This window comes from Rattus norvegicus, chromosome 9 (genome assembly GCF_036323735.1).
Source record: "Rattus norvegicus strain BN/NHsdMcwi chromosome 9, GRCr8, whole genome shotgun sequence".
In the NCBI taxonomy this organism is placed as follows: Eukaryota; Metazoa; Chordata; class Mammalia; order Rodentia; family Muridae; genus Rattus; species Rattus norvegicus.
Window position 1 is genome coordinate 120,871,716 of NC_086027.1, and position 231,973 is coordinate 121,103,688.

General features: G+C 41.6%; 5 protein-coding genes and 2 pseudogenes across 26 annotated transcripts; 6 read left to right on the top strand and 1 right to left on the bottom strand.

Moving 5' to 3' along the window:
• Positions 1 to 14,296: 14,296 nt before the first annotated feature.
• Znf431l1 (Zinc finger protein 431 like 1) lies at positions 14,297 to 36,589 on the top strand. 6 transcript variants are annotated; one of them, XM_039084914.2, is made up of 6 exons: positions 14,975 to 15,114; positions 27,400 to 27,467; positions 31,656 to 31,725; positions 32,631 to 32,757; positions 32,949 to 33,009; positions 34,188 to 36,589. In XM_039084914.2, the coding sequence occupies exons 4-6, from the start codon at positions 32,724 to 32,726 to the stop codon at positions 36,226 to 36,228; spliced, it is 2,136 nt and encodes a 711-aa protein (XP_038940842.1). In that variant the 5' UTR covers positions 14,975 to 15,114; positions 27,400 to 27,467; positions 31,656 to 31,725; positions 32,631 to 32,723; the 3' UTR covers positions 36,229 to 36,589. The 6 variants fall into 6 exon arrangements, with proteins under 6 accessions (XP_063124266.1, XP_063124264.1, XP_063124267.1 ...); XM_039084915.2 differs by lacking the exon at positions 27,400 to 27,467 and having other exon boundaries at positions 15,000 to 15,114; XM_063268195.1 differs by lacking the exons at positions 27,400 to 27,467; positions 31,656 to 31,725 and having other exon boundaries at positions 14,960 to 15,114.
• Positions 36,590 to 76,204: 39,615 nt separating this feature from the next.
• Zfp950l2 (zinc finger protein 950 like 2) lies at positions 76,205 to 94,136 on the top strand. Of its 3 annotated transcripts, NM_001409031.1 has the most exon segments (5): positions 76,526 to 76,659; positions 90,437 to 90,563; positions 90,755 to 90,815; positions 91,368 to 91,438; positions 91,441 to 91,683. In NM_001409031.1, coding segments are annotated over 5 exon segments (273 nt in total). In that variant the 5' UTR covers positions 76,526 to 76,656; the 3' UTR covers positions 91,452 to 91,683.
• A 21,949-nt stretch (positions 94,137 to 116,085) lies between these two features.
• Positions 116,086 to 136,298, top strand: LOC120094816 (zinc finger protein 431-like). 2 transcript variants are annotated; one of them, XM_039084927.2, is made up of 5 exons: positions 116,086 to 116,408; positions 132,723 to 132,849; positions 133,041 to 133,101; positions 134,236 to 134,357; positions 136,141 to 136,298. In XM_039084927.2, the coding sequence occupies exons 1-5, from the start codon at positions 116,406 to 116,408 to the stop codon at positions 136,167 to 136,169; spliced, it is 342 nt and encodes a 113-aa protein (XP_038940855.1). In that variant the 5' UTR covers positions 116,086 to 116,405; the 3' UTR covers positions 136,170 to 136,298. The 2 variants fall into 2 exon arrangements, with proteins under 2 accessions (XP_038940855.1, XP_038940856.1); XM_039084928.2 differs by lacking the exons at positions 134,236 to 134,357; positions 136,141 to 136,298 and having other exon boundaries at positions 116,133 to 116,408; positions 133,041 to 133,244.
• Positions 117,700 to 122,561, bottom strand: Tipinl1 (TIMELESS interacting protein like 1). Its single transcript, XM_063268203.1, has one exon. The coding sequence runs from the start codon at positions 118,871 to 118,873 to the stop codon at positions 118,043 to 118,045; it is 831 nt and encodes a 276-aa protein (XP_063124273.1). The 5' UTR covers positions 118,874 to 122,561; the 3' UTR covers positions 117,700 to 118,042.
• On the top strand, positions 134,418 to 135,822 carry LOC134480439 (putative zinc finger protein 826; annotated as a pseudogene).
• Positions 136,299 to 147,715: 11,417 nt separating the features above from the next.
• Positions 147,716 to 199,396, top strand: LOC120094815 (zinc finger protein 431-like). 14 transcript variants are annotated; one of them, XM_039084902.2, is made up of 5 exons: positions 147,716 to 148,077; positions 190,025 to 190,092; positions 195,272 to 195,398; positions 195,590 to 195,650; positions 196,827 to 199,396. In XM_039084902.2, exons 2-5 carry the CDS (start codon positions 190,069 to 190,071, stop codon positions 199,033 to 199,035), a joined length of 2,421 nt encoding a protein of 806 aa, XP_038940830.1. In that variant the 5' UTR covers positions 147,716 to 148,077; positions 190,025 to 190,068; the 3' UTR covers positions 199,036 to 199,396. The 14 variants fall into 14 exon arrangements, with proteins under 14 accessions (XP_038940830.1, XP_038940833.1, XP_063122662.1 ...); XM_063266592.1 differs by having other exon boundaries at positions 147,717 to 148,077; positions 194,285 to 195,398; NM_001409278.1 differs by lacking the exon at positions 147,716 to 148,077 and adding an exon at positions 162,300 to 162,423.
• A 25,308-nt stretch (positions 199,397 to 224,704) lies between these two features.
• Positions 224,705 to 225,979, top strand: Znf431l-ps6 (zinc finger protein 431 like, pseudogene 6; annotated as a pseudogene).
• Positions 225,980 to 231,973: the final 5,994 nt, after the last annotated feature.

Genomic DNA, 231,973 nt, shown 5'->3' on the forward strand with positions numbered 1-231,973 from the left:
AGATACCACACTAGGGAGAAAGTATGAATGTCCTGAATATGGTGAAGCCTTTGCACATTTCTATAGTTCTCACTATAATAAAAGTATTCATACTTGCATTCACTGAAACCTGTGAATGCAGAAAATAACATTCTTGAGAAAAGCCTTATAAATGGGCTCAGTGCGGTAAAGTCTTTGTGAAATCTGCATAAATACCTAACAATTCAAAAACATGGTCAAAGTAAATGCCAGGAGTCTATTGAAAACAAGCTGAGTTAGAAGGGTAGGGATTATGTTTAGGGTGGTTGGTTATGCAGTTAGTGCTAGAAAGTTAGGGATTAGGGTTAAAGTGTTGAGGGGGCGGTGTGGGTTAGGGTTAGGGAGTGGACAGGTAGGGTTAGGTTGGGGGCATTTAGGGTTAGAGAGTTAGGAAAAAGTGTAAATTTGGGGAAGGAAATAGGAGGAGGTTGATTGTGGGACAGGGAGGGATGAAAATGATATATAGTATTTATAAAATCCTCAAATACAAAAACAATCAAGTTGAAAAGCTTCAACGTAAATAGATTGAGGGGTAAGGAGAGTTGTTACTACAGACATTAATGAAATTCAGAAAAATCATTAGGTCTTAGAAATCATTTATTCCAATAAAGTGGAAAACTCTAAAATAAAGCACATAGATTTCTGGATGTATATAACCTACCAAAACTAAATCGTGAAGATCTAAAAAAAAAAAAAAAAAAATTGAGCAGCTTTGTAGAAAGCAGTACAAGTGAAGTAGTGATCAAATATTTACCAAATAAAAAAATTACCAGACCTTAAATGAAATACACAAATGCTTCTCAAACTATGCTATTAAATAGCAAAGAAGGTTACATTACCAAACTCTTTATGAAGTTAGTATTACCCTAGTACTAAAACCAGATAAACACAGTCCAATCTCCAACATAAATATATGCAAAGTTTCCTTAAAAATACCTGCAAACTCTTCAATAATAAATCACAAAAGTACCATGATCAAACTGGTTTATTCCAGAGATGTAGTGCTGGCTCAATATGTCAATAATCTTTATAAATTTCACCAATCTCTTGTTTTTTGATAGAACAGAAATCATAACATTTCAATCATGTCAAATATGCCATAGAAACTCAGAATATAAGAAACACATCTCACCATAATAATATATATGTCAAGCAGGAGCCTTATCAACCAGTAAAAGTATATTGAGAAAGAGATCTGGGAAATAATCCCATTCAAAACAACTTAAAAATCCAAGGCGCCCCCCCCCGAAAAAAATCTCTTGAATTAAACCTGACTAGGGAAGTGAAAGATCTCTAGTGAAAATATTATAGATATTGAATAAAATTAAAGAGGACACTAGAAGATGGAAAGACCTTGCATGCTCATGGGATGGCCATACTTCCAAAATCAATCTACAGATTCAATGCAATCCCAAAAGAAATTAAGGGGAAATATTGTCAAAATACATCATAAAATGCATGAAAACCCTATAATCCCATTATTCTGTATAATAAGTATTAAGACATTTTTGAAAGCTTTAGATCCAAGCTGGTTTTAGGAACACACACAGTCACACAAACGCACATGATAAAACTGCAAAACACCAGTCAGGCATATGATGTTCTGCCAGTAAACCCAGCTCTGGTGAGGTGGTGCCCTGGGATTCATTGTCAAGACAGCTTAGCCTAAATTATTGATCTCAAGTGAGAGACCCATCTTCAAAAACAAGGTAGATATTACCTGAGGTCAACAATTGTTCAAGAGATGCATGCAAACATATATGAACACACTATATACAAATGGAACATAATTCAGACTAAAAGCTGTGGCACATGCCAGAACATAGATGCCCCAAGGAATTTACACAAAAAGAAATAACCCAGTTGCCAAGAGACAAATACTATATGATGTTATTTGTTCAAGGAGCCTAGAGACAAATTGGAAGCAATGGAAAGCAGCCTGGTGGTTGCCAAGGGCTGTGAGAGGGAGAAGTTAAGAGCTGGTATTTATTGTATATAGATTTTTCACTTAGAAATGGTAAAAGAATTGTGATGCATGGGAATCATAATCCCACAATACAGTGAATGTACTTCATGCCAATCAACTTAATCAACTTAGATAAAAATGATAGCTTTCATATTATGTATATTTTACAAGAATAATAAAAGCCCTCCATCACCATAAAGTAATAAGGAGGTTGGGCCCTATATAGCTGCAACTCGGTAACAGCAATGTTAATCTACTTTGGTGAGTTTCCTAACGGTCTCACTGCATTTAGATACCTGTACCTTGAAAATAAAGTAACATTAAAATGTCTACCAAGGTCTTTTCTGAGGTATCTTGAAATCTCAAAGGAAACTCCTTTGAGTGACTTGGTGTAATGGAGGCAGCTGTTGGCTGTGGGGTGCTGAGAAGAAGGCAGAATCAGAGAAGCCTGAGTGCTCTGCACAGCACTAACTCCCAGGCAGTACTTAGTTTACTTTCCTTTATAAAACTTTACAGAATGAAATTGTATGCCTATCTGGTTGATTAACCACATGTACTTTCACAAGAAGTCAGCATTAGATGCCTCCTTTGTCCTCAAATGTCTTTTTTTTAAAGGTATGTCACTGAGGCTAGGGTACATATTACATGAACACCCCACCCCACCTCACCCCGGGGCTGCAGTGGTGGCAGCCTGCCACATGCAAGGATTTTTTTTTTTTTTTCAGTAAATGTTTGTGTCATCTTTGGCTGTCGAGAGATGTTTAAATTCATGCTGGCATAAGAATATATGCTCAATGCTTCTTTAGATATTTAGACTAATGTTTTGTGTAACAAATATCAGTTTATTACTCCTAGGATGGCGAGCCACCTCGAGACAAAATAAGTAGTAAACAACACAACACTTAGCATTCAAGATTGAGCGACACAGATTCCAGCTCTGAGTCCCACACCAATGGAGTGCTAGACAGCATCTTAGAACCTTCAACTGTAAAACTGACTAAATAGCACATACCATTGGGGATTACTGTAAAACTAGGGGTGAAATGTGTAAGACTGTGCAGGCCCTGTCACCTAATGGACACCAAATAAACATTAGTTACTATTTGTGTCACTGGTGTTAGTGTTATTAGAGAGCCTGTGCAGGATAGGGGACAACAGTAAGTGTGCACTGGTAAACACGATCCCCCGCCTCCACACACACACATCATTAGGAATGATGAGAGATTGAGACTAAGACAACTCTAGCAGTTAACATTTTGGGTTGTTTCAATGACATCCTTTTCACTTGGTCTTGCTAACTCTGAACATTGCTAATATCCAACCCACCTTTTTATCTGTTTTTAAAAACAAAAATACATAAAATGGACTATTAAGGCAAGCTGACAACAGCTTTTTCTTTTTTTTAATATTTATTTTTAGTATGTGTGGGAGTGTGAGGGCACCCTCAGAGACTAGAAGCGTCTGGTCCCCTGGAGCTGGAGTTAGAAGCAGCTGTGAACCTTCCAATCTGGATGCTGGGAACCAGGCCTTGGTCCTCTTCAATGGTAGTCTGTGCTCTTAACCACTGAGCCTTCTCCTCAGCCCCAAAAATGCTTCTCTTGAAGAAAGGAACACATGTTTTAAAATTGTATCACATTACCTGGTAAGGACTATCACAAAAAACAGATGCCGTTTAAAAAAAATACAGGTTGTGATTTAGCAATTAAAACGTAGAAGACAGGCACAGTGTCCCTCTCACTGACCTCAGCCTCTGTCAGATTTGCATCAGATGTAGTAATGGAGCCTCAGGTGGGAGGTTCTCAAAGATTGGACACGATATTTATTACCCACCAAGTTTGGAGAGCAAAATACATGTTATCCCAAACTATTGTATACTTTTCAAGCCTGCAACTTTCCCTAAATGATTTTTACTATTTGTTCTAAAAAACAAAAAAGCTCAACAACAACAAGAGAAAACCCCAGCATGCTGTTTCCTGACATTTTCTGTATTTCATTCCCCCTAGAAAGAGCAGGGCCAAAAGCTTCTGAACCATGTTGGGCTGTACTTAAGGACAATAGTGCATTAACACACTTTTCTCCCATTTAATTTATTTTAATCATTTTATTCCAGCAAACCTTCAGAGGGCAGAGGGGAAATTCCATTCCCCCCTATCATATTCAGCCCTGCCCTGCTGCACATCAGCTCAGTGGCTTACCAAGGGCAAAGTTTTAATGCAGGTTTGTTTTTGTTTTTGTTTTTGTTTTTGTTTTTGTTTTTGTTTTTCTTTAAGATCAGGGGTACAGTGTTTCTAAACAGAAAGAACTGTTCTAAGTCCATTAGTAGACACGAAATAGCTTTGAGAATAGGTCTTTCTGGAAACACCTTCAATAATGTCAGCTTTGGATGCTAACAGAGGCCACTTGAGAAATCATTTTAAACCAAAACAAGGAAATCCACTTAAGAAAGGGTTAATAAATCAGGTTAAGGACCAGACGTTAGAACTGTTGATAGTCACTGTACACCGACTTTAAACATCAATTAAGAAAGTGGTAATTGTTCAAATTCTGAAAGTTATGATAGGATCAATGAAAAAACATCTTTCTTAGTCAATCATAAGGGAGAAGCTTATGATTTGACTCATTTCCCAGTCAATGGAAGCCTGTGGTTTGAACTTGTTTTCTAGTTGGTATGGTCACAGCCTTCAATGGGTCAGAACCAAAAGCCATGTACTTTGGAATGCTTGTAAGAGGCTGAACATTGACAGTAGAAATTATGAAAATATGTATAGTGAATAGTCACATGAAAAGTTAATACGAAACTGGAAACGGAAGTAGAAAAATTAATATTACTGAATGAATACAGTATTACGTGTCCTTTTGATACCGTGTAGCTAAATCAATAAATATATTTATTAATATTTTTGAGTTAAATATTGCAAAATAAAAAAACTTTAAAATATTTATTGACTCGTGTGGGTGCATGTACCTACTTGCACACATGTGAGTGCCACAGTGCACATGTAGAGACAAGAGGACAACGTTCAGAAGTTAGTTCTCTCCTTCCTCCATATCTATTCTGGGGCTAAAACTCAGATCATCAACCCACTGAGACATCTCACTGGCCCTAAATAAATTCTTTAAATCTCTATTTACATCCCTTAAAGTTCCTATACTCAAGTTGACAAGAAAACAAAACAAAAGATACTACTATCCTTGTTCATTTTCTGGCCAAAGCCTGGTCAATTTTTTTTTAAGAAAATAGATTTGTTGGGCTCTTGACTGTGGAGACTGGGGGTTTAAAGAACACAGCAACAGTGTCTGATTAGGGCCTTCTTGCTACATCATAACATGATGAGGGCATCACTAGTGAGACAGGGCAGATGTGATAATGAGGTTTCTCTACTTGTCCTTATACAGCAACTGTGCCATCATGGGGATTCTATTCGTGGTCGTATCTAAACTCAAGTTAATGAAGACACTGAGCAAAAGTTCTGCTTCTTAGCACACAGCAAAAAATGTTTTATTGCTTTGAAAAGAAGAAATCTTGCTTCATCAAACCACAAATAGGCTGGCCCATGACAAACAGAAGAAGTGGATCCCACCTTGCCCCTGTGTCTTCCTTTGAAAAGTACTATTTTGCCTGTGAGTAATGGGCACTTGGTGTGCATAGAAGGGGGGGAGATCAGTCAGGTTTATGGTAGATGGTCGTTAATGTACTTCCTGTAGGTGGCCTCCCAACAGATATCTTCAGAGAGAAGTTAAAAAGCAGAGAGCAATGAAGGTTATTATTCTGGATTCTGCTTTCTTTTTCTCTCTGGACAACTCTTGTCATAGAGCAGGCTACGGAAGAGACAAGACGGGAAGGCTCTTGGTGATCACTGTTTGACTCTGTGCCATCTCCCTCACACTGACCCTGTCTAACCATACATGGGCCAGACTCCTCTGTATTAATGACTCTCCCCTTAGATTCTGATTGTCACCTCGACAATTTCCATAAGGTGTCGTTACAGTCAGCATGCAGTCAGTTCTCTGTATACTTGGGATTTGTATTCCAGGTCACCTCATCAATATTACATCTAGGAAGGGCCAGGTCTCCTATGTAAAATTGTGTAGTAATAGCATAAGACCCAGACACCCCCTCCTTACACCATAAATCAATTTAGATATTTTACAATATTCAATACAATGTTGCTTCTAAGAAAACATCTTGAATTACTAGGAAATTGTGACAGGCAGATAGACTCTGCGTGTTTGGTACAGAAATAACATCTTTTAAATAGTCTCTTCTTCCTTCTCTACTCTCCTTTCATTTTGTCTCATTTATATCCTTCTATATCTACTTTTCCTTTCCATTTCTTTATTCCCCATGAGGACAGTGATGTATTAAGATAGAATCTCATATGTAGCTCAGGGTAGTCTTGAACTGAAAATCCTCTTACATCTACCTCTTGAAGGCTGAGTTATAGGTGTGTATGTCGTGCCTAAGTTTTTCAAGCAGAAATCCATGTATGTGGAACCCTGAGCAACAAATTAACTGTCTAATCTTTGGGAAATTGCTAAGGTGATGACAATATTGAGGAATATACTAAGAGAATACAGCCGTGCCTCCACTTCTGTTAGCTCCTGGAAGCACATTACTGTAGGGATATAGAATAATCCTAGGCATTAGTTCTAAAGCAGTCTATTTCACTTGAGACAATAAGAAGCACCAAAATGACCAAGAGGGACTAGAGCTTAAAGCCCATAAAGGCCCTCTCAAGCCAGACAAGGACACCAGGAGATGCTCTAAAAGATTCAATGATTCTTGGCCAGAGAGGAAAAGCTGTAAGAGAGGGTTCCAAGGTGCTTCCTTCTGCCTTCTCACAGTGTTTATTTATTTATTTATTCACAGTGTTTAGTATTTATTTAAACGCAGACACGTATTGGACAGGGTAGAGATGAGTATCTTTATGATTCACATGGCAGTCTTTCCAGACCAACCTCCATGTCCACCTCCTTGCCATTAAACAGAACATCAGAACATGGGATCTGCTGCTGACACTTTGAAGCAGTTCCAGAGAGATCCCTGTTATGTGACTATTAGTTTTCAAAATGTTTAATTCCAAGATACTCAGAAGTTGAAAGGTTCATAGGAAGAATACACAAGTGCCTTTGGCTGTGTTAGTGATGGGTAGGGAAAGAAAAGTCCTACAGGTTTCCCTTAAAGCTTTCCCTCCTGTGTTCTTTTACATCATGCGAAGCATGAACTGTGCTTGGTCTCTGAAGTCTTGCACCGCTTCTCTTTGGTAATGTTGTCTGATGAACAGGTAATGAATTCTGGTTCTTGATGTGCATGCAGAGATCATTTCCTAGTAATTCAATGTGTTTTTTTAGAATCAACATTTTATCGAGTATTGTAAAACATCTAAGCTGATTTACAGTGTAAGGAAGATGTGTCTGGGTTCTGTGCTATTTCTACAAAATTTTACATGCGTTGAGCATACAGTAACTCAACTATGTTGTTGTGGCTGCTCAGTATTGCTTCTTGACCATCTAACTCACAGGAAGCACATTATACTGTCATTTCATGAAATTTGCACTAGCAAACATTACATTAAAAAGTGTCATTTCTGAGGGCTGGAGAGATGGCTCGGTGGTTAAGAGCACTTACTGGTCTTCCAGAGGTTCTGAGTTCAAATCCCAGCAACCACATGGTGGCTCACAACCATGTGTAGTGAGATCTGATGCCCTCTTCTGGTGTGTCTGAAGATAGCTATTGTGTACTTAGATACATGACATGAATCTTTTTTTTTTTTAAAGTGTCATTTCTCTGGAGTATGCTCAGCAATTAATTTTGTATCAGCAAATTAGGAGAGCAGCTTTCAGATGCACACATTCACAGTTAACAGAGTCTGCTTTTGAAAACTGTTGTGAAGTGTGATGCATATTCTCCCATCTAGTCATCTTGATCTACTATAAATTTGTTCATTATTGGAAAATTAAATTTGAAGACATTAACTAAATTATGGATATAGTGATACTGGGAAATTGTATTAGGAATAAAAATACAAAACCCTTGCTAAAATAGGGAGAAGAATTTTTGTCTCCCCTCCTTAAGAAGGTTGGTGAAATTTATTTGAGATGAGAAAGGGCTCTATGGCCTATTTGAAGAAGAGGGTGTGTTAACTAGATGCTTTAATTAGCACCTAAACTACAGATCAGAATATTCCCGTTTGTGTAGGAGGACAGTCATGTAAAATGCATGTAGTTGAGCAATTTTGCACATCCTGTCCTCCAGCTAGAGTCCTGATCACCCTGGGAGCAGGCTACTGAAGTGTGCTTCAAGATTCACTCACCCAGAAACAATTTTTCTTTTAAAACTAAAAATCATGAAAACATTTTTAAATTTAATTTTTACTTTAAATCTTTTATTTTTAATGTATTTATTTAGAATATACAACTAATTATTTATGAAAACTATTATAAATTTTTCTAATAAAATAAGCATCACACATGAACATTTATTTAAAGGAAATTCACTGTACACAGTAAAGCACCTTTCTTGGACTTTTATCAACTCATTATATGAGATTGGTTCAGTAAAAGCCACCAGGGGGCACCCTCAGCACTGTCTTCCAGTTGTGTCCTACTTATGGTGTCCTGGACACTAGGTGACACTAGAAAATTGAAGTCTCTAGAAATGCTGCATCCTACTAGACTAGTTCAACAGGGAAAAACATAAACTTCAACAAAGGAAGTGACAGTGCGGATGAGTCGTTCAGTGGTGTGGAAGAAAAATAGAAATAGAGATCCTGGTAGAGACAAGAGACTGTGATTCTCATGACCACTACCTACCAACAGTCCCTTCTCCACATCCACAATCTGTAACTCCCCTATACCTATGTGCAGAGTGACGCCATGACATGTCACTGATACACCGGCTGCTGGTCTATGTCTTATGTGTGAAAATCTCCTTCAGTCATGAGGAAGAGTTTTCTTTAAAATATCTTCCTCAGAAGCAACAGAAATAACCAAGCCCCACAACTCCTATCGTCAATAACATGCCTGTTCTCCACTGGCAGCCACCATGGCCCTTCCTCCTTCCTGCCTGAGCCTGTGTGATATCAGAAGAATCAAACGCATAAGTCTTTTCTCAGAAGATGCGATTAAAGGTTGTGGTTGAAAGAATAAGAGACAAAGAATACGCTAGAGAAGCATCTATCACAAGTCCAGCACAGCAGTATGGGGGCTTTATTTTCTCTAGAATCTTGACTAAATGTCAACTCTGCATTCTAAAGGATAGGGACAAAGGAATAGACTTTTGGGCATTTGAGCAAACTATTTACTTAAGAAAGTATTTCTAGTCTTGAAGTCATGCTTCCCAGAAACATTCATTCTGCACATTCTCCACACCGTGCCTCCCTCCACCTCCCCTACCTAGACAGTGGCTAATGATCACATACACATTTTAAAGCTGTGCAGTTTCTTTCTACCTGTGACAGTCTGAATGAAAATGGCCCTCATAGGCTCTTAAGGAATGGCACTATTAGGAGGTGTGGCCTTTTTGGAGGAAGTTTGTCACTGTTGGGTGGGCTTTGAGATTTCAGATGCTCAAGCCAGGCCTAGTTGCTCCCTTTCTTTTCTCTTCTTGATGTCTGCAAATCCAGATGTAGAAGTCTCAGGTACCTCTCCAGCACCATGCCTGCCTGCATGCCACCGTGCTTCCCACCATGATGATAATGGACTAAACCTGTGAACTGTAAGCCAGCCCTAACTAAATGTATTCTTTTATAAGAGTTGCTATGGCCATGGTATCTCTTCACAACAGGAGAAACCCCAACTAAGACACTACCCATTTGAATTGGGGGACCTTCTTAGTTAGTTTTTCCTGGGATCCCAACTGAGGGCTTAGGAAAATTCTCAGGGCAGGTGGCCTCTTACCTTTTCCTGTATTTTATTTTTTGAGACAGAGTATCACTACGTACCTCAGCCTAGCCTCAAGCTTGCAGTCCTCCTGCCTCAGCCTCTTGATTGCTGTTATTGTAGGTATGCAGCATCGAACCAGAATAGACTCACAGACTCCACTCTGGAAACTTCAGTGTTTCTGAACAATCAGGAAATGGGTTGAGGTAGGGTAGATAGACCAGTCCTTGTTTGTATGGGTTTCCAATATTTAATGTCTCAGCTCAAAGATGTTAGTGGTAGGAAACTGAGACATAGCCAGTGCGGACACTCTGACAGACATGAGAACTGACAGCTTGATAGAGTTAGTGGTAGCTGGCTGACTGCCAGTCCCACCATTAGCCAGACCTCACATTGGAGCTGTGCAGGAGCCAACAACCTCAGAATTCCTGGTAACTTCCAAGCTGTCCTTGTGATAACACCCAGCTCATGATGGGCAGTTCAGGTCACATGGTAACTTGGTGTCCTATTGCCAAATGTTCAGTTTCTACTAAGACCTAATAGCAGGCCCAGAGCTGTTTTTCAAAGGGAAAACTGTTGTCTGCGGATGATGGTATAGCTTTGCTCCAAAATACCAAAGGTATCTTCTGTGATCCATCTACAGAGGCCACCCAGAGGTTCCAAACGGCAACTCTATCTACCACAAAAACCTCGAGTACCATAGAGTTTGCTGGATCATATGGTCCAAGTAGTAGGGCAGCCTGCACAGCAGCCTGGACCTGTTGAAGAGTCTTCTGTTCCAGGCCCCACAAAAGGCCAGTGGCTTTCCTAGTCACTTGGTAAATGTGCCTGAGTAACACACCCAAGTGAGGAATGTGCTGTGTCCAGAATCAAAATAGACCCACTAAATGTGCTTCTCCTCCTATTGATGCCAGACAATGCAATCCTCTGCTACATATGTGTGGCTGGAGCCGTGGGTCCCTCCTTGTGTACTCTTTGGTTGGTGGTTTAGTGCCTGAGAACTCTGAGGTCTGGTTTGTCACTATTGTTGTTCTTCCTATGGGGTTACAAACCCCTTCAGCTCCTTCACTCTTTTCTCTCACTCCTCCGTTGGGGTCCCCATGCTCAGTCCAATGGTTAGCTGCAGGCATCCTCATATGTATCAGTAGGGCTTTAGCAGAGCCTCTCAGAGACATCCATATCAGGCTCTTGTCAGCAAGTACTTCTTGGCAACAACAATAGTGACTGGATTTGACATCTTCATATGGGATGGATCCCCAGGTGGGGCAGTCTCTGGATGACCTTTCCTTCAGTCCCTGCTCCACTCTTTGTCCCTGTATTTCCTCCTGTGAGTATTTTGTTCCCCTTTTTAAGAAGGACTGAAGCATCCACATTTTGGTCTTCCTTCTTCTTGAACTTCATATGGTCTGTGACTGTGAATGCCAATTTCCAAGTATATCTATCCCAATTATACATTCTGGAACTGGGGATATGACCACAGGATGTGTTCAGGCACCTACTGGACCTACTTTGAGTCAGGCATCAGTCAAAACTCCATTCAACCCCTGTCCTCCATAAGCCCCTACTTTAACTGGAGGGCCACAGCATTTCTTGGGATCTGTTGGGATCAGAACCAGTATCTGATAGACCCTGGAAAGCCTGATTATTTCCTTTCCCCAGTGTACAGTTACCCTTGTAAAAGCCTACAGGTCTCTCTGGGGAAGAACTGGAAAGAGGCTAATAGCAAAATTTTTAGGTGTCTTATCAAGATCCTTCCTCTGGGGAACCTGGCCACCCCTTCATTCAAGGGGTTCTGGGTCTGCAAACTGACTCAAGTCTGGAAATTGATTCACTGGCCAAGATTGCCTTTTGCCAGGATCCAATGTAGCCTCTCTTTCATTTGTTTGAGAATTTGTCTGCTTATAGAGATAAAACTGATATGTAGTAGGCTTTTTATCTATTTTGGGCCTGACAACACCATGACTGATTAGCCAGTACCAAAGGTCCGAACGAGTCATGCCATTATAAATTTCACCTCTCCTGTGCTGATCACTACAGGCTATGTCATTATAAACGTTGTTTGTCTACTCTGTCTATTATAACTACGATCTCCTTGTCTCTGTTGATTCAATGCTGCCACCTCTCTCTTGGTACCTTAGGGCCAGGTGGCAGCATTGAATTTTTTTTTTTTTTTTCGGAGCTGGGGACCGAACCCAGGACCTTGCTCTTGCTAGGCAAGCGCTCTACCAGTAAGCCAAATCCCCAACCCCAGCAGCATTGAATTTAATTCATCTAATTGAGCAACATCTCCAACCCTAAGGTCTGGCACACAGAAAAGGGCAAGAACAACACTTTTCAAATGTGTGGTGCCCCTCTCACCAGTTTGCGACTCTTAGGATTCGTGAAGGCCATATCTTCTGGGCCTTCCCATTGTGGAGGATTAGGTTTTACCCAACCTATCTACTCTAGCATTGCAATTTCCCTGAGCCTTGTGACTTCATCTGGGTTCAGGTAAACTGCAGCTACTTCTCACCTGGTAGGTCTGAGACAAGCCTGGGAGAAAAGCAGGAAACAGAGGACAAACACTGTGGAGCACAGTTGTTAGCTGGGACATCTTCCTCAGTGGAACCGTGGAAAAACAAAACAAAAACCTTGTATGCACACATGGCTATATTACTAAATGTTACGGTTTGCCCTGAAGTTACTGTATTTTGATGCTAATTCCACTGCCCCAAGGACAGCTGCCTAGTCAAGGACTCAGAACTCAGGTGACTTCACCAGAAACACCTCTCCATTGAATCTGTAAAGTACAGGTGAGGGGCAGGTACAGGATAGAAGGAGGCCTGTCATTGGAGGAGAAGGAAGGATGGGCTGGAGAGAAGTTTGAAGGAAAAGGAGGAGAGGAGGAGAGAAAGAAGGAGAGAGAAGGCGAGAGGGAAGAAAAGCCATGGCAGGTGATGTTAAGATTCTGCTCTGTGTATTTACAGGTTGTTATCAATGTTCTTAAGGGATGGATGGTACCGGGCTTTGTATGTTTAAGAGGGCAATTATATCTTACCAATTGGGTCAAAGATTATTGTGTTGTGTCTTCTTTTATGTGAGGGTTTGAGTGTAGGAAAGCGTGCGGCTGGTATGTGTTTCCACCAAGATATCTAGCAGATATCTTGGGGCACTGAGGTGCCGGACCCAGCAGGGTAAGAGACACCAATACCTTTTTTATTTTTATATTTTTACAACAACAACTAAACATTCTATTAATAAACAAAACTGATAGAATGAATCTCTGTATGTATGTTGAAAGCGGATCTATTAGAATGTCTCACTAACAGTGGCTGTCTACCAATGGAAAGTTGAAGAATCCAGTGTGGTTCAGTCCATGTGGCTGGATATCTGTCTGTCTTCAGTATATACCAGAGTTTCAAAGAAGTAGGCTTTTTAATGCCAGAAAAGCAAAGAAAGAAAGGAGAAAAGGCAAGAAAGAACTCGCTAGCCAGAGGTAAGGTAAGTAGACAAAGAGAATGAGCTACCATCTTCAGTGTTCTTTATATATGTAGGCTGCCACCAAAAGCTGTGGCCTAGAGTAAAGGTGGATCTTAACAACTGAAAAAAATCTAGATTTAAGAAGGGTTTTCACGTTTCAAAAGCTATAATTAAGAGTAACCCCCACAGTACCCAAACTCTTTCAGGTTTAGTTAAGTCCACATGTAGTCAGTTTGAATACAAGGAATAGCCATCATGTAAGACAAGACAGAAGAAATGAGAAAGATTTACCGCCTGTGGCAGGCAAGGAGAGGATAGGAGTCATTTCCAAAGCAATGATTTCCTTCAAGAAAGGAAGCACTGGGATTTCACTGAAGGAGTCTGGCTATGTTCACATAAAGGTTTCCCTACCCCTATACATGTCACGTTAGCCATCATTGGACTAAACGATGTGAAAATTCAATCTGCAGAGATTCATCCTATCAGGTCTGTTCATCTAGAGAACCTTTACTAAAACAGTTCTGTGTGTGAACGTGTGTTCACCTTTCCACTGAAGAGGATGTGCTGGCTAACAGTAGTGTTCCACAAGGTTTGTCTCCCAGGGTTCCAGTACCTACCAGTGAAAACTAGCTGTAGTTTACCTAAGCCCAGCACGAAGGATTCCACCCAAGCCAAATGAGAGTGTTTATTGGGGGCAATTCTCTAGTGGGCTCACTGATCCCAAGGATAGAGTTCACTAGTCCCAGAGAGGTCAGAAAAGTCGATATGGGGGAGTGAGGATAATGAGCATGGGTGGGGACAAAGAGAGAAAAAGCAAGCAAGGCAAGCAGGGAGAGAACAGGGAGGGGGGGTGAGAGGGAAAGTGGAGGGAAGAGAGAGAAGGATGGAAAGGGGTGGGGGAGGGAGAGAGGCAGAGAAACAGAAACACAAAGAGTACAAAATTTCTGGATTATATAGGAAGAGCTTCTGGGGAAAGGAAAACTCGGTCCCTGCACTGGAAAGTTCAAGGTACAAGGTGGGGTATCCCAGACAGGCCCTGATATGGGTGGGGACTGAGGAGTGCTGGGAGAACCTGGAGGCCCAGACAGCTTTGGTGTGTTAAATATATGAAGGTCAGCTGATTGTAGGGTCTGAATCCCAACAGCCACAAAACAAAACTCTTGTTTCCTCAAATTTCTCTTTAATTGTTAATATCTTGGGCACCCTTCCACTTGTGGGACAGATTAAAAACTCCACTGCAAGTTGAGCATGGGGGTTATGCAAGCTGCATACCTTGATTCCAGGAGGAGGAAGGGTAAGAGCCTACTGAGTGTTGTGAGCTGAGTTCAGGTTGAAGTGAGGACCGGGTGAGCTCAGGGTCACTGCCCACGAAAGGGAGGAGCAAGCGGCTGGGCAGTGGTAGGTGGTGTGGTGGGTCCTTCCGGGGGCTGGGCGGGGAGACAGATGAGAACGCTATTGGAGGACAGGCACAAGTGCTACTGAAATGCAAATCCCTGTAGATCTGGAAAAGGTCTGGCTTCAGGCTTGATGCTTGGGCCGGCAACTGTGTACCTACACTGTACGTTCAGCCCCTCCTACCCTTACGGAGGTGCTCAAGTCACTCAAACTACTGGCCAATCGGAGTCTTCAATGGACCTGCCAATCAAAAGGGAAGGCGGGCTTTTCCGGGTGCCTAGGTGTAGGATTCGGTTAGTAGTTAAGCAGTCTTAACTGGTCCTGGCTGCTGTGCTCTCTGTCCTGCCGTTGGATTCTCTGAGGCATGTTCAGGCAAGCTCCAAAGTTGCGACATGGTGAGCACAGGGTCGGGGGGCCGGGCGGACGGGCATGGGACTGAGCAGTGGGAGGTGGTGTGGTGGGTCTTTCCCGGGGCTGAGTTGGAATCCGCGGCTACCTGTGAGGTCTTAGCCACTCACTAGACCCAGCGGCAGTTTCTGAATAACTTCCTTGTAGGGGCTGCAACTGTGCAGAGCATTTGGCTTGTGTATGGAAAGATCCTTGGCGTTATCCCAAACTCAGAAGCCTAGTTTCTACAGTTCTGTTTTCAACATTTAACATTAAGGTGTAAGATCCATTTGGAGTTATTTTGTGGAGGTTGTGGAAGGCATCTCATGTGCTGGGTAGCAATCCAATATCAAGCTGTAATTGAAGGATTAAAAATTAATAATAAGCCGCCTAGCTACCCAAAAAGAAGAAGTAGGGTCTGTGAGAACATGAACTTTTCACCCCTCCCTTGCTGTACAATGGTTCCGGGAACATTCTTGCATGAAAAGTTTCCTGGAACAGCCACAATGACCCATAGCCTCCGGCCACAATGGTCCAATGGCCCTGTAAAATGTCACTACCCCTAATCACAATGTCACAAAGTCCTGGGTGTGTTGCCTAGTGTTACACATGACTAGTATATGACCTAACTGTATGGGCAGTTTATGGTTTTGGAATTCCCCTCCTCCCTCCCTCTTGATCCCCCTGGTTTGTGGTTTTTTTCCTTTATAAGCTCTGTGAAAATTCAGGTCGGGGTCGAACTCCTCTACTCCCTGTGTGGTGTATGAGTCTTGACCCCAGCATGCTGGCCTGAGCTCTCGTTTCATCTCGCTTACAATAAATCTTCCTCGTGTGATTACAGCAGGTCGGTGTCTGTGTCCTACTGGGTGCGCGTCTTTCCCGAGACTTGAGTGGGGGGCTCCCTTCAGGGGTCTTTCATAATGTAAGAGTAGAATTGATGATGTAAAGGATTTGCTAAAGGTTAGGAGATAGCAAGGCACACTAAGTAGAATTTAGCTGAGAGAGGACTGCCTGCAAAACACCACACGTGTAAGTAGTAAGCTAACTAGGCCTGTTAGAGATTAGGATGCTAGGATACACAAGTTTGTTCACCAGGATTGTCCAGAAATATGGCACCAGACCCTGATTTGCAACCAGCCACTAGGCCCATCTCCATATCAAAGAGCAGGCCTCTAACAAGCTGATCAGTGGGGCATTACAGGATCACAATCAACAGTAAGGCCTGGTGTGCCATAAAGGTTTAGTTTTCTTCTTGAGAAAAGCATTGTTCGCCACATGGGCAAGATGACCCCTGGTGACTGTAAGACCCTCGCTCTAGTCTCAGAATGGGTCACCCCAGGTGACAGGAGAGACTGGTCTTGATGTAAAAGCAAGAGGTCGTTTAATAATAACGAAGCTCCGGGCCAACACGTGTCTCACCCAAGAGACAGAGGAGTTGAACACGAAACTCAAAAGTCAGACGGTTATAGAGACAAAGCTAGGGGGTTTTGGCGTGGTTACATACAATTGGCTCATTCAAACATAGCTGTGAGAACAAAGCAGAGAGAGTACGTGCTAGAAGTCAGGGGCTGGAGGACACCTAGTTGAGATATGGCCCGGAGTGTGCTAGGGGGAGATGTCTTCCTGCCAGACGTCCCATGAATCAGTCCCATTAACTCAGGCTGGTTCCTGCATTCCTTTTCCTTATCTTTATGGCTTGCCAGTCCTGCCTGGACAGTGTTTCCTGTGCTCCTTTTTCTTTATGGCCTGCTAGTCCTGGCTACAGGGCTTAGCCCTGGGTCTGTGGCCTTTTGGGGTTTATTCTTTTAATTTTGTATCTCCAAACCTAGAATAATTCTCCTTTCAGTGACAACCATTAGAAAAGGTAAAACAACAACAAACACTGTTGTATTGAGTGCTGGCCTGATCAAGCTACACTTTCCGTCTTTTTCCTGAGGACCCCGTGTTTGAGCTCCTTCTGAAACTCAGGGACATGCTTGGCAGAGCCAGTAACCATCTAGGGCCTAGTCCTTGGGAGCTTTCCCTGGAGCCCTGCGTATAGAGATAAAACAGCTCCCCTAAAACCAGGAATATGCTTGGGGCCAGGGCATTTGGGAGGGGTTGCTTAAGATTCTGAGAATACAAGTCTTGCCACAATATGGGCTCTGGGTCCCTAGGCCACTATGGGCTTGGTAAGGAATATTTTTGAAATACACTGAGTTCCTTGTGCATCACTGTTTGATTAGACTTTTCCTGAGTGTGTCCCATTATATGATGTTTCTGCTAACTTTGTAGTTTAACCTTTCTGCTGACTTCATAGATGTCTCCCGTTTTTTTCCATTTCCCTCATGTAAACTGTATACAAGGTGACATTCTTCTTAAGCTTACTTAGTTTAAGACTCTCGCCCCCCACCCCCCAGCTTTTATACTTTCTACCTTCTCCTTTTCCTATGTTTTTCTTCCTCTGAGACCTTCCACTTAGGACACTGTCACTAACCTACTGTTTTAGGGCACTGGTGTACTTAAGAAACATCCTGGAAATGTTTGCTGTGTAAATGGCTTATCTAAGTGGCCAGACTTGTAGCCTCCAGTTTATATTTGAATTGTTCAAAACTTAACCTGGAACCTGAACCTAAGACAAACCTAAGGGTGACAGCATACATGGAATGTAAAATCTACCTAGGCTAGATTCTCTTTTAGCATTTTAGACCCAGCTAACTGGATCTTTGCAGGTCTTTGCTACTTTGTGGTTTCTTTTTCCCCACTTTTAATCCCCCTCCTCAGCCCCCCTCCCCCCACCCTCGTTTCACCCCCTAACACCAGATAGGAGAGAAACAAGGATGGAGGAGAAAAAGATCCTTGAATCTGAAAGATCCCATGCAGAGAGACCCTTACTCAAGTCTTGGGAAATCTCGGACCCCAGACACAGAGAGACCATTTTGGATGTAATAAGCAAAGGCGAGGTTTATTACTGAGACCTATTACAGAGATCTCCGCGCCGACACGTATCCCGCGCAGGAGACAGAGGTGTCGACCACGAAACTCAAAAGTCAGAGGGTTATATAGAGAAAGCTAGGGGGTTTTGGCGTGGTTACATATAATTGGCTCATTCAAACATAGCAGTGAGAACAAAGCAGAAAGAGTATGTGTTAGAAGTCAGGGGCTTATCAGGGTCTGGAGGATGGCCCTGAGTGAGCTGGGGGGAGATGTCTTCCTGCCAGACATCCCATGAATCAGTCCCATTAACTCAGGCTGGTTCCTGCATTCCTTTTCCTTATCTTTATGGCTTGCCAGTCCTGCCTGGACAGTGTTTCCTGTGCTCCTTTATCTTTATGGCCTGCTAGTCCTGGCTGCAGGGCTTAGCCTTGGGTCTGTGGCCTTTTGGGGTTTATTCTTTTAATTTTGTATGTCTAAACCTAGAATTCGCATAATTCTCCTTTCAAATCTAGTTCCTTGTACTCGATCCAGCAGCGTCAGTTCAACAGTCTCTGCTGGGGGGAGTGAAGATGCAAAGCCAAGAGTTAGATTTGGGGGTACTGCTGGTTAATACAGCTGTCTCGAGTTTGTTTTTCATAATTTTTATGCCCCATAGTGCCATAGAAAGCAAAGCCACAAATTAACAAAGAATTCTCCAAAATATGTTCAGAATATCAGTTCTTATCCAGAGGCACCTCCCTGTTCCTTCCACCAAGGTTGATAGAACTTTCAGCCCCTCCAATCATTCCATGCCTCAGCAGGCTGATAAATTTGCCTACAGCCCCTGACCCACTTTGAGTGCCTGGGTACATACAAAGAATAGGGTCAGTTGTAAGGCACAAACAAAGTAGCCAAGTGTGGGGAGCCGACTTGCCTGAGACCCCAACATTGAGCTAATTAGGACAGACAAAGAACATAGGAAAGCTCACCTAAAGGACAAGCTCAGTGGAGAAAACCTAAGGTTCTAGCTAAAGTGCGGATACCAATCTGGGGGTCAGCATTGCTCAGTAACAAGGCTTGCCAGGAGCGCTGACAAAAATCTGGTGTTCCAACAGGTTTGCCAAGTGGAGGCTCCTAACCTTTTTTTTGGGAGCTAGCTCCATACAGACCTTTGCAAAAGAACCAGCTTCCTATAGACTCCTACAGACCCAGGGCTGTGACATTTTGCTGAGAGCCAGTTTCCTCCAGACCCACAGATAGTGACCTTCTACTAGGGCCCAACTTTCTACAGACCTAGGCCAACATCCCACAGGAGTGAGCCAACTATCCTGTTGCAGGATGGGACAACCAAGGAAGAAAAAACGTGTAAACAAAGTTCCCGAGGTCACTGTATTGTGTTTATCAAGATGACCAAGATACGAGGAACACATTACTCTGTCCCATCCAACAGGACAGTCAGTCAGGGTCCAGGGGGGTACCAAGAGGAGAATGGGGGACAAGAGACTTGAAGAACTCTAATACAAGCGTCTGATCAAGGTGACAATTTTATTCTTGCTCTGGTCATATACTATAGCAAGACTGGGGGAGGAGGAAATCTTCAGGGGGCTGGGAGACCTCGATGTATTAGCCTATGATGAAGTTGGCTCACACCTGCGGGATGTTGGCCTAGGTCTGTAGGAAGCTGACTCCCCCACAAAGGTCAGGAGCCTCCACTTGGCAAGGCGGTTTCTAAGCAAAGCTGACCACCAGATTTGTATCAGCCTTTCTGTAAGCTTTCCTAGAACACTGTTTTTTTGTTTTTTTGTTTTTTTTCCCACTGAGCTTGTCCATTTGATGAACTTTCATCTGTCCTTTGTCTGTCCTAATTAGCTCAATGTTGGGGTCTTAGGCAGGTTGGCTCCCTCAGCTGTATTTTTTTTTTTTAAACTTACTTTCTTGTCGTAGCCCACTGGCAAATATACTTGTCATTTTCCTAGAAGTGGTACCAAGAGCTCTCCACACCTGGGAGAGTAGAAGATTCTAATAAAATACAAATTTACCACACTAGGGCTCTGTCTGCCCCTAGGGTGTGGTGGAAGGGCAGAGCTGGGAAGGCCTGTGCTGAGTCATGCAATCTCTAATCCTCCAATAGAGGGGCTGCTACCATTCTCTGGGGAGCCTAGCAATCAGGAGGAGCACCAGTGGGAGGTAGCTTGCAGGTTCTTTCCATATTCTCTGATGTAGTTCATCAGAGAGCTGTGAGGGAGATTTTGCAGCCACCAGGAACAACAGGTTGGCTCAGCTATCAGAGTCCAATCTGACTGGACTGATGTGGACTGTGAACCAGACTGTGGTGCTGTTGGTACATGTGGTGTCCTGGGCAGAGGACCTTGGCCTCTGAGCCTCTCTGAGTGTGGATTCCCTGGGGAGGAGGCTCTGCATCTGGTTATAAGGTGTGTTGATTATAATATCACTGCCCAGTGTGCACACAAGCATTGCTCTTGGTGTGCAGAAGACAGATTTCAAAACTGAAAATCCGGTTTCTAGAAGTTCTGAAGATTGTATTGCAAATTTATTTTGTGTGATAAATTTTACAAATAGTTTTGAAACTGGGAGGGATGAGGTTATGAGAATCATCCTTTGGCAATACTTGGTTAAAATCCTTTTACCTTTCCACTATCAGCAGTCACAGTGAATGGAGTGATTCAGGGAAATTCAGTTCCAGAGTCCAAAAGGAGTTTCTGAGATGCAGAGGTTTCTCAGGTGTGCAGGGTGGGGTGTAGGTGGGTAGGGCAGATTCTACATCATTACTAAAATCCACATGGCATCATGTGCAAGCAGACATTAAATTATTCTTCAACCTTCGTTTGTGTGTGGGTTCAGGGGGGCTGGGTTTGTGTGAGATCACACAGGGGCATTGGGAGCCGCAGAGCCATAACCCTCCTTTCTTACCACCTTCACACAGAGAGTGTGGGGTCAGTAGTGGCCGGAGGGTCAGAAATATAGCAGTTTAGGGGTCAGTTTGAGTTATTTTTTGTTGGAGTTGGGAAGTCTGTGTTTTTTTTCCATTTGAATACACATGCAATCGTAGGTAATATTGGTCAAGTTCACATTTTTCCTGGCTGAGTTTCCTTAGGTCTTTTGATTAAAACTTGACTATAATTTGGGGCTTATGTTCTTGCCTTTTTTTCTCTACATCTCATTTTTTCGCAAATGTGCTAAACTTTTGATCGCTGTAGCACTTTGTTAAGTACAGATGGAATCTACACTGTGCCAAAATGTGTACTATTTCTTTATAATCCTGTTGATGATTCTGAGGTTTTTTTCACATGGCAAATAGCTTTGAAATCAGCTGTCCTGTTATGTATTATTAGACGTTTTCTTTAGATTGTATTGAATTTTTGCTGCAAATTTAACATACCGAACATTGCTTTTTTAACATCACTGTAATGGTGTTGTTTACAGTTATATAAGTTGGTAAAAGATATTCTCCATAATAATTCATTTAGCAAGCTATATAGTACATGTGTGAAACTGAAACTGATGTGAAATAATGTCCAAAGCCATAGAAAGAGGACTTTAGTGTAGACTTTAGTGACACAGAATTCATCCTTAGGCTCACGTAGGTCTTTATAAGTATGACTTAATTGAGAAAGCAAAAAGAGTGAAAATAAAGCATGGTCCAGAATTGGACAATAAATCTGGATGTGACACAGGATTGTGTCTTAGCACTAAAGTCTGATAGCAGTAGGTTGGGATTTTCCATAGATACCTACTAAAACTAGTTAAGACTATGTTTCTATAGTTGTTGTAAAATTGTGCATATTTAATATATGTATTCTGATACATGTGTACGTAATACCTACACCCAAGCAACCCCATTCAACAGAGTGTTGTATAGGAATCGAGGCTCGTGCCCAGACAGACCACACCTGGCCAGTACGGTTCCACGTGAGAGACTTTCATTGGTGCTGGGGATGGGGGATGCACAAAGGAGGGGAGGAGACAAAGGAGGAAAAGAGAAAGAAGGGGCGACGGTCAGGAGGGGTTGGCTTTTTATTTGGGTAGGGACATAACTTCTTGCAGGTGAGGGTAGGAGATGGGCTAGGAGGACACTGGAAATATATGACAACAGATGCTCAGGTCCCTTTCACCTCTGGGTGACGTCACTGCTATCGCTGGGTTTGGAGACAACCTGCAACCATAAAGCCGATTCCTCATACCAACACTAAGTTCTCATAAAAATGACAGAATTGCCATGGATCCCAGCAGTCTTCTCAGTATAGTTTCCATGCACTTGAAATTAGTTTTAAATCGTTCCAGAATGCTCATGTTTCTTGCAGTTGTATTCATACTTGCCTAAATATGAAAATAACATCAATGCTCATTTGTTGAGGACCAGCTAGGTGCCTCTAGGCGACCAAGGGTGCCTTGGGTTAAAGAAGTGGATAAAGGATTATGCACTTGTAAAGACTCTCACAGTCAGTGCTTTATTGTCATAAAACAGCATGTAATTATAGCTTAAGCATTATCAACCCATTTCTTTCTCCCATATAATTTTAACCTTTAATGCACTCTTATTATCAGATGGATATGGGAGCTTGAACCATGTTGTCAACATTGTAGGTAGCACTCGAAAATGAAGGGTGACCAAGTCAACTCAGTCAGTCAACAGGGTCTCAAGGGAGGGAGTGAGGATTGAAAGGAAAAAGAAAATAAGACAATATATAGCATGATTCTAGTGAGTGCTGAGGCTGAAGTGGGTTTATTTTTTCCAGTCTGCTTTTCTACCGTTTTTAGTACAAGCAAATAATAAGGTCAATTCTAGGTCAAGGAACAAACAAGGCACAAAGACCTGTGATCATTGTTTCTAAGGGCTCATCAGTTTGACAAGAGAAAAGGACTGGTTCTAGCCCAAATGTAAATATTCTTACCTGAACCTACTGCCTAAGTCCTAGTCCATGGTCAAATTCCTCCCAAATTCCTATAGAAGGGCAGAAAGCAGAGAATCTAGCTGAAACAATCTCCTTCAAAGAGTTTTTTTTCCTAATGTTTATTTAGAACATTATGTGGAGAAGAGAAGTGAAATATCAAGCTTTCTGTAGCAAGAGTTGTTGTAGATGAGAAGCAAATGTGTTATTATAGTATGCTGTAAAAATGCAGAAAGTGGCTTTATTTGGATGGCATGAGAGCCCTCTGCCAATGAGTCATACTGCATGAAGAAGTACAATGGAGGTTAAGAAACAGATTGACGGGGACTGGAGAGATGGCTCAGTGGTTAAGAGCACCGACTGCTCTTCCTGAGGTCCTGAGTTCAAATCCCAGCAACCACATGGTGGCTCACAACCATCTGTAATGAGATCTGATGCCCTCTTCTGGTGTGTCTGAAGGCACAGTGTACTCATACAATAAAATAAAATCTTAAAAAATAAATTAAAAAAAATTTAAAAAAAAAAAAAAGAAACAGATTGACAGGGTTGGGGATTTAGCTCAATGGTAGAGCGCTTGCCTAGGAAGCGCAAGGCCCTGGGTTCGGTCGCCAGCTCCGAAAAAATGAAAAGAAAAAAAAAAAAAGAATAGAAAAAAAGAACCAGATTGACTGTTTTGTTTGAGTTTAAAAACTAACAATAAATTAGAGTTGAACAAACATGTAAAAGTCTTAGATAACTGACTCGGCTCTTTGTTTTCTCTGCCTTTAGTAACTTATCTTAGATGGTAATACTTTCATTTTTGCTTTGGAGAAAGCGTTTAAACATTTAATATTTTTATACATTGGTTTATTTAGGCTTAATGCATAATATAGTTAATGTAGCGATTTTGTACAACACCTCATTTATTTCTATTTGAATAGTTATTCAAACATTAGTTTTTCTTAAAAACAATTATGAGTATTCCTTTGGAATGAAATGAAAAGCATTGTAATTCCACATTCCTAACTAGTGAAATCTAACACAAGAAAGTAACTCCTTTTGTTTCCTGCGTAATATATATTTCACATTGCTGAGAACAAAACTTCTGATTTCACATATAGAATGGGCCCAAGATGAGCTTGTCATGAATTCCTGTGTTGCTGAGTATTTGATCGAATTGTGAACCCAGAGACTGTCCAATTTACTGGCGGGGGCGGGGGGTGGGGTGGGGAGCTGTTTCTAACTGGTATGGCTCAGCCCTTAGTACACACCTTTGCTCTCAAATGATGAAGGTAAACATAGTTTTAGAAGGAAGCACTCATGTTCGTAAATAATGTATAATTGAGTGACTGAAAAAATGATGAATCAGGGAAAGATCTGACAGAATAGGATATACCCAACTCTCAAGAGAAGAGGGAAAAGAGGCAATATAAGAGGAAGCAGTGAAAGAATAAAAAATTCAGCTAATATGTCAGAAGTTTAAAAATGCTATCTCACCCCTAAGAAGCCTTAAATACCTCAAATTCCAGACCCTGCCTTCTATCTGTAAGTAGGTAAAAGGTCACATTTCTTGAGCCTGCTCTCCCAAGAACTAGTAAAAGGACTTAAGATAAGGCCCTTAGGGCTGGAGAGATGGCTCAGTGGTTAAGAGCACCGACTGCTCTTCCAGAGGTCCTGAGTTCAAATCCCAGCAACCACATGGTAGCTCACAACCATCTGTAATGGGATCCGTGATGCCCTCTTCTGGTATGTCTGAAGACAGCTACAGTGTACTCATATACAAAATAAATAAATAAATACATTTTTAAAAAAAGGAGAAAAAAAGATAAGGCCCTTAGATATGCGGTTCCCGAACTAGTAAAGATAATAGAAAGCTTCTCCCAGCAGCTAACTGTCTGCAAAGTTAAATTAGAATCTTAACAGAACAACCTTGAGAAGCAGGAAGCTTCTCCTAGGAACTAAAGGGAACACAAAGTTAAGCAATCTTGAGAGGCAGGAAGCTTCCTGTGATTTTCCAGTGACACCACCCCTGCTGCCTTGGGCTGTGGTTTCTCCCTTTAAATACCCTTTCTTCCAGCCTATCTGGGTCGAACTCCTATGCCCCTGTGTAGGATATGAGTCTAGAGCCCAGTGCACTGGTTCCTATCAATAAACCTCATGTTTATTACAGCAAGGACCGTCTCTCGTGAGTTCTTGGGGGTGAGTCATCCCGAAACTTGAGTGAAACTCTCCCCGCTCTGGGGGTCTTTCAGCAGCACAGAGGGTAAGAGGAGGAGGCAGTTTTACCTGGAGAATTTTACAGAGACAGGCAGGCTAAAGACAGAAAAAGAGAAAATGAGCAAGAGAATGAGAAGAGAGCAGTTGACTAGAGTTCATTTGAGACCAAGCACAGCAATTCAGTCAGAAGTGAAAGACACAATTTGAAGTGGTTAGCATGAAGAGTTTGAGCTAGAAGAGCAGAGTTGACCAGCCAGAGTTCAGAAAGAACAAGAAAGGGTGATTTTGGTTGGGGATTTAGCTCAGTGGTAGAGCGCTTGCCTAGCAAGCACAAGGTCCTGGGTTCGGTCCCCAGCTCCGAAAAAAAGAAAAGAAAAAAAAAAAAAAAAAGAAAAAAGAAAGGGTGATTTTATTCAACAGTTAAGTCTCAGATGCCCAAAACACTCAAGTGCCCGACCCTCCTGAGCCCACTCAGTGTTTGCCCCCTGCTGAGCCTTGCTGATGCAGGTTGAAGCTTTAGTTCCTAACAAAGGAACATCTTGATCTTTCAGTTTGGCACCTGGGCTGAATTCAGTTCCTGAATTTTGTTCCTGTTTTTCACCTGAGGGCACAACCTATTTTTCCACTTTGCTCCCTGGATTTCTCCACCCAGTGAACTTGGGGTGTATATTCTGTGAACCTCAGTAAAGCTTTGGCATTTTCTTTGCACAAATGACCCCAGTCTGTGTCTTTTGTTAAATCCCCCAGGCCTATGCCCTGTCATTCTAGACCTAGATAAGATTGTACAGAATCTATAAGCTTCCTTGACTAGGCCTAGATTATCAGAAGCAGGAAGTAACCCTTCAAGGTATTTTTACACTTCTATGTCATAGTAACTGTCTACAAAAATAGAAAGAGAACTGTATGTATCACAATCATGCTGCCCCTAACTTTACGATTTTGCTCTTCTTTGTTCGCTATAGCTTCCCTCCTTTGCATTTTCATTAAAGCAATATTGAATTAAGTTTTTAAATGAGGGTAGATTCTCATATAATATATCCTGACCACTGTTTCCCCACCCTACACTCCCAACTACCCCCCACTTCTATCCTTTCCCCAAGATCCACCCCCCCCCCACCCATTTCCTCTTCAAAACGGAGCAGACCTAACAGACAAAACAAGATAGAAAAAGACAAGGTGAAAGTCTTCATAGTGGACAAGGCAACCTGATAGGAAAAATCTCAAGATCAAGCCAAAGAATCAGAGTTACACCTGCTTCCACTGTTACAGTCCCTCAAAGACACCAAGCTAACAGCCATAACGTATCAGCAGAGGACCTGGCATAGACCCATGCTGTCTCTATGCTTGCCATTTAAGTTTCTGTAAGATTCCTAGAAATCCAGTCAGTGTTAGTCATGGGTTTCCTCTCATGTCAAGGGCCTCAAGTTAAACCAAACATTGGTTGGCCACTCAAACCAATTTGTTACCATCATGCCCCAGCACATCTTAGGAAGGATCAATTGTAGGTGTGTGTGGGTGTTGGGCGCAGAGGGGGTGTTTCCAGGTTTCTCTTTCTTCTTTTTAGCCTGTAGAGTACCTTCTCTCCTCAAAGAGAATAGAACACCGGGGTGAAGGCTCCGAGCCTGTACTAGCTTGACCTCTGCATTCAGTGAACTGTGTGGAATTTGTCCTTAATGATCAGTCCCTGCTGTCAGTTATCTGAGAGAAAAGTTTGTCCTTGCATCAGCAAGGATTGTTGAAGGAGCTCAAGGGACCGCCTTGGCCAAGAGCTCAACCAAATGTAACTTATTAGCAACATCGAAGCCCTGTCTGGTTTCAAAGGATGGTCAGTTCAGACTCCATATCCTCCATTACTAGGAGTTTTCATTAGGGTCACCCTGGTCATCCAGGAAGTTGTCATTGTACTGGATTTCTATACTAATTCCAAATAACCCCTAATTCCAGCTGTTTCTACCTGCATTGTACTTTCCCCTGCATCCCCCTCAACTGATCCTCCCTACTCCTGTTCCCATCAAACTCTGGTCTACTCACAGAAATTATTCTATTTCCCCTGTAGAAAGAGATCTGTGCTTCCTCCCTAGAGTCCACCTCTTTAACTAGCCTCCCTGGGTTTATTACTATTTACCTAATAGGTAATATCCACTTGTAAGTAAATGCATGCCATGTTTGTCATTCTGGGTGTGATTTCTTTAGTTGCATTTACTTGCCTGTAAATTCATGATGTCATCTTTTTAAACAGCTGAGTGATACTCCATTTTATAAATGTACCACATTGTTTGTTTACCCTGTAAGGTTCAAAGTGAGTCTTAACTACCAGGAGATCCCCCAAGTGAGGCATGAGAATGGAGTTTAATGCAAAGGTAAGAGTTTATTTTCGGGTGTGTCAGGGTCAAGATTCTATCAGCCCCTCGTAGCGAGGGACTGGAAGGTGACCCCAATGGCTGTGACAAGCAGTTTTTATACTTTCAGAGGTACAGGTTACATTAGCAGGTTTACAGTTCAAACTTATATGGCATGCCTTTGAGCTCTTCATCTGGGACCAGAGGGTCAGGCTAAATGTACTACAGGTACATTTTGCAGGATTTTCAAGAATGTCCCTGCTCCTCCCAAGAACTGTGGGTGGAGAATGGAACTTGTCCTAGCCTTGACCGGAGGCAGTTGATGTAAAGCTGGCAAAAGCCCTTAGGGTCCCCATAACCTACCTACTTTCCACCAGGCCAAGCCTCCTGACAGCTCTTAGGCTTCAGTAAGAACTAGGGTCCTTCAACCCATTCTTCAGTTGAGGTACTTTTCGGTTGTTTCTAGGTTCTGGCAAGTGTGAATAAATATGCTATGAACATAGGTGAGCAAATGGCCTTGTGGTAGGGTGGAGCACCTTTTAGATAGATGCCCAAGAGCTTTATAGCTGTGATTTGAGATAGATGGATTCTCAGGCACCAGGACTCTGAGGAAATGCTCATTTCCATAGTGGCAGTATTAGTTTGCACCCTACAAGCATGGAGAGTTATTACCCATTCTCCATATCCTTACCAACATGACTTGTCACTTGTATTGATCTTAGCCCTTCTGACATGTGCAAGATAGATTCTCAAAGTAGTTTTCATTTCCTTGATGGCTGAGATGATAATGATTTCTTTAAGTATTTCTCAGCTTTTTGAGATTCCTCTGTTGAGAATTCTCTGTATAGATTTATACCACCCCCCATTTATTAAGATGTATTTATTTAATGTAATCGAGTACACTGGAGCTGTCTTCAGACATGCCAAAAGAGGGCATCAGATCCCATTACAGATGGTTGTGAGCCACCATGTGGTTGCTAGGAATTGAACTCAGGACCTCTGGAAGAGCACTCACTGCTCTTAACCACTGAGCCATCTCTCCAGCTCCTATACCCCATTTTTTAATTGAATTTTTTGCTTTAGAAAGTCTAATTTCTTGAGGTTTTTATGTATTTTATATATTAGGCCTCTATAAGATATGGATTTGTTTAAAAAACTATTTTCCCATTGCTTAGGCTGCCACTATGTCCAATTGACTGGGATTTTGCCACTTCTAATCCTATTTATTTATTTATTTATTTATTTATTTATTTATTTATTTATTTATTTATTGGCAAAGAGGAGAAATGAGGATTGGCCTGTAGTTTCTTAAAATTGTTATTACAATCTTGTACTTCATGTTCAAAACACTTTCTGTCTGTCTTTCTGACTCCTTTTATTTTTGATATCATTTATGTTGTGTGATTCTATTCATTATAATCTAATTATATTGTTTCTCTGGAAAATGAAAGACCTTCACCTAGAATTTTCTCTTCTGAAAATTTACTATGTCATGAGTTTCTTGAGGTTTTGATAGTTTGGGAAACTGTTACTGTTTTAGTGTCCTCTTCTGAAGGCTTGCCTCTCCTCATTTCTTGGCAAATCTGTGTTTTCCAGTTGTTGCAATCATCAATTTTGGGGTTTGTGTGCATATGTGTGTGTGTGTGTGTGTGTGTGTGTGTGTGCGCGCGCGCGCGCGCGCGCGCGCGAATGTGTGTGTGGTTTGTGTTTGTTTCTTTTTTGCTACTTAAATGACTGATATTGTTAACACATTTGATATTTGATTTGGGTTTTTTAAACTTTCTGATATATTATTGCCTTTTTGTCCTAGTTAGCTTCAGTTGTGAACATTTTAGAGCCTACAATCATCTGAGGGGCTCTCATCTGAGGGCATGCCCTCATCAAAATGCCTGGATGCTGTATCAGTGAGAGATTGTGTTGTGATGACTGATGTGGGAATGCTCTACACTGAGGGTGGCAGGATCCCTGAGCAAGTGGGCCTGGGCTGGGTAAGAGAGCTGGCTAAGTATGAGACAGTGACCAAGAAGGAAACTAAGATTTGTTCATGGTTTTTGCCTTTTCTTGAAGCTTGAGTTTCTATGCTAAGCTCCAGAACTTATGGCTGTCGTGTGACTGGACCAAACAAGTGAATCTGTTTATTTCCTGAGATGCTTTTGGTTAGAGAATTGAATCAAAGTAGGAGAGTAGCAAATTAGAACGAAAAAAAAAAGGTTATTTTGTTGCTGGACAGAAACTAGAGAAACTAGAAATGTTCTCCTTTGGAGGAAAGTGGTAAATATCAGGGCTTGAGATGGCAATACAGCATAGTAAGCTGTATTCAGAGCTTAGTCGGCTGTTGTTGTAGCACCTGGAAGACTGGAGTCATGCAAGTAATGCAGTCAGAAGTTGAGGTCATAGGATTTCAGTGGAAAATAGACTCCATGAAAAATCTAGCTAGAAGTCATTTATATGGTATTTTGACCCCAAATCTTTCTTATTCTGCCCATGCACTGAGAAATTGAGTAAGGCAGAATTAAAAAATGATTAGCTATATTTCTTAGGTGAAATATTGAATCTGTTAGATGATTATTACTAGTAACTCATTTTGGACTACAAGAAAAAAACAACAAGTTGAGCAGAAATAAAGGCAAAGTCTGTGGTTTGTAGAGAAAAGCAGCCCTGGGAAGTTACCCATGGCAGCCAAATGCTGAGACAGAGGCATGAATTTTCAAAGAGATTATTACCATTAAAGAGAATGTCTTTGCTCAGGATTGGAAGCCTAAGAAGGTGAATTAAGGGAAACAGTCCCTCCTGCTAAGCCTTCAGTTAATGGAAGGGGGAGTTGGCAAAGTCATTCCTAGACCCAGGAAGGAACTTCATATAAAACCTGCTACTACTGGTCCAAGCTTGGTACCCAAGTTCTGGAAATAAGAAATATGGAAAAATAAGGTTATCACTTCTTCCCCCGTGGTTTCAGTTGAGCACTGTTCCAGCCATCTATGTTTGGCAGAGTGAGATCCCCAGTGAGGGAGGACACTATGAGAGTGCATGGGATGAATCTGAGGATGAAGTCTGAGTTGCATTTGAGACTACAAGATTTAGAGATACCTAAGTTGTGAGACACCTGTCATGGAGAGCTGCATATAGCAAGTGGAGGTAACAAAGCCAAGAGATGTATGAGAAGTTGCAGGGATATGGCCATCTAAGCCTTTTGAAACTGAAGCTCCTTGTATCTGAGACAGAGATGCAGGATTTGGTGTTTGTCCTGCTGGGTTTCTTGCTTTGGTCCAATCTTCCCTCACTATGTACACATTCCTCTCTACTGGAATGGGAAGGGGTATTCTGTGCCTTTGTATGTTGGAAAGATATAACTTGCTTTCTGATTTTACAAGATGTGGCAATCAAGAGTGTCAGAAGTGATTCGAGGCATTTGAAGAGTGTATAGGCTGCAGGCTATTAGGGTCATGGGAAGCTCCTGATTAGCTGCCTGTGAGGGATGGTTTTCCTAGAATTGATTTGTTTGGACTTTTCCAGTTTGGGAAACAGAAACTTAGGCCTAGTTTCCCAACCTGTCAGTTTACAACCTGTCATGGAGGAGTCAGCCTTGCTCTGGCCAACTCAGTTCTCTCAATAAAAGCTTTCGTAGGAGGAAACTTTCTAGATGATTAGTTATTGGGGATGACATTTGGATGTCTATAGACTCAACCCATTTCCTGTGTGGGGTGTGTGTGTGTGTGTGTGTGTGTGTGTGTGTGTGTGTGTGTGTGTGTGTGTGTATTGTGTAGTGGTTGTACCTGATTAGTCAGCTTCCTTCTTATGTTGTCTTGCCTTCAGCATTATAGACTCTAACCCTAAATCACATAAGATGCAGTTGAAGCAATTGCTATTCAGTGCTAAGGTATTTTGCAAGCCTGGTGTTTTTTTATCATTTTAGTTTTGTTTTTATTTTGAGGACAAAGTTTCTCTATGTAGCCCTGGCTGTCCTGAAAGTAGCTGTTTAGAACATGCGGCCTCAGATGTAAATGGTCCACCTGCCTCTGGCTCCAGAGTGCCAGGATTAAATGTCAGCCAACATGCCCAGCTTTCTCTTTGTTTGTTTGTTTGTTTTTATATTATTGGCTGATGGGTTGGACTGTGGGTTTTGGCACATGTCAAGCATATGCTGCTGTGTTGATCTTCATCCACGTTATGAATTTTGAAATTTGACAGAGAGCATATTCTGTTTCTCAGGTGGCATGTATTCATGACATTAATACTGCCTGGCTATATTGCCTGAGCTTTCTGAGTCATTGGACTGCAGGTATATGACATTTTTCCTACCTGTTGCGTTTGTGTTGATTTATTTTAATGAATATGTATATTTTGCCTGTATGAATGAATATGCACATCATGTATGCCTAAACCCCATAGTAGTCAGAAAATGGCTTCAGAATTCCTGAACTTGGAGTAATCAATAGTTGTGAAGCTCCATTCTAACTACTGGCAATTGAGGCCAATTATTTTTAAGACCAGCAAGAGCTCTTCACTGCTGAGCCTGCTCCTGTCCTATGTTGCTTATTTAGGATCAACATTTACATTGCCAATATTTTCAGCTATCTGTTTAAACATTCATTCCCTTTTAGTAAGATTTCATTACTGTTACAGTTTAAACTGGGCCATCTCAAGATTCTGGAAGATGAATACAGAACTGCAGTGAATGTAATTCTTTGTAGGGACGCTAGTAAAAACCTCTGAGTCCTTTCTATCTTTCTTGTTAGTTTGATTGATTTTTCATAGGGGAGACAGGGTCTTAATATGTATCTCTGGCTGTCCTGGATAGACCTCAGATATACCTGCCTCTGCCTCCTGATTGCTTGGATTAAAGACATGAGCCTATATACTCACTTGATATTTTTTGTACTTAGTAAATGTTCATACAATTTTTCTGATGTATGCTCAGTGTTGCTTGCCGTTCTCTCTCTCTCTCTCTCTCTCTCTCTCTCTCTCTCTGCATTAATTAACATTTTTCTTGCAAGGCTATATCCTACTCAAAAAGCAAAGAAATGACAGAGGTAAACCTTATTACTCACTTTTCTTCTAAGATGATTTGGTAATTAACATTAGAACATCTGGGTCAAGAAATAAGTGGGGGAAGCACCAGAAGCATACATTTACAGTGATATTGGTATCATGGATTCTGTTTTACTAATGTATGGGATATTTCAGGATGCATTGACCTATGATGATGTACATGTGAACTTCACTCGAGAAGAATGGGCTTTGCTGGATCCTTCACAGAAGAGTCTCTACAAAGATGTGATGCTGGAGACCTACAGGAACCTCACTGCTATAGGTAAGACAGTGAATTTTCTTTCAGTTTTTAAAATAAGGAAACAAATGTTCCTTTGTTACTGTTGCTTTTCTGTAACTTCAGTTGAGAATAAAGAAGAATGAGGTGAAAAAATCAGGTTCACTGAAGATAGTAACTTAAATGTTGCCTAATTTCCAATAATATATCATACATTTTCTGGTATTGTATTTTAGGTTACAATTGGGAAGACCATACTATTGATGAGCATTGTCAAAGTTTCAGAAGACATGGAAGGTAATTTTCATGTGCAAGTTCGTATGAATATGCCCCTGAAGAAATGTTAGTATGTCCTGGAACTTTTAAAGGAAAGCAACAGTGTTAACAAAAAAAAAAAAAAGCACTTCTTTAACTGTATTGATTATTAAATTCTCAGAAATCCATGTACCTCAATGTCAGGTGTCTGACTTGTTTTTTGCAAGGCATTCCTCTAAGAAAGAAGACAAAGAAACAATGCCTTAACAGATATTACCATTTGAATCATAGCCACATTACAGCTACTCTGTAAACCTGCCAATCTGCAATCTCTTTAGTCTGATAAAACAAACACACACACACATACACACACACACGCACACGTACACAGAGAGAGAGGGAGAGAGAGAGATAGAGTAGGTGATAAGTTTATGTTTCTAATAGGCAAATATATCATAGTAAAGCTGATTACTCATATAGGAACATTGTTAAGTTTAAGTGAGAGGGACAGTTTATGAGAGTCAAGAATGTTGTTGAAGAGAAACCTTGATTCTTATACCATATGACTATGATGAACAAAAAGTCAAACTGTGTGAATACAAAGTGGAAATATTTCACTTGTTATTTTAACAGCTATATCCTGTGTCACAATGGATACAAGCCATGTGAGCACAAGGATATTGAAAGAAGCAATGCCCCCCCCCACAGAACAATTAAGATATATGTAGTAGTCCACATTTGAGCAGACTTTCTCAGTGTGATACAAGTTTATAATTAGTTGGTTTCCCAACTTCATTGGGAATATATCCATAAACTCACATAGCAGAAAATCCCTATGAATACTAGGATTGTGGAAATCCCTTTCTGTTTGTCCTGGTTCACTTTGCTGATGTGGTATGCAAATGTAGTGTATTTCACAATAAAGGAAAACATATGAATGTACTCAGTGTGGTAAAGCTCTGAGCTCTTCCATTTCTCTTCAGATATATGAGAAATCTCATAGAGATAAAGGATGCTACAAATGTGAGCCATGTAATAACACTTTTACCAACCCATAATGAATGGGAAACCATGAGTGTAAACAAAGTGATACAACCTTAAGATGTGATTCTTCTTTACAAATAGACCAAATTATAAAATTAATTTCCACAGGTAAAAAGATTCATTAGTTTATTGAATGTGGTAAAGCTTTCCCATGTGCTAACTATCTATCTTTGCAGGCATGAAAGATGTCATCCTGGAGAGAAACCCTCTGAAAATACTCAGTGTGGTAAAGCCTTTGCACAACAGAGTCATCTCCAAAGACATAAAAGCACACATACTGGAGAGAAACTCTATGAATGTAAGCCACGTGATAAAGCCTTTACATACGATTCTCAGCTTCAAACTCTTGAAAGAATTCATACTGGAGAAAAACCCTACAAATGTAATCAATGTGGTAAAGCCTTTGAACGTCGTTGTAATCTTGGAAGGCATAAACTAATACATACTGGAAGAAAATCCTACAAATACAATCAATGTGGTAAAGACTTTGCAGGACTCAGTCATCTCAAAACACATGGAATAACACATACTGGAGGGAAACCTTACAAATGTGATCAATGTGGTAAAGCCTTTGCATATCATAGTTCTCTCCAAGTACATAAAAGAATACATACTGGAGAGAAGCCCTATGTATGTGACCAATGTGGTAAAGCCTTTGCACAACTCGGTCATCTCCAAGTTCATGGAATAACACATACTGGAGAGAAACCTTACAAGTGTGATCAATGTGGTAAAGCCTTTGCACATCATAGTTATCTCCAAGTACATAAAAGAATACATACTGGAGAGAAGCTCTGTGAATGTGATCAATGTGGTAAAGCCTTTTTATCTCATAGTTATCTCCAAGTACATAAAAGAATACATACTGGAGAGAATCTCTATGAATGTGATCAATGTGGTAAAGCCTTTACATCTCATAGTTATCTCCAAGTACATAAAAGAATACATACTGGAGAGAAGCTCTATGAATGTGATCAATGTGGTAAAGCCTTTACATCTCATAGTTATCTCCAAGTACATAAAAGAATACATACTGGAGAGAAGCCCTATGTATGTGATCAATGTGGTAAAGCCTTTGCTCGACTCAGTTATCTCAAAACGCATGGAATAACACATACTGGAGAGAAACCTTACAAGTGTGATCAATGTGGTAAAGCCTTTGAACATCGTTGTAATCTTGGAAGTCATAAATTAATACATACTGGAGAGAAACCTTACAAATGTGATCAATGTGGTAAAGCCTTTACATCTCATAGTTATCTCCAAGTACATAAAAGAATACATACTGGAGAGAAGCTCTGTGAATGTGATCAATGTGGTAAAGCCTTTTCATCTCATAGTTATCTCCAAGTACATAAAAGAATACATACTGGAGAGAATCTCTATGAATGTGATCAATGTGGTAAAGCCTTTGCATCTCATAGTTATCTCCAAGTACATAAAAGAATACATACTGGAGAGAATCTCTATGAATGTGATCAGTGTAGTAAAGCCTTTGCATCTCATAGTTATCTCCAAGTACATAAAAGAATACACACTGGAGAGAAGCCCTATGTATGTGATTGGTGTAATAAAGCCTTTGCATATCATAGTTATCTCCAAGTACATAAAAGAATACATACTGGAGAGAAGCCCTATGTATGTGATCAATGTGGTAAAGACTTTGTAGTTCCGAGCGAGCTTAAAAGACATAAAAGAATACATACTGGAGAGAAACCTTACAAATGTAATGAATGTGGTAAGGCCTTTGTAGGTCAGAATGATCTTAAAAAACATAGAAGAACACATACTGGAGAGAAACCTTACAAATGTAATGAATGTGGTAAGGCCTTTGTATTCAATTTTAATCTCCGAGCACATAAAGTAATACATACTGGAGAGAAACCTTACAAATGTAGTGAATGTGGTAAAGCCTTTGCATGTAACACTAGTCTCCGAACACATAAAGCAATACATACTGGAGTGAAACCTTTCGAATGTAAGCAATGTGGTAAAGCCTTTGCATGTAACACTAGTCTCCAAACACATAGAGCAATACATACTGGAGTGAAACCTTTCGAATGTAAGCAATGTGGTAAAGCCTTTGTAGGTCAGAATGACCTTAAAAGGCATGAAAGAATTCATACTGGAGAGAAACCTTACGAATGTAATGAATGTGGTAAAGCCTTTTCACAATCAAGCCAACTCCAACTACATAAAAGAACACATACATACTAAAGAGTAACCCTATGAATGTAACCAATGCAGTAAAGCCTTTACTGTGATATTCAAAGGTATGGTGGTTAAAATATACTTGGCCCATGGCAAGTGGCATTGTTATGAGGTATGGCCCTTTTGGAGTAGATGTGGCCTTTGAGGATGTGTGTCACTGTGGGGGAGGGGGTGGTGGTGGTTGGCTTTGAGACCCCATGCTTAAACTCTACCCAGGGCAGAAGAGTCTTCTGGCTGCCTTCTGATCAAGATGTAGAACTCTCTCCAGCACCATGTCTGCTTGGACACTGAGATTCCTTCCACCTTGATAATAGACTGAACCTCTGAATCTGTATACCCTCCCCCCAATTAAATGTCCTTTCTAAGAGTTGCCTTGGTCATGGTATTTTTTCACAGCATTAAAACCCAAATTAAGACAAACAGCATAAAATATACCACACTAGAGAAAAACTGTGAATGTACTAAATATGGTCAAGCCTTTGCACATTTGTATAACTCTCACTATAACAAAAGTATTCATACTTCCATTCACTGAAACCCTGGGCTCTGTGGCAAAGTCTGTGTCTTGAAATCTGCATAAATACCTAACAATTCAAAAACATGGTCAAAGTAAATGCCAGGAGTCTATTGGAAACAAGCTGAGTTAGAAGGGTAGGGATTATGTTTAGGGTGGTTGGGTGTGCCTTTAGTGCTAGTGAAAAAGCCGCGCCAAAATTTGGGGAGCCTCTCTAGTCGCGGGATGGAGTTCCCCAGGAAACGCGAGTAGCCCGTCTTGATGTAACAGCAAGAGGTAGCATTTATTAATGAGATCTCGGGCTGAAACGTGTGTCACGCAGGAGACAGAGGAATCGACCCCAAGACTCGAAATTTAAGGCTTTTTATAGGGGAAGGCAAGGGGATTCAGCGTGGTTATCTGCAAGGGAAATGGGTACAAGGTCTCATCTGTAAGCAGTCCGTGCGGGCTGGAGTGTTCTCAATGTAGGAGAGCGTCTTATCTTTATCTGTAGAGCAGGGAGTTGTCCGTCAGGATGGCCCCCGACTCAGCTGAGATGGTGGCTGCTAGTTCCTGGAACAATCCCTTGACCTTGTTTTTAGGCTTGTCGGGGCACATCTCAGGCCTGCTCTGTCCTGTCCCCTTATCTGCTGTTCTTTTGCAGTTTTTATGAAGTTTTTATTTTAACTTCATTCCCCTCTACTTTTTGTGAGTAGTTCTAATCTTAGAACTACATGATGAGTTCAGCATCTAGAGGCTCTTTACCCCGTACAGCCTGATACTGTTGTCTTAACATGAGGACATGTACAGCACTAATCCGTTCCCTGACAAAAGTTAAAAGGCGATTAATGGGGCTGGGGATTTAGCTCAGTGGTAGAGCGCTTACCTAGGAAGCGCAAGGCCCTGGGTTTGGTCCCCAGCTCCGATAAAAAGAACAACAACAAAAAAAGCGATAAATTATGCAGGGCCCAAAAGTGAGCAAAAGGAGGAGGATAATCAAGGGACCAGCTAAGGCCGGCAGCAGGGTGGTAAGCCATGGGGACCTGTTTAACCAGCTTTGAAACCAACTATCAGTGGCTTCTCGTTCTCGTCTTCTCTTGTCTAGCCTCTCTCTAAGTTTAGCCATAGAATCTTTAATGGTCCCTGAGTGATCGAGGTAAAAATAACATTTTTTTTTCAAAGCAGCACATAGCCCTCCTTCTTTAAGGAATATCAGGTCTAATCTTCTCCTATTTTGAAGGACTACCTCTGAGAGGGAGGTTAGGTATTCTTGGAGGTCAGCTAAAAAGTCTTTTTTTACTCTTTTTATATCTGAGTCAATGGCAGTTCTGAATTCTCTATAAGCCTTGTAGGGCAACAGCAGATGTCCTTGTGCTGCCCTTGTAGCACCTAGATAGCCTTAAATAATTTTTTAACTCTCTTTTGTGTCTTATTAAGTTTTTAGCATCAGGATTTTAATCTGGACACTATAAACCTATACACCAAGGTCATGACTAGCTTTCAGAACTTTTAAACTTATACAGATTGTGATTCCTGAGGCACAGTCTCAAGAAGTGTTAGGAGTACTAACATATGTAATGATAAATCAAGCCTGTCTCCTCACCTATCCCGATAGAACCCAGGGCAAACATGCAATTCTTGTTTCTAAAGCACACTCCTCAAGTGAGCATTATAGGAACCTCCCAGTCACTTAAATCTAGGGAGCTTTTTGAAGATCTGAGTGTCCCTCTAGGTCCCAGCTCTCAGCCCCAACAGCTAGTACACTGCTGGTGAGGGCTGAGACTTAATGACTGTCAAGGTGGTCAGTAGCACCAGGTATGGTCCTTTCTAGTGAGGCTCGAGTGTCTGGGCTCAGTGTAGCTGCAGTCTCCGACCTGGAACTGATGAAATGTCTCAGGGGTCCCCGGGGCATAGGTTGCTGTCAGCTGTGAGCAGATTTCTTTCTGTATCACCTGTAGGTCTTTTAGCCTGGCATACAAATCATTATTACTATGACATGTTGGTTCAGTAACATCATCTAATACAGTCAGAGGAGCTGAGGCCCCATATAAGATCTCAAAGGGGGTAAAGCTGAGTCTGGAAGGGGTAGAAGTTTAGCCATCCTAGATGACATTGTGTTGTCCACCATGGCAGCACCCACTTATCTCTGACCTTCATTCATGAAGAGGACTGTCTGTGGACAAGGTCCTCGGCTTTCAGCAGGGGTCAGTCAGCCAGTCGCAGAGGTCTTTCCTCCACCCATGGGCTTCTGCCAGTGTTTGACACTCATGTTGCAGTGGCTCCAGGTCCGGATTGGGCAGCAAGGTGACCAGATTGCCCCCAACAGGTGGAGAATCTAGTCCATGGCAGCTGACCAGTGATCCCATCTTTTGGGACATTCTATTCAAAGGCAAAACATCAGCCACTCTATCACAGCTTAAGTCCTGGATTGGGTGATAATTGTTAGTGCCCGGCTGGCAGGAAGGATGTGTTCCAGGCAGAACAGGACTAAGCCACACATCTCCCAGCATCAGGTACTGGTGCACTGAGACAGGTCTTAAGCTCCACATACACAGTCTGTAGATATGCATACACATGGCCTCACCCAGCCATTTTAGCCCACGCAAGCCATTTTGGAGAGCAATTTTCTCATGAAAAAGGGATAGGGGCAGTCAGGGATGACCATGAGCTAGTGGATGGGTTACCCGGCCCACGCCAAGGTCCACTGTTCTTCGGGCAGTCCATAAGTATTGTTCATTGCCAGTAGCCCCTTGCACTCAAGGTCTTTGGATATTGGCCCACTGCGGGGGGCATAGGAGCACAGAGCATTGGGTCCCTGTATCCACACTTCCCTTCTATCTCTGTACATAGCCAACACTCTAGGACTAAGAAGCTCTTCAGTGGCCCCTCTTGTTCTTTCTTGGGCAGTCCCTGACCCAGTGTCCTTTTTCTTTGTATTAGGCACACTGATCTTTAGCCAGGAATTCTCTTCTGTTGCCAGGTACTACCTTCCTAGGTCCCCTAACTACTGTGGCCAGTATATGTTTCTCTCTTGTCTCTTTTTTTTCCCTAGCTTCCTGTTCTTTTTACCTTCTTTCCTCTTCCTCTTCCTCAGTCTCTCTCATATCTTCTGTATCTTCCTCTACAGCTAGTAGATGATGCCCACTTAACCACACTTTAACTTTACTTTCTCTGTAACTTACACTAACTCTCAGCAACTTAGCTTAACCCTTTAAATTTCTGTAACTTTTTCTTTATATTTTTTTCTTTATCTTAGCCAGATTGGTGGGGCATTTTCCAGCCCCTCAGAGACCCACCCTTGGAGCCTGGTGGCAGACCTGGCACTCCCTACCTTTAGGCATATTGAAGTCAACAGGCAGGAGTGAGGCCTTCCACCCTTGTCTGGAACATTCTTTCTAGCCTCTAGTAGGATTTTGTCTTTCCTCGGTGGTAAAGAAGATCTGTAACAGTTACTAACAAGCATCTCAAATGAGATGGTGAGAAAACAAGAGAATCTTGAGAATAGAGGTCCACTGAAGAGGGCAAATAGCATTTAGTCACACAGCTAAACCAGGAGGCTTTCTTGGACAAAAAGGCCATTGTACAAATAAGCACAAGCTTTGTCTATGAAACAGAAAGGCGAGCAGAGAGGCAGCCGATCTGTTATCGACTATCTCTCTAGACTTAGATTCTCCCTCAAGGAGTATCTCTCTTCAGTGTCAGCTCTGTGGCTTTGTCTCTCAAGAGAACCAGCCTCCAAATGACACTAGGCTTCTAGTAACAACTAATAACAAAAGGATGGAGAGATGGTTAGAACCTGGGTGCTAGATGCCAGGTGGCTGACAAAAGAATTGTAACCAGTTCACCTGGGGCTATCAGGACCTCAGTAACAGCCCTTTACCAAACTGTCTCTCTGGGTTAAAGGCCCATGGAAAAGAAAACATTAATCCTGACGTTGGCCACCGCCAAAGCCTGAATTCTAAATCTTGACTGGCAAAACAAAGTTTTTCAGTTTGTTGTAGATTCTTTGAAACTATTTTAGGGGCTCTTTTTGTCCCCCAACCTGGGGCATTTTGACCACAGGGGCAGGAACTGGCTGCTGTGGGAATAGGATCAAAGGCACTCTCCATGTTAATGATGACGAATGAGAAAAGTAATTTAATGCTGGAGATTGACTCCTCCCTTGGAATAAGGTCAGCAGATAAGGCAGGCTTCCTTAAAGAACTTCTCTTAATGAGCGCTCTCCTTCTGTGAGCAAATGTCAGAAATTCCTTTCTTGTTCTTGTTTTCCTTAGAGTCCTCTCCCACCTCGCTCTCAGCCTTTTCAGATAGTTCCTCCTGTAGCATTTCTAATGTAGCCTGTCCCTTTAAGGTTCTTTGCTCCCAAGCAAAATTTAAATCTTTCCCAGCTTATCAGAGCTGTCTACCGTGAGATTCCCAGAGATAGCGAACCAAGGTGTAGAAATTCACTAAGAAATCTCTCTATAGTGTTTCTTTTTACCTTAAGCCTTTTTCTTTTAAACAGCTCTTGAAGAGCCAGAAAAATTGTGTGAGACTTGAGAAGTCCCCATGCTCGCTGCAGCAGCTCCGCAGCTAGTTTCCCTTTCCCCTATTGTGTGGGCTGTGAGCACAAGCACAGATAAAACACTATGTTTTAAAAATTAACGTTGGCTATCAATGATGAGTCGTTTACGGCTGTGGAAGAAAAATAGAAATAGAGATCCTGGTAGAGACAAGAGACTGTGATTCTCATGACCACTACCTACCAACAGTCCGTTCTCCACATCCACAATCTGTAACTCCCCTATACCTATGTGCAGAGTGACGCCATGACATGTCACTGATACACCGGCTGCTGGTCTATGTCTTATGTGTCAAAATCTCCTTCAGTCATGAGGAAGAGTTTTCTTTAAAATATCGTCCTCAGAAGCAACAGAAATAACCAAGTCCCACAACTCCTGTCGTCAATAACATGCCTGTTCTTCACTGGCAGCCACCATGGCCCTTCCACCTTCCTGCCTGCGCCTGTGTGATATAAGAAGAATCAAACGCATAAGTCTTTTCTCAGAAGATGCGATTAAAGGTTGAGGTTGAAAGAATAAGAGAAAAAGAATAGGCTAGAGACGCATCTACCACAAGTCCAGCACAGTAGTATGGGGGCTTTAATTTCTCTAGAATCTTGATTAAATGTCAACTCTGCATTCTAAAGGGTAGGGACAAAGGAATAGACTTGTGGGCATTTGAGCAAACTGTTTACTTAAGAAAGTATTTCTAGTCTTGAAGTCATGAGTCCCAGAAACATTCATTCTGCATATACTCTACACCGTGCCTCCCTCCACCTCCCCTACCTAGACAGTGGCTAGTGATCACATACACATTTTAAAGCTGTGCAGTTTCTTTCTACCTGTGACAGTCTGAATGAAAATGGCCCTCCTAGGCTCTTAAGGAATGGCACTATTAGGAGGTGTGGCCTTTTTGGAGGAAGTTTGTCACTGTGGTGTGGGCTGTGAGGTTTCAGATGCTCAAGCCAGGCCTAGTTGCTCCCTTTCTTTTCTCTTCTTGATGTCTGCAAATCCAGATGTAGAAGTCTCAGGTACCTCTCAGGCACCATGCCTGCCTACATGCCACTGTGCTTCCCACCATGATGATAATGGACTAAACCTGTGAACTGTAAGCCAGCCCTAACTAAATGTTTTCTTTTATAAGAGTTGCTATGGCCATGGTATCTCTTCACAACAGGAGAAACCCCTACTAAGACACTACCCATTTGAATTGGGGGACCTTCTTAGTTAGGTTTTCCTGGGATCCCAACTGAAGGCTTAGGAAAATTCTCAGGGCGGGTGGGCCTCTTACCTTTTCCTGTATTTTATTTTTTGAGACAAAGTATCACTACGTACCTCAGCCTAGCCTCAGGCTTGCAGTCCTCCTGCCTCAGCCTCTTGATTGCTGTTATTGTAGGTATGCAGCATCAAACCAGAATAGACTCACAGACTCCACTCTGGAAACTTCAGTGTTTCTGAACAATGAGGAAATGGGTTGAGGTAGGGTAGATAGACCAGTCCTTGTTTGTATGGGTTTCCAATATTTAATGTCTCAGCTCAATGTCTCAGTTCAAAGATGTTTAGTGGTAGGACAGTTTGAGAAATAGCCAGTGCGGGCACTCTGACAGCCATGAGAACTGACAGCTTGATAGAGTTAGTGGTAGCTGGCTGACTCCAGTCCCACCATCAGCCAGACCTCACATTGGAGCTGTGCAGGAGCCAACAACCCCAGAATTCTTGGTAACTTCCAAGATGTCCTTGTGCTCGTAGCCTCATTAAGTATTTAATATTTATTAGGATGCCCTTGGGCCATCAAGAGGAGTAATTATACTCTGTTCATTTTGAATCCTAAGGCAAGCACTTACATAATACACTTAATTAACATTAAAAATTACTAACACTGGGGCTGGGGATTTAGCTCAGTGGTAGAGCGCTTACCTAGGAAGCACAAGGCCCTGGGTTCGGTCCCCAGCTCCGAAAAAAAAGAACCAAAAAAAAAAAATTACTAACACTGAACTCTGTGTGCCAGGACTCATGTTCCATGCTTTATAGGGATTATCTTGTTGTAGAAATATTCCCATATAAAACAACTTTAACCAAAAATATTTTGGTACTTAAGCTTTAGTTGGCTGAAAATTGTACGTATTTGGAAAACACATGTATTAAGAAGGCTTTGGTTAAATGATGGCTTCCATAGTCTCCTTTTGGACTGTGCGTTCGCATTAATCCTGGCAAGTACTTTCAGTATGTATTTTTGTACTGTTCTCTGTCCTTCAGTAGTACTAGTAGTTCCTTAACCATGGCAAATGCATGGCAAGACTCCAGTGGAATAGCATCAAGCCTCACGCATGAATGTTGTTGATAAACTTTAGCCTATAAATTAAACACAATAACAGGTTAACAGCCATGTGTAACTGTATGCTGCAGTAAAAGTTACACAAACCGGCTGTTTACACTTAAAATATTATGTGCACTGTTCTTCCTGTGATGATGTGCGATGGCAATGCCACGCTATAGTAAGATAAAGGTAGCAAGAAAACACAAGCACTGCGGAAGCAACGGATTCTATGTGCACTTCTATGTGCACTGCTCTTCCTGTGATGATGAGAGATGGCAATGCCACTCCATAGTAAGATAAAGGTGGTGAGAAAACACAGGCACTGTGGTAGCAATGGGCTTCTATGGAAGGGTTATCTGAACACAGTAGATTTGAGACAGAGATGGTGATGGAGCAACACACGAGTGCGAGATATATACAGACTGTATACAGACAAAGAAATGGTTTACATCTTAGGTGTGAAACCGAGAAAGACAGCAGAAAACTGTGCTGAGGGCTTTTCTGTTCCTAAGCTAGTCATGGCACAGAACTCATACAGCTTTTCAGGGGACACCTGCATTGCTCATGTTGCCTTCCACCTCCACCTTGGTCCCTCCTCTCTGAGCTTCTGCAGCCCTCACTTCCTGTGCATTGGGTGCCAACTAACTCTTCTACTCATCTCTCATGTTGATAACCCCCTCTTCTCTGGACCACAAGCAGGTGGAACTCAGGCTCTTCTGTAGGCTCCTCTGAGGCTGGCATGTCACTCCTCCATTGTCTTCTGAGAGCATCACTTTTCTCATATGAACAACAGGGATTACATTGCTCACATCATTTTGGCCAATATGTACATTACTCTAAATAACATGCAAAGAGATTGCCACACTAATATTTCTTATCTGTAGTGCAATATGTATAAGATCCAATGTACTAAAATATGGTATTCATATCACATTTATTTTTAACATTTTTGACAAAATTATTAACTTGTATGTATAGTGTATGATGAATGTGTGTGCACATACATATTACGGCACATGTGTGAGATCGGGACAACATTGTGGAATTGGATCTTTTTACCTTTGCATGAGCTCTGGGACGTCGACTCAGGTCTTTGAGTTTATGTGTTAAGTCCTTTTTTTTTTTCTTCTCTCTGAGCCATGTTGCCAGCCCTCACATAGCTTTCTAGAAGTATATTTTTAGGAATAAACATGGAACAATCTGCCCAGCCTAAGGCTTGACCAGGGACCCATCTGCTGCTTCTACATTGTCATCAGTAGCCCCTAAGCCAACCTTCTCCAAAGACCTAGACACTCAGATTTCTTTCTCAATGATTGAGCCACTGAAATACTAGATAATCTGTGCTGTAGAGTGAATGTTTACGTCCTCCTGAAATATGTGTGTGGTAACGGGGACCACATGGTGATGTGATTATGAGCCTTTGGCAGATTACCAAGTCACAGGTATGTTTCCCTCATGGAGTACTCATGATTGCGGTTCTGTCCTCAGAAAAGAGACTGGAGAGCTCCGCTGTTCCTTCTGCCATGGGAACACAGCAAGAAGATTTTAGTCTGGGAATGAACATCTGTAGACCTCAGCAAACACCTAACCTGGCACCCTGACTTAGTATTTCCAGTGTTTCTGTGCTGGAAATTTATGTGACTTTTTTTTTTATGACAGACAATCTCTGTTGGGTTCCCTAGGTGGAAACATGCATGTGCCATGCACCATCTGCACACCAGTCTGCAATGATGTGTAGACGGCAGCTTTATGAGAGCAAAGACGAATGCCCACATGGTTTTGTAGAAGTGGGGCAATACCCTTTGTCTCCAATTTCTTATTCCTAGCTCTATTCCTTCTAGTAGCTTTCCTGATAAAGTGGAAGATGCTTTTCTCTGTAATTATATTTTTCTTACTACTATCTTCTGTCAGCTATTTTTCATTTAAATTAAAAGAGCATTCTATCTTCAACCATATATTCTGAACTCAAAAAGAAAAATAAATTTTTTTTTTTGGTTCTTTTTTTCGGAGCTGGGGACCGAACCCAGGGCCTTGAGCTTCCTAGGTAAGCGCTCTACCACTGAGCTAAATCCCCAGCCCCCGAAAAATAAATTTAAGATACTAGCATGAGACAAATACCTTTTCATTACAAAGAACATCTTCCCCAATAAGGAACTAATAGAACACTCAAATTATGTGTTCCCTAGAATTATGTTATGAGTCGGAAGCATTAAAGAGCAGCATTTTGTTTTCCAAAGCATATTCTGTATTTTACAAGCACTAGTTAGTGGTACTTATAAAATACAACAGAGCCAGCCTGTTACATGATGAAGTTCATGATGTCAAAGAGAAGCCAAATCACTTTTTTTTAATGTTCAAATCCACCATCTTTATTTAGCATTCATGTTCTTTCCCTTTCTGTACACTTTGGCACTGTTTACAATTAATTTCAATCATTAATTTATAAGTGCTACTGAGAGATAGAGTTTTAAACTAGCTCAAAACTCAGCAACAGGATCTGACTCAGGAAGACAGATGGTTAAAAGTGCAGGAGGGCTGGTGCAGACTCACTGACTCTCCGGATGTCACTGGAAGTGAGTAAATGAGTAATGGGTTCTGTTCTGCCCCTGTGATGTTTGTTGAAGCCCCCATTGTGTCCTGCAGATAGTATTCCAAAAAACCGGGGGCGAAGCCTAGCCAGATGTGTATCAGATGCAGATGCTTCGTCAACTCTGACAAACATTTACCCTAAAGGACAGGAATCAAGATCTGTTCTCAGGAGAATGAGGGCTTGACCTTTCCCCTGATTTAAACCCTAGAGTCTTAAGAACAATTCTGTGACTTTGAGAGTTTCCCTTTGTGACATGTTTGGTATTGCCTTTACACGTCCCCTCATCTCCTGGGGCTTGTGACTTCTTCCTTTAAATAGCCCTTCTCCCAACCACTCAGGGTCGATGCCTCTGTCTCCTGCATGGGATACATGGAGCTCCTGCTCCATACGTAATAAACTTCGCCTCTGCTTATTGCATTAAGATTGGTCTCTCGTGTGTCTGGGATCCACGACTTCCCGAGACTTGAGTGAGGGTCTCCCTTCGGGGATCTTTCAACATACATGAATGACAGATAAAGCCACACTTATAAAGGCTTTAGGTAATAACCTGTGGCGGTTTGTGACCACCCCATAGGTGCTGAAAGACCATAAAGGCACAGAATAAAGATTTGGGGGAAAAAAGCTCTTTTTCTCCTCTCCTCTCTCAGTGCCCCTTCCTCTCTCCTTCTCACCCCCTTTTCCCATGGCAATTTCCCTGGCCTTGGTCCTTGGGGCCAGTAAACTTGTCCACCAGAAAGCATCTTCCCAATAAACTCTTTGATATAAAAAAAGAAATATTTGAAGAAGCAATTGCTGATAAATTTTAGAAATTGATTGGTACCAGCAACATAACTGAAAAATTCATAAAATATTAAAAAGATAAATAGGTCTGGAAATTAAAAATATAAAGCCTTAGTATATTTAAGTGATCCCAAAAGTTCCACCAGAGAACTACTAAAGCTGATAAACACCTTCAGCAAAGTGGCTGGGTATAAAATTAACTCAAATAAATTAGTAGCCTTCCTCTACACAAAAGAGAAACAAGCCGAGAAAGAAATTAGGGAAACGACACCCTTCATAATAGACCCAAATAATATAAAGTACCTCGCTGTGACTTTAACCAAGCAAGTAAAAGATTTGTACAATAAGAACTTCAAGACTCTGAAGAAAGAAATTGAAGAAGACCTCAGAAGATGGAAAGATCTCCCATGCTAATGGATTGGCAGGATTAATATAGTAAAAATGGCCATTTTACCAAAAGCGATCTACAGATTCAATGCAATCCCCATCAAAATACCAATCCAATTCTTCAAAGAGTTAGACAGAACAATTTGCAAATTCATCTGGAATAACAAAAAACCCAGGATAGCTAAAACTATCCTCAACAATAAAAGGACTTCAAGGGGAATCACAATCCCTGAACTCAAGCAGTATTACAGAGCAATATTGATAAAAACTGCATGGTATTGGTACAGAGACAGACAGATAGACCAATGAAACAGAATTGAAGACCCAGAAATGAAGCCACACACCTATGGGCACTTGATTTTTGACAAAGGAGCCAAAACCATCCAATGGAAAAAAGATAGCATTTTCAGCAAATGGTGCTGGTTCAACTGGAGGGCAACATGTAGAAGAATGCAGATCGATCCATGCTTATCACCCTGTACAAAGCTTAAGTCCAAGTGGATCAAGGACCTCCACATCAAACCAGACACACTCAAACTAATAGAAGAAAAACTAGGGAAGCATCTGGAACACATGGGCACTGGAAAAAATTTCCTGAACAAAACACCAATGGCTTATGCTCTAAGATCAAGAATCGACAAATGGGATCTCATAAAACTGCAAAGCTTCTGTAAGGCAAAGGACACTGTGGTTAGGACCAAACGGCAACCAACAGATTGGGAAAAGATCTTTACCAATCCTACAACAGATAGAGGCCTTATATCCAAAATATACAAAGAACTCAAGAAGTTAGACCGCAGGGAGACATATAACCCTATTAAAAAATGGGGTTCAGAGCTAAACAAAGAATTCACAGCTGAGGAATGCCGAATGGCTGAGAAACATCTAAAGAAATGTTCAACATCTTTAGTCATAAGGGAAATGCAAATCAAAACAACCCTGGGATTTCACCTCACACCAGTGAGAATGGCTAAGATCAAAGACTCAGGTGACAGCAGATGCTGGCGAGGATGTGGAGAAAGAGGAACACTCCTCCATTGTTGGTGGGATTGCAGACTGGTACAACCATTCTGGAAATCAGTCTGGAGGTTCCTTAGAAAATTGGACATGACCCGCGGATCCCAGCCTGCAGCAGCTCTCTGCACCCAGACCCCGTGAGAGAGAGAGACCTCACCGCCTGGTCAGGTGGGCACTCCTGAGGCTGCAGAGCGGAAGAGACCACCAACACTGCCCACCCCTGCCCACATCCCTGGCCCAAGAGGAAAGTGAATAAGGCCTCTGGGCTCCCGTGGGGGAGGGCCCAGGAGCGGCAGGACCCCTGCCTGAGACACCGCCGGAACCCGAAGGAAACAGACCGGATAAACAGTTCTCTGCACCCAAATCCCGTGGGAGGGAGAACTAAACCTTCAGAGAGGCAGACAAGCCTGGGAAACCAGAAGAGACTGCTCTCTGCACATACATCTCGGACGCCAGAGGAAAACACCAAAGGCCATCTGGAACCCTGATGCACTGAAGCTCCCGGAAAGGGCGGTGCAGATCTTCCTGGTTGCTGCCGCCACAGAGAGCCCGAGGGCAGCACCCTGCGAGCGAACTTGAGCCTCAGGACCACAGGTAAGACCAACTTTTCTGCTGCAAGTGACCTGCCTGGTGAACTTAAGACACAGGCCCACAGGAACAGCTGAAGACCTGTAGAGAGGAAAAACTACACGCCCGAAAGCAGAACACTCTGTCCCCATAACTGACTGAAAGAGAGGAAAACAGGTCTACAGCACTCCTGACACACAGGCTTATAGGACAGTCTAGCCACTGTCAGAAATAGAAGAACAAAGTAACACTAGAGTTAATCTGATGGCGAGAGGCAAGCGCAGGAACCCAAGCAACAGAAACCAAGACTACATGGCATCGTCGGAGCCCAATTCTCCCACCAAAACAAACATGGAATATCCAAACACACCAGAAAAGCAAGATCTAGTTTCAAAATCATATTTGATCATGATGCTGGAGGACTTCAAGAAAGACGTGAAGAACTCCCTTAGAGAAACACAGGAAAACATTAATAAACAAGTAGAAGCCTACAGAAAGGAATCGCAAAAATCCCTGAAAGAATTCCAGGAAAACATAAATAAACAAGTAGAAGCCCATAGAGAGGAGACACAAAAATCCCTGAAAGAATTCCAGGAAAACACAATCAAACAGTTGAAGGAATTAAAAATGGAAATAGAAGCAATCAAAAAAGAACACATGGAAACAACCCTGGATATAGAAAACCAAAAGAAGAGACAAGGTGCTGTAGATACAAGCTTCACCAACAGAATACAAGAGATGGAAGAGAGAATCTCAGGAGCAGAAGATTCCATAGAAATCATTGACTCAACTGTCAAAGATAATGTAAAGCGGAAAAAGCTACTGGTCCAAAACATACAGGAAATCCAGGACTCAATGAGAAGATCAAACCTAAGGATATTAGGTATAGAAGAGAGTGAAGACTCCCAGCTCAAAGGACCAGTAAATATCTTCAACAAAATCATAGAAGAAAACTTCCCTAACCTAAAAAAAGAGATACCCATAGGCATACAAGAAGCCTACAGAACTCCAAATAGATTGGACCAGAAAAGAAACACCTCCCGTCACATAATTGTCAAAACACAAAACGCACAAAATAAAGAAAAATATTAAAAGCAGTAAGGGAAAAAGGTCAAGTAACATATAAAGGCAGACCTATCAGAATCACACCAGACTTCTCGCCAGAAACTATGAAGGCCAGAAGATCCTGGACTGATGTCATATAGACCCTAAGAGAACACAAATGCCAGCCCAGGTTACTGTATCCTGCAAAACTCTCAATTAACATAGATGGAGAAACCAAGATATTCCATGACAAAACCAAATTTACACAATATCTTTCTACAAATCCAGCACTACAAAGGATAATAAATGGTAAAGCCCAACATAAGGAGGCAAGCTATACCCTAGAAGAAGCAAGAAACTAATCGTCTTGGCAACAAAACAAAGAGAATGAAAGCACACAAACATAACCTCACATCCAAATATGAATATAACGGGAAGCAATAATCACTATTCCTTAATATCTCTCAACATCAATGGCCTCAACTCCCCAACAAAAAGAAATAGATTAACAAACTGGATACGCAACGAGGACCCTGCATTCTGCTGCCTACAGGAAACACACCTCAGAGACAAAGACAGACACTACCTCAGAGGGAATGGCTGGAAAACAACTTTCCAAGCAAATGGTCAGAAGAAGCAAGCTGGAGTAGCCATTCTAATATCAAATAAAATCAATTTTCAATTAAAAGTCATCAAAAAAGATAAGGAAGGACACTTCATATTCATCAAAGGAAAAATCCACCAAGATGAACTCTCAATCCTAAATATCTATGCCCCAAATACAAGGGCACCTACATATGTAAAAGAAACCTTACTAAAGCTCAAAACACACATTGCACCTCACACAATAATAGTGGGAGATTTCAACACCCCACTCTCATCAATGGACAGATCATGGAAACAGAAATTAAACAGAGATGTAGACAGACTAAGAGAAGTCATGAGCCAAATGGACTTAACGGATATTTATAGAACATTCTATCCTAAAGCAAAAGGATATACCTTCTTCTCAGATCCTCATGGTACTTTCTCCAAAATTGACCATATAATTGGTCAAAAAACGGGCCTCAACAGGTACAGAAAGATAGAAATAATCCCATGCATGCTATCGGACCTCCACGGCCTAAAACTGGTCTTCAATAACAATAAGGGAAGAATGCCCACATATACGTGGAAATTGAACAGTGCTCTACTCAATGATAACCTGGTCAAGGAAGAAATAAAGAAAGAAATTAAAAACTTTTTAGAATTTAATGAAAATGAAGGTACAACATACCCAAACTTATGGGACACAATGAAAGCTGTGCTAAGAGGAAAACTCATAGCGCTGAGTGCCTGCAGAAAGAAACAGGAAAGAACATATGTCAGCAGCTTGACAGCACACCTAAAAGCTCTAGAACAAAAAGAAGCAAATACACCCAGAAGGAGTAGAAGGCAGGAAATAATCAAACTCAGAGCTGAAATCAACCAAGTAGAAACAAAAAGGACCATAGAAAGAATCAACAGAACCAAAAGTTGGTTCTTTGAGAAAATCAACAAGATAGATAAACCCTTAGCCAGACTAACGAGAGGACACAGAGAGTGCATCCAAATTAACAAAATCAGAAATGAAAAGGGCGACATAACTACAGATTCAGAGGAAATTAAAAAAATCATCAGATCTTACTATAAAAACCTATATTCAACAAAACTTGAAAATCTTCAGGAAATGGACAATTTCCTAGACAGATACCAGGTACCGAAGTTAAATCAGGAACAGATAAACCAGTTAAACAACCCCATAACTGCTAAGGAAATAGAAGCAGTCATTAAAGGTCTCCCAACCAAAAAGAGCCCAGGTCCAGACGGGTTTAGTGCAGAATTCTATCAAACCTTCATAGAAGACCTCATACCAATATTATCCAAACTATTCCACAAAATTGAAACAGATGGATCACTACCGAATACCTTCTACGAAGCCACAATTACTCTTATACCTAAACCACACAAAGACACAACAAAGAAAGAGAACTTCAGACCAATTTCCCTTATGAATATCGACGCAAAAATACTCAATAAAATTCTGGCAAACCGAATTCAAGAGCACATCAAAACAATCATCCACCATGATCAAGTAGGCTTCATCCCAGGCATGCAGGGATGGTTTAATATACAGAAAACCATCAACGTGATCCATTATATAAACAAACTGAAAGAACAGAACCACATGATCATTTCATTAGATGCTGAGAAAGCATTTGACAAAATTCAACACCCCTTCATGATAAAAGTCCTGGAAAGAATAGGAATTCAAGGCCCATACCTAAACATAGTAAAAGCCATATACAGCAAACCAGTTGCTAACATTAAACTAAATGGAGAGAAACTTGAAGCAATCCCACTAAAATCAGGGACTAGACAAGGCTGCCCACTCTCTCCCTACTTATTCAATATAGTTCTTGAAGTTCTAGCCAGAGCAATCAGACAACAAAAGGAGATCAAGGGGATACAGATCGGAAAAGAAGAGGTCAAAATATCACTATTTGCAGATGATATGATAGTATATTTAAGTGATCCCAAAAGTTCCACCAGAGAACTACTAAAGCTGATAAACAACTTCAGCAAAGTGGCTGGGTATAAAATTAACTCAAATAAATCCGTTGCCTTCCTCTATACAAAAGAGAAACAAGCCGAGAAAGAAATTAGGGAAACGACACCCTTCATAATAGACCCAAATAATATAAAGTACCTCGGTGTAACTTTAACCAAGCAACTAAAAGATCTGTACAAAAAGAACTTCAAGACACTGAGGAAAGAAATTGAAGAAGACCTCAGAAGATGGAAAGATCTCCCATGCTAATGGATTGGCAGGATTAATATAGTAAAAATGGCCATTTTACCAAAAGCGATCTACGTATTCAATGCAATCCCCATCAAAATACCAATCCAATTCTTCAAAGAGTTAGACAGAACAATTTGCAAATTCATCTGGAATAACAAAAAACTCAGGATAGCTAAAGCTATCCTCAACAATAAAAGGACTTCAGGGGGACTCATTATCCCTGAACTCAATCAGTATTACAGAGCAATATTGATAAAAACTGCATGGTATTGGTACAGAGACAGACAGATAGACCAATGGAATAGAATTGAAGACCCAGAAATGAACCCACACACCTATGGTCACTTGATTTTTGACAAAGGAGCCAAAACCATCCAATGGAAAAAAGATAGCATTTTCAGCAAATGGTGCTTGTTCAACTGGAGGTCAACATGTAGAAGAATGCAGATCGATCCATGCTTATCACCCTGTACAAAGCTTAAGTCCAAGTGGATCAAGGACCTCCACATCAAACCAGACACACTCAAACTAATAGAAGAAAAACTAGGGAAGCATCTGGAACACATGGGCACTGGAAAAAATTTCCTGAACAAAACACCAATGGCTTATGCTCTAAGATCAAGAATCGACAAATGGGATCTCATAAAACTGCAAAGCTTCTGTAAGGCAAAGGACACTGTGGTTAGGACCAAACGGCAACCAACAGATTGGGAAAAGATCTTTACCAATCCTACTACAGATAGAGGCCTTATATCCAAAATATACAAAGAACTCAAGAAGTTAGACCGCAGGGAGACAAATAACCCTATTAAAAAATGGGGTTCAGAGCTAAACAAAGAATTCACAGCTGAGGAATGCCGAATGGCTGAGAAAAACCGAAAGAAATGTTCAACATCTTTAGTCATAAGGGAAATGCAAATCAAAACAACCCTGAGGTTTCACCTCACACCAGTGAGAATGGCTAAGATCAAAAACTCAGGTGACAGCAGATGCTGGCGAGGATGTGGAGAAAGAGGAACACTCCTCCATTGTTGGTGGGATTGCAGACTGGTAAAACCATTCTGGAAATCAGTCTGGAGGTTCCTCAGAAAATTGGACATTGAACTGCCTGAGGATCCAGCTATACCTCTCTTGGGCATATACCCAAAAGATGCCCCAACATATAAAAGAGACACGTGCTCCACTATGTTCATCGCAGCCTTATTTATAATAGCCAGAAGCTGGAAAGAACCTAGATGCCCTTCAACAGAGGAATGGATACAGAAAATGTGGTACATCTACACAATGGAATATTACTCAGCTATCAAAAACAACGAGTTTATGAAATTCGTAGGCAAAGGGTTGGAACCGGAAAATATCATCCTGAGTGAGCTAACCCAATCACAGAAAGACATACATGGTATGCACTCATTGATAAGTGGCTATTAGCCCAAATGCTTGAATTACCCTAGATCCCTAGAACAAACGAAACTGAAGACGGATGATCAAAATTTGTATGCTTCACTCCTTCTTTAAATGAGGAAAAAGAATACCCTTGGCAGGGAAGGGAGAGGCAAAGATTAAAACAGAGACTGGGGTTGTGGATTTGGCTCAGGGTTGGGGATTTGGCTCAGTGGTAGAGCGCTTGCCTAGGAAGCGCAAGGCCCTGGGTTCGGTCCCCAGCTCCGGAAAAAAAAAAAAAAAAAAAAAAAAAAAAGAACCAAAAAAAAAAAAAACAAAACAAAACAAAAAAAAAAAACAGAGACTGAAGGAACACCCATTCAGAGCCTGCCCCACATGTGGCCCATACATATACAGCCACCCAATTAGACAAGATGGATGAAGCAAAGAAGTGCAGACTGACAGGAGCCGGATGTAGATCGCTCCTAAGAGACACAGCCAGAATACAGCAAATACAGAGTCGAATGCCAGCAGCAAACCACTGAACTGAGAATAGGACCCCCGTTGAAGGAATCAGAGAAAGAACTGGAAGAGCTTGAAGGGGCTCGAGACCCCATATGTACAACAGTGCCAAGCAACCAGAGCTTCCAGGGACTAAGCCACTACCTAAAGTCTATACATGGACTGACCCTGGACTCTGACCTCATAGGTAGCAATGAATATCCTAGTAAGAGCACCAGTGGAAGGGGAAGCCCTGGGTCCTGCTAAGACTGAACCCCCAGTGAACTAGACTGTGGGGGGGAGGGCGGCAATGGGGGGAGGGTTGGGAGGGGAACAGCCATAAGGAAGGGGAGGGGGGAAGGGGATGTTTGCCCGGAAACCGGGAAAGGGAATAACACTCGAAATGTATATAAGAAATACTCAAGTTAATAAAAAAAAAAAAAAAAGAAAAAAAAAAAAAGAAAATTGGACATTGAACTGCCTGAGGATCCAGCTATACCTCTCTTGGGCATATACCCAAAAGATGCCCCAACATATAAAAAAGACACGTGCTCCACTATGTTCATCGCAGCCTTATTTATAATAGCCAGAAGCTGGAAAGAACCTAGATGCCCTTCAACAGAGGAATGGATACAGAAAATGTGGTACATCTACACAATGGGATATTACTCAGCTATCAAAAACAACGAGTTTATGAAATTCGTAGGCAAAGGGTTGGAACCGGAAAATATCATCCTGAGTGAGCTAACCCAATCACAGAAAAACACACATGGTATGCACTCATTGATAAGTGGCTGTTAGCCCAAATGCTTGAATTACCCTAGATGCCTAGAACAAATGAAACTCAAGACGGATGATCAAAATGTGAATGCTTCACTCCTTCTTTAAAAGGGGAACAAAAACACCCTTGGCAGGGAAGGGAGAGGCAAAGATTAAAACAGAGACTGAAGGAACACCCATTCAGAGCCTGCCCCACATGTGGCCCATACATATACAGCCACCCAATTAGACAAGATGGATGAAGCAAAGAAGTGCAGACCGACAGGAGCCGGATGTAGATCGCTCCTGAGAGACACAGACAGAATACAGCAAATACAGAGTCGAATGCCAGCAGCAAACCACTGAACTGAGAATAGGACCCCCGTTGAAGGAATCAGAGAAAGAACTGGAAGAGCTTGAAGGGGCTCGAGACCCCATATGTACAACAATGCCAAGCAACCAGAGCTTCCAGGGACTAAGCCACTACCTAAAGACTATACATGGACTGACCCTGGACTCTGACCTCATAGGTAGCAATGAATATCCTAGTAAGAGCACCAGTGGAAGGGGAAGCCCTGGGTCCTGCTAAGACTGAACCCCCAGTGAACTAGATTGTTGGGGGGAGAGCAGCAATGGGGGGAGGATGGGGAGGGGAACACCCATAAAGAAGGGGAGGGGGAGGGATTAGGATGTTTGCCCAGAAACCGGGAAAGGGAATAACACTCGAAATGTATATAAGAAATACTCATTTGTTTTCTCTTGTTAGAACTTAGTTTTTGTCTTCCAAAAATGATGGTTATGCTCTGTCTGCACTCTTTAAAAGATATTTATTTTAACATACAGGGAAGTTTAGAGCAGGTAACTAAAAACAGACAAAGTTTGTTTAGCTCAGACATGCTTGGTAGGTAGCAGCCCTCAAAGCTGTTGGAGAACCTGCTGAGAATGGCATTTGAGATGCTTTAACTCACCATGACAGAGGCTCCCAATCCTAGCAGTGACCCCTTCAAGGCCTCCAAGAGGATGTGGGCATCGTGACCAAGGACTCCACCTGGACTGGGGTGCACTGATGACTGGGCATTACTGCCCCAATGCCTCATCCACTGCCAGGACTGCCCAAACCGTGGACAAAATGGGGCAGAGGACAGGCCTTCTGCTGCTTAAGATAGAGTCAGGTCGGTCTCCTGAGTTTCTCTCAGGAAGAGCAGGGTTGCCAGACCTGGCAGTCAAGGCTGACCTTGTGGTGGGACCTTGGTCCCCAGTGAAGCCATCGACACCACAGCATCACAGTCGGGCAGGCGTCCGGGTAACCGGTCAATCTCTTCCATTAATTGATATGTAGGCCTGTGAATTATCCTCCCGTTCAATCAGGTAAAATCCACTCTTCTCAGGTTTGAAGGGTTTGATGACAGACGAGTAAAAGAAGCAACTTTCTTCTATTCCTTTACCTAAAGAAACTCACTTTTCCGTAACGGATCCCTGTTATCGACCACCCACGTCTCACAGTGAACAGCCAGATAGGAGGAAAGGGTAAAGTTGAAAGTTCATGCAAGGTCTGAGGATATGAAAGCTGTGAGGAAGTTTTTTGGCTCTAAGGTGTTTTAAGGTTGGTAAACACAGGTTACGAGTGTTAGAGGATGGAATAAAAAGTGTGGAAAGGACTGAAAAACCCCTACCCGTTCCTTCCCCCACTGTGGTCCTGGTGCAGTGAGGATCTCTTTGTTCGCTCCAGTGCAGCCCCTCAGACTCCAGTGCGGCCCCTCAGGCTCCAGTGTGGCCCCTCAGACTCCAGTGCAGGCCCTCAGATCCAATGCAGTCCCTAAGATCCAGTGCAGCCCCTCAGATCCAGTGCAGCCCCTCAGACTCCAGTGCAGCCCCTCAGGCTCCAGTGCAGCCCCTCAGATCCAGTGCAGCCCCTCAGATCCAGTGCAGCGGCTCAGGCTCCACTACAGCTCCTGTTCACATCACGGCCGGAACTTTCCTTATTGAGGTTAAGTAGGAGGATTGCAGATGGAGGAAGGCACTGTCCCTGGCGGATCTGGTCCTGCTTTTCTCTGTTTCTAAGAACATTTCACAGACTTTCATATACTGCCCTCGAGGGCACTGCATGCAGTTTGTCAAAAACCTAAAACCCTGACAGCCCGACCTCTCCTACTAACAAAGGGTTGACTGCAAATCACCGAATGTAAATTATTGTTCTTCATGGACATCAGCATGGGACGCACACAAATGACCATGTAACTGTACCGTGGCTACACCACCCCTGAGTCTATTATAGACCCAAAGGCTAAGTAGGGGCACCAGAGACGTTTGCACATCTGTGTTTATTTCCACAATAGTCAGGAAGTGGAATCAGCCCAGATGCTCGACAGGTGCACAGAAAAGAAATTATTCTTCATATGTAATGGAAGTTTATTCAGCCATAAAAAGAGCGAAATTGTGAAAGATCTATGCAGGAAATTGGTGCCAAATTGAGATCATGTTAAATGAAATAAGTCAGACTCAGAAATACAAATATTGCATTTTTCTTTTCTATGCATAATCTACATTTCACCCGAAAGACATGGAAGAGGAAGGGCCGATGTGGGGAGGAAGGCTGGACAGGTGGTAGGTGGGCAATTACTGTTAGTGTATGTAATGGCTGTTCCTGGATGTCAACTTGACTATATCTGAATTAACGACAATCTAGACTTGCAGGGCTCACCTGTGATCCAGACCTTACGGCTTGAAAACACACCTTTAATAATAAGTAATACCCCTGGTATTACTTTTTAAACTTCATTTTCTTTTTTTTTTTTTTTTTGGTTCTTTTTTTCGGGGCTGGGGACCGAACCCAGGGCCTTGCGCTTCCTAGGTAAGCGCTCTACCACTGAGCTAAATCCCCAGCCCCTAAACTTCATTTTCTTTATGTACCACTGTTCTAATCTCTTGTTTCTACTCTCCAGTGTTTCCCGGTCATTAAGAATTCCATTCCTTTTGCTCAAGTGCTTTCATATTTGTTTCTGATCAGAGCAACATCTCCTGTAGCTCAGCCGTTCTGGGAAGGGCAAGGTGGGGGAAGGAAGGGCCTGTAAAAAGCTCCTCCTTGGCAGTGGAAAGCTGTGATGCTTATCACTCTCCAGTGTGCACACACAGGTATTGGCTTTGGAGTACAGTAGGAAGACAGATTTGAAAACTAAAAGTTTGGTTTCTAGAAATTCTGAACCTTACATTCCATTTTCAGGGGTTTTTTTATGACAAATTTTATAAATAGTTTCGGAAGTGGAAGAAAGGATGTGATGGGATCATCCTTCAGCTGTGCTTGATTAGAATCTTTTTACCTTTCTACTACAACCATCTACCCTGGCATGATTCAGGGAAATTCACTTTCAGTACAAAAGGAGTTTGTGAGATGCAGACTTTTCCTAGGTGGGGATGGGATGCATAGGACAGCGTCCCCTTCTTGTGCTATAATCCATGTGGCTGGAAGCAGGCATTAAATTATTCTTCAACACTGTTTTGTATGTTTGCTTTAGTGGGGATGGGTTTGCCTGAAACCACAAGGGGGCAGTGGGAGCTGCAGAGCCATAGCCTACCTTTCTAATCATGCTGTAGAGCATGGGGTCTCTGTTTGGAAGAGAGATCAGTAGTAGCTGGGGTTGGGGGGGGGGTCAGAAATATAACAGTTTAGGGGTCCCTTTGAGTTGTTTCTGGAGGGATTGTGAAATCTGTGTTTATTAAATTTGTATACTTTACAAGAAAGTTGTATCTGCTAGTACTAGCCAGGCTGCCATTGTTCTTGCTCCCTGACTTCAAAAAAAATCCCCGGCTCAACTATCAAGAGTGTACTTTTCTGACAAATTGTTCCTCAATATTTTCTACATCAAAGTGGCTTGAAAAACATCTTAACCTAACTTGACTTACAGTCTACATTTGCAAACTCACTATAAAGTCGGTGATTATTAGTAACAATTTATGCCCCTAAGTTCTTTCTGAGGGTGTTAGTTGAATCATTAATTCATTCTCATAGCAATACTTGAAAAAGATCAATGACTATTAATGCAAATGCCAAGGACACTGCCCAGTGAGGGGTTGGAAACCCCCTTAGAGTTGTCATATAACTCATAGATTAGGAGGGATGTGATGACCACAAAGACAACAAGCAGAACGAAACTTCATAAGTGCATGAAATCCTTAAGATGCAATCCTATGCATCATGTGTCTCTCAAAGGCACACCCATCATGGTTGTGCTAACCAATGGGCCATACTCTGTGAGTTCTAAAGCTGTTTGCTATTCCTCTCACATGGGCCTTGACAGAAGATAGCCTCAGAACTCCTGAACTTGGAATGATGGGTAGTTGTGAGCCCCATGTAAGTAACTGCAAGACCAGCAAGTGCTCTTCACTGCTGAGCCATCTCTCCCGCCCTGTGTTGCCTATTCACGGTCAACATTCACATTGCTAATATCTTCATCTGTCCATTTGTAACTCTTTAGACATGCATTCCCTTTTAGTAAGATCTTATTAATATTATAGTTTAACCTGGGGTACTTCAGGTTTCTGCAAGAAGATACAGAACTAAAGTGAATGTATAATTCTTTATATAAGCAAGGTCTTTTCCCTTCCTTCCCTTCTCTGAGAGGGTAGGGACCTACCTGAGTATCTCCCTACCCTGGCTCATCAAGGCTCCACCAGAATAGGCACATCCTCTCCCACAAAGCAGCCTGTTGTAGAACTGAGAGCCTCTGCTTCAGTTGTTGTGGTGCCACATGGAGACTGAGCTTCACCTGTGCTATACATGTGCCGGGGGCCTTTTTCCAGCCTGTGTGGGTTCTGTGGTTGGTGGCTCAGTCTCTGTGAGTTCCCAGAGGTTCAAGTTAGGTGACTCTGTTGGTCCTCCTGTGGGGTTCCCATCTGCATCCTGAGCCTTCAATCCTAGCCCCCAGCTCTTTCCTAAGACTCCTCAACCTCCACCCAATGTTTAGCTGTGGCTATCCGCATCTGTTTCAGTCAGCTGCTGAGTAGAGCAGTTATCTTAAGGTTCTGCCCCAAGCATAGCAGAATATCATTAATAAGGTCAGGGATCGGTGTTTGCCCATGGGATGGGTTTCAACTTAGGCTGGTTATTGGTGGGTCATTTTTTCAGTCTCTGCTCCTCTTTTGTCCCTGCATTTGTTGTAGACAGGGCATGTTTTGGGGTTAAAAGTTTTGTAGGTGGGTTGGTGTCCTTATCCCTCAGCTGTCCTGCCTGGCTATAGGAGGTGGCCTTTTAGATTCCTTTTCCTCACTTTTAAGGCATTTCAGCCATCTGCATTGGCTCCTGGGATTCTCCCCAATCTCAGGTGTCTGGGACTTCCTAAAGATTCCCCCAACTCTCCCACTCCCTGCAGCTGCAGATTTCTATTCATTCTCCTGGCCCTCTGTGCCTCTTTCCGTCTATAAACCCACCTGATCCTGCCCCCCATCCCCCTCCCCCTCCTTTCTTCCACCCACTTCCCTCTCTTCCTCTGCCTCCTATGATGACTTCATTCTCCCTTCTAAGTGAGATTCAAGCATCCTCATTTTGACCCTCCTTCTTGTTTAACTTCTTTGGGTCAGAGGGTATATCCTGGGTATCCTGTACTTTATGGTTAATATCTACTTATCAGTGAGTACATCTTTTGGATCTAGGTTAACTCATTCAGGATGACATTTTCTAGTTTCAGCCATTCTTTAAGTGGTTCTTGGCCATTTGAGATTCCTTTGTTGAGAATTCTTTTTAGCTCTGTACACAATTTTTTACTTGTATTATTTGGTTTGTTGATGTTTTTAGTTCTATCTTTTGGATATATTTTTTATATTTTTGACCCTCTGTCAAATGTACAGTTAGTGAAGATGGTTTGGTTTTTTGTCAAAAATCAAGTGTCTATAGGTGTATGGGTTAATTTCTTGGTCCTCAATTTTATTCCATTGGTTAATCTGTTTGTTTCTGTACCAATGTCATGCAGTTTTATCACTATTGCTCTGTAGTACAGCTTGAAGTCAAGGATGCTGATTCCCTCTTTTTTATTTAGGATTGTCTTGGTTATCTTGGGTTTTTTATTTTTCCGTATGAAGTTGAGAATTGCTCTTTCAAGGTCTGTAAAATATTCTGTTGGGATGTTGATGGGGATTGCATTGAATCTGTACATTGCTTTTGGTGAGATGGCCATTTTCACAATGTTAATTCTACCAATCCAAGAGCATGGGTGATCTTTCCATTTTCTGCTATCTTTTTTCATTTTTTTTTGTCTTTAGGGACTTCAAGTTCTTATCATACAGATCTTTTACTTGCTTGGTTAGAGTTACATCAAGATATTTTATATTATTTGTGGCTATAGTGAAGGATGTTGTTTCCCTAATTTCTTTCTCTGCTCCTTTATCATTTGTATAAAAAAGGCTGCTGATTTCTTTGAGTTAATTTTGTAGCCAGCAACTTTAGTAAAGGTATTTATCTGCTCTAGAGGTTCCCTGGTAGACTTTTGGGAGTTATTTATGTATACCATCATATTAACCATGACTTATTCTTTTACAATTTGTATCCACTTGATCTCCTTTGTTGTCTTATTCCTCTGGCTGGACCTTCAAGTATTATAATGAATGGATAGGGAGAGAATGGGCAGCCTTGTTTTGTCCTTGATTTTAGTCGGATTGCTTCAAGTTTCTTTCCACTTAATTTCATACTGACTATTGGCTTTCTGTATATTGTTGCTTTTATTATGTTTAGGTATGTGCCTTGCAACCCTGATCTCTCTAAGACTTTTAACACGAATTGATATTATTAGATTTGATCAAAGTCATTTTCAGCATTTAATGAAATGATCATGTGATTTTTTTTCTCCTTTCAGTTTGTTTATGTGGTGAATTATGTTGATGGTTTTTCATATACTGAACCATCCCTGCATCCCTGGGATGAAGCCTACTTGAGCATGGAGAACGATGTTTTTCGAACTGTTTCTGGGTTTGGCTTGCCACAATTTTATTGAGTTTTATTGTGTCAGTGTTTATAAGCAAAATTGATCTGAAATTCTCTTTCTCTGTTGAGTCTTTGTGCAGTTTAGGCATTAGAATCACTGTGGCTTCACAGAATGAATTTTGCAATATTTCTGTTTCTATTTATGGAATAGCTGGAGGAGTATTGGTATTATCTCATCTTTCAAAGTCTGTTAGATTTCTACACTAAAATCATCTGGCTCTGGGCTGGTTTTGGTTGGGAGGCTTTTAATGACTGCTTCCATTTCCTTAAGGGTTATGGGTCTGTTTATATAGTTTACCTGATCTTGATTTAACTTTGGTATATGGTATCTCTCTAGAAAATTATCCACTTTATTTACATTTTCCAATTTTGTACAATACAGACTTTTGAAGTATGACCTAATGAATTTTTTAATTTTTTCAGTTTCTGCTGTGATGCCTCCTTTTTTTAGTTCTGATTTCATTAATTTGGATACTGTCTCTGTGTCTTTTAGTTAGTTTAGGTCAGGGTTTGTCTACCTTATTGATTTTTCTCAAAGAATCAACTCTTCATTTTGCTGATTCTTTGTATTTTCTTTGTTTCTAGTTGATGGTTTTCAGCCTGAGTTTGATTATTTCCTGCTGTGTACTCCTCTTGGGTTTGTTTGCTTCTTTTCGTTCAGGTGTGCTGTTACGTTTCTAGTATGAGATCTCTTCAATTTCTTTATAAAGAGACATAGTGGTATGAAGTTTCCCTCTTAGTGTTGCTTTCATCATGTCCAATAAGTTTTAGTATGTTCTGCCTTCATTTTCATTGTATTCTAGAAAGTCTTTAATTTCTTTATTTTTTCCCTGACTAATTAATCGTTGAGTAAAGAGTTATTCATTTTCTATGACTATGTGGGCTTTCTGTTGTTTCTGTTGTTGAAGTCCAGCCTTAAACCTTGGTGATCTGATAGAATGCATGGGGTTATTTCAGTGTTCTTGAATCTGTTGAGGCTTGATTGTATGGTCATTAGAGAGTATTCTGTGATATGCTGAGAAGAAGGCACATTCTTTTGTTTTGGGAGGAAGGATTCTGTCTGTATTTGTTAAATCGATGTGGTTCATAACAAGATTCTTTCTGTTTAGTTTCTGTTTTGATGACCTGTTCATTGGTGAAAATGGGGTGTTGACATCCTCCACTATTATTGTGTGTGGTTCACTATGTGTTCCAAGCTTTAATAATAATTCTTTACGAATATGGGTGTTCTTGCATTTGTGTCATGGATGTTCAGAATTAAGATATCATCTTGGTGGATTTTTCCTTTCATGAGTATGAAGTGTCCTTCCCCATTTCTTTTGAAAACTTTTGGTTGAAGGTCTATTAGATATTAGAATAGCTATTCCAGCTTGATTCCTGGGTCTGTTTGCTTGGAAGAACCTTTCTCCAGCTCTTTACACTGAAGTAGTGTCTAACTTGTTGCTCAAGTGTGTTTCTTGCATGCAACAGAATGATGGATCCTGTTTATGAATCCAGTCTGTTAGCCTGTGTCTTTTTATTGAGGAATTGAGTACATTGATATTGACACATTAATAACCAATGTTTCTTAGTTCCTATTATTTTGATATTGGAGGTGGTATGTAAGTTTGTGTGTGATTCTCTTCTTTTGGTTTTGCTGTTAGATGATTAATTTCTTGTGTTTTGTTGGATATAGTTACCCTCCTTGTGTTGGTGTTCTCCTTCTTGTATCCTCTGTAGGGCTGGATTAGTAGAAAGATATTGTTTAAATTGGTTTTGTCAGAGAATATCTTTGTTTCTCCATCTATTGAGATTGAAAGTTTTGATAGTTATAGTAGGCTTGCATCTGTGGTATCTTAGGGTCTGCAAGACATCTCTCCAGGATTTCCTGGCTTTTAGAGTCTTTGTTTAGAAGTCATGTATAATTATGATTGGTCTCCCTTTGTGTGTTACTTGGTCTTTGTCCCTTGCAGCTTTTAATATTCATTCTTTGCTCTGTACATTAAGTGTTTTATTATTATGTGGTGGAAGGATTTTCTTTTCTAGTCTAATCTATTTGGTGTTCTGTAAGCTTCTCTTTAAGTCAGGCATCTCTTTAGGTTAGGGAAGTTTTCTTCTATGATCTTGTTGAAGATGTTTTCTGGCCCATTGTACTGGGAATCCTCGCCCCCTTCTATTCCTATTATTCTTAGGCTTGGTCTTTTCATAGTGTCCCAAATTTCCTAGATGTTTTGAGTTAGGAATTTTTTACACTTGGCATTTATTGTAACTGATGCATCAGTTTCTTCTATGGTATCTTCTATGCATGAGATTCTCTCTTCCATGTCTTGTATTCTTTTGATGATGGTTGCATCTGTAGTTCCTGTATTCTTTCCTAGGTTTCCCATCTCCAGGATTGCCTCTATTTGCATTTTGTTTATTGCTTACATTTTCACTTTTAGGTCCTAGACCATTTTATTCATATCCTTTGCCTGTTTGGTTGTATTTTTTTGTATATAACAGTATTTATCTGTTTCCTCTTTAAGTGCTTCTACCTGTTTGATTATGTTTTCCTGCATTACTTTAAAGGAATTATTTATTTTCTTTAAAGGCCTCTATCATCTTCATGAGATGGGGATTAAAGTCATAGTCTTGCTCTTCATGTGTGTTAGGGTGCTCAGGGCTTGCTGTAATAGAGAGCTGGGTTCTGATGGTGCCATATTACATTGGTTTCTCTTAATTATGTACTTGTGCTTGCTTTTAGTAATCTGGTTTTCACTGGTGTTGACTGGCCTGGTTATCTGGGTTGGAGCAGGCCTCCTGGGAGGCAGGCAGAGCCATACAGTGGGGTGCAGTGCAGTGCACCTATCCTCACTTCAGGTCTAGGTACAGACCAGAAGGAGGATGGAGCTCCCATAGGGCAGGGCAGAGCCCATGACTAGTGGGCTTGCTAGGGTTCCAGCAGGTGGAGGTTGGGGGTTGTCCTATGTGTGTGTCTCAGGTTAGAGAAGACCTCTTAGGAGGCAGGTGGTATTGTGGGATGGGTCACAGTGCACCAATCCACGACTGCTGAGTCATTGCACAGACCATGCTGGCATCCAAATCAATGAGATACACCTGCTTCTGCCTCCTGAGTGTTGGAATTAAAGTCATGAGTCATGAGTCAGTACACCCAGATTACCCATCATTTATGTAATTAGTATTTGTTCATACAATTTCCCTAATGTGTACCTAGTACTGTTGATCTGGTTGCTTCTCTCTCTCTCTCTCTCTCTCTCTCTCTCTCTCTCTCTCTCCGTGTGTGTGTGTGTGTGTGTGTGCGCGTGTGTGTATTAACTGGCATTTCTTTTGCAAGGCTATATCCTACTCAAAGAACAAGGAAATGACAGAGATGGACATCACATTTAGTTTTCTTCTAAAATGACCTGGCAATTACATAAGACTTCTACTTAGGAAATAAGTGGTGGCTACATCAGAAGTAAATTGACTATATTGTTATTGAAGTATACATTTATTGTGTTGGCAGTATTATGCTTTCTCTTGTACACTTGGATGGGATATTTTAGAATGCAATGACCTATGAGGATGTGCGTGTGAACTTCACTCAGGAAGAGTGGGCTTTGCTGGATCCTTTTCAGAAGAGTCTCTACAAAGATGTGATGTTGGAGACCTACAGGAAACTCACTGCTATAGGTATGAGAGTGAATTTTCTTTCACTCTTTAAAATAAGGGCACTACTGTTTCTTTGTTATTGATGTTTTTCTGTAATATCAATTGAGAATGAAGAATAACGTAAGTTAGACATTGTTCTAAGGTTCACTGAAGATACTAACTTAAATTTTGCCTAATTTCCAATAATATATCATACATTTTTCTGGTACTGTATTTTAGGTTACAATTGGGAAGACCATACTATTGAAGAACATTGTCAATGTTCCGGAAGACATGGAAGGTAATTTTCATGTGCAAGTTGATATGAATATGCCTCTGAAGAAATTTTAATGCGTTCTGGAAGTTTAAAAGAAAAGCAACAGTGTAAAAAAGTACTGCTTTAAGTATATCAGTGATTATTAAATTCACACAAAACCATGTACCTCAATGTCAGGTATCTGATTTTCATTTGCAAGGCATTCTTTTAAGAAAGAAACAGTTTCTTAACAGATGTCACCTTGTGTATCATAGTCCCTTTAGAGCTATGCTGAAGAACTGTCAATCTGTTTAGTCTCATACCACTCATATGGCAAAAGGTTAGTGACACTGAGTAGGTGATAAATATACGTCTAAATCTTATACTATCTGAACGGTCCATGGTAAACCTAGGGTTCCTCATATACTTGTAGTAACATTGCTAAGTTTAGTGATAGGGGCAGTTTATGAGTATCAAGAATGTTGATGCCGAGAAAACTTAATCCCTATACCACATGTGTATGAGGAACATAGTCTGAATGCAATGTGTTTTCCCAATTTGTATTTTATTTGTTATTCCACTTTTTAAAACAGATATATCTTACGTCACAATGGATTCAAGCCGTATGAGTATAGGCATATTGAAAGAAACAAAGTACCTCTCTTTCTCTCCTAGAAAAATTAGAAGATATATAGTAGCCCCTACATTTAGTAGACTTTCTGAGTATGATACAAGTTTACATTTGGTTAGTTTTCCAACTTAATTGGGAATTCACCCATAAATTCACACTGCAAAAAATCCCTGTGGGTACTAGGAATCTGGAAATTATTCTATTTGCACTGGTCCACTTTCCAAATGTAGTATGGTTCATACTAAAGAAAAATTTATGAATTCAATTAGTGTGGCAAAGCTTTGAGTTATTCCTTTTGCAAATATGTGATAAACTTAATAGAAAAAGGATGCTATAAATGTAAGCTATGTAATAAATGCTTTTACCATCACAGGTATCTTCAAAGACACAAAACAACCCAAAAGGGGGGAACCATGAATGCAAAAACGTGATAAAACATTAACATCTGATTCCTCTTTACCATTAAACCAAATTGTAAATTAATTCATACAGATAAAAAGATTCATCAGTGTAATGAATGTGGTAAAGCTTTCACATGTTCCAATTATCTTTGCAGGCATAAAAGAAGTCATACTGGAGAGAAAACCTTTGAATATACTCCATGTTGTAAAGCCTTTGCATATCAGAGTCAAAAAAATTCATACTGGAGAGAAACCCTATAAATGTAATCAATGTGGTCAAACCTTTGCACATTACAGTCATCTCTGAATACATAACAGAACACAAACTGGAGAGAAACCCTATGAATGCAACCAATGTGGTAAAGCCTATGCACGATACAGTCATCTTCAAATACATAAAAGAACACATACCGAGGAGAAACCCTTTGAATGTAGCCAGTGTGGTAAAGCCTTTCAGTCACAATCATCTCCCAATACATAAAAGAACGCATACTGGAGAGAAACCTTATGAATGTGGTCAATGTGATAAAGCCTTTTCATATTACAATAGTCTCCAAGTACATAAGAGAACACATACTGGAGAGAAACATTATGAATATAATCAATGTGTTAAAGCCTTTTTATGTTACAGTCATCTCCAAATACATAAATGATCATATACTGGAGAGAAACCTTACAAATGTAATCAATGTGATAAAGCCTTCTCATATCACAATAGTCTCCAAATGCATAAAAGGACACATAAAGGAGAGAAACCATAGGGTTGCAATCAATGTGGTAAAGCCTTTGCATGTCATAGTCATCTCCAAATACATAAAAGAACACATACTGGAGAGAAACTCTATGAATGTAACCAATGTGACAAGCCTTCGTACGACATATTAGTTTCCAAGTAAATAAAAGGGCACACCCTGGAGAGAATCGCTATGAATGTCACCAATGTGCTACAGCCTTTGCACATCAAAGTCATCTTCAAAGGCATGAAAAAATTCATACTGAAGAGAAACCTCATGAATGTATTTAATATGGTGAAGCCATTGCACATTTATATAGTCTTCATGATCATAAAAGTGTCCATACTGGAGAGATTCTATGCATATAAGCAATGTGGTAGAACCTCTGTGTTATGAGTCTACTTAGGACCAATACAACTCCAATACCTAGTTAATGCAGATGACAAGAACTTATGTAATCAATCTGATCAATCAGGATTGTGGAATATACTCAGGAGCTCACCTGCAACCCATGTTATGAATCTTTTAATTTCGAAAACCACCAACATATGTGACAAGTTACAGATACTTTTTTCCACCACTCAGCATTTAGGGATAGGGGCTTTCTTTTTTTTTTTTTTTTTTGGTTCTTTTTTTTTTCTGGAGCTGGGGACCAAAGCCAGGACCTTATGCTTCCTAGGCAAGCGCTCTACCACTGAGCTAAATCCCCAACCCCAGGGGCTTTCTTTAAGTAATTGCACAATATCAATGGATATAGAATATAGGTTTTACCATCTAACCAATCATATCCATTTGTTCTTTTGCCATTAGGAATAGTCATCTTTTGTGAAAGAAAAGATGAATGACAGAAGCTGTTCAGCTATTGGTAATTTTCCAGCTCCCCTAGAACCTAGGAACTTTAACATAGTTTCATTCCATGATTAAATAGAGTCCAACAACAAAAACGCAGTACTTAAAACACATTTCTTTTGCTTGTTCCTAAAATTTGTATATCATAGTTCTCTACAAATACATGAAAGAACACACCCTGGAGAGAAACCCTATGAATATAAGCAGTGTGATAAAGCCTTTTCTGGCAGTGGCCACGCAGGGACCAGAGTATGCGTGTGTTTCACTGATAGGATTCTCCTGTGGCAAGGCCCATAGAAATCTCTTTCCACTTAACAAAGACCTGGGGTGAATTGAGTAGCCTCTTTGCTTATAATCTAGATCATGTGTGCTACAAGCTCTCCTTGCTTTTACTATGCTATTAATACTCAAAAATGTTTGTTTTCACCTTTCAATCAGGGTGAGGCTGGGTTCATGTAGGCTGAAAGCTCTATGAATGATTCTGTGTTTTTCTCAATACTCTTTCAAGGAGTAAAGGCCTCCTCTCTTCTCTTTGTCTCTGTTGATCCTCCAGATACGACCATTAATCCTGAGTATTTGGGGACACATAATCATGTCCCTAGAAAAATAGCTACAGTCACACTGAGTAAGTCTGTGGCAGTTGTAGAGAGCAGTGGGTCCTGCTTGCATAAGTGTTCTGAGGAAGCTATGGCCAATAAACAGAGACTTAAAATGGGGAAGCTATGCCTGATCAATAGAAACTTAAAAATGGTTCTTACAAAGATGGTATCCAATTGATAGGTGCTTATTAGGAGACATTGCTTGGTACAATGAGCAGATCTCTATGTGCAATTAAGAAAGTATTATGACAAAGGGATGTTATTTGATGAATGGACTTATACTCACAACTGTTTAATCTGTCTCACCTTGCTTAACTCAATAACCAGCTGCCAGCTGGGTATGTGCTCATGTCCACAGGATATTTCTGGCTGGATATTTATTTTTGGCTTGCTTTAATTGTGCTTTGTAGTGCAAAATGAAGTTAGGGAGTAATTGACCTAGCAGGAGATGGGAAGAGGGAAGAAAAACTACTGGGGGCTTTTACAGTGATGGGGCTTTTATGATGCTGATGTTATGATTTCATTTAAGCAGAACAACCAATGATATCACTGCTCATGGGAACAGGCTTGTGAGTGTATAAAGAAAAGTGGGTCGAGCTATTCAGTGACACTTGGTTGAAAGTCAACATGCAGTCAAGAGTCTTCACTTTTGCCAAGACTATACATCTATCCTCAGGTTCCAGAACCCCACCAGAGATGGACTCCAGCACTTCTCACAGCACAATTATCTACAAATACATAAACTAATACATCCAGAGAGACAATAAATAAATGTCAACAATGTAGTAAAGCCTTTGCATGTAACAGTAGTCTTACAAAATAGGAGAAAAATCAAACTGCAGAGAAATTCCATAAACACAGTCAATGTGGTAACGTTTCCTAGGATCTTCATACAGGCGTAAAACCTTTAGTGTATGATCAGTCTGTTAAAGCCTTTGTATATCAAAGTAGTCTTTGAAGTCCTGAAAGAACTCATACAGAGGGGAATCTATGACTATAAAATATTTGGTAAGATCTTTTAAATCACTGCACATACTATTAAAAGATTAAGAGAAATCTCTTTAATGACAGCATACATTCAGCTCTGGCTAATACTCAAATAAGAGCTGGCTGAGAGTAGATTTTATTTTCCACCTATGCTGTCACCCTTAAGTCTCTTTTAAGTTCAGGCTCCAGGTTAAGTTTTGAACAATTTAAATATGGACTAGGGACCACAAATGTAGCCACTTAGACAAACATTTACACAGGAAATACTTTATTTCTTAAGTACACCAGTGCCTTGAAAAGATTTCCTTGGTCAAAAGCAATACCGTGTGGAATACCATGCCACTAAATAAGCCATTCTATAAGTCCATGGATGCTGGTTTTGGCAGAAGCATTATGTGCAGGAAAGGCAAATTCATAACCAGAGTAAGTATCTACTCCATTAAGAAGAAAACATTGTCCTTTCCATGGGGGAAGTGGTCCAATGTATTTACCAGCCACCAGGTTCATGGCTGGTCACCTCGAGGAATGGTGTCATATCTGGGGCTCAGTGTTGGTCTCTGCTGTTGGCAGATCTGGCATTCAGCAGCAGCTGCAGCCAGGTCAGTCTTGGTGAGTGGAAGTCCGTGTTGTTGAGTCCAAGCATAACCTCCATCTTGGCCACCATGTCCACTTGGTTCCTGTCCCCATTGACCAATGATAGGATTGGCGGGTAAAAGAGTCTGACTGTCCACAGAACATGTCATCTTATCTACTTGATTATTGAATTCCTCCTCAGCTGAAATCACCCTTTGGCGAGCATTTACATGGCACACAAATATCTTTGCCCATTTGGAGAGATCCATCCACATACTTCCCCAGATGTCTTTCTCACCAATTTTCCAAATGTGATCTTTCCAAGTCCCTGACCATCCAGCCAAACCATTGGCTACAGCCCATGTGTCAGTGAACAATCATGTACATTTGGCCATTTCTTCTTTCGCACAAACTGTAATACCAGGTGTACTGCCCGAAGTTCTGCCCACTGTGAAGATCTTCCTTCACCTGTATCTTTCAGGGTTGTCCCGGAAAGGGGTTGTAATGCTGCAGTTGTCTACTTCTGGGTGGTGCTGAAATATCCCCGAAGGTACACCCTTACTCAAGTCTCGGGAAATCTCGGACTCAACACAGAGACCATTTTGGATGTAATATGCAAAGGAGAGGTTTATTACAGAGATCTATTAAGGAGATCTCCGGGCCGACACGTATCCCACGAAGGAGACAGAGGTGTCCACCCTGAGATGCTGGGAGAAAGGGTATTTAAAGGGAGAAACCACAACCCAAGGGGGCAGGAGTGGTATCATTCGAAAATCACAAGAAGCTTCCCCTTTCTCAAGATTGCTTAACTTTATGGTCCGCTAGTTCCTAGGAGAAGCTTCCTGCTTCTCAAGGTTGTTCTCTAAGATTTTAATCTAACTTTATGGTCAGCTAGTTGCTGGGAGAAGCTTCCTCTTATGTTTACTAGGTCGAGATCACCCATTTAAGGACCTTATTTTAAATTCTTTTATCTGGATCCTGGGAGAGCAGGCTCAAGAAATGTGACCATTTACTGACAGGTAGAGTGCAAAGTCTGGAATTTGAGGTATTTAGGGCTTCTTAGGGGTGGGACAGCATTCCTAAACTTTTGACTTTTTGGCTGTATTTTTTATTCTTTCAGTGCATAACATGCAGAGGCGGCAGTAAACCAGGTCCTAGTCTTCTTCAGTCAGCCGATCCCATGGAACACCCCCATAAGGCTATAGGCACATGCTTAGCAGCAGATGGTATTGTAACAAGAGTAGAAACCATAGGCATTTGGGCAACTTCTTCATGTAATTTGCTTGTGCTTTAAAGACCTGCTCAGGCCCAATCACATATATACCACTTCAATTGATAACAGACCGCTGCCGTCCATGTCCTACTTTCTCACTTGTAGAGTCTGATAACACCCAGGTCATGATGGGCAGTTCAGGTCACATGGTAACTTGGTGTCCCATTTCCAAATGTTCAGTTCCTACTAGTGCCTAATAGCAGGCCGACTGCTGTTTTTCAAAGGGAAAACAGTTTTCCCCAGATGATGGTATAGCTTTGCTCCAAAATACCAAAGGTATCTTCTGTGATCCATCTACAGAGGCCACCCAGAGGTTCCAAACGGCAACTCTATCTACCACAAAAACCTTGAGTACCATAGAGTTTGCTGGATCATATGGTCCAAGTAGTAGGGCAGCCTGCACAGCAGCCTGGACCTGTTGAAAAGCATTCTGTTCCAGGCTCCACAAAAAGCCAGTGGCTTTCCTAGTCACTTGGTAAATGTGCCTGAGTAACACACCCAAGTGAGGAATGTGCTGTGTCCACAATCGAAATAGACCCACTAAATGTGTTTCTCCTCCTATTGATGCCAGACAATGCAATCCTCTGCTACATATGTGTGGCTGGAGTCAAAGGTCCCTCCATTTGCATTCTTTGGTTGGTGGTTTAGTGCCTGAGAACTCTGAGGTCTGGTTTGTCAATATTGTTGTCCTTCCTATGGGGTTACAAACCCCTTCACCTCCTTCAGTCTTTTCTCTCACTCCTCCATTGGGGTCCCCATGCTCAGTCCAATGGTTAGCTGCAGGCATCCTCATATGTATCAGTAGGGCTTTAGCAGAGCCTTTCAGAGACACCCATATCAGGCTCTTGTCAGCAAGCACTTCTTGGCAACAACAATAGTGACTGGGTTTGACGTCTTCTTATGGGATGGATCCCCAGGTGGGGCAGTCTATGTCAGTCCCTGCTCCACTCTTTATATCTGTGTTTCCTCCTGTGAGTATTTTGTTCCCCCTTCTAAGAAGGACTGAAGCATCCACATTTCGGTCTTCCTTCTTGACCTTCATATGGTCTGTGACTGTGAATGCCAATTTCTAAGTATATCTATCGCAATTATACATTCTGGAACTGGGGATATGACCACAGGATGTGTTCAGGCACCTACTGGACCTACTGTGAGTCAGGCATCAGTCAAAACTCCATTAAACCCCTGTCCTCCATAAGCCCCTACTTTAACTGGAGGGCCATAGCATTTCTTGGGATCTCCTGGGATCAGAACCAGTATCTGATATACCCTGGAAAGCCTGATTATTTCCTTTCCCCAGTGTACAGTTACCCTTGTAAAGGGCTGTGGGTCTCTCTGGGGAAGAACTGGAAAGAGGCTAATAGCAAAATTTTCAGTTGTCCTATCAAGATCCTTCCTCTGGGGAACCTGGCCACCCCTTCATTCAAGGGGTCCTGGGTCTGCAAACCTACTCAAGTCTGGAAATTGATTTACTGGCCAAGATTGCCTTTTGCCAGGATCCAATGTATCCTCTCTTTCATTTGTTTGAGAATTTGTCTACTTATAGAGATAAAACAGATATGCAGTAAGCTTCTTATCTATTTCCTGCCTGGAAACACCATGTCTGATTCGGCACTACCAAAGGTCCGAACGAGTCATGCCATTGTAAATTTCACCTCTCCTGTGCTGATCATTACAGGCTATGTCATTATAAACGTTGTTTTGTCTACTCTGACTAGTATAATAACTACGTTCGCCTTGTGTCTTGCCATTCAATGCTGCCACCTGGCCCGTGGCAGCATTGAATACAATTCATCTAATTGAGCAACATCTCCAACCCCAAGGTCTGGCACACAGAAAAGGGCAAGAACAACACTTTTCAAATGTGTGGTGCCCCTCTCACCAGTTTGTGACTTATAGGATTCGTGAAGGCCATATCTTCTGGGCCTTCCCATTGTGGAGGATTAGGTTTTACCCAACCTATCTACTCTAGCATTGCAATTTCCCTGAGCCTTGTGACTTCATCTGGGTTCAGGTAAACTGCAGCTACTTCTCACCTGGTAGGTCTGAGACAAGCCTGGGAGAAAAGCAGGAAACAGAGGACAAACACTGTGGAGCACAGTTGTTAGCTGGGACATCTTCCTCAGTGGAAAGGTGGAAAAAAAAAAACAAAAACCACGCATGCACACACGGCTATATTACTAAAGATTCTATTAATGAACAGAACTGATAGAATGAATCTCTGTATGCATGTTGAAAGCAGATTTACTAGAATGTCTCACTAGCAGTGGCTGTCTACCAATGGAAAGTTGAAGAATCCAGTGTGGTTCAGTCCATGTGGCTGGATGTCTGTCTGTCTTCAGTATATATCAGAGTTTCAAAGAGGTAGGCTTTTTAATGCCAGAAAAAGAAAAGGAAAGAAGAGGGGTTGGGGATTTAGCTCAGTGGTAAAGCGCTTGCCTAGGAAGCACAAGGCCCTGGGTTCGGTCCCCAGCTCCGAAAAAAAGAAAAAAGAAAAAAAAAGTAAAGGAAAGAAGAAAGAAAGAAGAAAAGGCAAGAAAGAACTTGCTAGCCAGAGGTAAGGTAAGTAGACAAAGAGAATGAGCTAACATCTTTCTTTATATATGTAGGCTGTCACTAGAAGCTGTGGGCTAGAGTAAAGGTGGATCTTAACAACTCAAAAAAATCTAGATTAAAGAAGGGTTTTCACATTTCAAAAGCTATAATTAAGAGAAATCCCCAGACTGTACCCAATCTCTTTCAGTTTTAGTAAATCCTACATGTAGTCAGTTTGAATACAAGGAATAGCCAATATGTAAGACAAGACAGAAGAACTGAGAAAGACATCCCCCGCCCCCTCCATTGCAAGCAAGGAGAGAAGAGGATTCATTTCCAAAGGAATGATTTCCTTCAAGAAAATAAGCAGTGGGATTTTACTGAAGGAGTCTGGCTATGTTCACGTATAGGTTTCCCTATCCCTGTACATGCCACGTTAGCCATCGTTGGACTAACGATGTGAAAATTCTAATAAATCTGCTTTCAACCTGCAGAGATTCATCCTATCAGGACTGTTCATCTAGAGAACCTTTACTAAAACAGTTCTGTGTGTGAATGTGTGCTTATCTTCCCACTGAAGAGGATGTGCTGGCTAACACTAGTGTTCCTCAAGGTTTGTCTCCCAGGGTTCCAGGACCTACCAGTGAAAACTAGCTGCAGTTTACCTAAGCCCAGCACGAAGGATTCCACCCAAGCCAAATGACAGTGTTTATTGGGGGCAATTCTCTAGTGGGCTCACTGATCCCAAGGATACAGAGTTCACTAGTTCCAAAGAGGTCAGAAAAGTCGATATGGGGAGTGAGGATAATGAGCAGGGGTGGAGAGAAAGAGAGAAAGAGCAAGCAAGGAAAGCAGGGAGAGAAAAATGCAGTAGGCAGGGAGGGGGTGTGAGAGGGAAAGTGGAGGGAAGAGAGGGAAGGGTGGAAAGGGGAGGGGGAGGGAGAGAGAAACAGAAAGACAAAGAGTACAAAATTTCTGGATTATTTAGGAAGAGCTTCTGGGGAAGGGAAAACTCGGCCCCTGCGCTGGAAGGTTCAAGGTACAAGGTGGGGTATGCCAGACAGGCCCTGTTACAGGTGGGGACTGAGGAGTGCTGGGAGAACCTGGAGGCCCAGACAGCTTTGGTGTGTTAAATATATGAAGGTCAGCTGATTGTCAGGTCTGAATCCCAACAGCCACAAAGAAAACTCTTGTTTTCTCAAATCTCCCTTTAAGTGTTAATATCTTGGGCACCCTTCCACTTGTGGGACAGATTAATAACACCACTGCAAGTTGAGTACCAGGGATTATGCAAGCTGTATACCTTGATTCCAGGAAGAGGAAGGGAAAGAGACTACCGAATGTTGTGAGCTGAGTGCAGGTTGAAGTGAGGACCGGGTGAGCACAGGGTCACCGCCCACGAAAGGGAGGAGCAAGCAGCTGGGCAGTGGTAGTTGGCGAGGTGGGTCCTTCCTAGGGCTGGGCGGGGAGACAGATGAGTAGGCTATTGGAGGACAGGCACAAGTGCTACTGAAATGCAAATCCCTGTAGATCTGGAAAAGGTCTGGCCCTGGGCTTGATGCTTGGGTCTGGAACTGTGAATCCTCACTGTACCTTCAGCTCACTCTAACCCTTAAGGAAGTGCTCAAGTCACTCAAGACGACTGGCCAATCAGAGTCTTAACTGGACCTGCCAGTCAGAAGAGAAGGCGGGCTTTTCCGGGTGCCGTGGTGTAGTATTCGCGTAGTAGCTAAGCCTTCTTAAATGGTCCTGGCTGCTGTGTTCTGTGTCCTGTGTTTGGATTCTGTGAGGCATGTTCAGGCAAGCTCCGAAGTTGCGACATGGTGAGCACAGGGTCACTGCACACAAAGGGGCAGCGGGGTGGGGGGCGGGCGGGCGGGCGGGCAGAAGGCAGGGGATGAGCAGTGGGAGCTGGTGTGGTGGGTCCTTCCTGGGGCTGAGTGGGAATCGCCGGCTACCCGTGAGATCTTAGCCACTCACTGGAGCCAGCGGCAGTTTCTGAATAACTTCCCTGTAGGGGCTGCAACTGTGCAGAGCATTTCGCTTGTGTATGGAAAGATCCTTGGCGTGATCCCAAACTCAGAAGCCTGGTTTGTACAGTTCTGTTCTTAGCTTTTAACATTAAGGTGTAAGATCCATTTGGAGTTATTTTGTGGAGGTTGTGGAAGGCATCTCATGTGCTGGGTAGCAGTCCAATATCAAGCTGTAATGTAAGAGTAGAATTGATGATGTAAAGGATTTGCTAAAGTTTAGGAGATAGCCAGGCACACCATGTAGAATTTAGCTGAGAGAGGACTGCCTGCAAAACACCCCACGTGTAAGTAGTAAGCTAACCAGGCCTGTTAGAGATTAGGATGCTAGGATACACAAGTTTGTTCACCAGGATTGTCCAGAAATATGGCCCCAGACCCTGATTTGCAACCAGCCACTAAGCCCATCTCCATATCAAAGAGCAGGCCTCTAACAAGCTGATCAGTGGGGCATTACAGGATCACAGTCAACAGTGAGGCCTGGTGTGCCATAAAGTTTAGTTTTCTTCTTGAGAAAAGCATAGTTCTGCCACATGGGCAAGATGACACCCGGTGACAATCATTAGAAAAGGTAAAACAACAACAAAACACTGTTTTATTGAGTGCTGCCCTGAACAAGCTAAGCTTTCCCTCCTTTTCCTGAGGTCCCCGTGTTTGATCTCCTTCTGAGACACAGGGACATGCTTGCCAGAACCAGTAACCATCTAGGACCTAGTCCTTGGGAGCTTTCCCTGGGTCCCTGGGTATGGAGATCAAACAGCTCCCCTAAAACCAGGAATATGCTTGGGCCAGGGCATTTGGGAGGGGCTGCTTAATATTCTGAGAAAACAACTCTTGCCTGTTGTGGTTTGCCCTGAAGTTTTCTGTATTTTGATGCTAATTCCATTGCCCCAAGAACAGCTACCTAGTCACCTACTCAGAACTCAGGTGACTTCACCAAAACCACCTCCCCATTGAAACTGTAAAGTACAGGTGAGGGGCAGGTACAGGATAGAAGGAGGCCTGTCACTGGAGGAGAAGGAAGGATGGGCGGGAGAGAAGTTTGAAAGAAGAGAAGGAGACTAGGACAGAAAGGAAGAGAGAGGAGACCAGGACAGAGAGGAGGAGAGAGGAAAGCTGGAGAAGCCATGGCAGGTGATGTTAAGATTCTGCTCTGTGTATTTACAGGTTGTTATCAATGTTCCTAAGGGATGGATGGTACCGGGCTGTGTATGGTTAAGTCGGCAATTTTACCTTACCAATTGGATCTAAGATTATTGTGTTGTGTGTTCTTTATGTGGGGGTTTGAGTGTAGGAAAGTGTACGGCAGGGATGTGTTTCTCCCAAGATACCTAGTGGGATAAAAGACCAACAATACCCTCTTTATTTTTACATTTTTACAACAACACTTCCCACCATGTGGGGCTATGGGTCCCATGGCCACTATAGGCTTGGTAAGGAATATTTTTGAAATACCCTGAGTTCCTTGTGCAGCACTGTTTGATTAGACTTTTCCTGAGTGTGTCCTATTATACAATGTTTCTGCTAACTTCATAGTTTAATCTTTCTGCTGACTTCATAGATGTCTCCCGTTTCTTTCCATTTCCCTCATATAAACCATATACAAGGTGACATTCTTCTTAATGTCTCAGCTTAAGACACCCCCACCCCCACCCCAGCTTTTATACTTTCTAGCTTCTCCTTTTCCTATGTTTTTCTTCATCTGAGACCTTCCACTTAGGACACTGTCACTAACCTACTGTTTTAGGGCACTGGTGTGCTTAAGAAACATCCCGGAAATGTTTGCTGTGTAATGGCCTATCTAAGTGGCCAGACTTGTAGCCTCCAGTTTATATTTAAATTGTTCAAAACTTAACCTGGAAAAAAAATGGGCTGGAGAGATGGCTCAGCTGTTGAGAGCACTGACTGCTCTTCCAGAGATCCTATTCCCAGCAACCACATGGTGGCTCACAACCATCTGTAATGGGATGCTCTCTTCTGAAGTGTCTGAAGGGAACCACGGTGTACTAACATATAAATAAAATAAATAAATCTTAAGAAAAAAAAAACTTGGGGGTTGGGGATTTAACTCAGTGGTAGAGGGCTTGCCTAGCAAGCACAAGGCTCTGGGTTCGGTCCCCAGCTCCGAGAAAATAAAAAAAACAACCTGAAACCTGAACCTAAAACAAACTTAAGGGTGACAGCATACATGGAATGTAAAATCTACCTAGACTAGATCCTCTTTTAGCATTTTAGACCCAGCTAACTGGATCTTTGCTGGTCTTTGCTACTTTGTGGTTTCTTTTTCCCCACTTTTAATCCCCTCCTCAGCCTCCCTCCCCCCCACCCTCGTCTCACCCCCTAACACCAGATAGGAGAGAAACAAGGATGGAGGAGAAAAAGATCCTTGAATCTAGTTCCTTGTACTCGACCCAGCAGCCTGAGTCGAACAGTCTCTGCTGGGGGTAGTGAAGATGCAAAGCCAAGAGTTAGATTTGGGGGGACTGCTGGTTAATACAGCTGCCTCGAGTTCGTTTTTCATAATGTTTATGCCCCACAGCGCCATAGAAAGCAAAGCCACAAGTTAATAAACAATTCTCCAAAATATGCACAGAATATAGGGATGAGGTTATGAGAATCATCCTTTGGCAATACTTGGTTAAAACCCTTTTACCTTTCCACTATCAGCAGTCACAGTGAATGGAGTGATTCAGGGAAATTCAGCTCCAGAGTCCAAAAGGAGTTTCTGAGATGCAGAGGTTTCTCAGGTGTGCAGGGTGGGGTGTAGGTGGGTGGGACAGATTGTACATCATTACTAAAATCCACATGGCATCATGTGGAAGCAGACATTAAGTTATTCTTCAACCTTCGTTTGTGTGTGGGTTCGGGGGCTGGGTTTGTGTGAGATCACACGGGGGCATTGGGAGCCGCAGAGCCATAACCCTCCTTTCTTACCACCTCCACACAGAGAGTGTGGGGTCAGTAGTGGCCGGAGGGTCAGAAATATAGCAGTTTAGGGGTCAGTTTGAGTCATTTTTGTTGGAGTTGGGAAGTCTGTGTTTTTTCCATTTGAATACACATGCAATCATAGGTAATATTGATCAAGTTCATTTTTCCTGGCTGAGTTTCCTTAGGTCTTTTGATTAAAACTTGACTATAATTTGGGGCTTATGTTCTTGCCTTTTTTTCTCTACATCTCATTTTTTCACTAATGTGCAAAAACTTTTGATTGTTATAGCTCTTTGTTAAGTACAGATGGGATCTATACTGTGCCAAAATGTGTACTTTTTCTTCATAATCCTGTTGATGATTCTGACGTTTTTTCACATGGCAAATAGCTTTGAAATCAGCTGTCCTGTTATATATTATTAGACGTTTTCTTTAGATTGTATTGAATTTTTGCTGCAAATTGAACATACCCAACATTCCTTTTTTAACAATAACGGTGTTGTTTACAGTTATATAACTTGGTAAAAGATATTCTCCATAATAATTCATTTAGCAAGCTATATAGTATGTGTGCGAAACTGAAACTGATATGAAATAATGTCCAAAGCCATAGAAAGAGGACTTTAGTGTAGACTTTAGTGACACAGAATTCATCCTTAGGCTCACGTAGGTCTTTATAAGTATGACTTAATTGAGAAAGCAAAAAGAGTGAAAATAAAGCATGGTCCAGAATTGGACAATAAATCTGGATGTGACACAGGATTGTGTCTTAGCACTAAAGTCTGATAGCAGTACGTTGGGATTTTCCATAGATACCTACTAAAACTAGTTAAGACTGTGTTTCTATAGTTGATATAAAATTGTGCATGCTTAACATATGTATTCTGATACATGTGTACATAATACCTACACCCAAGCAATCCCCATCCTATGGAGTGTTGTATAGGAATCGAGGCTCGTGCCCAGACAGACCACACCTGGCCAGTACGGTTCCACGTGAGAGACTTTCATTGGTGCTGGGGATGGGGGATGCACAAAGGAGGGGAGGAGACAAAGGAGGAAAAGAGAAAGAAGGGGCGACGGTCAGGAGGGGTTGGCTTTTTATTTGGGTAGGGACATAACCTCTTGCAGGTGAGGGTAGGAGATGGACTAGGAGGACACTGGAAATATATGACAACAGATGCACAGGTCCCTTTTCACCTCTGGGTGACGTCACTGCTATCGCTGGGTTTGGAGACAACCTGCAACCATAAAGCCGATTCCTCATACCAACACTAACTTCTCATGAGAATGACAGAATTGCCATGGATCCCAGCAGTCTTCTCAGTATAGTTTCCATGCACTTGAAATTAGTTTTAAAAAGTACCAGAATGCTCATGTTTCTTGCAGTTGTATTCATACTTGCCTAAATATGAAAATAACATCAATGCTCATTTGTTGAGGACAAGCTAGGTACCTCTAGGCGACCTAGGGTGCCTTGGGTTAAAGGAGTGGATAAAGGATTATGCACTTGTAAAGACTCTCACAGTCAGTGCTTTATTGTCATAAAACAGCATGTAATTATAGCTTAAGCATTATCAACCCACTTCTTTCTCCCATATAATTTTAACCTTTAATGCACTCTTATTATCAGATGGATATGGGAGCTTGAACCATGTTGTCAACATTGTAGGTAGCACTCGAAAATGAAGGGTGACCAAGTCAACTCAGTCAGTCAACAGGGTCTCAAGGGAGGGAGTGAGGATTGAAAGGAAAAAGACAATTAGACAATATATAGCATGATTCTAGTGAATGCTGAGGCTGAAGCGGGTTTATTTTTCCCAGTCTGCTTTTCTACCATTTTTAGTACAAGCAAATAATAAGGTCAATTCTAGGTCAAGGAACAAACAAGGCACAAAGACCTGTGATCATTGTTTCTAGGGGCTCATTAGTTTAACAAGAGAAAAGGAATGTTACTAGCGCAAATGAAAATATTCTTACCTGAACCTATTTCCTAAGTCCTAGTCCATGGTCAAATTCCCGCCAAATTCCTATAGAAGGGCAGAAAGCAGAGAATCCAGCTGAAACAATCTCCTTCAAAGGTTTTTTTTTTCCTAATGTTTATTTAGAACATTATGTGGAGAAGAGAAATGAAATATCAAGCTTTCTGTAGCAAGAGTTGTTGTAGATGAGAAGCAAATGTGCTATTGTAGTATGCTATAAAAATGCAGAAAGTGGCTTTATTTGGATGGCATGAGAGCCCTCTGCCAATGAGTCATACTGCATGAAGAAGTAAAAACGAGGTTCAGAAACAGATTGAAGGGGTTGGGGATTTAGCTCAGTGGTAGAGTGCTTGCCTAGCAAGCACAAGGCCCTGGGTTTGGTCCCCAGCTCCGAAAAAATGAAAAGAAAAAAGAAAAAAAGAACCACATTGACTATTTCGTTTGAGTTTAAATACTAATGATAAATTAGAGTTGAACAAACATGTAAAAGTCTTAGATAACTGACTTGGCTCTTTGCTTTCTCTGCCTTCAGTAACTTAGATGGTAACACTTACATTTTTGCTTTGGAGAAAGTGTTTAAACATTTAATATTTTTATACATTAGTTTATTTAGGCTTAATGCATAATATAGTTCATGTAGCGATTTTGTGCAACATCTCATTTATTTCTGTTTGAATAGTTATTGAAACATTAGTTTTTCTTAAGAACAATTATGAGTATTCCTTTGGAATGAAATGAAAAGCATTGTAATCCCGCACTCCAAACTAGTGAAAGCCAACACAAGAAAGTCATTGCTTTTGTTTCCTGCGTGATATATATTTCACATTGCTGAGAACAAAACTTCTGATTTCACAGATGTAGACTGGCCCCAAGATGAGCTTGTCATGAACTCCTGTGTTACAGAGTATTTGATCATATTGTGAACCCAGAGACTGTCCAATTTGCTGGAGGCAGGGTTAGGAGGGGAGCTGTTTCTAACTGGTATGGCTCAGCCCTTAGTACACACCTTTGCTCTCAAATGATGAAGGTAAACATCGTTTTTGAAGGAAGTGCTCATGTTCGTAAGTAATGTATAATTGAGTGGGTGAAAAAATGATGAATCAGGGAAAGATCTGACAGAATAGGATATGCCCAACTCTCAAGAGAAGAGGGAAAAGAGGCAACATAAGAGGAAGCAGCACAGAGGGTAAGAGGAGGAGGCAGTTTTACCTGGAGAATTTTACAGAGAGAGGCAGGCTAAAGACAGAAAAAGAGAAAATGAGCGAGAGAATGAGAAGAGAGCAGTTTACTAGAGTTCATTTGAGGCCAAGCACAGCAATCAGTCAGAAGTGAAAGAAGCAATTTGAATTGGTTAGAGTGAAGAGTAAGAGCTAGAAGAGCACAGTTGACCAGCCAGAGTTCAAAAAGAAGAAGAAAGGGTGATTATTTAACAGTTAAGTCTCTGATGCCCAAAACATTCAAGTGCCCAACTCTACTAAGCCCCCTCAGTGTTTGCCCAGTGCTGAGCCTTGCTGATGCATGTGGAAGCTTTAGTTCCTAACAAAGGAACATCTTGATCTTTCTGTTTGGCACCTGGGCAGTAACACCCAGTTCCTGAATTTTGTTCCTGTTTTTCACCTGAGGGCATAACCTATTTTTCCACTGTGCTTCCTGGAATTCTCCACCCAGTGAACTTGGGGTGTATATTCTGTGAACCTCAGTAAAGCTTTGGCATTTTCTTAGCCCAAATGACCCTAGTCTGTGTCTTTTGTTAAATCGCCCATGCCTACGCCCCATCATTCTAGACCTAGATAAGATTGTACAGAAGCTATAAGCTTCCATGACTAGGCCTAGATTATCAGAAGGAGGAAGTAAGCCTTCCAGGTATTTTTACATTCCTATGTGATAGTCACTGTGGACAAAGATAGAGCAAGTACTGTATGTATCACAATCTTGCTGTCCCTATCTTTACGAATTTGCTTTTCTTTGTTCACTATAGCTTCCCTTCTTTGCCTTTCATTTAAACAATATTGAATTAAGTTTTTTTTTCTTTTCTTTTTTTTTTTTTTTTAGATTTATTTATTTATTATATATAAGTACACTGTAGCTGTCTTCAGATACACCAGAAGAGGGCATTGGAACTCTTTACAGATGGTTGTGAGCCACCATGTGGTTGCTGGGAATTGAACTCATAACCTCTGGAAGAGCAGTCGGGTGCTCTTAACCGCTGAGCCATCTCTCCAGCCCGAATTAAGTTTTTATATGAGGGTAGATTCTCATATAATATATCCTGACCACTGTTTCCCCAACCTGCACTCCCAACTACCCCTCATTTCTATCCTTTCCCCAAGGTCCACCCCCTCCCCCACCAATGTCCTCTTCAAAAAGGAGCAGACCTAACAGACAAAACAAGATAGAAAAAGACAAGGTGAAAGCCTTCATGTTGGACAAGGCAACCTGACAGGAAAAATCTCAAGATCAAGCCAACGAATCAGAGTTACACCTGCTTCCATAGTTCGGAGTCCCGCAAAGACACCAAGCTAACAGCCATAACATATCAGCAGAGGACCTGGCATAGACACATGCTGTCTCTATGCTTGCCATTTAAGTTTCTGTAAGATTCCTAGAAATCCAGTCAGTGTTAGTCATGGGTTCCCTCTCATATCAAGGGCCTCAAGTTAAACCAAACATTGGTTGGCCACTCAAACACGTTTGTTACCATCATGCCCCAGCACATCTTAGGAAGGACCAATTGTAGGTGTGTGTGGGTGTTGGGGGCAGAGTGGGGTTTCCCGGTTTCTCTTTCTTCTTTTTAGCCTGTAGAGTACCTTCTCTCCTCAAAGAGACTAGAACACAGGGGTGAAGGCTCCGAGCCTGTACTAGCTTGACCTCTGAATTCAGTGAACTGTGTGGAATTTGTCCTTAATGATCAGTCCCTGCTGTCAGTTATCTGAGAGAAAAGTTTGTCCTTGCATCAGCAAGGATTGTTGAAGGATCTCAAGGGACCTCCTTGGCCAACAGCTCAACCAAATGTAACTTATTAGCAACATCGAAGCCCTGTCTGGTTTCAAAGGATGGTAAGTTCATACTCCATATCCTCCATTACTAGGAGTTTCATTAGGGTCACCCTGGTCATCCAGGAAGTTGTCATTGTACTGGATTTCTATACTAACTCCCAAATAACCCCTAATTCCAGCTGTTTCTTCCTGCATTGTACTTTCCCCTGCATCCCCCTCAACTGATCCTCCCTACTCCTGTTCCCATCAAACTCTGGTCTACTCACAGAAATTATTCTATTTCCCCTGTAGAAAGAGATCTGTGCTTCCTCCCTAGAGTCCACCTCTTTAACTAACCCCTCTGGGTTGGATTATTATTTATCTAATAGGTAATATCCACTTGTAAGTAAATGCATGCCATGTTTGTCATTCTGGGTGTAATTTCTTTAGTTGCATTTACTTGCCTGTAAATTCATGATGGCATCTTTTTAAACAGCTGAGTGATAAATGTACCACATTTTTGGTTTACCCCATAGGGCTCAAAGTGAGTCTTAACTACCAGGAGATCCCCCAAGTGAGGCATGAGAATGGAGTTTAATGCAAAGGCAAGAGTTTATTTTCGGGAGTGTCGGGGTCAACCTTCAATCAGCCCCTCGTAGCGAGGGACTGGAAGGTGACCCCAATGGCTGTGACAAGCAGTTTTTATACTTTCAGAGGTACAGGTTACATTAGCAGGTTTACAGTTCAAACTTATATGGCATGCCTTTGAGCTCTTATCTGAGACCAGAGGATAAGGCTACTCTCAGTACATTCTGCAGGATTTTCAAGAATGTCCCTGCTTCTCCCAGGAACTCTGGGTGGAGAATGGAACTTGTCCTAGCCTTGGCCCGAGGCCTGAAGCTGGGTCGTGCCCTAATCTTCACCAGAGGCAGTTGATGTAAAGCTGGCAAAAGCCCTTAGGGTCCCCATAACCTACCTACTTTCCACCAGGCCAAGCCTCCTGACAGCGCTTAGGCTTCAATAAGAACTAGGGTCCTTCAACCCATTCTTCAGTTGAGGTACTTTTCGGTTGTTTCTAGGTTCTGGCAAGTATGAATAAATATGCTATGAACATAGGTGAGCAAATGGCCTTGTGGTAGGGTGGAGCACCTTTTAGAGAGATGCCAAGAGCTTTATAGCTGTGATTTGAGATAGATGGATTTTCAGGGTTCTGAGGCACCAGGACTCTGAGGAAATGCTCATTTCCATAGTGGCAGTATTAGTTTGCACCCTACAAGCATGGAGAGTTGTTACCGATTCTCCACATTCTTACCAGCATGACTTGTCACTTGTATTGATCTTAGCCCTTCTGACATGTGCAAGATAGATTCTCAAAGTAGTTTTGATTTGCATTTCCTTGATGGCTGAGATGATAATGATTTCTTTAAGTATTTCTCAGCTTTTTGAGATTCCTCTTTTGAGAATTCTCTGTATAGATTTATACCCCCCCTTTTTTTAAAGATTTATTTATTTAATGTGTGTGAGTACACTGGAGCTGTCTTCAGACAAGCCAAAAGAGGGCATCAAATCCCATTACAGATGGTTGTGAGCCACCATGTGGCTGAACTCAGGACCTCTGGAAGAGCAGTCAGTCCTATTAACCGCTGAGTCATCTCTCCAGCCCCTTTACCCCATTTTTTAATTGAATTTTTTACTTTGAAAGTTTAATTTCTTGAGGTCTTTATGTATTTTATATATTAGGCCTCTATAAGATATGGATTTCTTTAAAAAAATATTTTCCCATTCCTTAGGCTGCCACTATGCCCAATTCACTAGGATTTTGCCACAGCTAAGCTAATCCCATTTATTTATTTATTTATTTATTTATTTATTTATTTATTTATTTATTTATTTATTTGCAAAGATGAGAAACAGAATACACAGGATGAGTATTGGCCTGTAATTTCATAAATTTGTTATTACACTCCTGTAGTTCATGTTTAAAACACTTTCTGTCTGTCTTTCTGTCTCCTTTATCTTCTGAAAATTTACTGTGTTATGAGTTTCTTGAAGTTTTGATAGTTTGGGAAACAGTTTTAGTGTCCTCTTCTAAAGGCTTGCCTCTCCTCATTTCTTGGCAAATCTGTGTTTTCCAGTTTTCGTAATCATTAATTTTGATTGTGTGTGTGTGTGTGTGTGTGTGTGTGTGTGTGTGTGTGTGTGTGTGTGTGTGTGTGTGGTTTGTTTGTTGGTTTTTGCTACTTAAATGATATTGTTAACATATTTGATTTGGGTTTTTTTTACACTTTCTGATATATTATTGCCTTTTTGTCCTAGTCAGCTTCAGTTGTGAACATTTTAGAGCCTACAATCATCTGAGGGGCTCTCACTTGAGGGCATGCCCTCATCAAAATGTCTGCATGCTGTATCAGTGAGAGATTGTGTTGTGATGATTGATGTGGTAAGGCTCTACACTGAGGGTGGCAGGATCCCTGAGCAAGTGGGCCTGGGCTGGGTAAGAGAGCTGGGTAAGTATGAGACAGTGACCAAGCAGGAAACAATAATTGTTCATGGTTTTTTCCTTTTCTTGAAGCTTGAGTTTCTATCCTAAGCTCCAGAACTTATGGCTGTCATGTGACTGGACCAAACAAGTGAACCTGTTTATTTCCTGAGATGCTCTTGGTTAGAGAATTGAATCAAAGTAGGAAAGTAGCAAGTTAGAACAAAAAAAAAAAAAAAAAGGTTATTTTGTTGCTGGACAGAAACTAGAGAAACTAGAAATGTTCTCCTTTGGAGGAAAGTGGTAAATATCAGGGCTTGAGATGGCAAACAGCATAGAAAGCTGTATTCAGAGCTTAATCGGCTGTTGTTGTAGCACCTGGAAGACTGGAGTCATGCAAGTAATGCAGTCAGAAGTTGAGGTCATAGGATTTCAGTGGAAAATAGACTCCATGAAAAATTTAGCTAGAGGTCATTTATGTGGTATTTTGACCCCAAGTCTTTCTTATTCCGCCCATGCTCTGATAAATTGAGGAAGGCAGAATTAAAAAACAATTAGCTATATTTCTCAGGTGAAATATTGAATCTGTTAGATGATTATTACTAGTAACTCATTCTGGACTACAAGAAAAAAACAACAAGTTGAGCAGAAATAAATGCAAAGTCTGTGGTTTGTAGAGAAAAGCAGCCCTGGGAAGTTACCCATGGCAGCCAAATGCTGAGACAGAGGCATGAATTTTCAAAGAGATTATCACCATTAAAGAGAAGGACTTTGCTCAGGATTGGAAGCCTAAGAAGGTGAATTAAGGGAAACAGTCCCTCCTGCTAAGCCTTCAGTTAATGGAAGGGGGAGTTGGCAAAGTCATTCCTAGACCCAGGAAGGAACTTCATATAAAACCTGCTACTACTGGTCCAAGCGTGGCACCCAAGTTCTGGAAATAAGAAAGATGGAAAATGTAAGGTTATGGCTTCTTCCCCCGTGGTTTCAGTTCAGCAGTGTTCCAGCCATCTGTGTTTGGCAGAGTGAGATCCCCAGTGAGGGAGGACACTGTGAGAGTGCATGGGATGAATCTGAGGATGAAGCCAGAGTTGCATTTGAGACCACAAGATATAGAGATGCCTAAGTTATGAGACACCTGTCATGGAGAGCTGCATATAGCAAGTGGAGGTAACAAAGCCGAGAGATGTATGAGAAGTTGCAGGGATATAGCCATCTAAGCCTTTTGAATCTGAAGCTCCTTGTGTCTGAGACAGAGCTGCAGGATTTGGTGTTCGTCCTGCTGGGTTTCTGGCTTTGGTCCAATCTTCTCTCACTATGTACACATTCCTCTCTTCTGGAATGGGAAGGGCCATTCTGTGCCTTTGTATGTTGGAAAGATATAACTTGCTTTCTGATTTTACAAGATGTGGCAATCAAGAGTGTCAGAAGTGATTCGAGGCATTTGAAGAGTGTATGGGGTGCAGGCTATTAGGGTCATGGGAAGCTCCTGATTAGCTGCCTGTGAGGGATGGTTTTCCTAGAATTGATTTGTTTGGACTTTTCCAGTTTGGGAAACAGAAACTTAGGCCTAGTTTCCCAACCTGTCAGTTTACAACCTGTCATGGAGGAGTCAGCCTTGCTCTGGCCAACTCAGTTCTCTCAATAAAAGCTTTCGTAGGAGGAAACTTTCTAGATGATTAGTTATTGGGGATGACATTTGGATGTCTATAGACTCAACCCATTTCCTGTGTGGGGTGTGTGTGTGTGTGTGTGTGTGTGTGTGTGTGTGTGTGTGTGTGTATTGTGTAGTGGTTGTACCTGATTAGTCAGCTTCCTTCTTATGTTGTCTTGCCTTCAGCATTATAGACTCTAACCCTAAATCACATAAGATGCAGTTGAAGCAATTGCTATTCAGTGCTAAGGTATTTTGGAAGCCAGGTTTTTTTTTTTATAATTTTAATTTTGTTTTTGTTTTTGAGGACAAAGTTTCTTCATGTAGCCCTGGCTGTCCTGAAAGTAGGTATGTAGAACATGTGGCCTCAAACGGAAATGGTCCACCTGACTTTGGCTCCAGAGTGCCAGGATTAAATATCAGCCAACATGCCCCACTTTTTCTTTGTTTCTTTGTTCGTTTTTATATTATTGGCTGATGGTTTGGACTGTGGGTTTTGGCACATGTCAAGCATATGCTGCTGTGTTGATTTCATCCACGTTATGAATTTTGAAATTTGACAGAGAGCATATTCTGTTTCTCAGGTGGCATGTATTCATGACATTCATACTGCCTGGCTATGTTGCCTGAGCTTTCTGAGTCATTGGATTGCAGGTATATAACATTTTTCCTACCTGTTGCGTTTGTGTTGATTTTTTTTTAATGAATATGTGTATTTTGCCTGTATGAATGAATATGCACATCATGTATTCCTAATCCCCATAGTAGTCAGAAAATGGCTTCAGAATTCCTGAACTTGGAGTAATCAATAGTTATGAAGCTCCCTTCTAACTACTGGCAATTATTTTTAAGACCAGCAAGAGCTCTTCACTGATGAGCCAGCTCCTGTCCTATGTTGCTTATTTAGGATCAACATTTACATTGCCAATATTTTGAGCTATCTGTTTGTATCTGTTTAAACATTCATTCCCTTTTAGTAAGATCTCATTATTGTTACAGTTTAAACTGGGCCATCTCAAGATTCTGGAAGAAGAATACAGAAGTGCAGTGAATTTAATTCTTTGTAGGAACTCTAGTAAAAACCTCTGAGTCCTTTCTATCTTTCTTGTTTGTTTGATTAATTTTTCATAGGGGAGACAGGGTCTTAATATGTACCTCTGGCTGTCCTGGATAGACCTCAGATATACCTGCGTCTTCCTCCTCAGTGCTTGGATTAAAGACATGAGCCTATATGCTCACTTGATATTTTTTGCAGTTAGTAATTGTTCATACAATTTCTCTGTGTGCTTAGTACTGCTCCTCTCTCTCTCTCTCTCTCTCTCTCTCTCTCTCTCTCTCTCTCCATTAATTAGCATTTCTTTTGCAAGGCTATGTCCTACTCAGTGAGCAAAGAAATGACAGAGGTGAACCTTATTACTCAGTTTTCTTCTAAGATGATTTGGTAATTAACATTAGAACATCTGGGTCAAGAAATAAGTGGGGGAAGCACCAGAAGCATACATTTACAGTGATATCTGTATCATGGTTTCTGTTGTTAATGTACGGGATATTTCAGGATGCATTGACCTATGATGATGTACATGTGAACTTCACTCGAGAAGAATGGGCTTTGCTGGATCCTTCACAGAAGAGTCTCTACAAAGATGTGATGCAGGAGACCTACAGGAACCTCACTGCTATAGGTAAGACAGTGAATTTTCTTTCAGTTTTTAAAATAAGGAAACAAATGTTCCTTTGTTACTGTTGCTTTTCTGTAAAGTCAATTGAGAATAAAGAAGAATGAGGTGAAAAGATCAGGTTCACTGAAGATAGTAACTTAAATGTTGCCTAATTTCCAATAATATATCATTCATTTTCTGTTACTGTATTTTAGGTTACAATTGTGAAGACCATAGTATTGAAGAACATTGTCAAAGTTTCAGAAGACATGGAAGGTAATTTTCATGTGCAAGTTGGTATGAATATGCCTCTGAAGAAATGTTAGTATGTCCTGGAACTTTTAAAGAAAAGCAACAGTGTAAAAAGAAAAGCACTTCTCCAAGTGTATTGATTATTAAATTCTCACAAATACCTGTACCTCAATGTCAGGTGTCTGACTTGAAAGAAGACAAGGAAACAATGCCTTAACAAATATTACCATTTGAATCATAGTCACATTACAGCTACTCTGTATACCTGCCAATCTGTTTAGTCTCATAACACACAGACACACACACACCACACACACAGAGAGAGAGAGAGAGAGAGAGAGAGAGAGAGAGAGAGAGTAGGTGATAAGTTTATGTTTCTAATAGGCAAATATAGTATAGTAAAGCTGATTACTCATATAGTAACATTGTTAAGTTTAAGTGAGAGGGACAGTTTATGAGAGTCAAGAATGTTTTTGAAGAGAAAACTTAATTCTTATACCATATGTCTATGATGAACAAAAAAATCAAACTGTATGAATGATGCAATGTGGAAATATTTATTTGTTATTTTAACAGCTATATCCTGTGTCACAATGGATACAAGCCATGTGAGGACAAGGATACTGAAAGAAGCAATGCCCCCCCCCCCAGAACAATTAAGATATATGTAGTAGTCCACATTTGAGCAGACTTTCTCAGTGTGATACAAGTTTATAATTAGTTGGTTTCCCAACTTCATTGGGAATATATCCATAAAGTCACCTAGCAGAAAATCCCTATGAATACTAGGATTGTGGAAATCCCTTTCTGTTTGTGTGTTGATTCACTTGGCCGATGTGGTATGCAAATGTAGTGTATTTGACAATAAAGGAAAGCATATGAATGTACTCAATGTGGTAAAGCTCGGAGCTCTTCCATTTCTCTTCAAATATATGAGAAATCTCATAGAGATAAAGGATGCTACAAATGTGAGCCATGTAATAACACTTTTACCAACCCATAATGAATGGGAAACCATGAGTGTAAACAAAGTGATACAACCTTAAGATGTGATTCTTCTTTACAATTAGACCAAATTATAAAATTAATTTCCACAGGTAAAAAGATTCATTAGGGGCTGGAGAGATGGCTCAGCGGTTAAGAGCGCCCTACCGCTCTTCCAGAAGTCATGAGTTCAATTCCCAGCAACCACATGGTGGCTCACAACCATCTGTAAAGAGATCTGATGCCCTCTTCTGGTGTATCTGAAGACAGCTACAGTGTACTTATATATAATAAATAAATAAATCTTTAAAAAAAAAAAAAGATTCATTAGTTTATTGAATGTGGTAAAGCTTTCCCATGTGCTAACTATCTATCTTTGCAGGCATGAAAGATGTCATACTGGAGAGAAACCCTCTGAAAATACTCAGTGTGGTAAAGCCTTTGCACAACATAGTCATCTCCAAAGACATAAAAGCACACATACTGGAGAGAAACTCTATGAATGTAAGCCACGTGATAAAGCCTTTACATACGATTCTCAGCTTCAAACTCTTGAAAGAATTCATACTGGAGAAAAAACCTACAAATGTAATCAATGTGGTAAAGCCTTTGAACGTCGTTGTAATTTTAGAAGGCATAAACTAATACATACTGGAAGAAAATCCTACAAATACAATCAGTGTGGTAAAGCCTTTGCACGACTCAGTCATCTGAAAGCGCATGGAATAACACATACTGGAGAGAAACCTTACAAATGTGATCAATGTGGTAAAGCCTTTGCATCTCATAGTTATCTCCAAGTACATAAAAGAGAACATACTGGAGAGAAGCCCTATGAATGTAATCAATGTGGAAAAGCCTTTGTACTTCACAGTGCTCTTAAAACACATGAAAGAATTCATACTGGAGAGAAACCCTACAAATGCAATCAATGTGGTAAAGCCTTTGCAAGACCCAGTCATCTCAAAAGGCATGGAATAACACATACTGGAGAGAAACCTTATGAATGTGAACAATGTGGCAAAGCCTTCATAAGTTGTAGTTATCTCCAAGTACATAAAAGAATACATACTGGAGAGAAGCCCTATGAATGTGATCAATGTGGTAAAGCCTTTATACGTTGTAGTCATCTCCAAGTACATAAAAGAGAACATACTGGAGAGAAGCCCTATGAATGTAATCAATGTGGTAAAGCCTTTGTACTTCACAGTGCTCTTAAGAGACATAAAAGAATTCATACTGGAGAGAAACCCTACAAATGCAATCAATGTGGTAAAGCCTTTGCACGACCCAGTCATCTCAAAAGGCATGGAATAACACATACTGGAGAGAAACCTTATGAATGTGAACAATGTGGTAAAGCCTTTACATCTCATAGTTATCTCCAAGTACATCAAAGAATACATACTGGAGAGAAGCCCTATGTATGTGATCGGTGTGGTAAAGCCTTTGCATATCATGGTTATCTCCAAGTACATAAAAGAATACATAGTGGAGAGAAGCCCTATGTATGTGATCGGTGTGATAAAGCCTTTGCATATCATAGTTATCTCCAAGTACATAAAAGAATACATACTGGAGAGAATCTCTATGAATGTGATCAATGTGGTAAAGCCTTTGCATCTCATAGTTCTCTCCAAGTACATAAAAGAATACATACTGGAGAGAAGCCCTATGAATGTAATCAATGTGGTAAAGCCTTTGTAGGTCAGAATAAACTTAAAAGGCATGAAAGAATTCATACTGGAGAGAAACCTTACAAATGTAATGAATGTGGTAAAGCCTTTGTATGTAACGCTTATCTCCGAAAACATAAAGCAACACATACTACAGTGAAACCTTATGAATGTAAGTAATTTAGTAAATTCTTTGCCTCTCATGATCAACTTTGACAACATGAAAGAATTCATACTGGAAAGAAACCTTATGAATGTAGTCAATATGGTAAAGCATTTTCACAATCAAGCCACCTCCAACTACATAAAAGAAAACATACATACTAAAGAGTAACCCTATGAATGTAACCAGTGTAGTAAAGCCTTTACTGTGATCTTCAAGGGTATGGTGGTTTAAATATACTTGGCCCATGGCAAGTGTCAGTGTTAGGAGGTATGGCCGTTTTGGAGTAGATGTGGCCTTTGAGGAAGTATGTCACTGTGGAGAGGGGATGGGCTTTCAGACCCCATGCTTAAACTCTGCCCAGGGCAGAAGAGTCTTCTGGCTGCCTTCTGATCAAGATGTAGAACTCTCTCCTCCAGCACCATGTCTGCTCGGACACTGACATTTCTTCCACCTTGATAATAGACTGAACCTCTGAATCTGTATACCTCCCCTCCCCCCAATTAAATGTCCTTTCTAAGAGTTGCGTTGGTCATGGTATCTTTTCACAGCATTAAAACCCAAATTAACACAAACAGCATAAAAGATAGCACACTAGAGAGAAACTATGAATGTACTGAATATGGTGAAGCCTTTGCACATTTCTATAGTTCTCAGTATAATAAAAGTATTCATACTTGCATTCACTGAAACCCTGTGAATCCAGAAAATAACATTCTTGAGAAAAGCCTTATGAATGGGCTCAATGTGGTAAAGTGTTTGTGTTTTGAAATCTGCATACATACTTAACAAGTCAAAAACATGGTCAAAGTAAATGCCAGGAGTCTATTGGAAACAAGCTGAGTTAGAAGGGTAGGGATTATGAATAGGGTGGTTGGGTGTGCAGTTAGTTCCAGAAAGTTAGGGTTTAGGGTTAAAGTGTTGGTGGGGGGGCGGTGTGGGTTAGGGAGTGGAGGGGTAGGGTTAGGTTGGGGGTGTTTAGGGTTAGGGGGTTAGGAAAAAGTGTGAATTTGGGGAAGGAAATGGGAGGAGGTTGGTTGTGGGACAGGGAGGGATTAAAATGATATGTAGTATTCATAAAATCCTCAAATACAAAAATAATCCGGTTGAACAGCTTCAACGTAAATAGATTGGGGGGTAAGGAGAGTTGTTACTACATACATTAATGGAATTCAGGAAAATCATTAGGTCTCATTTTAGAAATCACTTATTTCAATAAAGTGGAAAACTCTAAAATAAAGTATGTAGATTTCTGGATGTATATAACCTACCAAAAGTAAATCATGAAGATCTAAAAAAAAAAAAAAAAAGAAATGGAGCAGCTTTGTAGAAAGCAGTACAAGTGAAGTAGTGATCAAATATTTATCAAATAAAAAAATTACCAGACCTTCAATGAAATACACAAATGCTTCTCAAAGTATGCTATTAAATAGCAAAGGAAGGTTACATTACCAAACTCTTTATGAAGTTAGTATTAGCCTAGTACTAAAACCAGATAAACACAGACCACTCTCCAACATAAATACATGCAAAATTTCTTTAAAAATGCCTGCAAACTCTTCAATAATAAATCACAAAATTACTATGATCAAACTGGTTTATTCCAGAGATGTAGTGCTGGCTCAATATGTCAATTAATTTTATAAATTTCACAAATCTCTTGTTTTTGAAAGAATAGAAATCATATCAATTGATAGACATGTAAGGCTTTTGACAAAGCCAACATCAATTATGTCAAATATCCTCCCCCCAAAAAATGTCTTGAATTAAACCCGACCAAGGAAGTGAAAGACCTTTGTAATGAAAATTCTGTAGATACTAAATAAAATTAAAGAGGACACTAGAAGATGGAAAGACCTTGCATGCTCATGGGATGGCCCTACTTCCAAAATCAATCTACAGATTCAATGCAATCCCAAGAGAAATTAAGGGGGAATAGTATCAAAGTCCATTACTTAATGCATGAAAACCCTATAATCCCATTATTCTGTATAATAAGTGTTAAGTGTTAAGACATTTTTGAAAGCTTTAGATCCATACTGGTTTTAGGAACACACACAGTCACACACATGCACATGACAAAACTGCTAAACACCAGTCAGGCATATGATGTTCTACCAGTAAACCCAGCTCTAGTGAGCTGGTGCCCTGGGATTCATTGTCAAGACAGCTTAGCCTAAATTATTGATCTCATGTGAGAGACCCAGCTTCAAAAACAAGGTAGATATTACCTGAGGTCAACAATTGTTCAAGAGATGCATGAACATATATGAACACACTGTATACAAATGGAACATAATTCAGACGAAAAGCTGTGGCACATGCCAGAACATAGATGCCCCAAGGAATTTACACAAAAAGAAATAACCCAGTTGCCAAGAGACAAATACTATATGATGTTATTTGTACAAGGAGCCTAGAGACAACAAATGGAAGCAATGGAAAGCAGCATGGTGGTTGCCAAGGGCTATGAGAGGGAGAAGTGAAGAGCTGGTATTTATTGAACATAGAATTTCAGTTTGAAATGGTAAAAGAATTGTGATGCATGGGAATCATAATCCCACAATCCAGTGAATGTACTTCATGCCAATCAACTATCAACTTAGATAAAAATAATACATTCATATTATGTATATTTTACAAGAATAATAAAAGTCCTCCATCGCCATAAAGTGATAAGGAGGTTGGGCCCTGTATAGCTGCAACTCAGTATCAGCAATGTTAATCTACTTTGGTGAGTTTCCTAACGGTCTCAGTGCATTTAGATAGCTGTATCTTGAAAATAAAGTAACATTAAAATGTCTACCAAGGTCTTTTCTGAGGTATCTTGAAATCTCAAAGGAAACTCCTTTGAGTGACTTGGTGTAATGGAGGCGGCTGTTGGCTGTGAGGTGCTGAGAAGAAGGCAGAATCAGAGAATCCTGAGTGCTCTGCACAGCACTAACCCCCAGGCAGTACTTAGTTTACTTTCCTTTATAAAACTTTACAGAATGAAATTTTAAGCCTATCTGGTTGATTAACCACATGTACTTTCACAAGAAGTCAGCATTAGATGCTTCCTTTGTCCTCAAATGTCTTTTTTTTTTTAAGGTATGTCCCTGAGGCTAGGGTACATGTTACATGAACACACACACACACACACACACACACACACACACACAGTGGCAGCCTGCAACATGCAAGGATTTTTTTTCTTCACTAAATGTTTGTGTTATCTTTGGCTGTTGAGAGATGTTTAAATTCATGCTGGCATAAGAATATATGCTGAATGCTTCTTTAGATATTTAGACTAAAGTTTTTTTTTTTTTTTTTGGTTCTTTTTTTCGGAGCTGGGGACCGAACCCAGGGCCTTGCGCTTCCTAGGTAAGCGCTATACCACTGAGCTAAATCCCGAGCCCCTAGACTAAAGTTTTGTGTAACAAATATCAGTTTATTACCCCTAGGATGGCGAGCCTCCTCGAGACAGAATAAGCAGTAAACAACACAACACTTATCATTCAATATTGAGCGACACAGATTCCAGCTCTGAGTCCCAGACCAATAGAGTGCTACACAGCATCTTAGAACCTTCAACTGTAAAACTGACTAAATAGCACATACCATTCGGGATTACTGTAAAACTAGGGGTGAAATGTGTAAGACTGTGCAGGCCCTGTCACCTAATGGACACCAAATAAACATTAGTTACTATTTGTGTCACTAGTGTTAGTGTTATTAGAGAGCCTATGCAGGATAGGGGACAACAGTAAGTGTGCACTGGTAAACACAATCCCCCCCTAACCCACACACACACATCATTAGGAATGATGAGAGATTGAGACTAAGACAACTCTAGCAGTTAACATTTTGGGTTGTTTCAATGACACCCTTTTTACTTGGTCTTGCTAACTCTGAGCATTGCTAATATCCAACCCACCTTTTTATCTGTTTTTAAAAACAAAAATACATAAAATGGACTATTAAGGCAAGGTGACAACTGCTTTTCCTGTTCTTTATTTAAATTTTTTTAAAAAGATTTATTCATTTTATTATATATAAGTACACTGTAGCTGTCTTCAATAAACCAGAAGAGGGCATCGGATCTCTTTACAGATGGTTGTGAGCCACCATGTGGTTGCTGGGAATTGAACTCAGGATCTCTGGAAGAGTAGTCAGGTGCTCTTAACCACTGAGCCATCTCTCCAGCCCCAAAAATGCTTCTCTTGAAAAAAGGAACACATATTTTAAAATTGTATCACATTACCTAGTAAGGACTATCACAAACAACAGATTCTGTTTAAAAAAAAATACAGGTTGTGATTTAGCAGTTAAAAGGTAGAAGACAGGCACAGTGTCCCTCTGTCAGATTTGTATCAGATGTAATAATGGAGACTCAGTTGGGAGGTTCTCAAATATTGGACACTATTACCCACCAAGTTTGCAGAGCAAATACATGTTATCCCAAACTATTGTACAGTTTTCAAGCCTGCAACTTTCCCTAAATGATTTTTACTATTTGTTCTAAAAAACAAAAAAGCTCAACAACAAGAGAAACTCCCAGCATGCTGTTTCCTGACATTTTCTGTCTTTCATTCCCCCTAGAAAGAGCTGGACCCAAAGCTTCTGAACCATGTTGGGCTGTGCTTAAGGACAATAATGCATTAACACACTTTTCTCACATTTAATTTATTTTAATCATTTTATTCCAGCAAACTTTCAGAGGGCAGAGGGGAAATTCCATTCACCCCTATCATATTCTGCCCTGCCCTGCTGCACATCAGCCCAATGGCTTACCAAGGGCAAAATTTTCTATTTTTTTTTTTTTTCGGAGCTGGGGATCGAACCCAGGGCCTTGCGCTTGCTAGGCAAGCGCTCTACCACTGAGCTAAATCCCCAACCCCCCCTTTTTTTTTGGTTCTTTTTTTAGGAGCTGGGGACCGAACCCAGGGCCTTGCGCTTCCTAGGCAAGCGCTCTACCACTGAGCTAAATCCCCAAACCCACCAAGGGCAAAATTTTAATGCAGGTTTGGTTTTTGTTTTTGTTTTTTTTTTTTTCTTTAAGATCAGGGGTACAGTGTTTCTAAACAGAAAGAACTGCACTAAGTCCATTAGTAGACACCAGATAGCTCTGAGAATAGATCTTTTTGGAAACACCTTCAATAATGTCAGTTTAGGGTGCTAACAGAGGCCACTTGACAAATCATTTTAAACTGAAACAAGGAAATCCACTTAAGAAAGGGTTAATAAGTCAGTGTAAGGACCAGACGTTAGAACTGTTGAAAGTCACTGTACACCAACTTTAAACATCAATTAAGAAAGTGGTAATTGTTCAAATTCTGAAGGTTATAATAGGATCAATGAAGAAATGTATTTCTTAGTCAATCATAAGGGAGAAGCTTATGATTTGACTCATTTCCCAGTCAATGGAAGCTTGTGGTTTGAACTTGTTTTCTAGTTAGTATGGTCACTGCCTTCAATGGGTCAGAACCAAAAGCCATGTACTTTAGAATGCTTGTAAGAAGCTCAACATTGACAGTAGAAATTATAAAAATATGTATAGCCAATAGTCACATGAAAAGTTAATACAAAACTGGAAACCGAAGTAGAATAATTAAATATTACTGAATGAATACAGTATTACATGTGCTTTTGATACAGTGTAGCTAAATCAATAAATATATTTATTAATATTTTTGAGTTAAATATTGCAAAATAAAGTAACTTTAAAATATTTATTGACTTGTGTGGGTGTATGTACCTACTTGCACACATGTGAGTGCCACAGTGCACATGTAGAGACAAGAGGACAACGTTCAGAAGTTAGTTCTCTCCTTCCTCCATATCTATTCTGGGGCTAAAGCTCAGATCATCAACCCACTGAGACATCTCACTGGCCCTAAATAAATTCTTTAAATCTCTATTTACATCCCTTAAATTTTCTATACTCAAGTTGACAAGAAAATAAAACAAAAGATACTACCATCCTAGTTCATTTTCTGGCCAAAGCCTGGTCAATTTTTTTTAAGAAAATAGGTTTGTTGGGCTCTTGACTGTGGAGACTGGGGGTTTAAAGAACACAGCAACAGTGTCTGATTAGGGCCTTCTTGCTACATCATAACATGATGAGGGCATCACTAGTGAGACAGGGCAGATGTGATGATGAGCTTTCTCTACTTGTCCTTATAAAGTCACTGTGCCATCATGGGGATTCTATTCATGGTCGTATCTAAACTTAAGTTAATGAAGACACTGAGCAAAAGTTCTGCTTCTTAGCACACAGCAAAAAAATGTTTTATTGCTTTGAAAAGAAATCTTGCTTCATCAAACCACAAATAGGCTGGCCCATGACAAACAGAATAGGTGGATCCCACCTTTCCCCCTGTGTCTTCCTTTGAAAAGTACTATTTTGCCTGTGAGTAATGGGCACTTGCTGTGCACAGAAGGGGGGATCAGACAGATTTATGGTAGATGGTGTTTAATGTACTTCCTGTAGGTGGCCTCCCAACAGATATCTTCAGAGAGAAGTTAAAAAACAGAGAGCAATTATTCTGGATTCTGGATTCTGCCTCCTTTTTCTCTCTGGACAACTCTTGTCATAGAGCAGGCTACTGAAGAGACAAGATGGGAAGGCTCTTGGTGATCACTCTTTGACTATGTGCCATCTCCCTCACACTGACCCTCTCTAACCATACATGGGTCAGACTCGTCTGTATTAATGACTCTCCCCTTAGATTCTGATTATCACCTTGACAATTTCCATAAGGTGTTGTTACAGTCAGCATGCAGTCAGTTCTCTGTATACTTGGGACTTTTATTCCAGGTCACCTCATCAATATTACATGTAGGAATGGCCAGGTCTCCTATGTAAAATTGTGTAGTAATAGCATAAGACCCAGACAACCCCTCCTTATACCATAAATTATTTTAGACATTTTACAATATTCAATACAATGTTGCTTCTAAGAAAATATCTTGAATTATTAGGAAATTGTGACAAGCAGATAGTTCTCTGCGTGTTTGGTAGAGAAATCACATCTTATAAATAGTCTCTTCTTCCTTCTCTACTCTCCTTTCATTTTGTCTCATTTATATCCTTCTATATCTACTTTTCCTTCCCATTTCTTTATTCCCCATGAGGACAGTGATGTATTAAGATAGAATCTCATATGTAGCTCAGGGTAGTCTTGAATTGAAAATCCTCTTACATCTACTTCTTGAAGGCTGAGTTATAGGTGTGTGTGTTGTGCCTAAGTTTTTCAAGCAGAAATCCATGGATGTGGAACCCTGAGCAACAAATTAACTGTCTAATCTTTGGGAAATTGCTAAGGTGATGACAATATTGAGGAGTATACTCAGAGGGTACAGCCGTGCCTCCACTTCTGTTAGCTCCTGGAAGCACATTACTGTAGGGATATAGAATAAGCCTAGGCATTAATTCTAAAGCAGTCTATTTCACTTGAGACAATAAGAAGCACCAAAATGACCAAGAGGGACTAGAGCTTAAAGCACCATAAATGCCCTCTCAAGCCAGACAAGGACTCCAGGAGATGCTCTAACAGATTCAATGATTCTTGGTCAGAGAGGAAAAGCTGTAAGAGGGGGTTCCAAGGTGCTTCCTTCTGGCTTCTCACAGTGTTTATTTTATTTAAACACTAGTATTTATTTAAACGCAGACACATATTGGACAGGGTAGAGATGAGTATCTTAAGATTCACATGGCAGTCTTTCTAGACCATCCTCCATGTCCACCTCCTTGCCATTCAACAGAGCATCAGAACATGGGATCTGCTGCTGACACTTTGAAGCAGTTCCAGAGAGATCCCTGTTATGTGACTATTAGATTTCAAAATGTTTAATTCCAAGCTATTCAGAGTTTGAAAGGTTCATAGAAAGAATACACAAGTGCCTTTGGCTATGTTAGTGATGGGCAGGGAAAGAAAAGTCCTACAGTTTTCCCTTAAAGCTTTTCCTCCTGTGTTCTTTTACATCATGCGAATCATGAACTGTGATTGGTCTCTCAAGTCTTACACCGCTTCTCTTTGGTAATGTTGTCTGATGAACAGGTAATGAATTCTGGTTCTTGATGTGCATGCTGAGATCATTTCCTAGTAATTCAATGTGTTTTCTCAGAATCAACATTTTATCGAGTATTGTAAAACATCTAAGCTGATTTACAGTGTAAGGAAGATGTGTCTGGGTTCTGTGCTATTTCTACAAAATTTTACATGCATTGAGCATAGATTAAGTCAACTATGTTGTTGTGGCTGCTCAGTATTGCTTCTTGACCATCTAACTCATAGGAAGCACATTACACTGTCATTTCATAAAATTTGCACTAGCAAACATTACATTAAAAATGTCATTTCTTGAAAAAAAGAAAAAAATGTCATTTCTCAGGGCTGGAGAGATGGCTCAGTGGTTAAGAGCACTTACTGGTCTTCCAGAGGTTCTGAGTTTAAATCCCAGCAACCACATGGTGGCTCACAACCATGTGTAGTGAGATCTGATGCCCTCCTCTGGTGTGTCTGAAGATAGCTATTGTGTACTTAGATACATGACATGAATCTTTTTTTTTTTAAAGTGTCATTTCTCTGGAGTATGCTCAGCAATTAATTTTGTATCAGCAAATTAGGAGAGCAGCTTTCAGATGCACACATTCACAGTTAACAGAGTCTGCTTTTGAAAACTGTTATGAAGTGTGATGCATATTCTCCCATCTACTCATCTTGATCTACTATAAATTTGTTCATTATCGGAAAATTAAATTTAAGGACATTAATTAAATTATGGATATAGTGATACTGGGAAATTGTATTAAGAATAAAAATACAAAACCCTTGCTAAAAAAGGGAGAAGAATTTTTGTCTCCCCTCCTTAAGAAGGTAGGTGAAATGTATTTGAGATGAGATAGGGCTCCATGGCCTATTTGAAGAAGAGGGTGTGTTAACTATATGCTTTAATTAGCACCTAAACTACAGATCAGAATATTCCCTTTTGTGTAGGAGGACAGTCATGTAAAATGCATGTAGTTGAGCAATTTTGCACATCCTGTCCTCCAGCTAGAGTCCTGATCACACTGGGAATAGGCTACTGAAGTGTGCTTCAAAGATTCACTCACCCAGAAACAATTTTTCTTTTAAAACTAAAAATCATGAAAACATTTTTAAATTTAATTTTTACTTTCAATCTTTTATTTTTAATGTATTTATATAGAATATATAACTAATTATGAAAACTGTCATAAATTTTTCTAATAAAATAAGCACCACACATGAACATTTATGTAAAGGAAATTCACTGTACACAGTATAGCACCTTTCTCAGACTTTTATCAACTCATTATATGAGATTGGTTCAGTAGAAACCACCAGGGGGCACCCTCAGCACTGTCTTCCAGTTGTGTCCTACTTATGGTGTCCTGGACACTAGGTGACGCTAGAAAATTGATGTCTCTAGGTATGCTGCACCCTATTAGACTAGTTCAACAGGAAAAACATAAACTTCAACGAAGGTAATGACAGTGCGGATGAGTCGTTCAGTGGTGTGGAAGAAAAATAGAAATAGAGATCCTGGTGGAGATAAGAGACTGTGATTCTCATGACCACTACCTACCAACAGACCCTACTCCACATCCACAATCTGTAACTCCCCTATACCTATGTGCAGAGTGACACCATGACATGTCACTGATACACCGGCTGCTGGTCTATGTCTTATGTGTCAAAATCTCCTTCAGTCATGAGGAAGAGTTTTCTTTAAAATATCATCCTCAGAAGCAACAGAAATAACCAAGTCCCACAACTCCTGTCATCAATAACATGCCTGTTCTCCACTGGCAGCCACCATGGCCCTTCCTCCTTCCTGCCTGCGCCGGTGTGATATCAGAAGAATCAAACGCATAAGTCTTTCCTCAGAAGATGCGATTAAAGGTTGTGGTTGAAAGAATAAGAGAAAAAGAATAGGCTAGAGAAGCATCTACCACAAGTCCAGCACAGCAGTATGGGGGCTTTATTTTCTCTAGAATCTTGATTAAATGTCAACTCTGCATTGTAAAGGATAGGGACAAAGGAATAGACGTGTGGGCATTTGAGCAAAAATTTACTTAAGAAAGTATTTCTAGTCTTGAAGTCATGCTTCCCAGAAACATTCATTCTGCACATTCTCCACACCGTGCCTCCCTCCACCTCCCCTACCTAGACAGTGGCTAATGATCACATACACATTTTAAAGCTGTGCAGTTTCTTTCTACCTGTGACAGTCTGAATGAAAATGGCCCTCATAGGCTCTTAAGGAATGGCACTATTAAGAGGTGTGGCCTTTTTGGAGGAAGTTTGTCACTGTTGGGTGGGCTTTGAGATTTCAGATGCTCAAGCCAGGCCTAGTTGCTCCCTTTCTTTTCTCTTCTTGATGTCTGCAAATCCAGATGTAGAAGTCTCAGGTACCTCTCCAGTACCATGCCTGCCTGCATGCCACCGTGCTTCCCACCATGATGATAATGGACTAAACCTGTGAACTGTAAGCCAGCCCTAACTAAATGTTTTCTTTTATAAGAGTTGCTATGGCCATGGTGTCTCTTCACAACAGGAGAAACCCCAACTAAGACACTACCCATTTGATTTGGGGGACCTTCTTAGTTAGGTTTTCCTGGGATCCCAACTGAGGGCTTAGGAAATTTCTGAGGGCAGGTGGGCCTCTTACCTTTTCCTGTATTTTAATTTTTGAGACAGAGTATCACTATGTACCTCAGCCTAGCCTCAAGTTTGCAGTCCTCCTGCCTTGTAGAACTAGAGTTTCATAAAGGTTGCTCATTGTCAGAGTCCAGATGTGCAGGGCGGGACGTGCCTGAGGGAGAGCCAGAGATAGGACTTGCCAAACCAGCTATCAGCCCCAAGGACACTGACCATCCGTAGCTACCCCCTCCCCTTCCTTCACCCCCCTGAGTGAGATGAGTCACCCTACCTGCCTGCCGAGCTGCTGGAGAGCACGTACTCCTTGCTGATGTAATTTCGCGCCGAAAGTAACTGTGCACCATTTGAATTGACCAATCATGTGTAACCTCGCGAATGCCCCTAACCTCCCCTATATAAACCCCCGAGTCTGGAGGCTCGGGGTCGATTCCTCTGTCTCCTGTGTGAGATACGTGTCGACCCGGGATCCCGCTAAGACCTGGGATCTCGTTAATAAAGCTACCTCTTGCTGTTTCATCAAGAATGGCTCCTCGTGATTCCTGGGGGCACCCCACCCTGCGATCGGAGCGAGAGATGCGGCTCCCCGTTTTGGGGTACGCTCTTTCATTTGGGGGCTCGTCCGGGATCGGAGCGTGACCCCCTGGAACCCCGAATGCCACTTGGAGGTACGTTGGTGTGAGTGTTGAAAGCGGCCGCTGTGTAGGTGTATGTATGTGTGTGTGTGTACGTTGTGCTTCTCGTACTGTGTATTGTGCCATGGTCTAAGGTTTAAGTTGGGTGTGCTCGGGTGGAAGGGCTTCCCACCCCGAATTTGAGTGCACCCCGTTTTCGAGTACATCTGGGCAGATGGGTTTCCTGCCCCGTATTTGAGTGCACTCGGGCGGAAGGGTTTCCCGCCCCGGACAGACAGTACACTTGGGCAGATGGGTTTCCTGCCCCGTATTTGAGTGTACTTGAGCGGAAGGGTTTCCCGCTCTGGACAGGCGCCTGTGAGTAGAAGGGTTTCCTACTCCGAATAGTCTTTTTCTTTCTTTTTTTCCTTTTTAGAAAGCGCACCGGGGGACGCCCCAATCGCGCAGGCTCTGGGACGCGTGAGAGACGTTCCGAGAGCCAGCCTTTGTCGGGTCCTGGCTCTGGGACGCGTGAGAGACGTTCCACGAGCCGAATTTTGTCGGGAGGACCCGGCAACGGACAGTCAAAAAGATCTGACTGTGACTTGACTTCGGAGGTCGAGTTCGGCAGCCTATTTGAGTATAGGCACGGACAAGTGTGCTTAGATGTGTTAGTGTCTGTTGTCTGTATTCTATTCCTGTGTTTGGTATCCCAGAAGCAGCTAAGGTTAAGCTGCAGTTTGGGCCAGGTACTGAAGGTACCAGGCATCTGTGGAAATTGGTTATAGGATGCTTTGTCTTGGTCTTGTTTGTCTGGATTGTTTTCTATGGTATTGTCCAGTGTTTTTTTGACTTTTTATTCGTGTTTGAATTTGGACTGACGACCGTGTTTAAAATCTTGAACCGACGACTGTGTTTGAAATCATGAAACTGTTTGCTTTGTTCGTTGAAGAGTTTTACTTGGTCCCCTTAATGCTTAGTGAGTAAGGAACTTAATTTTGTGGACCCCGCTCTAGTGGCGGTGTGTTGGTTGATAGCCAAAGTTAATTTTTAAAACAGTGTTTTATCTGTGCTTGTGCTCGCAGCCAGCTGAGATAAGCTAGAGAAGTGAGTAAATATTGCTTGGGAGCAAAGAATCTTAAAGGCGGAGTTTCAGCCGGTATGACACTTAGTGCGTAGCTGCCTAAAAGATCAGAAATGCTGTTAATAGGCTATAAAAAAGGGACAGGCTGTGTTAGAAATGCTACAGGAAGAATAATCTAAAAAGGCTGAGAGCTAGGTGGGGCTATAAGGAAAACAAGAATAGGAAAGGAATTTCTGACATTTGCTCACAGTAGGAGAGCACTCATTTAGAGAAGTTCTTTAAGGAAGCCTGCCTTATCTGCTGTCTTTATTCCAAGGGAGGAGTCAGTCTCCAGCACTAAATTACTTGGCGGTGGCCAAGGTCAGGATTAATGTTTTCTTTTCCTTGGCCCCTTTAAACCCAGTGAGACAGTTTGGTAAAGGGCTACTACTGAGGTCCTGATAGCCCCAGGTGAACTGGTTACAATTCTTTTATCAGCCCCCTGGCATCTAGCACCCAGGTTCTAACCATCTCTCCATCCTTTTGTTATTAGTTGTTACTAGAAGCCTAGTGTCATTTGGAGGCTGGTTCTCTTGAGAGGCAAAGCCATGGAGCTGACACTGACCATGGCCTTTTTGTTCCAAGAAAGGCCTCCTGGTTTAGCTGTGTGACTAAATGCTGTTTGCCCTCTTCGGTAGACTCTATTCTCAAGATTCTCTTGTTTTCTCACCATCCCATTTGATATGCTTGTTAGTAACTGTTACAGGTCTTCTTTACCACCGAGGAAAGACGGAATCCTACTAGAGGCCAGAAAAAAAAGGGTTCCAACACGCATAGAAGGCCCTCACTTCTGCCTGCTCTCTTCATACCCCTGAAGGTAGGGAGTGCTCCAGGTCTGCCCCCAGGCTCCAAGGGTGGGTCTCCTAGGGGCTGGAAAATGCCCCACCAATCTGGCTAAGATAAAGAAAAGATATGAAGAGAAAGTTACAGAAACTTGAAGGGTTAAGCTAAGTCACTGAGAGAGTTATTGTAAGTTGCAGAGAAAATAAGTTGATGCATGGTTCAGGGTCTGTGCAGAAAAGTGGACAGCACCTAATAGCTGTAGAAGAAGATGCAGAGAGACTGAAAAAAGAAAGAAAGAAAGAAAGAAAGAAAGAAAGAAAGAAAGAAAGAAAGAAAGAGGTAAAGAGTGCAGGAAGCTAGGGAAGAAAAGAGACAAAAAGAAGAGGAAATTAGAGAGCTAAAGAGATAAAAGGCGAGAGAGGAACATATACTGGCCACAGTAGTTAGGGAACCTAGGAAGATAGTACCTGGCAACAGAAGAGAATTCCTGGCTAAAGATCAGTGTGCCTAATGCAAAGAAAAAAGGACACTGGGTCAGGGACTGCCCAAGAAAGAACAAGAGGGGCCTCTGGAGAGCTTCTTGGTCCTAGAGTGCTGGCTATGTACAGAGATAGAAGGGAAGTGTGGATGCAGGGACCCAATGCTCTGTGCTCCTATGCCCCCCTCCAGTGGGCCAATATCCAAAGACCTTGAGTGCAAGGGGCTACTGGCAACGAACAATACTTATGGACTGCCCGAAGAACAGTGGACCTTGGCGTGGGCCGGGTAACCCACCCACTAATTCATGGTCATCCCTGACTGCCCCTATCCCTTGCTCATGAGAAAATTGCTCTCCAAAATGGCTTGCGTGGGCTGAAATAGCTGGGTGAGGCCATGTGTATGCATATCTACAGACTGTGTATGTGGAGCTTAAGACCTGTCTCAGTGCACCAGTACCTGATGCTGGGGGATGTGTGACTTAGTCCTAATCTGCCTGGAACACATCACTCCTGCCAGCCGGGCATTAACAATTATCACCCAATCCAGGACTTAAACTGTGATAGAGTGGCTGATGTTTTGCCTTTGAATAGAGTGTCCCAAAAGATGGGACCACTGGTCAGCTGCCATGGACTAAATTCTCTACCGGTTGGGGATAATCTGGTCACCTTGCTGCCCAATCCGGACCTGGAGCCACTGCAACATGAGTGTCAAGCACTGGCAGAAGCCCATGGATGGAGGAAAGACCTCTGCGACTGGTTGATTGACCCCTGCTGAAAGCCGAGGACCTTGTCCACAGACGGGAACAGTTCTCTTCATGAATGAAGGTCAGAGACAAGTGGGTGCTGCCATGGTGGACAACACAATGTTATCTGGGATGGCTGAACCTCTACCCCCCCCAGTACATCAGCACTGCAGATGCCTTTACCATCTCTTGGATGCCCTAGTGAAGCCAACAACTGTGAGTACTATTCATTGCTCAGGATATCAGGAGGGAAGAGATTCAGTGACATGGGGCAATAACGAAGCAGATAAAGTGGCTCGAAAAATGGTTATGCAGGAGCCCATCCTGGTTGCAGGCCTGCAAGAGACAGCCACTGGGAACTGGGATCGGACTAAGGGATGGCCTCACTTAGAAAAGGCCCAAATTGCTTAAAAGATAAAGGACAATGGCACGCTTGAGGGGAAAGCTATACTCCCCCAGAGAACAAAGAAAAGACTCACTTTGCCAAATACAGAAATGGACTCATTTAGGAGATAAAAAGTTTGTCCAAGTAGTTAAGGTATATGTAACAGACTTTAAGATTTTAGCCAGAGAGACAGTAGAAAGTATAAGGTATGTCAATAAGTGAATGCTTAGCAAGCAAACAGGGCAAAGAGACCTAGAGAGTTTAGTGAAAAGTCGAAGTGAACTTCACTGAGATAAAACCAGAAAAATATAATCACAAGTATCTCCTAGTGCTTGTAGATACTTTTTCAGGAATAGATAGAAGCTTTCCTCACCAAATGAGAGACGGCCTCTGCAATCATCAAGAAGATACTGGAAGAAATCTCCCCCGGATTTGGAATGCCCAAGGTAATCTGGCCAGACAAAGGCCCTACTTTCGTTGCCAAGGTAAGCCAGGGTGTGGCCAAGTATTTAGAGGTCAATTGGAAATTACATTGTATTTACAGACCTCAAAGTTCAGGACAGGTAGAGTAAATAAATAAAATTTTAAAAGAGACCCTGACCAAATTAAATTAACCATGGAGACTGGCACAGACTGGGTGACACTCCTTCCCTCTTGCTCTCTTCAGAGCAAGAAATACCCCTTCCAGATTCAGCCTTACCCCCTTTGAGATCTTATATGGGGCCTCAGCCCCCCTGACTGTATTAGATGATGTTACTGAACCAACATGTCATAGTGCCATAGTAATAATGATTTGTGTGCCAGGCTAAAAGACCTACAGGTGATACAGAAAGAAATCTGCTCACAGCTGACAGCAGCCTATGCCCCGGAGACCCCTGAGACATCCCATCAGTTCCAGGTTGCAGCTACACTGAGTCCAGACACTCGAGCCTCGCTGGAAAGGACCGTACCTGGTGCTGCTGACCACCCTGACAGCTGTCAATTCTCAGCCCTCACCAGCCGTGTACTAGCTGTTGGGGCTGAGAGCTGGGACCTAGAGGGAAACTCAGTCATGTTTGTCCTGGGTTCTATCAAGATAGGTGTGGGATAGGCTTGATTTCCATTACAAATGATGTAACATTGCATATGTTAGTACTCTTAACACTTCTTGGGACTGTGCCTCAGGGATCACAGTCCGTATAAGCTTAGAAGTTCTAAAAGCTAGTCATGACCTTGGTGGATAGGCTTGGATAGTGTCCAGGTTAGAATCCTCATGTTAAGACTACAATACCAAGCTGTTATGCTAGATGAAGCTGAGTTCTCCATGAAGTTCTAGGATTAGAACTATTAACAAAAAAAAAAAAAAAAGAATTGGGGAATGTAGAACTAGAGTTTCATAAAGGTTGCTCATTGTCAGAGTCCAGATGTGCAGGGCGGGACGTGCCTGAGGGAGAGCCAGAGATAGGACTTGCCAAACCAGCTATCAGCCCCAAGGACACTGACCATCCGTAGCTACCCCCTCCCCTTCCTTCACCCCCCTGAGTGAGATGAGTCACCCTACCTGCCTGCCGAGCTGCTGGAGAGCACGTACTCCTTGCTGATGTAATTTCGCGCCGAAAGTAACTGTGCACCATTTGAATTGACCAATCATGTGTAACCTCGCGAATGCCCCTAACCTCCCCTATATAAACCCCCGAGTCTGGAGGCTCGGGGTCGATTCCTCTGTCTCCTGTGTGAGATACGTGTCGACCCGGGATCCCGCTAAGACCTGGGATCTCGTTAATAAAGCTACCTCTTGCTGTTTCATCAAGAATGGCTCCTCGTGATTCCTGGGGGCACCCCACCCTGCGATCGGAGCGAGAGATGCGGCTCCCCGTTTTGGTCTATGTCTTATGTGTCAAAATCTCCTTCAGTCATGAGGAAGAGTTTTCTTTAAAATATCATCCTCAGAAGCAACAGAAATAACCAAGTCCCACAACTCCTGTCATCAATAACATGCCTGTTCTCCACTGGCAGCCACCATGGCCCTTCCTCCTTCCTGCCTGCGCCGGTGTGATATCAGAAGAATCAAACGCATAAGTCTTTCCTCAGAAGATGCGATTAAAGGTTGTGGTTGAAAGAATAAGAGAAAAAGAATAGGCTAGAGAAGCATCTACCACAAGTCCAGCACAGCAGTATGGGGGCTTTATTTTCTCTAGAATCTTGATTAAATGTCAACTCTGCATTGTAAAGGATAGGGACAAAGGAATAGACGTGTGGGCATTTGAGCAAAAATTTACTTAAGAAAGTATTTCTAGTCTTGAAGTCATGCTTCCCAGAAACATTCATTCTGCACATTCTCCACACCGTGCCTCCCTCCACCTCCCCTACCTAGACAGTGGCTAATGATCACATACACATTTTAAAGCTGTGCAGTTTCTTTCTACCTGTGACAGTCTGAATGAAAATGGCCCTCATAGGCTCTTAAGGAATGGCACTATTAAGAGGTGTGGCCTTTTTGGAGGAAGTTTGTCACTGTTGGGTGGGCTTTGAGATTTCAGATGCTCAAGCCAGGCCTAGTTGCTCCCTTTCTTTTCTCTTCTTGATGTCTGCAAATCCAGATGTAGAAGTCTCAGGTACCTCTCCAGTACCATGCCTGCCTGCATGCCACCGTGCTTCCCACCATGATGATAATGGACTAAACCTGTGAACTGTAAGCCAGCCCTAACTAAATGTTTTCTTTTATAAGAGTTGCTATGGCCATGGTGTCTCTTCACAACAGGAGAAACCCCAACTAAGACACTACCCATTTGATTTGGGGGACCTTCTTAGTTAGGTTTTCCTGGGATCCCAACTGAGGGCTTAGGAAATTTCTGAGGGCAGGTGGGCCTCTTACCTTTTCCTGTATTTTAATTTTTGAGACAGAGTATCACTATGTACCTCAGCCTAGCCTCAAGTTTGCAGTCCTCCTGCCTCAGCCTCTTGATTGCTGTTATTGTAGGCATGTAGCATCGAACCAGAATAGACTCACAGACTCCACTCTGGAAACTTCAGTGTTTCTGAACAATCAGGAAATGGGTTGAGGTAGGGTAGATAGACCAGTCCTTGTTTGTATGGGTTTCCAATATTTAATGTCTCAGCTCAATGTCTCAGCTCAAAGATGTTAGTGGTAGGAAACTGAGACATAGCCAGTGCGGACACTCTGACAGACATGAGAACTGACAGCTTGATAGAGTTAGTGGTACCTGTCTGACTGCCAGTCCCACCATTAGCCAGACCTCACATTGGAGCTGTGCAGGAGCCAACAACCCCAGAATTCCTGGTAACTTCCAAGCTGTCCTTGTGATAACACCCAGCTCATGATGGGCAATTCAGGTCACATGGTAACTTGGTGTCCCATTGCCAAATGTTCAGTTTCTACTAAGACCTAATAGCAGGCCCAGAGCTGTTTTTGAAAGGGAAAACAGTTGTCTGGGGATGATGGTATAGCTTTGCTCCAAAGATACCAAAGGTATCTTCTGTGATCCATCTACAGAGGCCAGCCAGAGGTTCCAAACGGCAACTCTATCTACCACAAAAACCTCGAGTACCATAGAGTTTGCTGGATCATATGGTCCAAGTAGTAGGGCAGCCTGCACAGCAGCCTGGACCTGTTGAAGAGTCTTCTGTTCCAGGCCCCACAAAAGGCCAGTGGCTTTCCTAGTCACTTGGTAAATGTGCCTGAGTAACACACCCAAGTAAGGAATGTGCTATGTCCAGAATCTAAATAGACCCACTAAATGTGCTTCTCCTCCTATTGATGCCAGACAATGCAATCCTCTGGTACATGTGTGTGGCTGGAACCATGGGTCCCTCTTTGTGTACTCTGGTTGGTTGTTTAGTGCCTGAGAACTCTGAGGTCTGGTTTGTCAATATTGTTGTTCTTCCTATGGGGTTACAAACCCCTTCAGCTCCTGCAGTCTTTTCTCTCACTCCTGCGTTGGGGTCCCCATGCTCAGTCCAATGGTTAGCTGCAGGCATCCTCATATGTATCAGTAGGGCTTTAGCAGAGCCTCTCAGAGACATCATATCAGGCTCTTGTCAGCAAGCACTTCTTGGCAACAACAATAGTGACTGGGTTTGACGTCTTCATATGGAATGGATCCCCAGGTGGGGCAGTCTATGTCAGTCCCTGCTCCACTCTTTATATCTGTATTTCCTCCTGTGAGTATTTTGTTCCCCCTTCTAAGAAGGACCGAAGCATCCACATTTCGGTCTTCCTTCTTGACCTTCATATGGTCTGTGACTGTGAATGCCAATTTCTAAGTATATCTATCCCAATTATACATTCTGGAACTTGGGATATGACCACAGGATGTGTTCAGGCACCTACTGGACCTACTGTGAGTCAGGCATCAGTCAAAACTCCATTAAACGCCTGTCCTCCATAAGCCCCTACTTTAACTGGAGGGCCATAGCATTTCTTGGGATCTCCTGGGATCAGAACCAGTATCTGATAGACCCTGGAAAGTCTGATTATTTGCTTTCCCCAGTGTACAGTTATCCTTGTAAAAGGCTACAGGTCTCTCTGGGGAAGAACTGGAAAGAGGCTAATAGCAAAATTTTTAGGTGTCTTATCAAGATCCTTCCTCTGGGGAACCTAGCCACCCCTTCATTCAAGGGGTTCTGGGCCTGCAAACTGACTCAAGTCTGGAAATTGATTTACTGGCCAAGATTGCCTTTTGCCAGGATCCAATGTATCCTCTCTTTCATTTGTTTGAGAATTTGTCTGCTTATAGAGATCAAACAGATATGCAGTAGGCTTCTTATCTATTTCCTGCCTGGACACCATGACTGATTAGGCACTACCAAAGGTCTGAACCAGTCATGCCATTATAAATTTCACCTCTCCTGTGCTGATCATTACAGGCTATGTCATTATAAACGTTGTTTTGTCTACTCTGACTAGTATAATAACTATGTTCGCCTTATGTCTTGCCATTCAATGCTGCCACCTGGCCCGTGGCAGCATTGAATTTAATTCATCTAATTGAGCAACATCTCCAACCCTACAGTCTGGCACACAGAAAAGGGCAAGAACAACACTTTTCAAATGTGTGGTGCCCCTCTCACCAGTTTTCGTCTTATAGGATTCGTGAAGGCCATATCTTCTGGGCCTTCCCATTGTGGAGGATTAGTTTTACCCAACCTATCTACTCTAGCATTGCAATTTCCCTGAGCCTTGTGACTTCATCTGGGTTCAGGTAAACTGCAGCTACTTCTCACCTGGTAGGTCTGAGACAAGTCTGAGAGAAAAGCAGGAAACAGGACAAACACCGTGGATAACAGTTGTTAGCTGGGACATCTTCCTCAGTGGAAAGGTGGAAAAACAAAACAAAAGCCTTGTATGCACACATGGCTATATTACTAAATGTTATGGTTTGCCCTGAAGTTACTGTATTTTGATGCTAATTCCAATGCCCCAAGGACAGCTGCCTAGTCAAGGACTCAGAACTCAGGTGACTTCACCAGAACCACCTCTCCATTGAATCTGTAAAGTACAGGTGAGGGGCAGGTACAGGATAGAAGGAGGCCTGTCATTGGAGGAGAAGGAAGGCTGGGCTGGAGAGAAGTTTGAAGGAAAAGGAGGAGAGGAGGAGAGAAAGGAGGAGAGAGAAGGCGAGGGGGGAGAAGCCATGGCAGGTGATGTTAAGATTCTGCTCTGTGTATTTACAGGTTGTTATCAATGTTCTTAAGGGATGGATGGTACCGGGCTTTGTATGTTTAAGAGGGCAATTATATCTTACCAATTGGGCCAAAGATTATTGTGTTGTGTCTTCTTTTATTGTGAGGGTTTGAGTGTAGGAAAACGTGTGGCTGGGATGTGTTTCCACCAAGATATCTAGCGAATATCTTGGGGCACTGAGGTGCCGAACCCAGCAGGGTAAGAGACACCAATACCTTTTTTATTTTTGTATTTATAAAACAACAACTAAACATTCTATTAATGAACAGAACTGATAGAATGAATCTCTGTATGTGTGTTGAAAGCGGATTTATTAGAATGTCTCACTAACAGTGGCTGTCTACCAATGGAAAGTTGAAGAATCCAGTGTGGTTCAGTCCATGTGGCTGGATGTCTGTCTGTCTTCAGTATATACCAGAGTTTCAAAGAAGTAGGCTTTTTAATGCCAGAAAAAGAAAAGAAAGAAAGAAAACAAAAGATAGAAGAAAAGGCAAGAAAGAACTTGCTAGGGAGAGGTAAGGTAAGTAGACAAAGAGAATGAGCTACCATCTTCAGTGTTCTTTATATATGTAGGCTGTCACCAGAAGCTGTGACCTAGAGTAAAGGTGGATCTTAACAACTCAAAAAATCTAGATTAAAGAAGGGTTTTCAAATTCCAAAATCTATAATTAAGAGAAATCCCCCTACAGTACCCAAAGCCTTTCAGTTTTAGTTAATTCCACATGTAGTCACTTTGAATACAAGGAATAGCCATCATGTAAGACAAGACAGAAGAAATGAGAAAGATTTCCCCCCTGTGGCAGGCAAGGAGAGGATAGGAGTCATTTCCAAAGCAATGATTTCCTTCAAGAAAGGAAGCAGTGGGATTTTACTGAATGAGTCTGGCTATGTTCACATATAGGTTTCCCTACCCCTATACATGCCATGTTAGCCATCGTTGGACTAACGATGTGAAAATTCTAATAAATCTGCTTTCAACATGCAGAGATTCGTCCTATCAGGTCTGTTCATCTAGAGAACCTTTACTAAAACAGTTCTGTGTGTGAATGTGTGTTCACCTTCCCACTGAAGAGGATGTGCTGGCTAACAGTAGTGTTCCACAAGGTTTGTCTCCCAGGGTTCCAGGACCTACCAGTGAAAACTAGCTGCAGTTTACCTAAGCCCAGCACGAAGGATTCCACCCAAGCCAAATGACAGTGTTTCTTGGGGGCAATTCTCTAGTGGGCTCACTGATCCCAAGGATACAGAGTTCACTAGTCCCAAAGAGGTCAGAAAAGTCGATATGGTGAGTGAGGATAAGGAGCAGGGCTGGGGAGAAAGAGAGAAAGAGCAAGCAAGGCAAGCAGGGAGAAAAATGCAGTAGGCAGGGAGGGGGGGTGAGAGGGAAGGTGGAGGGAAGAGAGGGAAGGATGGAAAGGTGAGAGGGAGGGTGAGAGAGGCAGAGAAACAGAAAGACAAAGAGTACAAAATTTCTGGATGATATAGGAAGAGCTTCTGGGGAAGGGAAAACTCGGCCCCTGCGCTGGAAAGTTCAAGGTACAAGGTGGGGTATGCCAGACAGGCCCTGTTACACGTGGGGACTGAGGAGTGCTGGGAGAACCTGGAGGCCCAGACAGCTTTGGTGTGTTAAATATATGAAGGTCAGCTGATTGTAGGGTCTAAATCCCAACAGCCACAAAACAAAACTCTTGTTTCCTCAAATCTCTCTTTAATTGTTAATATCTTGGGCACCCTCCCACTTGTGGGACAGATCAATAACTCCACTGCAAGTTGAGTATGGGGGTTATGCACGCTGTATACCTCGATTCCTGGAGGCAGAAGGGAAAGAGACTACTGAATGTTGTAAGCTGAGAGCAGGTTGAAGTGAGGACCTGGTAAGCACAGGGTCACCACTCACGAAAGGGAGGAGCAAGCGGCTGGGCAGTGGTAGGTGGTGTGGTGGGTCCTTCCTGGGGCTGGGCGGGGAGACAGATGAGAACGCTATTGGAGGACAAGCACAAGTGCTACTGAAATGCAAATTCCTGTAGATCTGGAAAAGGTCTGGTCCCAGGCTTGATGCTAGGGCCGAGAACTGTGTACCTACCCTGTACCTTCAGCTCACTGTAACCCTTAAGGAGGTGCTCAAGTCACTCAAGACTACTGGCCAATTGGAGTCTTCAATGCACCTGCCAATCAGAAGAGAAGGCGGGCTTTTCCGGGTTCCTAGGTGTAGGATTTGTTTAGTAGTTAAGTAGTCTTAACTGGTCCTGGCTGCTGTGCTCTCTGTTCTGCCTTTGGATTCTCTGAGGCATGTTCAGGCAAGCTCCAAAGTTGCGACATGGTGAGCACAGGGTCACTGCACACAAAGGGGCAGAGAGGGCGGGCGGACGGGCGGGCGGATGGACGGACGGACCGGCATGGGACTGAGCAGTGGAAGGTGGTGTGGTGGGTCTTTCCCCGGGCTGAGTGGGAATCGGCGGCTACCCATGAGGTCTTAGCCACTCACTGGATCCAGCGGCAGTTTCTGAAAAACTTCCCTGTAGGGGCTGCAACTGTGCAGAGCATTTGGCTTGTGTATGGAAAGATCCTTGGCGGGATCCCAAACTCAGAAGCCTAGTTTCTACAAGTTCTGTTCTTAGCATTTAACATTAAGGTGTAAGAACCATTTGGAGTTATTTTGTGGAGGTTGTGGAAGGCATCTCATGTGCTGGGTAGCAATCCAGTTTCCAGCTGTAATGTAAGAGTAGAATTGATGATGTAAAGGATGTGCTAAAGGTCAGGAGATAGCAAGGCACACCAAGTAGAATTTAGCTGAGAGAGGACTGCCTGCAAAACACCCCACGTGTAAGTAGTAAGCTAACCAGGCCTGTTAGAGATTAGGATGCTAGGATACACAAGTTTGTTCACCAGGATTGTCCAGAAATATGGCCCCAGACCCTGATTTGCAACCAGCCACTAAGCCCATCTCCATATCAAAGAGCAGGCCTCTAACAAACTGATCAATGGGGCATTACAGGATCACAATCAACAGTCAGGCCTGGTGTGCCATAAAGGTTTAGTTTTCTTCTTGAGAAAAGCATAGTTCTGCCACATGGGCAAGATGACACCCGGTGACAACCATTAGAAAATGTAAAACAACAAAACACTTTTATTGAGCGCTGGCCTGATCAAGCTACGCTTTCCCTCCTTTTCCTGAGGTCCCCATGTTTGAGCTCCTTTTGAAACTCGGGGACATGCTTGGCAGAGCCAGTAACCATCTAGGGCCTAGTCCTTGGGAGCTTTCCCTGGAGCCCTGTATATAGAGGTAAAACAGCTCCCCTAAAACCAGGAATATGCTTGGGGCCAGGGAATTTGGGAGGGGTTGCTTAAGATTCTGAGAATACAAGTCTTGCCACAATATGGGGCTATGGGTGTCTAGCCCACTATGGGCTTGGTAAGGAATATTTTTGAAATACACTGAGTTCCTTGTGCAGCACTGTTTGATTAGACTTTTCCTGAGTCTGTCCCATTATATGATGTTTCTGCTAACTTCGTAGTTTAACGTTTCTGCTGACTTCATTGATGTCTCCCGTTTCTTTCCATTTCCCTCATGTAAACTGTATACAAGGTGACATTCTTGTTAAGCTTACTTAGTTTTTTTTTTTTTTTTGTTGCTTACAAAATAATTTATTTCTTTATAAAAACTGACCTAACAGTCAGGGCATATTTACATTTTAATCATTACCCAATTTAGTAAGAAACAATTCAATGCAAACTACAAAACAGCTTATAAAGTCAGACTTATACAGAACACCAAAAATAATAAATAGACTTACTAAAATAAGTAGGAAACAATTTAAATAGTCATCGTATTTTAAACAGGAATCCACAGAAGCCTTAAGACTTAAGGATTTATACAAAGTAGAAAAAACTACAAATAACTCCAAGCCTGTAGGATTCTGCTGTAGAGGGTTGGCTACTTAGAACATTTCTGGATTAGTCTAAGTTAGGATGGTCCAGCTGTGTTTCCTCTGCTTCCAACTGTCCTTCTTCCTGTGTGCTGGCAGAAGGAACGTCATGTGGACCATCAGCAGAGATCAATCCATTTGACTCTTCTTGATTCTCACCAGTACTGCTCTCTTCAACTGTCACGTCATTTTCTAGGGACTGGCTATTACTCAATAGCTTTGCCTGCCTTCTTTCCAAGGCCAGTTGTTTATTTCTCTCAATTCTCTGCTGCTGCTCTTCTGTTAGGTTTCTACTCGCTTCAGAAGCAAACCTCTTGCTGTCAGATGAACTTGTCACAAAGGCATCAAATCCAGTGGCAGCTGCATCAAGGCTGTTAGTTTCCTCAACTTCATCGTTATTGTTAACAAAATCTTCATGTACAATAGGCAGATCAAGTCGAATTCGTTTTAAACAGGTCTGAACCTCCTTTTTATTTCCTAGGTTTTCAACTCTGTCAATAAAATCTTCAAATTGCAGTTTGGGGAATAGCCTATGCGCCCAGTGCTCCATGTGTCTGATTAGCGTTTTCAAGTCTTCAGCCTCATGACCTTTCCCCTTGAATTTTGTCTTATCAAATACATGCCTTAAGGCTGGAAGCCCTCTCTCTGAAGTCAATCTTGTAGCATCTAGCTTGGGTATATTCCTTTTAACTATTCTCTTTGGCGGAACAGGAACAGGTGCTCCACTCCCTTCATCAGCTTCAGCTTCTGCAGGATCTCTCTCTGGAGAGCCCGGAGGTGGGAAGGGAGGAAAAGTTTCATCCTCTACATGTTCATAATCTGGTATTTCAAACAAGCCATTTTCTTCTTGCTCCAACATTTTTTCCTCACCCAAACGGCGGCCACCGCCAAGCGTGCCAACAGCACTTCTCCAAGCTTACTTAGTTTAAGACCCCACCCCCACCCCACCCCCCAGCTTTTATACTTTCTCCCTTCTCCTTTTCCTATGTTTTTCTTCCTCTGAGACCTTCCACTTAGGACACTGTCACTAACCTACTGTTTTAGGGCACTGGTGTACTTAAACATCCTGGAAATGTTTGCTGTGTAAATGTCCTATCTAAGTGGTCAGACTTGTATCCTCCAGTTTATATTTAAATTGTTCAAAACTTAAACTGGAACCTGAACGTAAAACAAACTTAAGGGTGACAGCATACATGGACTGTAAAATCTACCTAGGCTAGATTCTCTTTTAGCATTTTAGACCCAGCTAACTGGATCTTTGCTGGTCTTTGCTACTTTGTGGTTTCTTTTTCCAGGCTTAAACCTCCTCCTCTTCAGCCCCCTCCCCCACCCCCATTTCACCCCCTAACACCAGATAGGAGAGAAACAAGGATGGAGGAGAAAAAGATCCTTGAATCTAATTCCTTGTACTCAGCCCACAAGCTTGAGTCGAACAGTCTCCGCTGCGGGGAGTGAAGATGCAAAGCCAATAGTTACATTTGGGGGGACTGCTGGTTAATACAGCTGCCTCACTCGAGTTTGTTTTTCCTAATTTTTATGCCCCACAGTGCCATAGAAAGCAAAGCCACAAGTTAACAAACAATTCTCCAAAATATGCACAGAATATCGGTTCTTATCCAGAGGCACCTCCCTGTTCCTTCCACCAAGGTTGATAGAACTTTCAGCCCCTCCAATCGTTCCATGCCTCAGCAGGCTGATAAATTTGCCTACAGACCCTGACCCACTTTGACTGCCTGGGTACATACAAAGAATAGGGTCAGTTCTAAGGCACAAACAAAATAGCCAAGTGTGGGGAGCCGACTTGCCTGAGACCCCCAACATTGAGCTAATTAGGACAGACAAAGAACATATGAAAGGACACCTAAGGACAAGGTCACCTAAAGGACAAGCTGAGTGGAAAAACCTAAGGTTCCAGCTAAAGTGCGGATACCAATCTGGGGGTCAGAGTTGCTTAGTAACAAGGCTTGCCAGGAGCACTGACACAAATCTGGTGTTCCAACAGGTTTGCCAAGTGGAGGCTCCTGACCTTTTGTTGGGAGCTAGCTCCATACAGCTAGCTTTGCAAAAGAACCAGCTTCCTATAGACTCCTACAGACCCAGGGCTGTGACATTTTGCTGAGAGCCAATTTCCTCCAGACTCACAGATTGTGACTTTCTACTAGGGCCCAACTTCCTACAGACCTAGGCCAACATCCCGCAGGAGTGAGCCAACTACCCTGTTGCAGGATGGGACAGCCAAGGAAGAAAAAAGGTGTAAACAAAATTCCCGAGGTCATTCTATTGGGCTTATTAAGATGACCAAGATACCAGGAACACATTACTCTGTCCCATCCAACAGGACAGTTAACGAAGTTCCAGGGGGTACCCAGAAGAGAATGGGGGACAAGAGACTTGAAGAAGGACACTAATACAAGTGTCTGATGAAGGTGACAATTTTATTTTTACAAGCTCTGGTTATATACTATAGCAAGACTAGGAGAGGAAGAAATCTTCAGGGGGCTGGGAGACCTCTATTTATTAGCCTATGATGAAGTTGGCTCACACCTGCGGGATGCCTAGGTCTGTAGGAACCTGACTCCCCCTCAAAGGTCATGAGCCTCCGTTTGGCAAGCCTGTTCCTAAGCAATGCTGACCACCAGATTTGTATCAGCCCTTCTGTAAGCTTAGCTAGAACAATGGTTTTTTTTTTTTTTCTCCACTGAGCTTGTCCACTAGATGAACTTTCATCTGTCCTTTGTCTGTCCTAATTAGCACAATGTTGGGTTCTCAGGCAAGTTGGCTCCCACATTCCTCAGCTGTATTTTTTTTTTTTTTCTTTTGAACTTACTTTCTTGTCGTAGCCCAGTGGCAAATATACTTGTCATTTTCCTAGAAGTGGTACCAAGATCTCTCCACACCTGGGAGAGTTGAAGATTCTAATAAAATACAAATTTACCATACTAGGGCTCTGTCTGCCCCTAGGGTGGGGCGGAAGGGCAGAGCTGGGAAGGCTTGTGATGAGTCATGCAATCTCTAATCCTCCAATAGAGGAGCTGCTACCATTCTCTGGGGAGCCTAGCAATCAGGAGGAGCACCAGTGGGAGGTAGCTTGCAGGTTCTTTCCATATTCTCTGATGTAGTTCATCAGAGAGCTGTGAGGGAGATTTTGCAGCCACCAGGAACAACAGGTTGGCTAAGCTATCGGTGTCCAATCTGACTGGACTGACGTGGACTGTGAACCAGACTGTGGTGCTGTTGGTACATGTGGTGTCCTGGGCAGAGGGCCTTGTCCTCTGAGCTTCTCTGAGTGTGGATTCCCTGGGGAGGAGGCTTTGCATCTGGGTATAAGGTGTGTTGATTATAATATCACTGCCAGTGTGCACACAAGCATTGCTCTTGGTGTGCAAAAGACAGATTTCAAAACTGAAAATCCAGTTTCTAGAAGTTCAGAAGATTGTATTGCAAATTCATTTTGTGTGATAAATTTTACAAATAGTTTAGAAACTGGTAGGGATGAGGTTATGAGAATCATCCTTTGGCAATACTTGGTTAAAATCCTTTTACCTTTCCACTATCAGCAGTCACAGTGAATGGAGTGATTCAGGGAAATTCAGTTCCAGAGTCCAAAAGGAGTTTCTGAGATGCAGAGGTTTCTCAGGTGTGCAGGGTGGGGTGTAGGTAGGTAGGGCAGATTGTACATCATTACTAAAATCCACATGGCATCATGTGCAAGCAGACATTAAATTATTCTTCAACCTTCGTTTGTGTGTGGGTTCAGGGGGGCTGGGTTTGTGTGATCACACAGGGGCATGGGAACTATAGAGCCATAACCCTCCTTTCTTACCACCTCCACACAGAGAGCTCTAGAGCGTGGGGTCAGTAGTGGCTGGAGGGTCAGAAATATAGCAGTTTAGGGGTCAGTTCGAGTCATTTTTGTTGGAGTTGGGAAGTCTGTGTTTTTTCCATTTGAATACACATGCAATCGTAGGTAATATTGGTCAAGTTCACATTTTTCCTGGCTGAGTTTCCTTAGGTCTTTTGATTAAAACTTGACTATAATTTGGGGCTTATGTTCTTGCCTTTTTTTCTCTACATCTCATTTTTTCACAAATGTGCTAAAACTTTTGATCATTGTAGCTCTTTGATAAGTACAGATGGAATCTCCATTGTGCCAAAATGTGTACTATTTCTTCATAATCCTGTTGATGATTCTGACGTTTTTTCACATGGCAAATAGCTTTGAAATCAGCTGTCCTGTTATGTATTATTAGATGTTTTCTTTAGATTTTCTTGAATTTTTGCTGCAAATTTAACATACCGAACATTGCTTTTTTAACATCACTGTAATGGTGTTGTTTACAGTTATATAAATTGGTAAAAGATATTCTACATAATAATTCATTTAGCAAGCTATATAGTATGTGTGCGAAACTGAAACTGATATGAAATAATGTCCAAAGCCATAGAAAGAGGACTTTAGTATACACTTTAGTGACACAGAATACATCCTTAGGGTCACGTAGACAAGATCTTTGTAAGTATGACTTAATTGAGAAAACAAAAAAAAAAAAAGAGGAAATAAAGCATGGTCCAGAATTGGACAATGAATCTGGATGTGACACAGGGTTGTGTCTTAGCAGTAAACTCTGATAGCAATAGGTTGGGATTTTCCATAGATATCTACTAAAACTAGTTAAGACTGTGTTTTTATAGTTGATATAAAGTTGTGCATATTTAATATATGTATTCTGATACATGTGGACATAATACCTACACTCAAGCAATCCCATTCTATGGAGTGTTGTATTGGAATCATGGCTCCACAGCTGGCCAGTACGGTTCCACGTGAGACAGTTTCATTGGTGCTGGGAGGTGGGGGGGTGCACAAAGGAGGAAAAGAGAAAGAAGGGGCGAAGGTCAGGAAGGGTTGGCTTTTTATTTGGGTAGGGACATAACTTCTTGCAGGTGAGGGTAGGAGATGGGCTAGGAGGACACTGGAAATATATGACAACAGATGCACAGGTCCCTTTTCACCTCTGGGTGACGTCACTTCTTTTTTTTTTTTTAATTATTTATTTATTTATTATAGATGAGTACACTGTAACTGTCCTCAGACACACCAGAAGAGGGCATCAGATCCCATTACAGATGGTTGTGAGCCTCCATGTGGTTGCTGGGAATTGAACTCAGGACCTCTGGAAGAGCAGCCGGTGCTCTTAACCACTGAGCCATCTCTCCAGCCCCGGTGACGTCACTTCTATCGCTGGGTTTGGAGACAACCTGCAACCATAAAGCCGGTTCCTCATACCAACACTTACTTCTCATAAAAATGACAGAATTGCCATGGATCCCAGCAGTCTTCTCAGTATAGTTTCCGTGCACTTGAAATTAGTTTTAAGAAGTACCAGAATTCTCATGTTCATTGCAGTTGTATTCATACTTGCCTAACTATGAAAATAACATCAATGCTCATTTGTTGAGGACCAGCTAGGTGCCTCTAGGGGACCTAGGGTGCCTTGGGTTAAAGGAGTGGATAAAGGATTATGCACTTGTAAAGACTCTCACAGTCAGTGCTTTATTGGTCATAAAACAGCATGTAATTATAGCTTAAGCATTATCAACCCATTTCTTTCTCCCATATAATTTTAACCTTTAATGCACTGTTATTGTCTGATGGATCTGAGAGCTTGAACCATTTTGTCAACTTTGCAGGTAGCACTCGAAAATGAAGGGTGACCAAGCCAGCTCAGTCAGTCAATAGGGTCTCAAGGGAGAGAGTGAGGATTGAGAGGAAAAAGAAAATTAGACAATATATAGCATGATTCTAGCCAGTGCTGAGGCTGAAGCGGGTCTATTTTTCCCAGCCTGCTTTTCTACCATTTTTATTACAAGCAAGTTATAAGGTCAATTCTAGGTCAAGGAACAAACAAGGCACAAATACCTGTGATCATTGTTTCTAGGGGCTCATTAGTTTAACAGGAGAGAAGGAATGTTAATAGCCCAAATGTAAATATTCTTACCTGAACCTACTTCCTAAGTCCTAGTCCTAGTCCAAGTCCAAGGTCAAATTCCTGCCAAATTCCTATAGAAGGGCAGAAAGCAGAGAATCTAGCTGAAACAATCTTCTTCAAAACGTTTTTTTCCTAATATTTATTTAGAACATTATGTGGAGAAGAGAAATGAAATATCAAGCTTTCTGTAGCAAGAGTTGTTGTAGATGAGAAGCAAATGTGCTATTAGAGTATGCTGTAAAAATGCAGAAAGGGGCTTTATTTGAATGGAATGAGAGCCCTCTGCCAATGAGTCATACTGCATGAAGAAGTAAAAACGAGGTTAAGAAACAGATTGAAGGGGTTGGAGATTTAGCTCAGTGGTAGAGCACAAGGCCCTGGGTTCGCTCCCCAGTTCTGAAAAAAAGAAAAGAAAAAAAAAAAAAGAAACATATTTACTGTTTTGTTTGAGTTTAAATAGTAACGATAAATTACAGTTGAACAAATATGTAAAAGTCTTAGATAACTGACTCGGCTCTTTGTTTTCTCTGTTCTAAGTAACTTATCTTAGATGGTAATACTTTCATTTTTGCCTTGGAGAAAGCATTTAAACATTTAATATTTTTATACATTGGTTTATTTTGGCTTAATGCATAATATAGTTAATGTAGCAATTTTGTACAACATCTCATTTCTATTTGAATAGATATTCAAACTTTAGTTTTTCTTAAAAACAATTATGAGTATTGCTTTGGAATGAAATGAAAAGCATTGTAATTCCACATTCCTAACTAGTGAAAGCTAACACAAGAAAGTGACTGCTTTTCTTTCCTGCGTGATATATATTTCACATTGCTGAGAACAAAACTTCTGATTTCACATATAGAATGGGCCCAAGATGAGCTTGTCATGAATTCCTGTGTTGCAGAGTATTTGATCGCATTATGAACCCAGAGACTGTCCAATTTACTGGCAGGGGCGGGGGGCAGGGGAGCTGTTTCTAATTGGTAGGGCTCAGCCATTACTACACAACTTTGCTACCAAACATAGTTTTGAAGGTAAACATAGTTTTAGAAGGAAGCACTCATATTTGTAAGTAATGTATAATTGAGTGGGTGAAAAAATGATGAGTCAGGTTAAGATCTGACAGAATAGGATATGCCCAACTCTCAAGAGAAGAGGGAAAAGAGGCAATATAAGAGGAAGCAGCGGGGTTGGGGATTTAGCTCAGTGGTAGATCACTTGCCTAGCAATCAAAAGGCCCTCGGTTTGGTCCCCAGCTCCTGGGGGGGGTGGGGGGCAGAGAAAAGAAAGAAGGAAAAGTAAAGAGGAAGCAGCACAGAGGGTAAGAGGAGGGGGCAGTTTTACCTGGAGAATTTTACAGATACAGGCAGGCTAAAGACAGAAAAGGAGAAAATGAGCAAGAGAATGAGAAGAGAGCAGTTTACTAGAGTCCCTTTGAGGCCAAGCACAGCAATTCAGTCAGAAGTGAAAGACTCAATTTGAATTGGTTAGCATGAAGAGTTTGAGCTAGAAGAGCAGAGTTGACCAGCCAGAGTTCAAAAAGAAGAAGAAAGGGTGATTTTATTTAACAGTTAAGTCTCAGATGCCCAAAACACTCAAGTGCCCAACTCTCCTGAGCCCCCTCTGTGTTTGCCTGGTGCTGAGCCTTGCTGATGCATGTGGAAGCTTTAGTTCCTAACAAAGGAACATCTTGATCTTTCTGTTTGGCACCTGGGCAGTAACACCCAGTTCCTGATTTTTGTTCCTGTTTTTGTCCTGAGGGCATAACCTATTTTTCCACTGTGCTTCCAGGAATTCTCCACCCAGTGAACTTGGGGTGTATATTCTGTGAACCTCAGTAAAGCTTTGGCATTTTCTTAGCACAAATGACCCTAGTCTGTGTCTTTTGTTAAATACTCCAGGCCTATGCCCCCTCATTCTAGACCTAGATCAGATTGTACAGAAGCTATAAGCTTCCATGACTAGGCCTAGATTATCAGAAGCAGGAAGTAACCCTTCCAGGTATTTTTACATTCCTATGTGATAGTCACTGTCTACAAAAATAGAACGAGTACTGTAGGTATCACAATCTTGCTGCTCCTATCTTTATGATTTTTCTTTTCTTTTTTTTTTTTTTATTCTTTTTTTTCCGAAGCTGGGGACCGAACCCAGAGCCTGGCGCTTGCTAGGCAAGTGCTCTACCCCTGAGCTAAATCCCCAACCCACGATTTTGCTTTTCTTTGTTCACTACAGCTTCCCTTCTTTGCATTTTCATTTAAGCAATATTGAATTAAGTTTTTAAATGAGAGTAGATTCTCATGTAATATATCCTGACCACTGTTTCCCCAACCTGCACTCCCGACTACCCCCCACTTCTATCCTTTCCCCAAGATCCACCCCCGCACCCATTTCCTCTTCAAAAAGGAGCAGACCTAACGGACAAAACAAGATAGAAAAAGACAAGGTGAAAGCCTTCATATTGGACAAGGCAACCTGATAGGAAAAATCTCAAGATCAATCCAAAGAATCAGAGTTACACCTGCTTCCACTGTTAGGAGTCCCGCAAAGACACCAAGCTAACAGCCATAATATATAAGCAGAGGACCTGGCATAGACCCATGCTGTCTCTATGCTTGCCATTTAAGTTTCTGTAAGATTCCTAGAAATCCAGTCAGTGTTAGTCATGGGTTCCCTCTCATATCAAGGGCCTCAAGTTAAACCAAACATTGGTTGGCCACTCAAACACGTTTGTTACCATAATGCCCCAGCACATCTTAGGAAGGACCCATTGTAGGTGTGTGTGGGTGTTGGGGGCCGAGGGGTGTTTCCAGGTTTCTCTTTCTTCTTTTTAGCCTGTAGAGTACCTTCTCTCCTCAAAGAGACTAGAACACAGGGGCGAAGGCTCCGAGCCTGCACTCGCTTGACCTCTGCATTCTGTGTGGAATTTGTCCTTAATGATCAGGCCATGCTGTCAGTTATCTGAGAGAAAAGTTTGTCCTTGCATCAGCATGGATTGTTTAAGGATCTCAAGGGACCTCCTTGGCCAACAGCTCAACCAAATGTAACTTATTAGCAACATCGAAGCCCTGTCTGGTTTCAAAGGATGGTAAGTTCATACTCCATATCCTCCATTACCAGTAGTTTTCATTAGGGTCACCCTGGTCATCCAGGAAGTTGTCATTGTACTGGATTTCTATACTAACTCCCAAATAACCCCTAATTCCAGCTGTTTCTTCCTGCATTGTACTTTCCCCTGCATCCCCCTCAACTGATCCTCCCTACTCCTGTTCCCATCAAACTCTGGTCTACTCACAGAAATTATTCTATTTCCCCTGTAGAAAGAGATCTGTGCTTCCTCCCTAGAGTCTACCTCTTTAACTAACCCCTCTGGGTTTATTACTATTTACCTAATAGGTAATATCCACTTGTAAGTAAATGCATGCCATGTTTGTCATTCTGGGTGTGATTTCTTTAGTTGTATTTTCTTGCCTGTAAATTCATGATGGCATCTTTTTGAACAGCTGAGTGATAAATGTACCACACTTTTAGTGTACCCCATAGGGCTCAAAGTGAGTCTTAACTGCAAGGAGATCCCCCAAGTGAGGCATGAGAATGGAGTTTAATGCAAAGGCAAGAGTTTATTTTCTCGAGTGTCGGGGTCAACCTTCAGTCAGCCCCTCTTAGCGAGGGACTGGAAGGTGACCCCAATGGCTGTGACAAGCAGTTTTTATACTTTCAGAGGTACAGGTTACATTAGCAGGTTTACAGTTCAAACTTATATGGCATGCCTTTGAGCTCTTATGTGGGACCAGAGGATCAGGCTACTCTCAGTACATTCTGCAGGATTTTCAAGAATGTCCCTGGTCCTCCCAAGAACTCTGGGTGGAGAATGGAACTTGTCCTAGCCTTGGCCAGAGGCCTGAAGCTGGGTTGTTACCTAATCTTAACCAGAGGCAGTTGATGTAAAGCTGGCAAAAGCCCTTAGGGTCCCCATAACCTACCTGCTTTCCACCAGGCCAAGCCTCCTGACAGCGCTTAGGCTTCAGTAAGAACTAGGGTCCTTCAACCCATTCTTCAGTTGAGGTATTTTTCGGTTGTTTCTAGGTTCTGGCAAGTGTGAATAAATATGCTATGAACATAGGTGAGCAAATGGCCTTGTGGTAGGGTGGAGCACCTTTTAGATAGATGCCCAAGAGCTTTATAGCTGTGATTTGAGATACATGGATTCTCAGGGTTCTGAGGCACCAGGACTCTGAGGAAATGCTCATTTCCATAGTGGCAGTATTAGTTTGCACCCTACAAGCATGGAGAGTTATTACCCATTCTCCACATCCTTACCAGCATGACTTGTCACTTGTATTGATCTTAGCCATTCAGACATGTGGAAGATAGATTCTCAAAGTAGTTTTGATTTGCATTTCCTTGATGGCTGAGATGATAATGATTTCTTTAAGTATTTCTCAGCTCTCTGAGATTCCTCTTTTGAGAATTCTCTGTTTAGATTTATACCCCCCCTTTTTAAAAAAGATTTATTTATTTAATGTGAGTGAGTTCACTGTACCTGTCTTCAGACAGGCCAAAAGAGGGCATCAGATCCCATTACAGATGGTTGTGAGTGACCATGTGGTTGCTGGAAATTGAACTCGGGACCTCTGGAAGAGCAGTCAGTGCTCTTAACCGCTGAGCCATCTCTCCAGCTCCTATACCCCATTTCTTAATTGAATTTTTTGCTTTAGAAAGTCTGTTTTCTTCGGGTCTTTATGTATTTTATATATTAGGCCTCTATAAGATATGGATTTGTTTAAAAAAATATTTTCCCGTTCTTTAGGCTGCCACTATGTCCAATTGACTGGGATTTTGCCACAGCTAATCCCCTTTATATATTTATTTTTTCATTTGTTGGCAAAGATGAGAAACAGAATACACAGGATGAGTATTGGCATGTAATATCTTAAAATTGTTATTACAATCTTGTAGTTCATGTTTAAAACACTTTCTGTCTGTCTTTCTGTCTCCTTTTATTTTGGTACCATTTACGTTGTGTGATTCTATTCATTATAATCTAATTATATTGTTTCTCTGGAAAATGAGAGACCTGCACCTACAATTTTATAATCTGAAAATTTACTATGTTATGAGTTTCTTGAGGTTTTGATAGTTTGGGAAACAGTTTTAGTGTCCTCTTCTGAAGGCTTGTCTCTCCTCATTTCTTGGCAAATCTGTGTATTCCAATTGTTGCAATCATCAATTTTTTGGTTTTCTGTGTGTGTGTGTGTGTGTGTGTGTGGTTTGTTTGTTTGTTTTTGCTACTTAAATGATTGATATTGTTAACACATTTGATTTGGGTTTTTTAAACTTTCTGATATATTATTGCCTTTTTGTCCTAGTTAGCTTCAGTTGTGAACATTTTAGAGCCTACAATCATCTGAGGGTCTCCCTTGAGGGCATGCCCTCATCAAAATGTCTGCATGCTGTATCAGTGAGAGATTGTGTTGTGATGATTGATGTGGGAAGGCTCTACACTGAGGGTGGCAGGATCCCTAAGCAAGTGGGCCTGGGCTGGGTAAGAGAGCTGGCTAACTATGAGACAGTGACCAAGCAGGAAACACTACTTGTTCATGGTTTTTGCCTTTTCTTGAAGCTTGAGTTTCTATCCTAAGCTCCCAAACTGATGGCTGTCATGTGATTGGACCAAGCAAGCGAACCTGTTTATTTCCTGAGATGCTTTTGGTTAGAGAATTGAATCAAAGTAGGAGAGTAGCAAGTTAGAACAAAAAAAAAAAAAAAAGGTTATTTTGTTGCTGGACAGAAACTAGAGAAACTAGAAATGTTCTCCTTTGGAGGAACCTGGTAAACATTAGGGCTTGAGATGGTAATACAGCATAGAAAGCTGTATTCAGAGCTTAGTCGGCTGTTGTTGTAGCACCTGGAAGACTGGAGTCATGGAAGTTCGCAGTCAGAAGTTGAGGTCATAGGATTTCAGTGGAAAATAGACTCCATGAAAGATCTAGCTAGAAGTCATTTATGTGGTATTTTGACCCCAAATCATTCTTATTCGGCCCATGCTCTGAGAAATTGAGTAAGGCAGAATTAAAAAATAAATAGCTATATTTCTTAGGTGAAATATTGAATCTGTTAGATGATTATTACTAGTAACTCATTCTGGACTACAAGAAAAAAAACAACAAGTTGAGCAGCAATAAATCCAAAGTCTGTGGTTTGTAGAGAAAAGCAGCCCTGGGAAGTTACACATGACAGCCAAATGCTGAGACAGAGGCATGAATTTTCAAAGAGATTATCACCATTAAAGAGAAGGTCTTTGCTCAGGATTGGAAGCCTAAGAAAGTGAATTAAGGGAAACAGTCCCTCCTGCTAAGCCTTCAGTTAATGGAAGGGGGAATTGGCAAAGTCATTCCTAGACCCAGGAAGGAACTTCATATAAAACCTGCTACTACTGGTCCAAGCTTGGTACCCAAGTTCTGGAAATCAGAAATATGGAAAAATAAGGTTATGGCTTCTTCCCCAATGGTTTCAGTTCAGCACTGTTCCAGCCATCTGTGTTTGGCAGAGTGAGATCCCCAGTGAGGGAGGACACTGTGAGAGTGCATGGGATGAATCTGAGGATGAAGCCTGAGTTGCATTTGAGACTACAAGATATAGAGATACCCAAGTTATGAGACACCTGTCATGGAGAGCTGCATATAGGGAGTTCAAGGGCCATCTAAGCCTTTTGAAACTGAGGCTCCTTGTGTCTGAGACAGAGCTGCAGGGCTTGGTGTTTGTCCTGCTGGGTTTCTTGCTTTGGTCCAATCTTCCCTCACTATGTACACATTCCTCTCTACTGGAATGGGAAGGGGTATTCTGTGCCTTTGTATGTTGGAACGATATAACTTGCTTTCTGATTTTAAAAGATGTGGCAATCAAGAGTGTCAGAAGTGATTTGGTGCATTTGAAGACTGTATGGGCTGCTGCAGGCTATTAGGGTCATTCGAAGCTCCTGATTAGCTGCCTGTGAGGGATGGTTTGCTTAGAATTGACTTGTTTGGACTTTTCCAGTTCTGGGAAACAGAAACTTAGGCCTAGTTTCCCAGTCTGTCAGTTTACAACCTGTCTTGGAGGAGTCAGCCTTGCTCTGGCCAACTCAGTTCTCTCAATAGAAGCTGTTGTAGGAGGAACCTTTCTAGATGATTAGTTATTGGGGATGACATTTGAGTGTCTATAGACTCAACCCATTTCCTGTGTGGGGTTTGTGTGTGGGGTGTGTGTGTGTGTGTGTGTGTGTGTGTGTGTGTGTGTGTGTGTGTATTGTGTAGTGGTTTTACCTGATTAGTCAGCCTCCTTCCTATGTTGTCTTGCCTTCAGCATTATAGACTCTAACCCTAAATCACATAAGATGCAGTTGAAGCAATTACTATTCACTGCTAAGGTATTTTGCAAGCCTGTTTCTTTTTATAATTTAAGTTTTGTTTTTGTTTTTGAGGACAAAGCTTCTCTATGTAGTCCTGGCTGTCCTGAAAGTAGCTGTTTAGAACATGCAGCCTCAAACATAAATGGTCCACCTGCCTCTGGCTCCAGAGTGCCAGGATTAAATGTGGGCCATCATGCCCAGGTTTTTCTTTGTTTGTTTGTTTGTTTGTTTGTTTGTTTGTTCGTTTTTATATTATTGGCTGATGGGTTGGACTGTGGGTTTTGGCACATGTCAAGCATATGCTGCTGTGTTGATCTTCATCCACGTTATGAATTTTGAAATTTGACAGAGAGCATATTCTGTTTCTCAGGATGGCATGTATGTATTCATGACATTCATACTGCCTGGCTATATTGCCTGAGCTCTGAGTCATTGGATTGCAGGTATATGACATTTTTCCTACCTGTTGCATTTGTGTTGATTTTTTTAATGAATATGTATATTTTGCCTGTATGAATGAATATGCACATCATGTATGCCTAATCCTCATAGTAGTTAGAAAATGGCTTCAGAATTCCTGAACTTGGAGTAATCAATAGTTGTGAAGCTCCATTCTAACTACTAGCAATTGAGGCCAATTATTTTTAAGACCAGCAAGAGCTCTTCACTGATGAGCCAGCTCCTGTCCTATGTTGCTTATTTAGGATCAACATTTACATTGCCAATATTTTGAGCTATCTGTTTGTATCTGTTTAAACATTCATTCCCTTGTAGTAAGATCTCATTACTGTTACAGTTTAAACTGGGCCACCTCAAGATTCTGGAAGAAGAATACTGAACTGCAGTGAATGTAATTCTTTGTAGGATCTCTAGTAAAAACCTCTGAGTCCTTTTCTATCTTTCCTGTTTGTTTGATTAATTTTTCATAGGGGAAACAGGGTCTTAATATGTACCTCTGGCTGTCCTGGATAGACCTCAGATATACCTGCCTTTGCCTCCTCAGTTCTTGGATTAAAGACATGAGCCTATATGCTCACTTGATATTTTTTGCAGTTAGTAATTGTTCATACAATTTCTCTGTGTGCTTAGTACTGCTCCTCTCTCTCTCTCTCTCCATTAGTTAACATTTCTCTTGCAAGGCTATATCCTACTCAATGAGCAAAGAAATGACAGAGGTAAACCTTATTACTCAGTTTTCTTCTAAGATGATTTGGTAATTACATTAGAACATCTGGGTCAAGAAATAAGTGGGGGAAGCACCAGAAGCATACATTTACAGTGATATCTGTATCATGGTTTCTGTTTTACTAATGTATGGGATATTTCAGGATGTATTGACCTATGATGATGTACATGTGAACTTCACTCGAGAAGAATGGGCTTTGCTGGATCCTTCACAGAAGAGTCTCTACAAAGATGTGATGCAGGAGACCTACAGGAACCTCACTGCTATAGGTAAGACAGTGAATTTTCTTTCAGTTTTTAAAATAAGGAAACGAATGTTCCTTTGTTACTGTTGCTTTTCTGTAACTTCAATTGAGAATAAAGGAAAATGAGGTGAAAAGGTCAGGTTCACTGAAGATAGTAACTTAAATGTTGCCTAATTTCCAATAATATATCATACATTTTCTGGTATTGTATTTTAGGTTACAATTGGGAAGACCATACTATTGAAGAACATTGTCAAAGTTTCAGAAGACATGGAAGGTAATTTTCATGTGCAAGTTGGTATGAATATGCCTCTGAAGAAATGTTAGTATGTCCTGGAACTTTTAAAGAAAAGCAACAGTGGTAAAGAAAAAAGCACTTCTCTAAGTTTATTGATTATTAAATTCTCACAAATCCATGTACCTCAATGTCAGGTGTCTGATTTGAAAGAAAACAAGGAAACAATGCCTTAACAAATATTACCATTTGAATCATAGCCACATTACAGCTACTCTGTATACCTGCCAATCTGTTTAGTCTCATAACACACACACACACACACACACACACACACACACACACACACACACACACGCACAGAGAGAGAAACAGAGTAGGTGATAAGTTTATGTTTCTAATAGGCAAATATATCATAGTAAAGCTGATTACTCATATAGTAACATTGTTAAGTTTAAGTGAGAGGGACAGTTTATGAGAGTCAAGAATGTTTTTGAAGAGAAAACTTAATTCTTATACCATATGTCTATGATGAACAAAAAATCAAACTGTATGAATGATGCAATGTGGAAATATTTCATTTGTTATTTTAACAGCTATATCCTGTGTCACAATGGATACAAGCCATGTGAGCACAAGGATATTGAAAGAAGCAATGTCTCCCCACCCCCAGAACAATTAAGATATATGTAGTAGTCCACATTTGAGCAGACTTTCTCAGTGTGATACAAGTTTATAATTAGTTGGTTTCCCAACTTCATTGGGAATATATCCATAAAGTCACATAGCAGAAAATCCCTATGAATACTAGGATTGTGGAAATTCCTTTCTGTTTGTCCTGGTTCACTTTGCTGATGTGGTATGCAAACGTAGTGTATTTCACAATAATGGAAAGCATATGAATGTACTCAATGTGGTAAAGCTCTGAGCTCTTCCATTTCTCTTCAAATATATGAGAAATCTCATAGAGATAAAAGATGGTACAAATGTGAGCCATGTAATAACACTTTTACCAACCCATAATGAATGGGAAACCATGAGTGTAAACAAAGTGATACAACCTTAAGATGTGATTCTTCTTTACAATTAGACCAAATTATAAAATTAATTTCCAATTATTAGATTCATTAGTTTAGTGGTAAAGCTTTCACATGTGCCAACTATCTATCTTTGCAGGCATGAAAGATGTCATACTGGAGAGAAACCCTCTGAAAATACTCAGTGTTGTAAAGCCTTTGCACAACATAGTCCTCTCCAAAGACATAAAAGCACACATACTGGAGAGAAACTCTATGAATGTAAGTCACGTGATAAAGCCTTTACATACTATTCTCAGCTTCAAACTCTTGAAAGAATTCATGCTGGAGAAAAACCCTACAAATGCAATCAATGTGGTAAAGCCTTTACATCTCATAGTTCTCTCCAAGTACATGAAAGAATACATACTGGAGAGAAACCCTACAAATGCAATCAATGTGGTAAAGCCTTTGCACAACTCAGTCATCTCAAAACGCATGGAATAACACATTCTGGAGAGAAACCTTACGAATGTGAACAGTGTGGTAAAGCCTTTACATCTCATAGTTATCTCCAAGTATATAAAAGAATACATACTGGAGAGAAGCTCTATGAATGTGATCAATGTGGTAAAGCCTTTGTACTTCACAATGCTCTTAAAAGACATAAAAGAATACATACTGGAGAGAAGCTCTATGAATGTGATCAATGTGGTAAAGCCTTTGCATATCATAGTTATCTCCAAGTACATAAAAGAATACATACTGGAGAGAAACCCTACAAATGCAATCAATGTGGTAAAGCCTTTGCACAACTCAGTCATCTCAAAACGCATGGAATAACACATACTGGAGAGAAATCCTACGAATGCAATCAGTGTGGTAAAGCCTTTACATCTCATAGTTATCTCCAAGTACATAAAAGAATACATACTGGAGAGAAGCTCTATGAATGTGATCAATGTGGTAAAGCCTTTGTACTTCACAGTACTCTTAAAAGACATAAAAGAATACATACTGGAGAGAAGCTCTATGAATGTGATCAATGTGGTAAAGCCTTTACATCTCATAGTTATCTCCAAGTACATAAAAGAATACATACTGGAGAGAAGCTCTATGAATGTGATCAATGTGGTAAAGCCTTTGTACTTCACAGTGCTCTTAAAAGACATAAAAGAATACATACTGGAGAGAAGCTCTATGAATGTGATCAATGTGGTAAAGCCTTTGCATATCATAGTTATCTCCAAGTACATAAAAGAATACATACTGGAGAGAAGCCCTATGTATGTGATCGGTGTGATAAAGCCTTTGCATATCAGAGTTATCTCCAAGTACATAAAAGAATACATACTGGAGAGAAGCCCTATGTATGTGATCGGTGTGATAAAGCCTTTGCATATCATAGTTATCTCCAAGTACATAAAAGAATACATACTCGAGAGAATCTCTATGAATGTGATCAATGTGGTAAAGCCTTTACATCTCATAGTTCTCTCCAAGTACATAAAAGAATACATACTGGAGAGAAGCCCTATGTATGTGATCAATGTGGTAAAGACTTCGTAGTTCCGAGTGATCTTAAAAGACATAAAAGAACACATACTGAAGAGAAACTTTACAAATGTAATGAATGTGGTAAGGCCTTTGTCTGTAATGCTAGTCTCCGAAAACATAAAGCAACACATACTGGAGTGAAACCTTTCGATTGTAAGCAATGTGGTAAAGCCTTTGTAGGTCAGAATGACCTTAGAAGGCATGAAAGAATTCATACTGGAGAGAAACCTTACGAATGTAATGAATGTGGTAAAGCCTTTTCACAATCAAGCCAACTCCAACTACATAAAAGAACACATACATACTAAAGAGTAACCCTATGAATGTAACCAATGTAGTAAAGCCTTTACTGTGATCTTCAAAGGTATGGTGGTTTAAATATACTTGGCCCATGGCAAGTGGCAGTGTTAGGAGGTATGGCCTTTTTGGAGTAGATGTGACCTTTGAGGAAGTATGTCAATGTGGAGGGGGGATGGGCTTTCAGACCTCATGCTTAAACTCTACCCAGGGCAGAAGAGTCTTCTGGCTGCCTTCTGATCAAGATGTAGAACTCTATCCTCCAGCACCATATCTGCTTGGACACTGACATTTCTTCCACCTTGATCATAGACTGAACCTCTGAATCTGTATACCTCCCCTCCCCACAATTAAATGTCCTTTCTAAGAGTTGCCTTGGTCATGGTATCTTTTCACAGCATTAAAACCCAAATCAACACAAACAGCATAAAAGATACCACACTAGAGAGAAACTATGAATGTAGTGAATATGGTGAAGCCTTTGCACATTTCTATAGTTCTCACTATAATAAAAGTATTCATACTTGCATTCACTGAAACCCTGTGAATGCAGAAAATAGCATTCTTGAGAAAAGGCTTATGAATGGGCTCAATGTGGTAAAGTCTTTGTGTTTTGAAATCTGCCAAAATACTTAACAGTTCAAACACATGGTCAAAGTAAATGCCAGGAGTCTATTGGAAACCAGCTGAGTTAGAAGGGTAGGGATTATGAATAAGGTGGTTGGGTGTGCAGTTAGTGCTAGAATGTTAGGGTTTAGGGTTAAAGTTTTGGGGGGGCAGTGTGGGTTAAGGAGTGGACGGGTAAGGTTAGGTTGGGGGTGTTTAGTGTTAGGGGGTTAGGCAAAAGTGTGAATTTGGGGAAGGAAATGGGACGAGCTCGATTGTGGGACAGGGAGGGATTAAAATGATATGTAGTATTCATAGAGTCCTCGAATACAAAAATAATCAAGTTGAACAGCTTGAACGTAAATAGATTGGGGGGTAAGGAGAGTTGTTAGTACATACATTAATGAAATTCAGAAAAATCATTAGGTCTCATTTTAGAAATCACTTATTTTAATAAAGTGGAAAACTCTAAAATAAAGTATGTAGATTTCTGGACATATATAACCTACCAAAAGTAAATCATGAAGATCTAAAAAAAAAATTGAGCAGATTTGTAGAAAGCAGTACAAGTGAAGTAGTGATCAAATATTTACCAAATAAAAAAATTACCAGTCCTTCAATAAAATACACAAATGCTTCTCAAAGTATGCTATTAAATAGCAAAGGAAGGTTACATTACCAAACTCTATGAAGTTAATATTGGCCTAGTACTAAAATTAGATAAACATGGACCAATCTCCAACATAAATACATGCAAAATTTCTTTAAAAATGCCTGCAAACTCTTCAATAATAAATCACAAAATTACTATGATCAAACAGGTTTATTCCAGAGATGTAGTGCTGGCTCAATATGTCAATAAATTTTATAAATTTCACAAATCTCTTGTTTTTGATAGAATAGAAATCATATCAATCAATAGATATGTAAGGCTTTTGACAAAGCCAACATCAATCATGTCAAATATCCTCCCCCCAAAAAATTTCTTGAATTAAACCTGACCGAGGAAGTGAAAGACCTCTGTAATGAAAATTTTGTAGATACTAAATAAAATTAAAGAGGACACTAGAAGATGGAAAGACCTTGCATGCTCATGGGATGGCCCTACTTCCAAAATCAATCTACAGATTCAATGCAATCCCAAGAGAAATTAAGGGGGAAATAGTATCAAAGTCCATTACTTAATGCATGAAAACCCTATAATCCCATTATTCTGTATAATAAGTGTTAAATGTTAAGATTATTTTTGAAAGCTTTAGATCCAAGCTGGTATTAGGAACACACACAGTCACACAAACGCACATGACAAAACTGCAAAATACCAGTCAGGCATATGATGTTTTGCCAGTAAACCCAGCTCTGGTGAGCTGGTGCCCTGGGATTCATTGTCAAGACAGCTTAGCCTAAATTATTGATCTCATGTGAGAGACCCAGCTTCAAAAACAAGGTAGATATTACCTGAGGTCAACAATTGTTCGAGATGCATGCAAACATATATGAACACACTATATACAAATGGAACATAATTCAGACGAAAAGCTGTGGCACATGCCAGAACATAGATGCCCCAAGGAATTTACACAGAAAGAAATAACCCAGTTGCCAAGAGACAAATACTATATGATGTTATTTGTACAAGGAGCCTAGAGACAACAAATTGGAAGCAATGGAAAGCAGCATGGTGGTTGCCGAGGGCTATGAGAGGAAGAAGTGAAGAGCTGGTATTTATTGAATATAGAATTTCAGTTTGAAATGGTAAAAGAATTGTGATGCATGGGAATCATAATGCCACAGTCCAGTGAACGTACTTCATGCCACTCAACTATCAACTTAGATAAAAATGATACATTCATATTATGTATATTTTACAAGAATAATAAAAGTCCTCCATCGCCATAAAGTGATAAGGAGGTTGGGCCCTGTATAGCTGCAACTCGGTAACAGCAATGTTAATCTACTTTGGAGAGTTTCCTAACGGTCTCACGGCATTTAGATAGCTGTATCTTGAAAATAAAGTAACATTAAAATGTCTACCAAGGTCTATTCTGAGGTATCTTGAAATCTCAAAGGAAACTCCTTTGAGTGACTTGGTGTAATGGAGGCGGCTGTTGGCTGTGAGGTGCTGAGAAGAAGGCAGAATCAGAGAATCCTGAGTGCTCTAACTCTCAGGCAGTACTTAGTTTACTTTCCTTTATAAAACTTTACAGAATGAAATTGTATGCCTATCTGGTTGATTAACCACATGTACTTTCACAAGAAGTCAGCATTAGATGCTTCCTTTGTCCTCAAATGTCTTTTTTTTTAAGGTATGTCACTGAGGCTAGGGTACATGTTACATGAACACACACACACACACACATATGCCTTCAGTAGTGGCAGCCTGCAACATGCAAGGATTTTTTTTTCTTCACTAAATGTTGTGTCACCTTTGGCTGTAGAGAGATGTTTAAATTCATGCTGGCATAAGAATATATGCTCAATGCCTCTTTAGATATTTAGAGTAAAGGTTTGTGTAACAAATATCAGTTTATTACCCTGAGGATGGCGAGCCTCCTCGAGACAGAATAAGCAGTAAACAAGACACCACTTAGCATTCAAGATTGAGCGACACAGATTCCAGCTCTGAGTCCCACACCAATGGAGTGCTAGACAGCATCTTAGAACCTTCAACTGTAAAACTGACTAAATAGCACATACCATTTGGGATTACTGTAAAACTAGGGGTGAAATGTGTAAGACTGTGCAGGCCCTGTCACCTAATGGACACCAAATAAACATTAGTTACTATTTGTGTCACTGGTGTTAGTGTTATTAGAGAGCCTATGCAGGATAGGGGACAACAGTAAGTGTGCACTGGTAAACACGATCCCCCGCCTCCACACACACACATCATTAGGAATGATGAGAGATTGAGACTAAGACAACTCTAGCAGTTAACATTTTGGGTTGTTTCAATGACACCCTTTTCACTTGGTCTTGCTAACTCTGAGCATTGCTTATATCCAACCCACTTTTTTATCTTTTTTAAAAACAAAAATACATAAAATGGACTATTAAGGCAAGGTGACCACTGCTTTTCCTGTTCTTTTTTTAAAATTATTTTTAAAGATTTATTCATTTTATTATACCTAAGTACACTGTAGCTGTCTTCAGATAAACCAGAAGAGGGCATCAGAACTCTTACAGATGGTTGTGAGCCACCATGTGGTTGCTGGGAATTGAACTCAGGATCTCTGGAAGAGTAGTCAGGTGCTCTTAACCGCTGAGCCATCTCTCCAGCCCGATGTTTCTTTTTTTTTAATATTTATTTTTAGTATGTGTGGGAGTGTGAGGGCACCCTCAGAGACTAGAAGCGTCTGGTCCCCTGGAGCTGGAGGTAGAAGCAGCTGTGAACCTTCCAATGTGAATGCCTGGAACCAGGCCTTGGTTCTCTTCAATGGTAGTCTGTGCTCTTAACCACTGAGCCATCTCTCCAGCCCCAAAAATGCTTCTCTTGAAGAAAGGAACACATGTTTTAAAATTGTATCACATTACCTAGTAAGGACTATCACAAAGAACACATGCTGTAAAAAAAAAAATACAGGTTGTGATTTAGCAATTAAAAGGTAGAAGACAGGCACAGTGTCCCTCTATCTGACCTCAGCCTCTGTCAGATTTGTATCAGATGTAGTAATGGAGCCTCAGGTTGGAGGTTCTCAAAGATTGGACACAATATTTATTACCCACTAAGTGTGCAGAGCAAAATACATGTTATCCCAAACTATTGTATACTTTTCAAGCCTGCAACTTTCCCTAAATGATTTTTACTATTTGTTCTAAAAAACAAAAAAGCTCAACAACAACAAGAGAAACCGCCAGCATGCTGTTTACTCACATTTTCTGTATTTCATTACCCCTAGATCGAGTGGGGCCAAAAGCTTCTGAACCATGTTGGGCTGTGCTTAAGGACAATAATGCATTAACACACTTTTCTCCCATTTAATTTATTTTAATCATTTTATTCTAGCAAAACTTCAGAGGCTAGAGGAGAAATTCCATTCACCCCTATCATATTCTGCCCTGCCCTGCTGCACATCAGCTCAGTGTCTTACCAAGGGCAAAGTTTTTTTTTTTTTTTAAAAGATTTATTTATTTTATTTTGTATATGAGCACACTGTCGCCGTCTTCAGACACACCAGAAGAGGGCATTGGATCTCATTACAGATGGTTGTGAGCCACCATGTGGTTGCTGGGATCTGAACTCAGGACCTCTGGAAGAGCAGTCGGTGCTCTTAACCACTGAGCCATCTCTCCAGCCCAAGGGCAAAGTTTTAATACAGGTTTGTGTTTGTTTTTTTTTTTTTTTTTCTTTCTTAAAGATCAGGGGTACAGTGTTTCTAAACAGAAAGAACTGCACTAAGTCCATTAGTAGACACCAAATAGCTTTGAGAATGGGTCTTTCTGGAAACACCTTCAATAATGTCAGTTTAGGGTGCTAACAGAGGCCACTTGAGAAATCATTTTAAACCAAAACAAGGAAATCCACTTAAGAAAGGGCTAATAAATCAGTATAAGGACCATACGTTGGAACTGTTGATAGTCACTGTACACCAACTTTAAACATCAATTAAGAAAGTGGTAATTGTTCAAATTCTGAAGGTTATGATAGGATCAATGAAAAAACATCTTTCTTAGTGAATCATAAGGAAGAAGCTTATGATTTGACTCATTTCCCAGTCAATGGAAGCCTGTGGTTTGAGCTTGTTTTCTAGTTGGTATGGTCACAGCCTTCAATGGGTCAGAACCAAAAGCCATGTACTTTAGAATGCTTGTAAGAGGCTCATCATTGACAGTAGGAATTATAAAAATATGTATAGTCAATAGTCACATGAATAGTTAATACAAAACTGGAAACTGAAGTAGAAAAGTTAATATTACTGAATGAATACAGTATTACATGTGCTTTTGGTACCATGTAGCTAAATCAATAAATATATTTATTAATATTTTTGAGTTAAATATTGCAAAATAAAATAACTTTAAAATATTTATTGACTTGTGTGGGTGTATGTACCTACTTGCACACATGTGAGTGCCACAGTGCACATGTAGAGACAAGAGGACATAATCACAAGGACAAGGACAAGGCGACACGTAATCATGTCCCTAGAAAAATAACTACAGTCACACTGAGTAAGCCTGTGGCAGTTGTAGAGAGCAGTGGGTCCTGCTTGCATAAGTGTTCTGAGGAAGCTATGGCCAATAAACAGAGACTTAAAATGGGGAAGCTATGGCTGATCAATAGAAACTTAAAAATGGTTCCTACAAGATGGTATCCAATTGATAGGTGCTTATCAGGAAACACTGCTTGGTACAATGAGCACATCTCTATGTGCAATTAAGAAAATATTATGACAAAAGGATGCTATTTGATGAATGGACTTATACTCACAACTGTTTAATCTGTCTCACCTTGCATAGCTCAATAACCAGCTGCCAGCTGGGTATGTGCTCATGTCCACAGGATATTTCTGGCTGGATATTCATTTTTTGCTTGTTGAAATTGTGCTTTGTAGTGCAAAATGAAGTTAGGGAGTAATTGACCTATCAGGAGATGGGAAGGGGGAAGAAAAACTACTGGGGGCTTTTACAATGATGGCGCTTTTAGGATGCTGATGTTATGATTTCATTTAAGCAGAACAACCAATGATATCACTGCTCATGGGAGCAGTGTATAAAGACTGTATAAAGACAGGTGGGTCAAGCTATTCAGTGCCACTTGGTTGAAAGTCAAGAGCTACTGAAAAGTCTTTACTTTTGCCAGACCATACATCTATCCTCAGGTTCCAGAACTCCACCAGAGATGGACTCCAGCAGTACTCACAGCACAATTATCTACAAATACATGAACTAATACATACCAGAGAGAAAATATATAAATGTAAAAGACATAGTAAGGCCTTTGCCTGTAGCAGTAGTCAACAAAATATGAGAAAAATCAAACTGCAGAGAAATTCCATAAACACAGTACATGTGGTAAAGTTTCCTAGGATCTTCACACAGGAGTAAAACCTTTAGTGTATGATCAGTCTGTTAAAGCCTTTGCATATCTCAGTAGTCTTTGAATTCCTGAAAGAACTCATACAGAGGGGAATCTATGACTATAAAACATTTGGTAAGATCTTTTAAATCACTGCACACACTATTGAAAGATTAAGAGAAATCTCTTTAATGACAGCATACATTCAGCTCTGGCTAATACTCAAATAAGAGCTGGCTGAGAGTAGATTTTATTTTCCTCCTATGCTGTCAAACTTAAGTCCCTTTTAGGTTCAGGCCCCAGGTTACGTTTTGAACAATTTAAATATGGACTAGGGACCACAAGTGTAGCCACTTAGACAGACATTTACACAGCAAATACTTTCCGAGAATTATTTTATAAGTACACCAGTGCCTTGAAATGAGTTCCTTGGTCAAAAGCAATACCGTGTGGAATACCATGCCACTAAATAAGCCATTCTAGAAGTCCATGGATGGTGGTTTTGGCAGAAGCATTATGTGCAGGAAAGGCAAATTCATAGCCAGAATAAGTATCTACTCCAGTAAGAAGAAAACATTGTCCTTTCCATGGAGGAAGTGGTTCAATGTACTCAACCAGCCACCAGGTTCATGGCTGGTCACCTCGAGGAATGGTGTCATATCTGGGGCTCAGTGTTGGTCTCTGCTGTTGGCAGATCTGGCATTCAGCAGCAGCTGTAGCCAGGTCAGCCTTGGTGAGTGGAAGTCCGTGTTGTTGAGTCCAAGCATAACCTCCATCTTGGCCACCATGTCCACTTGGTTCCTATCCCCATTTACCAATGATAGGATTGGCAGGTAAAAGAGTCTGACTGTCCACAGAACATGTCATCTTATCTACTTGATTATTGAATTCCTCCTCAGCTGAAATCACCCTCTGGTGAGCATTTATATGGGACACAAATATCTTTGCCCATTTGGAGAGATCCATCCACATACTTCCCCAGATGTCTTTCTCACCAATTTTCCAAATGTAATCATCCCTGACCATCCAGCCATACCATTGGCTACAGCCCACTAGTCAAGAACAATCATGTACATCTGTCCATTTCTTCTTTCGCACAAACTGTAATACCAGGTGTACTGCCCGAAGTTCGCTCCACTGTGAAGATCTTCCTTCACCTGTATCTTTCAGGGTTGTCCCGGAAAGGGGTTGTAATGCTGCAGTTGTCCACTTCCAGATGGTGCCTGCATAACATGCAGAGGCGGCAGTAAACCAGGTCCTAGTCTTCTTCAGTCAGCCAATCATAGAGAACACCCCCATAAGGCTATAGGTGCATGCTTAGCAGCAGATGGTATTGTAACAAGAGTAGAAACCATAGGCATTTTGGCAACTTCTTCATGTAATTTGCTTGTGCCTTAAAGACCTGCTCAGGCCCAATCACATATACACCACTTCTATTTGACGGACAGACCGCTGCTGTCCATGTCCTACTTTCTCACTTGGAGAGTCTGATAACACCCAGCTCATGATGGGCAGTTCAGGTCACATGGTAACTTGGTGTCCCCTTGCCAAATATTCAGTTTCTACTAAGGCCTAATAGCAGGCCCAGAGCTGTTTTTCAAAGGGAAATCAGTTGTCTGCGGATGATGGTATAGCTTTGCTCCAAAATATCTAAGGTATCTTCTGTGATCCATCTACAGAGGCCAGCCAGAGGTTCCAAACGGCAACTCTATCTACCACAAAAACCTCGAGTACCATAGAGTTTGCTGGATCATATGGTCCAAGTAGTAGGGCAGCCTGCACAGCAGCCTGGACCTGTTGAAGAGTCTTCTGTTCCAGGCCCCACAAAAGGCCAGTGGCTTTCCTAGTCACTTGGTAAATGTGCCTGAGTAACACACCCAAGTAAGGAATGTGCTGTGTCCAGAATCAAAATAGACCCACTAAATGTGCTTTTCCTCCTATTGATGCCAGACAATGCAATCCTCTGGTACATGTGTGTGGCTGGAACCATGGGTCCCTCTTTGTGTATACTTTGGTTGGTGGTTTAGTGCCTGAGAACTCTGAGGTCTGGTTTGTCAATATTGTTGTCCTTCCTATGGGGTTACAAACCCCTTCAGCTCCTGCAGTCTTTTCTCTCACTCCTGCGTTGGGGTCCCCAGGCTCAGTCCAATGGTTAGCTGCAGGCATCCTCATATGTATCAGTAGGGCTTTAGCAGAGCCTCTCAGAGACACCCATATCAGGCTCTTGTCAGCAAGCACTTCTTGGCAACAACAATAGTGACTGGGTTTGACGTCTTCATATGGAATGGATCCCCAGGTGGTGCAGTCTCTGTCAGTCCCTGCTCCACTCTTTATATCTGTGTTTCCTCCTGTGAGTATTTTGTTCCCCTTTTTAAGAAGGACTGAAGCATCCACATTTTGGTCTTCCTTCTTGAACTTCATATGGTCTGTGACTGTGAATGCCAATTTCTAAGTATATCTATCCCAATTATACATTCTGGAACTGGGGATATGACCACAGGATGTGTTCAGGCACCTACTGGACCTACTGTGAGTCAGGCATCAGCCAAAACTCCATTCAACCCCTGTCCTCCATAAGCCCCTACTTTAACTGGAGGGCCACAGCATTTCTTGGGATCTCCTGGGATCAGAACCAGTATCCGATAGACCCCGGAAAGCCTGATTATTTCCTTTCCCCAGTGTACAGTTACCCTTGTAAAAGGCTGTAGGTCTCCCTGGGGAGAGGGCAATAGCAAAATTTTAAGGTATCTTATCAAGATCCTTCCTCTGGGAACCCGGCCACCCCTTCATTCAAGGGGTTCTGGGTCTGCAAACTGACTCAAGTCTGGAAATTGATTCACTGGCCAAGATTGCCTTTTGCCAGGATCCAATCAATGTAGCCTCTCCTTCATTTGTTTCAGAAGTTGTCTGCTTATAGAGATCAAACAGATATGCAGTAGGCTTCTTATCTATTTCGTGCCTGGAAACACCATGACTGATTAGGCACTACCAAAGGTCTGAACAAGTCTTGCCATTGTAAATTTCATCTCTCCTGTGCTGATCATTACAGGCAGGTGGCAGCATTGAATTTAATTCATCTAATTGAGCAACGTCTCCAACCCTAAGGTCTGGCACACAGAAAAGGGCAAGAACAACACTTTTGAAATGTGTGGTTCCCCGCTCACCAGTTTGCGTCTTATAGGATTCGTGAAGGCCATATCTTCTGGGCCTTCCCATTGTGGAGGATTAGGTTTTACACAACCTATCTACTCTGGCATTGCAATTTCCCTGAGCCTTGTGACTTCATCTGTGTTCAGGTAAATTGCAGCTACTTCTAACCTTGTAGGTCCGAGACAAGCCTGGGAGAAAAGCAGGAAACAGAGGACAAACACTGTGGAGCACAGTTGTTAGCTGGCTCATCTTCCTCTGTGGAAAGGTGGAAAAACAAAACAAAAACCACACATGCACACAAGACTATATTACTAAAGATTCTATCAATGAACAGAACTGATAGAATGAATCTCTGTATGCATGTTGCAAGGGGATTTACTAGAATGTCTCACTAAGAGTGGCTGTCTACCAATGGAAAGTTGAAGAATCCAATGTGCTGCAGTCTATGTGGCTGGATGTCTGTCTGTCTTCTCTATATACCAGAGTTTCAAAGTAAGTAGGCTTTTTAAAGCCAGAAAAGAAAAGAAAAGAAGAAAAGGCAAGAAAGAACTTGCTAGCCAGAGGTAAGGTAAGTAGATGAAGAGAATGAGCTCCCATCTTCAGTGTTCTTTATACATGTAGGCTGACACCAGAAGCTGTGACCTAGAGTAAAGGTGGATCTTAACAACTGAAAAAATCTTGATTAAAGAAGGGTTTTCACATTTCAAAAGCTATAATTAAGAGAAATCCCCACACTGTACCCAATCTCTTTCAGTTTTAGTCTATTCCACATGTAGTCAGTTTGAATACAAGGAATAGCCAATATGTAAGACAAGACAGAAGAAATGAGAAAGACATCCCCCCGCCCCCTCCATTGCAGTCAAGGAGAGAACAGGAGTCATTTCCAAAGGAATGATTTCCTTCAAGAAAATAAGCCCTGGGATTTTACTGAAGGAATCTGGCTATGTTCACATATAGGTTTCCCTACCCCTATACATGTCACGTTAGCCATCGTTGGACTAACGATGTGAAAATTCTAATAAATCTGCTTTCAACATGCAGAGATTCATCCTATCAGGTCTGTTCATCTAGAGAACCTTTACTAAAACAGTTCTGTGTGTGAATGTGTGTTCACCTTCCCACTGAAGAGGATGTGCTGGCTAACAGTAGTGTTCCTCAAGGTTTGTCTCCCAGGGTTCCAGGACCTACCAGTGAAAACTAGCTGCAGTTTACCTAAGCCCAGCACGAAGGATTCAACCCATCCCAAATGAGAGTGTTTGCAGATTTATTGGGGGAATTCTCTAGTGGGCTCACTGATCCCAAGGATAGAGTTCACTAGTCCCAAAGAGGTCAGAAAAGTCGATATGGGGAGTAAGCATAACAAAGAGTGGGGAGAAAGAGAGAAAGAGCGAGCAAGGCAAGCAGGGAGAGAAAAATGAAGTAATGGGGGGGGGTGAGAGGGAAGGTGGAGGGAAGAGAGGGAAGGATGGAAAGGGGAGGGGGAGGGAGAGAGAGGCAGAGAAACAGAAAGACAAAGAATACAAAATATCTGGATTATATAGGAAGAGCTTTTGGGGAAGGGAAAACTTGGCCCCTGCGCTGCAAAGTTCAAGGTACAAGGTGCGGTATGCCAGACATGCCCTGTTACAGGTGGGGACTGAGGAGTGCTGGGAGAACCTGGAGGCCCAGACAGCTTTGGTGTGTTAAATATATGAAGGTCAGCTGATTGTCGGGTCTGAATCCCAAAGGCCACAAAACAAAACTCTTGTTTCCTCAAATCTCTCTTTAGTTGTTATTAACTTGGGCACCCTTCCACTTGTGGGACAGATTAATAACCCCACTGCAAGCTGAGTATGGGGGTTATGCAAGCTGTATACCTTTATTCCATGAGGCGGAAGGGAAAGAGCTTACTGAGTGTTGTGAGCTGAGTGCAGGTTGAAGTGAGGACCGGGTGAGCACAGGGTCGCCGCCCACAAAAGGGAGGAGCAAGCGGCTGAGCAGCGCTAGGTGGCGTGGTGGGTCCTTCCTGGGGCTGGGCAGAGACAGATGAGAAGGCTATTGGAGGACAGGCAGAAGTGCTACTGAAATGCAAATCCCTGTAGATCTTGAAATGGTCTGGCCCTGGCTTGAAGCTTAGGCCGAGAAAAGTGTATCCTCACTGTATCTTCAGCTCATTTTAAACCTTATGGAGGTGCTCAAGTCACTCAAACTACTGGCCAATCAGAATCTTCACTGGACCTGCCAATCAGAAGAGAAGGCGGCCTTTTCCAGGGTACCTTGTTGCAGGATTCGCTTAGTAGCTAAGCCTACTTAAATGGTCCTGGCTGCTGTGCTCTGTGTCCTGCGGTTGGATTCTGTCAGGCATGCTCAGGCAAGCTTCAAAGTTGCGACATGGTGAGCACAGGGTCACTGCACACAAAGGGGCAGGAGGCCCGGGGCCAGGGCGGGCGGGCGGGCGGGCGGGTGGAGGCAGAGTAGGGGGTTGGGGGAACTGAGCAGTGGGAGCTGGTGTGGTGGGTCTTTCCCAGGGCTGAGTTGGAATCCGAGGCTGCCCCTGAGGTCTTAGCCACTCACTGGACCTAGCGGCAGTTTCTGAATAACTTCCCTGTAGGGGCTGCATCTGTGCAGAGCATTTGGCTTGTGTATGGAAAGATCCTTGGCGTGATCCCAAACTCAGAAGCCTAGTTTCTACAGTTCTGTTCTTAGCATTTAACATGAAGGTGTAAGATCCATTTGGAGTTATTTTGTGGAGGTTGTGGAAGACATCTCAGGTGCTGGGTAGCAATCCAGTATCAAGCTGTAATGTAAGAGTAGAATTGATGAGGTAAAGGATTTGCTAAAGGTTAGGAGATAGCAAGGCACACCAAGTAGACTTTAGCTGAGAGAGGACTGCCTGCAAAACACCCCACGTGTAAGTAGTAAGCTAACCAGGCCTGTTAGAGATTAGGATGCTAGGATACACAAGTTTGTTCACCAGGATTGTCCAGAGATATGGCACCAGACCCTGATTTGCAACCAGCCACTAGGCCCATCTCCATATCAAAGAGCAGGCCTCTAACAAGCTGATCAGTGGGGCATTACAGGATCACAGTCAACATTAAGGCCTGGTGTGCCCTAAAGGTTTAGTTTTCTTCTTGAGAAAAGCATAGTTCTGCCACATGGGGAAGATGACACCCGGTGATAACCATTAGAAAATGTAAAATAATGACAAACACGGTTTTATTGAGTGCTGGCCTGATCAAGCTACGCTTTCCCTCCTTTTCCTGAGGTCCCAGTGTTTGAGCTCCTTCTGAGACTCAGGGACATGCTTGGCAGAGCCAGTAACCATCTAGGGCCTAGGCCTTGGGAACTTTCCCTCGGGCCGTGGGTATAGAGATAAAACAGCTCCCCTAAAACCAGGAATATGCTTGGGGCCAGGGCATTTGGGAGGGGTTGCTTAAGATTCTGAGAATACAAGTCTTGCCACCTTATGGGTTATGGGTCCCAAGGCCACTATAGGCTTGGTAAGGAATATTTTTGAAATACACTGAGTTCCTTGTGCAGCACTGTTTGATTAGACTTTTCCTGAGTGTTTCCCATTATATGATGTTTCTGCTAACTTCGTAGTTTAATCTTTCTGCTGACTTCATAGATGTCTCCTGTTTTTTTTCCATTTCCCTCACGGAAACTGTATACAAGGTGACATTCTTCTTAAGCTTACTTAGTTTAAGACCCTCGTCCCCCACCCCCCAGCTTTTATACTTTCTAGCTTCTCCTTTTCCTATGTTTTTCTTCCTCTGAGACCTTCCACTTAGGACACTGTCACTAACCTACTGTTTTAGGGCACTGGTGTACTTAAGAAACATCCCGGGAATGTTTGCTGTGTAAATGTCCTATCTAAGTGGTCAGACTTGTATCCTCCAGTTTATATTTAAATTGTTCAAAACTTAACCTGGAACCTGAACCGAAAACAAACTTAAGGGTGACAGCATACATGGAATGTAAAATCTACCTAGGCTAGATCCTCTTATAGCATTTTAGACCCAGCTAACTGGATCTTTGCTGGTCTTTGCTACTTTGTGGTTTCTTTTTCCAGGCTTAAACCTCCTCCTCTTCAGCCCCCTCTCCCACCCCCATTTCACCCCCTAACACCAGATAGGAGAGAAACAAGGATGGAGGAGAAAAAGATCCTTGAATCTAATTCCTTGTACTCAGCCCACAAGCTTGAGTCGAACAGTCTCCGCTGCGGGGAGTGAAGATGCAAAGCCAATAGTTACATTTGGGGGGACTGCTGGTTAATACAGCTGCCTCACTCGAGTTTGTTTTTCCTAATTTTTATGCCCCACAGTGCCATAGAAAGCAAAGCCACAAGTTAACAAACAATTCTCCAAAATATGCACAGAATATCGGTTCTTATCCAGAGGCACCTCCCTGTTCCTTCCACCAAGGTTGATAGAACTGTCAGCCCCTCCAATCATTCCATGCCTCAGCAGGCTGATAAATTTGCCTACAACCCCTGACCCACTTTGACTGCCTGGGTACATACAAAGAATAGGGTTAGTTGTAAGGCACAAACAAAGTAGCCAAGTGTGGGGAGCCGACTTGCATGAGACCCCAACATTGAGCTAATTAGGACAGACAAAGAACATAGGAAAGCTCACCTAAAGGACAAGCTCAGTGGAGAAAACCTAAGGTTCTAGCTAAGGTGCGGATACCAATCTGGGGGTCAGCATTGCTCAGTAACAAGGCTTTCCAGGAGTGCTGACACAAATCTGGTGTTCCAACAGGTTTGCCAAGTGGAGGCTTCTGACCTTTTGCTGGGAGCTAGCTCCATACAGACCTTTGCAAAAGAACCAGCTTCCTATAGACTCCTACAGACCCAGGGCTGTGACATTTTGCTGAGAGCCAATTTCCTCCAGACTCACAGATTGTGACTTTCTCCTAGGGCCCAACTTTCTACAAGACCTAGGCCAACATCCCGCAGGAGTGAGCCAACTATCCTGTTGCAGGATGGGACAGCCAAGGAAGAAAAAAGGTGTACGTGTGCGAAACTGAAACTGATATGAAATAATGTCCAAAGCCATAGAAAGAGGACTTTAGGATACACTTTAGTGACACAGAATACATCCTTAGGGTCACGTAGACAAGATCTTTATAAGTATGAGAAAACAAAAAAAAGTGAAAATAAAGCATGGTCCAGAATTGGACAATGAATCTGGATGTGACACAGGGTTGTGTCTTAGCAGTAAACTCTGATAGCAATAGGTTGGGATTTTCCATAGATATCTACTAAAACTAGTTAAGACTGTGTTTTTATAGTTGATATAAAGTTGTGCATATTTATTATATGTATTCTGATACATGTGGACATAATACCTACACTCAAGCAATCCCATTCTATGGAGTGTTGTATTGGAATCATGGCTCCACAGCTGGCCAGTACGGTTCCACGTGCGACAGTTTCATTGGTGCTGGGAGGTGGGGGGGTGCACAAAGGAGGAAAAGAGAAAGAAGGGGTGAAGGTCAGGAAGGGTTGGCTTTTTATTTGGGCAGCACATAACCTCTTGCAGGTGAGGGTAGGAGATGGACTAGGAGGACACTGGGAATATATGACAACAGATGCACAGGTCCCTGTCACCTCTAGGTGACGTCACTGCCTTCTCTGTGTTTGGAGACAACCTGCAACCATAAAGCCGTTTCCTTATAACAACACTTAAGTTATCAGAAAAATGACAGAATTGCTATGGATACCAGCAGTCTTCTCAGTATAGTTTCCATGCACTTGAAATTAGTTTTAAAAAGTACCAGAATGCTCATGTTCATTGCAGTTGTATTCATACTTGCCTAAATATGAAAATAACATCAATGCTCATTTGTTGAGGACCAGCTAGGTGCCTCTAGGCGACCTAGGGTGCCTTGGGTTAAAGGAGTGGATAAAGGATTATGCACTTGTAAAGACTCTCACAGTCAGTGCTTTATTGTCATAAAACAGCATGTAATTATAGCTTAAGCATTATCAACCCGTTTCTTTCTCCCATATAATTTTAACCTTTAATGCACTGTTATTGTCTGATGGATCTGAGAGCTTGAACCATTTTGTCAACTTTGCAGGTAGCACTCGAAAATGAAGGGTGACCAAGTCAACTCAGTCAGTCAATAGGATCTCAAGGGAGGGAGTGAGGATTGAAAGGAAAAAGAAAATTAGACAATATATAGCATGATTCTAGCCAGTGCTGAGGCTGAAGCGGGTTTATTTTTCCCTGTCTGCTTTTCTACCATTTTTAGTACAAGCAAATAATAAGGTCAATTCTAGGTCAAGGAACAAACAAGGCACAAATACCTGTGATCACTGTTTCTAAGGGCTCATCAGTTTAACAAGAGAAAAGGAATGTTACTAGCCCAAATGTAAATATTCTTACCTGAACCTACTTCCTAAGTCCTAGTCCAAGTCCAAGGTCAAATTCCTGCCAAATTCCTATAGAAGGGCAGAAAGCAGAGAATCTAGCTGAAAGAATCTTCTTCAAAGCGTTTTTTCCCTTATGTTTATTTAGAACATTATGTGGAGAAGAGAAATGAAATATCAAGCTTTCTGTAGCAAGAGTTGTTGTAGATGAGAAGCAAATGTGCTATTAGAGTATGCTGTAAAAATGCAGAAAGGGGCTTTATTTGAATGGCATGAGAGCCCTCTGCCAAAGAGTCATACTGCATGAAGAAGTAAAGAGGAAAATAAAGTATCTTGAAAATAAAGTAACATTAAAATGTCTACCAAGGTCTTTTCTGAGGTATCTTGAAATCTCAAAGGAAACTCCTTTGAATGACTTGGTGTAATGGAGGCAGCTGTTGGCTGTGAGGTGCTGAGAAGAAGGCAGAATCATAGAGAAGCCTGAGTGTTCTGCCCAGCACTAACTCCCAGGCAGTACTTAGTTTACTTTCCTTTATAAAACTTTACAGAATGAAATTGTATGCCTATCTGGTTGATTAACCACATGTACTTTCACAAGAAGTCAGCATTAGATGCTTCCTTTGTCCTCAAATGTCTTTTTTTTTTTTTAAGGTATGTCACTGAGGCTAGGGTACATGTTACATGAACACCCCACCCCACCCCATCCCCCAGCTGCAGTGGTGGCAGCCTGCAACATGCAAGGATTTTTTTTTTCTTCACTAAATGTTTGTGTCAATTTTGGCTGTCGAGAGATGTTTAAATTCATGCCTGTATAAGAATGCTCAATGCTTCTTTAGATATTTAGACTAAAGTTTTGTGTAACAAATATCAGTTTATTACACCTAGGATGGCGAGCCTCCTCGAGACAGAATAAGTAGTAAACAACACAACACTTAGCATTCAAGATTGAGCGACACAGATTCCAGCTCTGAGTCCCACACCAATGGAGTGCTAGACAGCATCTTAGAACCTTCAACTGTAAAACTGACTAAATAGCACATACCATTGGGGATTACTGTAAAACTAGGGGTGAAAAGTGTAAGATTGTGCAGGCCCTGTCACCTAATGGACACCAAATAAACATTAGTTACTATTTGTGTCACTGGTGTTTGTGTTATTACAGAGCCTATGCAGGATAGGGGACAACAGTAAGTGTGCACTGGTAAACATGATCCCCCCTCCCCCCCCACACACACACACATCATTAGGAATGATGAGAGATTGAGACTAAGACAACTCTAGCAGTTAACATTTTGGGTTGTTTCAATGACACCCTTTTCACTTGATCTTGCTAACCCTGAGCATTGCTAATATCCAACCCACCTTTTTATCTGTTTTTAAAAACAAAATTACATAAAATGGACTATCAAGGCAAGCTGACACCTGCTTTTCCTGTTCTTTTTTTAAAGATTTATTCATTTTATTATATATAAGTACACTGTAGCTGTCTTCAGATAAACCAGAAGAGGGCATCAGAACTCTTTACAGATGGTTGTGAGCCACCATGTGGTTGCTGGGAATTGAACTCAGGATCTCTGGAAGAGTAGTCAGGTGCTCTTAACCGCTGAGCCATCTCTCCATCCCGCTTTTTCTTTTTTTTTAATATTTATTTTTAGTATGTGTGGGAGTGTGAGGCACCCTCAGAGACTAGAAGCGTCTGGTCCCCTGGAGCTGGAGGTAGAAGCAGCTGTGAACCTTCCAATCTGGATGCTGGGAACCAGGCCTTGGTCCTCTTCAATGGTAGTCTGTGCTCTTAACCACTGAGCCATCTCCTCAGCCCCAAAAATGCTTCTCTTGAAGAAAGGAACACATGTTTTAAAATTGTATCACATTTCCTAGTAAGACTATCACAAACAATAGATGCTGTTTAAAAAAAATACAGGTTGTGATTTAGCAATTAAGAGCTAGAAGACAGGCACAGTGCAACCAGTGTCCCTCTAACTGACCTCAGCCTCTGTCAGATTTGCATCAGATATAGTAATGGAGACTCAGGTGGCAGGTTCTCAAAGATTGGACACGATATTTATTACCCACCAAGTTTGGAGAGCAAATACATGTTATCCCAAACTATTGTATAGTTTTCAAGCCTGCAACTTTCCCTAAATGATTTTTACTATTTGTTCTAAAAAACAAAAAAGCTCAACAACAACAAGAGAAAACCCCAGCGTGCTGTTTCCTGACATTTTCTGTATTTCATTTCCCCTAGAAAGAGCAGGGCCCAAAGCTTCTGAATCATGTTGGGCTGTGCTTAAGGACAATAATGCATTAACAAACTTTTCTCCCATTTAATTTATTTTAATCATTTTATTCCAGCAAACCTTCAGAGGGCAGAGGGGAAATTCCATTCCCCCCTATCATATTCTGCCCTGCCCTGCTGCACATCAGCTCAGTGGCTTACCAAGGGCGAAGTTTTAATGCAGGTTTGTTTTTTTTTTTTTTTTTTTTTTTCTTTAAGATCAGGGGTACAGTGTTTCTAAACAGAAAGAACTGTTCTAAGTCCATTAGTAGACACCAAATAGCTTTGAGAATAGGTCTTTCTGGAAACACCTTCAATAATGTCAGCTTAGGGTGCTAACAGAGGCCACTTGAGAAATCATTTTAAACCAAAACAAGGAAATCCACTTAAGAAAGGGTTAATAAATCAGGATAAGGACCAGACATTAGAACTGTTGATAGTCACTGTACACCGACTTTAAACATCAATTAAGAAAGTGGTAATTGTTCAAATTTTGAAGGTTATGATAGGATCAATGAAAAAACATCTTTCTTAGTCAATCATAAGGGAGAAGCTTATGATTTGACTCATTTCCCAGTCAATGGAAGCCTGTGGTTTGAACTTGTTTTCTAGTTGGTATAGTCACAGCCTTCAATAGGTCAGAACCAAAAGCCATGTACTTTAGAATGGTTGTAAGAGGCTCAACATTGACAGTAGAAATTATAAAAATATGTATAGCCAATAGTCACATGAAAAGTTAATACAAAACTGGAAACGGAAGTAGAAAAATTAATATTACTGAATAAAAACAGTATTACATGTACTTTTGATACAGTGTAGAAATCAATAAATATATTTATTAATATTTTTGAGTTAAATATTGCAAAATAAAATAACTTTTTTTTTAAAGATTTATTTATTTATTATATATAAGTACACTGTAGCTGTCTTCAGACACACCAGAAGAGGGCATCAGAACTCTTTACAGATGGTTGTGAGCCACCATGTGGTTGCTGGGAATTGAACTCAGCGCCTCTAGAAGAGCAGTCGGTGCTCTTAACCGCTGAGCCATCTCTCCAGCCCATAAAATAACTTTAAAATATTTATTGACTCGTGTGGGTGCATGTACCTACTTGCACACATGTGAGTGCCACAGTGCACATGTAGAGACAAGAGGACAACGTTCAGAAGTTAGTTCTCTCCTTCCTCCATATCTATTCTGGGGCTAAAACTCAGATCATCAACCCACTGAGACATCTCACTGGCCCTAAATAAATTCTTTAAATCTCTATTTACATCCCTTAAAGTTCCTATACTCAAGTTGACAAGAAAACAAAACAAAAGATACTACTATCCTTGTTCATTTTCTGGCCAAAGCCTGGTCAATTTTTTTTAAAAGAAAATAGGTTTGTTGGGCTCTTGACTGTGGAGACTGGGGGTTTAAAGAACACAGCAACAGTGTCTGATTAGGGCTTTCTTGCTACATCATAACATAATGAGGGCATCACTAGTGAGACAGGGCAGATGTGATAGTGAGGTTTCTCTACTTGTCCTTATACAGCCACTGTGCCATCATGGGGATTCTATTCGTGGTCGTATCTAAACTCAAGGTAATGAAGACACTGAGCAAAAGTTCTGCTTCTTAACACACAGCAAAAAATATTTTATTGCTTTGAAAAGAAGAAATCTTGCTTCATCAAACCACAAATAGGCTGGCCCATGACAAACAGAAGAAGTGGATCCCACCTTGCCCCCTGTGTCTTCCTTTGTAAAGTACTATTGTGCCTGTGAGTAATGGGCACTTGGTGTGCATAGAAGGGGGGGAGATCAGTCAGGTTTATGGTAGATGGTCGTTAATGTACTTCCTGTAGGTGGCCTCCCAACAGATATCTTCAGAGAGAAGTTAAAAAGCAGAGAGCAATGAAGGTTATTATTCTGGATTCTGCTTTCTTTTTCTCTCTGGACAACTCTTGTCATAGAGCAGGCTATGGAAGAGACAAGACAGGAAGGCTCTTGGTGATCACTGTTTGACTCCATGCCATCTCCCTCACACTGACCCTGTCTAACCATGCATGGGCCAGACTCCTCTGTATTAATGACTCTCCCCTTAGATTCTGATTGTCACCTCGACAATTTCCAGAAGGTGTCATTACAGTCAGCATGCAGTCAGTTTTCTGTATACTTGGGATTTGTATTCCAGGTCACCTCATCAATATTACATCTAGGAAGGGCCAGGTCTCCTATGTAAAATTGTGTAGTAATAGCATAAGACCCAGACACCCCCTCCTTACACCATAAATCAATTTAGATATTTTACAATATTCAATACAATGTTGCTTCTAAGAAAACATCTTGAATTATTAGGAAATTGTGACAGGCAGATACACTCTGCGTGTTTAGTATAGAAATAACATCTTTTAAATAGTCTCTTCTTCCTTCTCTACTCTCCTTTCATTTTGTCTCATTTATATCCTTCTATATCTACTTTTCCTTTCCATTTCTTTATTCCCCATGAGGACAGTGATGTATTAAGATAGAATCTCATATGTAGCTCAGGGTAGTCTTGAACTGAAAATCCTCTTACATCTACCTCTTGAAGGCTGAGTTATAGGTGTGTGTGTTGTGCCTAAGTTTTTCAAGCAGAAATCCATGGATGTGGAACCCTGAGCAACAAATTAACTGTCTAATCTTTGGGAAATTGCTAAGGTGATGACAATATTGAGGAGTATACTCAGAGGGTACAGCCGTGCCTCCACTTCTGTTAGCTCCTGGAAGCACATTACTGTAGGGATATAGAATAAGCCTAGGCATTAATTCTAAAGCAGTCTATTTCACTTGAGACAATAAGAAGCACCAAAATGACCAAGAGGGACTAGAGCTTAAAGCACCATAAATGCCCTCTCAAGCCAGACAAGGACTCCAGGAGATGCTCTAACAGATTCAATGATTCTTGGTCAGAGAGGAAAAGCTGTAAGAGGGGGTTCCAAGGTGCTTCCTTCTGGCTTCTCACAGTGTTTATTTTATTTAAACACTAGTATTTTTTTAAACGCAGACACATATTTGACAGGGTAGAGATGAGTATCTTTATGATTCACATGGCAGTCTTTCCAGACCAACCTCCATGTCCACCTCCTTGCCATTCAACAGAGCATCAGAACATGGGATCTGCTGCTGACACTTTGAAGCCGTTCCAGAGAGATCCCTGTTATGTGACTATTAGTTTTCAAAATGTTTAATTCCAAGATACTCAGAAGTTGAAAGGTTCATAGGAAGAATACACAAGTACCTTTGGCTATGTTAGTGATGGGCAGGGAAAGAAAAGTCCTACAGGTATCCCTTAAAGCTTTCCCTCCTGTGTTCTTTTACATCATGCGAAGCATGAACTGTGCTTGGTCTCTCAAGTCTTGCACCGCTTCTCTTTGGTAATGTTGTCTGATGAACAGGTAATGAATTCTGGTTCTTGATGTGCATGCAGAGATCATTTCCTAGTAATTCAAATATGTTCTCTTAGAATCAACATTTTATCGAGTATTGTAAAACATCTAAGCTGATTTACAGTGTAAGGAAGATGTGTCTGGGTTCTATATATTTCTACACAATTTTACATGCATTGAGCATAGATTAAGTCAACTATGTTGTTGTGGCTGCTCAGTATTGCTTCTTGACCATCTAACTCACAGGAAGCACATTATACTGTCATTTCATGAAATTTGCACTAGCAAACATTAAATTAAAAGTGTCATTTCTCAGGGCTGGAGAGATGGCTCAGTGGTTAAGAGCACTGACTGCTCTCTGGAGATTCTGAGTTGAAATCCCAGCAACCACATGGTGGCCCACAACCATGTGTAGTGAGATCTGATGCCCTCTTCTGGTGTGTCTGAAGATAGGTATTGTGTACTTAGATACATGACATGAATCTTTTTTTTTTTTAAAGTGTCAGTTCTCTGGAGTATTCTCAGCAATTAATTTTGTATCAGCAAATTAGGAGAGCAGCTTTCAGATGCACATATTCACAGTTAATAGAGTCTGCTTTTGAAAACTCCTGTGAAGTGTGATGCATATTCTCCCATCTAGTCATCTTGATCTACTATACATTGATTCATTATCAGAAAATTAAATTTAAGTACATTAACTAAATTATGGATGGATACTGGGAAATTGTATTAAAAATAAAAATACAATCGGTCCCCAGCTCCGAAAAAAGGAACCAAAAAAAAAAAAAAAGAATAAAAATACAAAACCCTTGCCAAAAAAGGGAGAAGAATATTTGTCTCCCCTCCTTAAGAAGGTAGGTGAGGGCTGGAGAGATGGCTCAGCGGTTAAGAGCACCTGACTGCTCTTTCAGGGGTCATGAATTCAATTCCCAGCAACCACATGGTGGCTCACAACCACCTGTAATGGGATATGATGCCGTCTTCTGGTGTATCTGAAGACAGCTACAGTGTACTTACATATAATAAATGAATAAACTTAAAAAAAAAAAAGAAGGTAGGTGAAATTTATTTGAGATGAGAAAGGGCTCTATGGCCTATTTGAAGAAGAGGGTGTGTTAACTATATGCTTTAATTAGCACCTAAACTACAGATCAGAATATTCCCTATTGTGTAGGAGGACAGTCATGTAAAATGCATGTAGTTGAGCAATTTTGCACATCCTGTCCTCCAGCTAGAGTTCTGATCACATTGGGAATAGGCTACTGAAGTGTGCTTCAAAGATTCACTCACCCAGAAACAATTTTTCTTTTAAAACTAAAAATCATGAAAACATTTTTAAATTTAATCTTTACTTTCAATCTTTTATTTTTAATGTATTTATATAGAATATATAACTAATTATGAAAACTGTCATAAATTTTTCTAATAAAATAAGCACCACACATGAACATTTATGTAAAGGAAATTCACTGTACACAGTATAGCACCTTTCTCAGACTTTTATCAACTCATTATATGAGATTGGTTCAGTAGAAACCACCAGGGGGCACCCTCAGCACTGTCTTCCAGTTGTGTCCTACTTATGGTGTCCTGGACACTTTTGGAGCTGGGGACCGAACCCAGGAGCGCTCTACCAGTAAGCCAAATCCCCAACCCCAGCAGCATTGAATTTAATTCATCTAATTGAGCAACATCTCCAACCCTAAGGTCTGGCACACAGAAAAGGGCAAGAACAACACTTTTCAAATGTGTGGTGCCTCTCTCATCAGTTTGCGTCTTATAGGAGTCGTGAAGGGCATATCTTGTGGGCCTTCCCATTGTGGAGGATTAGGTTTTACACAACCTATCTACTCTAGCATTGCAATTTCCCTGAGCCTTGTGACTTCATCTGGGTTCAGGTAAACTGCAGCTACTTCTCACCTGGTAGGTCTGAGACAAGCCTGGGAGAAAAGCAGGAAACAGAGGATAAACACTGTGGAGCACAGTTGTTAGCTGGACATCTTCCTCAGTGGAACAGTGGAAAAACAAAACAAAAACCTTGTATGCACACATGGCTATATTACTAAATGTTATGGTTTGCCCTGAAGTTACTGTATTTTGATGCTAATTCCACTGCCCCAAGGACAGCTGCCTAGTCAAGGACTCAGAACTCAGGTGACTTCACCAGAACCACCTCTCCATTGAATCTGTAAAGTACAGGTGAGGGGCAGGTACAGGTAGAAGGAGGCCTGTCATTGGAGGAGAAGGAAGGATGGGCTGGAGAGAAGTTTGAAGGAAAAGGAGGAGAGGAGGAGAGAAAGGAGGAGAGAGAAGGCGAGAGGGGAGAAGCCATGGCAGGTGATGTTAAGATTCTGCTCTGTGTATTTACAGGTTGTTATCAATGTTCTTAAGGGATGGATGGTACCGGGCTTTGTATGTTTAAGAGGGCAATTATATCTTACCAATTGGGTCAAAGATTATTGTGTTGTGTCTTCTTTTATGTGAGGGTTTGAGTGTAGGAAAGCGTGCGGCTGGTATGTGTTTCCACCAAGATATCTAGTGGATATCTTGGGGCACTGAGGTGCCGGACCCAGCAGGGTAAGAGACACCAATACCTTTTTTATTTTTATATTTTTACAACAACAACTAAACATTCTGTTAATAAACAGAACTGATAGAATGAATCTCTGTATGTATGTTGAAAGCGGATTTATTAGAATGTCTCACTAACAGTGGCTGTCTACCAATGGAAAGTTGAAGAATCCAGTGTGGTTCAGTCCATGTGGCTGGATGTCTGTCTGTCTTCAGTATATACCAGAGTTTCAAAGAAGTAGGCTTTTTAATGCCAGAAAAGCAAAGAAAGAAAGGAGAAAAGGCAAGAAAGAACTTGCTAGCCAGAGGTAAGGTAAGTAGACAAAGAGAATGAGCTACCATCTTCAGTATTCTTTATATATGTAGGCTGCCACCAAAAGCTGTGGCCTAGAGTAAAGGTGGATCTTAACAACTCAAAAAATCTAGATTAAAGAAGGGTTTTCACATTTCAAAAGCTATAATTAAGAGAAATCCCCCCACAGTACCTAAACTTTTTCAGTTTTAGTTAATTCCACATGTAGTCACTTTGAATACAAGGAATAGCCATCATGTAAGACAAGACAGAAGAAATGAGAAAGATTTACCCCCTGTGGCAGGCAAGGAGAGGATAGGAAGTCATTTCCAAAGCAATGATTTCCCTCAAGAAAGGAAGCACTGGGATTTCACTGAAGGAGTCTGGCTATGTTCACGTATAGGTTTCCCTATCCCTGTACATGCCATGTTAGCCATCGTTGGACTAACGATGTGAAAATTCAATCTGCAGAGATTCATCCTATCAGGTCTGTTCATCTAGAGAACCTTTACTAAAACAGTTCTGTGTGTGAATGTGTGCTTATCTTCCCACTGAAGAGGATGTGCTGGCTAACAGTAGTATTCCACAAGGTTTGTCTCCCAGGGTTCCAGTACCTACCAGTGAAAACTAGCTGCAGTTTACCTAAGCCCAGTAGGAAGGATTCAACACAAGCCAAATGAGAGTGTTTATTGGGGGCAATTCTCTAGTGGGCTCACTGATCCCAAGGATAGAGTTTACTAGTCCCAGAGAGGTCAGAAAAGTCGATATGGGGGAGTGAGGATAATGAGCAGGGGTGGGGACAAAGAGAGAAAAAGCAAGCAAGGCAATCAGGGAGAGAAAAATGCAGTAGGCAGGGAGGAGGGGTGAGAGGGGAGGTGGAGGGAAGAGAGGGAAGGATGGAAAGGGGAGGGGGAGGGAGAGAGAGGCAGAGAAACAGAAAGACAAAGAGTACAAAATTTCTGGATTATTTAGGAAGAGCTTCTGGGGAAGGGAAAACTCGGCCCCTGCACTGTAAAGTTCAAGGTACAAGGTGGGGTATGCCAGACACGCCCTGTTACAGGTCGGGACTGAGGAGTGCTGGGAGAACCTGGAGGCCCAGACAGCTTTGGTGTGTTAAATATATGAAGGTCCACTGACTGTCGGGTCTGAATCCCAAAAGCCACAAAACAAAACTCTTGTTTCCTCAAATCTCTCTTTAGTTGCTAATATCTTGGACACCCTTCCACTTGTGGGACAGATTAATAACCCCAGTGCTCGTTGAGTACCAGGGGTTATGCAAGCTGTATACCTTGATTCCAGGAAGCGGAAGGGAAAGAGACAAATGAATGTTGTGAGCTGAGAGCAAGTTGAAGTGAGGACCTGGTCAGCACAGGGTCACCGCCCACGAAAGGGAGGAGCAAGCGGCTGGGCAGTGGTAGGTGGTGTGGTGGGTCCTTCCGGGGGCTGGGCGGGGAGACAGATGAGAACGCTGTTGGAGGACAGGCACAAGTGCTAGTGAAATTCAAATCCCTGTAGATCTGCAAAAGGTCTGGCTTCAGGCTTGATGCTTGGGCCGGCAAGTGTGTACCTACACTGTACGTTCAGCCCCGCCTACCCTTACAGAGGTCCTCAAGTCACTCAAGAGTACTGGCCATTCGGAGTCTTCACTGGACCTTCCAATCAGAAGGGAAGGCGGGCTTTTCCGGGTGCCTAGGTGTAGGATTCGCTTAGTAGTTAAGCAGTCTTAACTGGTCCTGGCTGCTGTGCTCTCTGTCCTGCCGTTGAATTCTCTGAGGCATGTTCAGGCAAGCTCCAAAGTTGCGACATGGTGAGCACTGGGGCGAGGGGGGGGGGGGGGGGCGGGCGGACGGGCAGGGGACTGAGCAGTGGGAGCTGGTGTGGTGGTTCTTTCCCGGGGCTGAGTTGGAATCCGCGGTTACCTGTGAGGTCTTAGCCACTCACTAGACCCAGCGGCAGTTTCTGAATAACTTCCTTGTAGGGGCTGCAACTGTGCAGAGCATTTGGCTTGTGTACGGAAAGATCCTTGGCGCTATCCCAAACTCAGAAGCCTAGTTTCTACAGTTCTGTTCTTAGCATTTAACATTAAGGTGTAAGATCCATTTGGAGTTATTTTGTGGGGGTTGTGGAAGGCATCTCATGTGCTGGGTAGCAATCCAATATCAAGCTGTAAAATAAGAGTAGAATTGATGAGGTAAAGGATTTCCTAAAGGTTAGGAGATAGCAAGGCACACTAAGTAGAATTTAGCTGAGAGAGGACTGCCTGCAAAATACCACACGTGTAAGTAGTAAGCTAACCAGGCCTGTTAGAGATTAGGATGCTATGATACACAAGTTTGTTCACCAGGATTGTCCAGAAATATGGCATCAGATCCCGATTAGCAACCAGCCACTAGGCCCATCTCCATATCAAAGAGCAGGCCTCTAAGAAGCTGATCAGTGGGGCATTACAGGATCACAATCAACAGTAAGGCCTGGTGTGCCACAAAGGTTTAGTTTTCTTCTTGAGAAAAGCATTGTTCGCCACATGGGCAAGATGACTCCTGGGACTGTAAGACCCTCGCTCTAGTCTCAGGATGGCGCACCCCAGATAACACGAGAGACCAGTCTTGATGTAAAAGCAAGAGGTCGTTTAATAATAACGAAGCTCCGGGCGAAGACGTGTCTCTCAGAAGAGACAGAGGAGTTGACCACGAAACTCAAAAGTCAGAGGGTTATATAGAGAAAGCTAGGGGGTTTTGGTGTGGTTACATACAATTGGCTCATTCAAACATAGCAGTGAGAACAAAGCAGAGAGAGTAAGTGCTAGAAGTCAGGGGCTTAACAGGGGCCTGAGGACACCTAGTTGAGATATGGCCCTGAGTGTGCTAGGGGGAGAAGTCTTCCTGCCAGACATCCCACAAGTCAGTCCCATTAATGCAGGCTGGTTCCTGCATTCCTTTTCCTTATCTTTATGGCTTGCTAGTCCTGCCTGGACAGTGTTTCCTGTGCTTCTTTATCTTTATGGCCTGCTAGTCCTGGCTACAGGGCTTAGCCCTGGGTCTGTGGCCTTTTGGGGTTTATTCTTTTAATTTTGCATCTCCAAACCTAGAATTCGTATAATTCTCCTTTCAGTGACAACCATTAGAAAAGGTAAAACAACAACAAACACTGTTGTATTGTGTGCTGGCCTGATCAAGCTACACTTTCCCTCTTTTTCCTGAGGTCCCCGTGTTTGAGCTCCTTCTGAAACTCAGGGACATGCTTGGCAGAGCCAGTAACCATCTAGGGCCTAGTCCTTGGGAGCTTTCCCTGGAGCCCTGGGTATAGAGATCAAACACCTCCACTAAAACCAGGAATATGCTTGGGGCCAGCGCATTTGGGAGGGGTTGCTTAAGATTCTGAGAATACAAGTCTTGCCACAATATGGGCTCTGGGTCCCTAGGCCACTATGGGCTTGGTAAGGAATATTTTTGAAATACACTGAGTTCCTTGTGCATCACTGTTTGATTAGACTTTTCCTGAGTGTGTCCCATTATATGATGTTTCTGCTAACTTCGTAGTTTAACCTGTCTGCTGACTTCATAGATGTCTCCCGTTTTTTTCCATTTCCCTCATGTAAACTGTAAACAAGGTGACATTCTTCTTAAGCTTACTTAGTTTAAGACCCTCGCACCCCACCCCCCAGCTTTTATACTTTCTACCTTCTCCTTTTCCTATGTTTTTCTTCCTCTGAGACCTTCCACTTAGGACACTGTCACTAATCTACTGTTTTAGGGCACTGGTGTACTTAAACATCCTGGAAATGTTTGCTGTGTAAATGTCCTATCTAAGTGGCCAGACTTGTAGCCTCCAGTTTATATTTGAATTGTTCAAAACTTAACCTGGAACCTGAACCTAAGATAAACCTAAGGGTGACAGCATACATGGAATGTAAAATCTACCTAGGCTAGATTCTCTTTTAGCATTTTAAACCCAGCTAACTGGATCTCTGCTGGTCTTTGCTACTTTGTGGTTTCTTTTTCCCCACTTTTAACCCCCCTCCTCAGCTCCCCTCCCCCCACCCTCATTTCACCCACTAACACCAGATAGGAGAGAAACAAGGATGGAGGAGAAAAAGATCCTTGAATCTAGTTCCTTGTACTTGACCCACAAGCTTGAGTCGAACAGTCTCCGCTGGGGGGAGTGAAGATGCAAAGCCAAGAGTTAGATTTGGGGGGACTGCTGGTTAATACAGCTGTCTCGAGTTTGTTTTTCCTAATTTTTATGCCCCACAGTGCCATTGAAAGCAAAGCCACAAGTTAACAAACAATTCTCCAAAATATGCACAGAATATCAGTTCTTATCCAGAGGCACCTCCCTGTTCCTTCCACCAAGGTCTTTTCTGAGGTATCTTGAAATCTCAAAGGAAACTCCTTTGAGTGACTTGGTGTAATGGAGGCAGCTGTTGGCTGTGAGGTGCTGAGAAGAAGGCAGAATCAGAGAATCGTGAGTGTTCTGCACAGCACTCACTCCCAGGCAGTACTTAGTTTACTTTCCTTTATAAAACTTTACAGAATGAAATTGTATGCCTATCTGGTTGATTAACCACATGTACTTTCACAAGAAGTCAGCATTAGATGCTTCCTTTGTCCTCAAATGTCTTTTTGTTTTAAGGTATGTCACTGAGGCTAGGGTACATATTACGTGAACACCCCACCCCACCTCACCCCGGGGCTGCAGTGGTGGCAGCCTGCCACATGCAAGGATTTTTTTTTTCTTCACTAAATGTTTGTGTCAATTTTGGCTGTCGAGAGATGTTTAAATTCATGCTGGCATAAGAATATATGCTCAATGCTTCTTTAGATATTTAGACTGTTTTGTGTAACAAATATCAGTTTATTACCCCTAGGATGGCGAGCCTCCTCGAGACAGAATAAGTAGTAAACAACACAACACTTAGCATTCAATATTGAGCGACAAAGATTCCAGCTCTGAGTCCCACACCAATGGAGTGCTAGACAGCATCTTAGAACCTTCAACTGTAAAACTGACTAAATAGCACATACCATTGGGGATTACTGTAAAACTAGGGGTGAAATGTGTAAGACTGTGCAGGCCCTGTCACCTAATGAGCACCAAATAAACATTAGTTACTATTTCTGTCACTGGTGTTTGTGTTATTAGAGAGCCTATGCAGGATAGGGGACAACAGTAAGTGTGCACTGGTAAACACAATCCCCCCCCTCCACACACACATCATTAGGAATGATGAGAGATTGAGACTAAGACAACTCTAGCAGTTAACATTTTGGATTGTTTCAATGACACCCTTTTCACTTGGTCTTACTACCTCTGAACATTGCTAATATCCAACCCACCTTTTTATCTGTTTTTAAAAACAAAAATACATAAAATGGACTATTAAGGCAAGCTGACAACAGCTTTTTCTTTTTTTTAATATTTATTTTTAGTATGTGTGGGAGTGTGAGGGCACCCTCAGAGACTAGAAGCGTCTGGTCCCCTGGAGCTGGAGGTAGAAGCAGCTGTGGACTTTCCAATGTGGATGCCTGGAACCAGGCCTTGGTCTTCTTCAATGGTAGTCTGTGCTCTTAACCACTGAGCCTTCTCCCCAGCCCCCAAAACTGCTTCTCTTGAAGAAGGGAACACATGTTTTAAAATTGTATCACATTACCTAGTAAGGACTATCACAAACAACAGATGCTGTTAAAAAAAAAAATACAGGTTGTGATTTAGCCATTAAAACGTAGAAGACAGGCACAGTGTCCCTCTAGCTGACCTCAGCCTCTGTCAGATTTGTATCTCATGTAGTAATAGAGCCTCAGGTGGGAGGTTCTCAAAGATTGGACACGATATTTATTACCCACCAAGTTTGCAGAGCAAATACATGTTATCTCAAACTATTGTATAGTTTTCTAGCCTGCAACTTTCCCTAAATGATTTTTACTATTTGTTCTAAAAAACAAAAAAGCTCAACAACAACAAGAGAAACCCCAGCATGCTGTTTCCTGACATTTTCTGTATTTCATTTCCCCTAGAAAGAGCAGGGCCCAAAGCTTCTGAATCATGGTGGGCTGTACTTAAGGACAATAGTGCATTAACACACTTTTCTCCCATTTAATTTATTTTAATCATTTTATTCCAGCAAAGCTTCAGAGGGCAGAGGGGAAATTCCATTCCCCCCTATCATATTCTGCCCTGCCTTGCTGCACATCAGCTCAGTGGCTTACCAAGGGCAAAGTTTTAATGCAGGTTTGTTTTTGTTTTTGTTTTTTTTTTCTTTAAGATCGGGGTACAGTGTTTCTAAACAGAAAGAACTGTTCTAAGTCCATTAGTAGACACCAAATAGCTTTGAGAATAGGTCTTTCTGGAAACACCTTCAATAATGTCAGCTTAGGGTGCTAACAGAGGCCACTTGAGAAATCATTTTAAACCAAAACTAGGAAATCCACTTAAGAAAGGGTTAATAAATCAGTATAAGGACGAGACGTTAGAACTGTTGATAGTCACTGTACACTGACTTTAAACATCAATTAAGAAAGTGGTAATTGTTCAAATTCTGAAGGTTATGATAGGATCAATGAAAAAACATCTTTCTTAGTGAATCATAAGGGAGAAGCTTATGATTTGACTCATTTCCCAGTCAATGGAAGCCTGTGGTTTGAACTTGTTTTCTAGTTGGTATGGTCACAGCCTTCAATGGGTCAGAACCAAAAGCCATGTACTTTGGAATGCTTGTACGAGGCTCAACATTGACAGTAGAAATTATAAAAATATGTATAGTGAATAGTCACATGAAAAGTTAATACGAAACTGGAAACGGAAGTAGAAAAATTAATATTACTGAATGAATACAGTATTACATGTCCTTTTGATACCGTGTAGCTAAATCAATAAATATATTTATTAATATTTTTGAGTTAAATATTGCAAAATAAAATAACTTTAAAATATTTATTGACTCGTGTGGGTGCATGTACCTACTTGCACACATGTGAGTGCCACAGTGCACATGTAGAGACAAGAGGACAACGTTCAGAAGTTAGTTCTCTCCTTCCTTTATATCTATTCTGGGGCTAAAACTCAGATCATCAACCCACTGAGACATCTCACTGGCCCTAAATAAATTCTTTAAATCTCTATTTACATCCCTTAAAGTTCCTATACTCAAGTTGACAAGAAAACAAAACAAAAGATACTACTATCTTAGTTCACTTTCTGGCCAAAGCCTGGTCAATTTTTTTTAAAAGAAAATAGGTTTGTTGGGCTCTTGACTGTGGAGACTGGGGGTTTAAAGAACACAGCAACAGTGTCTGATTAGGGCCTTCTTGCTGCATCATAACATGATGAGGGCATCACTAGTGAGACAGGGCAGATGTGATAATGAGGTTTCTCTACTTGTCCTTATACAGCCACTGTGCCATCATGGGGATTCTATTCGTGGTCGTATCTAAACTCAAGTTAATGAAGACACTGAGCAAAAGTTCTGCTTCTTAGCACACAGCAAAAAATGTTTTATTGCTTTGAAAAGAAGAAATCTTGCTTCATCAAACCACAAATAGGCTGGCCCATGACAAACAGAAGAAGTGGATCCCACCTTGCCCCCTGTGTCTTCCTTTGAAAAGTACTATTGTGCCTGTGAGTAATGGGCACTTGGTGTGCATAGAAGGGGGGGAGATCAGTCAGGTTTATGGTAGATGGTCGTTAATGTACTTCCTGTAGGTGGCCTCCCAACAGATATCTTCAGAGAGAAGTTAAAAAGCAGAGAGCAATGAAGGTTATTATTCTGGATTCTGCTTTCTTTTTCTCTCTGGACAACTCTTGTCATAGAGCAGGCTATGGAAGAGACAAGACAGGAAGGCTCTTGGTGATCACTGTTTGACTCCATGCCATCTCCCTCACACTGACCCTGTCTAACCATGCATGGGCCAGACTCCTCTGTATTAATGACTCTCCCCTTAGATTCTGATTGTCACCTCGACAATTTCCAGAAGGTGTCATTACAGTCAGCATGCAGTCAGTTTTCTGTATACTTGGGATTTGTATTCCAGGTCACCTCATCAATATTACATCTAGGAAGGGCCAGGTCTCCTATGTAAAATTGTGTAGTAATAGCATAAGACCCAGACACCCCCTCCTTACACCATAAATCAATTTAGATATTTTACAATATTCAATACAATGTTGCTTCTAAGAAAACATCTTGAATTATTAGGAAATTGTGACAGGCAGATAGACTCTGCGTGTTTGGTACAGAAATAACATCTTTTAAATAGTCTCTTCTTCCTTCTCTACTCTCCTTTCATTTTGTCTCATTTATATCCTTCTATATCTACTTTTCCTTTCCATTTCTTTATTCCCCATGAGGACAGTGATGTATTAAGATAGAATCTCATATGTAGCTCAGGGTAGTCTTGAATTGAAAATCCTCTTACATCTACTTCTTGAAGGCTGAGTTATAGGTGTGTATGTCGTGCCTAAGTTTTTCAAGCAGAAATCCATGTATGTGGAACCCTGAGCAACAAATTAACTGTCTAATCTTTGGGAAATTGCTAAGGTGATGACAATATTGAGGAATATACTAAGAGAATACAGCCATGCCTCCCCTTCTGTTAGCTCCTGGAAGCACATTACTGTAGGGATATAGAATAATCCTAGGCATTAGTTCTAAAGCAGTCTATTTCACTTGAGACAATAAGAAGGACCAAAATGACCAAGAGGGACTAGAGCTTAAAGCACCATAAAGGCCCTCTCAAGCCAGACAAGGACACCAGGAGATGCTCTAAAAGATTCAATGATTCTTGGCCAGAGAGGAAAAGCTGTAAGAGAGGGTTCCAAGGTGCTTCCTTCTGCCTTCTCACAGTGTTTATTTATTTATTTATTCACAGTGTTTAGTATTTATTTAAACGCAGACACGTATTGGACAGGGTAGAGATGAGTATCTTTATGATTCACATGGCAGTCTTTCCAGACCAACCTCCATGTCCACCTCCTTGCCATTCAACAGAGCATCAGAACATGGGATCTGCTGCTGACACTTTGAAGCAGTTCCAGAGAGATCCCTGTTATGTGACTATTAGTTTTCAAAATGTTTAATTCCAAGATACTCAGAAGTTGAAAGGTTCATAGGAAGAATACACAAGTGCCTTTGGCTGTGTTAGTGATGGGCAGGGAAAGAAAAGTCCTACAGGTTTCCCTTAAAGCTTTCCCTCCTGTGTTCTTTTACATCATGCGAAGCATGAACTGTGCTTGGTCTCTGAAGTCTTGCACCGCTTCTCTCTGGTAATGTTGTCTGATGAACAGGTAATGAATTCTGGTTCTTGATGTGCATGCAGAGATCATTTCCTAGTAATTCAATGTGTTTTTTTAGAATCAACATTTTATCGAGTATTGTAAAACATCTAAGCTGATTTACAGTGTAAGGAAGATGTGTCTGGGTTCTGTGCTATTTCTACAAAATTTTACATGCGTTGAGCATACAGTAACTCAACTATGTTGTTGTGGCTGCTCAGTATTGCTTCTTGACCATCTAACTCACAGGAAGCACATTATACTGTCATTTCATGAAGTTTGCACTAGCAAACATTACATTAAAAAGTGTCATTTCTCAGGGCTGGAGAGATGGCTCGGTGGTTAAGAGCACTTACTGGTCTTCCAGAGGTTCTGAGTTCAAATCCCAGCAACCACATGGTGGCTCACAACCATGTGTAGTGAGATCTGATGCCCTCTTCTGGTGTGTCTGAAGATAGCTATTGTGTACTTAGATACATGACATGAATCTTTTTTTTTTTTAAAGTGTCATTTCTCTGGAGTATGCTCAGCAATTAATTTTGTATCAGCAAATTAGGAGAGCAGCTTTCAGATGCACACATTCACAGTTAACAGAGTCTGCTTTTGAAAACTGTTGTGAAGTGTGATGCATATTCTCCCATCTAGTCATCTTGATCTACTATAAATTTGTTCATTATTGGAAAATTAAATTTGAAGACATTAACTAAATTATGGATATAGTGATACTGGGAAATTGTATTAGGAATAAAAATACAAAACCCTTGCTAAAATAGGGAGAAGAATTTTTGTCTCCCCTCCTTAAGAAGGTTGGTGAAATTTATTTGAGATGAGAAAGGGCTCTATGGCCTATTTGAAGAAGAGGGTGTGTTAACTAGATGCTTTAATTAGCACCTAAACTACAGATCAGAATATTCCCGTTTGTGTAGGAGGACAGTCATGTAAAATGCATGTAGTTGAGCAATTTTGCACATCCTGTCCTCCAGCTAGAGTCCTGATCACCCTGGGAGCAGGCTACTGAAGTGTGCTTCAAGATTCACTCACCCAGAAACAATTTTTCTTTTAAAACTAAAAATCATGAAAACATTTTTAAATTTAATTTTTACTTTAAATCTTTTATTTTTAATGTATTTATTTAGAATATACAACTAATTATTTATGAAAACTATTATAAATTTTTCTAATAAAATAAGCATCACACATGAACATTTATTTAAAGGAAATTCACTGTACACAGTAAAGCACCTTTCTCGGACTTTTATCAACTCATTATATGAGATTGGTTCAGTAGAAGCCACCAGGGGGCACCCTCAGCACTGTCTTCCAGTTGTGTCCTACTTATGGTGTCCTGGACACTAGGTGACACTAGAAAATTGAAGTCTCTAGAAATGCTGCATCCTATTAGACTAGTTCAATAGGGAAAAACATAAACTTCAACAAAGGAAGTGACAGTGCGGATGAGTCGTTCAGTGGTGTGGAAGAAAAATAGAAATAGAGATCCTGGTAGAGACAAGAGACTGTGATTCTCATGACCACTACCTACCAACAGTCCCTTCTCCACATCCACAATCTGTAACTCCCCTATACCTATGTGCAGAGTGACGCCATGACATGTCACTGATACACCGGCTGCTGGTCTATGTCTTATGTGTGAAAATCTCCTTCAGTCATGAGGAAGAGTTTTCTTTAAAATATCTTCCTCAGAAGCAACAGAAATAACCAAGCCCCACAACTCCTATCGTCAATAACATGCCTGTTCTCCACTGGCAGCCACCATGGCCCTTCCTCCTTCCTGCCTGAGCCTGTGTGATATCAGAAGAATCAAACGCATAAGTCTTTTCTCAGAAGATGTGATTAAAGGTTGTGGTTGAAAGAATAAGAGACAAAGAATACGCTAGAGAAGCATCTATCACAAGTCCAGCACAGCAGTATGGGGGCTTTATTTTCTCTAGAATCTTGACTAAATGTCAACTCTGCATTCTAAAGGATAGGGACAAAGGAATAGACTTTTGGGCATTTGAGCAAACTATTTACTTAAGAAAGTATTTCTAGTCTTGAAGTCATGCTTCCCAGAAACATTCATTCTGCACATTCTCCACACCGTGCCTCCCTCCACCTCCCCTACCTAGACAGTGGCTAATGATCACATACACATTTTAAAGCTGTGCAGTTTCTTTCTACCTGTGACAGTCTGAATGAAAATGGCCCTCATAGGCTCTTAAGGAATGGCACTATTAGGAGGTGTGGCCTTTTTGGAGGAAGTTTGTCACTGTTGGGTGGGCTTTGAGATTTCAGATGCTCAAGCCAGGCCTAGTTGCTCCCTTTCTTTTCTCTTCTTGATGTCTGCAAATCCAGATGTAGAAGTCTCAGGTACCTCTCCAGCACCATGCCTGCCTGCATGCCACCGTGCTTCCCACCATGATGATAATGGACTAAACCTGTGAACTGTAAGCCAGCCCTAACTAAATGTATTCTTTTATAAGAGTTGCTATGGCCATGGTGTCTCTTCACAACAGGAGAAACCCCAACTAAGACACTACCCATTTGAATTGGGGGACCTTCTTAGTTAGTTTTTCCTGGGATCCCAACTGAGGGCTTAGGAAAATTCTCAGGGCAGGTGGCCTCTTACCTTTTCCTGTATTTTATTTTTTGAGACAGAGTATCACTACGTACCTCAGCCTAGCCTCAAGCTTGCAGTCCTCCTGCCTCAGCCTCTTGATTGCTGTTATTGTAGGTATGCAGCATCGAACCAGAATAGACTCACAGACTCCACTCTGGAAACTTCAGTGTTTCTGAACAATCAGGAAATGGGTTGAGGTAGGGTAGATAGACCAGTCCTTGTTTGTATGGGTTTCCAATATTTAATGTCTCAGCTCAAAGATGTTAGTGGTAGGAAACTGAGACATAGCCAGTGCGGACACTCTGACAGACATGAGAACTGACAGCTTGATAGAGTTAGTGGTACCTGTCTGACTGCCAGTCCCACCATTAGCCAGACCTCACATTGGAGCTGTGCAGGAGCCAACAACCTCAGAATTCCTGGTAACTTCCAAGCTGTCCTTGTGATAACACCCAGCTCATGATGGGCAGTTCAGGTCACATGGTAACTTGGTGTCCTATTGCCAAATGTTCAGTTTCTACTAAGACCTAATAGCAGGCCCAGAGCTGTTTTTCAAAGGGAAAACTGTTGTCTGCGGATGATGGTATAGCTTTGCTCCAAAATACCAAAGGTATCTTCTGTGATCCATCTACAGAGGCCACCCAGAGGTTCCAAACGGCAACTCTATCTACCACAAAAACCTCGAGTACCATAGAGTTTGCTGGATCATATGGTCCAAGTAGTAGGGCAGCCTGCACAGCAGCCTGGACCTGTTGAAGAGTCTTCTGTTCCAGGCCCCACAAAAACCCAGTGGCTTTCCTAGTCACTTGGTAAATGTGCCTGAGTAACACACCCAAGTGAGGAATGTGCTGTGTCCAGAATCAAAATAGACCCACTAAATGTGCTTCTCCTCCTATTGATGCCAGACAATGCAATCCTCTGCTACATATGTGTGGCTGGAGCCGTGGGTCCCTCCTTGTGTACTCTTTGGTTGGTGGTTTAGTGCCTGAGAACTCTGAGGTCTGGTTTGTCAATATTGTTGTTCTTCCTATGGGGTTACAAACCCCTTCAGCTCCTTCAGTCTTTTCTCTCACTCCTCCGTTGGGGTCCCCATGCTCAGTCCAATGGTTAGCTGCAGGCATCCTCATATGTATCAGTAGGGCTTTAGCAGAGCCTCTCAGAGACATCCATATCAGGCTCTTGTCAGCAAGTACTTCTTGGCAACAACAATAGTGACTGGATTTGACATCTTCATATGGGATGGATCCCCAGGTGGGGCAGTCTCTGGATGACCTTTCCTTCAGTCCCTGCTCCACTCTTTGTCCCTGTATTTCCTCCTGTGAGTATTGTGTTCCCCTTTTTAAGAAGGACTGAAGCATCCACATTTTGGTCTTCCTTCTTGAACTTCATATGGTCTGTGACTGTGAATGCCAATTTCCAAGTATATCTATCCCAATTATACATTCTGGAACTGGGGATATGACCACAGGATGTGTTCAGGCACCTACTGGACCTACTTTGAGTCAGGCATCAGTCAAAACTCCATTCAACCCCTGTCCTCCATAAGCCCCTACTTTAACTGGAGGGCCACAGCATTTCTTGGGATCTGTTGGGATCAGAACCAGTATCTGATAGACCCTGGAAAGCCTGATTATTTCCTTTCCCCAGTGTACAGTTACCCTTGTAAAAGCCTACAGGTCTCTCTGGGGAAGAACTGGAAAGAGGCTAATAGCAAAATTTTTAGGTGTCTTATCAAGATCCTTCCTCTGGGGAACCTGGCCACCCCTTCATTCAAGGGGTTCTGGGTCTGCAAACTGACTCAAGTCTGGAAATTGATTCACTGGCCAAGATTGCCTTTTGCCAGGATCCAATGTAGCCTCTCTTTCATTTGTTTGAGAATTTGTCTGCTTATAGAGATAAAACTGATATGTAGTAGGCTTTTTATCTATTTTGGGCCTGACAACACCATGACTGATTAGCCAGTACCAAAGGTCCGAACGAGTCATGCCATTATAAATTTCACCTCTCCTGTGCTGATCACTACAGGCTATGTCATTATAAACGTTGTTTGTCTACTCTGTCTATTATAATAACTACGATCTCCTTGTCTCTGTTGATTCAATGCTGCCACCTCTCTCTTGGTACCTTAGGGCCAGGTGGCAGCATTGAATTTTTTTTTTTTTTTCGGAGCTGGGGACCGAACCCAGGACCTTGCTCTTGCTAGGCAAGCGCTCTACCAGTAAGCCAAATCCCCAACCCCAGCAGCATTGAATTTAATTCATCTAATTGAGCAACATCTCCAACCCTAAGGTCTGGCACACAGAAAAGGGCAAGAACAACACTTTTCAAATGTGTGGTGCCCCTCTCACCAGTTTGCGACTCTTAGGATTCGTGAAGGCCATATCTTCTGGGCCTTCCCATTGTGGAGGATTAGGTTTTACCCAACCTATCTACTCTAGCATTGCAATTTCCCTGAGCCTTGTGACTTCATCTGGGTTCAGGTAAACTGCAGCTACTTCTCACCTGGTAGGTCTGAGACAAGCCTGGGAGAAAAGCAGGAAACAGAGGACAAACACTGTGGAGCACAGTTGTTAGCTGGGACATCTTCCTCAGTGGAACGGTGGAAAAACAAAACAAAAACCTTGTATGCACACATGGCTATATTACTAAATGTTACGGTTTGCCCTGAAGTTACTGTATTTTGATGCTAATTCCACTGCCCCAAGGACAGCTGCCTAGTCAAGGACTCAGAACTCAGGTGACTTCACCAGAAACACCTCTCCATTGAATCTGTAAAGTACAGGTGAGGGGCAGGTACAGGATAGAAGGAGGCCTGTCATTGGAGGAGAAGGAAGGATGGGCTGGAGAGAAGTTTGAAGGAAAAGGAGGAGAGGAGGAGAGAAAGAAGGAGAGAGAAGGCGAGAGGGAAGAAAAGCCATGGCAGGTGATGTTAAGATTCTGCTCTGTGTATTTACAGGTTGTTATCAATGTTCTTAAGGGATGGATGGTACCGGGCTTTGTATGTTTAAGAGGGCAATTATATCTTACCAATTGGGTCAAAGATTATTGTGTTGTGTCTTCTTTTATGTGAGGGTTTGAGTGTAGGAAAGCGTGCGGCTGGTATGTGTTTCCACCAAGATATCTAGCAGATATCTTCGGGCACTGAGGTGCCGGACCCAGCAGGGTAAGAGACACCAATACCTTTTTTATTTTTATATTTTTACAACAACAACTAAACATTCTATTAATAAACAAAACTGATAGAATGAATCTCTGTATGTATGTTGAAAGCGGATCTATTAGAATGTCTCACTAACAGTGGCTGTCTACCAATGGAAAGTTGAAGAATCCAGTGTGGTTCAGTCCATGTGGCTGGATATCTGTCTGTCTTCAGTATATACCAGAGTTTCAAAGAAGTAGGCTTTTTAATGCCAGAAAAGCAAAGAAAGAAAGGAGAAAAGGCAAGAAAGAACTCGCTAGCCAGAGGTAAGGTAAGTAGACAAAGAGAATGAGCTACCATCTTCAGTGTTCTTTATATATGTAGGCTGCCACCAAAAGCTGTGGCCTAGAGTAAAGGTGGATCTTAACAACTGAAAAAAATCTAGATTTAAGAAGGGTTTTCACGTTTCAAAAGCTATAATTAAGAGTAACCCCCACAGTACCCAAACTCTTTCAGGTTTAGTTAAGTCCACATGTAGTCAGTTTGAATACAAGGAATAGCCATCATGTAAGACAAGACAGAAGAAATGAGAAAGATTTACCGCCTGTGGCAGGCAAGGAGAGGATAGGAGTCATTTCCAAAGCAATGATTTCCTTCAAGAAAGGAAGCACTGGGATTTCACTGAAGGAGTCTGGCTATGTTCACATAAAGGTTTCCCTACCCCTATACATGTCAGGTTAGCCATCATTGGACTAAACGATGTGAAAATTCAATCTGCAGAGATTCATCCTATCAGGTCTGTTCATCTAGAGAACCTTTACTAAAACAGTTCTGTGTGTGAACGTGTGTTCACCTTTCCACTGAAGAGGATGTGCTGGCTAACAGTAGTGTTCCACAAGGTTTGTCTCCCAGGGTTCCAGTACCTACCAGTGAAAACTAGCTGTAGTTTACCTAAGCCCAGCACGAAGGATTCCACCCAAGCCAAATGAGAGTGTTTATTGGGGGCAATTCTCTAGTGGGCTCACTGATCCCAAGGATAGAGTTCACTAGTCCCAGAGAGGTCAGAAAAGTCGATATGGGGGAGTGAGGATAATGAGCATGGGTGGGGACAAAGAGAGAAAAAGCAAGCAAGGCAAGCAGGGAGAGAACAGGGAGGGGGGGTGAGAGGGAAAGTGGAGGGAAGAGAGAGAAGGATGGAAAGGGGTGGGGGAGGGAGAGAGGCAGAGAAACAGAAACACAAAGAGTACAAAATTTCTGGATTATATAGGAAGAGCTTCTGGGGAAAGGAAAACTCGGTCCCTGCACTGGAAAGTTCAAGGTACAAGGTGGGGTATCCCAGACAGGCCCTGATATGGGTGGGGACTGAGGAGTGCTGGGAGAACCTGGAGGCCCAGACAGCTTTGGTGTGTTAAATATATGAAGGTCAGCTGATTGTAGGGTCTGAATCCCAACAGCCACAAAACAAAACTCTTGTTTCCTCAAATTTCTCTTTAATTGTTAATATCTTGGGCACCCTTCCACTTGTGGGACAGATTAAAAACTCCACTGCAAGTTGAGCATGGGGGTTATGCAAGCTGCATACCTTGATTCCAGGAGGAGGAAGGGTAAGAGCCTACTGAGTGTTGTGAGCTGAGTTCAGGTTGAAGTGAGGACCGGGTGAGCTCAGGGTCACTGCCCACGAAAGGGAGGAGCAAGCGGCTGGGCAGTGGTAGGTGGTGTGGTGGGTCCTTCCGGGGGCTGGGCGGGGAGACAGATGAGAACGCTATTGGAGGACAGGCACAAGTGCTACTGAAATGCAAATCCCTGTAGATCTGGAAAAGGTCTGGCTTCAGGCTTGATGCTTGGGCCGGCAACTGTGTACCTACACTGTACGTTCAGCCCCTCCTACCCTTACGGAGGTGCTCAAGTCACTCAAACTACTGGCCAATCGGAGTCTTCAATGGACCTGCCAATCAAAAGGGAAGGCGGGCTTTTCCGGGTGCCTAGGTGTAGGATTCGGTTAGTAGTTAAGCAGTCTTAACTGGTCCTGGCTGCTGTGCTCTCTGTCCTGCCGTTGGATTCTCTGAGGCATGTTCAGGCAAGCTCCAAAGTTGCGACATGGTGAGCACAGGGTCGGGGGGCCGGGCGGACGGGCATGGGACTGAGCAGTGGGAGGTGGTGTGGTGGGTCTTTCCCGGGGCTGAGTTGGAATCCGCGGCTACCTGTGAGGTCTTAGCCACTCACTAGACCCAGCGGCAGTTTCTGAATAACTTCCTTGTAGGGGCTGCAACTGTGCAGAGCATTTGGCTTGTGTATGGAAAGATCCTTGGCGTTATCCCAAACTCAGAAGCCTAGTTTCTACAGTTCTGTTTTCAACATTTAACATTAAGGTGTAAGATCCATTTGGAGTTATTTTGTGGAGGTTGTGGAAGGCATCTCATGTGCTGGGTAGCAATCCAATATCAAGCTGTAATTGAAGGATTAAAAATTAATAATAAGCCGCCTAGCTACCCAAAAAGAAGAAGTAGGGTCTGTGAGAACATGAACTTTTCACCCCTCCCTTGCTGTACAATGGTTCCGGGAACATTCTTGCATGAAAAGTTTCCTGGAACAGCCACAATGACCCATAGCCTCCGGCCACAATGGTCCAATGGCCCTGTAAAATGTCACTACCCCTAATCACAATGTCACAAAGTCCTGGGTGTGTTGCCTAGTGTTACACATGACTAGTATATGACCTAACTGTATGGGCAGTTTATGGTTTTGGAATTCCCCTCCTCCCTCCCTCTTGATCCCCCTGGTTTGTGGTTTTTTTCCTTTATAAGCTCTGTGAAAATTCAGGTCGGGGTCGAACTCCTCTACTCCCTGTGTGGTGTATGAGTCTTGACCCCAGCATGCTGGCCTGAGCTCTCGTTTCATCTCGCTTACAATAAATCTTCCTCGTGTGATTACAGCAGGTCGGTGTCTGTGTCCTACTGGGTGCGCGTCTTTCCCGAGACTTGAGTGGGGGGCTCCCTTCAGGGGTCTTTCATAATGTAAGAGTAGAATTGATGATGTAAAGGATTTGCTAAAGGTTAGGAGATAGCAAGGCACACTAAGTAGAATTTAGCTGAGAGAGGACTGCCTGCAAAACACCACACGTGTAAGTAGTAAGCTAACTAGGCCTGTTAGAGATTAGGATGCTAGGATACACAAGTTTGTTCACCAGGATTGTCCAGAAATATGGCACCAGACCCTGATTTGCAACCAGCCACTAGGCCCATCTCCATATCAAAGAGCAGGCCTCTAACAAGCTGATCAGTGGGGCATTACAGGATCACAATCAACAGTAAGGCCTGGTGTGCCATAAAGGTTTAGTTTTCTTCTTGAGAAAAGCATTGTTCGCCACATGGGCAAGATGACCCCTGGTGACTGTAAGACCCTCGCTCTAGTCTCAGAATGGGTCACCCCAGGTGACAGGAGAGACTGGTCTTGATGTAAAAGCAAGAGGTCGTTTAATAATAACGAAGCTCCGGGCCAACACGTGTCTCACCCAAGAGACAGAGGAGTTGAACACGAAACTCAAAAGTCAGACGGTTATAGAGACAAAGCTAGGGGGTTTTGGCGTGGTTACATACAATTGGCTCATTCAAACATAGCTGTGAGAACAAAGCAGAGAGAGTACGTGCTAGAAGTCAGGGGCTGGAGGACACCTAGTTGAGATATGGCCCGGAGTGTGCTAGGGGGAGATGTCTTCCTGCCAGACGTCCCATGAATCAGTCCCATTAACTCAGGCTGGTTCCTGCATTCCTTTTCCTTATCTTTATGGCTTGCCAGTCCTGCCTGGACAGTGTTTCCTGTGCTCCTTTTTCTTTATGGCCTGCTAGTCCTGGCTACAGGGCTTAGCCCTGGGTCTGTGGCCTTTTGGGGTTTATTCTTTTAATTTTGTATCTCCAAACCTAGAATAATTCTCCTTTCAGTGACAACCATTAGAAAAGGTAAAACAACAACAAACACTGTTGTATTGAGTGCTGGCCTGATCAAGCTACACTTTCCGTCTTTTTCCTGAGGACCCCGTGTTTGAGCTCCTTCTGAAACTCAGGGACATGCTTGGCAGAGCCAGTAACCATCTAGGGCCTAGTCCTTGGGAGCTTTCCCTGGAGCCCTGCGTATAGAGATAAAACAGCTCCCCTAAAACCAGGAATATGCTTGGGGCCAGGGCATTTGGGAGGGGTTGCTTAAGATTCTGAGAATACAAGTCTTGCCACAATATGGGCTCTGGGTCCCTAGGCCACTATGGGCTTGGTAAGGAATATTTTTGAAATACACTGAGTTCCTTGTGCATCACTGTTTGATTAGACTTTTCCTGAGTGTGTCCCATTATATGATGTTTCTGCTAACTTTGTAGTTTAACCTTTCTGCTGACTTCATAGATGTCTCCCGTTTTTTTCCATTTCCCTCATGTAAACTGTATACAAGGTGACATTCTTCTTAAGCTTACTTAGTTTAAGACTCTCGCCCCCCACCCCCCAGCTTTTATACTTTCTACCTTCTCCTTTTCCTATGTTTTTCTTCCTCTGAGACCTTCCACTTAGGACACTGTCACTAACCTACTGTTTTAGGGCACTGGTGTACTTAAGAAACATCCTGGAAATGTTTGCTGTGTAAATGGCTTATCTAAGTGGCCAGACTTGTAGCCTCCAGTTTATATTTGAATTGTTCAAAACTTAACCTGGAACCTGAACCTAAGACAAACCTAAGGGTGACAGCATACATGGAATGTAAAATCTACCTAGGCTAGATTCTCTTTTAGCATTTTAGACCCAGCTAACTGGATCTTTGCAGGTCTTTGCTACTTTGTGGTTTCTTTTTCCCCACTTTTAATCCCCCTCCTCAGCCCCCCTCCCCCCACCCTCGTTTCACCCCCTAACACCAGATAGGAGAGAAACAAGGATGGAGGAGAAAAAGATCCTTGAATCTGAAAGATCCCATGCAGAGAGACCCTTACTCAAGTCTTGGGAAATCTCGGACCCCAGACACAGAGAGACCATTTTGGATGTAATAAGCAAAGGCGAGGTTTATTACTGAGACCTATTACAGAGATCTCCGCGCCGACACGTATCCCGCGCAGGAGACAGAGGTGTCGACCACGAAACTCAAAAGTCAGAGGGTTATATAGAGAAAGCTAGGGGGTTTTGGCGTGGTTACATATAATTGGCTCATTCAAACATAGCAGTGAGAACAAAGCAGAAAGAGTATGTGTTAGAAGTCAGGGGCTTATCAGGGTCTGGAGGATGGCCCTGAGTGAGCTGGGGGGAGATGTCTTCCTGCCAGACATCCCATGAATCAGTCCCATTAACTCAGGCTGGTTCCTGCATTCCTTTTCCTTATCTTTATGGCTTGCCAGTCCTGCCTGGACAGTGTTTCCTGTGCTCCTTTATCTTTATGGCCTGCTAGTCCTGGCTGCAGGGCTTAGCCTTGGGTCTGTGGCCTTTTGGGGTTTATTCTTTTAATTTTGTATGTCTAAACCTAGAATTCGCATAATTCTCCTTTCAAATCTAGTTCCTTGTACTCGATCCAGCAGCGTCAGTTCAACAGTCTCTGCTGGGGGGAGTGAAGATGCAAAGCCAAGAGTTAGATTTGGGGGTACTGCTGGTTAATACAGCTGTCTCGAGTTTGTTTTTCATAATTTTTATGCCCCATAGTGCCATAGAAAGCAAAGCCACAAATTAACAAAGAATTCTCCAAAATATGTTCAGAATATCAGTTCTTATCCAGAGGCACCTCCCTGTTCCTTCCACCAAGGTTGATAGAACTTTCAGCCCCTCCAATCATTCCATGCCTCAGCAGGCTGATAAATTTGCCTACAGCCCCTGACCCACTTTGAGTGCCTGGGTACATACAAAGAATAGGGTCAGTTGTAAGGCACAAACAAAGTAGCCAAGTGTGGGGAGCCGACTTGCCTGAGACCCCAACATTGAGCTAATTAGGACAGACAAAGAACATAGGAAAGCTCACCTAAAGGACAAGCTCAGTGGAGAAAACCTAAGGTTCTAGCTAAAGTGCGGATACCAATCTGGGGGTCAGCATTGCTCAGTAACAAGGCTTGCCAGGAGCGCTGACAAAAATCTGGTGTTCCAACAGGTTTGCCAAGTGGAGGCTCCTAACCTTTTTTTTGGGAGCTAGCTCCATACAGACCTTTGCAAAAGAACCAGCTTCCTATAGACTCCTACAGACCCAGGGCTGTGACATTTTGCTGAGAGCCAGTTTCCTCCAGACCCACAGATAGTGACCTTCTACTAGGGCCCAACTTTCTACAGACCTAGGCCAACATCCCACAGGAGTGAGCCAACTATCCTGTTGCAGGATGGGACAACCAAGGAAGAAAAAACGTGTAAACAAAGTTCCCGAGGTCACTGTATTGTGTTTATCAAGATGACCAAGATACGAGGAACACATTACTCTGTCCCATCCAACAGGACAGTCAGTCAGGGTCCAGGGGGGTACCAAGAGGAGAATGGGGGACAAGAGACTTGAAGAACTCTAATACAAGCGTCTGATCAAGGTGACAATTTTATTCTTGCTCTGGTCATATACTATAGCAAGACTGGGGGAGGAGGAAATCTTCAGGGGGCTGGGAGACCTCGATGTATTAGCCTATGATGAAGTTGGCTCACACCTGCGGGATGTTGGCCTAGGTCTGTAGGAAGCTGACTCCCCCACAAAGGTCAGGAGCCTCCACTTGGCAAGGCGGTTTCTAAGCAAAGCTGACCACCAGATTTGTATCAGCCTTTCTGTAAGCTTTCCTAGAACACTGTTTTTTTGTTTTTTTGTTTTTTTTCCCACTGAGCTTGTCCATTTGATGAACTTTCATCTGTCCTTTGTCTGTCCTAATTAGCTCAATGTTGGGGTCTTAGGCAGGTTGGCTCCCTCAGCTGTATTTTTTTTTTTTAAACTTACTTTCTTGTCGTAGCCCACTGGCAAATATACTTGTCATTTTCCTAGAAGTGGTACCAAGAGCTCTCCACACCTGGGAGAGTAGAAGATTCTAATAAAATACAAATTTACCACACTAGGGCTCTGTCTGCCCCTAGGGTGTGGTGGAAGGGCAGAGCTGGGAAGGCCTGTGCTGAGTCATGCAATCTCTAATCCTCCAATAGAGGGGCTGCTACCATTCTCTGGGGAGCCTAGCAATCAGGAGGAGCACCAGTGGGAGGTAGCTTGCAGGTTCTTTCCATATTCTCTGATGTAGTTCATCAGAGAGCTGTGAGGGAGATTTTGCAGCCACCAGGAACAACAGGTTGGCTCAGCTATCAGAGTCCAATCTGACTGGACTGATGTGGACTGTGAACCAGACTGTGGTGCTGTTGGTACATGTGGTGTCCTGGGCAGAGGACCTTGGCCTCTGAGCCTCTCTGAGTGTGGATTCCCTGGGGAGGAGGCTCTGCATCTGGTTATAAGGTGTGTTGATTATAATATCACTGCCCAGTGTGCACACAAGCATTGCTCTTGGTGTGCAGAAGACAGATTTCAAAACTGAAAATCCGGTTTCTAGAAGTTCTGAAGATTGTATTGCAAATTTATTTTGTGTGATAAATTTTACAAATAGTTTTGAAACTGGGAGGGATGAGGTTATGAGAATCATCCTTTGGCAATACTTGGTTAAAATCCTTTTACCTTTCCACTATCAGCAGTCACAGTGAATGGAGTGATTCAGGGAAATTCAGTTCCAGAGTCCAAAAGGAGTTTCTGAGATGCAGAGGTTTCTCAGGTGTGCAGGGTGGGGTGTAGGTGGGTAGGGCAGATTCTACATCATTACTAAAATCCACATGGCATCATGTGCAAGCAGACATTAAATTATTCTTCAACCTTCGTTTGTGTGTGGGTTCAGGGGGGCTGGGTTTGTGTGAGATCACACAGGGGCATTGGGAGCCGCAGAGCCATAACCCTCCTTTCTTACCACCTTCACACAGAGAGTGTGGGGTCAGTAGTGGCCGGAGGGTCAGAAATATAGCAGTTTAGGGGTCAGTTTGAGTTATTTTTTGTTGGAGTTGGGAAGTCTGTGTTTTTTTTCCATTTGAATACACATGCAATCGTAGGTAATATTGGTCAAGTTCACATTTTTCCTGGCTGAGTTTCCTTAGGTCTTTTGATTAAAACTTGACTATAATTTGGGGCTTATGTTCTTGCCTTTTTTTCTCTACATCTCATTTTTTCGCAAATGTGCTAAACTTTTGATCGCTGTAGCACTTTGTTAAGTACAGATGGAATCTACACTGTGCCAAAATGTGTACTATTTCTTTATAATCCTGTTGATGATTCTGAGGTTTTTTTCACATGGCAAATAGCTTTGAAATCAGCTGTCCTGTTATGTATTATTAGACGTTTTCTTTAGATTGTATTGAATTTTTGCTGCAAATTTAACATACCGAACATTGCTTTTTTAACATCACTGTAATGGTGTTGTTTACAGTTATATAAGTTGGTAAAAGATATTCTCCATAATAATTCATTTAGCAAGCTATATAGTACATGTGTGAAACTGAAACTGATGTGAAATAATGTCCAAAGCCATAGAAAGAGGACTTTAGTGTAGACTTTAGTGACACAGAATTCATCCTTAGGCTCACGTAGGTCTTTATAAGTATGACTTAATTGAGAAAGCAAAAAGAGTGAAAATAAAGCATGGTCCAGAATTGGACAATAAATCTGGATGTGACACAGGATTGTGTCTTAGCACTAAAGTCTGATAGCAGTAGGTTGGGATTTTCCATAGATACCTACTAAAACTAGTTAAGACTATGTTTCTATAGTTGTTGTAAAATTGTGCATATTTAATATATGTATTCTGATACATGTGTACGTAATACCTACACCCAAGCAACCCCATTCAACAGAGTGTTGTATAGGAATCGAGGCTCGTGCCCAGACAGACCACACCTGGCCAGTACGGTTCCACGTGAGAGACTTTCATTGGTGCTGGGGATGGGGGATGCACAAAGGAGGGGAGGAGACAAAGGAGGAAAAGAGAAAGAAGGGGCGACGGTCAGGAGGGGTTGGCTTTTTATTTGGGTAGGGACATAACTTCTTGCAGGTGAGGGTAGGAGATGGGCTAGGAGGACACTGGAAATATATGACAACAGATGCTCAGGTCCCTTTCACCTCTGGGTGACGTCACTGCTATCGCTGGGTTTGGAGACAACCTGCAACCATAAAGCCGATTCCTCATACCAACACTAAGTTCTCATAAAAATGACAGAATTGCCATGGATCCCAGCAGTCTTCTCAGTATAGTTTCCATGCACTTGAAATTAGTTTTAAATCGTTCCAGAATGCTCATGTTTCTTGCAGTTGTATTCATACTTGCCTAAATATGAAAATAACATCAATGCTCATTTGTTGAGGACCAGCTAGGTGCCTCTAGGCGACCAAGGGTGCCTTGGGTTAAAGAAGTGGATAAAGGATTATGCACTTGTAAAGACTCTCACAGTCAGTGCTTTATTGTCATAAAACAGCATGTAATTATAGCTTAAGCATTATCAACCCATTTCTTTCTCCCATATAATTTTAACCTTTAATGCACTCTTATTATCAGATGGATATGGGAGCTTGAACCATGTTGTCAACATTGTAGGTAGCACTCGAAAATGAAGGGTGACCAAGTCAACTCAGTCAGTCAACAGGGTCTCAAGGGAGGGAGTGAGGATTGAAAGGAAAAAGAAAATAAGACAATATATAGCATGATTCTAGTGAGTGCTGAGGCTGAAGTGGGTTTATTTTTTCCAGTCTGCTTTTCTACCGTTTTTAGTACAAGCAAATAATAAGGTCAATTCTAGGTCAAGGAACAAACAAGGCACAAAGACCTGTGATCATTGTTTCTAAGGGCTCATCAGTTTGACAAGAGAAAAGGACTGGTTCTAGCCCAAATGTAAATATTCTTACCTGAACCTACTGCCTAAGTCCTAGTCCATGGTCAAATTCCTCCCAAATTCCTATAGAAGGGCAGAAAGCAGAGAATCTAGCTGAAACAATCTCCTTCAAAGAGTTTTTTTTCCTAATGTTTATTTAGAACATTATGTGGAGAAGAGAAGTGAAATATCAAGCTTTCTGTAGCAAGAGTTGTTGTAGATGAGAAGCAAATGTGTTATTATAGTATGCTGTAAAAATGCAGAAAGTGGCTTTATTTGGATGGCATGAGAGCCCTCTGCCAATGAGTCATACTGCATGAAGAAGTACAATGGAGGTTAAGAAACAGATTGACGGGGACTGGAGAGATGGCTCAGTGGTTAAGAGCACCGACTGCTCTTCCTGAGGTCCTGAGTTCAAATCCCAGCAACCACATGGTGGCTCACAACCATCTGTAATGAGATCTGATGCCCTCTTCTGGTGTGTCTGAAGGCACAGTGTACTCATACAATAAAATAAAATCTTAAAAAATAAATTAAAAAAAATTTAAAAAAAAAAAAAAGAAACAGATTGACAGGGTTGGGGATTTAGCTCAATGGTAGAGCGCTTGCCTAGGAAGCGCAAGGCCCTGGGTTCGGTCGCCAGCTCCGAAAAAATGAAAAGAAAAAAAAAAAAAGAATAGAAAAAAAGAACCAGATTGACTGTTTTGTTTGAGTTTAAAAACTAACAATAAATTAGAGTTGAACAAACATGTAAAAGTCTTAGATAACTGACTCGGCTCTTTGTTTTCTCTGCCTTTAGTAACTTATCTTAGATGGTAATACTTTCATTTTTGCTTTGGAGAAAGCGTTTAAACATTTAATATTTTTATACATTGGTTTATTTAGGCTTAATGCATAATATAGTTAATGTAGCGATTTTGTACAACACCTCATTTATTTCTATTTGAATAGTTATTCAAACATTAGTTTTTCTTAAAAACAATTATGAGTATTCCTTTGGAATGAAATGAAAAGCATTGTAATTCCACATTCCTAACTAGTGAAATCTAACACAAGAAAGTAACTCCTTTTGTTTCCTGCGTAATATATATTTCACATTGCTGAGAACAAAACTTCTGATTTCACATATAGAATGGGCCCAAGATGAGCTTGTCATGAATTCCTGTGTTGCTGAGTATTTGATCGAATTGTGAACCCAGAGACTGTCCAATTTACTGGCGGGGGCGGGGGGTGGGGTGGGGAGCTGTTTCTAACTGGTATGGCTCAGCCCTTAGTACACACCTTTGCTCTCAAATGATGAAGGTAAACATAGTTTTAGAAGGAAGCACTCATGTTCGTAAATAATGTATAATTGAGTGACTGAAAAAATGATGAATCAGGGAAAGATCTGACAGAATAGGATATACCCAACTCTCAAGAGAAGAGGGAAAAGAGGCAATATAAGAGGAAGCAGTGAAAGAATAAAAAATTCAGCTAATATGTCAGAAGTTTAAAAATGCTATCTCACCCCTAAGAAGCCTTAAATACCTCAAATTCCAGACCCTGCCTTCTATCTGTAAGTAGGTAAAAGGTCACATTTCTTGAGCCTGCTCTCCCAAGAACTAGTAAAAGGACTTAAGATAAGGCCCTTAGGGCTGGAGAGATGGCTCAGTGGTTAAGAGCACCGACTGCTCTTCCAGAGGTCCTGAGTTCAAATCCCAGCAACCACATGGTAGCTCACAACCATCTGTAATGGGATCCGTGATGCCCTCTTCTGGTATGTCTGAAGACAGCTACAGTGTACTCATATACAAAATAAATAAATAAATACATTTTTAAAAAAAGGAGAAAAAAAGATAAGGCCCTTAGATATGCGGTTCCCGAACTAGTAAAGATAATAGAAAGCTTCTCCCAGCAGCTAACTGTCTGCAAAGTTAAATTAGAATCTTAACAGAACAACCTTGAGAAGCAGGAAGCTTCTCCTAGGAACTAAAGGGAACACAAAGTTAAGCAATCTTGAGAGGCAGGAAGCTTCCTGTGATTTTCCAGTGACACCACCCCTGCTGCCTTGGGCTGTGGTTTCTCCCTTTAAATACCCTTTCTTCCAGCCTATCTGGGTCGAACTCCTATGCCCCTGTGTAGGATATGAGTCTAGAGCCCAGTGCACTGGTTCCTATCAATAAACCTCATGTTTATTACAGCAAGGACCGTCTCTCGTGAGTTCTTGGGGGTGAGTCATCCCGAAACTTGAGTGAAACTCTCCCCGCTCTGGGGGTCTTTCAGCAGCACAGAGGGTAAGAGGAGGAGGCAGTTTTACCTGGAGAATTTTACAGAGACAGGCAGGCTAAAGACAGAAAAAGAGAAAATGAGCAAGAGAATGAGAAGAGAGCAGTTGACTAGAGTTCATTTGAGACCAAGCACAGCAATTCAGTCAGAAGTGAAAGACACAATTTGAAGTGGTTAGCATGAAGAGTTTGAGCTAGAAGAGCAGAGTTGACCAGCCAGAGTTCAGAAAGAACAAGAAAGGGTGATTTTGGTTGGGGATTTAGCTCAGTGGTAGAGCGCTTGCCTAGCAAGCACAAGGTCCTGGGTTCGGTCCCCAGCTCCGAAAAAAAGAAAAGAAAAAAAAAAAAAAAAAGAAAAAAGAAAGGGTGATTTTATTCAACAGTTAAGTCTCAGATGCCCAAAACACTCAAGTGCCCGACCCTCCTGAGCCCACTCAGTGTTTGCCCCCTGCTGAGCCTTGCTGATGCAGGTTGAAGCTTTAGTTCCTAACAAAGGAACATCTTGATCTTTCAGTTTGGCACCTGGGCTGAATTCAGTTCCTGAATTTTGTTCCTGTTTTTCACCTGAGGGCACAACCTATTTTTCCACTTTGCTCCCTGGATTTCTCCACCCAGTGAACTTGGGGTGTATATTCTGTGAACCTCAGTAAAGCTTTGGCATTTTCTTTGCACAAATGACCCCAGTCTGTGTCTTTTGTTAAATCCCCCAGGCCTATGCCCTGTCATTCTAGACCTAGATAAGATTGTACAGAATCTATAAGCTTCCTTGACTAGGCCTAGATTATCAGAAGCAGGAAGTAACCCTTCAAGGTATTTTTACACTTCTATGTCATAGTAACTGTCTACAAAAATAGAAAGAGAACTGTATGTATCACAATCATGCTGCCCCTAACTTTACGATTTTGCTCTTCTTTGTTCGCTATAGCTTCCCTCCTTTGCATTTTCATTAAAGCAATATTGAATTAAGTTTTTAAATGAGGGTAGATTCTCATATAATATATCCTGACCACTGTTTCCCCACCCTACACTCCCAACTACCCCCCACTTCTATCCTTTCCCCAAGATCCACCCCCCCCCCACCCATTTCCTCTTCAAAACGGAGCAGACCTAACAGACAAAACAAGATAGAAAAAGACAAGGTGAAAGTCTTCATAGTGGACAAGGCAACCTGATAGGAAAAATCTCAAGATCAAGCCAAAGAATCAGAGTTACACCTGCTTCCACTGTTACAGTCCCTCAAAGACACCAAGCTAACAGCCATAACGTATCAGCAGAGGACCTGGCATAGACCCATGCTGTCTCTATGCTTGCCATTTAAGTTTCTGTAAGATTCCTAGAAATCCAGTCAGTGTTAGTCATGGGTTTCCTCTCATGTCAAGGGCCTCAAGTTAAACCAAACATTGGTTGGCCACTCAAACCAATTTGTTACCATCATGCCCCAGCACATCTTAGGAAGGATCAATTGTAGGTGTGTGTGGGTGTTGGGCGCAGAGGGGGTGTTTCCAGGTTTCTCTTTCTTCTTTTTAGCCTGTAGAGTACCTTCTCTCCTCAAAGAGAATAGAACACCGGGGTGAAGGCTCCGAGCCTGTACTAGCTTGACCTCTGCATTCAGTGAACTGTGTGGAATTTGTCCTTAATGATCAGTCCCTGCTGTCAGTTATCTGAGAGAAAAGTTTGTCCTTGCATCAGCAAGGATTGTTGAAGGAGCTCAAGGGACCGCCTTGGCCAAGAGCTCAACCAAATGTAACTTATTAGCAACATCGAAGCCCTGTCTGGTTTCAAAGGATGGTCAGTTCAGACTCCATATCCTCCATTACTAGGAGTTTTCATTAGGGTCACCCTGGTCATCCAGGAAGTTGTCATTGTACTGGATTTCTATACTAATTCCAAATAACCCCTAATTCCAGCTGTTTCTACCTGCATTGTACTTTCCCCTGCATCCCCCTCAACTGATCCTCCCTACTCCTGTTCCCATCAAACTCTGGTCTACTCACAGAAATTATTCTATTTCCCCTGTAGAAAGAGATCTGTGCTTCCTCCCTAGAGTCCACCTCTTTAACTAGCCTCCCTGGGTTTATTACTATTTACCTAATAGGTAATATCCACTTGTAAGTAAATGCATGCCATGTTTGTCATTCTGGGTGTGATTTCTTTAGTTGCATTTACTTGCCTGTAAATTCATGATGTCATCTTTTTAAACAGCTGAGTGATACTCCATTTTATAAATGTACCACATTGTTTGTTTACCCTGTAAGGTTCAAAGTGAGTCTTAACTACCAGGAGATCCCCCAAGTGAGGCATGAGAATGGAGTTTAATGCAAAGGTAAGAGTTTATTTTCGGGTGTGTCAGGGTCAAGATTCTATCAGCCCCTCGTAGCGAGGGACTGGAAGGTGACCCCAATGGCTGTGACAAGCAGTTTTTATACTTTCAGAGGTACAGGTTACATTAGCAGGTTTACAGTTCAAACTTATATGGCATGCCTTTGAGCTCTTCATCTGGGACCAGAGGGTCAGGCTAAATGTACTACAGGTACATTTTGCAGGATTTTCAAGAATGTCCCTGCTCCTCCCAAGAACTGTGGGTGGAGAATGGAACTTGTCCTAGCCTTGACCGGAGGCAGTTGATGTAAAGCTGGCAAAAGCCCTTAGGGTCCCCATAACCTACCTACTTTCCACCAGGCCAAGCCTCCTGACAGCTCTTAGGCTTCAGTAAGAACTAGGGTCCTTCAACCCATTCTTCAGTTGAGGTACTTTTCGGTTGTTTCTAGGTTCTGGCAAGTGTGAATAAATATGCTATGAACATAGGTGAGCAAATGGCCTTGTGGTAGGGTGGAGCACCTTTTAGATAGATGCCCAAGAGCTTTATAGCTGTGATTTGAGATAGATGGATTCTCAGGCACCAGGACTCTGAGGAAATGCTCATTTCCATAGTGGCAGTATTAGTTTGCACCCTACAAGCATGGAGAGTTATTACCCATTCTCCATATCCTTACCAACATGACTTGTCACTTGTATTGATCTTAGCCCTTCTGACATGTGCAAGATAGATTCTCAAAGTAGTTTTCATTTCCTTGATGGCTGAGATGATAATGATTTCTTTAAGTATTTCTCAGCTTTTTGAGATTCCTCTGTTGAGAATTCTCTGTATAGATTTATACCACCCCCCATTTATTAAGATGTATTTATTTAATGTAATCGAGTACACTGGAGCTGTCTTCAGACATGCCAAAAGAGGGCATCAGATCCCATTACAGATGGTTGTGAGCCACCATGTGGTTGCTAGGAATTGAACTCAGGACCTCTGGAAGAGCACTCACTGCTCTTAACCACTGAGCCATCTCTCCAGCTCCTATACCCCATTTTTTAATTGAATTTTTTGCTTTAGAAAGTCTAATTTCTTGAGGTTTTTATGTATTTTATATATTAGGCCTCTATAAGATATGGATTTGTTTAAAAAACTATTTTCCCATTGCTTAGGCTGCCACTATGTCCAATTGACTGGGATTTTGCCACTTCTAATCCTATTTATTTATTTATTTATTTATTTATTTATTTATTTATTTATTTATTTATTGGCAAAGAGGAGAAATGAGGATTGGCCTGTAGTTTCTTAAAATTGTTATTACAATCTTGTACTTCATGTTCAAAACACTTTCTGTCTGTCTTTCTGACTCCTTTTATTTTTGATATCATTTATGTTGTGTGATTCTATTCATTATAATCTAATTATATTGTTTCTCTGGAAAATGAAAGACCTTCACCTAGAATTTTCTCTTCTGAAAATTTACTATGTCATGAGTTTCTTGAGGTTTTGATAGTTTGGGAAACTGTTACTGTTTTAGTGTCCTCTTCTGAAGGCTTGCCTCTCCTCATTTCTTGGCAAATCTGTGTTTTCCAGTTGTTGCAATCATCAATTTTGGGGTTTGTGTGCATATGTGTGTGTGTGTGTGTGTGTGTGTGTGTGTGCGCGCGCGCGCGCGCGCGCGCGCGAATGTGTGTGTGGTTTGTGTTTGTTTCTTTTTTGCTACTTAAATGACTGATATTGTTAACACATTTGATATTTGATTTGGGTTTTTTAAACTTTCTGATATATTATTGCCTTTTTGTCCTAGTTAGCTTCAGTTGTGAACATTTTAGAGCCTACAATCATCTGAGGGGCTCTCATCTGAGGGCATGCCCTCATCAAAATGCCTGGATGCTGTATCAGTGAGAGATTGTGTTGTGATGACTGATGTGGGAATGCTCTACACTGAGGGTGGCAGGATCCCTGAGCAAGTGGGCCTGGGCTGGGTAAGAGAGCTGGCTAAGTATGAGACAGTGACCAAGAAGGAAACTAAGATTTGTTCATGGTTTTTGCCTTTTCTTGAAGCTTGAGTTTCTATGCTAAGCTCCAGAACTTATGGCTGTCGTGTGACTGGACCAAACAAGTGAATCTGTTTATTTCCTGAGATGCTTTTGGTTAGAGAATTGAATCAAAGTAGGAGAGTAGCAAATTAGAACGAAAAAAAAAAGGTTATTTTGTTGCTGGACAGAAACTAGAGAAACTAGAAATGTTCTCCTTTGGAGGAAAGTGGTAAATATCAGGGCTTGAGATGGCAATACAGCATAGTAAGCTGTATTCAGAGCTTAGTCGGCTGTTGTTGTAGCACCTGGAAGACTGGAGTCATGCAAGTAATGCAGTCAGAAGTTGAGGTCATAGGATTTCAGTGGAAAATAGACTCCATGAAAAATCTAGCTAGAAGTCATTTATATGGTATTTTGACCCCAAATCTTTCTTATTCTGCCCATGCACTGAGAAATTGAGTAAGGCAGAATTAAAAAATGATTAGCTATATTTCTTAGGTGAAATATTGAATCTGTTAGATGATTATTACTAGTAACTCATTTTGGACTACAAGAAAAAAACAACAAGTTGAGCAGAAATAAAGGCAAAGTCTGTGGTTTGTAGAGAAAAGCAGCCCTGGGAAGTTACCCATGGCAGCCAAATGCTGAGACAGAGGCATGAATTTTCAAAGAGATTATTACCATTAAAGAGAATGTCTTTGCTCAGGATTGGAAGCCTAAGAAGGTGAATTAAGGGAAACAGTCCCTCCTGCTAAGCCTTCAGTTAATGGAAGGGGGAGTTGGCAAAGTCATTCCTAGACCCAGGAAGGAACTTCATATAAAACCTGCTACTACTGGTCCAAGCTTGGTACCCAAGTTCTGGAAATAAGAAATATGGAAAAATAAGGTTATCACTTCTTCCCCCGTGGTTTCAGTTGAGCACTGTTCCAGCCATCTATGTTTGGCAGAGTGAGATCCCCAGTGAGGGAGGACACTATGAGAGTGCATGGGATGAATCTGAGGATGAAGTCTGAGTTGCATTTGAGACTACAAGATTTAGAGATACCTAAGTTGTGAGACACCTGTCATGGAGAGCTGCATATAGCAAGTGGAGGTAACAAAGCCAAGAGATGTATGAGAAGTTGCAGGGATATGGCCATCTAAGCCTTTTGAAACTGAAGCTCCTTGTATCTGAGACAGAGATGCAGGATTTGGTGTTTGTCCTGCTGGGTTTCTTGCTTTGGTCCAATCTTCCCTCACTATGTACACATTCCTCTCTACTGGAATGGGAAGGGGTATTCTGTGCCTTTGTATGTTGGAAAGATATAACTTGCTTTCTGATTTTACAAGATGTGGCAATCAAGAGTGTCAGAAGTGATTCGAGGCATTTGAAGAGTGTATAGGCTGCAGGCTATTAGGGTCATGGGAAGCTCCTGATTAGCTGCCTGTGAGGGATGGTTTTCCTAGAATTGATTTGTTTGGACTTTTCCAGTTTGGGAAACAGAAACTTAGGCCTAGTTTCCCAACCTGTCAGTTTACAACCTGTCATGGAGGAGTCAGCCTTGCTCTGGCCAACTCAGTTCTCTCAATAAAAGCTTTCGTAGGAGGAAACTTTCTAGATGATTAGTTATTGGGGATGACATTTGGATGTCTATAGACTCAACCCATTTCCTGTGTGGGGTGTGTGTGTGTGTGTGTGTGTGTGTGTGTGTGTGTGTGTGTGTGTGTGTGTGTATTGTGTAGTGGTTGTACCTGATTAGTCAGCTTCCTTCTTATGTTGTCTTGCCTTCAGCATTATAGACTCTAACCCTAAATCACATAAGATGCAGTTGAAGCAATTGCTATTCAGTGCTAAGGTATTTTGCAAGCCTGGTGTTTTTTTATCATTTTAGTTTTGTTTTTATTTTGAGGACAAAGTTTCTCTATGTAGCCCTGGCTGTCCTGAAAGTAGCTGTTTAGAACATGCGGACTCAGATGTAAATGGTCCACCTGCCTCTGGCTCCAGAGTGCCAGGATTAAATGTCAGCCAACATGCCCAGCTTTCTCTTTGTTTGTTTGTTTGTTTGTTTTTATATTATTGGCTGATGGGTTGGACTGTGGGTTTTGGCACATGTCAAGCATATGCTGCTGTGTTGATCTTCATCCACGTTATGAATTTTGAAATTTGACAGAGAGCATATTCTGTTTCTCAGGTGGCATGTATTCATGACATTAATACTGCCTGGCTATATTGCCTGAGCTTTCTGAGTCATTGGACTGCAGGTATATGACATTTTTCCTACCTGTTGCGTTTGTGTTGATTTATTTTAATGAATATGTATATTTTGCCTGTATGAATGAATATGCACATCATGTATGCCTAAACCCCATAGTAGTCAGAAAATGGCTTCAGAATTCCTGAACTTGGAGTAATCAATAGTTGTGAAGCTCCATTCTAACTACTGGCAATTGAGGCCAATTATTTTTAAGACCAGCAAGAGCTCTTCACTGCTGAGCCAGCTCCTTTCCTATGTTGCTTATTTAGGATCAACATTTACATTGCCAATATTTTCAGCTATCTGTTTAAACATTCATTCCCTTTTAGTAAGATTTCATTACTGTTACAGTTTAAACTGGGCCATCTCAAGATTCTGGAAGATGAATACAGAACTGCAGTGAATGTAATTCTTTGTAGGGACTCTAGTAAAAACCTCTGAGTCCTTTCTATCTTTCTTGTTAGTTTGATTGATTTTTCATAGGGGAGACAGGGTCTTAATATGTACATCTGGCTGTCCTGGATAGACCTCAGATATACCTGCCTCTGCCTCCTGATTGCTTGGATTAAAGACATGAGCCTATATACTCACTTGATATTTTTTGTACTTAGTAAATGTTCATACAATTTTTCTGATGTATGCTCAGTGTTGCTTGCCGTTCTCTCTCTCTCTCTCTCTCTCTCTCTCTCTCTCTCTCTCTCTCTCTCTGCATTAATTAACATTTTTCTTGCAAGGCTATATCCTACTCAAAAAGCAAAGAAATGACAGAGGTAAACCTTATTACTCACTTTTCTTCTAAGATGATTTGGTAATTAACATTAGAACATCTGGGTCAAGAAATAAGTGGGGGAAGCACCAGAAGCATACATTTACAGTGATATTGGTATCATGGATTCTGTTTTACTAATGTATGGGATATTTCAGGATGCATTGACCTATGATGATGTACATGTGAACTTCACTCGAGAAGAATGGGCTTTGCTGGATCCTTCACAGAAGAGTCTCTACAAAGATGTGATGCTGGAGACCTACAGGAACCTCACTGCTATAGGTAAGACAGTGAATTTTCTTTCAGTTTTTAAAATAAGGAAACAAATGTTCCTTTGTTACTGTTGCTTTTCTGTAACTTCAGTTGAGAATAAAGAAGAATGAGGTGAAAAAATCAGGTTCACTGAAGATAGTAACTTAAATGTTGCCTAATTTCCAATAATATATCATACATTTTCTGGTATTGTATTTTAGGTTACAATTGGGAAGACCATACTATTGATGAGCATTGTCAAAGTTTCAGAAGACATGGAAGGTAATTTTCATGTGCAAGTTCGTATGAATATGCCCCTGAAGAAATGTTAGTATGTCCTGGAACTTTTAAAGGAAAGCAACAGTGTTAACAAAAAAAAAAAAAAAAAAAGCACTTCTTTAACTGTATTGATTATTAAATTCTCAGAAATCCATGTACCTCAATGTCAGGTGTCTGACTTGTTTTTTGCAAGGCATTCCTCTAAGAAAGAAGACAAAGAAACAATGCCTTAACAGATATTACCATTTGAATCATAGCCACATTACAGCTACTCTGTAAACCTGCCAATCTGCAATCTCTTTAGTCTGATAAAACAAACACACACACATACACACACACACGCACACGCACACAGAGAGAGAGGGAGAGAGAGAGATAGAGTAGGTGATAAGTTTATGTTTCTAATAGGCAAATATATCATAGTAAAGCTGATTACTCATATAGGAACATTGTTAAGTTTAAGTGAGAGGGACAGTTTATGAGAGTCAAGAATGTTGTTGAAGAGAAACCTTGATTCTTATACCATATGACTATGATGAACAAAAAGTCAAACTGTGTGAATACAAAGTGGAAATATTTCATTTGTTAACAGCTATATCCTGTGTCACAATGGATACAAGCCATGTGAGCACAAGGATATTGAAAGAAGCAATGCCCCCCCCCCCCAGAACAATTAAGATATATGTAGTAGTCCACATTTGAGCAGACTTTCTCAGTGTGATACAAGTTTATAATTAGTTGGTTTCCCAACTTCATTGGGAATATATCCATAAACTCACATAGCAGAAAATCCCTATGAATACTAGGATTGTGGAAATCCCTTTCTGTTCGTCCTGGTTCACTTTGCTGATGTGGTATGCAAATGTAGTGTATTTCACAATAAAGGAAAACATATGAATGTACTCAGTGTGGTAAAGCTCTAGCTCTTCCATTTCTCTTCAAATATATGAGAAATCTCATAGAGATAAAGGATGCTACAAATGTGAGCCATGTAATAACACTTTTACCAACCCATAATGAATGGGAAACCATGAGTGTAAACAAAGTGATACAACCTTAAGATGTGATTCTTCTTTACAAATAGACCAAATTATAAAATTAATTTCCACAGGTAAAAAGATTCATTAGTTTATTGAATGTGGTAAAGCTTTCCCATGTGCTAACTATCTATCTTTGCAGGCATGAAAGATGTCATCCTGGAGAGAAACCCTCTGAAAATACTCAGTGTGGTAAAGCCTTTGCACAACAGAGTCATCTCCAAAGACATAAAAGCACACATACTGGAGAGAAACTCTATGAATGTAAGCCACATGATAAAGCCTTTACATACGATTCTCAGCTTCAAACTCTTGAAAGAATTCATACTGGAGAAAAACCCTACAAATGTAATCAATGTGGTAAAGCCTTTGAACGTCGTTGTAATCTTGGAAGGCATAAACTAATACATACTGGAAGAAAATCCTACAAATACAATCAATGTGGTAAAGACTTTGCAGGACTCAGTCATCTCAAAACACATGGAATAACACATACTGGAGGGAAACCTTACAAATGTGATCAATGTGGTAAAGCCTTTGCATATCATAGTTCTCTCCAAGTACATAAAAGAATACATACTGGAGAGAAGCCCTATGTATGTGACCAATGTGGTAAAGCCTTTGCACAACTCGGTCATCTCCAAGTTCATGGAATAACACATACTGGAGAGAAACCTTACAAGTGTGATCAATGTGGTAAAGCCTTTGCACATCATAGTTATCTCCAAGTACATAAAAGAATACATACTGGAGAGAAGCTCTGTGAATGTGATCAATGTGGTAAAGCCTTTTTATCTCATAGTTATCTCCAAGTACATAAAAGAATACATACTGGAGAGAATCTCTATGAATGTGATCAATGTGGTAAAGCCTTTACATCTCATAGTTATCTCCAAGTACATAAAAGAATACATACTGGAGAGAAGCTCTATGAATGTGATCAATGTGGTAAAGCCTTTACATCTCATAGTTATCTCCAAGTACATAAAAGAATACATACTGGAGAGAAGCCCTATGTATGTGATCAATGTGGTAAAGCCTTTGCTCGACTCAGTTATCTCAAAACGCATGGAATAACACATACTGGAGAGAAACCTTACAAGTGTGATCAATGTGGTAAAGCCTTTGAACATCGTTGTAATCTTGGAAGTCATAAATTAATACATACTGGAGAGAAACCTTACAAATGTGATCAATGTGGTAAAGCCTTTTCATCTCATAGTTATCTCCAAGTACATAAAAGAATACATACTGGAGAGAAGCTCTGTGAATGTGATCAATGTGGTAAAGCCTTTTCATCTCATAGTTATCTCCAAGTACATAAAAGAATACATACTGGACAGAATCTCTATGAATGTGATCAATGTGGTAAAGCCTTTGCATCTCATAGTTATCTCCAAGTACATAAAAGAATACATACTGGAGAGAAGCTCTGTGAATGTGATCAATGTGGTAAAGCCTTTTCATCTCATAGTTATCTACAAGTACATAAAAGAATACATACTGGAGAGAAGCTCTATGAATGTGATCAATGTGGTAAAGCCTTTGCATCTCATAGTTATCTCCAAGTACATAAAAGAATACATACTGGAGAGAATCTCTATGAATGTGATCAGTGTAGTAAAGCCTTTGCATCTCATAGTTATCTCCAAGTACATAAAAGAATACACACTGGAGAGAAGCCCTATGTATGTGATTGGTGTAATAAAGCCTTTGCATATCATAGTTATCTCCAAGTACATAAAAGAATACATACTGGAGAGAAGCCCTATGTATGTGATCAATGTGGTAAAGACTTTGTAGTTCCGAGTGAGCTTAAAAGACATAAAAGAATACATACTGGAGAGAAACCTTACAAATGTAATGAATGTGGTAAGGCCTTTGTAGGTCAGAATGATCTTAAAAAACATAGAAGAACACATACTGGAGAGAAACCTTACAAATGTAATGAATGTGGTAAGGCCTTTGTATTCAATTTTAATCTCCGAGCACATAAAGTAATACATACTGGAGAGAAACCTTACAAATGTAGTGAATGTGGTAAAGCCTTTGCATGTAACACTAGTCTCCGAACACATAAAGCAATACATACTGGAGTGAAACCTTTCGAATGTAAGCAATGTGGTAAAGCCTTTGCATGTAACACTAGTCTCCAAACACATAGAGCAATACATACTGGAGTGAAACCTTTCGAATGTAAGCAATGTGGTAAAGCCTTTGTAGGTCAGAATGACCTTAAAAGGCATGAAAGAATTCATACTGGAGAGAAACCTTACGAATGTAATGAATGTGGTAAAGCCTTTTCACAATCAAGCCAACTCCAACTACATAAAAGAACACATACATACTAAAGAGTAACCCTGTGAATGTAACCAATGCAGTAAAGCCTTTACTGTGATATTCAAAGGTATGGTGGTTAAAATATACTTGGCCCATGGCAAGTGGCATTGTTATGAGGTATGGCCCTTTTGGAGTAGATGTGGCCTTTGAGGATGTGTGTCACTGTGGGGGAGGGGGTGGTGGTGGTTGGCTTTGAGACCCCATGCTTAAACTCTACCCAGGGCAGAAGAGTCTTCTGGCTGCCTTCTGATCAAGATGTAGAACTCTCTCCAGCACCATGTCTGCTTGGACACTGAGATTCCTTCCACCTTGATAATAGACTGAACCTCTGAATCTGTATACCCTCCCCCCAATTAAATGTCCTTTCTAAGAGTTGCCTTGGTCATGGTATTTTTTCACAGCATTAAAACCCAAATTAAGACAAACAGCATAAAATATACCACACTAGAGAAAAACTGTGAATGTACTAAATATGGTCAAGCCTTTGCACATTTGTATAACTCTCACTATAACAAAAGTATTCATACTTCCATTCACTGAAACCCTGGGCTCTGTGGCAAAGTCTGTGTCTTGAAATCTGCATAAATACCTAACAATTCAAAAACATGGTCAAAGTAAATGCCAGGAGTCTATTGGAAACAAGCTGAGTTAGAAGGGTAGGGATTGTGTTTAGGGTGGTTGGGTGTGCCTTTAGTGCTAGTGAAAAAGCCGCGCCAAAATTTGGGGAGCCTCTCTAGTAGCGGGATGGAGTTCCCCAGGAAACGCGAGTAGCCCGTCTTGATGTAACAGCAAGAGGTAGCATTTATTAATGAGATCTCGGGCTGAAACGTGTGTCACGCAGGAGACAGAGGAATCGACCCCAAGACTCGAAATTTAAGGCTTTTTATGGGGGAAGGCAAGGGGATTCAGCGTGGTTATCTGCAAGGGAAATGGGTACAAGGTCTCATCTGTAAGCAGTCCGTGCGGGCTGGAGTGTTCTCAATGTAGGAGAGCGTCTTATCTTTATCTGTAGAGCAGGGAGTTGTCCGTCAGGATGGCCCCCGACTCAGCTGAGATGGTGGCTGCTAGTTCCTGGAACAATCCCTTGACCTTGTTTTTAGGCTTGTCGGGGCACATCTCAGGCCTGCTCTGTCCTGTCCCCTTATCTGCTGTTCTTTTGCAGTTTTTATGAAGTTTTTATTTTAACTTCATTCCCCTCTACTTTTTGTGAGTAGTTCTAATCTTAGAACTACATGATGAGTTCAGCATCTAGAGGCTCTTTACCCCGTACAGCCTGATACTGTTGTCTTAACATGAGGACATGTACAGCACTAATCCGTTCCCTGACAAAAGTTAAAAGGCGATTAATGGGGCTGGGGATTTAGCTCAGTGGTAGAGCGCTTACCTAGGAAGCGCAAGGCCCTGGGTTTGGTCCCCAGCTCCGATAAAAAGAACAACAACAAAAAAAGCGATAAATTATGCAGGGCCCAAAAGTGAGCAAAAGGAGGAGGATAATCAAGGGACCAGCTAAGGCCGGCAGCAGGGTGGTAAGCCATGGGGACCTGTTTAACCAGCTTTGAAACCAACTATCAGTGGCTTCTCGTTCTCGTCTTCTCTTGTCTAGCCTCTCTCTAAGTTTAGCCATAGAATCTTTAATGGTCCCTGAGTGATCGAGGTAAAAATAACATTTTTTTTTCAAAGCAGCACATAGCCCTCCTTCTTTAAGGAATATCAGGTCTAATCTTCTCCTATTTTGAAGGACTACCTCTGAGAGGGAGGTTAGGTATTCTTGGAGGTCAGCTAAAAAGTCTTTTTTTACTCTTTTTATATCTGAGTCAATGGCAGTTCTGAATTCTCTATAAGCCTTGTAGGGCAACAGCAGATGTCCTTGTGCTGCCCTTGTAGCACCTAGATAGCCTTAAATAATTTTTTAACTCTCTTTTGTGTCTTATTAAGTTTTTAGCATCAGGATTTTAATCTGGACACTATAAACCTATACACCAAGGTCATGACTAGCTTTCAGAACTTTTAAACTTATACAGATTGTGATTCCTGAGGCACAGTCTCAAGAAGTGTTAGGAGTACTAACATATGTAATGATAAATCAAGCCTGTCTCCTCACCTATCCCGATAGAACCCAGGGCAAACATGCAATTCTTGTTTCTAAAGCACACTCCTCAAGTGAGCATTATAGGAACCTCCCAGTCACTTAAATCTAGGGAGCTTTTTGAAGATCTGAGTGTCCCTCTAGGTCCCAGCTCTCAGCCCCAACAGCTAGTACACTGCTGGTGAGGGCTGAGACTTAATGACTGTCAAGGTGGTCAGTAGCACCAGGTATGGTCCTTTCTAGTGAGGCTCGAGTGTCTGGGCTCAGTGTAGCTGCAGTCTCCGACCTGGAACTGATGAAATGTCTCAGGGGTTCCTGGGGCATAGGTTGCTGTCAGCTGTGAGCAGATTTCTTTCTGTATCACCTGTAGGTCTTTTAGCCTGGCATACAAATCATTATTACTATGACATGTTGGTTCAGTAACATCATCTAATACAGTCAGAGGAGCTGAGGCCCCATATAAGATCTCAAAGGGGGTAAAGCTGAGTCTGGAAGGGGTAGAAGTTTAGCCATCCTAGATGACATTGTGTTGTCCACCATGGCAGCACCCACTTATCTCTGACCTTCATTCATGAAGAGGACTGTCTGTGGACAAGGTCCTCGGCTTTCAGCAGGGGTCAGTCAGCCAGTCGCAGAGGTCTTTCCTCCACCCATGGGCTTCTGCCAGTGTTTGACACTCATGTTGCAGTGGCTCCAGGTCCGGATTGGGCAGCAAGGTGACCAGATTGCCCCCAACAGGTGGAGAATCTAGTCCATGGCAGCTGACCAGTGATCCCATCTTTTGGGACATTCTATTCAAAGGCAAAACATCAGCCACTCTATCACAGCTTAAGTCCTGGATTGGGTGATAATTGTTAGTGCCCGGCTGGCAGGAAGGATGTGTTCCAGGCAGAACAGGACTAAGCCACACATCTCCCAGCATCAGGTACTGGTGCACTGAGACAGGTCTTAAGCTCCACATACACAGTCTGTAGATATGCATACACATGGCCTCACCCAGCCATTTTAGCCCACGCAAGCCATTTTGGAGAGCAATTTTCTCATGAAAAAGGGATAGGGGCAGTCAGGGATGACCATGAGCTAGTGGATGGGTTACCCGGCCCACGCCAAGGTCCACTGTTCTTCGGGCAGTCCATAAGTATTGTTCGTTGCCAGTAGCCCCTTGCACTCAAGGTCTTTGGATATTGGCCCACTGCGGGGGGCATAGGAGCACAGAGCATTGGGTCCCTGTAACCACACTTCCCTTCTATCTCTGTACATAGCCAACACTCTAGGACTAAGAAGCTCTTCAGTGGCCCCTCTTGTTCTTTCTTGGGCAGTCCCTGACCCAGTGTCCTTTTTCTTTGTATTAGGCACACTGATCTTTAGCCAGGAATTCTCTTCTGTTGCCAGGTACTACCTTCCTAGGTCCCCTAACTACTGTGGCCAGTATATGTTTCTCTCTTGTCTCTTTTTTTCCCTAGCTTCCTGTTCTTTTTACCTTCTTTCCTCTTCCTCTTCCTCAGTCTCTCTCATATCTTCTGTATCTTCCTCTACAGCTAGTAGATGATGCCCACTTAACCACACTTTAACTTTACTTTCTCTGTAACTTACACTAACTCTCAGCAACTTAGCTTAACCCTTTAAATTTCTGTAACTTTTTCTTTATATTTTTTTCTTTATCTTAGCCAGATTGGTGGGGCATTTTCCAGCCCCTCAGAGACCCACCCTTGGAGCCTGGTGGCAGACCTGGCACTCCCTACCTTTAGGCATATTGAAGTCAACAGGCAGGAGTGAGGCCTTCCACCCTTGTCTGGAACATTCTTTCTAGCCTCTAGTAGGATTTTGTCTTTCCTCGGTGGTAAAGAAGATCTGTAACAGTTACTAACAAGCATCTCAAATGAGATGGTGAGAAAACAAGAGAATCTTGAGAATAGAGGTCCACTGAAGAGGGCAAATAGCATTTAGTCACACAGCTAAACCAGGAGGCTTTCTTGGACAAAAAGGCCATTGTACAAATAAGCACAAGCTTTGTCTATGAAACAGAAAGGCGAGCAGAGAGGCAGCCGATCTGTTATCGACTATCTCTCTAGACTTAGATTCTCCCTCAAGGAGTATCTCTCTTCAGTGTCAGCTCTGTGGCTTTGTCTCTCAAGAGAACCAGCCTCCAAATGACACTAGGCTTCTAGTAACAACTAATAACAAAAGGATGGAGAGATGGTTAGAACCTGGGTGCTAGATGCCAGGTGGCTGACAAAAGAATTGTAACCAGTTCACCTGGGGCTATCAGGACCTCAGTAACAGCCCTTTACCAAACTGTCTCTCTGGGTTAAAGGCCCATGGAAAAGAAAACATTAATCCTGACGTTGGCCACCGCCAAAGCCTGAATTCTAAATCTTGACTGGCAAAACAAAGTTTTTCAGTTTGTTGTAGATTCTTTGAAACTATTTTAGGGGCTCTTTTTGTCCCCCAACCTGGGGCATTTTGACCACAGGGGCAGGAACTGGCTGCTGTGGGAATAGGATCAAAGGCACTCTCCATGTTAATGATGACGAATGAGAAAAGTAATTTAATGCTGGAGATTGACTCCTCCCTTGGAATAAGGTCAGCAGATAAGGCAGGCTTCCTTAAAGAACTTCTCTTAATGAGCGCTCTCCTTCTGTGAGCAAATGTCAGAAATTCCTTTCTTGTTCTTGTTTTCCTTAGAGTCCTCTCCCACCTCGCTCTCAGCCTTTTCAGATAGTTCCTCCTGTAGCATTTCTAATGTAGCCTGTCCCTTTAAGGTTCTTTGCTCCCAAGCAAAATTTAAATCTTTCCCAGCTTATCAGAGCTGTCTACCGTGAGATTCCCAGAGATAGCGAACCAAGGTGTAGAAATTCACTAAGAAATCTCTCTATAGTGTTTCTTTTTACCTTAAGCCTTTTTCTTTTAAACAGCTCTTGAAGAGCCAGAAAAATTGTGTGAGACTTGAGAAGTCCCCATGCTCGCTGCAGCAGCTCCGCAGCTAGTTTCCCTTTCCCCTATTGTGTGGGCTGTGAGCACAAGCACAGATAAAACACTATGTTTTAAAAATTAACGTTGGCTATCAATGATGAGTCGTTTACGACTGTGGAAGAAAAATAGAAATAGAGATCCTGGTAGAGACAAGAGACTGTGATTCTCATGACCACTACCTACCAACAGTCCGTTCTCCACATCCACAATCTGTAACTCCCCTATACCTATGTGCAGAGTGACGCCATGACATGTCACTGATACACCGGCTGCTGGTCTATGTCTTATGTGTCAAAATCTCCTTCAGTCATGAGGAAGAGTTTTCTTTAAAATATCGTCCTCAGAAGCAACAGAAATAACCAAGTCCCACAACTCCTGTCGTCAATAACATGCCTGTTCTTCACTGGCAGCCACCATGGCCCTTCCACCTTCCTGCCTGCGCCTGTGTGATATAAGAAGAATCAAACGCATAAGTCTTTTCTCAGAAGATGCGATTAAAGGTTGAGGTTGAAAGAATAAGAGAAAAAGAATAGGCTAGAGACGCATCTACCACAAGTCCAGCACAGTAGTATGGGGGCTTTAATTTCTCTAGAATCTTGATTAAATGTCAACTCTGCATTCTAAAGGGTAGGGACAAAGGAATAGACTTGTGGGCATTTGAGCAAACTGTTTACTTAAGAAAGTATTTCTAGTCTTGAAGTCATGAGTCCCAGAAACATTCATTCTGCATATACTCTACACCGTGCCTCCCTCCACCTCCCCTACCTAGACAGTGGCTAGTGATCACATACACATTTTAAAGCTGTGCAGTTTCTTTCTACCTGTGACAGTCTGAATGAAAATGGCCCTCCTAGGCTCTTAAGGAATGGCACTATTAGGAGGTGTGGCCTTTTTGGAGGAAGTTTGTCACTGTGGTGTGGGCTGTGAGGTTTCAGATGCTCAAGCCAGGCCTAGTTGCTCCCTTTCTTTTCTCTTCTTGATGTCTGCAAATCCAGATGTAGAAGTCTCAGGTACCTCTCAGGCACCATGCCTGCCTACATGCCACTGTGCTTCCCACCATGATGATAATGGACTAAACCTGTGAACTGTAAGCCAGCCCTAACTAAATGTTTTCTTTTATAAGAGTTGCTATGGCCATGGTGTCTCTTCACAACAGGAGAAACCCCTACTAAGACACTACCCATTTGAATTGGGGGACCTTCTTAGTTAGGTTTTCCTGGGATCCCAACTGAAGGCTTAGGAAAATTCTCAGGGCGGGTGGGCCTCTTACCTTTTCCTGTATTTTATTTTTTGAGACAAAGTATCACTACGTACCTCAGCCTAGCCTCAGGCTTGCAGTCCTCCTGCCTCAGCCTCTTGATTGCTGTTATTGTAGGTATGCAGCATCAAACCAGAATAGACTCACAGACTCCACTCTGGAAACTTCAGTGTTTCTGAACAATCAGGAAATGGGTTGAGGTAGGGTAGATAGACCAGTCCTTGTTTGTATGGGTTTCCAATATTTAATGTCTCAGCTCAATGTCTCAGTTCAAAGATGTTTAGTGGTAGGACAGTTTGAGAAATAGCCAGTGCGGGCACTCTGACAGCCATGAGAACTGACAGCTTGATAGAGTTAGTGGTAGCTGGCTGACTCCAGTCCCACCATCAGCCAGACCTCACATTGGAGCTGTGCAGGAGCCAACAACCCCAGAATTCTTGGTAACTTCCAAGATGTCCTTGTGCTCGTAGCCTCATTAAGTATTTAATATTTATTAGGATGCCCTTGGGCCATCAAGAGGAGTAATTATACTCTGTTCATTTTGAATCCTAAGGCAAGCACTTACATAATACACTTAATTAACATTAAAAATTACTAACACTGGGGCTGGGGATTTAGCTCAGTGGTAGAGCGCTTACCTAGGAAGCACAAGGCCCTGGGTTCGGTCCCCAGCTCCGAAAAAAAAGAACCAAAAAAAAAAAAATTACTAACACTGAACTCTGTGTGCCAGGACTCATGTTCCATGCTTTATAGGGATTATCTTGTTGTAGAAATATTCCCATATAAAACAACTTTAACCAAAAATATTTTGGTACTTAAGCTTTAGTTGGCTGAAAATTGTACGTATTTGGAAAACACATGTATTAAGAAGGCTTTGGTTAAATGATGGCTTCCATAGTCTCCTTTTGGACTGTGCGTTCGCATTAATCCTGGCAAGTACTTTCAGTATGTATTTTTGTACTGTTCTCTGTCCTTCAGTAGTACTAGTAGTTCCTTAACCATGGCAAATGCATGGCAAGACTCCAGTGGAATAGCATCAAGCCTCACGCATGAATGTTGTTGATAAACTTTAGCCTATAAATTAAACACAATAACAGGTTAACAGCCATGTGTAACTGTATGCTGCAGTAAAAGTTACACAAACCGGCTGTTTACACTTAAAATATTATGTGCACTGTTCTTCCTGTGATGATGTGCGATGGCAATGCCACGCTATAGTAAGATAAAGGTAGCAAGAAAACACAAGCACTGCGGAAGCAACGGATTCTATGTGCACTTCTATGTGCACTGCTCTTCCTGTGATGATGAGAGATGGCAATGCCACTCCATAGTAAGATAAAGGTGGTGAGAAAACACAGGCACTGTGGTAGCAATGGGCTTCTATGGAAGGGTTATCTGAACACAGTAGATTTGAGACAGAGATGGTGATGGAGCAACACACGAGTGCGAGATATATACAGACTGTATACAGACAAAGAAATGGTTTACATCTTAGGTGTGAAACCGAGAAAGACAGCAGAAAACTGTGCTGAGGGCTTTTCTGTTCCTAAGCTAGTCATGGCACAGAACTCATACAGCTTTTCAGGGGACACCTGCATTGCTCATGTTGCCTTCCACCTCCACCTTGGTCCCTCCTCTCTGAGCTTCTGCAGCCCTCACTTCCTGTGCATTGGGTGCCAACTAACTCTTCTACTCATCTCTCATGTTGATAACCCCCTCTTCTCTGGACCACAAGCAGGTGGAACTCAGGCTCTTCTGTAGGCTCCTCTGAGGCTGGCATGTCACTCCTCCATTGTCTTCTGAGAGCATCACTTTTCTCATATGAACAACAGGGATTACATTGCTCACATCATTTTGGCCAATATGTACATTACTCTAAATAACATGCAAAGAGATTGCCACACTAATATTTCTTATCTGTAGTGCAATATGTATAAGATCCAATGTACTAAAATATGGTATTCATATCACATTTATTTTTAACATTTTTGACAAAATTATTAACTTGTATGTATAGTGTATGATGAATGTGTGTGCACATACATATTACGGCACATGTGTGAGATCGGGACAACATTGTGGAATTGGATCTTTTTACCTTTGCATGAGCTCTGGGACGTCGACTCAGGTCTTTGAGTTTATGTGCTAAGTCCTTTTTTTTTTTCTTCTCTCTGAGCCATGTTGCCAGCCCTCACATAGCTTTCTAGAAGTATATTTTTAGGAATAAACATGGAACAATCTGCCCAGCCTAAGGCTTGACCAGGGACCCATCTGCTGCTTCTACATTGTCATCAGTAGCCCCTAAGCCAACCTTCTCCAAAGACCTAGACACTCAGATTTCTTTCTCAATGATTGAGCCACTGAAATACTAGATAATCTGTGCTGTAGAGTGAATGTTTACGTCCTCCTGAAATATGTGTGTGGTAACGGGGACCACATGGTGATGTGATTATGAGCCTTTGGCAGATTACCAAGTCACAGGTATGTTTCCCTCATGGAGTACTCATGATTGCGGTTCTGTCCTCAGAAAAGAGACTGGAGAGCTCCGCTGTTCCTTCTGCCATGGGAACACAGCAAGAAGATTTTAGTCTGGGAATGAACATCTGTAGACCTCAGCAAACACCTAACCTGGCACCCTGACTTAGTATTTCCAGTGTTTCTGTGCTGGAAATTTATGTGACTTTTTTTTTTATGACAGACAATCTCTGTTGGGTTCCCTAGGTGGAAACATGCATGTGCCATGCACCATCTGCACACCAGTCTGCAATGATGTGTAGACGGCAGCTTTATGAGAGCAAAGACGAATGCCCACATGGTTTTGTAGAAGTGGGGCAATACCCTTTGTCTCCAATTTCTTATTCCTAGCTCTATTCCTTCTAGTAGCTTTCCTGATAAAGTGGAAGATGCTTTTCTCTGTAATTATATTTTTCTTACTACTATCTTCTGTCAGCTATTTTTCATTTAAATTAAAAGAGCATTCTATCTTCAACCATATATTCTGAACTCAAAAAGAAAAATAAATTTTTTTTTTTGGTTCTTTTTTTCGGAGCTGGGGACCGAACCCAGGGCCTTGAGCTTCCTAGGTAAGCGCTCTACCACTGAGCTAAATCCCCAGCCCCCGAAAAATAAATTTAAGATACTAGCATGAGACAAATACCTTTTCATTACAAAGAACATCTTCCCCAATAAGGAACTAATAGAACACTCAAATTATGTGTTCCCTAGAATTATGTTATGAGTCGGAAGCATTAAAGAGCAGCATTTTGTTTTCCAAAGCATATTCTGTATTTTACAAGCACTAGTTAGTGGTACTTATAAAATACAACAGAGCCAGCCTGTTACATGATGAAGTTCATGATGTCAAAGAGAAGCCAAATCACTTTTTTTTAATGTTCAAATCCACCATCTTTATTTAGCATTCATGTTCTTTCCCTTTCTGTACACTTTGGCACTGTTTACAATTAATTTCAATCATTAATTTATAAGTGCTACTGAGAGATAGAGTTTTAAACTAGCTCAAAACTCAGCAACAGGATCTGACTCAGGAAGACAGATGGTTAAAAGTGCAGGAGGGCTGGTGCAGACTCACTGACCCTCCGGATGTCACTGGAAGTGAGTAAATGAGTAATGGGTTCTGTTCTGCCCCTGTGATGTTTGTTGAAGCCCCCATTGTGTCCTGCAGATAGTATTCCAAAAAACCGGGGGCGAAGCCTAGCCAGATGTGTATCAGATGCAGATGCTTCGTCAACTCTGACAAACATTTACCCTAAAGGACAGGAATCAAGATCTGTTCTCAGGAGAATGAGGGCTTGACCTTTCCCCTGATTTAAACCCTAGAGTCTTAAGAACAATTCTGTGACTTTGAGAGTTTCCCTTTGTGACATGTTTGGTATTGCCTTTACACGTCCCCTCATCTCCTGGGGCTTGTGACTTCTTCCTTTAAATAGCCCTTCTCCCAACCACTCAGGGTCGATGCCTCTGTCTCCTGCATGGGATACATGGAGCTCCTGCTCCATACGTAATAAACTTCGCCTCTGCTTATTGCATTAAGATTGGTCTCTCGTGTGTCTGGGATCCACGACTTCCCGAGACTTGAGTGAGGGTCTCCCTTCGGGGATCTTTCAACATACATGAATGACAGATAAAGCCACACTTATAAAGGCTTTAGGTAATAACCTGTGGCGGTTTGTGACCACCCCATAGGTGCTGAAAGACCATAAAGGCACAGAATAAAGATTTGGGGGAAAAAAGCTCTTTTTCTCCTCTCCTCTCTCAGTGCCCCTTCCTCTCTCCTTCTCACCCCCTTTTCCCATGGCAATTTCCCTGGCCTTGGTCCTTGGGGCCAGTAAACTTGTCCACCAGAAAGCATCTTCCCAATAAACTCTTTGATATAAAAAAAGAAATATTTGAAGAAGCAATTGCTGATAAATTTTAGAAATTGATTGGTACCAGCAACATAACTGAAAAATTCATAAAATATTAAAAAGATAAATAGGTCTGGAAATTAAAAATATAAAGCCTTAGTATATTTAAGTGATCCCAAAAGTTCCACCAGAGAACTACTAAAGCTGATAAACACCTTCAGCAAAGTGGCTGGGTATAAAATTAACTCAAATAAATTAGTAGCCTTCCTCTACACAAAAGAGAAACTAGCCGAGAAAGAAATTAGGGAAACGACACCCTTCATAATAGACCCAAATAATATAAAGTACCTCGCTGTGACTTTAACCAAGCAAGTAAAAGATTTGTACAATAAGAACTTCAAGACTCTGAAGAAAGAAATTGAAGAAGACCTCAGAAGATGGAAAGATCTCCCATGCTCATGGATTGGCAGGATTAATATAGTAAAAATGGCCATTTTACCAAAAGCGATCTACAGATTCAATGCAATCCCCATCAAAATACCAATCCAATTCTTCAAAGAGTTAGACAGAACAATTTGCAAATTCATCTGGAATAACAAAAAACCCAGGATAGCTAAAACTATCCTCAACAATAAAAGGACTTCAGGGGGAATCACAATCCCTGAACTCAAGCAGTATTACAGAGCAATATTGATAAAAACTGCATGGTATTGGTACAGAGACAGACAGATAGACCAATGGAACAGAATTGAAGACCCAGAAATGAAGCCACACACCTATGGGCACTTGATTTTTGACAAAGGAGCCAAAACCATCCAATGGAAAAAAGATAGCATTTTCAGCAAATGGTGCTGGTTCAACTGGAGGGCAACATGTAGAAGAATGCAGATCGATCCATGCTTATCACCCTGTACAAAGCTTAAGTCCAAGTGGATCAAGGACCTCCACATCAAACCAGACACACTCAAACTAATAGAAGAAAAACTAGGGAAGCATCTGGAACACATGGGCACTGGAAAAAATTTCCTGAACAAAACACCAATGGCTTATGCTCTAAGATCAAGAATCGACAAATGGGATCTCATAAAACTGCAAAGCTTCTGTAAGGCAAAGGACACTGTGGTTAGGACCAAACGGCAACCAACAGATTGGGAAAAGATCTTTACCAATCCTACAACAGATAGAGGCCTTATATCCAAAATATACAAAGAACTCAAGAAGTTAGACCGCAGGGAGACAAATAACCCTATTAAAAAATGGGGTTCAGAGCGAAACAAAGAATTCACAGCTGAGGAATGCCGAATGGCTGAGAAACACCGAAAGAAATGTTCAACATCTTTAGTCATAAGGGAAATGCAAATCAAAACAACCCTGAGGTTTCACCTCACACCAGTGAGAATAGCTAAGATCAAAAACTCAGGTGACAGCAGATGCTGGCGAGGATGTGGAGAAAGAGGAACACTCCTCCATTGTTGGTGGGATTGCAGACTGGTAAAACCATTCTGGAAATCAGTCTGGAGGTTCCTCAGAAAATTGGACATTGAACTGCCTGAGGATCCAGCTATACCTCTCTTGGGCATATACCCAAAAGATGCCCCAACATATAAAAGAGACACGTGCTCCACTATGTTCATCGCAGCCTTATTTATAATAGCCAGAAGCTGGAAAGAACCTAGATGCCCTTCAACAGAGGAATGGATACAGAAAATGTGGTACATCTACACAATGGAATATTACTCAGCTATCAAAAACAACGAGTTTATGAAATTCGTAGGCAAAGGGTTGGAACCGGAAAATATCATCCTGAGTGAGCTAACCCAATCACAGAAGGACATACATGGTATGCACTCATTGATAAGTGGCTATTAGCCCAAATGCTTGAATTACCCTAGATCCCTAGAACAAACGAAACTGAAGACGGATGATCAAAATTTGTATGCTTCACTCCTTCTTTAAATGAGGAAAAAGAATACCCTTGGCAGGGAAGGGAGAGGCAAAGATTAAAACAGAGACTGGGGTTGTGGATTTGGCTCAGGGTTGGGGATTTGGCTCAGTGGTAGAGCGCTTGCCTAGGAAGCGCAAGGCCCTGGGTTCGGTCCCCAGCTCCGGAAAAAAAAAAAAAAAAAACAAAACAAAACAAAAAAAAACAGAGACTGAAGGAACACCCATTCAGAGCCTGCCCCACATGTGGCCCATACATATACAGCCACCCAATTAGACAAGATGGATGAAGCAAAGAAGTGCAGACTGACAGGAGCCGGATGTAGATCGCTCCTAAGAGACACAGCCAGAATACAGCAAATACAGAGGCGAATGCCAGCAGCAAACCACTGAACTGAGAATAGGACCCCCGTTGAAGGAATCAGAGAAAGAACTGGAAGAGCTTGAAGGGGCTCGAGACCCCATATGTACAACAGTGCCAAGCAACCAGAGCTTCCAGGGACTAAGCCAGTACCTAAAGACTATACATGGACTGACCCTGGACTCTGACCTCATAGGTAGCAATGAATATCCTAGTAAGAGCACCAGTGGAAGGGGAAGCCCTGGGTCCTGCTAAGACTGAACCCCCAGTGAACTAGACTGTGGGGGGGAGGGCGGCAATGGGGGGAGGGTTGGGAGGGGAACAGCTATAAGGAAGGGGAGGGGGGAAGGGGATGTTTGCCCGGAAACCGGGAAAGGGAATAACACTCGAAATGTATATAAGAAATACTCAAGTTAATAAAAAAAAAAAAAAGAAAAAAAAAAAAGAAAATTGGACATTGAACTGCCTGAGGATCCAGCTATACCTCTCTTGGGCATATACCCAAAAGATGCCCCAACATATAAAAAAGACACGTGCTCCACTATGTTCATCGCAGCCTTATTTATAATAGCCAGAAGCTGGAAAGAACCCAGATGCCCTTCAACAGAGGAATGGATACAGAAAATGTGGTACATCTACACAATGGAATATTACTCAGCTATCAAAAACAACGAGTTTATGAAATTTGTAGGCAAATGGTTGGAACCAGAAAATATCATCCTGAGTGCGGTAACCCAATCACAGAAAAACACATATGGTATGCACTCATTGATAAGTGGCTGTTAGCCCAAATGCTTGAATTACCCTAGATGCCTAGAACAAATGAAACTCAAGACGGATGATCAAAATGTGAATGCTTCACTCCTTCTTTAAAAGGGGAACAAAAACACCCTTGGCAGGGAAGGGAGAGGCAAAGATTAAAACAGAGACTGAAGGAACACCCATTCAGAGCCTGCCCCACATGTGGCCCATACATATACAGCCACCCAATTAGACAAGATGGATGAAGCAAAGAAGTGCAGACTGACAGGAGCCGGATGTAGATCGCTCCTGAGAGACACAGCCAGAATACAGCAAATACAGAGTCGAATGCCAGCAGCAAACCACTGAACTGAGAATAGGACCCCCGTTGAAGGAATCAGAGAAAGAACTGGAAGAGCTTGAAGGGGCTCGAGACCCCATATGTACAACAGTGCCAAGCAACCAGAGCTTCCAGGGACTAAGCCACTACCTAAAGACTATACATGGACTGACCCTGGACTCTGACCTCATAGGTAGCAATGAATATCCTAGTAAGAGCACCAGTGGAAGGGGAAGCCCTGGGTCCTGCTAAGACTGAACCCCCAGTGAACTAGATTGTTGGGGGGAGAGCAGCAATGGGGGGAGGATGGGGAGGGGAACACCCATAAAGAAGGGGAGGGGGAGGGATTAGGATGTTTGCCCAGAAACCGGGAAAGGGAATAACACTCGAAATGTATATAAGAAATACTCATTTGTTTTCTCTTGTTAGAACTTAGTTTTTGTCTTCCAAAAATGATGGTTATGCTCTGTCTGTACTCTTTAAAAGATATTTATTTTAACATACAGGGAAGTTTAGAGCAGGTAACTAAAAACAGACAAAGTTTGTTTAGCTCAGACATGCTTGGTAGGTAGCAGCCCTCAAAGCTGTTGGAGAACCTGCTGAGAATGGCATTTGAGATGCTTTAACTCACCATGACAGAGGCTCCCAATCCTAGCAGTGACCCCTTCAAGGCCTCCAAGAGGATGTGGGCATCGTGACCAAGGACTCCACCTGGACTGGGGTGCACTGATGACTGGGCATTACTGCCCCAATGCCTCATCCACTGCCAGGACTGCCCAAACCATGGACAAAATGGGGCAGAGGACAGGCCTTCTGCTGCTTAAGATAGAGTCAGGTCGGTCTCCTGAGTTTCTCTCAGGAAGAGCAGGGTTGCCAGACCTGGCAGTCAAGGCTGACCTTGTGGTGGGACCTTGGTCCCCAGTGAAGCCATCGACACCACAGCATCACAGTCGGGCAGGCGTCCGGGTAACCGGTCAATCTCTTCCATTAATTGATATGTAGGCCTGTGAATTATCCTCCCGTTCAATCAGGTAAAATCCACTCTTCTCAGGTTTGAAGGGTTTGATGACAGACGAGTAAAAGAAGCAACTTTCTTCTATTCCTTTACCTAAAGAAACTCACTTTTCCGTAACGGATCCCTGTTATCGACCACCCACGTCTCACAGTGAACAGCCAGATAGGAGGAAAGGGTAAAGTTGAAAGTTCATGCAAGGTCTGAGGATATGAAAGCTGTGAGGAAGTTTTTTGGCTCTAAGGTGTTTTAAGGTTGGTAAACACAGGTTACGAGTGTTAGAGGATGGAATAAAAAGTGTGGAAAAGACTGAAAAACCCCTACCCGTTCCTTCCCCGCACTGTGGTCCTGGTGCAGTGAGGATCTCTTTGTTCGCTCCAGTGCAGCCCCTCAGACTCCAGTGCGGCCCCTCAGGCTCCAGTGTGGCCCCTCAGACTCCAGTGCAGGCCCTCAGATCCAATGCAGTCCCTAAGATCCAGTGCAGCCCCTCAGATCCAGTGCAGCCCCTCAGACTCCAGTGCAGCCCCTCAGGCTCCACTGCAGCCCCTCAGATCCAGTGCAGCCCCTCAGATCCAGTGCAGCGGCTCAGGCTCCACTACAGCTCCTGTTCACATCAGGGCCGGAACTTTCCTTATTGAGGTTAAGTAGGAGGATTGCAGATGGAGGAAGGCACTGTCCCTGGCGGATCTGGTCCTGCTTTTCTCTGTTTCTAAGAACATTTCACAGACTTTCATATACTGCCCTCGAGGGCACTGCATGCAGTTTGTCAAAAACCTAAAACCCTGACAGCCCGACCTCTCCTACTAACAAAGGGTTGACTGCAAATCACCGAATGTAAATTATTGTTCTTCATGGACATCAGCATGGGACCACACAAACGACCATGTAACTGTACCGTGGCTACACCACCCCTGAGTCTATTATAGACCCAAAGGCTAAGTAGGGGCACCAGAGACGTTTGCACATCTGTGTTTATTTCCACAATAGTCAGGAAGTGGAATCAGCCCAGATGCTCGACAGGTGCACAGAAAAGAAATTATTCTTCATATGTAATGGAAGTTTATTCAGCCATAAAAAGAGCGAAATTGTGAAAGATCTATGCAGGAAATTGGTGCCAAATTGAGATCATGTTAAATGAAATAAGTCAGACTCAGAAATACAAATATTGCATTTTTCTTTTCTATGCATAATCTACATTTCACCCGAAAGACATGGAAGAGGAAGGGCCGATGTGGGGAGGAAGGCTGGACAGGTGGTAGGTGGGCAATTACTGTTAGTGTATGTAATGGCTGTTCCTGGATGTCAACTTGACTATATCTGAATTAACGACAATCTAGACTTGCAGGGCTCACCTGTGATCCAGACCTTGCGGCTTGAAAACACACCTTTAATAATAAGTAATACCCCTGGTATTACTTTTTAAACTTCATTTTCTTTTTTTTTTTTTTTTTTTTTTTTGGTTCTTTTTTTCGGGGCTGGGGACCGAACCCAGGGCCTTGCGCTTCCTAGGTAAGCGCTCTACCACTGAGCTAAATCCCCAGCCCCTAAACTTCATTTTCTTTATGTACCACTGTTCTAATCTCTTGTTTCTACTCTCCAGTGTTTCCCGGTCATTAAGAATTCCATTCCTTTTGCTCAAGTGCTTTCATATTTGTTTCTGATCAGAGCAACATCTCCTGTAGCTCAGCCCTTCTGGGAAGGGCAAGGTGGGGGAAGGAAGGGCCTGTAAAAAGCCACTCCTTGGCAGTGGAAAGCTGTGATGCTTATCACTCTCCAGTGTGCACACACAGGTATTGGCTTTGGAGTACAGTAGGAAGACAGATTTGAAAACTAAAAGTTTGGTTTCTAGAAATTCTGAACCTTACATTCCATATTCAGGGGTTTTTTATGACAAATTTTATAAATAGTTTCGGAAGTGGAAGAAAGGATGTGATGGGATCATCCTTCAGCTGTGCTTGATTAGAATCTTTTTACCTTTCTACTACAACCATCTACCCTGGCATGATTCAGGGAAATTCACTTTCAGTACAAAAGGAGTTTGTGAGATGCAGACTTTTCCTAGGTGGGGATGGGATGCATAGGACAGCGTCCCCTTCTTGTGCTATAATCCATGTGGCTGGAAGCAGACATTAAATTATTCTTCAACACTGTTTTGTATGTTTGCTTTAGTGGGGATGGGTTTGCCTGAAACCACAAGGGGGCAGTGGGAACTGCAGAGCCATAGCCTACCTTTCTAATCATGCTGTAGAGCATGGGGTCTCTGTTTGGAAGAGAGATCAGTAGTAGCTGGGGTTGGGGGGGGTCAGAAATATAACAGTTTAGGGGTCCCTTTGAGTTGTTTCTGGAGGGATTGTGAAATCTGTGTTTATTAAATTTGTATACTTTACAAGAAAGTTGTATCTGCTAGTACTAGCCAGGCTGCCATTGTTCTTGCTCCCTGACTTCAAAAAAAATCCCCGGCTCAACTATCAAGAGTGTACTTTTCTGACAAATTGTTCCTCAATATTTTCTACATCAAAGTGGCTTGAAAAACATCTTAACCTAACTTGACTTACAGTCTACATTTGCAAACTCACTATAAAGTCGGTGATTATTAGTAACAATTTATGCCCCTAAGTTCTTTCTGAGGGTGTTAGTTGAATCATTAATTCATTCTCATAGCAATACTTGAAAAAGATCAATGACTATTAATGCAAATGCCAAGGACACTGCCCAGTGAGGGGTTGGAAACCCCCTTAGAGTTGTCATATAACTCATAGATTAGGAGGGATGTGATGACCACAAAGACAACAAGCAGAACGAAACTTCATAAGTGCATGAAATCCTTAAGATGCAATCCTATGCATCATGTGTCTCTCAAAGGCACACCCATCATGGTTGTGCTAACCAATGGGCCATACTCTGTGAGTTCTAAAGCTGTTTGCTATTCCTCTCACATGGGCCTTGACAGAAGATAGCCTCAGAACTCCTGAACTTGGAATGATGGGTAGTTGTGAGCCCCATGTAAGTAACTGCAAGACCAGCAAGTGCTCTTCATTGCTGAGCCATCTCTCCCGCCCTGTGTTGCCTATTCACGGTCAACATTCACATTGCTAATATCTTCATCTGTCCATTTGTAACTCTTTAGACATGCATTCCCTTTTAGTAAGATCTTATTAATATTATAGTTTAACCTGGGGTACTTCAGGTTTCTGCAAGAAGATACAGAACTAAAGTGAATGTATAATTCTTTATATAAGCAAGGTCTTTTCCCTTCCTTCCCTTCTCTGAGAGGGTAGGGACCTACCTGAGTATCTCCCTACCCTGGCTCATCAAGGCTCCACCAGAATAGGCACATCCTCTCCCACAAAGCAGCCTGTTGTAGAACTGAGAGCCTCTGCTTCAGTTGTTGTGGTGCCACATGGAGACTGAGCTTCACCTGTGCTATACATGTGCCGGGGGCCTTGTTCCAGCCTGTGTGGGTTCTGTGGTTGGTGGCTCAGTCTCTGTGAGTTCCCAGAGGTTCAAGTTAGGTGACTCTGTTGGTCCTCCTGTGGGGTTCCCATCTGCATCCTGAGCCTTCAATCCTAGCCCCCAGCTCTTTCCTAAGACTCCTCAACCTCCACCCAATGTTTAGCTGTGGCTATCCGCATCTGTTTCAGTCAGCTGCTGAGTAGAGCAATTATCTTAAGGTTCTGCCCCAAGCATAGCAGAATATCATTAATAAGGTCAGGGATCGGTGTTTGCCCATGGGATGGGTTTCAACTTAGGCTGGTTATTGGTGGGTCATTTTTTCAGTCTCTGCTCCTCTTTTGTCCCTGCATTTGTTGTAGACAGGGCATGTTTTGGGGTTAAAAGTTTTGTAGGTGGGTTGGTGTCCTTATCCCTCAGCTGTCCTGCCTGGCTATAGGAGGTGGCCTTTTAGATTCCTTTTCCTCACTTTTAAGGCATTTCAGCCATCTGCATTGGCTCCTGGGATTCTCCCCAATCTCAGGTCTCTGGGACTTCCTAAAGATTCCCCCAACTCTCCCACTCCCTGCAGCTGCAGATTTCTATTCATTCTCCTGGCCCTCTGTGCCTCTTTCCGTCTATAAACCCACCTGATCCTGCCCCCCATTCCCCTCCCCCTCCTTTCTTCCACCCACTTCCCTCTCTTCCTCTGCCTCCTATGATGACTTCATTCTCCCTTCTAAGTGAGATTCAAGCATCCTCATTTTGACCCTCCTTCTTGTTTAACTTCTTTGGGTCAGAGGGTATATCCTGGGTATCCTGTACTTTATGGTTAATATCTACTTATCAGTGAGTACATCTTTTGGATCTTGGTTGACTCATTCAGGATGACATTTTCTAGTTTCAGCCATTCTTTAAGTGGTTCTTGGCCATTTGAGATTCCTTTGTTGAGAATTCTTTTTAGCTCTGTACACAATTTTTTACTTGTATTATTTGGTTTGTTGATGTTTTTAGTTCTATCTTTTGGATATATTTTTTATATTTTTGACCCTCTGTCAAATGTACAGTTAGTGAAGATGGTTTGGTTTTTTGTCAAAAATCAAGTGTCTATAGGTGTATGGGTTAATTTCTTGGTCCTCAATTTTATTCCATTGATTAATCTGTTTGTTTCTGTACCAATGTCATGCAGTTTTATCACTATTGCTCTGTAGTACAGCTTGAAGTCAAGGATGCTGATTCCCTCTTTTTTATTTAGGATTGTCTTGGTTATCTTGGGTTTTTTATTTTTCCGTATGAAGTTGAGAATTGCTCTTTCAAGGTCTGTAAAATATTCTGTTGGGATGTTGATGGGGATTGCATTGAATCTGTACATTGCTTTTGGTGAGATGGCCATTTTCACAATGTTAATTCTACCAATCCAAGAGCATGGGTGATCTTTCCATTTTCTGCTATCTTTTTTCATTTTTTTTGTCTTTAGGGACTTCAAGTTCTTATCATACAGATCTTTTACTTGCTTGGTTAGAGTTACATCAAGATATTTTATATTATTTGTGGCTATAGTGAAGGATGTTGTTTCCCTAATTTCTTTCTCTGCTCCTTTATCATTTATATAAAAAAGGCTGCTGATTTCTTTGAGTTAATTTTGTAGCCAGCAACTTTAGTAAAGGTATTTATCTGCTCTAGAGGTTCCCTGGTAGACTTTTGGGAGTTATTTATGTATACCATCATATTAACCATGACTTATTCTTTTACAATTTGTATCCACTTGATCTCCTTTGTTGTCTTATTCCTCTGGCTGGACCTTCAAGTATTATAATGAATGGATAGGGAGAGAATGGGCAGCCTTGTTTTGTCCTTGATTTTAGTCGGATTGCTTCAAGTTTCTTTCCACTTAATTTCATACTGACTATTGGCTTTCTGTATATTGTTGCTTTTATTATGTTTAGGTATGTGCCTTGCAACCCTGATCTCTCTAAGACTTTTAACACGAATTGATATTATTAGATTTGATCAAAGTCATTTTCAGCATTTAATGAAATGATCATGTGATTTTTTTTCTCCTTTCAGTTTGTTTATGTGGTGAATTATGTTGATGGTTTTTCATATACTGAACCATCCCTGCATCCCTGGGATGAAGCCTACTTGAGCATGGAGAACGATGTTTTTCGAACTGTTTCTGGGTTTGGCTTGCCACAATTTTATTGAGTTTTATTGTGTCAGTGTTTATAAGCAAAATTGATCTGAAATTCTCTTTCTCTGTTGAGTCTTTGTGCAGTTTAGGCATTAGAATCACTGTGGCTTCACAGAATGAATTTTGCAATATTTCTGTTTCTATTTATGGAATAGCTGGAGGAGTATTGGTATTATCTCATCTTTCAAAGTCTGTTAGATTTCTACACTAAAATCATCTGGCTCTGGGCTGGTTTTGGTTGGGAGGCTTTTAATGACTGCTTCCATTTCCTTAAGGGTTATGGGTCTGTTTATATAGTTTACCTGATCTTGATTTAACTTTGGTATATGGTATCTCTCTAGAAAATTATCCACTTTATTTACATTTTCCAATTTTGTACAATACAGACTTTTGAAGTATGACCTAATGAATTTTTTAATTTTTTCAGTTTCTGCTGTGATGCCTCCTTTTTTTAGTTCTGATTTCATTAATTTGGATACTGTCTCTGTGTCTTTTAGTTAGTTTAGGTCAGGGTTTGTCTACCTTATTGATTTTTCTCAAAGAATCAACTCTTCATTTTGCTGATTCTTTGTATTTTCTTTGTTTCTAGTTGATGGTTTTCAGCCTGAGTTTGATTATTTCCTGCTGTGTACTCCTCTTGGGTTTGTTTGCTTCTTTTCGTTCAGGTGTGCTGTTACGTTTCTAGTATGAGATCTCTTCAATTTCTTTATAAAGAGACATAGTGGTATGAAGTTTCCCTCTTAGTGTTGCTTTCATCATGTCCAATAAGTTTTAGTATGTTCTGCCTTCATTTTCATTGTATTCTAGAAAGTCTTTAATTTCTTTATTTTTTCCCTGACTAATTAATCGTTGAGTAAAGAGTTATTCATTTTCTATGACTATGTGGGCTTTCTGTTGTTTCTGTTGTTGAAGTCCAGCCTTAAACCTTGGTGATCTGATAGAATGCATGGGGTTATTTCAGTGTTCTTGAATCTGTTGAGGCTTGATTGTATGGTCATTAGAGAGTATTCTGTGATATGCTGAGAAGAAGGCACATTCTTTTGTTTTGGGAGGAAGGATTCTGTCTGTATTTGTTAAATCGATGTGGTTCATAACAAGATTCTTTCTGTTTAGTTTCTGTTTTGATGACCTGTTCATTGGTGAAAATGGGGTGTTGACATCCTCCACTATTATTGTGTGTGGTTCACTATGTGTTCCAAGCTTTAATAATAATTCTTTACGAATATGGGTGTTCTTGCATTTGTGTCATGGATGTTCAGAATTAAGATATCATCTTGGTGGATTTTTCCTTTCATGAGTATGAAGTGTCCTTCCCCATTTCTTTTGAAAACTTTTGGTTGAAGGTCTATTAGATATTAGAATAGCTATTCCAGCTTGATTCCTGGGTCTGTTTGCTTGGAAGAACCTTTCTCCAGCTCTTTACACTGAAGTAGTGTCTAACTTGTTGCTCAAGTGTGTTTCTTGCATGCAACAGAATGATGGATCCTGTTTATGAATCCAGTCTGTTAGCCTGTGTCTTTTTATTGAGGAATTGAGTACATTGATATTGACACATTAATAACCAATGTTTCTTAGTTCCTATTATTTTGATATTGGAGGTGGTATGTAAGTTTGTGTGTGATTCTCTTCTTTTGGTTTTGCTGTTAGATGATTAATTTCTTGTGTTTTGTTGGATATAGTTACCCTCCTTGTGTTGGTGTTCTCCTTCTTGTATCCTCTGTAGGGCTGGATTAGTAGAAAGATATTGTTTAAATTGGTTTTGTCAGAGAATATCTTTGTTTCTCCATCTATTGAGATTGAAAGTTTTGATAGTTATAGTAGGCTTGCATCTGTGGTATCTTAGGGTCTGCAAGACATCTCTCCAGGATTTCCTGGCTTTTAGAGTCTTTGTTTAGAAGTCATGTATAATTATGATTGGTCTCCCTTTGTGTGTTACTTGGTCTTTGTCCCTTGCAGCTTTTAATATTCATTCTTTGCTCTGTACATTAAGTGTTTTAATTATTATGTGGTGGAAGGATTTTCTTTTCTAGTCTAATCTATTTGGTGTTCTGTAAGCTTCTCTTTAAGTCAGGCATCTCTTTAGGTTAGGGAAGTTTTCTTCTATGATCTTGTTGAAGATGTTTTCTGGCCCATTGTACTGGGAATCCTCGCCCCCTTCTATTCCTATTATTCTTAGGCTTGGTCTTTTCATAGTGTCCCAAATTTCCTAGATGTTTTGAGTTAGGAATTTTTTACACTTGGCATTTATTGTAACTGATGCATCAGTTTCTTCTATGGTATCTTCTATGCATGAGATTCTCTCTTCCATGTCTTGTATTCTTTTGATGATGGTTGCATCTGTAGTTCCTGTATTCTTTCCTAGGTTTCCCATCTCCAGGATTGCCTCTATTTGCATTTTGTTTATTGCTTACATTTTCACTTTTAGGTCCTAGACCATTTTATTCATATCCTTTGCCTGTTTGGTTGTATTTTTTTGTATATAACACTATTTATCTGTTTCCTCTTTAAGTGCTTCTACCTGTTTGATTATGTTTTCCTGCATTACTTTAAAGGAATTATTTATTTTCTTTAAAGGCCTCTATCATCTTCATGAGATGGGGATTAAAGTCATAGTCTTGCTCTTCACGTGTGTTAGGGTGCTCAGGGCTTGCTGTAATAGAGAGCTGGGTTCTGATGGTGCCATATTACATTGGTTTCTCTTAATTATGTACTTGTGCTTGCTTTTAGTAATCTGGTTTTCACTGGTGTTGACTGGCCTGGTTATCTGGGTTGGAGCAGGCCTCCTGGGAGGCAGGCAGAGCCATACAGTGGGGTGCAGTGCAGTGCACCTATCCTCACTTCAGGTCTAGGTACAGACCAGAAGGAGGATGGAGCTCCCATAGGGCAGGGCAGAGCCCATGACTAGTGGGCTTGCTAGGGTTCCAGCAGGTGGAGGTTGGAGGTTGTCCTATGTGTGTGTCTCAGGTTAGAGAAGACCTCTTAGGAGGCAGGTGGTATTGTGGGATGGGTCACAGTGCACCAATCCACGACTGCTGAGTCATTGCACAGACCATGCTGGCATCCAAATCAATGAGATACACCTGCTTCTGCCTCCTGAGTGTTGGAATTAAAGTCATGAGTCATGAGTCAGTACACCCAGATTACCCATCATTTATGTAATTAGTATTTGTTCATACAATTTCCCTAATGTGTACCTAGTACTGTTGATCTGGTTGCTTCTCTCTCTCTCTCTCTCTCTCTCTCTCTCTCTCTCTCTCTCTCTCTCTCTCTCTCCGTGTGTGTGTGTGTGTGTGTGTGTGTGTGTGTGTGTGCGCGTGTGTGTATTAACTGGCATTTCTTTTGCAAGGCTATATCCTACTCAAAGAACAAGGAAATGACAGAGATGGACATCACATTTAGTTTTCTTCTAAAATGACCTGGCAATTACATAAGACTTCTACTTAGGAAATAAGTGGTGGCTACATCAGAAGTAAATTGACTATATTGTTATTGAAGTATACATTTATTGTGTTGGCAGTATTATGCTTTCTCTTGTACACTTGGATGGGATATTTTAGAATGCAATGACCTATGAGGATGTGCGTGTGAACTTCACTCAGGAAGAGTGGGCTTTGCTGGATCCTTTTCAGAAGAGTCTCTACAAAGATGTGATGTTGGAGACCTACAGGAAACTCACTGCTATAGGTATGAGAGTGAATTTTCTTTCACTCTTTAAAATAAGGGCACTACTGTTTCTTTGTTATTGATGTTTTTCTGTAATATCAATTGAGAATGAAGAATAACGTAAGTTAGACATTGTTCTAAGGTTCACTGAAGATACTAACTTAAATTTTGCCTAATTTCCAATAATATATCATACATTTTTCTGGTACTGTATTTTAGGTTACAATTGGGAAGACCATACTATTGAAGAACATTGTCAATGTTCCGGAAGACATGGAAGGTAATTTTCATGTGCAAGTTGATATGAATATGCCTCTGAAGAAATTTTAATGCGTTCTGGAAGTTTAAAAGAAAAGCAACAGTGTAAAAAAGTACTGCTTTAAGTATATCAGTGATTATTAAATTCACACAAAACCATGTACCTCAATGTCAGGTATCTGATTTTCATTTGCAAGGCATTCTTTTAAGAAAGAAACAGTTTCTTAACAGATGTCACCTTGTGTATCATAGTCCCTTTAGAGCTATGCTGAAGAACTGTCAATCTGTTTAGTCTCATACCACTCATATGGCAAAAGGTTAGTGACACTGAGTAGGTGATAAATATACGTCTAAATCTTATACTATCTGAACGGTCCATGGTAAACCTAGGGTTCCTCATATACTTGTAGTAACATTGCTAAGTTTAGTGATAGGGGCAGTTTATGAGTATCAAGAATGTTGATGCCGAGAAAACTTAATCCCTATACCACATGTGTATGAGGAACATAGTCTGAATGCAATGTGTTTTCCCAATTTGTATTTTATTTGTTATTCCACTTTTTAAAACAGATATATCTTACGTCACAATGGATTCAAGCCGTATGAGTATAGGCATATTGAAAGAAACAAAGTACCTCTCTTTCTCTCCTAGAAAAATTAGAAGATATATAGTAGCCCCTACATTTAGTAGACTTTCTGAGTATGATACAAGTTTACATTTGGTTAGTTTTCCAACTTAATTGGGAATTCACCCATAAATTCACACTGCAAAAAATCCCTGTGGGTACTAGGAATCTGGAAATTATTCTATTTGCACTGGTCCACTTTCCAAATGTAGTATGGTTCATACTAAAGAAAAATTTATGAATTCAATTAGTGTGGCAAAGCTTTGAGTTATTCCTTTTGCAAATATGTGATAAACTTAATAGAAAAAGGATGCTATAAATGTAAGCTATGTAATAAATGCTTTTACCATCACAGGTATCTTCAAAGACACAAAACAACCCAAAAGGGGGGAACCATGAATGCAAAAACGTGATAAAACATTAACATCTGATTCCTCTTTACCATTAAACCAAATTGTAAATTAATTCATACAGATAAAAAGATTCATCAGTGTAATGAATGTGGTAAAGCTTTCACATGTTCCAATTATCTTTGCAGGCATAAAAGAAGTCATACTGGAGAGAAAACCTTTGAATATACTCCATGTTGTAAAGCCTTTGCATATCAGAGTCAAAAAAATTCATACTGGAGAGAAACCCTATAAATGTAATCAATGTGGTCAAACCTTTGCACATTACAGTCATCTCTGAATACATAACAGAACACAAACTGGAGAGAAACCCTATGAATGCAACCAATGTGGTAAAGCCTATGCACGATACAGTCATCTTCAAATACATAAAAGAACACATACCGAGGAGAAACCCTTTGAATGTAGCCAGTGTGGTAAAGCCTTTCAGTCACAATCATCTCCCAATACATAAAAGAACGCATACTGGAGAGAAACCTTATGAATGTGGTCAATGTGATAAAGCCTTTTCATATTACAATAGTCTCCAAGTACATAAGAGAACACATACTGGAGAGAAACATTATGAATATAATCAATGTGTTAAAGCCTTTTTATGTTACAGTCATCTCCAAATACATAAATGATCATATACTGGAGAGAAACCTTACAAATGTAATCAATGTGATAAAGCCTTCTCATATCACAATAGTCTCCAAATGCATAAAAGGACACATAAAGGAGAGAAACCATAGGGTTGCAATCAATGTGGTAAAGCCTTTGCATGTCATAGTCATCTCCAAATACATAAAAGAACACATACTGGAGAGAAACTCTATGAATGTAACCAATGTGACAAGCCTTCGTACGACATATTAGTTTCCAAGTAAATAAAAGGGCACACCCTGGAGAGAATCGCTATGAATGTCACCAATGTGCTACAGCCTTTGCACATCAAAGTCATCTTCAAAGGCATGAAAAAATTCATACTGAAGAGAAACCTCATGAATGTATTTAATATGGTGAAGCCATTGCACATTTATATAGTCTTCATGATCATAAAAGTGTCCATACTGGAGAGATTCTATGCATATAAGCAATGTGGTAGAACCTCTGTGTTATGAGTCTACTTAGGACCAATACAACTCCAATACCTAGTTAATGCAGATGACAAGAACTTATGTAATCAATCTGATCAATCAGGATTGTGGAATATACTCAGGAGCTCACCTGCAACCCATGTTATGAATCTTTTAATTTCGAAAACCACCAACATATGTGACAAGTTACAGATACTTTTTTCCACCACTCAGCATTTAGGGATAGGGGCTTTCTTTCTTTTTTTTTTTTTTTTTTTTTGGTTCTTTTTTTTTTCTGGAGCTGGGGACCAAAGCCAGGACCTTATGCTTCCTAGGCAAGCGCTCTACCACTGAGCTAAATCCCCAACCCCAGGGGCTTTCTTTAAGTAATTGCACAATATCAATGGATATAGAATATAGGTTTTACCATCTAACCAATCATATCCATTTGTTCTTTTGCCATTAGGAATAGTCATCTTTTGTGAAAGAAAAGATGAATGACAGAAGCTGTTCAGCTATTGGTAATTTTCCAGCTCCCCTAGAACCTAGGAACTTTAACATAGTTTCATTCCATGATTAAATAGAGTCCAACAACAAAAACGCAGTACTTAAAACACATTTCTTTTGCTTGTTCCTAAAATTTGTATATCATAGTTCTCTACAAATACATGAAAGAACACACCCTGGAGAGAAACCCTATGAATATAAGCAGTGTGATAAAGCCTTTTCTGGCAGTGGCCACGCAGGGACCAGAGTATGCGTGTGTTTCACTGATAGGATTCTCCTGTGGCAAGGCCCATAGAAATCTCTTTCCACTTAACAAAGACCTGGGGTGAATTGAGTAGCCTCTTTGCTTATAATCTAGATCATGTGTGCTACAAGCTCTCCTTGCTTTTACTATGCTATTAATACTCAAAAATGTTTGTTTTCACCTTTCAATCAGGGTGAGGCTGGGTTCATGTAGGCTGAAAGCTCTATGAATGATTCTGTGTTTTTCTCAATACTCTTTCAAGGAGTAAAGGCCTCCTCTCTTCTCTTTGTCTCTGTTGATCCTCCAGATACGACCATTAATCCTGAGTATTTGGGGACACATAATCATGTCCCTAGAAAAATAGCTACAGTCACACTGAGTAAGTCTGTGGCAGTTGTAGAGAGCAGTGGGTCCTGCTTGCATAAGTGTTCTGAGGAAGCTATGGCCAATAAACAGAGACTTAAAATGGGGAAGCTATGCCTGATCAATAGAAACTTAAAAATGGTTCTTACAAAGATGGTATCCAATTGATAGGTGCTTATTAGGAGACATTGCTTGGTACAATGAGCAGATCTCTATGTGCAATTAAGAAAGTATTATGACAAAGGGATGTTATTTGATGAATGGACTTATACTCACAACTGTTTAATCTGTCTCACCTTGCATAGCTCAATAACCAGCTGCCAGCTGGGTATGTGCTCATATCCACAGGATATTTCTGGCTGGATATTTATTTTTGGCTTGCTTTAATTGTGCTTTGTAGTGCAAAATGAAGTTAGGGAGTAATTGACCTATCAGGAGATGGGAAGAGGGAAGAAAAACTACTGGGGGCTTTTACAGTGATGGGGCTTTTATGATGCTGATGTTATGATTTCATTTAAGCAGAACAACCAATGATATCACTGCTCATGGGAACAGGCTTGTGAGTGTATAAAGAAAAGTGGGTCGAGCTATTCAGTGCCACTTGGTTGAAAGTCAACATGCAGTCAAGAGTCATCACTTTTGCCAAGACCATACATCTATCCTCAGGTTCCAGAACCCCACCAGAGATGGACTCCAGCACTTCTCACAGCACAATTATCTACAAATACATAAACTAATACATCCAGAGAGACAATAAATAAATGTCAACAATGTAGTAAAGCCTTTGCATGTAGCAGTAGTCTTACAAAATAGGAGAAAAATCAAACTGCAGAGAAATTCCATAAACACAGTCAATGTGGTAACGTTTCCTAGGATCTTCATACAGGCGTAAAACCTTTAGTGTATGATCAGTCTGTTAAAGCCTTTGTATATCAAAGTAGTCTTTGAAGTCCTGAAAGAACTCATACAGAGGGGAATCTATGACTATAAAATATTTGGTAAGATCTTTTAAATCACTGCACATACTATTAAAAGATTAAGAGAAATCTCTTTAATGACAGCATACATTCAGCTCTGGCTAATACTCAAATAAGAGCTGGCTGAGAGTAGATTTTATTTTCCACCTATGCTGTCACCCTTAAGTCTCTTTTAAGTTCAGGCTCCAGGTTAAGTTTTGAACAATTTAAATATGGACTAGGGACCACAAATGTAGCCACTTAGACAAACATTTACACAGGAAATACTTTATTTCTTAAGTACACCAGTGCCTTGAAAAGATTTCCTTGGTCAAAAGCAATACCGTGTGGAATACCATGCCACTAAATAAGCCATTCTATAAGTCCATGGATGCTGGTTTTGGCAGAAGCATTATGTGCAGGAAAGGCAAATTCATAACCAGAGTAAGTATCTACTCCAGTAAGAAGAAAACATTGTCCTTTCCATGGGGGAAGTGGTCCAATGTATTTACCAGCCACCAGGTTCATGGCTGGTCACCTCGAGGAATGGTGTCATATCTGGGGCTCAGTGTTGGTCTCTGCTGTTGGCAGATCTGGCATTCAGCAGCAGCTGCAGCCAGGTCAGTCTTGGTGAGTGGAAGTCCGTGTTGTTGAGTCCAAGCATAACCTCCATCTTGGCCACCATGTCCACTTGGTTCCTGTCCCCATTGACCAATGATAGGATTGGCGGGTAAAAGAGTCTGACTGTCCGCAGAACATGTCATCTTATCTACTTGATTATTGAATTCCTCCTCAGCTGAAATCACCCTTTGGCGAGCATTTACATGGCACACAAATATCTTTGCCCATTTGGAGAGATCCATCCACATACTTCCCCAGATGTCTTTCTCACCAATTTTCCAAATGTGATCTTTCCAAGTCCCTGACCATCCAGCCAAACCATTGGCTACAGCCCATGTGTCAGTGAACAATCATGTACATTTGGCCATTTCTTCTTTCGCACAAACTGTAATACCAGGTATACTGCCCGAAGTTCTGCCCACTGTGAAGATATTCCTTCACCTGTATCTTTCAGGGTTGTCCCGGAAAGGGGTTGTAATGCTGCAGTTGTCTACTTCTGGGTGGTGCTGAAATATCCCCGAAGGTACACCCTTACTCAAGTCTCGGGAAATCTCGGACTCAACACAGAGACCATTTTGGATGTAATATGCAAAGGAGAGGTTTAACAGAGATCTATTAAGGAGATCTCCGGGCCGACACGTATCCCACGAAGGAGACAGAGGTGTCCACCCTGAGATGCTGGGAGAAAGGGTATTTAAAGGGAGAAACCACAACCCAAGGGGGCAGGAGTGGTATCATTCGAAAATCACACGAAGCTTCCCCTTTCTCAAGATTGCTTAACTTTATGGTCCGATAGTTCCTAGGAGAAGCTTCCTGCTTCTCAAGGTTGTTCTCTAAGATTTTAATCTAACTTTATGGTCAGCTAGTTGCTGGGAGAAGCTTCCTCTTATGTTTACTAGGTCGAGATCACCCATTTAAGGACCTTATTTTAAATTCTTTTATCTGGATCCTGGGAGAGCAGGCTCAAGAAATGTGACCATTTACTGACAGGTAGAGTGCAAAGTCTGGAATTTGAGGTATTTAGGGCTTCTTAGGGGTGGGACAGCATTCCTAAACTTTTGACTTTTTGGCTGTATTTTTTATTCTTTCAGTGCATAACATGCAGAGGCGGCAGTAAACCAGGTCCTAGTCTTCTTCAGTCAGCCGATCCCATGGAACACCCCCATAAGGCTATAGGCACATGCTTAGCAGCAGATGGTATTGTAACAAGAGTAGAAACCATAGGCATTTGGGCAACTTCTTCATGTAATTTGCTTGTGCTTTAAAGACCTGCTCAGGCCCAATCACATATATACCACTTCAATTGATAACAGACCGCTGCCGTCCATGTCCTACTTTCTCACTTGTAGAGTCTGATAACACCCAGGTCATGATGGGCAGTTCAGGTCACATGGTAACTTGGTGTCCCATTTCCAAATGTTCAGTTCCTACTAGTGCCTAATAGCAGGCCGACTGCTGTTTTTCAAAGGGAAAACAGTTTTCCCCAGATGATGGTATAGCTTTGCTCCAAAATACCAAAGGTATCTTCTGTGATCCATCTACAGAGGCCACCCAGAGGTTCCAAACGGCAACTCTATCTACCACAAAAACCTTGAGTACCATAGAGTTTGCTGGATCATATGGTCCAAGTAGTAGGGCAGCCTGCACAGCAGCCTGGACCTGTTGAAAAGCATTCTGTTCCAGGCTCCACAAAAAGCCAGTGGCTTTCCTAGTCACTTGGTAAATGTGCCTGAGTAACACACCCAAGTGAGGAATGTGCTGTGTCCACAATCGAAATAGACCCACTAAATGTGTTTCTCCTCCTATTGATGCCAGACAATGCAATCCTCTGCTACATATGTGTGGCTGGAGTCAAAGGTCCCTCCATTTGCATTCTTTGGTTGGTGGTTTAGTGCCTGAGAACTCTGAGGTCTGGTTTGTCAATATTGTTGTCCTTCCTATGGGGTTACAAACCCCTTCACCTCCTTCAGTCTTTTCTCTCACTCCTCCATTGGGGTCCCCATGCTCAGTCCAATGGTTAGCTGCAGGCATCCTCATATGTATCAGTAGGGCTTTAGCAGAGCCTTTCAGAGACACCCATATCAGGCTCTTGTCAGCAAGCACTTCTTGGCAACAACAATAGTGACTGGGTTTGACGTCTTCTTATGGGATGGATCCCCAGGTGGGGCAGTCTATGTCAGTCCCTGCTCCACTCTTTATATCTGTGTTTCCTCCTGTGAGTATTTTGTTCCCCCTTCTAAGAAGGACTGAAGCATCCACATTTCGGTCTTCCTTCTTGACCTTCATATGGTCTGTGACTGTGAATGCCAATTTCTAAGTATATCTATCGCAATTATACATTCTGGAACTGGGGATATGACCACAGGATGTGTTCAGGCACCTACTGGACCTACTGTGAGTCAGGCATCAGTCAAAACTCCATTAAACCCCTGTCCTCCATAAGCCCCTACTTTAACTGGAGGGCCATAGCATTTCTTGGGATCTCCTGGGATCAGAACCAGTATCTGATATACCCTGGAAAGCCTGATTATTTCCTTTCCCCAGTGTACAGTTACCCTTGTAAAGGGCTGTGGGTCTCTCTGGGGAAGAACTGGAAAGAGGCTAATAGCAAAATTTTCAGTTGTCCTATCAAGATCCTTCCTCTGGGGAACCTGGCCACCCCTTCATTCAAGGGGTCCTGGGTCTGCAAACCTACTCAAGTCTGGAAATTGATTTACTGGCCAAGATTGCCTTTTGCCAGGATCCAATGTATCCTCTCTTTCATTTGTTTGAGAATTTGTCTACTTATAGAGATAAAACAGATATGCAGTAAGCTTCTTATCTATTTCCTGCCTGGAAACACCATGTCTGATTCGGCACTACCAAAGGTCCGAACGAGTCATGCCATTGTAAATTTCACCTCTCCTGTGCTGATCATTACAGGCTATGTCATTATAAACGTTGTTTTGTCTACTCTGACTAGTATAATAACTACGTTCGCCTTGTGTCTTGCCATTCAATGCTGCCACCTGGCCCGTGGCAGCATTGAATACAATTCATCTAATTGAGCAACATCTCCAACCCCAAGGTCTGGCACACAGAAAAGGGCAAGAACAACACTTTTCAAATGTGTGGTGCCCCTCTCACCAGTTTGTGACTTATAGGATTCGTGAAGGCCATATCTTCTGGGCCTTCCCATTGTGGAGGATTAGGTTTTACCCAACCTATCTATTCTAGCATTGCAATTTCCCTGAGCCTTGTGACTTCATCTGGGTTCAGGTAAACTGCAGCTACTTCTCACCTGGTAGGTCTGAGACAAGCCTGGGAGAAAAGCAGGAAACAGAGGACAAACACTGTGGAGCACAGTTGTTAGCTGGGACATCTTCCTCAGTGGAAAGGTGGAAAAACAAAACAAAAACCACGCATGCACACACGGCTATATTACTAAAGATTCTATTAATGAACAGAACTGATAGAATGAATCTCTGTATGCATGTTGAAAGCAGATTTACTAGAATGTCTCACTAGCAGTGGCTGTCTACCAATGGAAAGTTGAAGAATCCAGTGT

Bases quoted from the DNA above. Each gene is read 5' to 3' on its own strand.
- Znf431l1 (XM_063268194.1), top strand. From the start codon at position 32,595: ATGGATTCTGTTTTACTAATGTATGGGATATTTCAGGATGCATTGACC. The intron at 32,758-32,948 runs GTAAGACAGTGA...ATTGTATTTTAG, and splicing joins CAGGAACCTCACTGCTATAG to GTTACAATTGGGAAGACCAT. The intron at 33,010-34,187 runs GTAATTTTCATG...CTATCTTTGCAG, and splicing joins AGTTTCAGAAGACATGGAAG to GCATGAAAGATGTCATCCTG.
- Zfp950l2 (NM_001409027.1), top strand. The intron at 90,564-90,754 runs GTAAGACAGTGA...ACTGTATTTTAG, and splicing joins CAGGAACCTCACTGCTATAG to GTTACAATTGTGAAGACCAT. The intron at 90,816-92,157 runs GTAATTTTCATG...CTATCTTTGCAG, and splicing joins AGTTTCAGAAGACATGGAAG to GCATGAAAGATGTCATACTG.
- LOC120094816 (XM_039084927.2), top strand. The intron at 132,850-133,040 runs GTAAGACAGTGA...ATTGTATTTTAG, and splicing joins CAGGAACCTCACTGCTATAG to GTTACAATTGGGAAGACCAT. The intron at 134,358-136,140 runs GTAAGTCACGTG...AACTCTACCCAG, and splicing joins TGGAGAGAAACTCTATGAAT to GGCAGAAGAGTCTTCTGGCT.
- Tipinl1 (XM_063268203.1), bottom strand. From the start codon at position 118,873: ATGTTGGAGCAAGAAGAAAATGGCTTGTTTGAAATACCAGATTATGAA.
- LOC120094815 (XM_063266590.1), top strand. From the start codon at position 195,236: ATGGATTCTGTTTTACTAATGTATGGGATATTTCAGGATGCATTGACC. The intron at 195,399-195,589 runs GTAAGACAGTGA...ATTGTATTTTAG, and splicing joins CAGGAACCTCACTGCTATAG to GTTACAATTGGGAAGACCAT. The intron at 195,651-196,826 runs GTAATTTTCATG...CTATCTTTGCAG, and splicing joins AGTTTCAGAAGACATGGAAG to GCATGAAAGATGTCATCCTG.